Genomic DNA, 261,872 nt, shown 5'->3' on the forward strand with positions numbered 1-261,872 from the left:
CTGTCCTGGAGACTGGAGAGGGTGCCCACCTCTGTCCTGTGAGGGGAGGGCAAGTGAGTGATGATGATTTGCCAGGGATGTGGGGAGAGAGGTTGCTGTCCTGGAGACTGGGGAGGGCGTCTTCCCTGGTCCTGTGAGGAGGGTAAAGCAAGTGAGTGATGATGATTTGCCAGGGATGTGGGAAGAGAGGCTGCTGTCCTGGAGACTGAAGAGGGTATCCCCCCTGGTCCTGTGAGGAGAGGGCAAGTGAGTGATGATTTGCCTGGGATGTGGGGAGAGAGGTTGCTGTCTTGTAGACTTGAGGGGGCGTCTTCCCTGGTCCTGTGAGGGGAGGGCAAGTGAGTGATGATGATTTGCCTGGGATGTGGGGAGAGAGGTGGCTATCTTGGAGACTGGAGTGGGCGTTTTCCCTGGTCCTGTGAGGGGAGACCAAGTGAGTGATGATGATTTGCCGGGATGTGGGAAGAGAGGTTGCTGTCCTGGAGACTGGAGAGGGTGTCCTCCCCCCTGTTCCTGTTAGGGGGGTAAAGCAAGTGAGTGATGATGGTTTGTCAAGGATGTGGGATGAGAGGCTGCTGTCCTGGAGACTGGAGAGGGTGCCCCCCCGTCCTGTGAGGGTAAGGAAAGTGAGTGATGATGATTTGCCAGGGATGTGGGAAGAGAGGTTGCTGTCCTGGACACTGTAGAGGGTGTCTTCCCTGGTCCTGTGAGGAGGGTAAAGCAAGTGAGTGAGGATGATTTGCCAGGGATGTGGGAAGAGAGGCTGCTGTCCTGGAGACTGAAGAGGGTATCCCCCCTGGTCCTGTGAGGAGAGGGCAAGTGAGTGATGATTTGCCTGGGATGTGGGGAGAGAGGTCGCTGTCTTGTAGACTTGAGGGGGCGTCTTCCCTGGTCCTGTGAGGGGAGGGCAAGTGAGTGATGATGATTTGCCTGGGATGTGGGGAGAGAGGTGGCTATCTTGGAGACTGGAGTGGGCGTTTTCCCTGGTCCTGTGAGGGGAGACCAAGTGAGTGATGATGATTTGCCGGGATGTGGGAAGAGAGGTTGCTGTCCTGGAGACTGGAGAGGGTGTCCTCCCCCCTGTTCCTGTTAGGGGGGTAAAGCAAGTGAGTGATGATGGTTTGTCAAGGATGTGGGATGAGAGGCTGCTGTCCTGGAAACTGGAGAGGGTGCCCCCCCGTCCTGTGAGGGTAAGGAAAGTGAGTGATGATGATTTGCCAGGGATGTGGGAAGAGAGGTTGCTGTCCTGGACACTGTAGAGGGTGTCTTCCCTGGTCCTGTGAGGAGGGTAAAGCAAGTGAGTGAGGATGATTTGCCAGGGATGTGGGAAGAGAGGTTGCAGGCCCGGAGACTGGAGAGGGTGCCCCCTCCCGTCCTGCGAGGAGAGGGCAAGTGAGTGATGATGATTTGCCAGGGAGGTGGGAAGAGAGGCTGCTCTCCTGAATACTGGAGAGGGTCCCCCCCGTCCTTTGAGGGGAGAGAAAGTGAGTGATGATGATTTGTCAGGGATGTGGGAAGAGAGGCTGCTGTCCAGGAGACGGGAGAGGGTGTCTTCCCTGGACCTGTGAGGAGGGTAAAGCAAGTGAGTGATGATGACTTGCCAGGGATGTGGGAAGAGAGGCTGCCATCCTGGAGACTGGAGAGGGTGTCTTCCCTGGTCCTGTGAGGAGGGTAAAGCAAGTGAGTGATGATGATTTGCCAGGGATGTGGGAAGAGAGACTGCCGTCCTGGAGACTGGAGAGGGCGTCTTCCCTGGTGCTGTGAGGGGAGGGCAAGTGAGTGATGATGATTTGCCAGGGATGTGGGAATAGAGGTAGCTTTCCTGGATACGGGAGAGGGTGTCCCCCCTGGTCCTATGAGGAGGGTAAAGCAAGTGAGTGACGATGATTTGCAAGGGATGTGGGAAGAGAGGTTGCTGTCCTGGATACTGGAGAGGGCGTCTTCCCTGGTCCTATGAGGGGAGGGAAAGTGAGTGATGATGATTTGCCAGGGATGTGGGAAGAGAGGTTGCTGTCCTGGAGACTGGAGAGGGCGTCTTCCCTGGTCCTGTGAGGAGGGTAAAGCAAGTGAGTGATGATGATTTGCAAGGGATGTGGGAAGAGAGGTTGCTGTCCTGGAGACTGGAGAGGGCGTCTTCCCTGGTCCTGTGAGGAGGGTAAAGCAAGTAAGTGATGATGATTTGCCAGGGATGTGGGAAGAGAGGTTGCTGTCCTGGACACTGGAGAGGGCGTCTTCCCTGGTCCTATGAGGGGAGGGAAAGTGAGCGATGATGATTTGCCAGGGATGTGGGAAGAGAGGTTGCTGTCCTGGACACTGGAGAGGGTGTCTTCCCTGGTCCTGTGAGGGGAGGGAAAGCAAGTGATGATGATTTGCCAGGGATGTGGGAAGAGAGGTTGCTGTCCTGGAGACTGGAGAGGGTGGCCCCCCTGGTCCTGTGAGGGGAGGGCAAGCAAGTGATGATGATTTGCCAGTGATGTGGGAAGAGAGGCTGCTGTCCTGGAGACTGGAGAGGGTGGCCCCCCTGGTCCTGTGAGGGGAGGGCAAGCGAGTGATGATGATTTGCCAGGGATGTGGGAAGAGAGGCTGCTGTCCTGGAGACTGGAGTGTGTGTCTTCCCTGGTCCTGTGAGGAGGGTAAAGCAAGCGAGTGGAAGAGAGGCTGCTATCCTGGAGACTGGAGAGGGTGGCCCCCCTGGTCCTGTGAGGAGAGGGCAAGCGAGTGATGATGATTTGCCAGGGATCTGGGAAGAGAGGCTGCTGTCCTGGAGACTGGAGAGGGTGGCCCCCCTGGTCCTGTGAGGGGAGGGCAAGCGAGTGATGATGATTTGCCAGGGATGTGGGAAGAGAGGCTGCTGTCCTGGAGACTGGAGAGGGTGGCCCCCCTGGTCCTGTGAGGGGAGGGCAAGCGAGTGATGATGATTTGCCAGGGATGTGGGAAGAGAGGCTGCTGTCCTGGAGACTGGAGAGGGTGGCTGTCAGAATTAGTGAACCTTAACAGGATAAAGCGCCTGGTGATCGAAGAGGAGCTGTTGAATCCGTAGTGCAGTACTATATTCTTCCCACCAATGTAACTCTCAGTTGTGTATAAAAACAGTCTGAGCGTTCAATTGGTTGAAAGATGTTTGAAGAAGGAACAGGACACTCTGGAACTCCGGGTGACTGCAAGTTTCTTCCAGATATGTGGCAATTGTACAGGACACACTGGGAGCTCACTGATCGTTAGTAGGATAAGATGCAGTACATATCCAACAGGAAAACGACAGTAGAATGGAACTAAACAATTTCTGTAATGATACAAAAACGTACATAAGGAAAAGAAAAGCATAAGAGCCAATAACTGAAAAATGAATACTAAATGTAATTCTTACATGTATATCCGTATGAAGGACTGCAACGAGGAAGATGTGATGAATAAGATCCAAACGGCTCCAAAGGAATGTCTGAGAAGAACCCAGTCTCACAGATGCTGAAGGTATCTTGAGTCCGGTGCAACCCTATTCCCGCCGGCACGCGTACGCCTAGAAAGTTCAGCAAGTTCCCAAAAGTGCTATAGGCAGTCTCTAGTCCAGCACTTGTTTCCTATTCCCGCCGGCACGCGTACGCCTAAGGAGAGAGAGCCTTCTTCAAAGAGACGTACTTAGAACAATCCAAGTGTTCCGGTTCCAAAATCAGGTAAGCAGACAAAATGAAGCAAGAGACATGAATCGAAGTCAAAAAGAAGTCCGGGTCGTAACAGCTGTTCGTAACAGTACCGTGGGCAAGACAAGAGGAATCCAATGGACAGGCAAGGGGTCGAGAAGGAGCAAGATCAAAAGTACCGTGGGCAAGACAAGAACAATTCCAATAGACAGGCAAGAGGTCGAGAAAGGACAAGATCCAAATAACTAGAGCCACTGTAGAATTCCGAGGAAAACAATCAGAAGCACCGAAACAGCAAACGGGGCGGACTTAAATATGCGTGGCCATAACGCGAGAGTCACGTGACCGGGAGACCGGAGCAACACGTGACTGCAGACGTACTCGCGGCCAACGTCGCCATGGCAACCCCCAATGCCTTTGAAACAAACCTTTAAAGGAATGAAAGCGATTGCTGCTGTTCCTAGCTTTTTTGACTCTTGAAAGTCCGCCTGGTAAGCGGGAACTTGCAGTAGACGTTGGTGTTCTGACAGTATCCTCCCCCAAAGGTCCCCCCAGACCTCGAGAAGCTAGAAACCGGGATAACAGCATGGGGGCATGGATGTTGGACTCAGCTTCCCAGGTGCGATCCTCCGGACCGTACCCCTTCCAATCCACCAAAAACAAACGCACACCACGAGACAGCTTGGTATCCAATATAGCGCCAACCTCGTATTCTTCCACCCCTTGTACCAATAGGGGGGGGGGGGACGTGCAGGTAGCCTCATCTGATCAGAACACGGCTTGAGCAAAGACACGTGGAATACGGGGTGTATCTTCCAAGCAGGGGGCAGTTCCAATTTGACCACAAGGGGACTCATTACCTCCTTGACAACATAAGGACCCACAAAGCGAGGTAACAAGGTCTTGCGACCTGGAATACTAAGATTCTTGGTAGAGAGCCAAACACGCATCCCTGCAGTGTACTGCGGTGCTGGCTGGCGATGGCAATCGGCATACTTTTTTGCTTGTTCTTGCGCATGTGTCAAGTGTTCCATGACACTCTTACGTAATGATGTCAGGTCCCGAAGACAAGATTGGACCGCCGGACAATCCGAGGATGTAAATAAATCCAAGGGCAGAGAGCGAGGGTGTAGTTCATACAAGGCATAGAATGGAGAGGTTCCCGTAGAAGAATGCGCAGAATTATTGTAAGCGAACTCTGCCATGGGCAATACGGAGAGCCAGGTTTCTTGATGTTGCAGAATAAGGCATCTCAAGTACTGTTCCATGGTAGCATTGAGTCGCTCGGTTTGGCCATCGGTTTGTGGATGGTAGGCTGTAGAATATCTTTCGTCAATGCCCATAGACTGTGTAAGATGTTTCCAAAAACGAGAGGTGAATTGAGCACCCCTGTCAGATATTATGATCTCCGGAAGACCAAAGAACCGGAAGACATTACGTAAAAACAGGTCCGCCAGGATAGTAGCGGATGGAAGACCCCGACAAGGCACAAAAAGGGCCAACTTTGTAAAACTGTCAACTACCACCCAGATAGTGTCAAATCCACCAATCGAAGGTAGCTCCACTACGAAGTCCATAGAAAGCATAACCCAGGGTTTAGCAGGTACTGGCAGGGGTTGTAGAAGACCCATTGGTTTGGCCGGTGCGGTTTTACACTGAGCGCAAACAGCGCAGTTTGCAATGTATAACGCAATGTCCTTTGACATACAAGGCCACCAGCACCAACGTTTGAGTAACTCCAAGGTCTTACGAGGACCGGGGTGTGCAGCCAACATGGAGTCATGACACCAAGACATGGCAATTCTGCGGGTATGAGAGTCTGGTATATAAATTTTACCTTGAACGTAGGGTAAGGATTGAACGACGTCCAGGTTAAGATCTTCCAACTCAGGATGTCTTTCTGAGACCCACTGCTGAATGGCTGTTTTCAAAGATGGTTGCAATGTGCAGCCACAAACAACCTGGTTGGGCAAGAGTAGTCGACCTTCCTGTGGCCGAGGTACCGGGTCTTCATAAAGTCTTGATAAGGCATCTGCCTTGGAGTGTAACGACCCAGGACGGTAGGTCAGTACAAAGTTGTACATAGAGAAGAACTCATGCCAACGTGCATGGCGTGCTGTAGTGCATTTTAATGACTGAAGGGCCAGTAGATTTCTGTGATCCGTGAATACTTGAATTGGGGTCTCTGCTCCCAAGAGATGATGTCTCCAAACTGTAAAAGCCTCCCGGACAGACAACAATTCACGTTCAGTGATGGTGTAGTTTACCTCATATGGAGTAAGCTTACGTGAATGATAAGCAACAGGATGGAGGACCCCTGTGTCAGGACAAGACTGGGAGAGAACTGCCCCTACTGCCACATCTGACGCATCAGCCTCTACAACAAACGGTTGTTTGACATTAGGATGTTGAAGTACCGGAGCTGAAGTAAAGGCCTCTTTGAGGGTCTCAAATGATTTTTGTGCCTCGGGATTCCATTGAAACGGATGCTTGTTACTTGTTAAAGCAGTAAGCGGAGCCACAATGCTAGAGAAGTGTCTGATAAACCGCCGATAAAAGTTTGCAAACCTCAAAAAGGACTGCAAAGCTTTTAGTGTGCCTGGGACTGGCCATTCCAATACTGCCTTGACCTTGGTTTGGCTCATTTGAACACCCTGGTTAGTGATGTCATAACCCAGGAATTCAACTAAAGTAGTATGGAAAATGCACTTCTCTAGTTTTGCGTATAGTTTATTTTTACGCAAACGTTGTAGTACTTCAGTGACATGTTGAATGTGTAGTTCAAGAGAAGACGAATAGATCAAGATATCGTCTAAATAGACGATCACGAACCGATCAATCATGTCCTGAAAAACGTCATTGATAAAATGTTGAAATGTGGCAGGGGCATTACATAGCCCAAATGGCATGACCAAATATTCAAAGAGGCCGTATCTGGTTTTGAATGCCGTTTTCCATTCGTCTCCCTCTCTTATCCTTACCAGATTATACGCACCCCTAAGGTCCAATTTGGTGTATATTACCGAGGAGCCTAGCTGGTCCAAAAGTACAGAAATCAGTGGTATGGGGTACTGATTCCGTATCGTGACTGCGTTCAGGTCCCGATAATCTATACATGGTCTCAGGTCCCCCTCTTTTTTTGGAACAAAGAACAGGGGAGACGCAGCAGGAGAACGAGAGGTGCGAATGAAACCAGAAGCCAAAGCCTTGTCCAAATATTCCTTTAATACTGCATCCTCCTTCAAAGTAAGAGAGTATATCCTCCCAGAGGGAATTCTAGCTCCCTCCTTTAGATCTATAGGACAGCCATAAATGCGATGAGGCGGTAGCTTTTCTGCCTCACCCTTGTCAAAAACATCTGCGAAAGCCTTGTATTCCGAGGGTAAAATAGTGTTGACAATACCACCTACCATCGAAACAGATTCCAATAAGGCTTGACATGGGTTGTTTTTCTCTTGGGTCAATGGGCCACAATGTCCTGAACAATAAGTCGAGGTAAACGAGACAGACCCAGTAACCCAATCCACCAAGGGATTATGGACCCTAAGCCATGGTAGACCCAGACTTAGTCGAAATTGGGGTGCAGTGATGACATCAAATGAAATGACTTCGCTATGACAGCCATCTATAAGTAAGTTCAGGGGCACTGTAGACTCCGTTACCAACCCTGAGAGCAGTGTGGTACCATCAACTGCGTTGACCACTTCAGGTTGTTCCTTTGGTACCAGTGGAATGTTCCAGTCTTTAACATACTGGAGATCCACATAGTTTCCAGTAGCCCCTGAATCCAAAACCGCTTCAGAGGACCAGGTTTCGCCGTCCGGAGATGAAAGTACGACCCGAATGGTGAAAGGAACTGAAATTTTGGAGCCCGGAAGATCAATGCTCGACATAGGGGCTCCCTCTATTGTCGGGCTTTGGAGTTTCCCGATTTTGCGGGTTTCTTGGGACATAAACTCAAAAAATGACCAGAAGAACCACAATAAAAGCATAATTTGTTCTTTTTACGCTTCTCTCTTTCTTCGCTCGACAGTGGTCCTCTTATCGCCCCTATTTGCATGGGTTCCCCATTACCTGAAATCGAACTCGTCAGGCTGACAGGGACCGGGGGTAGAATCCTCTTCTCCCCCTTCCTTTCTGCTTTACGGGCATCGATCTGAAGTACTAGATCCAAAAAAATCAGGGAAGGAGACGGGGACCACAGGTACCGTAGCAATGACATCCTTGAGGGAGTCTGACAAACCCTTATAAAACAAGGCTGCCTTCTTTTCATCTGGCCAGTTGGTTTCCGCCACCAATTGGTTAAACTTAGCCAGATACGTCAATAGAGAAGAATCGCCTTGTTGTAAATTTAACAACTCCAAATCGGTGGCCTGAGATTTGTATCGGGTGTCAAATACTCTCGTAAGTGCCTCTATGAGAGCGTCACAGTCAAATAACAAATGACTACCTTGCTCTAAGAGAGGATTAGCCCAGACTGCGGCAGTACCCCCTAGATTAGACAATATAAAAGCGGTCTTAGTGGTTGAATCGGGAAACGATGTTGGTCTACAAAGAAAATGCAGTCTGCATTGATTGATAAACGTTCTAAAGGCTTTTGGATCACCCAAAAAACGTTCAGGAGGAGCCAAGGGAAACTGTGCAGCCATAACTACCGGAACCGGGTCTGCCCTGGCTTGAGCACCGGCCGTACCAGACCCGGAAGCCACTGTGATTGATGGAGGTTCAACGGTGCCAACCCTTAATCCCGCTTGAATATCATCAATACGGCGATGGGTAGCATCATGGGCAGTTTGCATGTCAGCACGTAAATCAGCCACTAATTGAACCAAAGTAGTTAAATGATCAGTGACTGTGTCCATATTTTAAGGCTTCTGATTCTGTCAGAATTAGTGAACCTTAACAGGATAAAGCGCCTGGTGATCGAAGAGGAGCTGTTGAACCCGTAGTGCAGTACTATATTCTTCCCACCAATGTAATGTGTATAAAAACAGTCTGAGCGTTCAATTGGTTGAAAGATGTTTGAAGAAGGAACAGGACACTCTGGAACTCCGTGTGACTGCAAGTTTCTTCCAGATATGTGGCAATTTTACAGGACACACTGGGAGCTCACTGATCGTTAGTAGGATAAGATGCAGTACATATCCAACAGGAAAACGAGAGTAGAATGGAACTAAACAATTTCTGTAATGATACAAAAACGTACATAAGGAAAAGAAAAGCATAAGAGCCAATAACTGAAAAATGAATACTAAATGTAATTCTTACATGTATATCCGTATGAAGGACTGCAACGAGGAAGATGTGATGAATAAGATCCAAACGGCTCCAAAGGAATGTCCGAGAAGAACCCAGTCTCACAGATGCTGAAGGTATCTTGAGTCCGGTGCAACCCTATTCCCGCCGGCACGCGTACGCCTAGAAAGTTCAGCAAGTTCCCAAAAGTGCTATAGGCAGTCTCTAGTCCAGCACTTGTTTCCTATTCCCGCCGGCACGCGTACGCCTAAGGAGAGAGAGCCTTCTTCAAAGAGACGTACTTAGAACAATCCAAGTGTTCCGGTTCCAAAATCAGGTAAGCAGACAAAATGAAGCAAGAGACATGAATCGAAGTCAAAAAGAAGTCCGGGTCGTAACAGCTGTTCGTAACAGTACCGTGGGCAAGACAAGAGGAATCCAATGGACAGGCAAGGGGTCGAGAAGGAGCAAGATCAAAAGTACCGTGGGCAAGACAAGAACAATTCCAATAGACAGGCAAGAGGTCGAGAAAGGACAAGATCCAAATAACTAGAGCCACTGTAGAATTCCGAGGAAAACAATCAGAAGCACCGAAACAGCAAACGGGGCGGACTTAAATATGCGTGGCCATAACGCGAGAGTCACGTGACCGGGAGACCGGAGCAACACGTGACTGCAGACGTACTCGCGGCCAACGTCGCCATGGCAACCCCCAATGCCTTTGAAACAAACCTTTAAAGGAATGAAAGCGATTGCTGCTGTTCCTAGCTTTTTTGACTCTTGAAAGTCCGCCTGCTAAGCGGGAACTTGCAGTAGACGTTGGTGTTCTGACAGTGGCCCCCCTGGTCCTGTGAGGGGAGGGCAAGCGAGTGATGATGATTTGCCAGGGATGTGGGAAGAGAGGCTGCTGTCCTGGAGACTGGAGAGGGTGGCCCCCCTGGTCCTGTGAGGGGAGGGCAAGCGAGTGATGATGATTTGCCGGTGATGTGGGAAGAGAGGTTGCAGGCCAGGAGACGGGAGATGGTGTCTTCTCTGGTCCTGTGAGGGGAGGGCAAGTGAGTGAGGATGATTTGCCAGGGATGTAGGAAGAGAGGCTGCTGTGCTGGAGACTGGAGAGGGTGGCCCCCCTGGTCCTGTGATGGGAGGGCAAGCGAGTGATGATGATTTGCCAGGGATGTGGGAAGAGAGGCTGCTGTCCTGGAGACTGGAGAGGGTGGCCCCCCTGGTCCTGTGAGGGGAGGGCAAGCGAGTGATGATGATTTGCCAGGGATGTGGGAAGAGAGGTTGCTGTCCTGGATACTGGAAAGGGCGTCTTCCCTGGTCCTATGAGGGGAGGGAAAGTGAGCGATGATGATTTGCCATGGATGTGGGAAGAGAGGTTGCTGTTCTGGACACTGGAGAGGGCGTCTTCCCTGGTCCTGTGAGGGGAGGGCAAGCAAGTGATGATGATTTGCCAGGGATGTGGGAAGAGAGGTTGCTGTCCTGGAGACTGGAGAGGGTGGCCCCCCTAGTCCTGTGAGGGGAGGGCAAGCGAGTGATGATGATTTTCCAGGGATGTGGGAAGAGGGGCTGCTGTCCTGGAGACTGGAGAGGGTGGCCCCCCTGGTCCTGTGAGGGGAGGGCAAGCGAGTGATGATGATTTGCCAGGGATGTGGGAAGAGAGGCTGCTGTCCTGGAGACTGGAGTGTGTGTCTTCCCTGGTCCTGTGAGGAGGGTAAAGCAAGCGAGTGGAAGAGAGGCTGCTATCCTGGAGACTGGAGAGGGTGGCCCCCCTGGTCCTGTGAGGAGAGGGCAAGCGAGTGATGATGATTTGCCAGGGATGTGGGAAGAGAGGCTGCTGTCCTGGAGACTGGAGAGGGTGGCCCCCCTGGTCCTGTGAGGGGAGGGCAAGCGAGTGATGATGATTTGCCAGGGATGTGGGAAGAGGGGCTGCTGTCCTGGAGACTGGAGAGGGTGGCCCCCCTGGTCCTGTGAGGGGAGGGCAAGCGAGTGATGATGATTTGCCAGGGATGTGGGAAGAGGGGCTGCTGTCCTGGAGACTGGAGAGGGTGGCCCCCCTGGTCCTGTGAGGGGAGGGCAAGCGAGTGATGATGATTTGACAGGGATGTGGGAAGAGGGGCTGCTGTCCTGGAGACTGGAGAGGGTGGCCCCCCTGGTCCTGTGAGGGGAGGGCAAGCGAGTGATGATGATTTGACAGGGATGTGGGAAGAGGGGCTGCTGTCCTGGAGACTGGAGAGGGTGGCCCCCCTGGCCCTGTGAGGGGAGGGCAAGTGAGTGTTGATGATTTGCCAGGGATGTGGGAAGAGAGGTTGCAGGCCAGGAGACGGGAGATGGTGTCTTCTTTGGTCCTGTGAGGGGGGGGCAAGTGAGTGAGGATGATTTGCCAGGGATGTAGGAAGAGAGGTGGCTTGTCCTGGTCCAGACTCTGCACTGACCTTGTTAACCTGGGGAAACACGTCATACAGAGGACTTGCTACTCTAGCTGGGAAGTTTGTTTCTTTTGACAGGAATAGTAGCCCTCATCTGTAGCCTTCTGAATAATAAAAAAAAACAGACAGGGGCAACCATTGTTCCCCCCAAAAATATTTTCAGGGGGAGTGGAGGGGCAGCCATTGCTCCCCATCTCGGAGAGGGAGGAGTTTCTTACCGGCGGTCTCTGCACGGCACGGTTGCGGGACCCCCCTTTTCCAGGGGAATGGGGGTGTAGCGCTGTCTCCTTTGCCAGGCTGTTATGGTGCGTTTCCGGCTGGCGGATCCTGACCGCTGGGCTAGAAGCGGAGACGCGCGTGTAGCCCAAACGGGGCCCGGAAACCCGCCCATATCTAGCCCAAGGATGTATCTGCCAGGGAAGCAGAGAGGGCGCCACGCACCTCCTGCTGGGCCTGCGTCACTACACGCGACTCTCACTACTCAGTGGAGCCACACGTGTGCTGCTGTGCGCAACACGCCTGAGCGCGGATGCGGGATTCGAACCCGCGCTGCTCTGCTCGCTCCTTTCTCCCAGGCCAGCGCGCTGCCCCTGCGCTATCCTCCACACACAGCAGCCTGCAGGTCCAGAATGCAAAACAAGCTGCGCCAGAGCGAGTGCCTCGGCTGCTGCAGGAGAATTTCATTTTTAACAACGCTTTGTATTTATTTAGTGTGATACAGTTTAAGAAAATTCTATGTCAAGTTTGGAGGCTTGAATTATGAAAAACTACCTTTTACTTCTCTGTAAAATGTAAAATAACACGTGACCGAACAAAACTACAACATCCAGGAGACAACGTAGCTGACACTTGATAGGGTGTCAAAGTCCATGTGACAATTTCGTTTTTATCAACGTTTCCTTTATTGTTTGATTTTTTGCATTGCCCCCCGCCCCTGCTAACACCGGGTGTTGCATGTCACCCATTTAGGGAGACATGGTATCTCCCAGTGTGTGTTCCTTGGTCACATGGTTCCCCATGTGACCAAGTTAATAAAATGTACAAGCTGCTTCCAGCTCGTCAGTCAGACCCACTGGACTCCCTGTGTGTTTGTGTCAGCACAATGCTGGTGCCTAACCGCATGCGCTGGGCCCAAGGACAGGGCCCAGCTCGAGGACAGTGCCCCTGCTGGGCAACGCCGTCCAGGGGTGATCCCCTGGCCATGTGACCATGGCGATTGATACAACTCCGGCCTGTGTGCCCCCAGAGCCGGAGCCGCTGTGCGCCGGGTGCCCCCGGCCACGTGTGTTAGGGAGAATTCTCTGTTTAGGCTGAATTTCCTAACCTAGTGAGTCCGCCAGCAGCTTTGCTGGATTTCTGGAGTTTGTTTTTTTTTCTCCTGCCAAGAGTGAGTCTCTTTTCCTCACACTCTTGGACATGATTTGAGGGGTTCCTTTGACTGTTAATGTGTTTTATGGGCTATGGGGTCTTTTACTCCATAGGGTCTTATGTGTTTTTACTATGTGTGTTACACAACACCCTCAGTGCAGTGACACAGGGTGTCATAGTGACACCCCACCATAGACTCCATACCCTGGGACTGACTACTGTCTCCCAGGGCATGTAAAGTCACCATTGGCTTTACTAGTGCCAAATTATGAACAGAAACCAGTACAAACCCATCATATTGTAGACGTACTGGTCGGGGCAATTCGATTGCCTCGGGGTCTGTTATTCGAGGGGGCACATCTCCGTCCCCCCTGATCGAGTTTTGGCTGGTGGCAGTGTATACTACTTTTTATATTCGACCGCAAACATATCTCTATGGGATTTTCCCATTGTTCAAGGCTACCAACTTTAATTATTTAATTCCTATAGCCTCGAACATACCGCCGGGTTATTTATTTAATATTAATTCACCGGTTGGTATTTTTTGCCAGAACTCGATTCTAAAATGGCGTTTGTGTTATTTTCTGCGACTCCAACCCAAGTCGAGCCCTTTGTTCCACTTTTTGGCAGGCTTCTCCACAGAAGCCTCCAAAAGTGGTGCCACTCTGTCTGGGTACCACAGGAGGTGTGGGAGGGGGTTTAGGCACCCTGGACTGAGTTGCCTTGGCAACTCAAGTCGCATTCTTGTGTGATTGGCCCAAGTGGTGAGCCGGCCGCTCACCACTTAGCATGTTTGATTGACAGCTAGGCTGAATGAATGGGGGTTTATCAGGAAGAAACTCGCCGTAGGATCTGCTTACTCCCCGTTGGATTCCAGCCCGTGGTGCTTGGCCCTGCTGACCCCGCCCACAAGGAAGTGAAACTTTAAAAGTGCGCCCCAGCCGCCCTTGTGGCGTTGAGCCCGCGCAAGTAGAGGGCGCCGGTTCTGCTGCTGTTTGCTGGGGGCTGGGCGCTGGGCTTAACGCGGAGAAGTGGATGAAAAGTGGTTTGTCGAGTGAAGAAAGGTAAGATTCCAGATTATGGATCCTCGCTCCTTAACTCGCCTCAAAGGGAAACAAACACTGTGTGGTGGTGGGAGCGATCTGCTTCTGAACTCGACATCTGTTGAAATAGACAATGCCCCTCTGGCGGTTGATCTAGAGGCTAATTACAAGATCTGTGACTTGGGAGGGGGGCTTGCGGGGAATGAGCACGGCTCGCCGACCCCCAATTTGGAAGGTCTAGTGGCCCCAGTTCCATCGACGCCTGCCTCTCTCGAGCTCCCTCCCATTCACCCCCTGCCGGCAACAGCGCCTCCTGTTCCAGCACCAACTATTGATGCTGATCCAAATGGAAGGCGCCTAGCGGAGGCTTGTATTTTGGCAGCGGTGCTTATCGGCGAAGCCATCCCAGCTTCAGACACTCCTGCTATGGCGGGGAAAGCCGAGGAAAAGCTTCCCGTCAATGAGGAAATTGGGCGAGAGCGTAGTGCCCGTTTAGACATTCCACGAGACCCGCGAACAGCGGGAAACTTAAAAACACTTTGAACAACTGCGATTCTAATCAACAAAATACACAACATGCGGAAAATTCAAAGGTCGATTTAGTCCAACCTACATGTAAAACGAATTCTGATGCTTCATGCAAGACATTACAACTATGCTGCCCATTAGACGGGATTAACGAGGAAGGAGAAGATTCATTCTATTCCCCATTCGAGGTGACGGACGCCGAGCTTTTGAACTCGGACTCCGTGCGCACTCAAAAAACTTCAAAACGTTAAGATTCCATTTTCGGAAACAGGAAGTAGACCAAACGGCTGCTCACAAAGATCCATGTGCAATGACTCAGATGAGTCATCCCCTTATAAACCAACTAGTGAGCGACATAACGTCAAATCTGAACACAACAAACATTGACAATTTTGCGTCCAACAATAAAGAGAACATGGGAGAAGGCACTGTACAATCCATCTCTTCAATGAGATCGAAAAACAATGAAATCGACTTACCCGGACGGGAGGCCAGACTGACACAGAGGCTGCAAGCCGATTTCGACTTCATGAAAGCGAAACTAGTAGAAAGCTATCCCAAAGAAAAACATGGAAATGGGTACAGCAACAGAATAACGTCTACCTCGGGGCAATTCTGCAATTTGGAAACAGGAACCACGAACTTTCAACAAAAAACACTCCTTCGGGAAAAGGACGAGATCGAAGCTGTCAATTCGCCAAGATGGGAGAGGGGTGTCCTCGGGCTCTCATCGACCCCATGATTTTAGAGATGGACGAGCTGGAAAATCGTGTGGGGACGTACCCCGAGTAAAGTCCTTAACAAAAAAAGGTGGAGACAATGCCCCAAACTGCTCTACCCCCCTAAATGTACATACAGTTGAACCTATAGAGACAGGCCGTGGGAAGCAATGCTTGCCCCGTCAAGCTGATCTCTGTGACTGCATCTGTCATTGCAAGGTTAAGGTGGCCAGCCCAATGGACTCAATTTCTGAAGCTAAATCTAACCTATCTGTTGCTGCAGCAATACAGATACATAACAATGTCCTAGCGGCGACATCACAGGCCTTAATACCTTTCATAAAACTATACGAAAGTGTGAATGAAACGTTATAAAATAATGGTGCGATAGTTGGACATCTAGCCGAAAAAGTATCCTTGATGGATTTCAATCTCAAATCTCAGCAAGAACAAAGAACAAAAGAACATATCGAGATGGAAGATGGTTTAAAAAAAAATATTTTGGCTAATTGAAAAAAACTCAAATGAAGCAAGGATTCAAATGGATGAGCTGTCATCCTTTATGCAAAAGTGCTTTTTGAATTTAAGCTCAGCATCTCCAAACCTGTCTAACCCAGGAAGTGGAAGTCGCCATGAACCAAATTCTGACGGTGAGTGTGGGCCTGGTGGAGGCTGCCCCTGCACTGCAGGGGGGGTGGGGTTGATAGGGGACATGAGTGGGGGCTTGGTGGAGGCTGCCCCTGACTGCTGGGGGGTGGGGGTGGTGGGAGACATGGGTGGGGGCCTGGTGGAGGCTGCCCCTGCACTGCGGGGGGGGGGGTGATAGGGGACATGAGTGGGGGCCTGGTGGAGGCTGCCCCTAGTGGCTGGGGAGTGGGGGTGGTGGGAGACATGAGTGGGGGCCTGGTGGAGGCTGCCCCTGCACTGCGGGGGGGTGGGGGTGATAGGGGACATGAGTGGGGGCTTGGTGGAGGCTGCCCCTGGGGGGTGGGGGTGGTGGGAGACATGAGTGGGGGCCTGGTGGAGGCTGCCCCTGGTGGCTGGGGGGTAGGGGTGGTGGGAGACATGAGTGGGGGCCTGGTGGAGGGTGCCCCTGGGGGGTGGGGGTGGTGGGAGACATGAGTGGGGGCCTGGTGGAGGGTGCCCCTGGTGGCTGGGGGGTGGGGGTGGTGGGAGACATGAGTGGGGGCCTGGTGGAGGCTGCCCCTGGTGGCTGGGGGGTGATGGTGGTGGTAGACATGGGTGGTGGCCTGGTGGAGGCTGCCCCTGCACAGCGGGGGGAGGGGGGGTGATAGGGGACATGAGTGGGGGCTTGGTGGAGGCTGCCCCTGACTGCTGGGGGGTGGGGGTGGTGGGAGACATGAGTGGGGGCTTGGTGGAGGCTGCCCCTGACTGCGGGGGGGTGGGGGTGGTGGGAGACATGAGTGGGGGCCTGGTGGAGGCTGCCCCTGGGGGGTGGGGGTGGTGGGAGACATGGGTGGGGGCCTGGTGGAGGCTGCCCCTGCACTGCGGGGGGGTGGGGGTGATAGGGGACATGAGTGGGGGCTTGGTGGAGGCTGCCCCTGACTGCTGGGGGGTGGGGGTGGTGGGAGACATGAGTGGGGGCCTGGTGGAGGCTGCCCCTGCACTGCGGGGGGGTGGGGGTGATAGGGACATGAGTGGGGGCTTGGTGGAGGCTGCCCCTGGGGGATGGGGGTGCAGGGGTACATGGGTGGGGGCCTGGTGGAGGCTGCCCCTGGTGGCTGGGGGGTGGGGGTGGTGGGAGACATGGGTGGGGGCCTGGTGGAGGCTGCCCCTGCACTGCGGGGGGTGGGGGTGATAGGGGACATGAGTGGGGGCCTGGTGGAGGCTGCCCCTGGTGGCTGGGGGGTGGGGGTGGTGGGAGACATGCATTGTTGATCAGTGGTGCAAGGTGACATGTGGGTTGGCTGGGGGGCATGCCCATGGTGGATGGGCTGCCTGCGGGACATGGGCAGGGGTGCAGGGTAGTCCCCCGTGGTGTGGGCTGCCTGCAGGGGCCGTGGAGGTTGTGGAGCGTACACCTGGGAGGACCCACACGGCCAATTCACGTGTAGTACTCCCCAGAACCCCTGAAATACACGTACCCTGCTGTAATCGCGTGTGGAACTTCCCGCGCACCCCTGCAATACACGTACCCTGCTGAAATTGCGTGTGGAACTTCCCGCGCACCCCTGCAATACACGTACCCTGCTGAAATCGCGTGTGGAACTTCCCGCGCACCCCTGCAATACACGTACCCTGATGGAATCGCGTGTGGAACTTCCCGCGCACCCCTGGAATACACATACCCTGCTCGCACGGGGCCAAACGTGTGTGGAACTTCCCGCGCACCCCTGAAATACACGTACCCTGATGGAATCGCGTGTGGAACTTCCCGCGCACCCCTGGAATACACGTACCCTGCTCGCACGGGGCCAATCGCGTGTGGAACTCCCCGCGCACCCCTGAAATACACGTACCCAGCTGAATTTGCGTGTGATACTTCCCGCGCACCCCTGATGCACACGTACACAGGACAATCGCGTATGGGACTTCCCGCGAACCACTGAAATACACGGTCCCCGCTTGGCGTTTGCTGTTTGCCAGCCCTGTGAACTGGTCCAGGGTTGGCGCAGCCCTTTGCGATTATTTGGGGATTTTGAGGGCTTTTCCTTGCGCGAGGGCGTTCTTGGGGGCGTAACTGGCGCTGCTGCAGGGTCGCTGCGCCACGCTGCGCCACGGCTGGTTTTGGATGCGAAAATCCATGAATACGCTGTGCGCGGAAATCAGTTTTAGCGCACGCGGCTGGCGCAGACATTCGCACGGGCATGCTGTGCGCCAGTGCGTGCGCCACTTTTGTGCGATTTTCTATGAATTACCCTGTAAGTGTGAGGCCCGAGTCTAGGTAAAAGCCTAAGGTTTTTACTACTTTTGCCATGTTAATGGAGTTGCCATCAATGTTGAAGGTAGTGTAGTTCTGGCCTAGTTTGTTGAGGTTGGACGTGGAGCCAAGTACTAGCAACTCGGTCTTGTCATCATTCAGGCATAGTCCGTGTGTGGCCATCCATGGCTGAATGATGAGGTATATTTTATTCACCAAAGCCAGGTCCCTTTCATACTCGCCCGATAGGGGTGTGAGCATCTGGGTGTCATCTGCATAGTTAGTGTAGGTGACACGCAGATGATCTAGGTCATTGAACAGTGGCTTTGTCAATATATTATACAGTGTGGGGGAAACACACAAGCCTTGTGGAACCCCACAAGTTATAGGTATTGGGTCAGCTGCTGATAGTGGTGAGAAGACTTGCATAGTCCTTTTATTGAAGAAGGAGTTAATGGCACTTTGAGAGAAGTGCGTTGCTGAGGACAAATGGTTGCATAGAACTTGGTGGTCCACCAAGTCAAACGCAGCTGAGAGGTCAAGGAGTAGCAGCAGGGCTGTTTTTCCCTTGTCTTTCAGCTCGTCATTGAGTGTTTTTAGGTCTATTAATGCCGTCTCGGTGCCATGCTGGGGTCTGAAGCCCGATTGTCAGACTCCGAGGAGATTTGACTCTAATTAATCCCGAATTTGATTATAGGCCACTTTATCGAGGATCTTAAGTAGAAAAGGCCTGTAATTTGTCAGGATAGAGTGGTCGAAGGTCTTTTTTTCAGGAGGGGTAGGACCCAAGATTCTGAGGCATTGATAAGTTTAGTTATGAAATGGAGACATATCTGGCCGCGTCTTTGATGGTCTGTGCCGGACAACTGTCTCCTTGGCAATTAGATGGTTTGGGCGAAAGAATGACTTTTTCAACCTCGTAGATTGAGACTTGGGAAAATGTAAACTGGTTAGGAGGTTTATTGGTGGCTACTGTAGCAATGCTGGGTTTGTCTATACTAGGTAGGGTAGCTTTTTTTAGCAGCAATTTTGCTCTGGAGTAAGGAGATTTTATTTTGTAGGGCATTCTGTACACTTGTGCACCAAGGCTTGCCCTTGAGACAGTCATCTCTCTTGTTTGGCGCGTATCATTTCTTTTTTTCAAAAGGGATGTTAGGTTAATCAGGTTGGTTTTATTTTCATCAGTGGGGCTGACTTTCCATAGGGCTTCAAGCTTCCTTTTTTCGTTTCCCAAAGTTTTTAGATGGGGCGTAAACCAAGAGTTCAAATGGGCTTTTGGTTTGCTTTTCCGTAACTTAAGTGGCCCAATTGTATCCAGGGCTTTTGTCATGGCATCATTGTAGGCATGCATAAGGTTGTCCGGACTAGTTTAGTTAGGAAGTAGATCAAGAGTCAGCAAGAGAAGTGGAATGTTTGTATCTGCAGTGATGTTCTTTTTGTTCCTTCTGGGGAGGGATGGTGCGATAGGCGTATCCTTCGGTTTAGTGGTAGTGGCTGGCATAGTGAATGATATCAGATAATGATCTGTCCATGTTAGGGGAGTGATTGATATGATAGAAGTGATGCAATTATAGTCATCAACCCAGTCAAGGGTTCTCCCTTTGTCGTGGGTAGCTTGGGTCACTCTTTGTGTGAGTCCCTTGTCGGTTAATATGTTGGCAATGGCCAAGGCTTGGTGATCATTGGGGTCATTGAATCCTAAGTTAAGATCTCCAAGCAGGAGTGTTTGGGAGATCAATTTTGTGTTGTCAGAGAGGAGGGCAGAGAGGTCCACTTCATATGATCCGGTGGGACCTGGTGGCCTGTAAATGAGATAAATAGTAAGGGTGTCATTGTCGGAGATGGGGAGTTTAGCTGTAAGTAGTTCACATGAGCTCATAGTCGGAGAGGGTGTAATTCTCATGGCCAGCTTGGTTTTGGCGATGAGAGCGATACCACCGCCTTTGGTGTTGGTTCTGTCCGCTCTAATGATTTCATATTTGTCCGGTATAGCTAAGAGGAGGGTGGGACCAGCGGCAGCATGGAGCCATGATTCAGTAATGGCAAGGAAGTTGTAATCCCTGTTACTGATCAGGTCTACTAGTTCTGTGGGGTTTGCTACTAGGGATCTGGCATTAATTGGGGCACGTTTAATGTCAGGGCACTTGGTGACAACCTTAGGATTCTTCAATTATGTTTTGGTGTGGTGGAGGGTGGTAGCAGAAGGTCAAGTAGGCGAGGTAGCGTAGCACGTTTTGGTGATGGGATAGGATGGGTGGAAGGTTGTTTTTTTTTGTTGTGAATGAGAGTTTTCATAGTGATGTTATTGTTGATGCGGGTATGGTTGGTTTGGGTGGCCTTAGTTGGTATTTCGTAGAGTTTTGATAATCTGGCTTGGAGTCTCGAGTTTCTAGTGGGGGTGTGCACATAAGGGACATTGGTTGGATGGGTGGAGCGGTGGGTCAAGGTGATGGGGTGAGGACTAGAGATCATACTGATAGTGATATCTAACTGTGTGTTATTGGACGGCCCGTGTAGGGTGTATGGGTATTAGAGGGTAAGGGGAGGGCGGCCAGCTATGAGCCGAGTGTTAGGAATTATTGTAAGGGGAAATGTGGCTATCTATATCTGTTCTAGTTGCTCTAGAGTAGTCACTAATGTCTAGGATAGGTATATATGATTCTGAGCTCTGCGTTAGTAGAGTATATAATAGTATGGGCAGTATGACTGACTCTAAATGCATACATAGTGCTGGTAGTGTACTGTAGGGTTAAGATCAATACTATAGGACCACGGTAGCTTGGGAGGGGCTACGTGCTATAGTTAACACAAGGTTGAGATAGTATAATGGGTACAAAGCAATAACTTGGTGTAGAGTCTAGTTCTATATAGGCCTATTCTCAAAGTGACATTGCCTAACATAGTTGACACAGCATAGGTATTACTTGCACTGGTAGTAGACAGATAATCATTGAGCAATAATACAATGTAGTGGAGGGTCACATTGGCTAATTAATTAGTGAGAGGGTGATACTATAACAGTCGATTCACAGTGTGAAGCAGTCATATGTAACAAGGCATATATGAGGTCATGAACAGTGGGGAGGGCTAGTACTGAACTTTTAGCTAACACAGAGCTAACACAGAGCTAACACAGAGCTAGCACAGAGCTAACACAGAGCTAACACAGAGCTAACACAGAGCTAACACAGAGCTAGCTAACAGAATGGCAAAGTCAGAATTGTGAAACTCCAGCAGCAAGTAGAGGTATCAGCCCAGGTGGGTACACGTAAGGATCAGTGCATGTATTATCAGTGGACATTGAGAAGTGAGCGCTGGACAAGGTTTTGTCGTGTTGGATAACGTGGCAGATTAAGTAGGGTTACAAACAGGGTAGCAGTTTGAAAGTGCTGAGCCAAATGTGCTTCTGTTTGTAACATGAGATTGACCTAAAGGATGTATTTAAAATGTAACAAGATCATGTGATCAGCACAATGACTTGTGATAATTCTTCAGTGGCCTCTCTGTAAAGCCATTAATCAGTGATTGCTTGGGGTGTTTATGACAAGTCTCTCACATTAGCTTACAGGTGGCCAGTTTTATTTCCTGCCTGAGTTCAAATGTGTCAAATTTAGTGAATGAATTGTCTGTGTTATAAATCCAGCATCTGGTTATTCCTAATGTTAATCTCCCTGGAGACCACACCTATTGATATTTGAGAGCATTTTTCTAACTTTCTTCCCTTCCAAGGAGTTTCCCAAAGCTGGGGGCCAGTTTAAGGTGAAATCTGGGGCAACTTGATGTCCCAGTAGCAGGCTGAATTGAACGTCAATGTTATTAATCCTAATTAAATAAAACACTGCTTTTCAACATCTTTTCACTACAATACAATATATAACATCTATCATATTTTTATGTACGTTGTACAATAATCTGACAGTTGCGGGAGAACAAATGCACTGTTTACCACAATACGTTTTTGACACATGGAGGCTTTGATTCCTTTTGGGCTCATTTTTCAGGTACAGCAGGGTAACTACATTTTGAAATGAACAGATCTTAAATAAAGGCTATGTGTCACGATTTGCAGGGAATAAAACAATATCTGTTGACCTGTAATGCTCTGTATGCCACCAATACTTTAGTTTATATATTGCTGTCTGTCATCCCTCCTGTTGTGGGAGGCACAGTGTTCCTGTTTTCACTCTCCATGGCTAAAACCTCACTCTTTGGGAGGTGTGGCATGGGGGGAGGGAAAGAAAATGACAAACAATGGGAACATAGCAGAGCAGGGAACCAAGCGTTGTACTGACGCAGCCCTAGCTCTGGCAGCACTCCATATTGTCATGTTCTGGTGTATAATGTGACCTAACTGGTGCTCCAATGTAGGTAAGAAATGTAAAGGTTTAAGAGTGGTCCAAAATTTAAAATTTGCATTTTATTCCAGAACCTTATTAAAGTAGCCATGTCCACATCCGGTCAACCTGCAAACATGTAGGCTATTGAGGATCTTTACAGTGTTTCTTGCTCCATAGAAGTGATTACTCTCACTTCAATGTGGCCCAAACTTAATTTTAGCTTGCTCGTTCTGAAGTCCTGACAGAGCAGGATATAGCATTGTAAGGCTCTTTTTGTTTTTTTATTGTGGTGCAGTTCAAATAGTGAACTTTTCACAAAAGTATACAACAATTAACAGTGACTAAAAATGACATCTCACATGAAAAAATACAAGTTAATAGTTAAAAACAGTCACAAATAGTAATCAAACCCCCTTAAAAATGTATTTACGGAATGTCCATGTGCACACTTTAATTACCAGGTTCCCTACAACAAACAATTTAAAAAAAACTAATTAAATGGATCTTCAGTGAGACTTGTGAACCTTCTAATAACATACAACAGAGTCTCAACTGAGCTTTATTTAAAATCATTTAAAAACAAAACCACCTAAATAATCCCATCGTCTCAAGGTTAATACACTAAAGTGCCAAATGGCTTAAGGTTTCAACTTCATCCAAGTTACAAAAACTGCATTTCCTCTCTTGTATAGATACTTATTCATAGCCCCCAAGGTCTCGTTTTAGTTTAATAGTTCAACCTTATTCTCAGAAAATAATTCCTCCATCTGGGAATTTTATTAGATAATTGGGAAGCACACCCAAATGTTTCTCATCAAGAATAATGTAATGACAGATGTAGGACTTGCAAGAATTTACTATCAACAAGTCAATGGAAGCTTCTAGGCTAGCTAAAATTGAAAAGGGACTCTTTTTTTTGTTGTTTCCCAATCATGAAATGAAACCACTTTTTTAATTTTAGTATCTGTAGTTATTGTTGGAACAATGATGATTTGGTTACTGTAATTATTTTCGTACAAAAAAGATTTCCATCCCACCATTGCCCTAATGGATAAAGGTCCTAACTCAAAACAAATTAGGGGGATGGGAGTGCCTGAAGGCAAGGATAAGAGACACTTCCAAAAGGAGACCTCAAGTCGCTCCCATGTTATCTTATCACAAGTTAACGAAACCTCTGCACCATGTTGGAATTTGAGTTACTGTGGTAATCAGGATAGTAGTCGAGGTTGATGCTGAATGTACTTTATTGAAACAAGGGTTAATGTTCTGTGTTTAACCAGTAAGGTTGGCTCCAGGTAGTCCCACAGTTACTTCACGGTGGGAAAAAGAACCAGGGTATGCTCTCGTTGGGTAATGCTTCCTATTCGCTCTGACCCGGATAGGCCCACCAGTTGCCTTCACTCTCCTCTCCTTCTCCCTGCAAAAGGCAACAACACTGTCATTAGGCCAGTCCCCTTTATACCCGTGCCTAGGAGGGAAAAAGGACCAAACAGGGCCACTTTCCATCCCCCCCTCCTGATTGGTAGAGCCTCAAGGAACCCTCCCTCCATAAATGGAGCTGCTGCCTCCCCTCCTTCTCCCTTCCCCATAATGATTGGATTCAGCCTTCCCTCCATGTTTCCAGCCCTCCCCCTGCTGTCCCTGCATGGGAGTGGAGCTTGCCGTGCTGTTTCGCCATAAGTCCCGCCCCCACCATGGTGCTTCACAATCTGCTGGTCCGGTGAGTGGTCCCGCGTCCACCGCCTCTACAGGTAAGGAGGGGGCTCTATTGGAGGTAACCTCGCTCTCCGCCGTGTTGTGTTTATGATTTCCTTCGGCGTTGAGCCGTCGGGTTGAGCCTGGTTCCTTGTACCCTGAACTCCGCCGCCGCTCAACGCCGAAGGCGTCAGTCCGTGTCCCGCTGAAGGGGCGCACCTCCGGGCTGCTATGCCGCAGCGCCAGAGTTCCGGGCTCCTGTGAGAGGGGCCGGCGCTGCGGCAGTGCAGCATGCTGCCCTATCACGGAACGCCGGTGCGGACTCCCCATCGTCGGAGGTTTCTCTCTGGCGCACCCCTCCCACACCGCCCGCGCGGCACCTCCTCAGAGTTCCGTGGCTGTGCTGGCCACGGCGGAGTAGGTGTTGCCTGCCCCGCCTTTCTCCAAGTGCCCAGCGTTAGGCCCGGTCTGTCTCCCTTGGGGCTGGGGTTCCCCTTCCCACCCTCACATACCCCCACCACAGTTCCAGGCCGGTCAGGCTGGATCGAGCACCTGGACAAGTAGTCCGCCACCAACTGAAAACTGGCAGGCTTATGTAGGGTGACAAAGTCGAAGGGCTGGAGGGACAAGAACCAACGCAGCACCCGCTGGTTAGTGTCCTTGTGCCTCGCCAACCACTGCAAAGGAGCGTGGTCAGTATACAGAGTGAACCTCCTTCCCAGTAAATAATAACGTATCGTGTCCACCGCCCACTTGATAGCGAGGCATTCCTTTTCTATTGTGGAATATGCCATCTCAAGTGGCAGAAGTTTCCGGCTCACAAAACAAACAGGTCGCAGGAAACCATCAATCTCCTGCGTCAAGACCGCGCCCACCCCTAGGCCCGAGGCGTCTGTTTGCAGGAAGAAATGTTCCTTGAAGTCAGGGCACACCAACACTGGATGTGTGGATATGCTGCGCTTCAACTCCTCTATCGCCAGGACGGCCGCCGAATTGTTAGATATGTCTGGGGAACCTCCACTCTTCAGAGCCTCGGTCAGTGGTGCGGTCATGGAGGAGAAATTGGGAATAAAGCGTCTATAGTAACCAACAAACCCCCTAAACTCCCTGATCTGCTTTCTGTTGGTTGGAACCGGGATCAACTGGATTGCTTCGATCTTGGACACTTGGGGTCTGATCACCCCACCCCCTACGACATGTCCCAGGTACTTGGTTTCACAGGCCCCGAGGACCGTTTTCTTCGGATTTATATGAAGTCCGGCCCAAGTTAGGGCACAAACCAATTCCCGTAGATGGCCCAGGTGTTCACTCCATGACGCACTGTAGACTACGATGCCATCAAGGTAAGCCGCGGCGTACTGATCGTGTGGTTGCAGAAGGACATCCATTAGTCTCTGGAAGGTGGCCGGAGCTCCATGTAACCCAAAGGGAAGAACCTTATATTGGAAAAGCCCCTGAGGTGTCGTGAAGGCCGTCTTTTCTTTGTCTGATTCTCGGAGCGGGATCTGCCAGTACCCCTTGGTGAGGTCCAAGGTACTGAGGTAACGGGCAGCACCTAACCTTTCCAGTAATTCATCCATTCTGGCCATGGGATAGGCTTCGTACCATGAGATCGTATTTAGCTGTCTAAAATCCATACAAAACCGGACGGCTCCGTCTGGTTTGGGTACAAGTACGATGGGGGAACACCAAGTACTGGTAGATGGTTCGATGATTTCTACTCTGATCATTTCATCTATTTCCCTCTTTATGACAAGTCTCCGGGCTTCTGGGATCCTGTAAGGTCGCAGCCGGACTATTTGTCCGGGTTGGGTTTCGATTCGGTGCTCTATGAGGTTGGTCCTTCCAGGCCATGGGGAGAAGGCTTCGTGGTGGGGTTTTAGGGTCTCCTGGATCTCATTCTTCATGTGCTCCGTCAAGGATTCGCCCCATTGTACCGTTTCCAACTGGCTGGTTATGGGCTTCACCCCAGTCCCATCCGTGGTCATAGTACTGATTGGGGCGGCTTCTGTCCATTTCTTCAGGAGATTGATATGGTAGATTTTATGCGAGGGGGTCCGGTCCGGCTGGTGTGTCCGATAGTTCACCAGCCCCACTACATCCTTTACCATGTATGGGCCCCTCCACCGGGCTAACAGCTTGTTGGTGCTGGTGGGTAGCAACACTAGTACCCTCTCCCCTGGTTCTAACTTCCTTAGTCTACTTCCCTTGTTGTATGCCCTCTCTTGCTGGTCTTGGGCTAGACCTAGATGGGTTTCTGCTTAATTTCTCAATGTAGATAGATGTTCTCGAAGATCTGCGGCATATTCTGTTAGGGACATTTCCTTGGTGTTCTCCCAGTCTTCCTTGACCAGGTCTAGAATGGTCCTGGGTTGTCTCCCAAATAGCAGCTCGAACGGGGAACACCCAGTCGTAGATTGGGGCGTGTCCCTCAGTACCATAAGGATCAGAGGTATGACTCTATCCCAGTCCTTTCCCTCTGGTCCTATCACTCTCTTCATCATTTTCTTGATGGTCTGGTTGTACCTCTCCACCAAACCATCCGTCTGGGGGTGGTATACGGAGGTGCACAACTGTTTGATTTGTAGCCTTTCACAGACTTGTCGCATGATAGCCGACATGAAGTTTGTACCTTGATAGGTAAGAATTTCAGAGGGTAGGCCAGCCCGTGAGAAGAAGGGGATAAGCTTATTGCATAACTGGTTAGCCGATGTCCCTTTTAGGGGGAAGGCCTCCGGGTACCTGGTGGCATAATCCACAATAACTAACAGGTATCGGTACCCTCGACTGGCTGGTTCTAGGGGGCCTACCAGATCCATGCCTATCCTTTGGAATGGTATGGTGATTAGTGGCATCCGTTGTAAGGGTGCTTTGGCTGATTTCTCCCCACTCGTTAGTTGGCAAGTCTCGCACTCTTTACAGAATTTCGCCACCGCCCCGTAGACCCCTGGCCAGTAGAAACGTTTTAGTATATTCTGCTGTGTTTTTAGGGAGGCCATATGGCCCCTGCATGGGTGGTTGTGTGCCAGTTGGAGAATGATTCCTCAGTGGGACTTGGGTAGGAGAAGCTGCTCCTTTCGTATTCCTTCTTCATTCTGGTAGACCCGATAGAGTAGACCTTGCCTAGAGGTAAAACCGGCTCCCTTGGTGAGGTCTGGATCCTCATCTAAGGTGGCTCTCTCACGAGCCATTTTTAAGGTAGGGTCTATTAGGGTTTCCCCCCGGATGGACTCCTCATGATCCTCGTGGTCCCATGCTATCCGCTGGGTAGCATACATGGCTGCGCATTTAGCAAGCCGGTTTGCCCTTCTTCCCGCACTGATTTTCTTACGACCCGGGGTGCCGGGGGTATCGGCTCTCTGGAAAAGGGTGCCTCGTCCCACCCTCCCTGGCCCATGGTCTTGATGGCTTGGTGGGAGTGGGGTAGATCGGTCCCAATCACCATAGGGGCGGGTAAGGAGGGGAGGACGGCAGCTCTCATCTTTGCAATGTTAGGGCCCACTTCTAGTGTTATGGTTTTTATGGGGTATGTCCTCACATCCCCATGGATGCATCGTATTTGAATGCTAACATTAGTGAGGTAAGGGGAGTCACTTACGGTTGGTAGCACCGCTGTCTGCCGGCTTCCACTGTCGATTAAGGCTCTGGTGGGAATCCCGTCCACGCTGATGTCCATGTGGTAGGGTCCCTGGCATCGTGGCCCCTGTTCCGCCTTCATAAATCCGATTTCCATCGGGTCTGCACCTCTTTTCCTGGGGCAAAACCGAGCTATATGGCCCCATTCGCCACAGTCATAATATTGGGGTTGCCGGAATCGTGTGGGCAACGGGGTGGGCCGGCTCTCGGGACTGCCCCTTTTTTCATCAGCTCTAGTAGGATGTTCCTCCATCGATCGCCATCTGGGTGGAGCCATCCTGGGACCCGTGAACCCGACGGGTTCCGTCAGGGTTATCGTGCTGCGGTTGGCAGGGCTGGCTCCAAAGGGTTTGGTCCCCCCCCCCAGCCTTTTGGTAGGCGGATGCTATATCCACAGCCTCAGATAAGGTGGGTCGGTGATGTTGTTGGACCCACCTTTGCATCGGCGGGGGTAGGGCCTCGATGAATTGTTCTAGAGTGACTTGGTCCAACGCATCCTGTAGGCCTGCCCCCGGTGCTTGCAGCCATTTTTCTGCAAGATCCTTAACCCGGTAGAAGAGCTGTCGCCAGTTCTCCCCGGGTTTGAGTCTAGTGTCTCGTAGCCTCATCCTGTAGACCTCCTCATCTAGCCCCAGCCGGTCTAACACCGCCTTCTTGATCTCAGCATAGGGGGTGGTTCCATTTGGGTTGACAGCCTGGTAGGCTCCTTGCATTATGCCTGATAGTAGGGGGGCGACGTACTGCCCCCAGCGGTCCACCGACCACTGTGCATTTCGGGCTAGCCTCTCAATTGTGGTAAAAAGAATGCTGGGTCTTCCCCCTCCTTAAATTTCTACAACACCGCGGAGGGGACCATAGGCTTGTTTCGGGAGCTGGTCACCGTATCCGTCAAGTGCCTAATGCATGAAGAGGACTAAGGTACAGTATGCAGCATGAGGAATCACCTAGCAGGTAAATAGGTTTAGTAATGATTCTTATTAGATATGAATGCTGTATTACAATTCAGTGGCAGAGCAAATCACTGTAGCAACGAGAACGTATTGAGAGAGCCTGCAGAATGCCTCTCGCACGTCGAGGAGGGCAGCCACAGCGGGTGGGGGGAAGCAGATAGGTAGTGATAGAAGTCGAGATAACGCAGGGAACACAGCATGCGGTGACCGAGCAGGGTTGGGTGAATCTCAGTGAGAGCTTCTTACCGCTTGTCAGGTATGTAATAGAGGAGAGTTCAGAGTCGATCAAATAGATATGTGGAAAGTCTTAAAGGCTTGCAATATAGTTAGAAGGCTTACCCAGATGCAGTGAACCAAGTGTGAATGCGGCCCGTAAGGTAGTCCACGGGGTAACAGGCAGAATTCCTGGCCCAGGCTCAGTCAGCTCATGACAGGCTCAGGACAGGCGCCTTATGCGGGGTGCCTTAGCGTTGGGTGCCAGCTTTCGCCTACCGGTCAGCTGGTAGGCAGGAAAAGGCAGCAGGCACCATTCAGTGATGCTGACGAGCCGATGAGCTTTCCAAGATGGTGGGTGGGTTTCAGTGGGACGCGCATGGTGCCATTACAGAGGGATCAAAGCTATATGTGCACAGAGCACAAAGGCAGCATGTGGGAGGTGGCGCTGGATACCAATTAAAAATGTGATCTTTAAAATCACTTCGTAGGTCGTGGCAGGCAATTATGGGAAGTTGCAGTTGATTCTTTGCCTTATGACCAAGGGCTTACCTGGCAGCGTCGAGGGACTCCATACTGCTCCTGTAGCGCGGGTAAAGGATGGGAGAGCTCCTACTCAACAATGTATACAAATGTTGTGAAGGGACAATCTAAAAATGGTCAAAACGTTTATCATTTTAGCTTGAGTTTTTGCACGCAAAGTTTTTTTTTTTTAATTTGTTTTTTTATTGACAATATACATATAAGGATGGGCGGGACAGCCGACCAACCAGCAAAACAATCAAAATGAACCAGATCGTCAATGTTATTTTCTCTTTTTTTTACAATAACTCCCTTCCCCATTTCCCTCCTCCCACCCCACCCCCCCCAATAGATCAACATGCCAAGTTTTGAGGTATTGCAAACGTATTGAAACTTAGGGGAGAACACTTCCATACCACATGATTGTTAGAGGTAACACTTGAGACAGTGGGGTCCGACCAAAAGACAATTGAACAGGAAACATCTCTGGTCCTTAGGGGGTGTAAGAAAATGTACCATATCAAAGCAGCTCAGTATTCATTCTACAACCGCATAGAAATACAATCATCATGGAGAAGAACTGCAGTCCATTCCTGTCATAGTATCGTTTGTTATTGCAGTAAGTTTTTCTTATACAAAAATCGACCTAAGTTTACAGAGCCATTCCTCCTTGGAGGGGGCAAGGGCGCTCTTCCATTTTTGGGCTAGCGCAAGCCTCCCCGCTTGTAGCATGGCCCCAATGACATTGGGATAAACATTCGATTCTGTCTCCGGCATAGGAGTGCCCAGTAGAATTTCCAACGGGTGTAGGGAGGGGCCAAACCCCTCGATATCTTTAATCTAGCTGAGTAGTTCCGACCAGTAAACCTGTATGACCGGACAACCCCACCACATGTGAAACCAGGTTCCTCGTTGGTGACAGCCCCTAGGGCAAAAGGGGGACACATCTCTAAACATCTTGGACAACAGGGCCGGGGGACGGTGCCACGAATGGAGGATTTTAAAGCTATGTTCCATGGCAGCGGTATACAGAGAGCCCGTAAAGATACTTTTAAAGACAGCCCTCCAAGTGTGATCGTCCAATGGCATGCCCAGCCTTTCATCCCATATTTTTTTGAAGGGTTGTCTACCCACTAGGTCCGCTGTTATCAAAACACTATAAAACTTAGATAAAGAACCCTTTCGAGTTGTACTTTTAGCCAGGATAGTTTCAAAAGGAGTGAAGGAGCGTCTAAGCTGGTCAGCCCAGCGAGGGTGGGTCAAAATCCCCTTCAAACGTAAATATTCAAAGACCCTGGGGGGTCTATCTGGCAGTGCCTCGATCAGGTTGTCATACTCTATGAAACCCTCTTCTCGTGTGAGCTGAGAGACCCTCTCCAGACCCATGTCTGACCAGGCCTGAGTGTCTCGGAAACCCCTAGAGCCCAGGTCAATGGGGGGGCCCCAGAGCGAGGACAAAGGGGAAGGCCATGAAGACAGTTGTTTATTAGCTTTATTAGGCTTCCATACTGCCCACAAGGCTGCCAGGGTGGGGTGTGTTCTGAGCTGAGAAGGGAGAGCCTTAGGAGGGGCTCACAAAAGGTCTCTAACTTTTTTCGGGTGGGTGTGAATGTCTTCGACATATGTCCAATATGTTCCCATATCGTCCCGCATATGCTCCAACATCACTCGGAGTTGGGCTGCTTTAAAATAGAGCCGGAAGTCGAGGAGACCAAAACCACCATAAAGCTTTGGGAGGGTCAGGGTGGAGGTTTTAACTCTCGGCCGCTTACCGTTCCAAATGAATTGGAGGACACGGGACTGAAGCACTTCAAAAAGGTCTCGGGTATCACGACTGGAAGCGCTGCGAAGAGGTAGAGGAGGCGGGGCAAAATATTCATCTTCACCGTGACCATGCGCCCAAGCCAGGAAAGCGTGAGGGGTGCCCACCGTCTGAGGTCGCTGCTAACCTGAGCAAGGATCCCCGGGAAGTTGCACTGGTATAGTTGGGATAGATCTCTGGGGATGGTGGTGCCCAGGTACCTAGTGGATTTCTGTTCAATTCTAACCCCCAGAATGTCGTCGTCACTTCCGATGTCTCGATCCCCTGGACCCATGGGCATGATGCTTAATTTGGATGTGTTTATTTTCAGTCCAGAAAAGGAACCGAAGTAGTGTACAAGATCAAATAACCGGGGCAGGGAGTCTTGAATATTTGTTAGGTAGCCCAGAATGTCGTCCACAAATAAGGATAGCTTAAAGTCACAATCACCACACCGTATTCCCGTGATTTCTGGGTCGTTCCTAACCGCAATGGCCAGGGGCTCCATTGCCAAAGCGTACAATAGGGGCGATAGGGGGCATCCCTGCTGGGTACCTCTAGAAAGGGAAAAAGGCTCTGAAGTGCCTCTGTTGACCAGCACTCTCACAGAGGGACCATTGTATAGAGCTGTAACCCACCCACAAAAATTGTCTCCCAGACCCATCTTTCGGAGAACCCTGCCCATGTAAGGCCACTCGACGCGGTCGAAGGCTTTTTCTGAGTCTAGCGAGAGAAGGTACCCCTCCACTCCCTGTCTAGATGCCTCGTGCATAAGGTCGAGAGTTTTTCTTATATTATCAGATCCCTGGCAACCGGGGATGAAGCCCACTTGGTCTCCATGTACTAGGATAGGGAGGAGCTTTGCTAGCTATTCGCTAGGAGCTTAGCCAATATTTTAACATCGGTGTTAAGGAGGGATATGGGGCAATATGATTGGCAGTAGGAGGGATCCTTGCCCTCTTTAGGCAGGACTACTATTAAAGCAGACATCATCGTGGGTGGGAGGGTGCCTTGATCCAGTGCAGCATTGTACATCTTAGCCATGAATTAGGCAAGCATGGATCTGTAGGTCTTATAAAACTTAACTGTAAAGCCATCGTCCCCCGGGGCAGTGCCGCTCTTTAATGAGGATATGGTGTCTATTACTTCTTCCGGGGAAATGGGGTGTTCGAGAGAATCAGCCTTGTCAGGAAGAAGGCCCGGGATGAGAAGGGAGTCCAGGAAACTGTCAACATCATTCCCATCCCCCATATATTCCGAGCAATACAATTTTTCATAATATAGCCTGAATTGCTCTGCTATCTTGCTATCCCTCACGGTCGAGTCCCCTTCCAGGGTGCGTAATGAATTCACCCTCCTACTGTTCCTAAGTTCTCAAAGTCTCCAAGCCAATATCTTATCCACCTTTTTCCCCTTTTCCATATACTTCTGTTTCAGGAATGAGAGCTTCCTTTCCGTTCGTCCCACCTGGAGGTCCGCCAACTTAGATCGCAACCACTGCAGTTCCTCCCATTGCCCGGGAAACATCTGTGTTTTCATCTTCCCCCCTGGTTGGATAGCCTCTATCTTTTCCTTTAACAATTTCTCCTCACGGTCCCTCTCCCTTTTTCTCCCAGACCCTATACCAATAAGGGTGCCTCTAATCGTTGCCTTAAATGCCTCCCATACTCCCATAGTACCAACCTCCCCGTTGTCATTAAGGGTGAAATAATCTTCTATGGCTGCTAGGAGGGATTGGCTTATCTCCTTGTCTTGCAGGAGGAGGTCGTTACACCTCCACGGGTTGTGGTCGCCGGGGCAGGGGGGAGGCCAATCCTAATCTTTACCATACCGTGATCCGTCCAGGGGACGATCTCCACACCCGATCCCGAGACCTCTCCCTGCAGCGAGGAATCAACCAGGATGTAATCTATACGAGAGAAAGCAGCATGTGGCTATGAATAGTATGTGTACTCGGGGTTCCGACCCCGCTCGGGTATACACATGTCACATAGACGCAGTTCCCCATTTACTTCCTGGAAGGCCAACGCCAATTTCTTGTGGAGACGGATGTTGGGGCAGGGTTTATCAGACTTTCTATCCCTCTCGGGGCAAAGCACCATGTTAAAATCCCCACCCACCAGTAGGGTGCCCTCAGAAAATGACATGATTATCCCTTTCATTCCCTCCCAGAAGGTGTCCTGCGCTTCATTCGGAGCATATATGCAGACCAATGTGAACAAACGGCCCCGCACTTCCCCCTTTACCATGAGATACCGACCATCCGGATCCGCTTTTGAGGCTTTAAACACAAAATGGGCCCCAGGGGAGACCAACAAAGCTACCCCACGCTTCTTTGCCTGGGAAGAAGCCGTGAACATCTGCTCAATGGTCTTGGCCTTGAGCTTAGGCTCCTTTCCCCGAACCCAATGAGTCTCCTGCACAAAGAGAAAGTGAAGCTGCAGCCTCGCAAATTCCCTCACAATTAGCGACCTTTTTGTAGGCGAGTTGAGCCCGCGGACATTTAATGACCCCACTGTCATGAATTGGAGTGAATCATCCATTAAAACACAGGTAAAGTCTCATAGCTCCATGCTTAGAACAGCAAGCGTTGTTGCTCCCACAGTGCTTCCGCAGCCCCCTAGTGGCTCGAGACAGCCCCAGGGGAGCGAGAAAAACCAGAAAACTTGGCGCGCCATAACTGTAACCCCAGCAACCCAACTCTCCCTCTTCCCCCCATCCCCCCTCCCTCCTCATCGCCTGGTTGTTCCATGGCTTCATCCAATCGCCAGACCAGGCCACCATTGTCTCCCCCCTCCGGGCTCATAAACTCTTTACAAACAACAACTCGAGCCCCCACCCCACCCCAGGATCAACGCAGTTCGCAAACCGTTACATCACCCTCCATTCACAAAGTCAAATGCCCGTTTTTTCGTCTGGTGCCAAGAGCTCGCTTCAGGTACTCGGAAGGTCCGGGGAGGCTGGGGCCACTCTCCTAAATTTCCTTTGGCCACGAACTCTGCGCCTTTCCCTTGGAGCTTTGTTCCCTTTTGGGCCTGTCGGGGTTCGCTCACGGTCCTGCTCCCCCATCTCCATGTTTGAGTTGTCCAAAAGTTTGCCCGACACTCTCTGGATATCGTCCTCAGTGATCAAGGCATACTTGTAGCCCTCAAACTCGAAAAAGAGCGAGAATGGGTATCCCCACCTGTATCGGACCCCCCTGGACTGAAGCATCTTCGTCAATGGGGAACAGAGGCGATGTCTTGCAAGGGTGAAGGCCGACAGGTCTTGATACACCGAGATCTGGGCCCCTTCCCACTCCACCGGGCCCTTCTTGCGAGCCAGTTCGAGGATCCTGCTTTTCTCGGAGAAGTAATGAAAGCGAATTAGAACGGATCTGGGGCCTCTAGAGGTAGCGCCCGCTCTATGGGCCCTGTCAATGGTGGGTTTGTTGGTGTTGGCCCCCTCGAATAGCACTCCTATTACGGCATTGATAGCCTTGATGATGTCTGCTTGCGTTTCGCCTTCATGTTCCGGAAAGCCTAGGAAACGTAGGTTACAGCGGCGTTCCCTATTCTCCAAATCATCCATTTTTGAGGAGCATTTCTCTTCTCTCCTCTCGAGCTCCGACAGGCGCATGTCAAACTGTGTCTCAAAGATGACGCTCGAAGCTGTATTGTTCTCCAGTGCCTGAACCCTGTCGTCAATATTGTCTACTTTTTTATCCAAGGTGTCCAGTCGTAGAGCAATATCTGCCCTAAAGCCTCTAATTTCCTCCAGTAGTGCCGCCATGCCCCTGGTGACTGTGCTTGTATCAGCAGATTCCTGTTGCGTCTGGGCTGCCATTTCAGGGGTTATCAGGGGGTCAGGGGGCGTGCGGCGAAACTTCTGCAGGGATTCCTTCCAGTTCATAGACTCTCCCCAAGCATCCCTGCTCCGTGGGGGCCTCCCCCGAAAGCTTGTGCCCAAGGTGACCCGCTATCACACATGCTTACAACCCCACAGGGGGGCGAGGGCCAATGTCAGCCGAGGGGCGAGGAGTGGAGACCCAGCAACGGGGGTCCGAGTCCCCGACTAATGCACTCCTGCGGGGATAGGCTTCACCTCCGCCGGGTTCCCACCTCCCCTCTCACCCATCGAACTGTATAACTTCACTCCCGTCGGAGCAGAGGCAGTACTTAATGTTCCAGAGGCTGGGCGCGGGAAGGACCAATCTCCAAGCCCTTGTGTCTGTACCCCGGTGTGGCCTGCTGAGGCCGAGCTCGCCCAACTGGGCCCTGAGTGCCCGTTCTGTCTGCCTGGGAGCCGCTGTACTCGGGGGACAACCCGCTGCCCGAGATGGTGTATGCCAGGGGCTCTCCCCAGTCTCACTCTTCCTGTGACACCTTCCATCTCCCGGAGGTCCTCCTGCCCGGGCCTGCACCTCCTTACCTCATCGGCGCAGATTCGCCACTCAGCCTGTGGGAGTCCATGTGCTGCGTGTGTAGGCCAGTACGGGGCTTCGCCTGCCTCCCGCGCACTGCCGACACCGATTCCTGGAGCTCCAGTTCGCCCCCCGCGGGTTCACCAAGCACCGCTCACTCCTGTGGGGGCCGTCTGCTTGTACTATAGGCCTCGCCCAGGCCTGGAACTCCACGGCGCTTTCATAGTACCGCCTTCCGCTCCCGGATCCGCTGCGGGTGCCCCCAGATGCGTCCTGCTCCAACCGATGTGCACTAGGTTGGGGGGTGTTGGGGGGAGCCGGGCCCCACCACAGGCCTCGCTCAGGCCCGGGTTCGCCGTAGATTCTCGCGAAGCCGCGGCGCCGCAGGGGGGAGGGGCTTCTGTCCCTCTAAACTCGGAAGCTCTTATCTCCGGGACGGTTACCCCCCGGGGGCTCAAATTTGGGCCAGGGGTGCCTGGCTCACTCAGATGGGTGGGGGTGGTGCCAGCTTCTCACTCCGGGGGTGTCGGGGGGGGCTCAGGTCCCACGATCAGTGCCCTGCGGAGGAGACGAGCCGAGATGCTTTAGAACATCTCAGCGCCCCCTGGTGGATCCATCTGTCGCACGCAAAGTTTTGTTTGCAAAAAACGCATGGTTGAAAACAAGTAATTTTTGTCAGTAATTAAAAATCCCAAATAAACACATTCTGGCACTAATTCTAAAATATAACTTGTTAGAGACCATTTAAAAGGAGGGCTCTGTTTATGCTTATATAGTTTAATTACCATAACCTTATTTACGGTCATTGTGCCACATGCACATTTTTTGGAAGGCCTGAATCTGTCGATTCAACCCAATCGTGGTACGATCTAGAAGGACAAGGTTGTCTGTATAAAGCAGCCAATTGGCCAAAAGGGTAACCTGTTTATGCGAAGTGATCGTATCACCCCTGAGGTCTTGTTAATATCAGCTAGAAATACATTAAAGAAAATTGGGGCAATGATGCAACCTTGTTTTAGTCCAATAGTCGTCTTAATGAGTGAAGAGAGAAGACCGTCCACATTAAGCCTCACTCTTGTAGATGTTCTCTCATAAAGTGCCCAAATCATTTCGATCAAGTATGCAGGACAGCCCCGAGTTGCGAGTTTTGACCATGAAAGAGAGTGGTCAACACTGTCAAATGCCATTGAACAATCAATGAAACCTACGTAAAGGCAAACATTTCCCTTAAAGGAATAGTGCGCTCAGAAATATTATTGTCCCGAGGGTTTAGGCATTTGTTTTTAAGCATAGGTCGATCGATCGTACAAACATTTCCTATGTACCTTACCGTAGTTTTACTCACTTTTACACATACGAAATCAGGCAGCAGGGCGTGGCCATTTTGTGATATTCTTATCCGTTGCTGCATCGCCCAAGCAGGACTGCCCTTGCGGCACTAAATCATATCCCACGCCCATGCGCCTGACATCACTAGACGGTTACCGCCGATTTCACAACACCAAAGCACATCTCGTGTCAACGTTCTCTGCGCTTCAGCTAATGACATGTCACCATGGAAATGGCAGGACGCCTCTTTCCTCAATAAGTATAAACAGACCGCTTCACAACAGACAACATCAGATTTTCTTTTCCATTCCTCTCACTGTCTTTCTTTGAGTATTCTGTGCCTCGTTTCTGTGCTCTGGTCAGCTACCTTTGTTGCTTGTAGCCCGTGCCAACAGATACCAGTACCATTACTATAAATTATTTTCATTTCCCCCACTATGGCAACAATACAGCCCTACCAGTACGAGTCAAAGTATTTCAAGGCAGAATTACTCAAAAGAGAAAGATGCGGAAACAATGGGGCTTCGGACAACAGTTGGGAGGACGATTCAACAGATCAAGAGCCTGAACATAGTCGCATGGATGGCGTTTCCACCTGGTGCACCTGCAATCGGTGCGCGCTAATATCGAGAAAACTCTGGATGCTTGTCCTACATATCGGAAGGCGAGACACGGCCGGAATCATTTACGCCACTACTATTTCATGGTTGTCTCCTATATTGTCGTAACTTCAATATACGCACATCCTTATCCTTAAATCAAAAAACCAAGGAAAAGAAAGAGGCCTGCACACCCTTATCCCCACATCAAAACAATAAGGAAAAGAAAGAGGCCAGTACGTCCTTATCCTTACATCAAAACAACAAGGAAAATAAAGAGACCCGCACACCCTTATCCTTAAATCAAAACAACAAGGAAATGAAAGAGACCCGCACACCCTTATCCTTACATCAAAACAAGGAAATGAAAGAGACCTGCACACCCTTATCCTTAGATCAAAACAAGGAAAAGAAAGAGACCTGCACACCCTTATCCTTACATTAGAACAACAAGGAAATGAAAGAGACCTGCACATCCTGTGGTGGATAACATACACACACGAGGGAAAGACGAAATGGGCAACATGGGGAGACGAGACAGAGGGACTGGGTAATGAAACGCATATTCACAGAAAGAAAAAGAGGGTTCACTGCGAACGCTGAATCGTCCCTTCTCCACTGTACACAGGCCGAGGCCCAGGGAGGACAAACTGGACCTTCGAATGCCCCAACTACAAGTGCTGCAAAGGAAGCCCTCTAGATGATGCCATGGGTAGAGTCTTGACGCCGAGGCCAAGGATTTCCTGCTTAAGCAGCCTTCCATTCTATGAGTGTATGCCACCTTATTCCACCATAGTGTTACAGATCATTTAGATGGGGCTTTCCAGTTTCACGTTAGGACCTGAAATGCAATGGCTATTAGGGCATCAAATAACCTTCCTTGAGTGCTCTTCCCACTAAGTAAGGGAAGCATATGTGGCCAGACTTCCGCCCAGAATGAGCTAGAGAATTAGCATTAGAATAACATGAGTAAGAGCAGGAGTGAACAACTGTAACATTTCTAATTGTAACACATGTAACCTAACAACTGTATCGAAGTAAATGTACCTAAGCATACTTTCTTGGGCCGCTTATTGTAACCCTCAAGCAAGCCTCCTTAAATGTCCTTAAAGCGCCTCGTTGCCTGTGGGCTGTAGTGCGGTCTACAAATACAAAATAATAATAATGTGCTAGTGTACCTGGCATGATCAGGCTAGTGTGCTATTCCTACCCTTGTCCACTTTTGTGAGATTGGATGAGGGGAAGAGATCCCAGTCTGTGTTGTTGATGCTGCCGACAATGTTCAACTGATTCTATTCCATATACATGACCATACATCCTCCAATACTGTGGTCCCACAATCATTCCAAGTAGCTTCGGTTTTCCTGTTATGTTCAACTTGACACCCTGATTCAAGCCTGCATACACCCCGGTGCATTGTGGGGGAACTTCCCTCCACCTTGCCCCACTACTGACCCCTCCAGTTACCACCATCACTACTCGACTAGTCAGTTGAAAGTATCTCAAGAATTCACCGGCAGGTAGGCTGAACTTCTTCCTTAGTGTTGCAAAGGGGAGAATACTGGACGATGAGTATATTCATAACATCAAGACAGGACAAAGTCGCAACCCTGCTATCCGCTTCGGGACGCAGTGTGGACTGAATTATTCCCTATAGTTTCATACTACTTAATCTACCAACAGTCCTTATGCGATGCATGGTAGTCTCCCCTGACTTCCCAGCTGCAACACATCCAGCTTATCCCCCTGCTGGCCACATTTCAGATACCATCTTTGTGTTTGCTTCGTTTTTCCTCCTTCATGCTGTTTATTCCTCTTCCTTCCATACTATATCTATGTCGCCTGCATTCCCTGTGCATTCTTCTGGTAGCTCTCAGCTCTCTTCTTCTCGCAACTACGATAAACTGATATACCCATTTTGTACTTCGCATACTCCTTCTCTTGACCTGGCTCTCTGGAATGGCAGATCTTTGTGCAATAAATCTACTTCGATATTAGATCTTTTTCTTTGACTAAACTTGCACTTCCTCTGTATTACTGAAACTTGGATTTCCTCTTTCAATACTTGTATTCCTGCTTCCTTGTCTACATCTCTTTGCCGTACCCCGTGTCCATCTTCCCATGGTGGGGGTGTTGGCATTCTCTACCGTTCCTTTTTTGGTCTTGTCTCCTCTACTGTGACTCTCCCAGTCTTTTCTTCATTTGAATACTTGTATACTTCTTTTTCTATGCCCTATCCCATGTCTTTGTTACTCATCTATCGACCACCTGGTCCAGTTGTGCCATTTTGTGATCATCTTGATAATCTTTTTTTCTTGTATTCGTCGGTTTACATTTCCTTTGGGAGATTTTAATCTCCATCTGTCTTCTACCCATGCAAATCTTTCCTTTCTTTCCATTCTTGAGTCTCATCGTCTTTCCCCTCTTTCTACCCCTCCCTCTCATGTATCGGGTTCTCCATTGGATCTTATTTTCACCTCTTCCCTTTTCACATCTCGTGTGTCTGCACGTAATCTATCTCTCTGATCATCATCTTCTTGCCTTCTCCATTTTTCCCGCACCTCTGGCATCTGATTCTCCTTGGCTCACTACATCATATTGAAGACTGGGTCTGTGCACCTTTAATTCCCATCTGTTTGTCTCATGTACTGCTGATCATCCTTCACATATTTCATTTGCTACCTTATCTGCTGACGAGGCTGCCATTTCCTTGTCATCTTCACTGGATGCTCTTTACCCAACATCTACATTCTATCCCTCTTGTAAACCCTTGCAACCCTGGCTTTCCACTCAACTTTGCGCTACGCAACGTGTACTTTGCTACTTTGAGCGTTGTTGGTGCAAGTCCATGTCCGAAGCAGACTATTCGTCTTATTCTTATCATACACTTTGACGGACTATTGCTTTCTTCTTCATACGCAGTCAAATCATCCCAAACCTTTGTTACAAACTCTTACGCCTTCTCTCTCCTGCTACCCCTGATCATTCTTGCAACTCTACTTTATCCACCTCTGACCTTGGTTTATTTTTCTCCTCTAAGGTGGCCTCTCTCCGTGCCTCCATTGGGTCCTCCATTTTTACCTCTGGTAAGACTTGGCCCACCATTGTCTCCAAATACTACTATATCTTATTTTTCATCTATTACGAATGATGAGACCTCTCTCATGTTAACACGGGCTCATCCTACTGCATCTCCGCTTGACCCTATTCCATCAGTGCTCATTCCTAAAATCTATCCTTCTCTTGTTTCTTATCTAGCTTCTCTATTTAATGTTTGTCTTTCAACGTCTGTTTTTCCCGCCTCTTTTAAGCATGCATCTATTCTTCCTATCCTGAAATAACCTTCTTCTGATCCTTCCCTCGCTTCTAACTTTCGTCCTATTTCTCTTTTGCCTTATCTCTCTAAGTTACTTGATGGTCTTGTCTATTCTCTAATGTCTACTTTTGTTTCCGATAATTCCATGCTTCCTCATTTTCAGTCAGGGTTCTGGCCTCTTCATTCCACTGAAAATGCTTGCCTTTTCCGTTTCTAATTCTTTACTGTGGGCATCTTATTCTAAACACTCATCTTTACTTATTTTGACTTTGTGCATGACTTTTGACACAGTAGATCACTCTCTCTTACTTTCTTCTCTTTCCTCTTTTGGCTTCTCAGGGTCTGTTCTTTCTTGGTTCTGGTCCTACTCAGCACAAAGGACATTCTCAGTCTCCTGGGCTGGATCAACCGCCGACATATTTCCTCTTGTTCATGGTGTTCCCCAAGACTGGGTCCATTCCTTTTTTCTCTCTATACTTCTCCTTTGTCACAAGTTATTTCATCCTTCTGTCTTTCTCATCACTTTTATGCAGATGACACTCAACTCTTCTTATATTTCTCTTCTTTCACTCCTGATGTTCACAATAAAATTTCTACATTTATCCTAACGATCAATTCCTGGATGACAGACATTTTTTTGGTATTAAATGCTTCCAATCTTTTTTTTTCTTCTTTTTTCCCCCGCAAACACTATTCCTTCTCCTCTTCTATTTCTTTTCCTCTCTCTTTGCTTTACATTTCCTCCTCAGCTCATAACTTGGGACTTTATTATCATTCACTCATATATCTTTATCTTCCTGTGCTTGTCATTATGATTTGTATAAAATCCACTAAGCATGTCCTTTCTTAACTTGTGATGCAACAAAACTCCTGATCCCATACACATTTTCCCCGTCTTTTCTATTGTTCATTTTCTCTATGTGGTCTTCCTTTCTCCTGCCTTGCTCCTCTGAAATCAGTGTTTAATGCTTCCATTCCTCTTCTTTATCTTCTTCTCCCAAGTGACTCAATTGTCTCTTCTCTCTACTCTTGGCTGGCTCGCTCTCCATTCTCATCTCAAGTTTAACTTTTTGTGTCTAGTTTTTAAATCTCTTCACAACCTTGCCCCTATTTGTCTTTCCTCACTGGTCTCATATATCCCTACTCGCTCTCTCTGCTCAGTCACAATTTCTCCTTGCAGCATCTCGTCCTCCCTGTGCTAGTTCCTGTATTTGTTCTTTTGCTTTGTTGTTCCTTTTCATTGGAATTCTCTTCCACTTTCTCTCCATTCTATTTCTTCATACACTTTATTTTGTTCCTCGCTGAAGACTTATTTATTGCAAAATGATGTACGAGGCTGATTGTTGTTCTATTCTTGCTTGTTTTTTCATTGTATTGTACCATTTTTATGAATCTCTGTACAGCACTTTGGATTAAAGCACTTTATAAATGTCAAATTAAAACAATAAATAAATACAGATATTTGATGCAGGTGCAGTATACCCCCGCCTCCCCCATGACGACTGATTCAGGAATGTGACTGCTGTACCGAGCTTAGAATTAAGCCATAATTACATCCTCTCAGAGGAGAGCAACTTCCCTCCCATGCACACCACCCACATATGCATCACCTTACATGTAAAAGTCATCGACTCAACGGAATGGTGTGTTCTCCAGTTGAATGGAATGAGCTATTGAAGAGTCCGAATAGCTCCATCCAGGTCGTTGATCCACGGCCACCTCAGATAACCATCACACCCCCGGACTCACTCCAAACACCATCAGCTACCTTTTAATATTCAGGCATCTCACTCCTTGCGATTGGTGACACTGCAACCAGGTGTGGAATATCCTCGACTTTTTCCCTTACTCTAAAAACCTGGTTAATAGCTTATGGACTTCTTTGGGAAAAGAGCATTGTCCATTTGAGAGGTAACATTGCTAGACTGTACACAATGACAAGGGAAATACAAATTTGAATCATTGCTAAGCGTCCCCACCATGTGAGGAGTAGTGGGGACCACTTGTTCAATAATTCTTCTATCTTGGACTTAAGCAGCACACAGTTCAACTTATTGGTACCTGCATTATGAGTTGAAAAATCAAAACCCAGGTATTTAATGCTACTCTGCACCCATGTAAAGCTCTGTCCTTTGATATATGAGCTGAAACATATGTTATTTAGGGTGTGAGAAACCTGAGGGTATCCTCACTCCTGCTTCCCCTGGAATCCTCTTCTCAGGTGGCCAATGAAAGGCCATCGCTCTTGGATCCTAACCCCAGGGTTGGAGAAGTAAGGGAGCATCACCTTGGGAGTGGAGTACCAACAGGAGAGACATGGTATTCCCCTTTTGCTATGGAAGAACACCCTAACCCTTCCCCAGCCTTTATGGGCTACTGCAAGACCTCTCCCCTTATTTTCCCACATTTTTCACCTGACCGTATTGAGACGTGGAAGAGCCAACTAAGAGTAATGAACACTAAAAATACATTTTACCATTCTAGTACTGGAACGAGGAAGATGCCTGCAGAGTACTGTGAGGGTCAGGCATGTCCCTTTACTTATGGTCAGGCAACCCCAATATAGAATGAACACCTGCAACCTGTCAAGTGGTTGCAGGTGTACACATGGAGAACCAGACAACAGCACAGGGATCAGCAGGGAGACCTGTGTAGGAGAGGCCAGCAGGGGACTCTTATTGAGAGGAGACAGCCGTGGTGGGACAGAAGGAGCCAGGACACTGGCCAAGATCTCGCAGGACCTGAGGAGCCCATGGTGAGAGATGCTGTGACGCTATCACAGATGTGGGAGCCTCTGTATGCAGCAGGCCCGGCTGAAAGGATGCTGTCTTCGTCTTTGCAGGGACAACACAGTGGCTGGCGTGTGCAAAGCTACAGCCCGTGTGCGAGTGGGGCTCGAAGAGGCCAGTCCATTGACCGCAGAAGCAGGAGGAAGCAGTAGGAGCAGCCTGGGTCCACGCCGAGGACCAGTGAGTGTTAGGGAGAGCCACCCCAAGGCAGGGCATTCCGAACGGGCTTCAAATAAGCAACTAACTATTGAATGAAATGGAAACATGAAACTAATTTGAATTATATATCTCGAATACCGAACTGAATGAACATTTGCAACCAAACCGCATTATGCATACTGAATATTGAACTGAATGAAAACTTGAATTTAAGCATATTAAATACTAAATTGATTACAACTTTAAGGGTAAAACAAATAACAGATGACAGCCAAAGGGAAAGTACCCATGGGGAAAGTAGCACACGGAAAAGAGCTTTAAGTATGAAAGTGTGCCATAGAAAGGTGGGGCATGAATAAGACCACCTGAAAGTGAACTTTATGAACACATGCAGTGTGGCAAGGCCAAAGACTGGCAAGAGGTGTGTGACACGTTGTGGCAAAGCCAAGGAACTAACTGGGAGATGCCATAGGAGTGTAAGCCGGGCCGGGAGGATAGCTGAGGGGCAACGTGCTCGCCTTGGAAGCAAGATGACGAGGAGCAACACAAGTTCGATCCACGGGTCAGCGCTTAGAAACCTGTGGGTATTAAGCGTGTTATAAATAACTAATTACAATTACAAGCCTGCACATAAACACAAGAGGCCAACAAGGAAGGAGCCTAGGAATCTTGATTGTGTTACCTGTGATGGGTGGACTGTGTGGTCTGACAACTGCGCATAGACCAGTGAGACCTACATTGTGAGAACCAAAGATATTGTGAAACAAATCAAGAGCAGTGTTGAACCTTTTCAAAAGACTAAAACAAATATAAGTGGCTGAATTAAAGTCTTGGCGAAGGGAAACCTGAGACTTGAGGAATTACCAACATTGTCTTCTTGAGAACTGATCCCCAAAACCCTTTTCGTGTGTACTGTGTTATATTGAACTTGGAGATGGGAACTGCAAGAATTGTCTGGAACAATATTGCCTTGAACTTGGGAAAGGTAATCTTAAAACCTTTATGGAACTTTTTTGAACTTGGGGAAGCGGAGCTGAGAAGGAAGTTAAGAGCTGGAAGAAGCTCAGAACTGTGTGTTGATCACCATGTCCTTGATTATTGGCATCCCTACACATTGTTTAGCTCTAGTTGTGAGGGCAAGCATAGGTTTCAGACACAGACAGATGTTTACGTCTTTGATTCAGACTTTCTGTAGTTTTGTTCAGATAGGGAAATCCCACCTTAATCATAGGGCAAGGTAGGCCTTCTACCATCCTGACATTTGAGTTAATAAATAATTTCTGTTTGAACTTTGACTCTGTTGTCTGTGTCTTGCTTCATGATGCCTTCACAAATGGTGTCAGAAGTGGGATGTCGCTTAACTGATACAAGTTGGGGAACCCTAAGATTCGAGAAGCTAAGTACCAGAGCATCAGATGACTCAGTAGCTACCAAGGGCTCTATTTGGTTTGAAATCTGTAGTAGTAGGAATTAGACAATTCCTTCAGGCGAAAGAAGATTGATACCCACTGATTTGATACTAATACCACTCCCTGATACATACATTAGACTAGCATCCAAGTCAGTGCTGGCATGGAGATTTGGAATTGATGTGTTAGCGGGAGTAATAGACCAAGACTTTCGAGGTGATGTTAAGGTATTGCTACAAAATCACGGAAAGGACCCATTCCAAATTTATCAAGGGCATACAATTGTTCAAGGGTTGCTTGAGAAGGCAGTGTTCCCTAGGCTCAAGGAAGAGGCCAGGAAGGAAAGTATAGATAAGGGAACTCGAGACTTTGGGGAAGCTGATAAAACATGTGTTGGCCCTCCCAACCCTGTGCCCAGAAAAGCTAAAGAAGAAGAGCCCAAGACACTTCCTAGCTAAACCTTTGCTCAAAAAAGCAACCCCTTGTTAGCTAAAGCATTTTTTTTATTTATTTTTTTTATTATTATTATTATTGAATTGGTTGAAGCAAATCAACCTTTCAAAAAGAGTTACAAAAAGACACAAGAATGAATATTATACAAAATGTAAAAAGAGAACATAATTAGCAAAAAATAGAAATTGTGATAACAATCACATAGTATAAAACAAAATACGACATCTAGTCGTATTAATAAAACTGAATTAACAACTAATCAAACACATAAAACAAGATAAAGCATGATGACAAATTATCTCCGAAAATACAATCATTAGTTCATACCACAATTATCAAGGCACGATATCAAGAGGCTAATAGATAGACCTCGAAAAGTGTGACCAAATGAAAATGCAACTGTGTTTATGAATTACACATCTGAATTTGTCAAGGACAGGCTTTCAATAAATTTAACAACTGCAATTTGGATGGGCAAGTACGCAGAATTCAAAATTGTGAGCCATGATGCCTCATATTCTAGGAAACCTAAATGCCGGCAATGTCGTACCAGGAACTTGAGTCTATGAAGAGTGAGAGCAGGACACTCAATAATAAGATGCTCCAAAGTCTCAGGTTGGCAATTGTTCTTACAAAAGCGGCAAAAGTTATCACGATCTGTTATTATCTTGCGTCTGTGAAGAATGGCTTTGGTTGGCCAAATATTAAGACGTAGACGCATGATTGCAGAGCGGATATTGGCTGCTGGGGCTTTGACTAGATAAAGAGGGAGTGTTCTCATCTTTTTGGGAGGAAAACAGAGAGCATTGCAATCACAATAAGATAAGCACGATTCATTTGTCTTAATCCAGTCAAATTCATACAGCTGACGCTTTGCCTTGTCAGGATTATTAATTAATGTATCAAGAGAAACATCTGCACTACTTAATGCAGAATATGCAGTAGTCACCATTGAGAAAAACATTTTTTGTGTAGTATGAAACATATGAAATGCAAGTTCTGAGAGTAATGTGTGATCTCTAGACGCTAGGAGGCATTTTCTGAAAAGCCCACACAGACGCCAAATGTATAAAGTTTCAAGTGAAAGTAGGTCCAACTCATATCTAATCCACGAAATGGGGATACAAGCTGGTAATTGTAGTATCTTTTTCCAAAACTGGCTTTCCCATTTGTGAAAGACAAGTTTAGACTGGCATGTGAGAGTTTCAAGACCATACAATATTGATGGCACTGCTTTCTGATTCCAGTAGGCAAGGGCCGGTGTGATGGAAAATTTGCCATATCTGGACATAATCAGACTAGCTTGTGACGAGGCCGTTGTCACCTTTTTCAAAACCCCATCTACATGTGCATTGAAAGACCCACGCAACTCAAATAGCATACCTAAGTAGGTGTACTGCGGAACAATCAACAGATGTGCCTGGTTAATGTTCCACATAAATTATTTGTTTCTTTTGGTCGGTTGATACAACATTATCTGAGATTTATTGGAGTTAATTTTTAAATCATTGTGGATAATATAGGAGTCAAAAGCTGTCAACAATTTCTGCAAGCCAATTTGAGTTTTTGATAGCAATACCATATCGTCAGCATACATTAGACTTTGAACCTGATGATTATTAATTTTTGGAGAGTCTGAACCAAGATTTTGAAATATAAAAGCTATGTCATGAATGAAATAATTAAAAATGGATGACGCCGAAGACAGCCCTGTTTGAGCCCACGAGCCGTGGGGATAGATGAAGACAAGGCTCCATCAAGGGTTAGTCGTACATAGATACACGTGTCAGAGTGGAGAGCCAAAATGATTTCAAACAATGTTTGCGGACAATGGTCACGTTTTAGTTTGGCAAAGAGCAGAGGGCGGGAAATGGAGTCGAATGCAGAATGTAAATCGATGAACGCGAGAAATAAGGATTGTTTCGATTCTTGGCACTGTGCTTTAATAGAGTTCAGTGCGAAGAGGTTGACCTGGGTACCCATACCCGCAATGAAACCAGTCTGAAACGGGTCTCTAAATGAGTTCTGGAACGTCCACTTGTTAAATTCAATCAGTACAAGTTTGGTGAAAATTTTACTCGGAGAGTCTAATAGTGCAATTGGCCGGTAATTCTGAGGTAAACACCTTTCGCCTTTTTTAAAAATCGGGATGATAATAGAGGATTTCCAGGATAATGGGATGGTACATGAATGCAATATGTCTTGAAAAATGCAATAAAGTATGCGAGCCCATGTGTCTGGATTTAATTTCAACATGGCGTTGGAAATGCCATCTGGGCCAACAGCTCGAGAGGGACTAGCTTTTTTGATGATTGATACAATGTCCTCAATTGTAAAAGCCAGATTCCAATTGAGTGCTCCAACAGAGCGAAAAGTGTCAGGATCAAAGTTGGCGTCAGCATACAAGTTTGTGAAATAAAAGGTCCATTGTGATTCATTTACTGCGTTTAGTTGTGCATCAGCATCTCTGTTATATGCATGATTATGTAGCAGATGCCACATTTGGGCCGAGTTTTTGTTGGCAAGTGATTTTAACATTATTTCACTATCATGTTGGAACATCATTGATTTATGGCCCTTTAGCCAGTTTTTATGTTGTGTTTTCAAATTCGTGAGCGCTTGCCAACGATCACAAGAAGAGGAGATTTGTATCTGCCGCTTTAGACGCCTAAACTCAGTCTTTCGGTCTTTAACCAGCTGATCAAAGGAATGGGTATGTTTGATTTGGAATTGCCTTTGAGTAGAGATGGTATACGCAAACGGTGCAAGTATATCAGTGTATTGTACACCCAATGTATACAAATTCTTTTGGATTAATTTTTCGAAGGCATAGAGTCGGTGATCTGTCCATTTCAGTCTAGATCTGGCCGAGTTGGTGACAAATCCACAGCTGACTGAAGAAGATTTTAACGCAAATGTTTGCCATGAGATGGTCAAGAAGAGTAGCTTATGATCACTGCCAGGATATGCAGTGATTGAGAGGTCCTGACAGAATTTGAACAATGGCGAGTCCACGAAAATATAATCAATTGTACTTGCACTGTTATTGCGATACCAAGTCGATCGAGAAGGAGAGTCACCTTTGAGGGCCCCATTGATCATAATGAAGTTACGTTCATTCATGAGTTGAATCCACCGAGAGCTATCTTTTGAATATGGATTGTTAGCAATACAATTCATATTGAGATCCCCCAGTATGATGGTGAAATTGGTGGTATTCGCCATGTTTATAATATCCAACAAGGTAATAAGGCCACCATAGAAGTGATCATCAGAGCAGGCAGCAGGATTTCTATACACATTCAGCAATGCGAGCGAGGCAGTACCCAGATCAATTTTAACTAGCTGCAGGTGAGCCCCAAAGGAAGCCCATGCATTTACATGAAGTCCAGCCTTTTGGAGTACGGCAACCAGCAAGCCTGAGGTGGGTCTGCCTTTAGTTCGAATGGCCGGTAGCAGAGTGATTTCATACCCATCCCACACCGGGGGGACTAAAAGCCAGGTCTCCTGTAAGGTAAGGATGTGATAGATCACGGGCATAGATTTAATAGAGGCATGTAAATGATTGTGTCCCCTGGTATTCCAACAAGCAAGATGCAGAAGATTGCCGTTCTGGCACAATGATGGTTAATTCTGGATGAAGGTCCGAGAGTCATGCACTGTATTAATGTCACATCTATCAATTTGTTGTCTTTCATAGATGCGTGGATTTGGGATAGGGACCCTAGATTGGGGCGTATTGTCATTCGGTTCATGTGCCAATAGAAAGCCCATTTCAAACAGAGCCATTCTCGCTCGCCAAATAGTATTGGCAACGATGGTCGATGGTATCCATAGTCTGATGATAGAATTGGAGGAGGCAGAGATAAATTCAATTTGTGCTATATCAAGAGTAGTAATATCCCTTAATTCATCAATGTCACTAAAGATGTTTAAGACACTCCTTCTATTCAGGTTATAAGCAGGATAAGAACCATCTCGACATTTTAAAATGAATGTGCATGCCGAGAGGGTGGAAGGAACTTGAGAGGATTGAGAAAAAGGACGCCTTATTTCAGAATTGTGAGGATTATGCAGTCTGGGTTGGTGCGTTTGTTGGAGGTGCAGTTCTTTAAACCCAGTCACTTGGGACTCGAGATTGTACTGCTCAAGACTAGAAAAATTGGACGTATCAGAAGGTTTAGAAATGAGTTGGGAGGGAGCTGTCATAGCAGACGTGAATTGAGGTGTGGGCACAGCGGATAACCTTTCCTCCAGAAATTTGTCAACAGCTTGTTTCAAGTCATTCAATGGGCCCTGATTTAATACAGATGTTAAAGAGGCGGGCCGTCTAGCACTTGAGGCAAAAGAGACAGTTTTTTTAGGTGGCATGTCGATTACAACTCGATCGGCACGCTGCTCTAACGTCTCAAGGGACTCAACCAAAGCATCCAAAGGGGTGTGGGGAGCTATCAGAGCCGGAGTATCAACAGGCACGGCAAATGCCGACTCCTTTGTGTGAACAGACGGCAGAGAACTCGCTTACAACAGTGCAGGGTCAGGAATCGCTGAGGGTTTTGTGAGGGGGTGACTCTGGGGAGGATCTTTCGGCCCTGCTACCAAAGACCCACCAATAGCTTTAAAGAAGGCATTCAGAGTGTTTTTGTTGCCTCGACGAGGCATCTGTTTCTTCGTTTTTTTCAATACGGCATGCAAATGTTTTGGGATCGTTGTAGCCCTAGACTTGCCACTGGATGCGGCCTGTGATACTGCAACAATGGGGTTTGCTGGAGAGGAGCCCTCAGGGATGGACAGTGTGACACTAGGAGCAGTGCAGCGACCTGGGGAGGCTCCTCAAGAGCAGGCACCAAAACAATGTTGTTTATGGCCGGCTGGGGTTGAGGCACAGAGACAGGAGTCATAGTATTGGGAGGAGCGTCAACAGCACAAATAACATGGTGAAAATGAGGCAAAGCAGAGGGGACATTCGCACTTTTCACATGTGAGACACAAATCGCAGGGGGCGCAGCTGTACTTATGTGCCTGTCTAGATTAGTAAAGCTACCACAGGTAATAATTGAGGCTTCACAGCTCGCCGATGGCCTTTCTGATGGTAAGGGTGGAAAGGGGCACAGCTGATCATGGCGACGACTCCAGTGTAGTAATTCCTCCAGTTGTGTGCCTTGGGTAGCAATTTTTGTCTGCAAGGTATCAAACATTTTGTGCATTCCAAGAATAGAGGTATTGATAGCCTGCAGGGCTAATTCAACACCAATGTTGGAGCCTGTAGCAAACGTGTTGCGAGCAGGCATGACTGCACGAGGCGTAGGAAGGGCAAAGGAGGCAATTGCTGAGTCTATCGGTGTGGAATAGGTGTCTTGAGGAGAGAGGCTGGATTGGGCCACATCACAAAGGGATTTCACAGACTGCAAGGTTTCATGATGGCTAGCATATAATGAAATACTAGTGCTATCTAGGAGTATGGGGGAACTTGGAGTGATAGGCGAGAGGGTTTGGTTAGAGTGGGTACTGAATTTCCTTCTCACGTTCCGTGCTTTCAACGAGGCAAGAATCGTTTTGTCGGAAATGCCACGAGTGCGAGCAGGAGTCGTCAGGACTATGGATGAGCCGGGGTGCGCCACACAAGGGACCGTTTGCTGACCCATAGTCGGAAGGTGAAATCCCGCGGACTCTTGTGGCAGAGAAGGGATAGTCCGGAGTGGACCCGCCGACAGGCCCATGATGGAATTAGCAGAAGTGAGGTCGACTGGAGTTCTGGGAGACAGAATAAACACTGGAAAATTCGTCTGAAAGAGCCCAGTGCTTGGACAGCCAGGCTTGGGATGTAAAGCCAGATCTGGCATGTTTGATTTCAGTGAATAAGGCACAAAGGACATTAGAAATGGAACAACTCTCAAACTGACCTGGGAGAGCTAAGTAGGGACTGTATATTGGGATCACCAGCACTAGGAAGCCAGGCCGCGACCGCAGAAACGCGGTGAAGCGGTAAAGCGGAACTTAGCCATGAACTTGCTCGTGCGCGCGCGCTGTGCGCGTAGGGACGTCTTTAATAGAAGATGGAAAAATGGTAAACACGCTCTTTCCTGGGCAGGGCTAACAGTAGGTGTCAATCACCGGGGCCGGTGTAACCAGTAAAGCAGTCCGCTTGAGTATGAGGTGAAACACTGTGAAACAAGACAAACAAACAGACATGTATCAAGGGATTGCTGAAATACTGAAAACTCCCACTAGTGGGCTTGAAAGTCCAAGTCCTCCAGCCAAAGCAATCACCTGGCTAGGCGAGATTCAGTCCAATCCAAGTGCAGAACGAAGTCCTCACGAAGTCCTCAGGAGCGGTAAAGCGGAACTTAGCCGTGAACTTGCTCGTGCGCGCGCGCTGTGCGCGTAGGGACGTCTTTAATAGAAGATGGAAGAATGGTAAACACGCCCTTTCCTGGGCAGGGCTAACAGTAGGTGTCAATCACCGGGGCCGGTGTAACCACTAAAGCAGTCCGCTTGAGTATGAGGTGAAACACTGGCTAGGCGAGATTCAGTCCAATCCAAGTGCAGAACGAAGTCCTCACGAAGTCCTCACGAGCGGTAAAGCGGAACTTAGCCGTGAACTTGCTCGTGCAAAGCATTTTTGCTAGTAGTATCAGAGCAAAAAGGTTGTGAGAAAGGGGGCGTTTTTTCTTTTTGAAACATGGGCTTCTTTATAGAGGAGACACCACTACAGAGGGCATGGTAAAACACAGTCGGTGGTCCTTAAATGTCACTAACAGGTGGTCCTAGAAATTTCCCATTTATCTCTGACAGGAGGGCATCTGGGTCAATCCAAAACTCAGACACACATAACCAACAAGTTTTACTGGCATGGAATTCATGCTGACATTAAAAATGTCAGTCAAACATGCGTCATCTGCCAGGAAACTATCACACACATACCACCACCAGATCCCTTAAATCCATTGTAAATAATAGAGGTTCCATTTCATTTTTCTGGATTGGTATGGACATTGTGGGACCCCTGGAAACTTCCAAACTGGGGAACAAATACATTCTGGTGTTTGTAGATTACGCCACACGCTATCCCGAGGCCTTTCCCATGAGAGCCGACACAACAAATCCTGAAACACCTGCTCCCTTTCTTCTCTCGTGTAGGGTTTCCGAAAGGAGATAATTGACTGACCAGGGCTCTACTTTCCTGAGCAAGATTTTTCGGGGAAGTTAAAGAACTGTTGCACAACACCACCCTCAGAACATCTGTGTACCATCCCCAGACAGATGGTCTTGTCAAAGGATAAGACACTTAAAACCATACTCCGAAAGCTAGTTGAGCAAAATGGTAAGAACTGGGATGAAATGATACTGTGGGCCTTGTTTGTGGTCCAAAATATTCCTTGGGCCTCAACAGGATTTTCCCCCTTTGAACTCCTTTATGGATAGGAACCCAGGGATGGCCTGGATAAGTTGAGAGAAACATGTCAAGAAAGTGAGAAGCCCTCAATTCCACTCTCCCAAATTACAAATAGATTGAAAGAAAATATGACGGCTTTTAGATCTTTAGTCTAGACTCACATGGTTAAAGCACAGGAACAACAAAAGACCTCTTGTGACAAAAAAGGTCTCACTGAGGTCCTTTTCCATAGGCCAGAAGGTGCTGGTACTATTTCCTACTTCTGAGAATAAGCTGGTCTGCAGATGGCATGGACCATACGAGGTGCTGTAACAAATGGGTCCCTGTAATTATAAGATCTTCCAACCAGACTGCCGTCTTAAAACTCAAGTCGACCACGTAAGCTTATTTCAGGAAGGAAAATCCTTCAGAGTCCCAGGCAATAATATTATCCTCTCTATTACCAGAAGATAGAGATAGCAAAGCCTTCATTTCACCAGACCTCAGCAACAATCAAAAACAGGATATATATAAGACCTTATAAAACAATATACTAATGAGTTTTGAGAGGAACTTGGAAAAGTGAAAGACATTTACCATCACATCGGCACTCCTGCAGGTAAAGTGGTACACTAAAAACCTTATTGGTTACCCGAAGCCAGAAAAGATACCATCATTCAGAAGGATAACACCAAGCTGGAGGCTAACCTCATTAAACCTTCTAGTCTAGTAGTCCTTGTTCCTCCCCCATTGTGTTGGTGGCAAAACCTGATGGAAGCTGGAGGTTTTGCATAGACTTTAGAAAGGTGAACACCATTTCTGCCTTTGACGCTTACCCAATGCCCCGTATCGATGATCTGATAGACTGGCTTGGTAATGTTGTCTACCTTTTGACGCCAGATCTAACAAAAGGGTATTGGCAAGTTCCTTTACATGGTCCCGATAAAGACAAAACTGCTTTTGCCACTCCCATAGGGTTTTTTCAATTTAAAGTCTTTCTTTTCAGTCTGCACAGTGCTCCAGCAACGTTCTAATGGATAAAATACTACAACCTTGCTCAGAACGTTGAAGAGCCTATATAGACGACATTGGGCATCATTACGAGATTGGAGATAACTGCCTCCAATAAAGGGACCGAGTCCGGTGTGGTGCAATGGGGACTTACCGGTCTAGTCCAACCCTGGCGGGACCGGTAAGTCCCCATTGCACCAACCATTCCCCATTCCATTTGAGCCCCTATAGGGCTCAAAAGGGAATGGGGAAGGCGCTATTTACGGGCCTGCTAATGGCAGGTCCATAATTAGAGGCCTGGTCCCCTAACGGGACTGTTAGGAGACCTCGGAATCGGGTGGTAGGGGATTACCGGCACTGGTCTCCTTACTGGTGTCCAGTATCCCCTACCGCCCGACTCGGAATGACCGCCATTGTTAATCATAGTAGGACATGGGAAGACCATTTGCACCACCTTTACACAGTTGTTCTAAAAAGGGCAGTGTTGATAGCAGAAACGCAAGCGGGCCCAATCTGCTGTAATATATATATATATATATATATATATGTTTTTGGGGTAATAGCACTGTCCAACCACAGCAAGAGTTTGTGATAGCTGTTCTCGATACCCCTATCCCAAAAACTAAGAAAGATCTCTGGGCCTTTTTGGGACTAATTGGGTACTACCGCAGGTTTATTCCAGAATTCTCCAGTAAAACATCTTGGCTGACAGACAAACTGAAAAAAGCCGAGCCACAAAAGATCAGATGGGAAGAAAAAGAAGAGACATGTTCTAAGACTTTGAAGCTAGTCCGATGCCAAAGCCCGATTTTGAAAGTTGCAGATTTCTCCAAAGAATTCATCCTCCAGACTGATGCTTCCTTAATGGGATTAGAAACTGTCCTGTCGTAAAAAACCCTGATGGTCTGGAACATCCCGTTTTATATATCAGCAGGAAGCTCTTTCCCAGACACAATAACTACTCAGTGATTGAACTAGAGGCATTGGCAATTAAGTGGGTAGTGATTCACCTAAAGTATTACCTCATAGATGGTAGGTTGTGCCTAATAAAAGACCATTCCCCCCTAGTTTTTATCAGTCAGAGGAACAAATCCAACTCTCTAGTAATGTGGTGGTTCCTGGACCTTCAACCATATTGCTTTACAGTAGAACACCGGAAAGGCTGAGAGCAAGGTAACATAGATTTCCTCTCCCGGTTTCCCTGTGAAGCACTGCGGTCCAACCTGCATTGGGGAAGGGTATGTGAGAAACCTGTGGGTATCCTCACTCCTGCTTCCCCTGGATCCTCTTCTCAGGTGGCCAGGGAAAGGCCATTGCTCTTGGATCCTGACCCTGGGGGTGGAGAAGCGAGGGAGAATCACCTGGGTGGAGGGTCCTCAGGGATTGGTAGTGGGGTACCCACAGGAGAGACATGGTATCTGACTTTACCTATTGAAGAGCAACCTAACCCTTCCCCGGCATTTATGGGTTACTGCAAGACCTCTCCCCTCATTTTCCGACATTTTTCACCTGACAGTACTGAGTTGAGGAAGATGCAACTGAGAGTAAGGAACACTAACAATAAATGTTACCATTCTAGTACTGGGACAAGGAAGATGCCTGCAGAGTACTGTGAGGGTCAGGCATGTCCCTTTAAATTATGGTCAGGTAAGCCCAATTGAAAATGAACACCTGCAACCTGTCAAGTGGTTGCAGGGGTATACATGGAGAACCAGAGAGCAGCACAGGGAGCAACAGTGAGGCCTGTGTAGGAGTGACCAGCAGGGGATGCTTTTTGAGAGGAGGCAGCCATGGTGGGATGGGAAAAGGAACCAGGACGCCAGCTTGGATCCCGCTGGACCTGGGGAGCCCAAGGTTAGAGAGGCTGCGAAGCTATCACAGGTGTAGGAGCCTCCATATGCAAAAACAAGCAGCTGGTGCTGCGAATGAGCAGGCCCAGAGAAAGGACGCCATCTGCGTACCTGCGAGTGGTGCTTGCAGAGGCTGGTCCGTTGACCGGAAAAGCAGGAGAAAGCAACGGGAGCCGCCGATGACCATGCTGATGACCGTTGAGTGTCGGGAGAGCCCCACCAAGCCGTGATACTTAGTAACTAAGTATCAAATTATACAAAAACTTGAAACTAATCTGAGTTATACATCTAGAATACTGAATATTGAACTGAATGAAAACTTGCATTTTAGCATACTGAATATTAAATTGAATACAGATTTATGGGCAAAACAAATAACAGATGACAGCCAAAGGGAAAGTGCCCATGGGAAAGTAACACACGGAAAAGAGCTTAAGTGTGAAAGCGCGCCATAGAAAGGTGGGGCATGATAAGACCTCCTGAAAGTGAACTTTATGAACAAATGCAGTGTGGTAAGGCCTAAGACTGGCAAGAGGTGTGTGGCACGTTGTGGCAAAGGCACAACGTTAAATGGGAGCAGCCAGAGGAGTGTAAGCCTGCACATAAAGCCAAGAGGCCAACAAAGAGGAGCCCAGGGATCTGGGTTGCTTGACCTTTGATGGGTGGACCGTGTGCTCTGACAACTGCGCCTAGACCAGTGAGACCTAAATTGTGGGAACCAAAGACATTGTGAAACAAACCAAGAGCAGTGTTGAACCTTTTGAAAAGACTAGAAACAAGTATAAGTGTCTGAATTAAAGGCTTGAGGAAGGGAACCCAGAGATTTGAGGAATTACAAACATTGGGCCTCATTTCAAGTTAGGCTTTAAAATTCTGGATTTACCGTGATGGCAGTGGTACGCTTTACGCCACTGCATGGCGGTCGATAGAAGGCAGAATTGCGGCTTGGCGGCTGCACGCATCTGCAAAGTGTGGAAACAGTGACACAGCCATAAGGGTAACACCGGCAGACATGGATTTACCGCCACACATGTTTGCAGTGCATCCACTTCCGCTGCATGCATGCTGGGCATAGCGGCATCGCCTACGCAGAGGCGGAAACACCGGAGGTGGAAATACCATTTACGCCAAAACCAGAAAGAGAGTGGCTGCCATTATAAAAATCACAATCCACTGCAATCCTCCGGTTCCAGAAGGCATCCAGCTACTGTGGGTTTCCCAGGATTCCACTGAGCTGTCAGCGCTGAACTGGGACTTCCAGCCCCTAAAGATGAGGTAGCAATACCCTTGAGATGGATGGGGATGCAGAAATTATTCAAACATCAATAATCGAAATGACGCAGGTAGTTGGCAAAATGAACACTGTTTTAATAACAATTATTTAAAACAGGGAGTACAACAGACATCAACGGATGTCTCAGCGTAAGGACTCTCAATGCATGTTAAAAAAACATGCTTTTATAACAGAAAAATCATCATAGGTGACGTCTACCGACGATTTATTAATGCCATCCTACGTGGCAAACTACACAAGCTTAATGAAGAGATTGATAAGTTCTAAAGGATCATCTAGGTATACGATCCATACTCGTCTAAGGCAGTGGAAGAAAGTGATTTGTTTTTTAACATCAAGTGGGGCAACTAAGCCCTCCCCTTAAACAGGTCACTATGAACGTCACTAAATACACTACATCCTATTGGTTACACAAACTATAGGACCCTTAATCATGCAGTTCTCTACCATTGGTTGGCTTCTAACCTCCGTCAGTACTTTTCCACCTACGTCTAGCTGCACGCAGGTTGAGCTTCCAGGTACTGATGAGCTAGTCTTAACCATAGCTTCCCACCAATTAGCATAATCATCCATCATCACCTCAGTGGTCTGCTGTCAATTAGGACTTCTGAACCTGTCCTTGGGAGAGTTATTTGCTCTGGAGAATTCAGGGGAGTGAGGGCATGCTCTTCCCTCGTGTGTAGGTATGACTATCATGCTCATCCAACTTCTTCTCTCCACGTGACCACAAAATTGAGATTCTAGTGTATTAAAATACTATTTTTCTAATAGACCTCTGACATCTTCCTTGTTTTTGCCCAAGCCTCCTGAACAAGGGCTTCATTCTTTCACACGATTTGTATCCAATGTCTGCTCACCCCATCCTGATACGGCCTTGGCTTCTTGGCTCATCCAGCCTCGCCTTTCTGAGATTCACCTTTAATTCACTTGTTTTCTAACTGTGCCAGACTGGAAAAAGAAGCCTTCCCTTGTTGGCTGAGCTCTGCTGTAGTACGTAGTGGAAACATCCATTCTTTACTGACTCCAATATATTTGTATACATTGGCTCATGCCGCAATCTATTCACTATAAAGCTAGTCTCAAGAATACTTCATCTGCTTGCATTTCTTTGCATATGGACACGTGTAAAACAGCTTGATATCTTCATCCGTTTTGTAGCATAAGTTTCTTCATCTTGATCCCAAAATGTCACTTATCTTCAATACTTTCTTGATGCCTTATAGAACATCTGCATTCTCTAGTCTCTGCATCTCTTCTATGTACATACGCTTGACTCTGCATGACGTCACCATTTTTCTTCGTCATTCAGCCGTCCTGTTTCTTCCGGGATTTCATTCAAATGGCCATCATACTGTCTCGTATGAAGGTATGGTTTCCTCAATGGGAACCTTGCTTCCAGGATTCTCCTTGGTATTGGTATTTTCACGGGTACCGTATGTGTCTCACTCTCTGGCTCCCAACAGATAGGCAAGATGTGTCAGGTGATTGAGATGGGGGTACTTAGCTCCTTCTCTACAGCGCAAGCCATGCTTCAGTTTGTTTGTTTGTTTTGTTTGTTTATTTATTTGTATAGCGCTCTTGACCCAGGGGTATATGAGCGCTTTGAACATCAGGTTACAAGTAACAGAAAGGGACAATAATACAGTAGTAATAAGGCATAGGAAGGTTGACAGGACGGCAGTTAGTGCAAAGATAATAATAGGCAAGCAACATAGGAAGCATTTGAGCATTAGGTATACATACATACATGGTTGGTCGGTTATTTATTGAGTAACCAGGAGATGACCTTAGTTCTGAAGGGTTGGAAAGTGGGTGTGGATTTGATATCCAGTGGGATAGTGTTCCAGAGTTGTGATGCCAGAACTGGGAAGCTGGATCCACCGGCTCTTTTGAAGGAGTATTTGGGCACTGTTAGTTGTAGTGTGTTAGACGATCTGGTGGTTCTAGTATTCTGTCTTAATGTAAATTTGTTAGAGAGATAGGGCGGGGCAAGATGGTTAAGAGCTTTGTATGTGAGGCATATAGTTTTCAGGTCTATTTTTTGTTGGATGGATAGCCATTTGCAAGCAATTCTGGTGGCGGAGATGTGTTCTCTTCTGGGAAGATTTAGGGCGGCACGGAGTGCATTGTTTTGTAGGACTTGCAATTTATTGATTACTGTTTTGTTAGCACCTACATAGAGGCTATTACAGTAGTCCAGTTTGGATTGAATGAGTGCTCTGGCTAGAATGAGGCAGTTGTTAGGGGAGATCAATGGTCTGCAGGCCCTAATTAATTTACCAGTGTAGGCAGTGGCTGAGGCAGTCATATTAATTTGTTTAGCTAGATTGGTATTCGTGTCTAGGTAGAAACCGAGGGTTTTTACGCTCTTGGCGATGGGTATGGTGTTACCGTCAATAGTGAAGCTAGTGTAGCCGGGACAGAGTTTTCGGATGGTGTTAGGTGAGCCAACAAGGAGCAGTTCAGTCTTATCATCATTCAGGCACAGGCCATGTGTGGCCATCCATGCCTGAATGATGGAAAAGACTTCATTGATCCTTTTGGCGTCCGCATTGTAATTACCTGATAAAGTGAGGAGTATCTGGGTGTCATCTGCGTAGTTCGTGTAGGTGACACCCAGATTGTCCAGCTTATCGAATAGGGGCTTTGTGAATATATTGTATAGGGTGGGTGAGACACAGGATCCTTGTGGGACACCACAGGTGATGGGGATGGGGTCAGCCGCTGCAAGGGGAGAGAAGACCCGCATGGTCCTATTGTCCAGGAAAGATTGGATCCATGTGACCGCAGAGTGGGAGAAGTGTGCTGCCAAAGACAAATGGTTGCACAGGATTTTATGGTCGACCAGGTCAAAGGCAGCGGAAAGGTCGAGGAGAAGAAGGATGGCAGCCTTACCTTTGTCTTTGAGTTCATCTATCTGGCACTTGAGATCAACAAGGGCCGTTTCTGTCCCGTGTTGTGGTCGAAAGCCAGATTGGCGAGTTCCTAGTAAATGATTTGCCTCGAGGTAGTCCTGGATTTGTAAATAGGCCACTCTATCCAAAATTTTTAGTAGGAATGGGACGGTGGTAATGGGTCTATAGTTCGTGGGAATGTCAGGGTCGAGAGTAGTTTTTTTTAGTAGAGGTAGGACCCAGGATTGTTTCAGATTGCTGGGGACCAGGTTATTGGCGAAAGACAGGTTTATTAGTTTAGTGATGAATGGGGAGAGATCCCTAGCTGCATCTTTTATGATCTGTGCGGGGCAGCTGTCCCCCTTGCAGTTCGACGGTTTCAAGGATGCTATAATTTTCTGAACCTCCAATATGGATACCTTTTTGAAGGTGAAGCCTGAGCTAGTGGCAGTAAGCGGAGGAGGAATGGGACTAGAGGTGGGATCAAGAGTGAGTTGTTGTCGTTTGTTGTTAATTTTGGTTTGGAGCCCTGAGATTTTGTTAGCAAGGGCATTCTGGATCCCTGTGCACCACGGTTTATCCTTAGTGCAAGAGTCAGTGGGAGTAATGGGGTTTTCTAATTCCTTTAGTATGTTAAAAAGCTCCTTTGTACTGGAGCTTGCCTGGGAGATCCTAGTGTTGAGAGATTCTTTCTTGGCACGTGTAATCTCATTTTTGTAGAGAGTGGAAATGTTGGTGAGATTGGTTCTGTTATTTACAGAAGGCACTGATTTCCATAGTGCTTCGAGTTTATTTTTTTGTTGACGGGGAGTTTTGAGCTCCGGGGTGTACCATGTGTTCAGGTGCGCTTTAGGTTTCCCTTTGCGCAGTTTCAGTGGGGCGATAATGTCGATGGCTTTGGCCATGGAATCGTTGTAGACGTTGACCAATTGGTTCAAGTCCGTAGTAGCAGGTAGTGCGTTCAAAGTAGGGATCACCAAAGGTATTAAGGCTTCCGCTGTGATGGGCCTTTTATGCACTAAATTGCTGGTATGAATGTCAAATGGGAGGAGATAATGGTCAGTCCAGATAAGTTGTGTGGGATCTTTCACAGTGATGTTGCAGTTAAGGGCAGTTATCCAGTCAAGGATTCTGCCCTTCGAGTGGGTGGGTTTGGAGCAGAGTGAGGCGGAACTCACCCTGCTTGTCGACCACATAGTTGACAATGCTGGGGAGTTATTCACAGCAGACCAGAGGCGCAGCACGCAGCTGAGGCGCTAGGACTTATGGGCTGAGGCTGCCCAGAAGGTGTCAGCTGTGGGGGTCACAACGCGGTCGGTCAAGGACTGCCATAAGAGGTGGGATGACCTGCGCACGAGGGTGCGCAACCTACTGGTAGCCCACAGACAACTGTGTAGTGCAACAGGTGGAGGACCACATACGCCACTGAAGCTGCTTCCGTGGGAGGAAAGGTGTAGCAGCGTGCTGCACCTCGAAGGCATCGAGGGAGTCAGTGCAGCGGAGGCCAGAGCAGCGACACCTGGCGAGGCTGGTGAGGACCAAAAGAGTGAAAACATGACTGTGAATCAAGCTAAACCTGCCCTTCTCTCCCTATCAATGCACCGAAATACACATATCACAGTCCCCATCAACCCAAGCACACCCACTACTCCCATGCCCCCACAAGGCACTCCAATGGCGTGCACCCAAGTATGACCCCATACACACCCACATGACCACAGCACACATCAATACATGGATCCACAATGTGATGTTGCTTGAGGAGTGTGTTGCATATAATAGTACTATTTACATCCCGACACGCCACTAACAGCATGCCTTCCAATCTCCTACAGGATCATCATCTGAAACCGATGGGTCTCAACCGGGACCGGTGAGGGGGACGGGACATGCCCATCGTCAAAACCATCACTCAACATCAGGAGCAGGCACCTCGGCCACCTGTGGTGTAACGACGGCCCAGGTGCAACACGGCCAAGAAACCACCAACCCTGCAGCGCTGGTAACCCAGCAGGCATCCCAGCAAACCACCCCTGCAGCACCTGTAACCCAGCAGGCACCCCAGCAAAACACCCCTACAGTGATTGTACCCCAGCAGGCACCCCAGCAAACCACCCCTGCAGTGCCGGTAACCCAGCAGGTACCCCAGCAAACAACCCCTGCTGCCACAGCTATTACTCAGGGAATTGCAGCACCACCATCTGATCTGTCTGATTCAGATGTAACCGGCAGCACTCAAGAGGAACAGGCCGGTGAGGCACCTGGATCAGGCAATGAGGATAACCCCCACACCCCTGAGCAACTGGGCACATTTAGCCTAATCAGCCTTCGGAGTCCGATGCGCTCCCCAACACCATCGCTACAGGAGATCACCAGCCATCTCCAGCGCATCGAGCAATGGCAGGACAAGCTAGCAACACTGGTAGAGCAACGCATTGAGGAGTAAAGGCTCCAACGCAAGGAAACCCAGCTGTAGCGGGAGGCCAACCAGCAGATAGGCCGCAGGGTTGCATGTGCCATTGGGCATTGTGCATTTTCGAACATGTTGATGTCATGAAGAGTCCGTGCGGGCAACAGCATTCAATCCAATATTGCAGAAACAATGTTGCTTGTCCTGCAGGCCATCTTGAACAGCCTACCCCCACAGAACCCCATTATTCCCTCCACCAGCACCACTCCATCCAGCTCGCAGGCAGGCAGCCCCAGGAGTAGGTCCACACGGCTGTCTGGGTGACTCTGTCTGGGTGACTCGGAGGGGATACATGGGCCCAAGCGTGGGAAGAAATAGAGTGTTGTCTCATTAACGAAATGTACACATGTTGCCATAATGGGTCTTGGGCCTGGGCGGTGGGTGGGTACGTTTGGGAGGTGGGGTGGTCCATTGTGGGAATAGGTAGTTTGGGCCTGAACGGTGGGTGGGTATGTTTGGGAGGGGGAGGTGGTCCATAGTGGGAATAGGTAGTTTGGGCCTGGGCGGTGGGTGGGTATGTTTGGGAGGGGGGGTGGTCCATAGTGGGACTAGGTAGTTTGGGTCTGGGCGGTGGGTGGGTATGTTTGGGAGGGGGAGGTGGTCCATAGTGGGAATAGGTAGTTTGGGCCTGGGCGGTGGGTGGGTATATGTTTGGGAGGGGGAGGTGATCCATAGTGGGAATAGGTAGTTTGGGCCTGGGCGGTGGGTGGGTATGTTTGGGAGGTGGGGTGGTCCATAGTGGGACTAGGTAGTTGGGGCCTGGCTGTGGGTGGGTAAATGTGGGAGGTGGGTGGGTACGTTGGGCGTGTATTCTTGTTGCACCTGTTCACATATTATTTTCATAATACACTGGGTTGCAAATTTAAGTTATGAGTGGATAATTTTCTTCCGTTTGTCTATCAACCATTTAATGTAAGTGTTACAAACTAATGTGCTCCATGTGCCGTTGAATTTAATCAGAAAAAAATGTTAATAAGTGCTCCCCCTGCATGTAGTGGATCCATGGCACCCCGCCCTGGTTGTACACCCATCCCATCATCATCGTCCTCATCCTCTTCATCCTCATCTGCTGACTCCCTGTCCGGGGGCAGTGGAAAGTTCCTGCGTATACACATACTGTGCAGCATGGCACATGCCAGCACAATTTTGCCGACCTTTACAGGGCTGTACAGCAATGCCCCACCGGATCGGCTGAGGCAGCGGAACCTGGCCTTCAGCAGTCCAAATGTCCGCTCTATCATGCCCCGTGTCCGTATGTGTGCACGGTTGTAGGCCTCCTCATGCCTGTTGCGTGGTTGTCTGATGGGTGTCATGAGCCATGGCGTGAGTGGGTATCCGGCATCACCTGCATGGGAGTGACAGCAAGGTGAAAGGATGTTTGTGTTGGGGGTTTATTTTTGGCAATGATAGCATGTACACAGTCTCTGTATGAGGTCAGCACACAACATAGTGCAGGACACAGATTTCAATGTGCAATCAGGTAAATTGACTTGGAAGAACTGTTCAATATTACATACTTGGGTCACACATTCCTACTCAGACTATATGGCCTGCAATCTCTCCATCCGTGATGTGCTGCTAGGCAATTACTTGTCCCTTTCATTTCAATGTACACAATTGTGTGTTCATATGTACTAGGTGCCACACGTATAGTAAGGTGTTGGCAAAATCAGCACCAGGCAGACGCAGCACACACGATTGAAGAAACTACTACGCAGAGCATGATAAATAGCCATCGAGCACATGGGTGCACCTTCTACGTCATCACCAGTGAAGATACTCCCTTCCACATGTTGGCATTGCATGCTGTGCCACTCCATGGCTAGGTTTTTTTTCCATTAGCCTGTGTATGATATGATAGTTTATTTATATAGCGCTTATACACAATGTGTTTCAAAGTGCTTCAAGGCAAGGAGGGGAAAAATGAAAATACAATGACATTCTTACAGGCCATGCACAGTAAGGATGTGAAATTAACTACTGTTCTCGGCCTGACAACATTTCAGATAGTGAAAGAGCTAAGACATAGATAAGGAAGGGAGGGGGAGAGTGGGAAGGAAATGGAAACAGACAGGCGACTACTGTACTAGGCCAGACGATATTTCTGGTAGAGCTGGAGAAAACAAAAGGTGAGGCAGAGGGGTGCAGAAAGGGAGGGGAGAAACAAAACAAGCAACTATCGTACTAGGCCTGACGACATTTCAGATAGTGATGGGGGAAGGAGGGGACAAGTAAGGGGAGGGGGAGGAGACGGATGAGGTTGCTATCATACTAGGTCCAGGGACAATTCTGATAGAGTACGTGCATAGAAGAAAGTAAGGGGAGGAGGAGAGGAGGGGAGGAGATAGGAAAGGGAGAAAGGGATAGGAGGAGAGAACAGAGAGTAAGCAGTAAAAAAGAGTGGAGAAGCAAGAGGGGAGAACGAATACAATTGCAGAAGTCAGTAGTAACACATAGGGCCTCATTACGACCCTGGCACTCCCGTAATGAAGGGTGCCGGTACGGGACCGGCACCCTTCATTACTGGAGTGCCTATTACGAAGTTCCCTTTGCGGTACCCGGAACAGACGTCTGGTAAAACCAGACGTCCTTTCCGGGTCCTGCGAGGAGAAGAGGGAGCTAATTACGGGCCGCTTGTAATGTGCCCGTTATTACCTCCCTCCCCATTCCAATTGAGTCCTATGGGGGGTCAAATGGGAATGGGGAATGGTTCTTTCAAGGAGGAATTACCGGGTCCTCCAATGTTGGAATGATCCGGTTATTCCTCATTGAAGGAACCCGGTATTGGAGCCTGGTATGGAGGCAGCCATGGCACTAATAGCACCATGGCTACCTCCATACTGGTAATAAGGCCCATAATGTTGCAGGCCTGGATCCAAGATGAAGATGGCAACAGCATGAGTCAGGGCCACCCCACCATGAGAAAGGGTGATGCACCGTGAATCAGTGAAGTCCATAAAAGTCAAATCCAGCATTGGCCACAAGATGAGGATGGTGAAACCAGAATGTATCAGGACAGACTCCTGCTGAAGTAGGCTGAATGAGAGGGTGGGTGAGGGGGGAGCAGGGTAGAAGAATCAAGCAAAACAGGCAACACCTGTTTGCGAGAAGTGGGGGCACAAGGGAACATTATGGGAGGACCAGAGGGGTGGGGATGGCCTGTGGGGACAGAGGGAGTAAGCACATGCTGGTGCATGCTAAGTAGGGGTTCGGGCCATAGATCCTCCTCGTCCGAACAGGTCCAAACAGGAATTGCCCTTTTCTTTGTCTGCCCTTCGCTTCGGACGACCTGGACGAGAGACGCCCTTGATCTAAGAGTTAAGAGCAGGAAGGAAGAGGCAGGGCTAAGAAGGTGGCTGGTGCTTAGGCCAGGTGACCTAGATCCACTTGCACCTGCTCCCCATCTGCAAAGGAAAAGAGGCTGGAGGGCTCCTTAAGTAGGGAAAAAGAGTGGCAACCAGGAAGGCACCAAGTGGGCGGGGCTTGCCAAGTGGGGAAAAGAGCAGCAAACAGGAAAGCACTAGGTGGGCAGGGCTTATTCCAGGTGACCTAGATCCACTTGCACCTGCTCCCCATCTGCCACATGGATTGCTGTGACATGGCATACTGACATTTACCTATTGCAGCGGGAAGCTGGGTGAACAATGGTGGTTGTCAATTACCCCTCTCTCCCCCCAATACACAGAGGTCATGCATTGGTCGTTCTACTCACCCAACAGCCAGGGGCACTGGTGAGTGTCTATTGCCCCCCCCACTACACAGAGGTCATGCATTGATCGTTCTACTCACCAACAGCCAGGGACACTGTGGTGAGTCTCTCTTGTCCCCCCACTACACAGAGGTCATGCATTGGTCGTTCTACTCAGCCAACAGCCAGGGACACTGTGGTGAGTGTCTATTGCCCCCCCCACTATACAGTGGTAATGCATTGGTTGTTCTACTCACCCAACAGCCAGGTGCTTTATCTTGCATACCATGCCATATACCCTGGCAACGTGGAGTTACGCAATACCATTGAATCGTGTGTCGACCCCGGGAAACGTGCACAGCAATGCGTGTTGAGTTGTTGTGCATCAAAGACCATCTGCATGTTGAGGGAGTGGAATTGCTTCTGATTACGATGGACCACCTCAATTGCATGTCTGGCAGTCAACTCCACATGTGTGCAATCTAATGCACCAATGTAATTGGGCATACCGGCAAGGGCACGGAAGGCCATTTTGGTGGCATTGACCTCTGAAGGGATTCGGGGTAGGGCAATGTGGTCTGACATATGCCGCAGCAGTGCATCCAGTACCTGGAAGCATACCCTGGAGAAACAGGTTGTGACAGCCCATGCAGCTCACCGACAGTGTGCTGATCGGTTCCAGTTGCAAGGAAGTGCAGTACCGAGACGACCTTCAGCAAGGTTGGAATTACAGTCCAGATGTTGATTATGCTGCTGATGTCTTCATTGATGAGGGTGACAATTGATATTATTGTGGCCCTGTGAAGCCAGTATAATGTGTGGGGTATTGATGGCTGCCTGCGGGGTGGTACCTGCTGTACAGTGAGGTTTAGGATGGGCACCGGGTTCCTCATTTGCCTCCTGCGCCTACGCCTCCTCCTCTGCCTCAGTGCTGTTGCAACTCCATAGCTGCTTGCAGGTTCCCCAGCCCAATTGTTGCTAGGCGACTGCCAGCATGGTTGTGTTGGGAGGTGTGTTGGGTGTGGGTGTGGCCCTTTTGTAGGTTCCCAGTGAGCAATGATGTGCAGCTTGGCTAATTTTGCACAACTGGGGCTTGTTGCTGCTCACCTGCCACTGTTTAACACCTGGTCCGCGGTGCCAGTATTACAGGCGCATTGTTCACGGTGCTACTGCCATTTTTATGGCGGTGTTTCCATGTACATGGTACTCCTACCCCGTATACTGCCGTGCTGGTAATTCAGGGAGTCACGATGATTTGTGAGGTCACGGGGCTACCGGGTTCCGTAGTACCGGGGGGGGTCACTTTGCAGTGACAGTGTTTACGCCATCGCGGGTCTAAATGTACTGGTCCAGAAAACTGTGCCTGTACAGTGCTACCGGCACCATTGTTTCCGGACCGGAAAATTTGTAATGAGGGCCATTGCCTTGAGAACAAAGCCTCGAGACCCCTTCCATTTAAACTGTGTTGCATTGAACTTGGGGAAGGTAACCCCAAGAATTGTGTGGAACTATATTGCCTTGAACTTGGGAAAGGTCATCTTGAAAATGTTATGGAACTTTCTTGAACTTGGGCAGGGGGAGCTAGCAAGGAAGCTAAGAGCTGTAAGAAGCTCAGAACGTTGTGTTGATCACCATTTCCTTGATTATTGACATCCCTACATGTTGCTTAGCTTTAGTTGTGAGGACAAGCATAGGTTTTGACCCTTAGTTTTGTTCAGGTTGGGAAATCCCACCTTAGCATAGGACAAGTTAGGCCTTCTACCATCCCGGAATTTGAGTTCATAAATTATTTGTTTGAACTTTGAATCTGTTGTCTGTGTCTTGCTTCATGATGCCTTCACAAGGGACATGACTTCCGTCTTACCTAGATTTAGTTTATACCCGATGCCTCAGAATAACGGTCATTCTCTTGGAGAAAAGGCGAGAGTGACGTCTCTGGATCTTCAGGGTACGCCAGGATATCGTCAGCATATACTGACACTTTGACTGAACATACTGGAAAACGCGGCGCACACACCTTTAATAGAGGTCTTCTTGCAGATCTTTTGGAGCAAGAGCTCCAGGGAGGGAACGAACAGGAGACGTGAAAGAGGACAACCCTGCCTACTGCCTCTGTATAAAGGAAAGAGCTGGCTGAAGACCCCATTCACACACACTGCAGCCCTAGTGTACTTATATAGCATCATAATCAGGGATATCATTATAGGTCCAAGGCCTTCGTAAAGAACTTTCAAGAAACTTCCAGCACATCCTATCTTTGCGTCTAGGGTGATTGTGGCCCAAGGTTTGCCTGCTTTCTCCCCAGCTCTAAAAGTATCCCTGTTATTTTTCCTGGTCTTGGGAATTACATCTTGCATTTTCCACCTGCTGTCTGCACTTTTTACTATTGTCTTTATTTATTTGACTGTCATCCTATGTACTGCACTGCCCCCTCCTCTTTCCCCCTGCACTTTCCCTCCCCCCTCCCCTGCACTTTCCCTATCTCAATGTCACCTGGACTAGTAGGATCGCTGCCTGTCTTCCCTCTGATTCCCCCCGTGCCTCGCCGCGCCTTGAAGCACTTGTGTATAGGCGCGTTACAAATGCCATATCATATCATATCATATCATATATAGCATCATAATCATGGGTAACATTATAGGTCCATGGCCATCGTAAAGAACTTTCAAGAAACTTCCAGCTCCTCCTATCTTTGCGTCTAGGGTGATTGCATCCCAAGGTTTGCCTGCTTTCTTCCCCAGCTCTAAAAATATCACAGAAAAGGTGTGTATCATCAGAGGAGAGGCTTCCGTTAACAGACCCAGTTTGGTCCATGTGTACTAGCCTGGGAAGTATTTGGTCCAACCTGAAAGTAAGGATCTGGCTACATTGTTGCCTCAACATTAATTAGTGAGATGGGTCGGTAATTCTTGACGTCCCTGTTATTTTTCCTGGTCTTGGGAATTACATCATGGCCTCATAAAACGTACACCTAGTAACCTTCCCCGCCATGTAATGCACAAATACCTTTTGTAATCTCTGCGCTAAAGACTCCGTTATTTCAGCTAGGGAAATCTCTTGTTCCAACAACCCAAATTCTTCCTGAGTGATATGAGCCCGGCATGGATGAGGACTAGCATCCAGGTATTCGTCTATCAAAGCATCCGATGGGTTAGATTTGGGGGAGTAGAGGGATTCATACAATTTTGCAAACTCTTTAACAATATTGTTATCCTTGCAGATCAAGTTAGATACTTGGCTAGCAGAAAGTCTGCTTTATTTGACCCTTGAAGAATTTGAGCTGCACTTCAGTAGCACCCCCAAAACCCTATCCGCGGTGTCTTTATTATAATTCCATTTCGCTCTAACCACCTCTCCTAGTGTTTGTTCTGAAGGTTATTAGTGTGTGTCGATATTAATCAGATGCTTTTTCTTGGGCTTGTAAACGTAAGTTTGGTAAATGAGCTGGAATGATGCTAATGCCTGACAAATGCTAATATACTAGTGACTATATAAAAAAAAGCCAATACTTGTCTCTGCCAATGTGCTTGAAGTGCCTGGAAGCGGAACACAAGGCGCTGTGAGAGCACTTCTTTGCTGTCCTGGGCGGCCCTCGTGCAGAGCCCCCTTGGGCTAGATTTGGGCGGTTTTCCAGTCCGATTGGGCTACACGCGTGTGTCCGCTTCTAGCCCAACTGGCTGGAGAGCCGCCGGAAATGGATGAAACACAATAACCCTGCAAAGGGGACAGAGGTGTGCACCCCGAATCCCTCCCCCACCAGCAGCTCGGTAAAAGGGGGGCCCTTCAGCGCCCAGCGAGGTGGACCCAGCACCCCCCCAGTCCTGCCCCCGGGGACGGCGGGGGCTACCAGATTAGAGCGCTGCTGCAGACCTTCTCGACGCTGTTTTCTGGAGACCTTTCCTTCTTTCTGAAGCTTTAGCTTCAAATCCTCTGCAGGTGGAATAAAGCGCCCAGAGGTGGCGATTTCCATCACAGGAGCGAGGCGCTGTTTTTGCTGCACTTTCAGGTTTGCTTTTATTTTTATGGTGTATTTATTTGCCCACTTTGTCCAAACTATCAAAATGCTTTTAAAATAAAAGATACAGATGAGGGCTATATTTCCTGTCAAAAGATGCAGACCTCCCAGCACTGTCTGTGATTATTATTAATCCGTAAGGTACAGACCTCCCAGCAATGCCTGCGATTATTATTAATCCGTAAGGTACAAACTTCCCAGCAATGCCAGTGATTATTATAAACCCATAAGGTACAAACCTCCCAGCAATGCCTGTGATTATTAATAATCCATAAGGTACAGACCTCCCAGCAATGCCTGTGATTATTATACATCCATAAGGTGTAGACCTCCCAGCAATGCCTGTGATTATTATTAATCCATAAGGTACAGACCTCCCAGCAATGCCTGTGATTATTATTAATCCAAAAGGTACAGACCTCCCAGCAATGCCTGCGAATATTATAAATCCATAAGGTGCAAACCTCCCAGCAATGCCAGTGATTATTAATAATCCATAAAGTACAGACCTCCCAGCAATGCCTGTGATTATTATAAATCCATAAGGTGCAAACCTCCCACCAATGCCTGTGATTATTATAAATCCATAAAATGCAAACCTCCCAGCAATGCCAGTGATTATTAATAATCCATAAAGTACAGACCTCCCAGCAATGCCTGTGATTATTATAAATCCATAAGGTGCAAACCTCCCACCAATGCCTGTGATTATTATAAATCCATAAAATGCAAACCTCCCAGCAATGCATGTGATTATTATACATCCATAAGGTGCAAACCTCCCAGCAATGCCTGTGATTATTATAAATCCATAAGGTACAAACCTCCCAGCAATGCCTGTGATTATTATTAATGCATAAGGTCTCCATATGGTCTATAAGGTCACATGGTCCATAATGTCTGCCTGCATTGTTACAATTACTGATTCCTCCCAGCAATGCCTGTGATTATTATAAATTCATAAGGTACAAACCTCCCAGCAACGCCAGTGATTATTATAAATCCATAAGGTGCAAACCTCCCAGCAATGCCTGTGATTATTATAAATCGATAAGGTACACATCTCCCAGCAATGCCTGTGATTATTATAAATCCATAAGGTGCAAACCTCCCAGCAATGCCTGTGATTATTATAAATCCATAAGGTGCAAACCTCCCAGCAATGCCTGTGATTATTATAAATCGATAAGGTACACATCTCCCAGCAATGCCTGTGATTATTATAAATCCATAAGGTGCAAACCTCCCAGCAATGCCTGTGATTATTATAAACCCATAAGGTGGTTGGCCACCAGGGGGCGCACGGATGCAGACTCCCTCCGTGTGAGCTCCGTCTCGCGGTCCCACAAAAGTGCCTTGAGCCCCCACTTTTGCCCCCCCCACCCTGGCGACAACTACGGTGGACCTCCATGACTTCGGCCCCCACCCAGTGTGCGCAATTCCGAGGAAAAACGGAGAGGTCTGCCCGACGAAAAGTCCTGCGGCCCGGATTCTCCCGCGAGACCTACTATGCAGCGCCTTCCCAGAAGCCCACAACCGCCGGAGACATCCGACATCCCTGGAATGTGCGGCGGTTTCGCGTCCAGGCTCCCTCCCCCAGCGCTTCACCTGCTGGCCCCGTGGAGTGGGAGTGGGACTTGGAGAGCCCGGGGCAGGCGACAGGCGCCCCCGCCGCCCAAGTTGAAGCGGAGCTGGTCTCCCGAACGCGGCTCGATCCAGGGCAAAGAACGACACGGGTGAGTGCTGCCTCCTAGAAATACGCAGGACCTCCCCACGGTCCTCGCCGCGCACCCCTGCGGGTACGCTACGGCCCGCCGCTTGATCACGAGCACTGCGCCTCGGGACCCTGTTCCCCCGCCCTGCTGAACTGAAGAACGCTGGCGGCCTAGCCCTGCCTTCCACTCGCTTCACCCGGATCTTGCCGACGGACCGCAGACCTCCTCTCTTGCCCTGAAGGCCCCCGTGGTCCACCGTGCAATCGCGGCCCTGCGGCCCAAAGAATCACCCTCGCACCAAGTGACTCATAACACGGCACACCTCGGCACCCCTCCATATTGGGCACCCTTGCTCCGCATCCAGGCATTACTGAACCACACGGCCCGGGAGACTGTACAGCCGAAAATGGAGGGTAGGGCCCCTGACCCCAGGGCGTGTGCCTCCTCCCACCACAGCATTCTGGACCCCTGGAGCATCAGAGGTATTGCCCACTGACTCCCATCAAGTCCAGGGCACAAAACTTCGCCCCACCCAAACCATCATACGCAGCCGCGACCTTCTTGGACACCTGGAGGACAAGACCACGAAGGTACCGGACGTATCGGCCCCGCATAATACCACGGGGGGGAAAAATTGAAACCTATTGGAAGTCAATTAGCTACCCTGTGTTTACCACACCCACTGGAAAGGAATCCTGACCGGATCAAAAACACGGAATCACTGGCACCACAGAGGGAAGGGCTCCCCCACATACTCTACCCTGGACGAGACGTAGAGGAAGAGGGCAAGGAGGATAGGCTTGGGTGCCTCCCCTGTGATACCGAGCATTCCCGAAACCGAATGAACGTGAACGCATGAACGCCCGACAGAAGCTTGCCGCCTACGCATATAAATCGTTACCTCGATCTGGCGCCGGACTCGAGATGACCACACCATCAACCATGGACAAAGAAACTGCTGCCACAAAAGGGGATATTGCGGACTTATTAGCCGAAATAAGGAGCATGGGGGCCAATATTGGAGGGAAGATCGACAAACTCACACAGCGCCTTGACAGCATAGAGGACAGGGTCGAAGGGGTCGAGAGTAACCAGGCCTCCATTGACGTCCTCGAAACACAATTAGACCACAGAATAACTGAACTGGAGCGAAGGGAACAGGAATTTAAACTTAAGATGGATGACTTGGAAAACCGCGAAAGGAGAAACAACCTGCGCTTCTTCGGGATTCCAGAGAAAGAAGGCGAAACGGAAGAAGACTTAAAATCGACTCTCCACGATATCATTAAGCTTCTCGTCGCAGATGATAACATCGACGAACCCAAAACAGATCGCATTCACAGAGCTGGGGGCCCACCGGGAGGCCCACGATCGGTTCTCGCAAGATTCCATCGCTACCAAGATAGGATGAGAGTGCTGGAAAGGGCGAGGAGTGGGGGTACTATCACCCTTTGCGGAGCGCAAATAACTATTTTTCAAGATCTTTCGTCCCTGACCTTATCCCTGCGGAAAATGTGCAGACCACTTACTACCTGGCTTAAAGGTCGTGACACACGCTATAGGTGGGGATACCCCTTCTCTCTCTCCTTTGAACATGAGGGCACGCGAGTCAGACTAAACTCTGAGCAAGACATTAAAGCATGCATTTCTGACCTACTGGGCCCACAGGAGCAAGACTGACCTCACGACCAACCATCCAGGAGCCAGGGGGAATGGCATGTGCAGGGCCCGAAGAGGAGGAAAGTGAAAGGCTCAAGGAAGTATCGCAGAGGGAACGGCTCCCCAGAGGGAGCCAATTGATAGCGGACGAGTATGGTACACTTAAGTCGAATTGGCATTTCACAGGGAGAAGTCAAGGTTACACGTTGCAAGAATGTTTTTGAAAGTACCGTCTATATGTTGCTTATCTGATTATCCTCGGGGGAGGCATGTAGGGGGCTCATTGGACATTTTTTGATGTTTACTATGTATGGGGACCGTGAGGTAACGGTCTCCTCTGGTGGTTCGATTTTGGACCAGTGTTCTCAAACTGGGCTCAATCGGACGCCACCGATCTCAGGGAGGGAAGGGGGGAGGCGGGTGGGGTACGGGGAAGAGAATAAGTGTCAAGTTTAAGGGGCAACTCAGAGTCTTAGTAACCAAGGTGTCCATGAGGTTGTCAAGATATCAAGGGGGAAAGTTGAAATGGTCATATAGCTTACACGAGCATCCAAAACATTGCTATACTGACCGCTGAATCATGCACTAAGGGCGTCATGAGGGTGGGAACGCTCAATGTTAAGGGTCTCAATTCACCTACGAAGAGATCGCTTGTCTTTAGGGAATTCCGAAGGTCAAAAATGGATATACTTTTTTTACAAGAAACCAAGTATATGAAAGGAGAGGAAAGATCAATCTTGGGTAAGAAAACTAGACTAGAATTCTGGGGCTCTGGACCATTGAAAAAAGGGGGAGTGGGAATACTCATCAGAAAGGGGCTAGACTTTAGACTCACGAAAGTTTGGTCCGATGCAGAGGGTCGGGCCCTCCTTGTGGTCGGGACCATTGGAAAGTTGTCCATCACAATCGCCACGATTTACTCCCCCAATGTGGGCCAGCTCCGATTTCTCTCCAAGACAATTCCCAAAATAATGCTTGAGGCGACAGGGCACGTCATCCTTGGCGGTGACTTTAACACCTGGGCAGACCCCGACCTGGACTGGCACCCCGGTAACCCAGACACACGGGACACACTCGGTGGGGATCCCACCCGATTCAAAACAATGATGGATTTATATGGTTTAATTGATGTATGGCGTCGCATGCACCCCATGGAGAGAGAGTACACCTTTTTTTCGGCCCCACACAATACACTCACCCGTATTGATTACCTTTACTCCTCAACCGATCTATTTCACACAGCCACACACTCCCAAATCACGACCATCTCATGGTCCGATCACGACATGGTGTCTGCAGATTTAGTCTGGGATTCTTTACCCGTCAGAGGTGGACGGTGGAGGTGTAATGAGACACTATGGAAAGATCCCGTTTTCAAGCTAGAAATGGAAACCGAGATTAAAGAATATTTTCAATTAAACGATAATGGGGAGGTCTCCAAACAGGGGGTCTGGGAGGCTGGTAAGGCAACATGGAGGGGTATCCTCATACGGGAGGGAGCCAAGAAGAAAAGAGAGAGGGCCCTGATTGAAAATCGAATCCGCAAGGAAATCACCCAATTAGAGAGAAATGCGAATAAAGGAGACACTACTGACTCCGTCACAGTCTTAGAAGCCAGGAAAAAACGGGAAGAGTTACGCCTCTTAGAACACGAGCAAATAACCCGCATGCTCCTCCTCTTGAAACAGAAATTTTATGAGAAAGGGGATAAGGCCGACGCGTTATTGGCGGCCAGACTCCGTGCCCAACAGGCAGAACGCAGGGTTCAGGAGATATTGAATGAGGGACCTGACCCGGGCACGCCCTCCCCTGATATCTCAGAATCCTTTGCAGATTTCTATTTCTATTTCTACTCTCCGGAGCAAGACCCAGACACCCCTATCATTAGATCCTATTCAGAAGACATCACTATCCCCAAATTGACACGAGCTGAATCAGAAACGCTTGATACCCCTATTACAGGAGAAGAGATTCAAGAGGCCATTAAGAGACTAACGTTGGGCAAATCCCCGGGAGAGGATGGGTACACAGCCGGTTTTTACAAAACGTTCGCCCCGCAACTCACACCTTTCCTTGTTGGTTTGTTCAACCGAATTCTAGAAACAGGGAATCCCCCAGACTCATTCGTCAAGGCACTCATAGCGGTTATTCCAAAGGAGGGGAGGGATCCCAAAAAGTGCGGGTCGTACCGTCCCATCTCCCTACTCAACATAGACGCCAAAATATACTCCAGGGTTCTGGCGGCTAGGATTGAATCCTTCATGCCCCGCCTCATCCACCCCGACCAGGTGGGTTTCATACTTGGACGTCAGGGGGCGGACACCATGCGCAAGACACTCCACTTGGTGCACGCTTCCCACAACCTAAACACCGATCCTGCACTGCTTTCCATCGACGCGGAAAAAGCGTTTGACAGGGTAGACTGGGATTTCTTAATGGAGGTCCTTAAGAAATTTGGACTAGGCCCAAATCTTATAAGGGGAATTCGAGCAATATACTCATCACCCACTGCTTCGGTATTTGTCAATGGAGAGTATTCCAGGTGGTTTTAACTGAAGCGGGGCACTAGACAGGGGTGTCCCCTTTCTGCCATTTTGTTCGCCCTGTCCCTCGAACCGCTCGCACACAAGATTAGGGTGGACGATGCTATAGAGGGGATCCATCTGGGACAAACGGAATACAAGTTGGCCCTGTATGCCGACGACATCCTCTTACATGTAGTAAACCCTGAGAGGTCCGTCCCCCGAGCCATTTTACTCCTGGAGGAATATGGTCGCCTTTCAGGCTTCAAGATTAATCGTGCTAAATCTACGCTTTTTCCCCTTCAAGGAGATGCTGACGCAAACGCAGCGAAATACTCCTCCCTGGGACTGTCGATCGAACACGATAAGATGCAATACTTAGGGGTCCAGATAACTAAACAATTGGGTTCCCTATTTGACGCAAATTTCCCACAGCTTTTTGCCAAGCTCCGTATGGACTTGACCAGGTGGGACAAATTGACGATTTCGTGGCGTGGCCGGGTTAATGCCGTCAAAATGACCACTCTTCCAAGGTTTCTCTACCCCTTTCAGATGCTCCCAATTAAAATACCGGACCAATACTTTACAGAAATCAAGAGAGAAATCCTGAAATTCCTGTGGAAGGGGAAAAGGCCCAGGATAGCCTACTCTTTATTGACACTCCCCAAGGATAAAGGCGGGGTAGGCCTTCCCGATCTCCGGAAGTATTATACCGCTGCTCAATTACGTGTGTTCGTCCCCCATCTGCGCAACCATAAAGAGCCGCAGTGGATAGAGATGGATAATCATTATCTGGCCCCGGCAACACTCGGGGAATGGTTATGGGCTCCACGAAACCGGGTATTGAGAAGGACAAGAGATCATCCGCTCTTTGCCGCCATATGGGATATATGGCGAGAAGGCCCGGCAATGATGGGAATCACGACGTGGCCATCCCCATTGAGTCACCTATGGTCCCCGGGCATCAACAACCATATCCCCAATGTCGAAAGGTTCCAAGCGTGGTATGACGCAGGTTTAGAAAGGGTAGGCCAACTCCTCCGAAGTGATTCATTCATTACTCTCCCAGAGCTAACAGAGGCCCTAAATATTGGAGTCCTCTCCACCTTCCATTTTTTGCAAATCAAAGGAGTCCTGACTAAACCTGAGTGGAAAGAAAAACTAGCTAGAGATCTCACCCCCTTCGAAAAAATGCTCGACTCCAAGACTGATAGGAAGGGATTGATCTCCCTTATATACAAACTACTTCTGGAAGGGACTAGTGGACCCATACTTAAACTCAGACGACGGTGGGAAACTGATATGGAAACAGAAATAGATGATGATGTGTGGGACAAAATGTGTATCATGGCCTCACGTACCTCAATATCATGCCAATATAAGCTCCACTCCATTAAACTTCTACATCGCTGGCAATACGACCCGTATAGACTATCCAAGATGTACCAATCCTCCTCCCCCTCCTGCTGGCGTGAGTGTGGACAAGTTGCAGACTATTGGCATATGTGGTGGGGGTGTCCGAAGATAAAGATTTTTTGGGATGAGGTCCTGGGATGGATTAAACACACTGACGGTATCCATAGAACGGCTGACCCATACCTAGTGGTTAAAGGTGCGTGGCCTAGCCCCCCACCTGTCACTCGCGGCGCGAGCCTTACTTGCTGCAAAATGGAAATCGCCCACGACCCCGTCCAAACAAGAGTGGATCAATGTGGTGTTGAACATTTGTACCATGGAGAAAATCACTGCTTCCCTCCATGGTAGAGCGACACAATCTGAACTACTATGGTCAGAATTTTTAGGAGCTTATACATCTACTGAACACTCAACATCAGACACTGACGACCCCCCATCATGAATGTTACGAATCTTGTTTCTTGATCGGAATGTGCTGTTCTCCACTTCCCTGACACGCACTTGCCCCCCTCTCACTATCACCACATAAACACCACCCAAAAACCTGGAGCGATTCCCCCACATGTGGAACCCTTGTATGCAAAAGCGCCTGACAAAGACCAAACCCTTGCTGTCAACCATAACACCTCACTCCTAACACGACACGTCTCTCTTTCCCGGGGCAGGGGAGGGGGATGGGAAGAATTGTTAACATTAGTAAGGAATGACTAGGGTTTTGCCCTTATTTTTGCTCTATTGTTTGCTTGCCCTGTTTCTACATTCCTAGTTCTACATATTGTAAACTAATCATATCGCACTGCGTGAAACAAACGATGGTGATATTTTTTTATTCTTTTTTCCTTTATTCTTGTATGTAAATGTTTCTTCGTTTTGCCTTGATGACAAATGTTAACTTTGAAAATCAAATAAAATCGAATTTAAAAAAAATAAATAAATAAACCCATAAGGTGCACATCTCCCAGCAATGCCTGTGATTATTATTAATCCATAAGGTCTGCCACATGGTCCACATGGTATATAAGGTTACATGGTCCATAAGGTCTGCCTGCATTGTTACAATTACTGATTCCTCCCAGCAATGCCTGTGATTATTATACATCCATAAGGTGCAAACCTCCCAGCAATGCCTGTGATTATTATAAATCCATAAGGTACAAACCTCCCAGCAATGCATGTGATTATTATAAATCCATAAGGTCTCCATATGGTCTATAAGGTCACATGGTCCATAAGGTCTGCCTGCATTGTTACAATTACTGATTCCTTTACCATTAAGGAACGCTATGTTTTCCCAAACAATGCTTTATAGGATGCACAGGGAAAAAGGAGTGTATCCGCCTCGGGGCTAAGGTTAGAGGATTTTTTATTTTTTTTAGGATACCGCAAGACCCATAACCCCTTAAACGGCCATGATGGATGATATTCATACCTTGCACCCTTACCTGACCCATTCTGACGCCCCAGGAGGTCACGTAGGCCATTGGTGGCACTCCTTGCATCACTGCTAATGGTCAGCAAGCTCCCCAGTGATATGATCCACGGTTATGCACTTGCATATTGAGGACTGTGAGCCCCTAAACATTTGGACGTTCTTCACTGGTGGTTTGATGCGAAGATACTGCGCATCGTTCTCATTCGCGTCGAGTTTTGCACCTTTCATGTTGGCCTTTACAGACAATACTCCTCAGCAACTGTCTGTAGTTCACGTCCAGGAATGCCAGCCCTGAAAGGGCTGATTCCAATACCTATATCCCCTCTGTTATGGAGGTTTTCAGAACCACTCCACGTGTCTGGTTCTGGCAAGCCAACCTTGGTGGCTCTGCAAAGGATCGCCTAAAAACTCTCTCTTGGTAAAGCCTGCAAGCAGTTAGGCTACGATTTAGGACATTAGGTGTTTGGCGCAAAACTCAATTAACAAACACAATAGTTTAACAAGCATTATAATGTTCACACAGGTAAGTATTAAAAGATAACCAATTATTTAGCAAGACATATTCATTAGTCAAAAGGTACTATAGCATAGTTGAAGCAATATTGACACATACAAAACACACTTTGCTGTCCCAATGGTACCACACACTACAATACACTGTAACAGTAGCCTTGGGTGGAGGGAAATATTTTAGAAATCTTACATAGAGCGCATGTGTTCTATAAGTCAAACCAACACATACAACCTCAACTTCATCAGTCCCAATTCTTATTCTACAGTCGAAGTCTTGAGAGTTCAAGTAGGAAGCCAGTTCTTGGATGCTTGAAAGATACTTTGTGATAGTACTTCCAGTTCTGCCATAGAGAGGAAAGGGGCTCAATGCAAGTGGTACTCCTGAAGTCAGCCTAAGAATTTGCATTAATGTTATGTTATGTTATTGGGCATTTGTATAGCGCCTTTTGTTACCATTGGTGTGTTTGTTTGTTTAATCATTTATAACGCGCTCCAGACCCAAGGGTATCAGGATCTGCGAAGCTTAAGTACAGAAGTTACAGGGTGATACAGATAACAAGCATGGGTTCATCAAAATCATACAGTAACATATGACAGGGGTATTATATGCATTCTATATACAAAATCTAGTTCAAGTAGATAGGACGCGGGAAGGTAAGTGTGCAGGTGTAGCGGGAAGGTAAGTATACATGTGTAAGTCTTACTGATCTGTAGACTTAAGCCAGTTAATGTAGTTAAGTCTGAAATGGTATGATCTCAAAGCGCTGTGGGTTGAACGCCTTTTGGGACCATAGTCCAGGTCATTGTAGAGAGTAGGGTAATAAGTAGCCTGCCGACTATTTTTCCCTATTTTAGAGGATTGTTGCTTTAGTTATCCAGGGACTTTATCGGTCTAGTGTGAGGTTCGTTCTGTTTACCAAGCTTGGCTGTATCTTTTATTCTCCAGTTAAGTTCTATTGCAATTAATAATAATAATAATTTGGCACTTATATAGCGCTACAAACCCTCAGGTATCTGAGCGGTGCTTATTATTACCCATGGTGTGTGGTGCTCATTTATCGACCTCGGAAGGATGAAAGGCTGAGTTTGGCCCCGCCGGGATTCTAACCTGCGTTAGCAGGCTCTGCACGATGTCAAAGCGAGCGCTCTACTCGCTGTGCCACTTGACCGGCTAAGAGTACTAAGAGTACATCCTATGTAAGAGAACTGGTACTCAGTGAAACCTGAAAGTCCAGCATGACCAGGCCATGTTGATAGTGCTGTGTCTGTCTAACCTTACTATGTGCGGTGGGAGTTCGAGTGTTCCAGGTCTAGTGTAAGGTTTGAGTATTGATACAGGCGGCAGCACACCGTTATCACTTGCAGGAATTTGTCTTGCCATATTCCTCACATGATTTAAGAGCCGAGTACCTTGACTGTGAAACAAAGCCACTCCATATCAAATGCTAGAGCAGAAGTGCCAGTGGGCCCATGTCCGGGTAATTGTTTACATAGACTGCTTGTGTCTTCCTGTACTCGTTTACGATTTGGATTAGGAGTTACACTACATCATTGTCCCTTGCGAGAGCTGAACGAGCTAGAGACTGTCATGAACGGTCGAACACGTCCCTTTTGGACCTCCTGGTCCCTGACACATCGTGGCTTACACTCTGCAGTACTACCAACATGGCCGTCAAGCACAAAACACTGCTTACCAGCTTCCGCGTCGGACGTAGCACACTCTATAAAGAAGCCACACCCCGCGGGCCCGCTTCTCAATGCTACCGCTACAGTGGCTAGACGTGCGTTGCCGTAGATCGCTCTCGCTGACTACTTGCCTTTCCTCGATTCCTGGCCCCCTTTGTTCCTTCCTTTCTTTCATACCTCCTATTCCTGGACACCCGTGTACCCATCCCCGAGTACACTGCATCTCTTCCTGGATTTCCCGGATATACTGAACGTTCCCGGACTCACAGCGCTGACCGCACGCTGGAAACCAAAGACGTCCACACCGGAATATACAAGGCCCGGACCGTGCACAAGAAAACTCCTCCAAGAAGCTCCAGCAAACAACAGCAACAGGTGAGAAGTGGGGAAACCTGTGACAGATTGAGACGTCAACGAACCGACATAGATACAGACATGGAGGCGGGCCTCCAAGATCTTATGCGCGGCATGCAGGAGCATGCAGGAGCTAACAACGAAAGTACAGAATCATAAGGCTGAGAATGCCACGTTGAAACAATTGGTCTTGTCTCGGGATTCCGCGACCAAGGAAAGCGTATTGAAGAAGACCACAACAAGTCAGAAAAGGCAGAGTCTACTGTTGAGCAAGAAAGTTCAAGGCCAGGCCCACTCTTGGAGAGAGCAAGGCGGAATGTGCCCAAGATCACACAGTTGAATGCACTTAAAAAGTCTTTGCAGATAGTTCAGAAAGGGTTGGATCAGTTCAGAAAAAGTTAGTTAACAGGCCCCAGGCCACCCCAGGATAGAGAGTCAAGGATTTACCGGTCACCTCGAACTGTCTGTTGCAAGGGAGGCCAGGCAGGGCACAGTACCTGAAATGGTGAGAACGCTCCAGCGGGGGCAGTTGTTCCTGGCAGCGGGTGCAAGTTGGTGCTTCGTCCAGAGGAAGAGGATGTCTCGTCGTAGAGGAAAGCTGGAGGTCGTTGCACTGCCAGGGAAGAAACCAGCCGCGGAGTTTCGGTTTAAAAGGTACTACCCTTTTATTTGCGGTAGTGGTAAAACGTGGTTATCCCGGCGCCGGGGTGCTTGGCACAGGCGAGTCGACCACGAGATGATCCGGGAAGGTGAAAAAGAGGGCAAACTGGTTATCCCCACCAGCTCAGAGGAAGAAGACTCTCTGGGATGAAGATCTTCTCTGTCGTCGGGAAATGTTGTGAGATGGTTCAGCAGGGCTCCACCGGTGGTTTCGGCGTTACAGGTCAGCTCAGCTTCTCCCTCTTCGGATTCTTTAGGCCCTGTGGCGACTTCTGAAGTTCCAGTCCCCAAAGCCCTGCTTTTATGCAGAAAACCCCCATTCATTCAGCCTAGCTGTCAATCAAACATGCTAAGCGGCTCACCACTGGGCCAATCACACAGGAGTGCGACTTGAGTTGCCCAGGCAACTCAGTCCAGGGTGCCTAAACCCCCCTCCCACACATCCTGTAGACCCAGACAGAGTGGCACCACTTTGGAGGGCTTCTGTGGAGAAGCCTGCCAAAAAGTGGAACAAAGGGCTCAACTTGGGTTGGAGTTACAAAAGTGAACACGGACGCCATTTTGGCACCGAGTTTTGGCAAAAAATCCCAACCAGTGAATATTTTTTTTTTTTTTTTAAACTTTCTTTATTGATTTTCAACAGATTAACAGACCACAAACTTTATCATGTACTGCATATGTACTACACGTCCACAACTTCCCCAATACCACCCTCCACCTCCCCCCACTCTCAAGACCCCGGTCAACTCCACCGTCCAATATCAAGCCAGTTTAGAGGCCAGGGCTGGCCGATCCTTCTGAGGGGTCGTCCACCGCTTTGGGGTGGAGTAATGGCACGGTCAGCGACACCCAGCGGTGTAATTCCTCACTGGAGTCTAGTCTCTGTTCGTGGATTGCGGTTTCCCATGCTCCGGTCTCGGCAGCTATCCACTTTGTGAGGTCGTCCCACCATTGCGCTTCGATCGGGCCTCTGGGGCTCTTCCAACCCATGGCTATGCGTCTTTTCGCCGTGATATAAATTAAGTCTCTGAGTCTGTTTAGGGGCTTGTTTTTGTAGTCCCGGCTGTATCGGCCCAAGATGCAGGCCGCAGAGTCGTGCACCTCTAGTTCAATATCTGCTTTTGCCACCCTTTCCCGTACCTGTGTCCAAAAGGTGCGTATCACTGGGCAACCCCAGAACATGTGAGTCATTCCCGCCCTCGGCTCATTGCATTTAGGGCATAGCTGGATTGCGGCGCCCTTGAAACTCGATATAGTTTCCGGAGTTAGGTAAGCCCTGTTGGTGATGTATAGTTGGATAAGTTGTAAGCGGGCGTTTTTGGAGATTTTCTTGTGGTAGAGGGTTACTCTTTCCCATTCATTGTCGTCGAATTCCAGGCCTAGTTCGTATTCCCACTTTCCTCTGCTTCTGAGCTCGTTCCTGGTCGTGCCTAACATTAAGGCTTCATAGAGCCGCGAGGTTTCGTGGCCACCCTCGGTAGTGTTTAACATTGTTTCTATAATCTCGTTGTCCGTTGCAAGGATGGCCGCCACAGGCCATCTGTCCTTCATAGACTGGATCACTGCTCTGTGGAGCAGGAATTGTCCTGCTGGTAGCTCTGTGGTCTCGCTGAGGTCGGAGAATGTTAGGATTTCTTGGTCCTGAACCAGGTCTCCAAGGGTGGCCACCCCGCAGGGTTCCCATTGTGCACGCGTTTCCAGTTGGCCCCATGGACGATGGGCCATGAGTGCTGCTATGGGGATCTGTGGGGAATATGGATCTGGGGACCCCACTGTTCGGCAAGCCCTTCTCCAGAGCCGGGTTCCAAGCTTCGCTAGGTATGGGTACTGCCTTAGGGTTCCCTCCTTGACCCAGAGTAGGTCTCTGAGTAAGAGGCCGGTCAGAGCTGGCTGGAGAAGTCTGGTATCTGTAGTGATCTCATCGGCCATCCATCGCATCACGTGTCTTAGCTGGCTTGCAAGGTAGTACAGTTCGAAGTTGGGGACTTTCAATCCCCCCCTTTTGTAGGGTCTTTGAAGTGTCTCCAGCGCTACCCTGTGCCTGCCTCCCTGCCAGAGGAACTGCCTGCATAACTTATTAATGTCTCTAAAGAAGGAGGGGGGGATGTTGAAGGGAACGTTGGTGAAATTGTGTAATAGGCGGGGAAGTGCTACCATCTTGAGGAGACCCGCTCTCCCGGCCATAGAAAGCGGAAGCTTCCCCCAGAAGTCCATGGATTTTGCTATGGTATCTTTAGCTCTAATCGTGTTGAGGATGTGTTCCGTGTGAGGGTTACGGTGTATAGTGATTCCCAGGTATCTAAAGGAGGTCACCTGCCATTGAAGATCTAAGGGGGGCAGGGATCTGAAGTCTTCCCTGTATAGTGCAACTAGCGGGTAGAGGCAGGACTTGTCTTTGTTAATCCGGATTCCCGTGTGATTGTGGAAGCATTCTAGGGTTTCGAGAATGTAGGGCAAGAGGTGTTCGGGATTGTGTAAGTATAACAAGGTATCGTCAGCGTACATGGAGACAAGGTGGGTTATCCCGTCAATCTCAATGCCCCCATCTCCGTATTCCTGTCTAAGGTATGCGGCCACAGGTTCGTTGGCGATGATATATAGCATCGGGGATAGTGGGCATCCCTGGCGGGTGCCCCTGTGGAGGGAACACGAGTCAGAGTATGTCTTGTTGGTCCGCACCCTGGCAGATGGATTGGTGTAAACCAATTTGGTCCATTTCAAGACAACTGGTCCAATTCCCATTTTTACCATGGTGGCATATAGCCACTTCCATCGCACTGAATCCAAGGCTTTGGTGGCGTCTAATGACGCAACCGCGTATTTCTGGGGCCTCAGTTCCGTACTGTATATAACGTGGTGCAACCTCCGCAAGTTCTCAGTTATGGAGCGCCCGGGCACATAACCCGTTTGATCTTGATGAATTAAGTGTGGTATTACCCTACGCAATCTGTTCGCTAGGAGGGAGGTTAGGATCTTGCTGTCAACGTTTAACATGGAAAGGGGCCTGTAGGAGCCGCAGTCCGTACCATCCTTGCCAGGCTTGAGGAGGGGGATGATAACGGCTTCCCTCATGGTGTCAGGGAGGGTGCCGCGCTCATAAGCTTCATCAAACACCTGGGCCAGCAGAGGGGCTAGAGTCTCCTCATAAGTCTTGTAAAACTCTCCAGGGAGGCCATCGGTACCTGGGGCTTTTCCAGATGGAAGGGATCTAATGATTACCTTTACTTCGTCGGGAGTGATGGGCTCGTCTAGTGTTTCAGCCATCTGTGAGTCCAATTTAGGCATCTCGATGATGTCCAAGACATCCTCAATACTGGCGTCAACTACAGGCGGGGTCTCGGAGTACAGGTTGTGATAGAAATCTGAAAAGACTGAGTTGATTTCTTTTTGGGTATGTGCCGTGGTGCCATCCGGCTTAAGAATTTGGCAAATGGGTGCGCGGGGGGTTTCTCTTTTATACAGCCAGGCTAGGAGTTTCCCGGGTTTGTCTCCCAGGGCGTGGGTTCTTTCAATGTGTTTAGCGTAAATCAATTTACCCAGGGACTTCCCAGTGTGTTAAACAGGTTTGCTTTAGGTCGATTATTTCTTGTAGGAGTTCTGGGGTTGAGTCAGCCCTGTTTTCCAATTCGCCCAGCTCCCCCTCCGAGCGTTCCAGAGAGGATATGATGGATCTACGGGCTCCACCTATGGACGCAATAATTTCTCCTCTCATGACCACCTTGTATGCCTCCCATGCAGTGCCTATGTATCTGACGCTATTCAAATTTCGTTCCCAGTAATCCTCGGTACAGTCACTTATGTGTTCCCGGAAAGTCGCATCGTGAAGGGCTTCGGCTCTAAGCCTCCAAGTAGGGACCGGGGGTCTAGGCGGGAATACTTCCCAGGTGGCCAGCAGCGGGGAATGGTCAGACAGCACCCTGGGCAGGTAAAGGGCGTCGCCAAACATAGCTTGTTGTTCTTGGCTTACAAACAAATAATCCAGCCTAGTATGGACAGCATGGGGTGGGGAGTAAAAGGAAAATACTCGTTGATCAGGGTGCAGTTCTCTCCACAAGTCTCGGAGTAACAGCTGGCAAGTCAGTTTGGACAGAATATTGGCCGGGGGGGACGGGCGGGTATGTTTATTATCCGATCTATCTTTTAGAGGGTCTAGAGTGCAATTGTGATCACCTCCCCAGATCATGACGCTGTCCCTATAAGGGCTGAGCCTTGGGTACAGGGAGTGGAAGAAAGCTGTAGCGTCATGGTTGGGTGCGTAGGTGCTAATTAGGCATACCTCTCTGCCTTTGATGGTGCCGCACGCCAGTGCCATCCTACCCTCATCATCCGTTTTTGTGCTTATTAGTCTGAAGGGGATGGTTGGGTCAACCCATATCAAGACTCCCCTTGCATAAGAGGAGTAGGAGGATCCTATCAAGGTCCCACGCCAAGTTTTGGCCAATGCCTTCAGTTTATCAGCAGATAGGTGTGTTTCTTGGAGCATGACAATGCCGGCCTTGCATCTTTTCAAATATGCGTGGATGCGACGTTGTTTCACATAGCTATTCATGCCTCTGACGTTCCACGTAATGATTTTTATCGTGTCAGCCATGGGTAATTGGAGATATAGCGTCTGTTTGGGGGTCTAGCTAGGGGCCATGTTAGTGGCAAGAGGCGTGTAGAGAATTTCAGTGGTCTTGGTGCTTTTAGATAGAGGTACTTGACTTTAAAGCCACCACCCCCTATCCCCCTACTCGGTAGCTTGGGAGTCGCCAAGTCTAGGGGCCGTGTTGTCTTCGTGCTGTGTATGGTGGACGTCAGTGGTCTAGGTGATTCCCTTTTCCGGCACCTAACATTCGTGCCAACTCCCGTTTTCCCTCCCCCCCGTAACCTTAAACACCCCAAACTGAAAACAGGTCGAGCGAGGTCTCCCTCGTTGTGACTGTCCCGTTTCCGCTCCGTTAGACCGTGCATTGGTCGCCTGGTGCCCTACGGGCGGGTATGTGTATACCCAAAAAGAAGGAAACTTCCGGGGGTGGAAGAGTGTTCGACTCTGGTGCCTCGCTGTGAAGAATCTGTTCAGCTGTGTCAAGCTGGCATTTGCGTGGAGTGGCCCTTAAGGGTCCACGGACCCGAACGCCGCCATCGTGGTGTAGCTCAGCGCGGTTGTCGTCCCTTTACCTCCATGTCAGGGATCTGTTCCCTGTCCATCCAGTCCCGGGCCTCAGATGGAGTGTCAAATAGGTGGGGTTTGTTGTTGCGTATTACTTTCAATCTGGAGGGATAAAGGAGCATGTAGCGCAGTCCGGCGGCCTTCAGTCTGGCTTTAGTATGTATGAATTGAGCCCTCTTCAATTGGACCTGGAAGGTGTAGTCGGGGTAGATGGATATTTTGGCCGAGTCTTTGAGGATCTTTGAGGATCTGGCTGCCTGACCATGAGTAGGCCAGGATGGTCTCCCGGTCTCTGTAATTAAAGGGATAGTCTAGTAAAAAATTTGATTTAAAAAATAGATAGGCCACATTAAAAAAAAAATACTAGCATCCTCCGTTTTAAAACTTCCTATGTAAAATTTTGAGCTATTCAAGCTCAAAATTCGAAAAAGCAAGCACAGGGGGGCCGCCATTTTGTGAAATGGAGGCCCTCCTTTGCTGGCTTTTGCTTTTGCGGCACTAATGAAGGAAAAGCCAGCCAGCTGTAGTAAACAAAGTCTACCGCTGGGTGGCTTTCCCTTCATTAGTGCCGGGACTCGGAGGACGCGGACCGGAGACCAGAGCAGGAAAGCTGCAGCTGAATCTCGGTAAGTTCTATTTATTTTTTTTACAAAAAATAAGCACTAGCTGCGTTTTTTTTTTCTACGTTTTCCGGGCTGGAGGAGCCCGGAAAACTTAGAAATAAAACCGCAGCTTTAAAAATGTTGTATTTATGTTTGCGGTCGCTTTTGAAGCGACCGCAAACATGAATACAACGTTATTGTGTTGGAAAACACTGCGGTTTTTCGTTCCAAGTTTCTCAGGCTCCTCCGGCTCCCCTGGGAGCACCGGAGACCCAAAGTGATAGCCACAGGAGGCAGAAACAAACGCGGTTGTGTTTACATGCCGCGTAGTGTTTCTACCTGCAGCTGATTTCCCATTTGGGGCTCTCGGGCTCCAAAGTGGGGAGCCCGAGAGCCCCAAATGGGAAATGCTACGTTGTCTGCCTGAATCTGCTTTTCCATTTGGGGCTCTCGGGCTCCCCGTGGGGAGCTTGAATAGCTCAAAATTTTACATAGGAAGTTTTAAAACGGTGGATGCTAGTATTTTTTTTTTTTTTAATGTGGCCTATCTATTTTTGAAATAAATTTTTTTACTAGACTATCCCTTTAAGAACGCTATTATTGGTCTGGGTGGGGTGCCAGGGGGAGGTCTTTTAGTGAGGGATCGATGGGCCCTTTCAATCGTGAAGCCTTGGGACAGTTTCTCAGCGCCAATCTCCTGTAGTATTAGGTTCTCCACGTAGTTCGTGGGGTCGGATCCCTCAATGCCCTCCGGGAGGCCCAGGAGGCGGATGTTGTTCCGGCGTGCCCGCCCTTCTGCCTCCTCGGCCCTTTCCTCCAAGTTCTTCACTCTTTGCTGCAGCTCATCGACATCTTTGAGGAGCACCACTTTGGTTTCAGTGTTTTCACGCACCTGAGCCTCAAGTGTATCAGTCCTGTTGGCTAAGGAGCGGACGTCCTGGCGTAGGAGGCCCAGGTCTATGGCCACCGCGTCAATTTTGTGCTCCATAGTGGTTTGGAAGCGGACGTCCTGGCGTAGGAGGCCCAGGTCTATGGCCACCGCGTCAATTTTGTGCTCCATAGTGGTTTGGAACAATTTAATGGCTTCAAGGATATGGGTGTTGCTAGGTTCAGTAACCGTTCCCGGGGGGTCAGGCTGTGCGTCTATGATTTTGCCGTTAGAGGTTTCGGAAGCTATGGGTCCCCCAGCCGTGAAGGTATCAATGGTGGTTTGGCGCTGTTTGGACCTGGCCCCTTTGGTGGACATGGCGGATGGCCTGTTGGATCTTTGTCTTCTCTAGCGTGGGCCCGGGGTGGTCAGAGCGCGGCAGGGCTGAGCGGCCGTGTGACCCCCACCGAAGGCGTTAACGGTAGGGTTCCCTAGGGCAGCTCATCCAGTGGTCGTGTAGGGAGCTCGGGGGAGATCCGTGGTGATGGCACCCGGGCCCTCAGTGCCTCCGGTATAGTCCTGAGGCGCGCTCAGCAGGCCCACCGCGCCTCGAGGTAGGTCGCCCCACCTGGCCGACACCGGGCCCGCAGGCAGGGGCGCTTATGCGCAGGGGCCCGGCCGAGACGTCTAGGCCCGCCCCACAGGGTTCCGGGTATGCAGTTCGGGGTGTTGCGCCCCACCTGGGGGTCCCAGTGAGTATGGTGGGCAAGGGGGGGGGGGAAATGCAGGCACGGCACTCCCCAGTGATCCTGCTAATAATGGGCTTTCCCCCCGCTCACCTCGTGGGTTCAGCGACGCTCGGGCTCTCCGCTCTTCTTTCAGGCCGCCACTCCAGGGGCTCCGCTCTCGGCAGGCTGCGCACAGTGCCCAGGCCGCACCGCCCTCTGCCTGCGCGCCGAGTCGCGTGTGTCCTCCGTCGGCCTCCCCCACCGATCGGACAGGTATTGCAGGGTCCCCTGCTCGGCGGAGGGACCCAGGAGCGGTCCCAGAGCTCCGGTCTCCGCGCAGGTTGGTGAGGAGGAGCAGGGTGGGGGGGGGGCCGCCTGAGACACTGGAGCTGTTGTTGGGCCCGTCTCCCCCGTTCACCGCCTGCGCGGCTCCACCCGTCAGCAGCTCCGAGGGCAATGTTCGTGGCCGAAGGGCCTCTCACCCAGTCGCGTGTGTCTTCCGTTGGCTCCCTGCGCAGGTCGGGCAGGACCGCAGGCACCGTTGGGACCAAGGGCGTCCGATCGGCTCAGCCGGCACGGCGCCGCGGTCCGGGTGCAGCACTGGTGTAAGGGCTGCCGCGTATCTCAGCGCGAGGGAGCCGCCATTTTGGCTCGGGTCTGCAGCGACTTACCGTGCGGCCGTTCCGTCTCCGTAGGGCACCTACGAGCTCGGAAAACAGCCTGCGGGTGCAGGAAGGTAGCAGCGTTCGATGAGGAGGACCGCGGGCTTCAGGGGTTCACAATTTAAGTAAGAAAAACTGCTTATGTTGGTCACATCGTACGGAGCGCACCCAGAGCACGTCCTCTTCACATGGCAGTTAGCCACGCCCCCCCAACCAGTGAATTTATATTAATTTAATAAACCGGCGGTATGTTTGAGGCTATGTTAAAAAGTGGTAGCCTTGAACAATGGGAAAATCCCATAGGAATATATTCGCGGTCGAATATAAAAAGTAGTATCCACTGCCACCAGCCAAAACTCGCTGAGGGGGGACGGGACAGTGCCCCCTCGAACAACAGACCCAGGGGCAATCGAATTTCCCCTACCAGTATGTCCATAATATGATGGTTTGTACTGGTTCTGTTCACAATTTAAGACTAGTAAAGCCAATGGTGACTTTACATGCCCTGGGAGACAGTAGTCAGTCCCAGGGTATGGAGTCTATGCTTGTGGGTCACTACGACACCCCTGTGTTACTGCACGGAGGGTGCTGTGTAACACACATATCAAAAACACATGAAACCCTATGGAGTAAAAGACCCCATAGCCCATAAACACAGACAAAGTCAAAGGAACACCTCAATTCATGTCTAAGAGTGGGAGTAAAAGAGTCTCACTCTTAGCAGGAGAAAAAAATAAACCCGAAAAATCCAGAAAAGCTGCTGGGGGACTCACTAGGTTTGGGAAATTAGCCTTAACATAGAATTCTCCCTAACACTCGCCCCCCCAGACTAAGGGACAGGAGGATTTAATCCACTCCTGGATGAATCTCATACCTCTAGTTGATGACATACATCCTAGAGAGACCATCAGCATTTTGGTGGTGACACCCTGACCTGTGCTCAATGGTGAAATCAAAACCTTGAAGGCAGATTGACCATCTCAATAGTTTTGGATGATCCCCTTTCATTTGCATCAACTATCTCAAGGGTTGGTGGTCAGTCTGAATGACAAAAGTAGAACCATACAAGTATGGCCTAAACTTCTTCAGTGCCCACACAATGGCAAAACATTCTCTTTCAATTGTTGCCCACCTTGTCTCAGGATCCTCCAGAGAAGCAAATGGGGTGCTCCCCACCCTTCTCATCCAGTTGGCTAAGAACTGCCCCTATACCTACATTGGAAGCATCAGTTTGTACAATGAAAGTTTGGTGGTAGTCAGGTGCTCTCAGTATTGGAGCTTGGCAAAGAGCTTTCTTCAGGTTTTCAAAGGCCTGATTGCACTCCTCATTCCATTTGACCTTCTTAGGGAATTTTGGAGAGGAGATCACATTCAGTGGAGAAGCTATGGTCCCATAGTTCTCAATGAAATTCCTGTAATACCCAGTGAGGCCTAGGAAGGCTCTCACCTGGGTTTGAGTAGTAGGTGTTGTCCAATTTTGCACAGCTTCAATCTTACTGAACAAAGGCCTTATTTCTCCACCTCCTACCTCATGCCCAAGGTAGACCACTTTACTCTGTCTATTCTGGCATTTACTTGCCTTTATGGTCAGATTGGCCTGTCCAAGAGCCTGCAAAACATGTCCTAGGTGGTTCACATGTTCTTCCCAGGATTGGCTGAATACTGCAATGTCATCCAAGTATGCCATGCAGAAATCCACCATCCCAGCCAGAACCTGGTTCACCATCCTTTGGAATGTAGCAGGTGCATTTTTCAGTCCAAAAGGCATAACCTTAAATTGATATAAGCCAACTGGGGTAGCAAATGCAGTTTTCTCCTTGGCATGGTCTGTCAGGGCTATTTGCCAATAGCCTGATGTAAGGTCAAATGTGCTGAGGAACTTGGCTGAACCAAGTTTATCCACCAACTCATCTGTCCTTGGCAAAGGGTGGGCATCAGTCTTCGTGACTGTATTAAGAGCTCTATAGTCCACACAGAATCTCAAGTCTTTGGATCCTGCCTTTGGTACTAACACAACCGGGCTAGACCATGGACTAGTAGAGGGCTCTATTACCCCAAGATCAAGCATCTTCTTGACCTCTCCTTTGATGCGGGTCCTTACATTTTCTGACATTCTGTATCCTCTGCTTTTGACTGGCAGACAGTCACCAGTGAGAATATCATGCTGTCCCCAAGGGGTCAAGCCTGGTAAAAGTGAGAACAGAGAGGCAAAATGATTTAACATAGATTTGCACTCTGCTTGTTGCTCAGGTGTCAGATCTGAAGAGAGATTAAATCCTTCAATCTTTTCGTCTCAGGGTAAGCCTCTGAGGAGATCAGGGAGAGCTTCACTCTCTTCTTCCTCTGCTGATGAAGCTAGAAGCAAGGCTCCTACTTCAGGCCTAGAGACATACGCCTTTAGTCTGTTGGTGTGGAAGACTCTGGGAGCTTCCCTGGGCTTGCCCACGTCCACCAGATAGTTCACCTCTCCAAGTTTACCCACAACCTTGAAGGGTCCCATCCATATGTCTTGCAAGGCCCTCTGCCTTGTTGGAACCATAACTAGAACTAGCTGGTCTTGAGTAAACTCAACCATGTTAGCTTTTTGATCATGCCAGTGCTTGACCAATGCTTGTCCAGCTTTCAGGTTATCACTAGCTTCTGCCATCATGTGTGATATTCTCCTTCGGAGACATATCGCATAGTCAGTCACTCTGACTGGCTTGGGGGAAGGAGCACTCTCCAACCCCTCCTTAATCAGGGCCAATGGACCTCTGACTGGATGGCCATAAAGAAGTTCAAAGGGAGAATAACCTACTCCCTCCTGAGGGACTTCTCTACAAGCAAAGAGAAGGCATGACAATAGAAGATCCCACTTTTTCTTAAGGGGTTCTTCTAGAGCACCTATCATGCTCTTCATCGTTCTGTTGAACCTTTCTACAAACCCATTTGTCTGTGGGTGGTATGTGGTCGAGAACTTGTAAGTAACTCCACAGGTTTTCCACATGGCTTTCATGTAGTGGGATATATAGTTTGACCCCCTGTCAGAGATTACTTCCTTAGGAAACCCAACCCTGGTAAAAATACTAAGGAGGGCCTTAGCCACAGCATGAGCTGTAACAGTCCTCATAGGAATTGCCTCAGGGTATCTAGTAGCATGGTCTACTACAACAAGGATAAACCTGTTGCCTGAGGAAGTTGGAGGATCAAGGGGACCAACAATGTCAATCCCTACTCTCTCAAATGGGACCTCCCACAACTCGGAGAGGCACTAAAGGTGCCACATTCTTGGAACCAACCTTACCAGAGGTTTGGCAGGTGTGGCAGCTCTTGCAAACTTATCTACTTCAGCCCCCATCTTTGGCCAATAAAAGTAGAGTGAGAGCCTTTCCTTAGTCTTCTTGTTTTGTTTTGTTTGTTTGTTTATTTATTTGTATGGCACACCTTACCCAGGGGCAACAGGGCGCAGGCAGAAGATAATTCGAAGCTTACAATGTTGCAGAAATATACACTTTGAGGGAATGATAGAGATAAACAGAGTTACAGGAATAAGAAATGTACAAATCATCATACATACAAAGTCAATATCTATGCAGGGGTAAATATACAAATATACAAATATGTACAGGGCTGTTGGAGGCGGGTACTCCTGAGAAAGATATTCAGGATTACAGGAGTAAGGGGTATACAAATCTTCATACAAAAAAGGTCAATATCTATACAGGAGGAAGGTGTACAGATGTGTGCTGTAAGGGCTGTTAGAGGCGAGGGCGAGGTTGCGAGCAAAGGTATCACTATCTATGCCTAGGTATAGAAAGTGCAGCTACATACAAGGGTTATTGGAGTTAAGGTGACTGATGAGGTGTTTTCTAAAGTGTAAATATGGTTGGTCAGCTCTTAGGTTGTGTGGCAGAGAATTCCAGAGCATGGCAGCTTTCACGTGAAACTCAAGTGACCAGCCAAAGGAATCTCATGGGCTAGTTGCAAGAACTGTAGTCTGTTTTCTTGGGGTACTACAAGCCGCTTGCAGTCTCCAGGTACAGACTCAGTTGGTTCACTGTAGAAGAGGCCATCTTCCCAGTGTAACCTATGCTTTCCAGGCTCTTGCCCATCAGCCTGAGAAGCTGCCTGTTGGCGAAGACCTTCCAGAGTTGAACATTCTCTCTGTCCCTTACTGAAGTCTGCCCGGTTGGGTCCACCTTCTGGCAGTAAAGACTGCAGCTCAGGATGGTCAACAGGATCCAGATCTCCAATGTGTTCTTGGCCTTCCACTAGCTCTTCTTCAGAGTCTAGTTCAACCATACAGGGTTGCACCTCCCTCTCAGCCTCATCTGGAGGTGGAGTTACAGGTGTAACTTTGGACAACCTAAGGGATGTCCTTGTTGGAAGCACTGGAGTGCTGGCTGCTGGTTTCCTTCTTAAAGTCTTGGGTTTCCCCTTTGCTGCTTCTTGTTCAGATATAGCAGGTATTAACTCCAGTGGAGTTGGAGTGATATCTTTCTTCATCATCTCCAGAGCAGAACCTCTCAAGGTTTTCTCTCTTGAAGGCCTAGTGAGCTCCTGTAACCGTTTACTAGGAGGTCTGGGGGGGTGTGACACAACTCCAAGAGTTTTCAGGTCATTTCCCAACAGAACCCTTCCTGGTACTTCACATTGTACACTGACAGGTATCTTCACAGTCATATCATTGCACTGGATGAGAACTGGTAACTGGGGAAGCATCTGCACAGGCCCTCCAGCTAATTTGGTGAGGCATTTGGGTGCCTTAACAACATCCTCTGCCTTGAAAAATGATTCATCCACCACAGTTATGCTGGCCCCAGTGTCCCTGATGGCAGGAGTCTCCTGACCATTCACCTGGACACTGTCCTTATAATACTCTTTAGTATTATCCGGGATAGAATTATACACATCTAAATTCTGTTGTTCCCACAACCCCAGAGACACTAAAGAAACACTAGCTGAGACTCCAATAGGTTCATCAGCTAGCAACAGAAAGTTTCCACTGGCCATCTAGCGAAGGCTAAGGAGACAGTGTGGACCCCTGAAGGTTTACCCTTACATCTGGGATCCCCTTTCACATGGTCAGTAGCCTTACAAACATAGCATGATCCAAATGCTTTCTGGAATGGAGGCTTGCTCTGACCTCCCTCTGGTCTGTTACTAGAAGGTACACTAGCCTGATTAGGTTTCCCTTGTGGCTTACCCTTATGGTTTTGTTTGTGGCCCTCTTTGGAATTGGAATTATTAGAATTCTCTTTAGAGTCCTTTTTAGGCTGTTTCCCCTCATCCTTTTTCTGAGTAGCCCCAGAATCCTTGTGAGTAGCCCTGTTGGCAACCCACAAGTCAGCAGCCTTAGCTAGCTTCCTGGAATCTAATTCCTTTGAATCAGCCAAGTGCTGTCTGAGCTCAGGAGAGCAGGCATCATAAAGTGACTCCAACATCACAAGATTCTTCATTCCTTCATAGGTGTTCACTTTGTAACCCTTAATCCATCCCTCTAAGTTTTTCAAACTTTCACTCACCCGGGTAGCCCAAGGGGTACCATCATGCTTTTTGAGGGTCCTAAACCTCTTAAGATACTTGGAAGGGGTGTTCCCGAATCTAGCTATTAAAGCTAGCCTCACACATTCATAATCCTTCTTATCCTCGCCCCCCAACTCCTTTACCACATCAGTTGCAACAGGGGGAAGCCTAGAGAACAAGCAGGAAAGTAACTCATTTCCTGAGATGTTCTGGAGCCCATGATTATACTCAAACAGACTCAACCAATCCAACACATCCAACTTAGGCTCATACATACCCACAAGCTCTTTAGGCATCCGGGGTCTTTTGGGACTGGAACTCCTAGAGGATCCGGAGAGAGAATCATTTTCAACAGACAATTTCTTCATCTCTAGCTCATGCTTGAGCTCCATTTCTCTGAGCCTTAGTCCTTGGTGCCTTTGTTCATTTTGAGCAGTAATTCTCTTAAACTCCAACTCAAGTTTTACTTTCTCTAGTTCAAGACATGGAGGACTAAGTGTGGGACCTGGCAAAGGTCCAGTAGGCACAGGTGGTAGAGCAGGTAGAGGCCTGGGGGGACAACTTCATCATCCTCACCCTCCTCTTCTGGCTCTGACTCAAGGTTATCAACACTTTGATCAATATCAATATCATTACTGTTTTCTACATTTGCTGGAGTGGTAGGTTCCTCTGAACCACCATCCAGACTTTGGTTTGCTAACAACCTTTCTATTAGCTCCATTTTATGCCCTTAGTCAGGAGATTCTTATGCTTACAGAGAACTCTTAAACAATCAGCAGTTTTTGTAGCAAGGGACTCTTGACTATAACTTTCCATAGTCGACAGGTTTTAGAAAATAAACTTGTTAGTGCTAAGCTTTGTGGTTAGTTGCACTAAGGTACGTATAAGCACACTAAAATGTATACTCTATACAAATCCCACCGCTGCCACCAGTGTTAGGCAGAATCCTGTGCAGTTCCCATTAGGGAACACTGCAAAAAGATTAAGACTACAGGTGTTGGCAGTACACCCACTTGGTAGCAGTCTGTACCACACAAATTTACCTGGTAGCTGTGGCTGAGCAGTCAGACTTCTCTCAAGAAGAGTTAGGCAGTATATAGAGCATACACATCAGGTACCCAAAATACAGTACTACAAGCAAACACTGACCAGAGCTTTGGTATAAAAGTATATAATTATTTATTTAAAGACACACTTGTAAAATACACTAGCACTAATATGGCAAGCAAGTTCAAAACACAGTCACAATTACTATATGTACATCCCTGATCACTTATTGAACAAGTCTTAGTTAAAACACCACTTATTTTCAGACAGAGGTGAGCGCTTAACTCAAGATGGCACTCCAATAAATTAGATAGAAAGGGAGGGAAAAGGCAGAATTAGAAAGCACACAGTACCAACACTCTTAGAAGAACCACAACAAGTCAGAAAAGGCAGAGTCTACTGTTGAGCAAGAAAGTTCAAGGCCAGGCCCACTCTTGGAGAGAGCAAGGCGGAATGTACCCAAGATCACACAGTTGAATGCACTTAAAAAGTCTTTGCAGATAGTTCAGAAAGTGTTGGATCAGTTCAGAAAAAGTTAGTTAGCAGGCCCCAGGCCACCCCAGGATAGAAAGTCAAGGATTTACCGGTCACCTCGAACAGTCTGTTGCAAGGGAGGCCAGGCAGGGCACAGTACCTGAAATGGTGAGAATGCTCCAGCGGGGGCAGTTGTTCCTGGCAGCGGGTGCAAGTTGGTGCTTCGTCCAAAGGAAGAGGATGTCTCGTCGTAGAGGAAAGCTGGAGGACGTTGCACTGCCAGGGAACAAACCAGCAGCAGAGATCCTCGGTTAAAAAGGTACTACCCTTTTATTCGCGGTAGTGGTAAAACGTGGTTATCCAGCCGCCGGGGTGCTTGGCACAGTTGAGTCGACCACGAGATGATCCGGGAAGGTGAAAAAGAGGGCGAACTGGTTATCCCCACCAGCTCAGAGGAAGAAGACTCTCCGGGATGAAGATCTTCTCTGTCGTCGGGAAAAGTGGTGAGATGGTTCAGCAGGGCTCCACCGGTGGTGTCGTCATTGCAGGTTGGCTCAGCATCTCCCTCTTCGGATTCTTTAGGTCCTGTGGCGACTTCTGAAGTTCCAGTCCCCAAAGCCCTGCTTTTATGCAGAAAACCCCCATTCATTCAGCCTAGCTGTCAATCAAACATGCTAAGTGGTGAGTCAGGCGGCTCACCACTGGGCCAATCACACAAGAGTGCAACTTGAGTTGCCAAGGCAACTCAGTCCAGGGTGCCTAAACCTCCCTCCCACACATCCTGTAGACCCAGACAGAGTGGCACCACTTTGGAGGGCTACTGTGGAGAAGCCCGCCTAAAAGTGGAACAAAGGGCTCGTCTTGGGTTGGAGTTACAAAAGTGAACACGGACACCATTTTGGCACTGAGTTTTGGCAAAAATCCCAACCGGTGAATTTATATTAATTTAATAAACCGGCGGTATGTTTGAGGCTATGTTAAAAAGTGGTAGCCTCGAACAATGGGAAAATCCCATAGGAATATATACGCGGTCGAATATAAAAAGTAGTATCCACTGCCACCAGCCAAAACTCGCTCAGGGGGGACGGGACAGTGCCCCCTCGAACAACAGACCCAGGGGCAATCGAATTGCCCCTACCAGTACGTCCACAATATGATGGTTTGTACTGGTTCTGTTCACAATTTAAGACTAGTAAAGCCAATGGTGACTTTACATGCCCTGGGAGACAGTAGTCCGTCCCAGGGTATGGAGTCTATGCTTGTGGGTCACTACGACACCCCTGTGTTACTGCACGGAGGGTGCTGTGTAACACACATATCAAAAACACATGAAACCCTATGGAGTAAAAGACCCCATAGCCTATAAACACAGACAAAGTCAAAGGAACACCCTAAATCATGTCTAAGAGTGGGAGTAAAAGAGTCTCACTCTTAGCAGGAGAAACAAATAAACCCCAAAAATCCAGCAAAGCTGCTCGGGGACTAACTAGGTTTGGGAAATTAGCTTTAACAGAGAATTCTCCCTAACAAAGTCATTGCTACGGACTTCATAGTAGAATTACCCCCTTCCAGGGGATATACGACCATCATGGTCACTGTTTATCTATTCACTCACATGGCTCATTTCACTCCACTGAATAAACTACCATCTTCATCAGAACTTGCTGGAATCTTCCTGGAGCATGTATTCCGACTCTTTGGACTCCCTTCCAAGATTATATCAGACAGAGGACCCGGGTATATTTCTCAATTCTGGAAACACTTATGCCGGATACTAGGAATCCAATGTGCCCTCTCCTCAGGTTATCATCCACAGACCAATGGAGCTACGGAACGCGTGAACCAAACCCTAGAGCAGTATCTCCATTGCTTCACTACCAAGGTACAGGACGATTGCTCACTTCTAATACCCCTGGTTGAATTCGCCTATAACAACTCAGACCACTCTGCTGTCAAGACCAGCCCTTTTTACTGCAGTCAAGGATTCCACCTTTTGGTCCTACCTTCCATTCTCCCACATCCTACACCAGTACCCACACTAGATGCCTGGATCGAAACTCTCGCGAATGTACACAAAGAAGCCAAGGAACACCTAGAAAGGGCCCGAACTCATACCAAGCATTATGCGGATTCCAAAAGAAGACCAGCACCATCCTACCCAGTGGGTGATAAGGTCTGGCTATCCACAAAACTACTGCCTCGACATCTACGACTGAATAAACTGGCTTCGATACTACGGGCCTTTTACCATAAAGGAAATCATTAATCCAGCGGCCTTCCGGCTTAAACTACCAGACTCTTGGAAGAAGATCCACTCAGTGTTTCATACGTCTTTAATGAAACCATACATCCAATCCTCCCGGACTACCCCCAGGCCTAACCCTGTAATCATCAATGACCAGCTGGAATACGAAGTATCCAGAATTTGTGATTCCAGATACAAACGTGGTCAGCTACAGTACCTGGTTGAATGGAAAGGATACCCTCCTAGTGAACGCACCTGGGAACCAATATCAAACCTGAATGCCCCCAGATTACTCAGAAGGTATCATCTCATACACTCGGGCAAACCCGGAGGGACAGGTCTGCGGAGGAGGCATGCTGTCATGAACCATCGGACACGTCCCTTTTGGACCTCCTGGTCCCTGACACATCAGGGCTTACACTCTGCAGTACTACCAACATGGCCATCAAGCACGAAACACTGCTTACCAGCTGCCGCGTCGGATGTAGCACACTCTATAAAGAAGCCACACACCCGTGGGCCCGCGCGTCTCAACGCTACCGCTACAGTGGCTAGATATGCGTTGCCGTAGTTCGCTCTCGCTGACTACTTGCTTTTCCTCGATTCCTGGCCCCCTTTGTTCCTTCCTTCCTTTCTTTCATATCTCCTATTCCTGGACCCCCGTGTACCTGTCCCCGAGTACACTGCATCTCTTCCTGTATTTCCTGGATATACTGAACGTTCCCGGACTCACAGCGCCGACCGCACGCTGGAAACTGAAGACGTCCACACGGGACTATACAAGGCCTGGACCGTGCACAAGAAAACTCCTCCAAGAAGCCCCAGCAAACAACAGCAACAGGTGAGAAGGGGGGAAACCTGTGACAGAGACCTCACCTGATCGGAGAGCGTGGTGCATACCAGGTAGAGACAAAGAGCAGGCACAATCATAGTTTGACAACATAAGTGCTACTATGCCCCGGGTAGTGGAGTTCTGGTAATTAATTTATAGCCAGATAAGACAAGTATCATCCGATCAGAGAGCTCAGTGCAGACCTGGTTGAAGACAAGGTCAAGCCCAATCATAGCATTGGAACTTAAGTGCTGCTAAGCCCTAGCTTCCAAGTTCTGCACTTTGAATTTCAGACAAGTAAAGATAAACATCACCTTGTTTGAGAGCGTAGTACATACCTAGTGGAAGACAAAGATCAGGCCCAGTCAAGTGTAAGAACATATGTGCTACTAATCCCCAGGTTTGGACACCTGGGCATTAATTTCCAGCAAAGTTTAGTTTAAACAACGTGTTGGCACACGAGTGCAAATAGGTACTCGTTATTGCCGAACATGTAAGTGGCCAGTTGGTTCGTAGCCTTCAACTTATGTGTCCCAGTCATTCTTACCAGCACATAACAATGGATTCCAGCCATTTCTTTGGGGTGAGTGGTTGGTCGGGAGGGCTGATTTCGTGGGAGACTGAAGGCCAAGACTGTCCGATGCATAATTTTAGGGGAAGAGACCGGGTTTTCAGTGCTTTCTGGAATGCCATGTAGTCTTGAATGTGTTGAAACAAGGGAGGCACTGAGTTCCACAATGATGGCGCCAGGGTTGAGGAGGCGGACCCTCCGATCCTGGATGAATTGGTGGGGAACCACTAGGAGGAGAGTAGTTCTTGACCTTGGAGTGTGGGTTTGGTGGTAAGGTGTACTCTTTTCTTGTAGTTATTTCGGGCCGGCTTTGTGCACTGCTGGGTGAGTAATGCACATGATTTTGAAGGTGGCCCTTTGCCCAATCGGGAGCCAGTGTAGGGTGCATAGCACAGGTGAGATGTGATCCCTTCATCCGAGCGCAAGGAGCAATCTGGTGGCCGAACTTTGGAATCTTCGGAGTTTGTTTAGTTGGTAGGCCGGTTCACCCAGGTTAAGGGAGTTGGCTTAGTCAAGTCTGGACATGACAATGGACGGATTTGTGGGTGTTGGCGGGTGCCACACTTGGATAGAATTTGTGAACATCGGCCTGCGCTGCAGCCAGACAGAGTAGTGAATGTTCGCAGGTGCCACGCTTGGATAGAGTTGTGACATCGGCCTGTACCGCATCCAGAGAGATTTGTGGATGTTAGCAAGTGCCACACTTAGACAGATTTTTGAATGTTGGCAAGTGCCGCTCTTGGATAGAGTTGTGAACATCGGTCTGCACCGCTTCTAGACGGATTTGTGAATGTTGGCAAGTGCCGGTATTGTCATCAACACCGTCCACAAATCTGCCGGATAGTGGCGCTTTGCTGTTGTTGTCGACGTGGACGGAGTCTGAAGGTTTGTTGTCGGTGGTGGGGGCATGGCAGTCCCCCGGTTTTGAGCCCATGCTTCCTGTGAACATTTTACAACTGGATCGGCAACGTATTCAGTTTCCTTGGAGGGGGAACGGGAACGGGAACCGACAGGATGCCCGGCTGTCGACGGCGAGTGGCATGGGGGCTGGTCCACTCCCTGACCCTTTGGTTCAACAGCAGTTCCTGCTGTCATTGCAAGTGTTAACTACCCTCCAGTCTTTGTTGGGTCAGTTGAATGCGAGGTTGCCTCCGCCTCCAAGTTCGGCGGCGCCGGTGGTTGAGGCTGGTGTTGGTCCTAAGAAGTCTCCTCCAGCTCGATTGCCTCTGCTGTTGCTGATGGGTTTGGACTGTCCACCGAGCCATCCCGAGGAAGGGGAGTTGCCGGACTCCGACCCAGAGAGTGTTCCCTGTGACACCCTGTCTACTGGTTCGTCGTCGCCGACGAGGGACGATGCCTGAGACACTGATCCTGAGGTGGAGCAGTGCTGTAGTCCGGTTCAGCCTTCTCCGCTCGATGATATAGGGGCGTTTCACACCAGGATGGCTAAGGCATGCCAGGAGTTTGGAAGTGCGCCGGAGGAGGAACGTAAGGACTGTTTCCTATTCGACCATATGGGGAAACGTAGGAAGGCAGAGTTCTCCGTTCCGATTCTCGACCACAATGCGCCACCCTTTTTCTGAGCCAGCAGTGAGGAGCCATCTCGAGAAGAAATGTAAGGCGTCTGAGTCCACGCAGAGATGCCTTGTATCGCAGCCCGCGCCTGAATCTGTAGTGTCTGCGGCTGCTAGCCGTAAAGCTAGAAGCCAACATAAATGTGTGAAACCCCCGGTGAGTGAAGCCTGCAAACAGGACACTTTCGGGAAAAAGGTCTTGACGGTGGGGGCCACTAGTGTGAAGGCTGCAAATTGCTTGGCCATCATTGCCAGATATGATCGTGAGATGTGGCATCGACTGGCCCCAATTCTCGAACCTCTTCCGGAGCCACAACATAAGGAGGCCATGCTGTTGGTTCGGGAGGGGGAGGAAGCTCACAACCACAGCTTCAATATCACAGTGGATCTGGCCGAGTCGGGATTTAAACAGATCAATAATGGGATGGTGCTCCGATGGCAGGCCTGGCTGAAATGTATGGATTTTCATCCAGAACTGCAATATAAAGTCATCGATATGCCCTGTTAAGGTGAACAGTTGTTCAGTAACAAGATTGATGAGGCCTCCAAGAGGATACTGAGATGGCAAAATCCTTGGGTTCCTTGCATAGTGGTCGGTCTTTTCGCTCCTTCCGAGCGTTTCGTGGGCCTCAGGTAATGCCCGGTTTGCCTCTTCCCGGGATCGCAGTTACGGGTGCTCCAGCTACTCCTCGCAAGGCTATCGCTGATCAGTCAAGTCTGCTCAGAGGGGCAGGGACTTTCAATCTCAGCGTAAGAAAGGGGCGCTGCCTAAAGCTCAGCAATGACTGACATATGGACGATCTACTGGGAGGCAGGGTGGCGCTCCATGTTGCGAATTGGCAACTGTTAGGCAGAATCTCATGCAGTACCCTTAGGGAACACTACATGCAATTAAGACCACAAGTGTAAGCACAATTTCACCTTTGGTACAGGCCGGTACTACACAGTAAATTGGTAGAGATGGCTGAGCAGCCAGACTTATCTCAAGAGTTTAAGTGAGCAGTAGAACAAGTTACACAAAGGACCAACTAATGCAGTGATTCAGACAAACACTTACTAAAGGTTTCTTGGTAAAAGAATATACATTTATTTACTCAGTCAGTTAGAAAACATTACAATAGCAAGAGCAGCTCAATATCACACACTAAAAAACCACAAATACTCAAACGGTAAGTAAATGAACAAGTTTATCTCCCCTGAAGTGGGAGCAAAATGGCACTTTAGATAATTAATAAAGGGGTAAAAAGACAAGGCTATAAGAACAGACAGCCAAAATACATTCGTAGGCAGGGCAAAGGGTTTCAATTAGCTACAACCAGCAATTCTTCTCAATAGGCCTTGGCCAAAGTCAATGGATCAGAGTCTTTGTATAGGATAGCACAGTTCTGGTAGATAACGGTTAAGTCTTTGCCACAGAGTTTAGAAGAGTTTGGCTAGGCGAAAAGTTTGACAAATGTTTAGGGAAGGACAAGCCTTCGAAGTTGAGAAAGTTTCCACGAACTCTTGCAATGGCCGAAAATATTTCCGGACCGCGTTTGCACAGTACTTTTGTATTGAAGAAGTGCTGTAGCTGAGGCAGTTGTTCCTGGCAGTTTGAGCAGATCTCTCTGTTCCTGAGCTTCAGTCGTGGGGGCAAGAAGGAAGATGTCGGGAGTTTCCTGCACTGCCCAGGGATGAGGCCGAAAGCTTAGCAAGACATCAGTTTATGGTGCGAGTGCCTTACAGTCCACAAGCTGGTTTCCTTCCCTCTAGCTATACGGTTTTCAACAGCACTCTGATGAAAATTCGACCAGATGGAGACGGTGTCCAAGTGGCTTACGAGTTGGTTGCTCCCACCAAACTCAAGGGAAGAAGTTAAACTTGAAGATCTTCTCTCTCGATTGGAGTTTCAGGCAATTTGGACCTGTAGCCGGACTTCACAGTTGTCCAGGAGTTGCAACAGTCCTCTTCCTTCAGCTCGTCTTTGGTTCTTTCGTTCCAGTGCTCTACTCTGCTTTCCAAGTCCCAGAGACCTGCTTTTAAACAATTTTCTCCCATTCATTCCATCCTGGCTGTCACTCACACAGCCGGGTGGCTGTCCTTGCCGGCCAATCACGCCAGAGTGCATACCGGTCTCCTATGAGACTAAGCACAGGGAGTTTTGGGCACCTCCCTCACATCCTGTCCACCACAGACACTCAGGCAGCAGAGGATGGCTCCAGCATTGAAGCCCACCAAAGGCCAACAAACAAAGGGACCAAACCTGGTTTGGCGCATAGAGACAAACACAAGAAGGACTTTTCCTAAAGGAAATGGCATAAAATGATGACCGGAGTCTGTTTTTACAGATAGGTCTGGGGCGCCATATTGAAAAACATGGCTGACCTGATTTTTAGCTACCGTTGTTAGCGGTCGGGAAAAATCACAGATGTTGATCTAAACCACTGCCACCAGCCATTTAAAGTAGGAAAAGGTAACATTTGACTGTTACATGAGTGTTTTGACTCGGGGTAAGCTAGGCAACCCCTCGAGCACTATATAGGAAGATAGTGTGTGCTGGGTCAGTAAATTTAAAAAGACTAGTAAAGCCAATTTAACTTTACATGCTCTGGGAGACGGTAGTCCATCCCAGAGAAGGTATTTAAACCTTGTTAAGTCCGAAAGACAACCCTGTGTCACTGCACTGAAGGTGCTGTGTGACGCACAGAAAAAGATGATGCCTGTGGAGTTGTTTCAAAACTCCAAAACCAAAGGACACAAAAGTAAAACACACACAAAATACATGGAAGAGTGGGGAAAAAAAGGCTCACACTCTTCCCAGGTAAAAAACATCAAATTATAGAAATCCAGCAAAGTTGCTGGGAGTCTCAAAAGGTACAGGAAATTAGCACTGTTTGAGAATCCTCCCTAACGGCAACGGATCACATCCGATCGCTGGGTGCTGGACACCGTCAGTCTTGGCCTCTCGGAATTTCGGTGTCCTCCAGTGCCCATTCCACCGGTGCAGGGGGTGCAGCTGCATCTTCAAATTTTGCAGCAGGAGGCGATTCTCATGCTACAAAAAGGGGCGCTAGAATTGGTGCCTGACCCGCTGCAGATCGACGCTCGACGAAATCGCATTATTCTCCAGAGCAGATTTGAAATCTGCATTGCACCCCAAATTACACCACAAGTTGATTTAATTTGTGCTCCTCTCACGAATTCCGCTATTTTACTGTGGATTGGCATTATTTGTCTTGCCTCTATGCTGAACCATGAGGTTGACTCCACTTAAAAATGGCCGACGCTACCATGATGTCGTGTGTATAGCCTCCATTTGGCCCGATCAGCGTGGATTGGCTGCTGTAGAATTCTTCTGGCCTATCCCATCGCCGGCAGACGAAGGCCGGCCCAACCCACTAACGCCACCCAACAAGGCTGCCTGTCTGGGGCCTGTCCGGAGGCTTACGAGGCACGTGACATTGAACTCCGCAACCGTACGGGTAAGCCACTCAAGTACAAGCGTTCGCCTATCCGAACTGCCTCATCTTAAAACTTTTCACGCGGCGCACCTCTCGGGTGCATCTGCGCTTCATAGCAAATGGACATCTCATATTCACCTGGCCTTAAGTGATGCAATGCTATGTATCATAGTCTTTGTGGCCAAGTATGCTAAGGGAAATGCTCACCACAACGCACTCACTCGTGCAGCCTCCCACAGTGAGTCTACGCAGGTCGGCACCTGTCCCAATATGCCCCCGTTTACCTTGCATTAAACCACGCATTACATCGTGTTATGTTTATGACTCACAGTCGGCCACTAAAAGAGCCGCAGAGACCGCAGCCTTAGTTCTAGCATTGCTCACACTCTTAATCTGCCGCGCCTGCTCTCTCCCCAGACACAGAACACTGATCAATACAAGCACACCATCACCCACCCCGCAATCACAGCCTATCGACATTACTATCGGCATCCCAGCTGCCGGCTCCTGCACCACCCATCCTACCACTACATCAGCACCTCGCTCGTGCATCAGTCTTCAACCCAGCTTACATCAGTCATGCACTAGTACCTCCACATGAGCTCGCTATAGCATTGAGCCTTTACATCTTTTGACTGTGTTCTTAACATTGTATGGTTTGTCTATGCTGTACTACCTTGCTACCCGAGTGCTGCACCCTAGGACCTGTGCGACCTCAGTTAGTATCTCAATCGACTAAACAATAGTCCCTCATTCGACATAGCCCCAGCATCCTAGCTGAATATTGCCCAAACATCACATTTGCTTATATATTACCATTCGTTCTGACCGTGCCCTAGCATTCTAGCTATATATACCATACTACTTTACCTCGCAATTCACATATTCATGTTCCTGCATTCCCATAATCTGTTAGTACCTAAGCAGTCTATTTGACAATGGACTCGCATTTTAGCCGATTATGTTTGCACATTCTATTTGACTATGCCTAACATCCTAGTTGACTCTGACTAGCATTCTAGTTGTGTATGCCATTTTACTTTAACACGTAATTCATATAATTGTGCGCCGGCATTCCCGTGATTTCAGCTAGCATCTCAAACAGCCTATTTGACACTGTACTAGCATTTTTGCCGATTTATGTATGTCCTTTCTGTTGAATTGTGCCTAACTTTCTAGTTGACTGTGACTAGTAATCTAGTTGTGTATGTCAGTTTACTTTAACACACAATTCTTACAACTGCGTTTTAGCAGTCCCGTGACGTCAGCTAGCATCTCAAGTAGCCTACTTGATACTGTACTAGCATTGTAGTCGATTATGTATGAATGCGCCCGAGCATCTTAGTGCATTTGTGCCCTTGTGTCCCAGCAGACCGCAGCCCTCGCACTTTACTTGACCGTGCCCCAAATTCTTAGTTGACTAAGCAACAAGTTATTGTCATACTTAGCAGCACATGGCCATAAAGCAAGCTTAAAGAAATTCCAATATTGTCGAAAGGAGGTGGCTTATTTGGGCTACCTACTTTCGAGAGAGGGGAGAAGACTGACGCCAGAAAGGATAGAGAGTATCTCTGGTATGCCTATTCCAAAAACGCAGAAAGGAGTCAGAGCTATAATAGGCATGGCTTCCTATTGCCGGCAGTGGATTGTGAATTTTGCGTTGATTGTGAAACCGATGGTGGCATTGACAAAAAAGGATGCCGTGATGCCTTTGCAATGGAATGAAGAATGCCAGAGAGCATTTGATCTGCTCAAAACTGCATTATGTTCCGCTCCAGTTTTGGGCACACCAAACTATGACTTTTTTTCAGATTGTATATGAGAGTGAAGATTGCGCATTGGCTGTTTTGACACAGGAACAAGGTGGAAGAAATGGGCCATGTAGCTATTTTTCTTCCGCGCTGGACCCTGTAGCGCGCACTACCACGTTTGCGAGCTGTTGCAGCGAGTGCTGCGTCAGTGAAACAAACCGAAGGAATGGTGTTGGGACACACCTTAATTTTGATGGTGCCACATGCCATAGACATTCAATTAAATAGAACGCAGACTCAACACCTCACATCTGCTAGACTGACTAGATATGAAATTGTCCTATTTGCGCCACACATCCAAATTATGAGGTGTAGCGCTTTGAATCCTGCAGAATTAATGCCACGGAAGAACTAGGTGAGAATGAACCTCCCCATGATTGTTTAATGGTCACTGAGGAAGATACGAAAGGAAGGATTGACTTAACAGATACCCCCACAAAAAGAGCCAGATGGAGAACTGTTTTATGACGGCTCCTGTTCCAAATTACCTGATGGCACATCAACTGCTGCCTATGCTATCACTACACTGAAAAGTATTGTGGAGAGCAAAAGAATCCCTTACAACTCTGCTCAAGCAGCGGAGATAATAGCGTTAACCAGAGCTTGCGAAATATCTGAAAATCTGAGTGTAAACATATATACTGACAGCCAATACGCCTTTGGCGTGGTACATAACTTTGGCTGACTCTGAGCTGAGAGGGGGTTTCTTGACATCACATGGAGCCAGAATTCAACATGGCCCTTTGATTGTACGATTGCTGTCTGCACTTATGTGTCCAAAGTGCCTAGCAATAGTGAAATGCGAGGCACATAAAAAAGTAACATGTAAAGTGGGTAAGGGAAACGCATTTGCAGACAGGATTGCGAAGCAAACTGCCACTGATTTGAATACCAAGATGTTAATAGTACAGTCAGAGGAAGTGCCGTGCATGGTAGAAAATGGAATTGCTACTGTTAAAGAGATGCAGGCAGAAGCCACTGCTGACAAAATACAAGAATGGGCTGAGGGCTCCGCAGAATTAGATCTAGAAGGATGCTGGGTAGACAAACGAAGTAAAAATTGGATGCTGCCCAACTCCTATGTAACCGCGATGGTCACAATGGCCCACAGTTCAACACACATTTGTGCTAAAAAGATAGTCCAGCATTGAGCCACAGTATGGCAGAACACACACATAAAGAAAAACGCAGAAAGGCTGGTACAAAATTGTATTAAGTGCCTGCAACACAATGTGGGGAAGAGAACGGTGACTCCAACAGGTAGTTTCGGCCCTCCCTCAATGCCATTTGAGGTAATCCGTTTTTGATTTCATAGAGATGGAGAGTTTCCAAAACTTGAAGTACGTGTTAGTGGGTGTGTGTGCGTTCAGTAAGTGAGTGGAAGCATATCCATTAAAAGACTGCACCGCTATGAGTACTGCAAAAGTAATGTTGAAGGAATATTTCTCACGGTTCGGTCTGCCCCGGGTCATATGGTCAGATAATGGGCCGCATTTTGTGGGCACAGTGGTATTACAGATTTGCGCAGGTCTCCAGATTAACAAGCGATTCCATTGCGCCAGACATCCCATGAGTGCTGGTCTTGTTGAGCGCCAAAACGGCATTTTAAAGGCAAAAATTAGCAGAATTTGTGCAGGAAACAAGTTGCGTTGGGTAGACGTATTGCCGCTGGCGTTACTGTGCATGCGCAGATCTGTGCAGGCAAGAACTGGGCTCTCCCCGTACGAGATCGTGATGGGGAGGCCGGCGAATGTTTGGTGTGCACCACAGCCAAAGCGGCTAAAAGAGGTAGAATATCCTGTGCTCAGTACTTATTGTAACCTTTTAATGCAGAAATTGTGTTTGATTCATCAGCAGGTGCAGGAGGCTCTACCCGTCAAATACACTGGTCCGGGGCATTCACTGGAACCCGGAGAGTGGGTTCTAGTGAAGAATTTCGAAAGAAAGTCAGCGCTTGCACCCAGATGGCGTGGACTCTACCAGATACTTTTGGCAACACAGATTAAAGCCTGAAACGAAACTGGGAAAATTGCTATAAAGGAGAAAGGTCAAAGAGTGCCCCAACGTTGTCGAGCAGAACCTGCATCACTGCTGGCTGACACAAAGAGTGTATCATCATTTTGGCGCCCACCATCTGCCATTGCGCCGCAAGCTGACTTAGAGCCCGAGTCTGGAAGTGCACCCGCACTATTCGTTGATCACACGATACCAGGAGCGAGGCGGTATAATTTACGGCCTCGGAAGAAGGAGTGATCAAATCTTCATTTTATTTGATCTTTGTTGCCTCTGTTTCCCAAAGTGCAGATGAAGTGGGAACCGGAGGCCTAGGGGAGAGCGGCGTGAGGGTTGTGCAAATCGGACAGCTCAAGAACGTGGCTCCCCGGTGCTAAAAAAATTAAGAATCCACGGACAAGAGGTGCTCATATGGTACGAAGGCAATTGATAACTGCTCTGGAGTTCTTTGAGCAATGAGCAGATGCACAGAAATCTTGCCCAACGCATAGCAATCCAGGCTGCTGAGAACTGGCAGAATAAACTTTTTACATTTCCGAACTTGTTCGAACAAGTGCAACGATAAGAGATATTCACAACGAACATTGTTGGAGAAGGACTGCGAGAGAAAGATGCCCGCACTTGCTTTTGCCCCCTCCGGCACCACTGCTGATAATGAGTTAAAAATAGAGACTGGAAGGTTACAAAAAAAAGATTGCCGAAAAAATGGTATGCTGATCTTAACAATAGTCATATGTGTGATGAGTATATTAGCCCCAATAATGACAGTACTGGTATTATGGTACTTAGAAGAAATACACCCATTAGAAATGATCTTGCCTGTTAGAAACATCTCGACTACTGAAAGCCCAGTCCATGTGATTTCCTATACCTTGTCCCCAATGGAAGAAAGACACAGGGAAGGAAATGGTAGCAACACATTATTGTTAATAATGAAGCATGGTGGTAGACAGAACAAACATGAATGAATTTGAGGAGATTATTATGAAACCTGTAGGTTGTTCTATATTTCATAAAACATGACTGATCACACCAGTAGTGATGCCCCAAGTTAGATTATTTGTGCCATATGAATCATCTGTTATTACGTTTCATATGAACCAAGAAGGAAATAAAGATATAGTGCCCCCCTCCTATACTGTAAATTACAGCCCACGCTCTGTTCCTTTTTGCTTGAAGAAGAAGGGATCCTATTCAGTAGGGACATTCACTAAATATATGAATATAGCGTTCCTTGACAAGGTGGAAGAACCCGTGTATGTAGGTGACCCCGTTCATTTATATGTGGAGAAAAAGCGTATCCTTGGCTACCTAGAAACTGGGGAGGTACTTGTTATTTGGGACTTCTGTTCCCGGGAGTATTTCTTTCAAGAACAACAGATATAGCAAAATTGTCCAGGTCAAGCCCACGGCGAGATAAGGGAGGTGGTTTTATCGCCGAAGACATAGCAAAATCATTCATACCATTTTGGGGCCAAGCAATACACTCCTATAATATAAGTGTCATGATGCCTACCTCCAAGGAGCCAGGTCCGACCCAGCAACCCCAGAGGCAGGCATCATTTCCCCCAGGAGAGTGCCAGTGGGCCCAAGCTGGGGCCCTTTGGACGCAGTCCTGGCGCCTTAGGCGCCAGGCTCATGTAGGACCCCTGTCCTGGCGCCTTAGGCGCCAGGCTCATAAAGCTAGGCATGTGTTCAAGTGTTTTAATGTGCACTTACCTGATGCAGACCATGCTGCTACATCCAGGCCCTCTTGAGGCCTGAATGGAACTACTTTACCTGTGGGACTACTTTCCACCTGGGTGTGGTCGGGGAAGGATACATACCTGATCGGTGGAAGGATACACACTGGGAACTTCTTCCAAAGCTATTTAAACCACACCCGATCAGCAACTCATGCTTCGCGTTGTTCTGCTCTTCGCAGCTGGACGCTCACCGTGTCAGCTCCTGCATCTGGACTTCAGCCACGCCTGTCAGCATCCTGGGTCACCTGCAAAGGGAGACAAGAGACCTTACCAGCTAAATCTGCACCACAGAGACATCACAGACGATCCTGAAAGGAAAGACATTATTTTTTAAAAGCATTTCGTTACAATTGCTGCAGCGCTGCATTTCACTCACCTTTCCTGGGTTCCTCCATCTTCAGCAGCGATCATCCGGATACACAGCCACTTCCCAGAGCCTAGAGAAAAAGACAAGAATAAGAGGTGAGAGAAGGAAGGGAATAAGACTTACCTGTTGGGTCATTCCCTTTTCATTTCGGGTCTTGCTGCTTCCAGGCATTTTCCGGACCCCGGCCCCTATGGGGAAAAAAGACAAAGACATTGTATGAGCGTATGCAAAGACAGTTCCCGAGCGCTCATCCAGATCTAATCTGCCATTTACTGGAACTGGAACTGCACGTTTCACTTCGGGTCGGTGCCATATCTCCGGCATTCCGAACTCCAGGGGAAAAAAGACATAAGCATTAGCGCTTGCTGCAAAAGACAATGAACATTATTATTAAGCTTGGACTTTTGAACTTGCAACAGAACTTTTACAGAGTCTTACCTGAATAGTCAAGCTTACCTGAACTCCCACCAATCCTCAATCCAGTGAAGTAACTGGTTTTCAACGCGCCCCTGCATCAGAAGCAGGATGGAGAGCTCATCCTTCCTGGCCCTAAGGTGAGACTTCACGGGGAATCGTGGAAGGGTATCGTGGAGGGTTGGAAGAGAGTGGGAGGCTTGAGCATAACTCGGTCAATAGGTAATACTCCCTTTTCACGCACAGGGGAATATTCCTGCGAGCCGGAGAAGCCAGAGTAGAGGGCCCTTCCTGTCCATCTTCAGAGTCCTGCGCTTCACCATTGAAGAAGCATCAGCACTCGAAGCCAGACCTGCGCCTCCGTGGGAATCAGGTGAGCGTTACAATAAGACAGCTGTCCAGAATATTAGAGAAAACAATAAATGGAACAACGGACCTATTATACAATATGACATTAGAAGAAAAAGGAATTTGATTAATGACATTCCAAAACAGGAGGGCTCTTGATGTAATTCTGGTTGATCGTGGGGGAGTTTGTAAAATCGTGGGATCAGCGTGTTGCGTATTTGTAAGCGACTCCTCCCGTATAATTTTCGAAGCAATAAGAAAATTGTGCGTTCTGAGCTCTGACCTCCACCCCCCAGAAGGAAGTTGGGAATTGAACATAAACTCCTGGTTCTGGGGATGGAAATTAGTTGGGATCCTAGTAGCAGTGATAGGAATATTTATGACATATTGTTGTATACACTGCTTACCTATAATTTGCACTGAAATAAGTGAGGAGTGTGCACAAATAATAACAAAAAAGAACCTCACTAAATTAGATGCCCAAATGAATCATGAAATGAAGACAGTGAAGGAATTCATGTCAATTAATATTGATGATAACGAGGAGGAAACTAGTAGTCTGCAAGATTCAGAATCAGGCACTTGGTCGGAAGAGGATGCAATTTATGGGTGAGGCGTTTGGCATATAGCCAAAAGGAGGGTTTGTCAGTCCAGAAAAAGTAGAAACCCCTCCACAACAAAGGCAATGTATTTTGTTGGCCGAAGACCAACCGCCTCATATGTTTGGTACTAGTAATACCGACTCATAAGCTTGACTAAAGTGCGTCCATTTTGAAGTAATAGAAATCACCATCTTGTTTTAACTTTCGCTTCTTGCTTTCTGTTTAAACTGCTTGCTGTAAGCTATTCTATTCCACTATTACATCGTTGCTCATGCATATAGCAAGGCCACGAGATACTTGTTGAAACATAAGGCTGACGGCCCAGACAGCAATGCCCAGTCTCCTCCCTCACAAAACCTTGGAAGTAAGCAACAAGGTATTTAATCATTGCACAGGTGCCAGCTAGTCTCGCTCATGCGGCAGAAATGGTAGAAATGAACAAATAATGGCTTGAATTATGTTCTCCTTTGCGGCCCCTCTTCCCTGAGCCCTGTAGAGCCCTGGAGAGCGAGTTGACCCCTAGCACCCAAATAGAAACTAGGTGATAGCGAGGCCTGGAATGTGTCTCGCCCCTGCACGCAGCCTGCTCGCAAGAACAGGAGCAATGTGTTGTCTAAAACAAAGAATTGTGTCTACAGGCTCACGAAATTGCAAACTGTTGCTAAATAAATGTCCGAAGGTGTCATACTCATCACAATTGTCAATCATCGAAACCAATTCAAAGGAAATACATTATGGGCGGTATTGAATATTTCACCGCTGATTGTGAGATGCCCATTTTGTATATATGCAACTGTTGTACAATGTTCGCTCTCTTGTGTCCCTCGGGGTCTGGAGACACACGTCGCGGGGCGTGAAACCCAGTTGGCCAACTGAGACTATTTGCTTTGCAATAAACCCTAGTTTTTGGGAATACAACCTTGTGTCTGGCGTATCAGTTCGTGTGTGGTGATTTTGCCTTGTTTCCATACGCGAGGGGCCCCTAGGGGCCACTTCAAAACACCTGAACCTGATGAGCAAGAGGTGTTACCTGACATCCTCAATCCCCATGACCATCCTGAACTACAGAGTTTGTTATTAGAAGGTGGTCCTGACAGGGTTGAGTTCAGTAAGGGTCAACATGAGTGCCCATCTTTGGAAGGCCTAGGCCTGCTCCCAGCTTGTGGGTGAACCTCCTGGGAAGCACAAGGTATATTGGGAAGGTGGGCTCCTCTACAGTGAGCCTACATAGTCTACAGAAGGAGACCATAGGAGGTTGGTAGGTCCCCTTGCTGTAAGACCCTCCTGCAGCTGGCGCATGAAGTGCCCCTTGCTGGTCACCTTGGCGTCAGAGAACCAAGGAAACATTATCCATGCACTGCTACTGGCCCAAGATGGGGGTGCAAGTAGAAAGTCACTGCAGGAGTTGTGCCACATGCTAGTTATCTGGGAAAAGTTGCACATCAATCCAGGTTCCATTGGTACCACTCCCCTTTTGTGGGGGTACCATTTGGGAGGGTAGGAATCGACATTGTCGGTCCCCTTGACCCCCAAAAATCCTCAGGCAATAGGTTTACCTGGTGCTGGTTGACCATGCCACCAGGTATTCTGAGGCCATCCCATTGAAGACAGTGACTGCCAAGTCAGTTGCAAAAGCTTTACTTGGCATATTTACTAGGGTTGGCTTCCCTAAAGAAGTTGTGTCTGATAGGGCCAGCAACTTTTTGTCAACGTATATCCAGGCCATGTGGAAGGAATGTGGGGTTACCTATATGTTTTCCTCTGCACACCAACAACAAACCAATGGTCTAGTGGAGCGGCTTAACAGGACCCTTTAGAGCACAATTGGGGCTCTGGAAGAACCCCAAAGAAGAAAATGGGATCTTCTATTACCATGCTTACTGTTTGCCTACAGAGAGGTACCTCAGGAGGGCGTTGGCTTCAGCCCCTTCAAGCTTCTTTTTGGTCACCCTGTAAGGGGACCCTTAGCAATAGTCAAGGAGGGGTGGGAGATGCCCACTCCCTCCATCACTACCAATGTAGTAGACTGTGTGCTAGGACTCAGAAAAAGAATGGTACTCCTGATGGGTCTGTCTAGTGAGAAGCTGAAGGCTGGGAAAGCTCTGGTGAAACATTAGTATGACCAGAAAGTTACCCTCATCAACTTCACAGCAGGTCAGCCAGTCCTGATCATGAATCCTACAAGGTCTAGAGCTTTGCAGGACAAGTGGTTAGGCCCTTACACAGTGGTGGAGTCACTGGGTGACGTCAACTATTTAGTGGACATTGGAAGGGCTTGACAGGGTCCAAAAGTGTTCCATGTAAATAGGCTGAAGTTTTTCATCCCAAGAGTTGAAATCACTGCACTGCTGCTGGCTTCAGATGTTGAGGAGGAGGAGTAAGAACCTCTCCTTGACCTGTTCCAGGGCAGTCCTTCAAATAGCTCCATTGAGGGTGTCAACGTGGCCCTTTATCTGACTTCTGATCAACAAGATGAGGTGAGAAGTTTGCTGAGGCAGTTCTCCCCCTTCTTTTCAAAAATCCTGGTTTGACACCTTGTTTGACACCTTGTTGTAAACATGATATTGACACAGGAGTTAGTATACCTACTAAAAGTAGGGGATACAGAATGTCAGACAAAGTAAGGATTAATGGCCTTGGGGCCGCTCGCTTTCTCTTCCCCCTCCAACTGTCATTTCTCAACTTCCCCTGTTTTAATTCCTCAATGGATTCTTTTCTCCACTGCCCATCCCATTCTTGGGCAAGGGAGTACTGTTCTGTTGGTCCTTTCTTCTTTTCACATTGCATGCTGAGAAAGGTTGTCCATGGGATTAGGTCTTGAAGGGGGCGGTTCGATAATTAGAGAGGATATGTAGGAATTTGCCCGTTTTACATCAGTTGATGACTCTAGCAAATATACCATTAGAGTTAGATTCTTTGACAGTCATTTGGCAGAAGGGCTCTTTTCCCTGGACTTTAGAATGCTTCCTCCACATGAAGGGAATGTCGTCAGAAGAGGTTTTTCCCCCTGCATATAGTAGATGTGAATATGATATGAGGTCCTCAGTCGTCTGTTGCTGGGGGCCAGAATGACTTTTTGCGTGCTCCATGTCCCGCAGAGGTCCCCAGTCGTCTGTTGCTGGGGGCCTACCTGTGGCCCATGAGGTGCACGTACCTTCGTGTAATGTAGCGGGTCTGTTCAAAAACATTGTGGGAAATGATTGGTGTGACTTCATCAGGTTGCATCAAATCATCTGTTTGCAGGAGACTTGATCAATATGCAATTATCCGCTACAAGGGTATACTTCCTTTAATATCTTTGCTAGTAAAGGAAAGGGTGGGAGACCAAGTGGTGGCCTTCTGATTTGGATTGACCAGTCTATATTGGAACACAGTGCTAGATAGTGGGAGTGTGGATTTCTCCCGCCCACCCACAAATACTCTATATTGAACTCCAGGGCGCCACTCTGCTTCTTCTATGTAATATATATAATAGGCAGGCACAAGGTGAGGAGATGAACCCTGTACTGCTCCTTGAAAGGCATATTGCGTGGAGTCTGCAGGGCGTGCGCAATGCTGTGCTGCGCTGTATGCGTGGTTTAAGGCGAGTAGGCTTCCTCTTCGCTGCCCTGGATTTGGCATCAGAAAGGGCTAGGGCTGTCGGAAGCGGCTGACGGATTTAGGGCTCCTCCTGTGCTTCCAGTAGGCCCTATCCTCTAATCACGCCTGTGTGCGCCGCCCTGTGCTGTCTCAATACCCTTGGAGGGGACGGCTGCTGCCATGCTTTCTGTCCCTCTGGACAGCTTGGTTTCTGTGCCCCTGCAGCCGCTTTGTTCTGCAACCCCCTGCTCCTGCTGTGGGTGTGCAGCCTTCAGCTTTCATACAGCGCTGGCACAGAAGACACAGGGCCTCATTACACGGTAGGCGGAGAACCATGGCGCTATTAGTGCCATGGTTCATGCCGGTAAAATACCGGCACCGCCTTGGTGGAAAGGGGAATTACCACTCCATTCCAAGACTGGCGGGGCGGTAATTCCCCCTTCCACCATTGCCCTTCCCCATTCCCATTTTTGCCCCATAGGGCATAATGGGAATGGGGAAGGTGCTAATTGCGGTACTGTAATTAGCTCCCTGGGTCCCTTTGCGGGTTGGTTTTTAACGCCTGCAAAAAGCAGGAGTTAAATTCCCCAACCCGCAAAGGGACCTCGTAGTAAGGCGGTACCGGTAAACCCTTACCGCCTACCGTGTAATGAGGCCCACAGAGTTTCAGGTACATTTCTGCCGCTCTCTCCGGCGTTCCCCTCTTCTCTGCCTGCAAGTGAAGAGCTGTAAGTACCCAGGTGAGAGTTGTCGGCTGTCAATAAATAAGTGCAGGCCTGTGGTGGCAAGGCCAGGGGGGGCCAAGAGAAATGCTGGGAGTGGGTGGAGGCTAAAGGCCATTGGGTGTCGAAGACCAGGGCCCAAGAGGACACGTAGGGGCCCTGGTCACCAATCTCAGAAACTGTAGGGTTTAGCAGAGAAGGGAGGGAGGGAGGGAGGGAGGGAGGGAGTGAGGGAGGGAGGAGATGCAAAGAAAAGTCTTGAGGAGCTTTTGGAATTTAAGGAGGTCTGGCGAAAGACGAAGAGGTAGGGGAGGCTGTTCCATAGTAGGGAGCCTGCTGAGGAAAGATATTGGCCACCAGCTCTCTGTTTGGCAAAGCGCTTGACACACAGAGAGTTGGTGCCAGAGTAGGGAAAAGTTCTGGGGGGAGAGTATTTGGTGAGAGCAAGTTGTAGATCGCTTGGTCCCCGGCCCCAGACAACGTTATGGATGATGCAGCGGGATTTGAATGTGATCCTTGCAGCAACCGGGAGCCAGTGGAGGGTTTTTAGGGCTGGTGAGATGCGGACCCTGGGCCTGAGGCCAAGGATAAGCATTGCAGCCCTATTCTGGATTAGCTGGAGGGGCCGTAGAGAAGAAGAGGGTAGATTAAGGAAAGGGCTATTGTAGTGGTCTAGCCTAGAGAGAACCAGAGCTCTAGAGACATTGAGTTTCTGGGGCAAAGTGAGGAAAGGGAAAATACCTTTGAGGAGGTGTGGATTGGGAGGAGAAAACACGGCACCATGAACATTTTACAAGTAGTTGAGGTGGGGATTGGGAGGAGAAAACACGGCACCATGAACATTTTACAAGTAGTGCGCTGGCTCCATCCTTGTTTTTACTTTATATCAATGGACTGTTAGATAAAGTAATGGCCATTCCAGCGGATCCCCCCTCTCTTGAAGGCGAAAGATATCATGTAATATAGAGAGGCAATTAGGAACATCAAAGGCCTTCATTACCATGGTGCTTGCACATCAAGAACATTTATGATATTGGTCACAGTGACCCATGGCAAAAACCTAACCCCATCTCTGGCAAGGATAAAGCAACTGTTAAGGCGGATTACTGACTAAAATGTTTACAGGAGCTACATGTTGTAATATCGGGATCAAATGCACTGATGTTAATATGGGAGAATAAACTGACCCGCAGATGTGAATCCTATCTAGATATTATGAAGCCTAGATTCCTTCGCTTTCTCTGTATATCAAGTAGAGATTTGCAGCCCTGCCAGTGGCATAGAGAGCAGATAGGTGGGATGCCGGTGGGTCAAATAAGTGTCCTTATTGTCGGGTGAGAACTGAAACTGAGGAGCACTTCTTAGCTTGCCTTTTATGTTTGTATTTTAGAAGGATATATGTGAGAGCAAGGTTTTTACTAGTACATTTACTACTAATAGTGATACTATGACCCTGCGTGAGATCCAGTGATAGGGGAAATGTATTTGCACAGGTCAAGCCTTAAAAGAGCTGCACTATTGAAGTCTTTGGACGTAACAATGCCATCTGTTATCTAAATATGTACGGTGTGACCTTGAATTGTGCATTTCTGAACCATGAAATACTAATGTGCCCTGGTAACAGTATGCCAGTTTCCTTTTAGCTTATTTGAGGTTTTAAGATTGTATGCATTTGCACTTTAATAATGACATGGTCAACAGGTCATGATTTAACCGGTGCAGTTTACCGGGATGTGACAGAGCGGTGGCAAATCTTGCAATGGTGAAAGCCTTTAGGTGGGTAGTACTGGGGAGAAACAGGGACACAACGCTCATTTGTCTGCGCCAGGCTTTGCCCGGTGTTCCAGACTGCAGCAAGGGCTTTGTGAGGTGATAGATCGCGCTCCCCAGATTGGGCATACAGCAAGACCTCCTTTTAACCAGGGGTAGGTGCTCGGCTGCTCCTTTTTGTCCCCCTCCTACCATGCAAGCAATGAACGGGTCATCCAAAATTATTAGTATTCCAGCATTTCCAATATGTTTGCTGTATTTCTGTATTATGGGAATCTTCAAACTGTCTACCGGTTAGGAGTGGGTACTGTGTCAGTGTTTTGTTCATCATTTGGGTGCCGGATAAGCGATCGTGGTTTCTTTTGACAGGGATATTTGTTTCTTTAAATTCCCACGAGATTTAGGATTTTGATCTGTGGCCAATGAAGGAAAACATGCCAACATTCGGGGGCCCCTGGGAGGGAGACAAAGTTTCCCATAGGACTTAATTGGGGCTAGAATTGTTTTAGACGGGAGAATGTGAAAAATAGCAACATTTTTCACAGACAAATCATGAGGGTTGGCATGAGATTTCGGGGCCTGTTTCTTTCCAGTGGGTATTCATATTGAAGTTAGCAATTCTTGGCTAGGTCGGTCAGGTCTCACATGGCGACATTTTAGTTTCACTTTAATTTTATGATGTGCTAAATTGTCAAAGGAGACAAATATTTACTTCAAAAATTTCTTTGCAAGGTCGCGTCTCAAACGGTTAGTGGTTAAGCCAAGAAAAAAACACTCAAAAAGTAGTCAAGAAAAATGAAGAAACCGAGAATGAGACTGCGTCCAGTTTGGAAGAAAAAGTATATATTTTTAATGTGTAGCGGTGCCCTTTGTGATGACACGTGTTTCGGTCCCTTGATAGACCTTTCTCAAATCAGGGCTCTTATTCTTTAAACTGCCCCTATTATTTTAGCTTGTGCAGAGATTATCCGCTCTTCCAATAACGGGTTAGATCCCTGAAACTGTGTGTTTCGCGTGCCGAATGTCCGAAGGGACATGATTTGAGAAAGGTCTATCAAGGGACCGAAACACGTGTCATCACAAAGGGCACCTCTACACATTAAAAATATATACTTTTTTTCAAAACTGGGCGCAGTCTCATTCTCGGTTTCTTCATTTTTCTTGAATTGATATTGAAGTTGTTGACTAGCTGGCCCTGCGCAAATGTTAGGGTGGTTGCGATGATGACTTGCTTATACCATATTAGGCTGTGCTGCTTACTCTAGCAACACGATGACATGTGCTTTACTGACATGTCATTTTTTAGAGCGCTCACCATCATAGTGGCTTCTCTTTCCAAGGGACTGGAATTTGGCTTTGTATAATACCTTTGCATTGGGTAGATGCTGTTGCTTTGTGATGTACCTTTTGGGTTGTGCTGTGGCCATACCGGCCTACATTTCAAAATCACAAACCCTGAGATGTATGCTCCGCCACAGCCACACAAGACTGCGCCCAATTGCACACAGCTCCGCCCACATGTCAAAAAGGTAAAACTCAGTTGTTGTAGCTGCCATTATAAACACGTTTGCAGATTACAGTGGAATGCAATAAATCCAAATGTCAAAGAACATGCAGTATTAAAACAAATTGAATTTTAGACTAAGTTTGGAATTCTTGGGAATATTTCCAGTAAAGCGCAATATCAACCAGTAAACCATGAAAAACGCCCACCCAACTAAAGAACCACCGTCAGGTAAGGAGCTGTGCCACAGCCACACCCATAACCCAAACAGGACAGCTGCCAGCTGTGGAAAAAAGACAGGCATGCCATGATTACAAACAGCAAACAGACAAAACATGGCACGTTTTGAGCTGAACACAAACATACCCTCGTGTATGTAATGCTGTCGTTTTAACATAGCCGCAGAACATCATAGCTCAGTGGGTTAATGCGCCCACCACAGCCCCATAGCACGTCAACAAGCGAGTTCAGAAAAAGGATTCCCAAATGAGTTATCGAGTGGGTCCCACGCACAGCAGTAGCAAGGGGGACATGAAGCAAAAGCACACTGAGAAATGTCTTTTTGTTGATGAAATGGCACTGATTTAGCTGTCCCCATTCAACAAACTGCCTTTGCATGGAAGGGCGACTAAAATATGAGGCGACCTGCCAAAAAAGATTGAAAGCTGAAGCAAAACAAACTATTGAACATTATTTGGAGCATGAATACTGTATTCAGTATGGAGTAGGAATTATTTTTGGAGTTGGAAGAATATTCAACACATTTGCAGTGCAGGACGGCGCACGAAAGTCAGGCAGACTGGGCTTGGCTGGATCCAGGTGGCGGGCCGCAGCTCTCTCTGCTGCATCGGTCTGTGGCTCTGTGCAGAATCTTCTGCATTCATTGGTGCAGAGACGTCGGGGTACTCGGGTCATTCGGGTCGGCCAAAACAAACCGCTATGAGCCCACCCCCGACGGTGCTCATATTGCACTGGGACAAGAGAAATGTGCGCTGTTTCCGGGTCCCCGACGGTGCTCATATTGCACTGGGACAAGAGAAATGTGCGCTGTTTCCGGGTCCCGGGCCCGGCCACACCTCCACCCCATTGGCTACAAAAGGCTGCTGCTGGTAGCGAATCGGATGGAGGCTTGGACGAGATCCGGAAACTGCAGGGAAAACCCAGAGGTTGGGCATGTATTGCTGTGGCTTGTGTTTTAGAGATGCCTGGGCAGTTGAAAGATATGACCTGGCCAAGCTACTACAATTTCCTGGCCTTGATGTCACACCAGAGAATAGTGTAACCTGTCCCAGTTTTGCATGGTATGAGCTACTGCAGCGCAGGGAATGGACTGGAACAAGACTGAGTGGCGCTCCGGCAAACAACATCTTGCCGGAGCCATGCTCAGTCCCACAAACCCAGGCGCTTGCACATGACTGTCCCAGATCCTGCCCCTCTACGAGTTGGCCACTTTCGGAAGACTCGGCACGGAGCGCTGCCTAGTCTTCTGACAGTCTGCTGGTCTAGGCGCAATCGAAACAGAAGTCCATTATTCGCGTAAAAGGTTTTCTTACTGAATCACTTTAAGACATGTTTAACATTGTCGACGTTCTGATGTTTCCATAATGCGCTTTGCTTTTATGCAAATTGCCAGGATTGTGTTCTTTGAAGAGATACTGTGTTGTGCAACCTGGCCCTGCCCCCTCTTACCCACAGCCCTGCCCCTCCAAAGAACTGACTGTTCCCCCAGTACATTTTATCCATTTCAGCACTGATCTACTGTAACCTAGCAACAACATCATCTGGCAAACGTACTCCTAAAGGGTGACCCAGACAACTGGGCACGGGTGCTGTTGATACTATATGTATGTTAGGAAAGATTTCTCTAAATGCAATTTGCCCTCTATATTATGGACCCCACCAAACCTTTTACTTTTGTTTGGCTATCCTGACCTGTTCCAGTTGCACAGCCTTCTGCTGTGCTCCCCTGGGCTTTTGCTCATTTGTTACGGGGAAACTGACACGTCCTTCAGGCTGGTCAACGTCCCGACCTTGAAGCATGTCTCCGTGATATTGACCGATGGATGACAAGTGACCACCTCCTTTTGAACCCTGATGAAACTGAAATCATGGTGTGCGGCAATACTGCCTTTCTCCCACATCCGCTCCCATGGCCCCCCTCCCTCCGATATAGTCAAACGCTAGGCTGCACTATGGACTCTGGTCTAACCCTCTCCCATCAGATCAATAACATTTCAAAATGCTATCACTACCACCTCAAACTTCTTAGATGCATTTTCCCTACCTCTCCTACCCCCACCAGACTCGCAATTTTTATGTTGAGACTGGACTATGGCAACTCCCTATACCTGGGAGCACCGGCATACCAACTCGACAAACTCCACAAAACTCTGCCGCCAAACTCATCCTCGCACTGGGACACAGAGACCGCATCTCACCTGCTCTCCAAGCCCTCCACTGGCTCCCAGTTGGACAAAGGGACACCTTCAACACCCTATGCATTACCCACAGAGCATTGCACAAGACTGGCCCAGCGTACCTACAAGAGAAGATAAAACCCTACCTCCCATCTCGCACTGCCCTCTTTCTACTGATTCCAACTTCTAATTCTGTCAGGATTGGAGGATCCACCTTCTCAACCATGGCCTCAACTCTGTGGAACTCACTCCCCCCACATATTCGACACACCCAAGACTACATTAACTTGAGCAAAGCTCTAAAACCCCGGCTCTTTCCATAATTCCGACTGAGGTGGCTGAGACCTTTCAACCCAATGACAAATGTTCAAAGAGCACCCGAGCAATGACGCCACTGAATGTGCATATTAAATCACTAAGAGTTTACTCTAAACGCAGCAATCGCGCACTTGAAATCCAGAATAGTGAGCTTGTTAGATCAAAAACTCCACCCAGACACTCACCTCCCCCATCACTATGCTCACTCTCTACTCTACACCAACACACAATTAGAGCACAGCTACACCCCTCAACCAATTCCTGCCTAGCTGCTCACATACGAACAATACTCCGTGAACACCTCAACATTCTGATAAAATGCAGCTATACCCCACAAAAGCCGCCCTAGCTGCCCACATAAGCGTCCTACACAGTCCTAACGCAGCCAGAACCCAGTCTTGGTGACCATCCTCCAGACTGCACACATTCAACTGATATCAAATACCACCACACATAATGCTAGCATGCAGCTACTATCAGGCAATCGCATCAACAGCGCACATAATTGGTGCACCAAAGCACTCTGACACCCTACTCTCTCGACTGACCTGGACTACGGTCCCCGAGGGCGTTCAACCTACTAGCGCTTTGAGGTCATACAATTGATATATAGAGCTCTATATAAATGCCAAATAACATAACATAACAGAAGTATGTATTATGGCATGTTAAATAAGACAAATATTCCATGAGTTTGTCTTTCAAGGTTGCACATGTTAAAGGTGTACAGGGGGAATCCCTGGTTAGCTATAGTTTTTAGTTTTCTCTTTGACTGCTGCTATAATCGTAACATTATTATTTTTTCTTTAGGATTTGATTGTTTCTGTTCCACTTGTTATTATGATGATATCGATGAACATATAATGAATTATTGATGTGTATGGATATTGATGGGATTTTTAAGAAAAACATATGAAATTTTTCTAATATATATTGTATTTCGCTACATTTTCGTTTTACCTTCTGCACTGTTATGGCGTTCAGCCAAAATAAAGTATTTTCGTTGACTGACTTAAAATTGTATTGCTCAAGGAAAAATATCCAGAGAGAATTTCAAATCCTATATAAGGGCGTTTTTGCGTTGGATTTCATTTTGACTCCATGCCCTTGGCTGAGAAGGTGGGGGAGACCTAAAGAATCCAACCCGAGTGACTTATGTTGTGCATGTGAAACCCCGGGGCAGACAATTGCACACTTTTTGTTATTATGCCCTTTGTCAGGCTCCTGTTGACTGGCGCAGAGGCAGCACAAACACCTGCCCCCCCGTTGGATGGGTTGAGGGTGTTCAGGTAAACCGGAAAGAGGGTTAGGTGGCTGTTATGGATAGGTAGGGGGTTTTAGGGAAACATGCTCCTCGGCTCCTGTGCGCTGCTCCAATGGGCGTACTATTCCCATGCATTCAATGCACCTCACTCACACTGTGTGCCCTTCAAAGGGGAGCCTTTGTACTGGAGCTCCAGAACCAGGACACTATGAAATGGAAGTCCTGACTATCTCAGCTGCTCTGCTACAAACCATAGTATTGCCACAGTAACAACTCCTGCATTAACTCATGCAGCACATAATCCCAAATTGCGTGCGTGATCACCAAACCCCTTGCATTATATTCATATAGGGTACAAAAAAGTAACAGCACTTAGTTCTGATTGCTGGCTGGTGCCTCCGATTCTCCTGGCTTGTTCGTGTTGCTCAGCGAAAGGACACTGCAAAATACCAAAACACATTGTCAGTGCGGGCGAAAACAAACCCAGGTGCCTAGCACATGGATAGAGACAAACTCGTAGTTGACTTCACTCCGAGCAGCTTAATTCGTTTTTTCCCCGCATTAAGTGCGTGGGCAGTTAGTCACAGTATTGCCGCTAGATCATGCAGGGTCTATGCACTGGTTCCCAGACTGGCAGGGTTCGTGCGCGATGCTTCTCGTGCCTCCGCCCATGTCTGCAGTATGGTGCCTAAAACCGTAATCCAGCCGGCAGTACAGCCGGAATAGTCGTGACCTCACAACTGCGTTCGCATTCCCAACAAGTAGTTTTAAATAGTAAACTTATCTCTTGATTGTGCGCGGGGCCTGGGGTGTTCAAGCGGGAGCTTGTGCCCCGCATAGGCCTGCCTGCCGGAGCTCGGGTGGAACACGTCTTCTCTCCTCTGCATCCGGAATTGCGAGCGTCGCTCCGATGGCGTGGCTCGCGCATGCGCAATAGCGCGGGCGTGGCATTTCCTGACAGCAGGCTTGTGCAAGGAACGGCCTGCTGGGAAATGTAGTTCCAAGGCTGTTCTCCATCCCAGAGTCTTCTTTCTGCAAAAGGGATGGAGAACCCGCCTTGAATACTGGGTAGGGCGTTTCAGGAAGGTTCTCACCCCTTTTGCAGCCCCCACAGTGGCTGCTACCTGCCTTCTAGCCCCAACACTTGGCTCATCGCTGACAGTACTCCCCCTCCCTCTCGCAGGTCCTGGTTTAGTGGGATACCTAAAATGGAATTGGCGAAGGAGTCGAGGAGCATGAATGTTTTGTGCCGGTTCCCAGGATTGATCCTCAGGGCCGTACCCTTCCCAGTCTGAGGCACCATAGCTTTCCCTGTCTATAGCGTGAATCCAAGATAGCCTTTACCTCGTATTCCGGATAACCCTCTACCAACATGGGTGGAGGCCTTTTTGTTTTTACAGAAGCCAGGGCTGGTTTTAATAAGGCCACATGAAATACCGGATGTACCTTCATATGTTGTGGTAGCGATAGTCGGACTGCCACTGGATTGATGATTGACGTGATCGGGAATGGGCCAATGAAACGAGGTTGAAACTTGCGAGGTCCCTGTAGATGGAGGTTCCGAGTTGAAAGCCACACCCTGTCCCCAATCTTGTAGAGTGGGCTTACTCTCCTTTTCTTGTCTGCGTAGTGTTTATATGATGATTTTGTCAAGTTCGAGGTATGTTGTATGGACTGTCAAAGTGTTTCAATCTGTCTTTTTCGTTCCTGTGCAGCTGGAACTTCCGGTATATCAGTCTGTGGTAATGGCTGGAAACGTGGGTGGTATCCATATGAACCATAAAATGGTGTTACCTTAGTTGACGAATGGACGGCGTTATTATACGCTAGCTGTGCCAGCCAGATGACCTCCGCCCAGGTATTATCTTTGCCTTGAATGAGACAACGCAGGTATTGCTCCAACGTCTGGTTTAAGCGTTCCGTTTGCCCATCTGTTTCTGGATGGTAGGCGGTGGACAAACGTATACTCATTCCTACAGTACTGCAAAACGCTTGCCAAAAACGTGAAATTAATTGTGGACCTCGGTCTGAGACTACACTATATGTGTTCCCATGTAGTTGGACTATGTTCTGCAGGAACAGATCGGCTAGTTCACTAGCTGTTGGCGTGCCCTTACAGGGTACGAAGTGGGCCATCTTGGTGAGGAAATCCATGACTACAAGAATGGATGTGAATCCATGGCTAGAGGGCAACTCCACTATCAGATCTAAAGAAATGGTGTGCCAAGGGGTTGGGGGTGTTGGGAGTGGTCGCAAATGACCCGCCGGCTTCTTATGCTCGGTTTTATTTCTCATACAAGTATCACAGTTGGAAATGAAATGTTGCACATCCTTTTTCATACCGGGCCACCAGAAATGCCTTTTTAGCAGTTCCATGGTTTTAGCCGTGCCAGGATGACCTACAAACGGCGAGTCATGACACCACTGAATTGCTTGTTGTTGAAGTGGAGTAGTGGGTAAGTATAGGGCCATTTTGAAAAAGGGCAATCCATCCTTGATTGTCCGATCTGAATCCTGTGCCAGTGTTAGGGAGAATTCTCTCTTTAGGCTGAATTTCCTAACCTAGTGAGTCCCCCAGCAGCTTTGCTGGATTTCTGGAGTTTTTTTTTTTTCCTCCTGCCAAGAGTGAGACTCTTTGTCTCCCACTCTTGGACATGATTTATGGTATTCCTTTGACTGGTAATGTGTTTGATGGGCTATGGGGTCCTTTACTCCATAGGGTCTCATGTTTTTTTCCTATGTGTGTTACACAGCACCCTCCGTGCAGTAACACAGGGGTGTCATAGTGACACCCCACCAAACACTCCATACCCTGGGACTGACTACTGTCTCCCAAGGCATGTAAAGACACCATTGGCTTTACTAGTCCCAAATTATTAACAGAAACCAGTACAAACCATCATATTGTGGACGTACTGATCGGGGCAATTCGATTGCCCCGGGGTCTGTTAGTCGAGGGGGCATGTCTCCGTCCCCCCTGATCGAGTTTTGGCTGGTGGCAGTGGAAACTACTTTTTATATTCAACCGCAAATATTTTCCTACAGTATTCTCCCATTGTTCGAGGCTACCAACTTTAATTATTTAATTCTCATAGCCTCGAACATATCGCCGGTTTATTTAATTAATATTAATTCTCCGGTTGGTATTTTTTGCCAAGACTCGATTCTAAAATGGCGTTTGTGTTCTCTTCTGTGACTCCAACCCAAGTCGAGCCCTTTGTTCCACTTTTTGGCGGGCTTCTCCACAGAAGCCTCCAAAAGTGGTGCCACTCTGTCTGGGTACCACAAGGGGTGTGGGAGGGGGTTTAGGCACCCTGGACTGAGTTACCTTGGTAACTCAAGTCACACTCTTGTGTGATTGGCCCAGCCGGCTCACCACTTAGCATGTTTGAATGACAGCTAGGCTGAGTGAATGGAGGTTTTCTGCATAAAAGCAGGGCTTTGGGGACTGGAACTTCAGAAGTCGCCACAGGACCTGAGAATCCGACGAGGGAGAAGCTGAGCCGACCTACCACGATGACACCACCGGTGGAGCCCTGCAGAACCGACTCACCACTTCCCGACGACAGAGAAGATCTCCCGGCTGGAGAGGCTTCTTCCCCTGACTGGTGGGCACAACCAGTTTACCTTTCTTTCTTCGCACCCCAGCCCGGTTTGTGGTCGAACTGCCTGTGCCAAGCACCCCGGCAGCCGGATAGCCGCTCGCCACTGAACCGCGAATCACCGGACCGCTCCTTGTACCTGAGAAACTCCGCGTCTGGTTTCTTCCCTGGCAGTGCAACGGACTCCTGTCTTCCTCCACGACGAGATCCTCTCTTCCCCCGGACGAAGCACCAACTTGCATCCGCTGCCAGGAACAACTGCCCCCGCTGGAGCGTTCTCACCACTTTAAGGTACCGTGTCCGCCAGGCCTCCCATTCTAAAGATTGCTACAAGGTAATAATAACCCCTTAACCTTCTGGACTGGGCTGGCCGCCTTGACCCTCTAACTGGTCCCTTTCTTTGGTCCAATTCCTTTTTGAACCTTTACAAGACTTTTGTGCACTGCAACCGTGTGACCTTGGACACATTTCGTTTGGATCCTCTGAAAGTGGGCCCGGCCTCTTGAACTCTAACTTCACGGTTTTACTTTGCCTTCCTCTCTTGTTATGTTCTGGTAAAAGTGTTGGGATCTGTTTCAACTTGTTCTCTGCTCTTCTCCCCCTTTTTAAAACAAACTATTAGAGTGCCATCTACGTTAAGCGCTCACCGCTGTCTGAACATAAGTGGAGCTTTACTTAAGACTTGTCTAATATTCTTTTAAGGGAGTGTATATCTTTCAGTGACCGTGTCTTTGAATTGCTTACTATTAGTGCCTGTGTGTTTTCTTGACCTATTGTGAATACTCTGTATACTGCCTAACTCTTCTTGAGGGAAGTCTGACTGCTCAGCCACATCTACCAAGTGAATCTGTGTGGTACAGACTTCTACCGAGTGGGTTTACTGCCAAACACCTGTAGTCCTAAATCTTTTGCAGTGGTCCCAGAGGGAACTGCACAGGTTTCTGCCGTCCATTGCGCTAAATCTTGTGCTGACCTAGCTTTTCGGATATTTTCAAACATATTGTCTACTACAATGCTTCCCACTATACAACTTGGTTTTATTATTGGTTTGACTTCTTCCTTTGGTTCTGAATGTTTGGTGTTGGGTTCGGGATATCGTGACAAAATGTCCGCTTTCCTATTGTCTACCCCCGGACGATATGTTACAACAAAGTCAAACTCCGAAAAGTACATGGCCCATCGTAGCTGTCTGGGGCTAAGGGCCTTGGCCGATTTTAAGAATTGTAGGTTACGATGGTCGGTAAATATGGTGATGGTGTGCTGGGCCCCCATTAGGTTGTGGTGCCATTCCCCGAAGGCTGCCTTGATGGCTTACAGCTCCTTGTCAGCTATTACATAATTCTGCTCTGTGGGTAACAATGTTCTGGAGTAATAGGCAACGGGATGTAACTGTCCGTTGTCGTCACGTTGTGACAAGATGGAGCCAATGGCATAACTCGACGCATCGGTCTCTACCACATAGGGTTTGGTTGGATCTAGCTGCATGAGAACCGGAGCTGTGATGAACGTGTCCTTCAGGGCCTGGAACCCTGCTTCTGCCTCTGCATCACACTGAAATGGTACTCCTTTTCGTAAGAGACGAGTAATAGGTTGAACCTTTTTGGCAAATCCCCCTATGAAGCGGCGGTAGAAGTTCGCGAAGCCTAGCACCATCTGGACGTCCTTTACAGAGGTCGGGGATGGCCAGTTGATGATAGCTTGTACCTTCTCCTTGTCCATTCACTCCTTGCGGTGACAAGACGAATCCCAGAAACTCTACTGTGGATTGATGGAACTCACATTTTTCCAATTTGGCGTAGAGCTGGTGTTCCCTCACTCTCTGCAACACTGCCCTCACATGGCCCTGGTGTTCTTCCATACTTTGTGAATAGATTAGTATATCGTCAATATATACCACCGTGAATACACCCAGATATCCCCGTAGGACATCATCTAAGAAGTGTTGAAACGTGGCAGGGGCGTTGCAAAGTCCAAAGGGCATAACCTGGTACTCGTATAGGCCGAATTTTGTGCGGAAATCTGTCTTCCACTCATTGCCTTGTCTTACTCGCACCAGGTGATATGCCCCTCGCAAATCAACTTTCGTATACACCGTCGAACCACTCACCTGGTCCAATAACACTGGAATCAAAGGAAGAGGGTAGCAGTTTTTGATGGTAATGCGGTTAACCGCTCTGTAGTCAATGCATGTCCTGAGTTCTCCGGATTTCTTAGGCACAAAAAACAAGGGCGATGAGACCGGGGACGTGGAATGCCTAATGAATCCATTTGCCAAGTTGGTGTCAATGTATTCTTTTAGATGTTCATTTTCTGCCTCCGTGAGGGCGTAAATTCTACTGCAGGGGAGAACCACACCATCCTCGAGATCAATCCTGCAGTCAAATGATCGGTGTGGGGGCAGAGTCTCAGCCGCTACTTTACTAAAAACATCCCGGTAATCTTCATATTCCTCCGGCAACACTGTTTCCACGCCTCCTATGAAGTGTGACGAATCGGCCGGTATTCCGCAGATCCTACGGCAATGTCTTGGCTGGAACTGCAACTTTCCCGTGCTCCAGTTGACGGTGGGGTTGTGGAGCCTTAACCATGTTAGTCCCAAAATGAAACCAAACTGTGGGGCGGCGATAACATCAAATTGTATCGTCTCTTGATGAAGCTTTCCGCAATCCAGGCGTAAGGGTTGGGTTTGCCGTGTAATGGGTCCCGAGATTAGGGGTAAACCATCCATCGATTTGACTTCTTCTTTTTGTGCCTTGTTGCTTAATGGAAGACCCAATCTTAGCGCTACCTGCTCATCTACAAAGTTGCCCGTAGCTCCAGAGTCTACCATTAACGACACAGGAATACGTTTACCTTGCCAGCTTAAATAGCCTGCAAGCATGACGTGAGCTGCCTGATTGTGATGAGTGTTGGCCAAGAGTCTCGGGGTGTTTTTAGTTCCGCTCGCCCTAGCCACCCTCATGGACGAGCTGCGGCATTTCCCGAACCCCCTTCTTTTCATGGTTTAAAGAACATTCACGCACAAAGCGGCCGGCTTTACCGCAGTATAAGCATAGTTTTTCTCGCCTTCTTTTATCCCTTTCCTCCTTGGACAACAGGCCTCGAACCGTCCCGATCTGCATGAGTTCGTCTGTAGGCCTTTCCACCGCTTTGTAGGTTTTCTGCTGATCAAGTCGTGCCAAGGGTTTAGTATCCCACTTACGTTTATCCTGCCGACGTTCGTTCTGCCGTCGGTCCAGGCGGAGTGCCAAATCTATCATCGTAGAACAAGTGTCAGGCTGTGGGTCCACCTGAGCAATGAGGTCTTTTAGATCTTCCCTGAGGCCTTGATAAAACAGAGCCATCCTTTTGTCCTGCGGCCAATCAGTCTCCATAGCCAATCGGTTGAAGGCTGTCACATAAGACACCAGGCCTCTGCTTCCTTGCTTTAGGGTTAGTAGTCCCTGTCCATAATCAAGGACGGAGAGCGTTGATTAAATATTTTGCCAAACTCCTCCAGGAACATGTTCCAACTGTATAGCAGGGCGTCATCTTTACGAACCAAGGGTGTGGCCCAAGAAGCAGCATCTCCAGTGAGGTAGGAGATTACAAACGCTGTGCGCACTTGGGCTGTCCTGAACACAGCAGGTTTAGTCAAAAAGTGCAATTGGCACTGCATGATGAATTGGTTAAAATGTTGGGGGTCTCCACGGTACCTCTCTGGGGCAGCTAAGGGTAATGGTGGCTCTGTGGCCACCTGCACCTGCACTGGGATTGGTGGGGGTGCCCTGGGTAAGGGGGTTGCTTGGGCCTGATTTTGGATCGTCAAGTTGTGTACTTGCCCCGCCAGGTTTTCATAATCCTGTCTAGTTGCGGGCAACTCCGCCTTTAGTCCTTGAAGTAGGGTCACTACGTCAGCCATGGTTGTACTGCCCGGGCACCTAGTATACGTGGGCTTGCAATTCTGTCAGGCTCCTGTTGACTGGCTCAGAGGCAGCACAAACACCTGCCTCCCCGTTGGGTCTTAGCACCTGGGAATGTAAACCGCAGGCCACCTTGACCCCCCCGGGGAAAGAGGGTTAGGGTCCGTTGGTTTGGATGGGCTGAGGGTGTTCAAGTAAACCGGAAAGAGGGTTAGGTGGCTGTTATGGATAGGTAGGGGGTTTTAGGGAAACATGCTCCTCGGCTCCTGTGCGCTGCTCCGATGGACGTACTCTGCCCATGCATTCAATGCACCTCACTCACACTGTATGCCCTTCAAAGGGGAGCCTTTGTACTGGAGCTCGAGAACCAGGACACTATGAAATGGAAGTGCTGACTATCTCAGCTGCTCCGCTACAAACCATAGTATTGCCACAGTAACAACTCCTGCATTAACTCATGCAGCACATAATCCCAAATTGCGTGCGTGATCACCAACCCCCTTGTATTATATTCATACAGGGTACAAACAAGTAACAGCACTTAGCTCTGATTGCTGGCTGGTGCCTCAGATTCTCCTGGCTTGTTCGTGTTGCTCAGCCAAAGGACACTCAAGATTTCACTGCAAAATACCAAAACACATTGTCAGTGCGGGCGAAAACAAACCCAGGTGCCTAGCACATGGTTAGAGGCAAACTCGTAGTTGACTTCACTCCGAGCAGCTTAATTAGTTTTTTCCCCGCATTAAGTGCGTGGGCAGTTAGTCACAGTATTGCCCCTAGATCATGCAGGGTCTATGCGCTGGCTCCCAGACTGGCAGGGTTCGTGCGCGATGATTCTCGTTCCTCCGCCCATGTCTGCAGTATGGTGCCTAAAACCGTAATCCAGCCGGCAGTACAGCCGGAATCGTTGTGACCTCACAACTGCGTTTGCGTTCCCAACAAGTAGTTTTAAATGGTAAACTTATCTCTTGATTGTGCGCGGGGCCTGGGGTGTTCAAGCGGAAGCTTGTGCCCCGCGTAGGCTTGCCTGCCGGACCTCGGGTGGAACACATCTTCTCTCCTCTGCATCCAGAATTGCGAGCGTCGCTCCGATGGCGTGGCTCGAGCATGCGCAATAGCGCGGGCGTGGCATTTCCTGACAGCAGGCTCGTGCGAGGCACGGCCTGCTGGGAAATGTAGTTCCAAGGCGGTTCTCCATCCCAGAGTCTTCTTTCTGCAAAAGGGATGGAGAACCCGCCTTGAATACTGGGTAGGGCGTTTCAGGAAGGTTTTCACCCCTTCTGCAGCCCCGAAAGTGGCTGCTACCTTCCTTCTAGCCCCAACACGTGGCTCAGCCCTGACACCCTTTTTATGAGGCCCTAGGAATAAATGGTTGAAACCTATGTTAAAAGGGCAGGGATCAGGTCTGTGCAGGAGGCTATAGAGTGGGACTGTAGCTCAGCTAATGTGGAGGTTGTTTGCAGTAGCTCAGTACATTGGTGCAAATCATTGGCCTTAACATCAATGTATGCACATGTGGAGATTTTATGTGCTAGGTGAGGCCTTGCAGAATAAATGCAGGTAAAACACAAATGCACTGTCCTGATATGTAAAATATCATTATCAGTTTTTTCCAGCTTCTTTTTGACATTACTATGATTTTTACTGTGTAGCACAACCGTGGATAATAAACGTAAGGTCTGGCTATAAATAAAGCACAATATTACATGTCAGATCAGCACTCAGTGGTGCATTATTTTTTAATCATTGGAGCAGTTCTTCTCCACCACCTATTGAGATACTTGTCCCTAATAGTTAAGACGTCAAAGTCCTACAATTTACCACAAAAAAGCAATTAATTGGCCCACATCACTTGCACTGAGAGCCAGCCAGCCTTTTAAATGGTATACCTGTGACCTTGAATCTGTATTAATTATGTGCATTTCCTTTTAATTCTGTAGGTGATTTATGCCCTGGAGAAGTGCACCAAAGCTATTATTCATTCATCTGATGGATTAATACAGTGCAACGCTTCATTGAGAGAATGTGCACTATCTACACCTCTACAAGGATGCAAGTCTAGGAGCTACTTGGCTTTTCAAAGTAACGAAGAACTGGGATTGGAGAAACCTACTGAATACCTGAAGATTTTCAGTCACATGGTAGAATGATCATACGGACACAGTGCATTATTACCTGCAAGAATAGCCTTTTGTTTATCCTATTATTCATGATAGAACATGTGTGGCATTTTATCTGTACCCTGCATACAAAGGTAGTTTATTTAACAGTTTTAGTAAATCACCTCTGAATACACATGGAATATTCCATGCACTGATACTAAAATCTTCAGTTGGAACAAGTTGGTTTGTCACTAGAGTAGACCTTCAGATTAGAAGCTTGTTTTGAGCCTTAAATTCAAGAACAGGTACAGCATGAAAGGGCTTTTTACTCACCACCAGAAAATGCACACAGGGGAGAAACCTCATCTGTGCACTGAATGTGGGAAAGGATTCAGTCAGAAGGCGAGTCTTATTCACCACCAGAGATCACATACAGGTGAGAAACCTCATCTGTGCATCGAATGTGGGAAAGGATTCAGTCAGAAGGGGAAGCTTATTCTGCGCCAGAGAAAACATACAGGTGGAAAACCTAATCTGTGCACTCAATGTGGGAAAGGATTCAGTCAGAAGGGGAAGCTTATTCTGCGCCAGAGAAAACATACAGGTGGAAAACCTAATCTGTGCACTCAATGTGGGAAAGGATTCAGTCAGAAGAGTAATCTTACTATACACCAGAGAACACATACAGGTGAGAAACCTCATCTATGCACTGAATGTGGGAAAGGATTCAGTCAGAAGGAGCACCTTATTCGGCACCAGAGAACACATACAGGTGAGAAACCTCATGTGTGCACTGAATGTGGGAAAGGATTCAGTGTGAAGAGTAATCTTACTATACACCAGAGAACACATACATGTGAGAAACCACATCAGTGCATTGAATGTGGGAAACGATTCAGTCATATGATATCTCTTGTTTACCACCAGAGAACACATACAGGTGTGAAACCTCACCTGTGCACTGAATGTGGGGAAAGCTTCACTCATAAGAAATGTCTTTATTACCACCATAGAACGCATACAGGTGAGAAACCTCATCTGTGCACTGAATGTGGGAAAGGATTCATTCAGAAGGGGAACCTTATTCTGCACCAGAGAACACATACAGGTGAGAAACCTCATCTGTGCACTGAATGTGGGAAAGGATTCATTCAGAAGGGGAACCTTATTCTGCACCAGAGAACACATACAGGTGAGAAACCTCATCTGTGCACTGAATGTGGCAAAGGATTCAGTATGAAGAGTACTCTTACTATACACCAGAGAACGCATACAGGTGAGAAACCTCATCTGTGCACTGAATGTGGGAAAGGATTCAGTAGGAAGAGTACTCTTACTATACACCAGAAAACGCATACAGGTGAGAAACCTCATCTGTGCACTGAATGTGGGAAAGGATTCAGTAGGAAGAGTAATCTTACTCGGCACCAGAGAACACATACAGGTGAGAAACCTCATCTGTGCACTGAATGTGGGAAAGGATTCAGTGTGAAGAGTAATCTTACTATACACCAGAGAACACATACAGGTGAGATTTGGTAAGGTTAGTAGGGGGTGTGGGGGCCATGGAGGGGTTGGGTAGAAGAATAAGGGTTAACAAAGAGGGGCAGGTACAGGAGGTCTCACTGTAATGATGACGTGAACGTGTGGCAAAGTGAAAGAAGTAGTAAAGGTATGAAGAGGTAAATGTGAAGAAGTGAATGTATGAAGAATTGAATGCAGAAGAAGTAAGGCCAGTGGACCCCTTTTTGCATGCAAGCCTCCATTCCTGTTGCCCTCCCTGTGCCATTTACATCGACCCCAGAAGGCTTATTTATATCTAGTGGTGCAGCTCTTATCTGAAATGCCCTCACTGAGACTGCACATTACCACAGACAATCTGGATCCCAAATGCTTTCTGGAAACCCACCGGTACTTATTTGCCTTGCTTTTGTTTTGTAAGTTCTGCATCTAGATAGGATTGTGAAGGCTACCAAGTGCCACACTTTGATGGATGTGCCACACTTAGAATGGTGAATGTTGACATGTTAAATGTTATATAACCCACTAACCAAAAAGCTCAAACTTTCTGCATACTTAACTCACTCAGAACAAATTCCTTTAACATTTAACATATGTTTTTATATCCATATGCTGATGAAACCAAGAACCCTTTACTAAAAGACAGCCACTTGTAATCCCATGTCTGCATGTATGCAGCACACTTGCCCCATTACACACTTAAAACAGACATGTTACTGAAAAAAGTAACACAAGTCGTAGTAATTAAAAGGGCATAGCCGCACATAGCCTGCCCCCTGCTTTCAGCCATAGTTATATGGATATGTTCTTATTAGAGGTACCAGTAGTGCTGTGCTAGGGAAAGGAGCTGTACAGTTGTGACTGATCTGAAGAGGAACAGTAAGGTAAAAATGCATCTTTTAGTTTTCATGTATTACTAGTTGCAAATTTATTTTATACTCCCAACTTCAGAATTTGGAGTAAAATATTGCAACTTCAACATGTTGTCTGGAGTCCTGGTTAATAGGATTGCATTTGTTCCCCACCGGGATAAACATTGCACTGGGCATTTCATAAACCTGGAATGTCCAGCTATGCTGTGGATGTAAATGCTGCTCTCAATTTCCCTGAGACGTATTCCTTGTCGAGATTCCCTTCTAACTGAACTATTCAGCATTTGCCCTTTTGGAGAAAATTCTTCAACTCTTGCCTCCTCCCATCAGAATCCTGAAAGCTGTCTAACTGTTATTGGAGTACTCGAGATTATCAAATTATCTGACAGCAAATTAACTCATAATAATCACTGCACTCTGATCCTCCTACAAATTTAGAAATGAATGTCTTTTCTGGCTAAAATGATAAATAGTTGTTGGCTTAATGTTACAGGGTTTCTTTACTCAAACACAGTGGGTGAAAAAAATGCTTTTTCCAAAGGAAATCTGATAGTGGTTAAGATGACCAATTTGTAATTTAAACCATATCTATCAGAGGTCATGTACTTAATTAAATGCTAATGAAAATAAGAACATTCCGCCTTAATCTATCACTATATAATAACATTAAGAAAAGATTGCTTACTGGCGCCTCCACTGGTAGGTTTTTATCTGTTTCTATTGTTGGACTTTGCTCAAGGACAAACTGCATCCTGGTACAGGAGCACACCATTGGTTTTTATTTGTTATGTCTGATCTGAGTAATAATTATAATTGTTCTTTTATAACGTGCAGTCACATCAATGATGGTAGGTGGGAGACAGGGGCTTTATTTATATAAGGAGGCCTCCATTTGGCAGAAGACGCCATCTTGTATTCCCTTGTAGGTAACGTGGATGATGTTTCTTCCACTGAATCCATAAGGTTCTAGAGGGAACTCTAACAGACAATGCAATTCAATTTTTTATATAACTTTGGAATTCAGTGTGCAAGCTTAATAAAAATAAAGATCATTGTAATATAGAGGTCTGTTTGCACGATTGAAGACACAGAACATCGCTGTGCGTAAAATCTTTCTGGAGGTGTTTTTTACCAATGTTTCTCCAAATGTTTACATGACACCCTATGTGAATTTGATACGGGGTGATAAGACATATATTCAATCAACAATCTGCAACTGGTCAAACACCAAGCGGTCCTTGCTTTCAAAAGACATGAATTATTTTAATAATTACTTTTCTGATTAAAAATACCAATGATTAGCTTTCTATTCAGATCCAAGAGGGAAGTAATGCAGACTTCAGCTCGCAGATAACATTTTTGATGTACACGAACGGGCTGTTTTCCATTTTGCTGATATAGAAAGCTGTGGCGAACCAGAATAAGGAGTCGGATTAGAGATTAACATTTCAAGGGTGTGTATTTTAAAATAAGGTGAAAATGCCTACCTGTCCTTATTGCTATGAGGGAATGTCCCTGCCTAAAAACTAAAGTAAGAGTACTTGTCGATTGTCTAAATCAAACTAGTCCTCAGTCCGAAACCTAACCTTTATCTGGCCTTACCAGTTTTAGAAAATCGCAGCATAAAAACTTGCCAGAACAGTAACTTCCCACTCAGGCTTCTTTGGCCCAAAGCTACTTGGGTTGCTCCCAAGGACTGTTCATCAGTTTAACGTGGATTTTCCATAGTTTATCAAAGTAAGGTTTTCAGTCCTCTCTTCATGTTCCTTATCACACATTTTACGTCTATACACAACTCCACTCGTTCCATTTCCTTTAAAGGAGAAATTATTTTCTTAGTGCGATTCCACCAACTTGAACATTTCCAAGTGATGACAAAAGTTACTTATCTTTCGAAGGCCCCCCACAGCCTTCGCCTTTGCGGGGGATTCTTCTTGCTCCATTCCAGCTTCCTTGTCTCTTTATTCTTGCTGTAGTCTCACAGGGTGTTGACTGTATGAGGACTCCAGTATTGCCTTCAGCCAAAATATTTGGGAGTAATATTACTATGACTTTCTTGCTATCATGTACCCCTCCTTCATCTATTTTATGGTGTCTGTCCAGTTTGTCCCCCCGTTTGTCCAACTTACATGACTTCTTAATCTTTCTTCTGCTGGGAAGGATACATTGAAGGAAAGGTGCATATTTCACTTTAGACAGCGCTTTACATAGCTCTCAACTCACACGTTTTTGGTGGGTGTCACACGCCTTGTAAACAGCGGACTCACCCGCCAAGCCTCTTCAACGCCCATTCGTTTCAATGGGCCTCTCACCCGCCAAAATGAAAATCGGGTATTTTCACCCGCTATTGCGACACAAATGGTTGAGAGCTATGGCTTTAAGTGGGCCGTACCAAGACAAAGCAGTCGGCAAAAGGGCTCCTGAGCCGGGGCCCACCCCCGACTAGCCCCAGCCACACCTCCTCATGGCAACCTGTGCAGCCGAAGCGCATCAGTTACACGGGCTGCCTGTAGTTGCCAGCACTTTGCAAGTACTGATACCTGCAAGCAGCCTGTGTAACCATGCAGCGCTTCGGCTACACGGGCTGGTTGATGTCTCTGTACTTGGAAACAGGAGGAGGGCTGGACTGCCCAGCTCTCTTTTTGTTTCCGAGTAAATAGCCATCAAGCAGCACGATGCCAAGGGGCTTCATTCTGCTTGATGACAACTTGAAAACAAAAGAGAGCTGGCAGTCCAGCCCTCCTCTGAATCCGGAGACATCAGCAGCAGGGTGACCTTTCATCCAAGGAGCGGTGGTTAAAGCATTGCCTACCACAGGCTCCTTGGAATAAAGGACTGCCTACTGTGTGTGAGCTGTGGCACACTGTTATCACACCTTTGGTGCGCCCAGCCTCTACTTTTGTATAAAAGGATGGGCTGGGCGCATCAAAGGTAATAATGCCAGTGCGCGCCAGCTTTACTTCTATTACCAGCACTCCCCAAACTTAGGCGAGGGGGGCTCTTTTTGGGGGGTGTGGTATGCCACACACCCTAAGGAGAGCCACCCTCGATTTCTAATCCCACTTAATGCACAGACTTTAGAATATGCTAAATTCCTGTGACATCACTTGCCATTACCTCCACGTCCACTCTTCCTCGTCCCAGTACTTACTCCATGAGGCCCCTGCCTCCGACACAGGACCTTCTTCTATTTCTTTAAATTCCTATAACTCCTCCCCACATCCACGTCACTCAGTTTAATTTTTCCTGCCTCCGGCAGGTTGGACTTTTTCTTCCCGGTGCGGGGCACCGGGGAACACTGATTGCTGGCCCCCTGGGGGGGCTGTGTGGCGGGCCCTCGGCTCCCTCAGGTGCGGTGCTGCTCCTGGGCCACCTGCGGTGCTTGGGGTCACAGTTGAGCAGGATTGCTCGCTCTGTTCTTTGCTGGGCTCCGGACCGCAGCGTGAGCATTGTGTCCTGGGTCCTGCATGGCCCGGGGAAGGTAAGGAGAGGGGAGGACTGGGCTTCATGTTTTTTCGCCTCTCCTCCTGTTTTGGCCATCTTGATTCAACAGGCCTTTTTCTCGTGCTCTGTGTACACATCTTTATTGGAAATGATGGCATGCACTTGGCAGTATGGGCTAACCTTCCCTTTTGTTGTGTGGCCTCTCTGCTTCTTGTCGTGGGGTGACAGTGGCAGAGAGTCTGTTCTGTCGCAGGCATGTCACATACCACCCGCTCCTCACACACACACAGCCCAGGATGCACCGGATGTTAGCTGCATTCTCTGGTGGAAGGTAAGGAGAGGGGAGGACTGTGCTTGATATTTTTCCCCTCTCCTGCTGGTATGGCCATCTTGACTCCTTCAACATGCCGTTTCCTCGTGCTCTGTGTACACATCTTTATTGGAAATAATGGCAAGCACTTGGCAGTATGGCCTAGCCTTCCCTTTTTGTTGTGAGGCCTCTCTGCTTCTTGTCGTGGGGTGACAGTGGCAGAGAGTCTTTGAAAGTGCGGGGGCTCTGTTCTGTCACAGGCATTTCACATACCACCCGCTCCTCAGACACACGCAGCCCAGGATGCACCGGATGTTGGCTGCATTCTTTGCGTGCAGCCTGTGAAAACGGTGCAGATTGGAACGGGTCTGCAAGCGGCCGGAAGGGTACCGGCCTAGCATAGTCTACACTTCGGGTTTGAGTCTCTACAGTGCTAACTCCTCCCTTCATCCTTCCTAGACCAACGCATTGGAACGATTTAGAGCTTGGGGCTACCAGCTACTGGATACAGGGCTCAAGCCACCTCTCAGCAATGTGTCGAGTTAGTGGTGTGTTTGGGTCTGTGCTAGCTATGGACGCAGACTCCTTGTCCTGTCCTCTTCCTCTGAACTGCATGAGGGAAGGTCAAAGGCGATGATTTTCTTTTCCCTTGTCCGGCATGGAATTATAGAAAATGCATCATGGAAGTAATGGCCATTCAGAGGGTTCCCAGTGTCTCTTCTTTTAGGGCCTAGGTCCTCCGGTGCCGACGTGTTGCTTTCACGCCTCCTCTCAGACTTGAGGGAAGTGATATGGCACATGGTGGCGCATGTCTGTGCTTAGAGGGGTTCTCAGAGCCCCTGGTGTCGGTGGAGGGGGATGTCACTTCAGTGGGTTTTTCCAGTGTAGGAATACCCCAGGTGAGGGGGTTGCCTTTCATGTCTGCTATCCAGGATGGATTGCTTTGCCCCGCTTTGTGACAGTACTCTGCCCTTTTGACGCCAGCCTGGTGGCACCTCTGTCGGCTGGGGGGGACCATAGTCTGCTGGATTTCTGGGCTGTCCTGTATCTTCCTTTTGATAAGTGGGATCTTTTGTGGGCTGACAAGCATGCTGTTATATTGTGGCGCAGGCATGCTTCAATGTCCTGTGATTTTCCTCTGGTGCAAGTGCCGTGACTGGCGGTTTTCCCTGGCTCATCGTCTCTATCTTCTTGGAGGTGTATGGGACCGGTGGGGTTCGGCTTCCTGGGTAATGGGCTCCTTCCGGAGGGGGGTATCAGTTGCAGTTCCTGTCTCCTCCTGTCCAGGTTTGCATGGTTAGGACTTTGGTACCCAGCTCACGGTCCAAGTAGTTGGCCATGGGATCAGTTCTCTCCGAACGATTGTTGTGGGTTACCGTCTTGCCCATTCCTTTCCCTGTTCAGGGTCAAGTTTTCTACTTGCGGGTGTTCCTGGTCCCTATGCCTTCTAGGATGTGTCAACTGCTTATGGGTCTCAAGACCCTGCACTGCTTGTCCGGACGTCTGGGGAGAGCGTACTCTGGATGTTGTGCAGGGGGGGGCGCTTGCTGGCTGGTTTGGGCTGGGTTCTCAGAAGGCAGTGTGTCTCGGCTCGCCTGTTGCTGAAGTTACGGGGCACGTGGCATCTTGCGTGTTTTCCGGTTCCTTGAGCCTGTCTTCAGTTACGTCCCCTGGTGTCTTATACTCTCTTCCACTGGCTTCCAACGTCTCGGCTTTCGTAGTTGTGTTTTCAGTGTCCCAAGCGCTGCGAGTCTCCCTTCTATGGTGGCGGGGGGCTTCAGGTCTACATGCTGAGGTGTGCATGGTCCATCCTCCTGTGGCCTCTCTTACTACTGACACCGGCAGAAAGGGTCTACATTGGGGGTCCTCTCAGCTCAAGGGTTGTGGGATCTGGGGAGAGCCGGCGATCATCCAATTGGCAAGAGTTGTGCCATTGTCCAAGCTCTGGTGTACTGGACGGTCGGCTTTTGTGATCCAATCGGACAATACGACGGCCTTGGCATATGTCAACTGCAAAAGGGGTTCCGGCCGCTCCTTGAATGCTCTGGCAGCACTGATAGGCACCTGGGAGAAATCTCATCTGGTGTCTCTGGTGGCCTCACGTATCAGAAGGGTGGACAATGTTCAAGCGGATCTTCTCAGACGCCGGTTTTCACTCCTTGGCGGAACTGGTCCTGTTGGCCCAGGTCTTTGCGGTGACCTGTGTCGGATTAGGGTCCCCGGTTATAGACCTGTTTGCATCCCCGGCCTCAGCAGAAGTTCCCCTCTTCTGCTCTCGGTTTCAGGCCGGGGGGATTGGGGGATGGACGCCCTCTCTGTACAGTGGCCTTGGGGTTTTCCTTTATGCCTTCCCGCCTATTCCCCTTCTGCCCCGGGTGGTTTGGCGCATCAGAGTGTCCAGGGTGACTGTGTTGTTGTTAGCTCAGTTCTGGTCCCGCCGGAGTTGACTCCCCTCTCTGTTGGAGCTTCGGTCCTAGGAACCTTGGCTGGTTCCGAGGTGGCTGTGTCCCCTTCAAGGGGATCTGCGGTTGGAATTCCACTGGATGCAATGGGCAGTGTGGCTATTGCTCTGTCTAGGTTGATATCTCAGGGGTTCTCAGATCCTGTAGTTGAGTACATAATGGATGCTCTTAGACCCTCCACTCTGAAGGTGTTCGGCAGGCATTGGGGCCATTTCCGAGACTGGTATGGGCAGTCTGGGATTCCTCCCCTGCGTTCTGGCCTCTGCTATCCTTCAATTTCTCCAGAAGGGCTTTTGACAGGGGCCTGGCAGTTTTTATTCCCAGGCTTCACTCTCAGTGGGCCTCCATGAAATTGATTTTGGGGGACTCTGATGGTCACTTGGATGGGGAGGTGTTGGTGGGGAAGTTGCTCCAGGCTTTTTCTTCTTCCCATCCTTGTGCTGATAAAGGGCTTCCCCCTTGGGATCCCCCTCTTGTATTACGGTTCCTTCAAGGGCCTCCTTTTGAGCCCTTTTCCGAGATTGATATCAAACATCTTACACTGAAATCTGCTTTTCTTATTGCCCTCGCTTCTGCCCATAGGCTTGGGGAGATTGGGGCTCTCTTATGTGACCCTCCTTTCCTGAGGGTGCTGCCAGACTCGGTGCTGCTGAGGTGTGGTCTGAAGTTCCTCCCTTGAGTTGTATCTCGGTTTTCACACCTCTCAGGATCTGGTTCTCCCTGACTTCTTTCATGATCCAAGAATGCATGAGGAGGTGGCTTGGCTTAACTTTATGTCCGGTGGGACGTGTTGGAGTATTTGGCTAGGTTTGCTTTTTTTCACCAATCTGATAGTCTTCTGATTGCTTGTGGTCCGGCTGGGGTTGGGCATAACACATCTGTGGTTTCCATTTTCCAATGGTTCCGGGTTGTGATCTCCAGGGCCTATGTGGCTTTTGGCTTGCCTGTGCCTGCGCACGATCAGGGGCGGTCCGCCAGGGGTTTGGCGGCTTCCTGGGTCGATGAAAGGAGGGTTTTCTCTGCAAGAGATTTGTATGGCTGCCGCCTTGGCTGGTCTAGGGATTTTCATCAACCGCTATGGGTTGAGTTTCTCCCACTCGGGGGGGTTGGTTCCTTCGTGGTTAGAGTTTTATCTGTGGGGATATGAATTAAGAGTTATTGTGGGTGTGTTTGCTGCACTGTCTTTAGCTCTGTGTCTCATTGGGTCCTTTTCCCCTTTGCTGCTTTGGTATACCTCATGAAGTAAGTACTGGGACGAGGAAGAGTGGACGTGGAGGTAATGTTCTGATTACTTACCGGTAATCTTCATTACTCCTAGTCCTACTCTTCTTTGTCACAGTACTGACGACCCTCCTCACCCTCCCTGCGGGGAAGGTCCCATGCTCTGGCTTGGTAATATGAAACTGAGTGACGTGGATGTGGGGGAGGAGTTATAGGAATTTAACGAAATAGAAGAAGGTCCTGTGTCGGAGGCAGGGGCCTCATGAAGTAAGTACTGCGACGAGGAAGAGTAGGACTAGGAGTAATGAAGATTACCGGTAAGTAATCAGATCATAAACTACATCCGTCCCCCAGTTTAAAGAACGCCAAACAAGGGACATTAGAGACATTATAACTTCTTTAATCAATAAAATAGGTCTCGAAAAATGCACATGAAATAAATGAAAACATACTGCGTATAAATGCTTTTTCATCCATTAAAAAAGACGCTTTCGTATGGAAATAAGAGCATCCTCTTAGTTGTCTTCCATGAAATACGCATGTGCAATAACGTGGGACTTAGAGATGAGAAATACATCACGAACGAAGCGAAGCTACTTCTGTCCGCAGACTCCGCACTCACTCGTGGTGCTGAAGGGAAGCAATGGAGGCTTCCATGCCGGATCCCGCTGCGAGAGCCAATAGGAATGCTCGCTCGTTGCACCAATGGGAGCAGGCGGTGCGTCCTGACGCATCACGCCCAGAGACTGCTGCGTTAAGCAGGGACGCTGTGGAGGATACTACTATACCGGCTCCCGGAGCGAGAGCCAATCGGAAGGCTCGCTCGCTGCACCAATGGGAGCAGGCGGAGCGTCCTGCCGCCCTGACGCATCACGCCCAGTGACTGCTGTGTGAAGCAGGGACGCTGTGGAGGATACTACTATACCGGCACCCGGAGCGAGAGCCAATAGGAAGGCTCGCTCGCTGCACCAATGGGAGCAGGCGGTGCGTCCTGACGCATCGCGCTCAGAGACTGCTGCGTGAAGCAGGGACGCTGTGGAGGCTACTACTATACCGGCTCCCGGAGCGAGAGCCAATAGGAAGGCGCGCTCGCTGCACCAATGGGAGCAGGTGGTGCGTCCTGACGCATCACGCCCAGAGACTGCTGCGCGAAGCAGCGTTACTCGTCCCGGTGACTGTGGCGCGTGCGCAGACGTGGTGTGACGCGGTGCGTCGAGTCACGCGGGGTTTGAGGTCGAGGATAAAAGCCCCGCAAAGCTGGCGACCCACTGACAGGTAACCGGGGCGTCCTACTGTCATGTAGGGCCGGTCCCTCCCAGTGTCTTCAGTGCGTGCCGTCACTGCTCCACACAGCTGACAAAATATCTAAAACGTTCACGGTACAGAGCCATATCATTTAAGTTCTCAAACATCAATGTTGTAACAAAGCAATCATGGCCTGATTCCTCTGCTACTGCATTAGTCCCCTACCCTATTTCTTGCAGATAGATCCTGAAGCTCCTAGAAAGTGTGAAAATGGCAGATGGTCTGCAATGAAAGACTCAATATCATAGCATAACAGGACATAGCAGAGTATAGGGCAGTACACTGGACAGCTGGGAACAACAGGGGAGGAAATGTAATGTTGGTTCATGTTAGGGAGAATTCTCCAGAATGGCTAATTTCCCTTACCTACTGAGTCCCTCAGCTTTGCCGGATTTCTAGGATTTATTTTTTCCACCTGGTAAGAGTGTGAGCCTTTTTTCCTACTCTTACATGTGTTTTGCTGTGTGCGTATAACATGTATTGTGTTAATAGACTGTGGAGCCTCACCTACTCCACAGGCATCATCTTTTTACTGTGTGCACCTTCAGTGCAGTGACACAGGGTTGTCTTTTAGACTTCCCAACTCAGACTCCATTTTGTGGGACTCACTACTGTCTCCCAGAACATGTAAAGTTGCCATTGACTTTATTAGTCTCTTTTAATCCACAGACCCAGTACAAACCATCTTACATGGAGTACTGGAAAGGGTTAGTACTTATCCCTTTTTGTCTGTTTCTGTTAGAGCACTGTTTCGCTCCCTTTTCATCAAGACTTGACTGGTGGTAGTGGTAATTACCCTAATTTTTCTACCGTGGTTATCTTAAATAGCCTTGGTATTGTTTTAGGCGATCTTGGTAGCCTCAGACTTAAACCCACTAGACCATATACGTTTTTATGTGGTTCCGGCTGGGTTTAGTCACCATTTCTTTTTGAAAATGTCTTTCTCGTGTTTTTCTCTGCGCGCCAAACCAGGTTTGGTCCCTTTGTTCGCCGTCCTTTCGTGGGCTTCTACACAGAAGCCCTCCTTAAGGCTCCTGAAAGTCTGGGTAGGCAGGAGGGGTGAGGGAGGGGTTTTAGGACCCCTGCCATGGGTTCCCTTGGTAACCCAAGTTGCACTCCTGTTTGATTGGCTAGGTGACTGTCCTGCCAGGACAGCCACCCTGCTGTGTGATTGACAGCCAGGCTGTGTGAATGGGGGAAAACTGCATAAAAAGCAGGTCTCTGGGACTGGAAAGGTAGAATCGCCACTGGAACGAAAGAACCAACGAGGATCTGACAGAAGAGGACCCCTACAACGACTGAACCGCCCGGTGAAGCCCTGCTGCAGGTCCGAATCGTCAGACTTAAAGACAGAGAAGATCCTCAAGGAATCTTCTTCCCCTGAGCTGGTGGGACCAACCAGTTTGCCCAAACTGCAAGCCAGGACTCCCTCATTAGTAACATGATTTTTCAACTGCTTTACTTTAGTGAAATGTTTTATAACTGATGTGTAAATAAATGTATATTCTTTTACTCAGAAACCTTGAGTCAGTCTTTGTTTGAATCATAGTAATTGCTGTCCTTTGTGTAACTATTGATACTGCTCACTTGCTCTTGAGATAAGTCTGGCTGCTCAGCCATCGCTACCACTTAACTGTGTAGTACAGGCTTGTACCAAAGGTGAATTTGTACTGTCACTTGTAGTCTTAATTGTGTGTGGTATTCCCAAAGGGTACTGCATATAATTCTGCCTAACAGTTCAACGACAGCCTACTATACTAGAAACTGTGGTGCACCGACTGGCTGGTGATACTATAGGCCTCATTCCAAGTCCGGCGGTAACCGAGCTGGAAAAACCGGCAGGTTGCCGCCAGACTTGGAATGAATTACCGGCTCCGGAATAGCTGGAATTGCCGGGGCATTAAACACCGGCATTCCGTTACTCCCCATTCCTGTGGAGTCCCAGAGGACTCCACTGGAATGGGGTCCGTGGAAACACTGGCACAATGCAGTAATGGTTCCGGTGTTTCCACGTCCGTCTGCGGCCAGTGGCGTTATGCCCGCCAGGTCAGACCTGGTGGGTGTAACACCACCGGCCGCAGAACGCGTAGTTAGCCGGTCCAGAAACGGTGCCTATACGGTTTTACTGGCACTGTTTATTCCGTACCGGCTAACTTGTAATGATGCCCTATGTCTACCTGTCAAATCAAGTATGCGAGACTGGGGGAGGGCCAGTGCAGCAATAATGCAATTCTATGTGACAGTATTGGAGCCACTAGCAGAGGAGCACCAGGGTACACCAATTTGTCCCGTGTCTTATTAAAGCTGTCCTATTGTAAGGTTGTAAACGTAATCACTTATAAGCACTCCAATATTTGCAGTTGAAGTCAAGGTGAGATTACATTATTTGCCCAGGAGCACACAGTTACGCTAAACAGTAAAGCAGGGATTTTAACCCACTATGCAATTAAGGCACGGCCACATGCTTTACTTGGAACAAATATTTATGTTTTGGGTGTCAAGGCCTTCAATAATACTGTCCTATAGAGTTTATACGCAAATTGCATAGTAAAGCATCATGACAACATGCACATCTTTATAGCATGTTGAGGCAAAATAATATCAGGGTACTTTATTTCCCACATCCTCAATGAAAAACTATAAGAAGCAAAAGGCAAAATATCTAATTACTCACTTTATTTTCTGCGCTTTAAGACACACAGTAAAAGTGGCTGTATAATAAACTCACGTAGGTGTCATGGTGCAAGCTCCCCTGGAGCTGTTGGGCCCATCCCAGTCCCCACCACCCAGAAGAGCTCATCAGGCCCCAAGGAAACACCCCAGAGCCTCATGGACTCAGTCCCGGCGCCGTTGGCGCCAGGCTCATAAAATGGGCTGAACTCAGGGAACTATTTATCCTGCCTAGTGAGACTGAGCCTTGGTAAAATCCAGGGAGGGGCAGAGGGACTATTTTCTTGGGAAGACAGGGTGTGGCAAAGGGACTACTTTACCTGGAACTACTTACAAGGCTATGTAAACCACACCCTGCATGCAGAACACACTTCGCGTTATTCTGCACTCCTACAGCGTAACGCTCACTGTGTCTGCTCTGTCCTCAAGCTTCTACAGCCACGTCCGTCAGTGCTTCCATCCATCGGAGCCTGGAAATATAAAAAGAGAAAAACAGATGTTACTTCAGCGACCAAACACTTACCTGCAATCCGGTCCATTGGTCGCATCTCCAGCTGGTTTCCTGATTGCCGCCCCTGTTGAAAGGACGTCCACGCAGGTGCTGATACTCACACGGGCTTCCACGTTCCTCCTGATTTCATTGGAGCGGTTCTTCCATTCTTCATCTTGGGACCGCGCCGCACCTGCAAAAGGGAACAGAAAAAGAAACAGCAAGTTAGCCGCGCACAATACTGAATGAACATTTATTCAGCCACTCAGCGCCTTTCCAGCCGCTTTCACCTGCTTCTCGCCTGTATGCAACCAGTCCATTCTTCATCTTGGGACCGCGCCACGCCTGCAAAAGGGAACAGGAAAAGAACAGCAGGTTAGCCGCGCTCAGTACTGAACGAACATTTATTCCAGTCACTCAGAGCCTTTCATCCGCGTTATACTCACCTGGAGGCAACTTTGTATCAGCCTGGGAGAGTCGAATCTTCTACTTGATTTCTACACCAAAACTGCATCTGCAAGAGAAAACAAATACATTTAAACATTGGGACAATAAGACTTTGAGCATCTATACCAAGCTGCTATTGAGGTAGATACTCACCCGATAATCCCAGCATTCCGAAACGAACAGTAACAGCACTCTGGAACAGTGAGGTAACTGCGCCCAGAAAAAGACTGTGCCTACCGCGCCCCTGCTGAAGGTTAAGCAGGATGGAGAGCCAGCCTCATTAAACTCAAATGTGAGGAGGAGAGGAGTCGGGCATCAGGTGGTGGCAAGTAGTGGGACCAATCCAACCCACTTATAGCTAACATCTTATTTCGCCATTGCAGGCTAATGCTTCCTGGGAGATTAAAAGGGAGAGGATGCCAACATACCATCAAAACTTGTGCCAGTACAGATATTGGTCATACGATTACGTGCTACGCCCCTGTGGAGACCAGGTGAGCGTGACAGTAGGTTTGGAGATTTGTCACAAACCTCCATCGTGATGTTATGTATGGTTTAACATTCACCTAAGGACATTAAAACAAACTTTACCTTTTAGCATGTCAAGCTATTAGATATGTTGGGTATGAACAAATATTTCCAAGGGTGTTTTATTGTGTTGCTCGCTTTAACTGTCACAAATTTGCAAGGTGTTTGGTGGTCTTTCAGTTGGAAATTCATCACCATGCATAAGAAAGTCTCTGCTGCTGAAAAAAGAAACATGTGGTCGAGTTCATTACGGCACAGGCTGCAGGCAGGTCTGCCTCAGGGGGAACAGGCAGTGCTTGATCATCCGAGCAGATTGTAGATTTGCCTTGGAAGAAACAAAATGCGCCCAGGACTATGTTCCTGATTCTTTGAACCCGTAAAGGCGCAGAGCGGAAGCACCACTCCTCAGATCACATTTCGGGGGGGTGCTGGAGCCCAATTAGCTCAATGACTTTGCCCTCCTGCTGACAGCATATGAAAGTCCAATAGTTGCCCCAATAGAGCCTCCGCCACAGGCGTCCCTGCCTGGGGACCGTGGGGTGCAGGTGGGGAGGATGTCCATGGAAATAATATATACCCCCATCTTTCTCTTCTGCGCACCTTCATCAACACAGATCTTCCCCAAGCTGTAAAAGAGTAAGAGATGGGGCCCCCTATTTGCATATGCAGTGACATCATATAACAAACCATTAATACTCCTAGGGGAACATGGGACGTCACATATGAAAGGCCTCTGTTATTACACAAGAGGTGATATCAGGAGTGAGGCTTTCAGAGTAGTCGCTAGTGTGGCCCAGAATCACTTCTAGGCACTAGGCCCATTTCTAGGCTCGGCCAAACGGGCACACAATTGGGGGTGAAGGGTGGTGGAGTCCGTGGGCACACAAACTTGCCCAATGGTTGCTGTGGGCACATGGCGGGGGATGATGTTGCCGCGGTGATGCCTAATTTGTTCAAATAAAACTGTCCGTATCGACGTTTTGTTCGAACTTGGGTAGAACCGTTTGTTTGCAGTCTAATATACTGAACATGAGGAACAGAGGCTGCAGTGGTGTCCCCCGCTCCCTAATGTTCGGTATATTAGGCTTTGGGGGTTGGAAGGGTGTCCTCTGCTTCCTTAACATGGGAAGCAGGGGGCTCAGAAAAAAAGGGACCTGCAGCATCAGCTATGGCCCACGTTTGAGGAACAGAACTGACGCTGTAGGGCAATGTAAGGAGTACCGGTGGCCAGGTAATGGGTAAGTAGGGGAGGGAGGATTAACATAGGGCTGCTTCGGGGGCTGGGGATTAGGGTTGTTTGACTGAAGGTCAAACAGAGTTGCAGCAAAATCAATTACGATCCATTCCGCTGTGAAATGTTTGACTTCGGTCAAACAACCCATATCCGTTTCCGTGAGGACACGGCTGGATGGTTGCTGGAATGATCACCTGGGCAGCAGGGGTGCCATGCTCACAGAGACTTAAGACAGTAGTAAATCAGTGATCACACGATTCATGGAGTCCACTGCCAGACTGAATTTATGTGCCGGCGTGAGACTTCTTTTATTGTGAGCATGTCATGACGTGGGGGGGGCTTATCTGTACTCCTGCCCTCTATATGGCAGAGTAGACGCACAGAGCACCTCAGCCAAGGTTCTCTATTGTTGACCCTCCCAAAGGAATGTCCACACACTGTTATGTGCTAACACAGTTCTTTATATAAAAATAAGGTTCAAGATATATACATCAATTAATAACACACTTTGTACTTTGGCAAATCTAATATGGCAAATCTATACAATATCTATGTGGTACCACACTTAGCTATTGACTCCATAAAATGCATGAACTGCAGACAGTTCTAATGGCATAACAATCAAACAGTAATGGGTAACCGCATAAATCATAGTAAGGAAGGCAAGTTAGTTTAAACAAAGGCAGAATGGTTCTCTTGCTAATAAGACACAGTTCTGAGTGAAGATCCCCCCCACCTGTGCAACCTGTAATAAAGTACATTAACAAGCCCAGTCCATTAATGTTAAAATAGTCTTGTTTCCTGGTCAAAAATGTTCCACTACCCCAATGTACCAGAATTTCTTTGATGGTTCGTCAACGGATCCCTCAAGAGTGAACTCCCTTTAAAGCAGGAGCCAAAGGGTGTAGAGATCCCTTGAAGAAATGTGAACACTGGCGTCAAGACTGCAGCTTCGATTTTCGCGGTGCTCGTCGGCGATCGTTCAAGGACGTCCTGGGAAGATGAGGCGTGCGGTGCACCTCGATGCAAAGTGTTTGGTGCCACAAACAAGAGTCGGTAAAGAACATAGGCCTGGCAGCGGGTGTCAGCGTCGACGATCGGGACTCGACCACGGCTGGATTTTGGATCTTCACTTGTTGGCGTCTTTGTGGACTTCGGGTGGTGGGAAACCCACCAGCGGATTCTACTCTGTCGTCGATGACCCCACCTTTCCGGCGGGACAAATTGGTCGACGATGATGGCAAAGGAGCCCTTTGTTCAAAATGTTATTAGGCAAAAGGTGGAGCGTTGCTGCTCCGGTCATCGAGCAGCATGGTGTCAAGCTGTCCTCACTTCTGGGCAACATGTTGCGACAGGCTTCCAGCGGTCACAGAAATCCTCCGAACCCCTGCTGACTGCAATGGACTTCGATGGCCTCAATGTCCGGGTGCTTTACTTCGAGATTCTCAGTAAACCCTTTCTCCGGTCGACAGCCTTCGTGACTGGCTTCCAAGGTACCTCGATGAAGATGAGCTTCTGCATGATATTCCTCGTAGCTCGGGGATAGGTCTCCTAGCCAGGTCCTCTCTCGGATCAGTACTTGACAGACTCGACAGCTTTTAGATTGGGTCGAAGGATAGCAGCAGCAATTCTTCTTCTTCCAACTGGGCTTCAAAGATATGCAGCTTCAAGTTTCTAATTCAGCTTCTGAACAAATTGGGAAGTGAGACGTCCCCAGATATACACATCTGACCCTCATTCACTCTGCTGAGCCAAGCTCAGTCATCCAATCAGACAGAAGGGCATTCATGCAGGCAGGCAGCCAATCAGGCTTACAGGCATTCAGGCTATTTACTTCCACCACCCAGACACCCATAACAAGGAATGTGCATTGGGGCAAGCATCCGGCCTTTCAGCACACCACACTACATTCATGTCAGTTTCAGGCAGGGCAGTCTCATTCATTGTGTCACACACACAGAAACCAGACAGCCACAACATGGAATGCATATTGGTCGCACACTCCATTCACCCAAGTGCCACACCAAGGGTGTGCCCACAACATACAGTCACTGGGAAGGCTCCAGCCAGTCTGGCCTGGACTTCCCCACAATACCATATGTGGTTCTTCCACCCGACAGCCAGTCAGGGGAAGGGACAGAGTCAGGGCTTCCCAGGACTTTGGGAAAACATGGTAACGGGTAGTAGAAACCAAGAGGCCACAGGGGCCATCTTGCCTTCTATCAGGAATCCACTGATTCCTATGGCAGGGCCTCAGTATCCCAAAATGGAGGATACTCAGTTTGGGAGGCTATGTCAGGGGCAGCGTGCTCGCCTTGGAAACAAGACGACACGGAGCAACACAGGTTCGATTTCCGGGTCCGCGCTAAGAAACCTCTGGCTATTAAGCGCGTTATAAATACCACACCATATATCATATCATTCCTGTCAAATTCAGCATGGAGCTGCCACCAGCCCATACCCTGTTCTGTGGGCCATATACAGGTGCCCAAAAACATACACTAGGGGTACAGGGTTATTACCCTCCACCCATGGGTGCCATAAGGGTATCCCAAGGGTCTCTGTTCACCACAACCAAAAAGAGGAAGGTTTGCACTGCCAGGAGTCCCACATGGACTCCTGTGCAGAAAACAACACAGAACACACATGAAAAGGAAGTACAGGACAAGGACATGGAGGCCCTGTCCCTCCAATACATTTCCAGCATCAGTCTCCCCCTGCCCCCAGACTGAGGTTATGGTGGTCTAATCTCCCACGAGATTGAGACTCTCATCCAGACGGTCAACATACCTTCTGGAAAGGCCATCTGCATTATCATGACTCTTCCCGTGTCTATGCTCAATAGTGAAGTCTTGCCCTTACAGGCTAATGCCTACCTGAGCAATTTAGGGTTTTCACCCTTCATCTGCATAAGCCATTTTAAGGGCTTATGGTTTGTTTGGACCTTGAAGATAGACCACACTAAGGAAGGGCCTAAGACACCTAAGGCTCCAATCTATACGGAAACATTCCTTTTCAACAATAACGCACCTTTCTCTATCTTTGAGTTGTCTACTGATGAATATGATAGGATGTTCCCTCCCTTTGTCATCTAACTGGGACAAGACCGCTCCAATTCCGGTGTCACAGGCATCAGTTTGAACAATAAAGGGTTTGCTGTAATCAGTCGCACACAACACAGGTGCCCTACACAGACTTTCCTTCAAGCCAACAAATGCCCTCTGACAGTCTTCTGTCCAATTAACCTTCCTCTGTTGTTTGGGTGAAGTCAGAGCTGTCAGAGGGGCAGCTATGGTGCCATAGTCACCCATGAAGTTCCGGTAATACCCAGTGAGGCCCAAAAAAGCTCTCACCTGGGTTTGCGCAGTGGGAGTCTCCCAGTCATGTACATACTGTACCTTACTGGGGATAGGTTGGATTCGACCTCCTACCTCATGACAAAGGTAAGTGACTTTCCCTTCAGCTATCTGGCACTTAGTGGCCTTGATAGTGAGGTTAGCCGTTTTCAAGGCCTGCAACACCTATGCAATTAAATGCTCTTCCCAGGTGGAACTGTAGACGGCAATGTCGTCTAAATAGGCCACACAAAAGGCCTACAGACCACTGAGCGCATGATTGACCAACCTTTGGAAGGTGCATTCTTCAACCCAAAAGTCATAACTCTAAACTGGTAGAGCCCCTCAGGTGTTGAGAACGCAGTTCTTTCCTTGGCCTGGTCCGTCAGAGCTATTTGCCAATAGCCTACGGTAAGGTCAAAGGCGCTTACAAATTTGGCAGCATCTATGGCGTCCACGAGCTCATGAGCCCTGGGCAATTGGTGCGTGTCGGTTTTGGTGACGACATTGACTCCTCGGTAGTCCACACAGAACCTCCAATCCTTGGTACCTGCCTGGAACTTGCCTTGGGGACAAGGACCACTGAACTGGACCAGGGACTGGTTGAGGGTTCAATTACACCCAGATCCAACATCTTGGCGACCCAAGCCTTAATGTGGTTCTTCACGCTATCCGACATCTAATAGTATCTGCTTTTGACAAGTACACTGTCACCAGTGTCAATTTTATGCCTGCACCACATGGTGAAGTCAGTGAGAACAGATGGGCATACTGCCGGAACAAAGCCCTGCAGGCCCTCTGCTGCTCTGGTGTCAGATCTTGAGAGAGATGCACTCCCTCCACTGAGCCATCCTGAGGGTTGCTATGCAGCACTCTCATCCTCTTCTTGCCCTGAAGCTAGCAAGAGACATGAGACTTCTGCTCGCCGGTGGAAAGGCTTGAGCCTGTTGACATGGAATGCCTGAGGGGCTACCCCAGAGGCTCCCATGTCAACCAGATAATTGACTTCGCCCATCTTGGAGATGATCCTGAAGGGTCCAGTCCACTTGTCTGCCAAAGCTCTAGGCTTGGTAGGCTCCATCACAAGGATTTCCTGTCCCGGAGTCCAATCCACTTGCGAGGCTTTAAGGTCATGCCAGTACTTATTCAATTCCTGGCTGGCCTTGAGATTCGCTGTTGCCTGACCCATCATCTGTGTCATCCTCCGTCTGAGGCCTAACACATAGTCCCCCACTTGCTTGGCAGGACCCGGAGGGCTGGCTTCTAAACCTTCTCTGATTAAGGCAAAGGGGGCCCCTCACAGGATGTACAAAGAGAAGCTCAAAGCGGCTGAAACCAACACCCTCTTGAGGCACTGCTCTATAGGCGAACAACAGGCATGGTAGGAGGATATCCCATTACCTCCTTAGGGGCTCTAAGCACCCAGCGTGCCCTTTCAGAGTTTTATTAATCCTCACCACCAGACCATTGGTCTGGGGATGGTAGGTTGTGGAGAACTTATGTTACCCCACGCTTCCATGTAACTAGACATGAAGTTGGATCCTCTGTCGGAGACGACCTCTTTGGGGAATCCAAGTCGGGTAAAAATGGCCAGGAGAGGCCTGGAAACCACCCTGGCAGTAATGGTCCAAAGGGGTATTGCCTCAGGGTACCTGGTAGCATGATCGACCAGGATGAACCGGTGTCCACCTGATGTGGGAGGGTATAAGGGGAGGATAATGTCAATGCCAACCCTCTCAAATGGTGTGCCAACCACTGGCAAAGGCTGAAGTGGGGCAATGGCACCGCCTTTAGTCTTGCCTTACAACTGACAAGTTGGACAGGTCCTGCAGTGAGATCCACTTCTACTCCCATCCGGGGCCAGTAGAAATGTACCGAGAGCCTTTGCTTAGTCTTCTTGGTCCCAAGATGACCAGCTAAGGGCACCTCATGCGCTAACTGCAACAGGAAGCTTAGTGGGCTCACTACAAAGGAGCTCACCCTCCCAATAAAGCTTGAACAACCTAGGCACTTCACTGTGGGCCTGGGCCTGTTCCCTTAGACCCTCGAGAGAGTGGCACTGTCTCTGACCCTTACAGAAGTTTCCCCAAGAGGGCCTCCCTTCAGCCAGCAAGAATTGAAGGTCAGGGTGATCCTCTGGGTTGAGTACCTCTCTGGCAGGAGGGTCTTCTGGCTCTTCTCCTTCAAGAGTTGAGTCTTAGGTTACCACTGGACCCAGCCTGTCCGGAGCCTGAATCCCAGTGGGTGCTGCTGAAACAGCAGGAAGAGAAGGAGCCCCTTTCACAGAGGCAGTCCTCTTGCTCTTCCTTCTCGCCTTGGATACCCGACTACCAGTCAGACCCGGTGTGATCTGCGATCTAGTGACTGCAGCAGCAGTCAGGGGTAGTCCATAAGGGATCAACCCCAACCCAACTAAATCATTACCCAACAAAATGCGGGCAGGCACATTGTCCTGAACCAGGACGGGAAGCTTTGCTGTCTTGTCCGCAATTGTGATGGTGACTAGGGCTACAAGAGATTATAAGGAAGGCCCACCAGCTAACCTGGTAGTTCTCAGAGGAGCACCTACATAGTCTTCTGGCATGAGCAGGGTCCTGTCCACCACTGTCATACTTGCCCCAGTGTCTCTCAAACCAGTAGAAGGCTGGCCATTCATGAGGACACGTCTCAAAAATCTGCGGGTATTCTGTGGGATAGTAGCCAGTACTTCTGCGTACTGGCCCTAGGCAGCAAGGGACGCTAGGGAAATCTCTGCCGGAGCACCAAATGTGATTCCTGTAGAGGAAGGTAGGACAGTGGCCTCCACCTCAGGCTTGAAGCAAGGGTAGGTCAGGCTGAAAGCCTGGACTCCAAGTGCCTTACCTTTACACTTGTGGTAACCCTTCTTATGGCTCAGAGGCAAACATCCCAACAAGTGCCAGGATTGTCAGGTACGGTACTGGGTCCACTGGGAGCCTACTTTACAGCAGGAGAACCACTACTCTTGCTCCCACCCCAAGACCTATCACCACTAGATCTTTGGTTCTTAGGAGAGGAAGGTTTAGGTTTACTCGACTGTGGATGCTTGGGGGACTGGGCTCCTTCCTCTTTTTCCTTGTCCTTCCCACTGGGTTCCTTAGGGGACACCCGGTGAGAGACCCACTTGCCAGCCTGGCCAGCTTAAAGGGATCCAAAATGTTATGGTCAGCAACATACTGAGGCAGCTCTGGTGAACAGGCTTTCTGAAAAATGCTCAAAAAACAAAAGGTGTGACAATTCAAAAAAGGTTTTCACCTTGTATCTATCAATCCACCCCATCATGTTCATATGCGCAGCACTCACCCAGTCAACCCAAGACACAGTTTCTCTCTTTTTATATTCCCTGAACCTTTTACGGTATTGGGTAGGTGTCTTCCCAAACCTGGCAATCAAAGCAGATTTCATGCACTCATACTGACCACTTTCTTCCACACTCAGTTTCAGAAAACAGTCATAACGAGTCTGAGGAACTCTATGTAACAAACACTTAGCCCAATCTCTTTTATCAACATCATGGATTCCAGAAGCCATTTCAAACACTTCAATCCATTGGAGGATACCAGAACCCTCCACACATACACCAACCAAATCTTTCATACACTTGGTGGCAGGGGACCTGACACTCTCAACTGGTTTGGCTGAAGTCTCCACTCTTGCGTTTTCTAGCTGGATTCTCTGACATTCAGTGTCCTTGTTTCTAAGTTCAAGATCCCTATCTTTGAGTATCACTTGCTGTGCCAACTCTTCCTTCTTTAGTTCAGCTTCAGTTTCCAACCTTTTATATTCAAAATAATTCAAGTTCCAAGGGATTACCTGAAGAAAAATTGCTGGGTTTTGGAATACAGGCAGCAGGAGAGGTGACACTCCCAGAAACAGATTCAATAATAACCCCAGGGACAGGGTCCTCAGTGGTTCTATCCCCTCTTCATCAAGAGCATCACAACCAGTCTAGTAGTCCACCAGGGTAGCTATCAGCTCAGCCCTAGACTTATCCTCAAAGTCTAACTCCCTGGCTTCACAAGCACTCTGGAGAGCCTCTAACCTCATACGGGTCAAATTGCCATTTGATATGATATGGCATTGATATGATATGGCCATACACAAGTGGTTCAATGCGTGAAGCGGCATGGTAGGGGGAACAGAGGGAAGACAGACAATGATCCTACTAGGCCAGGTGTCATTCAGATCGCGCAAGTGCATGGGAAGGGGGAAAGGGAAAAGTGCGTGGGGGAAGGGAGAGGGGAAAGTGCAGTACAAGGGATAGTATAATAAATAAGATAAATAAAAGCGGCCAGCTAGTGGCAAGTGTATGTTAAGTGTATGTTAAGTGCAGAACATAAGTGCTGGTAGGGGGACTGTAAGGATACAGAAAACAGTCCACAGGTGCAGGGGTTGCCAGGGAGGCAGTGCTGGTGGGCAACTGGCGGGCCTGGGCCCGAGATCAGAAGGGTGGCCAGGTAACCAGTGCAGTTTCTGTCAGGAAATTCAACAGGGGAGAGGGGGAGAGAAAGCAGAAGCAAAGAGGAAGGTTTTGAGGTGCTTCCGGAACCGGAGATGGTTCTCCTCAAGTTTCATGGAGGCAGGAAGGCTTTTCCAGAGGGAGGCCCCTGCCGAAGAGATGGATCTACCACCAACTTGTTGCTTGGAGCAGCGACTGACCCTGAGGGAGTTGGAGACGGATGAGCGAAGAGCTCGAGAAGGAAGATTTTTAGGAAGAGAGAGTTGAAGGTATTTCGGCCCCTGGCCCCACAAGGCCTTGTGGACAATGCAGAGGGTTTTGAACTTAATCCTCGCAGCCACTGGGAGCCAGTGCAGAGATGTCAGTCCTGGTGAGATACGATCCCTGGGATAGAGGCCAAGGACAAGTCTCGCAGTCCTGTTCTGGATAAGTTGCAGAGGGTGGAGAGTAGAGGCAGGCAGCTTTAGATAGAGGCTGTTACAATAGTCCATCCTAGAGAGAACCAGGGCTCTCGAGACAGTGAGCTTCTGGGTGAAGGAGAGGAAAGGAAGAATACCTCTGAGGAGGTGCAGCTGGTAGTGTGACTCCTTAGAGACGTCAGAGATGTGAGGAGAGAAGGAGAGTGTGGAGTCGAAGATGACCCCAAGGTTTTTAGCCTTGCAGGTGGGAGCGGGAAGAGGGCCAAGAGAGGCTGGTCAGAGAGCTGCAGGGAAGGAGGGAGCGGGTGTGCCGATAAGTAGAATCTCAGTCTTACTGGCATTAAGGCAGAGGTCATTGGTGGCACACCACTCCTGGATGGCAGGCAGACAGTCAGAGATGAGGGAAGGAGTGGAGGAGGCCGAGGGTGGCCTGAACATGAGCTGAGTATTGTCTGCATAGCACTGAAAGTTGGGGCAGAGAGCGGCGATGCAGTGGGCAAGAAGTGTCAGGTATTGGTTGAACAGCCAGGGAGAGAGGTTAGATCCCTGGGGGACACCACAGGTAGAGACAAAGATATCGCAGAGGAAGGACCCAAGTTGGACCTGGGAGGGTCGGTTGGAGAGGAAAGAAGTCAGCCACGCCAGAGCCTGACCAGTGATACCCAGGTTATCACGGAGACGGTTGAGCAGGATGGCATGGTTGACAGTGTCAAAGGCAGAAGAGAGATCAAGTAAGATGAGAACACACAGGGTTTTAGAGTCAAGGTTGGAGAGCAGGTCTTCACGGATGTTCAGGAGAGCAGTTTCCGTGCTTCTGGCAGCTCTGAAGCCAGACTGATGGTCATGAAGACAACCAACAGATTCAGTGTGGAGATTGATCTGGGAGATGGCCAGTTAAACTTTGGTTGTACACACTACTGAATGAGCCAATAATTTGTAACCTGGAGAATACTGCGGACTACATGAACTAGGTGTAAGTGTTAGAAGACACAGGGGGCAGGGTGGAGTGCTCTGAAGGACTGAAATTAAGTAACGGTCCACAAACACAAGCAAACGCTGCATTTATTGAATGGCGAACTGAAAGAAAGTCGCTATTTGAGTGAGCGCAACTAAATGCTGCATTTATTGAATACTGAACTGCCAAAAAGTTGCTATTTGAGTGAGCACAAGTCGATGCTGCATCTGTTGAATACCAAACTGAAAGAAAGCTGCTATTTGACAAAATTACAATGTGCCGAATGGTAAATGAACACTTTAAGTCAAATCGACATATTAATTAGCACACAGCCAGTAAAACGCAATATGAACAGAACTAAAGATCTGTGATGAAATGTAAGAATTATTTAGAGCATCACAAAGCAACATCTTTGGGAGATTTATGGTTGCACGACCTGTGATGGTTGGACTGTGCGGTCCGATAACTGCGCCCAGACCACCAGAAAGTCTCCCAATGTATAAGTTACCAACATCATGCGAAAGACAATGTATCGGGTTACTGGTTGAGTGACCTGTGATGGGTGATTGGTGGGGTCTGATAACTGTGCCTAGTCCAGGAAACCCTCAATGGTGAACAAGCTGCAAAAAGTGTGAAACAGTTGGTGAAGAAAACCTAAAGGTGGGTCAAGCGGACTCTGTCTTTTCTTTTGAACTTTGAACAGATGAACCCAACGTGAGTGCTAAATTAAAGACTTGGGGAAGGGAATCCCAAGAACTCCTCTTTTTGTGAACTGTGATACATTTGAACTTGGGGAAGGAAGTCCCGGGATCTCCGTTGTATGTGAACTGGGATACATTTTGAACTTGGAGAAGGTAATTTCAGAACTTGACCAAACAATACTGAAGTGAATCAGTATTGGAACTGTATTGAACTTGAAATGGGGAATTCAAGAAGAAATGAAGCTGAAAGTAGCTTAACCTTAACTTTTGAACATTTATATTTTGCTGAGAAGATTCCCCCACTATGTTTAGTAGGTTTTGACGCAGACAGACTCTTGTTTTGGACTTGTAGATACAGACTTTCCTTAGTTTTCTTAGAAAGGGATAATTCCACCTTAACATAGGGCAAGTTAAGCGTTGCACCATCCTGATCATTAATAAAATTTTGTTTTGAAACTATACTTCTGTTGTCTGTCTCATCTCTTTTGATACCATGCCTGTCTCACAATGTCAACCATCCAGGTTTATTGTAGGCAAATTATTGAGACTACATCTCCAAAAAGATCTTGCATTCGGGGATGAAAGCAAATGAGAAAACCCCCTTGTTGGTCCAGGAGACAAACATATTTGATGGTCAACATCATCTCAATTTGATAGCACCGTTGAAGGCTTGCTCAAATATAAAGTAAGCTTAGTTATGGGCATGCCTTATATTAAACGGGACCACTCCCCCCTCTACCCTCCTCCTCAGAAAGGCACTTCCAATCCAATGAATTCCAATGTACACAGCCTCCTGTATTCCTCAAACACGCTTAGTTTGTCACTGTTGCACAGCCCTGCCTGTATCTGCCGCCAGCTCCTCTCCTCAAGTGCCACACCTTGTGCCTCGATATCGTTCGCATGGCTCATGACGGCAACCTCGCTGGGCCTGCCGTCATAAGCCACATACCCATACTATGCCCATCTCTTACCTGGCCATCGTGAACACTTACATTTCCAGGACCTGTGACGTCCTTGCCACATACATGCACACAATACTCCTCCTTCTCTTCGCATACAAGCACCCATGCAAAGAAGAAAGGTACTTTCAAATACGGTAAGTTCTGATGCATGGATCCTCCTTCTTTCTCGAACACTTAAGTTTAATTTGGTGACCGCTGTGCAGCCATGTTCGGCTCTGCCGCTAAACTATTCTCAACTGCTGCACCTCGCGCCTGGAAAACCCTCTGCAAGAACATCAAGTTTTGTTAAAAACCATACGGGACACAGGGGCATCAGTTAGGAGAAGGGATCCATTATCCTAGCCTCAAAGAACGGTATTTGATCTTGTGGAAACCTTGGAACTTCCATGAACTTTTGTTTGGAACACTTTTTGTCTCCAGAAGAAGGGAGTCATTCACTTGGGTTAGATAAAACCTTGAACATTAGTTACTGTTTAGTGTAGCATGTGAAAGCATCATGAAGTAGACACAGACAACTGAATTAAAGTTTGGGCTATAAACCTTTATGCAACAGAAACAATGTTGGAAAAATGCCTAGCTTGCCCTATGCTAAGGTGTGATTTCCCTACCTAAATAGACTAAGTATAGTCTGCGGCAGGAAGTCCAAAGTGAAGGTCTGTCCGTGTCCAAAACCTAAACTTGCCCTGACAGCTATTGTATACAGTGTGTAGGGTTGTTAGCGTCAAAAGTGTTTATATTAAAGTTAGAGATTCTTCCAGCTCTTGGTTTGTAAAGGGTTTCCCTTCCCCAAGGTTCAAAATAATTCACAGTGCAAAGGGGTTCCCTTCTCAAGCTTTGAAGTCTTTCATCTTTTCCAAAACAGTACTTTTTGTTACTTTCCGGCTCTTATGCTTTGGTTACCTTTCACCAATTTCACAAAGTACAGTTCCTTTATTTTAGTTCACACGAAACCTCCTTTATATTCAATTGCAAGCTTCTTTGCAGTTATTTCAAGTGGCTTTCCCATATATAGGTGTCCTTGGTCTAGGCGCAGATGTCAGACCACATGGTCCGCCCATCACAGGTCACGCACCTGACACACCTGTCTTGCCTCTTCCTCCTTGTATGCACTTTGACACTGTTTCAGCTCTACAGCGGTACTTGTTTTTCTCCCATTTCAAATCCTCATGATACTTTACCATTGCTTGTTCTGCCACTATTTACTTGTTGCCCTTCCATATCTTTCTATGGCTCTTGCCAATGCTTGTTCTCTCAATTTACACTTTTGCTTTATAGCGTGGGATTCCACAAAACTGCTTTCATTCAGATCAGCTTTCGACAGTACTTGCTTTCATTAGAATCGGTATTCAAAAAGTGTTTGCTTTCTTTCATTTAATTCACCCTGGGTTTTTGCTCGGCTCCAGGTTATCCTTTCATCTCTTTTACAGTTCGGTATTCACGAAACCTTTCACTCGGTTTTCTTAGCAGTTTCATGTCATCATGATTATCAATGGAAAAGGAAGGGCTCCTGGTTGAGACCCTAATCTGCCCAGGAGGGCTCTCTAGTAAATAACACAAATGAAAAGGGTCGGTCTTGCCTAAATGAATATCCCCATAGACTCATTAACATAACAGAGTAGTCGTATCTGTTTCTTCAACAACTATTTTATATTCAAAGAAAGACGTATTGGTCTATTGGTACACATGAACAATGAACAAGTTAATATTGGCTGGACATGAACATAATACATGTTAATTGTGAGGAATACATGTCTGAAAAAAGCCGTTTTGAAATTGTTGGTACAAACTAACATTCAGTGTATAACCACCTACTGTTGTGAAGAACAGGGGTTAACACAAATTAGAAAAAACAACAAATAGAACAGTGTGTATACATGGCACACAGGGGATACAAAAGTCTACACAGATGTGTTTCGGCCCTAGTGGGCTACTGAATTAGCCTGTCTTGTCCGGGCCTTCATCAGGACGACATAGATGTTGTGCAGGGAGCCTGTTCGGTGAGTGTGCTACCTACAGGATTAGGAGATAAGGGATAGTTTTAGATCTTTCTAATTTTTCAAATAGGCAAGACAATATTTCTTATTGCTTAATTAAAGTCAATTATTGTCTGGTTCGCACAATATCTTACCCTGCTGTGGCCTGAAGTTTTGCATGGTTCGAAATGTTTTAATTGTAGATGGAGGTCTAAGCCTTGTTAGAGATGCTCCTAGAAGGACTTCATATTATTATTGCTTGAAGTACAATCTATGGATAAAAGACTGGTGTCATTATACGTCTAATATGGACATGATCATATGGCCAGGATGAGTCAAGGGGCGCCCACTCCATGGGAGAGCTTACCTGTGCTCGACTAGGTCTGTTGTACACGCTGTGTTAGTGGCGCGAGAAAATGCTGTGGTGTAAACAGCTTCTAAAGTCTGTGCAGGTCGAAATGCCTGTCAATTTGAACAAACAACATGTGGGGTTTTACTGACTAGCTTGATATTGCAAGTCATTATCTGCATATATTGTGGTTAACAAACAATAATCTGCAATAATCTTGGAGGCGGCAGATTCCGCAGACGATTAAGTGTCTGACCATTGTGCTCTCTAGGATTCTAAAGTAAACTAGGAAAGGCGATGCAGTTACCTATCGCGTTTCCTGGATGTTGAACAGCGGCATTGTTGTGAGTGGTCGGCCCGTTATCAGGAGACTTTTATAGTCGGCACATATTCCGTCTCAAAGAAGTCTGCAAAAAAGACAGACCCTCATCAGAATAAGGAGTGGCATACTCGTGGGCTAATCCTGTCTGTGGTTACCTTGTCAATAGCTTACCTGGTTCCTAGCGAAGTGATGCAGCAGTGGCACGACGGTCTGTGTACTGCAAAAGGAAGAATTGTTGTCATGGCGACCAATTGTTTATATACTCTTTGGCCATTTTGAAGCACGTATTGCTTGTTGGTCATCATCTCTGCGATGTTCACTGTAGTGAGGGACTCAGCAGATAGCGATCTAATTTAGATCAATGTTTATGACAAATGGCATCAAATTCATCAAAATTTATGAGAACACATTTTTACAAAAAAACGGTCATTGTTGTGGAAGCGGTTTCCATGGTAACCGTTCGTGGGTCCGGCAAAATATAGGGAGTACTTTTCTTAGTTTATATTGAAAGTGAAGCCTCCATCTGGATGGTAAGTGTCATCATGTGGTCACCTATGACCGTGCTTTGGTTAAGGTGCAATCATGTCAATGTAACCATAATGCAAATGAATGGCTGAAAAAGGGGGTGCATAGCAAGGGCTAAACAGTGTCAAGGCGCCTATGTAATATCTAGTGCCAATCGATGCCAATACATGATGTTCACACATGGTGGCGAGCCAGGATATATTTATGTACGGTATGTCAAAAGGGAACCCATAATTACATTTGATGCGACAAAATCCTCTATATCTCAATCAATTACTTGGTACAAAATCCTCTATATCTCAATCAATTACTTGGTACATGTTATCAATTACTTGGTACATGTTATCAGGGTTTTCTGCTATTGTATGTATGCAGACAAATCACTCCGTTTCAAACATATAATTTTGAGGCATCGTGCATGCAATGACCCTAATTTTCTATGTGTGAACACAACATGGACGGATACTGTTGGCCAAAGGGTTTCAGTTAATTAGAAAAGGGACTTCCATTCAACACTCAGGTTTAGGCCCTCATTGACAGTATTGAGCTTGTGGACCCATCTCTGTTCGAGTTGTATTTGCGCTTTGTTGACATCTCCCCCTCTGAGGGTTGGTTTCACTTTTTGCAGGATGAACCATTGTAGATCTGTCTGTATGTTTTTTCTCAGTGTAATGGTCCACCAATGGTTTGTTAGGGACCTTATTACATATGCAGGACCTATGTTCTGAAATCCTGGTTTTAGCTGCTCTAATGGTTTTGCCTACGTAAAGTAGCCCGCATGGGCATTTAATAACATAAATTATCATTTTGGTATTGCAATTCAGTGGAAGCTACTTGACCACACGAATGTTGTTGTGGTCAAAGACCTGTATCTGCATTGTGAAATCACAAGCTACACAATAGCCACATTTGAAGTGGCCATGTACTGGAGGTAGATCCCAAAGAGTGTTTCTTGGGAACTCAGGTTCGATGAATGTATGAACCAGCGACTCCTTCAAATTTGTGTTCTTTTTGAAAGCGAAGCAGGGTGTTTATTCCATGGTCTCCGGGTGTTTGACTAAATACCAGTGTTGTTTCACTGTTTTCTGAATTAGGGTACTTAGAGGACTGAACATGGTTACACATACCACACGACTCATATTGGACTTGACTTTGGTTTCTAAACAGATGTCGCGGGAGGTGTTAGCCGCTCTCTTTTTAGCTTCCTTGATTGCTCTTCTTGGGTAACATCTCTGAGTCAGTCTGTCTTTTAGATCTTGCGCATGTGTCTGGAATTTGGCGGGTTCTGTGCAGTTAAGCTTTACACGCAAGAATTGCCCATATGGCAGATTGTATTTTAATCTCTCAGGGTGGTAGCTTCCAAAATGCAGTAGTGTTCCTGTCTGTGCTTTTTCTGTACAGTTCTGTTGCAAGTCTGTCACCTGATTTATAGATGTGTAAATCTAGAAAGTTGACGTTATGGTGATTCCATTCCAGGGTTAACTTGATGTGTCTATTTCCTTCATTCAACCACAGGTGGAATTGCAGAAGTCTGATTGATGTGCCTTTCCAAATGAGCAGGATGTTGTCAATCTATCTCTTCCAGGAAACGAGATTGTTCAGAAAAGGGTTGTTGGTGCTGTAGATGTTGTCAATCTCATATTTCGCCTTACATAGATTGGCAACATCAGGGGTGAATGTTGCCCCCATACTAACCCCATTTGACCCGTTTGTATATCTGGGTTTTATACAGGAAAACGTTCTCGGACATAGCCAGTCGAACACATTCCAGAATGAAATTAGTTGGTGTGGTTCGAATGTCATCTCTTTGGTCTAGGAACATTCACAGTGCTTCTAGTCCTTCTTGTTGAGGGATGGAGGTATATAGTGCCTCTACATCCATGGTCGCTCAGATCAAATCGTCGTGCATCCTGATGTTGTCAAGGAGTAGGATGGTGCTGGTTGTGTCCTTGAGGTACGACGGCATCTTGTTTACAAAGGGTTTTAAAAACGTGTTCGCGTACAACGAGAGGGGTTCAAGCAGGGATTCACAAGCCGATACTATTGGCCTTCCCGGTGGTTTGGTGGAATGTTTGTGTATTTTGGGCAATATGTAGAAGGCTGGGGTCCGAGTGTGTGTCTTGTTCAAGAATTGGTTTTCATCACTACATATCCAGCCGTGTTTTAGTGCATGTTCTGTAAGACTCTGGATCTCTTCTTGGAGACTCTTAGTTGGATCATGGGTCAGTTCTTTGTATGCCTCCTGGTCTCCCAATAAACATAGATATTCTGTATCATAGTCAATGGTGCTCATTGAGACAATACTGCCGCCCTTATCTGCCGGCTTTATGATAGAGTGGTCCATCTGAAGTGTCTTGAGTGCTTCTCTTTTGTCTTTGTCAAGATTATCAGAGAAGTAGTTGCAAATCTTGAAGCCTGCCATCACCTTTTTGGTGACGAGTCGTTCAAAAGCCTCTATTTCGCACGGTATGGTATGTGGAGGTGGGCAGAAAGTGGATTTTAATTTTAGGCCAATGGTATTGTCCTCCTTTAGTATGTCCTCTGGTGTTCCCATCGGGTTGATCTTTTGTTGTCCCGGTAGATATATTTCAAAAAAATATTTTAGTCGAATATTTCTGAAGAATCTCTGTAGTTCTAATTCAGTCTCCAATAGTCTTGCCTTGGTGGCTGGAACAAAGGACAAACCCTTCTCTAATAGTCTTTGTTCGGGTCCAGTGATTATGTGTGGGGATAAGTTGAAGATTGGTATCCGCTTGTCTGACCCAAGTTCTGATGTTGGTGCCACTGCCGGGTTCTCATCTGTTGGCCTTGGGGTGCTGGTCTCCTTCTCTGTCGTCCCTGTTGTCCTCCGCGCTGAAAAAAAGGATGTTGTTGGAGAGGTCCTGATGTACTGGGTAGGGTAGAGGGTCACTTCCACTTCCACTGCTTGTAGAGGAGCCTGAGAAAGTTACTCCCCTATTTTTCCTGTTGGTGCCTTGTCCTAGTTGTTGATCTGTGTAGAAAGTGAGACGGAGGTAAGGGTAAGTTCTTTCTTCAGTGTAGTTCTGGAGGTCCTGCCTGAACTTTTGTACTTTTCGATCTATTGTGATATTTTTACATTTTTCTATCTCTATCTCTAGTTTCTCAAGTTTATCCTTGGATTCCTGGATTGTTTTGTCTTCTAAGAAAGTCTTGTAATTCAGTACCTTGATTCAGGCATTCCTCCTCCACGGTGTCAATCACCAAATTGAGCCAATCTCGGCTACATTTGTTACCGACTCCACTGAACTTGTTGATGAATTTTGGGTTGTCGGTGTATACCCTTGGGATATTCCTTACTTGTAAACACTCTGGGATGATCCCTGCTTTTAAATATTCCAGCATAAATTTGCTGTGCATTTCGGTTCGTATTAACTTCTTTTTCTTTTGGGTTAATGTTTCCAAATCGTCTTTGGAGATTCCTCTGGCAAGTAGTCCTCCATCGCTGCTCACAGTGGAGGTCGTGCCTAGAAGTTTTTTTAAATAGTCATCTGTATAGGATACAATGTCGACTTTATCCATATCGAGTCCAAGATCTCATAGGGCTGAATTCTGGTTTGAGAACAATAGCTCAACCCATGGGATGGGCTTTTTTGCCCGCAGCCACGGGCTGTACTAAACAGTGGAAAAGGAAGGACTCCTGGTTGAGACACGAATCTGCCCAGGAGGGCTCTATAGTAAATAACACAAATGAAAAGGGTCGGTCTTGCCTAAATGAATTTCCCCATAGACTCATTAACGTAACAGAGTAGTCATATCTATTTCTTCAACCATTATTTTATATTCAAAGAAAGACCTATTGGTCTATTGGAACACATGAACAAGTTAATATTGGCTGGACATGGACATAATACATGTTAATTGTCAGGAATACATGTTTGAAAAAAGCTGTTTCGAAATTGTTGGTACAAACTAACATTCAATGTATAACCACCTACTGTTGTGAAGAACAGGGGTTAACACAATTTGCACAGTTATTCAACCGAGGAAAAAACAACAGATAAAACAGTGTGTATACATGGCACACAGGGGATACAAAAGTCTACAGAGGTATGTTTCGGCCCTAGTAGGCTACTGGATTAGCCTGTCTTGTACAGGCCTTCATCAGGACGACAAAGAGGTTGTGCAGGGAGCCTGTTTGGTGAGTGTGCTACCTACAGAAGTAGGAGATAAGGGATAGTTTTAGATCTTTCAAATTTTTCAAATAGGCAATACAATATTTCTTAATTAAAGTCAATTAATGCCTTGTTCGCACAATATCTTACTGTGCTGTGGCCTGAAGCTCTGCACGGTTCGAAATGTTTTAATTGTAGATGGAGTTCTAAGCCTTGTTAGAGGTGCTCCTAGAAGGACTTCATATTATTATTGCTTGAAGTACAATCTATGGATAAAAGACTGGTGTCATTATACGTCTAATATGGACATGAATCATATGGACAGGATGAGTCGAGGGGCGCCCCCTCCATGGGAGAGCTTACCTGTGCTCATCTAGGTCTGTTGTACACGCCGTGTTAGTGGCGCGAGAAAACGCTGTGGTGTAAACGGCTTCTAAAGTCTGTGCAGGTCGAAATGCCTGTCAATATGAACAAACACAATGTGGGGTTTTACTGACTAGCTCGATATTGCGAGTCATTATCTGCATATATTGTGTATTGTGGTTAACAAACAATAATCTGCAATCATCTTGCTATTATCAAAGCATATAGTAATTTGACTGAGTTCAAACTCGATCATCATTCATAACACCCAGACGGTCTCTTGCTCCATTGCGAGCGACCCGCACTGCAGCAACCCTGTGGTGTCCACCTCAGCATCCCAGGGTCACTCAGGTTTCTCTGACTCGCCAGGTAGGCTGTCTCCTGGTGCTCTTCTCTGCGACGGCAGGCTCGATGTGTCTGCCGCCTCTCCCGGTTCGGCGTGCCTCTCCCTCAGGGTCTCTGCCACTTCTTTCTCTATGGAGAGAGTGTCTCTGACTCCAGGAGGAATGCAGACCAGCTCTGCAACCGGAAACCTCTCGAATACTCCTGCCACGATCAGCTTCCACTGCAACAACTCTGCAGCTTGTAGGCACATCGAGCACACGTCTCTCTGGCTTCACCTCCAGCTTCTCCAGCAAGCGTTCCGCTGATGATTCTCTTGGTCTCACCTGAGCGAGACATTTATACCGTCCCCTTGTCTTCAGGTGTAGGCAATGTTCATTCATTAAATAGCGATCTTGGTACTCGGCATCCCTCTTCCTCGTTTCAAGAACCAGAGTATCGATTGGGGAAAGATTTTCGGGAAAAATAGGGCAGGGATTGACAACAGCATATAAAGGCCTGGGTAATGGTGTACTCATTGTTAAAGGGGAATGGGGGATACCGTGTCTAACACAAGGGTGCCTTGTCTCCACTCCCCAAGTCTCCCCCACCCATGTAGTCCTCCCTCGTATATCCACTCCCAGGGTTCGGATCCGATGGCGACAGCTTTTCCCTGGCCACCACGGAGGAGGATATATTGGGGAAAGAAGTGAGGACGCCCTCAGAATCCCTTACAAGCGATAGAGATAGTGTAGGAGATTTTTGATCCAGACAGAACTTTTGATTTGGACTTTAACAGACTTCCCGAGGCGCTCCCGAGGTTTCTTAATTTAGGTAGGGACAACCCTCTTAGAGCTAGGGATAGACAGGTTAGTTTTGTGTTGCTAAGTCTATGACGACCACCATAACGCCACTGGGTCAGTCTCTTCATTCCTGGTCGCCATAATATACATGCCGTGAATCAAATATGGGAGCCTTTTTTGTCAATACTTGGAGCTTCTAGAAGAGGGAGGCAAAGAGTTGTAGCGTGTGACTCCGGAACGCTAAAGAGTCTCACGTATTCTGTGGCAGAAAGCTGTTCCCACCAAACACATATCCATTTACAATAGCATTTTGCTGATTGACAGATGAAGGCTTGTTCATACTGGGCTCACTGACTACAGATACCATTCACACATGTATCATCTCACATTCGTATTACGGACCTATACAAGTTTGGATTCCATTGAGAACATTGTACTGCTGAGTAGGGGATAAGAAATCTGTTATGGTGTAGCTTTAATGACTTGTATATATATTTGTTAGGGTGTAGCTTTAAGGGTATGGAAATATACATGAATGTTTATTAGGTTGTTCAATTGCACTGGAATGTAAACATGGCATGAATAGAATGCAGCCCTGACATCTAAGAGCATGGCTGGAGTGTAAGCATGTCATTTTATGAGGTAGCATTCCGATTATCTGTGATGTAGTTGTTATGTTCCAATGTAATCAGTTATTGTGTTTGAGTGTGCCTTGATGTAACATTATGTGGCTGGAGGTCTTTTTCCTGGAATATAACTTAAATAAACAGTAATTGAACAATACGTGTATCCGGACGTTTCAATTGACATTGGCGACGAGGATTCATTAAGGAGAAGGTAAGACCTCTGCTGCATGCCTGCCTCCATGCTGTGAAGGCCTGAGCTGCTCCGAACGGCTGCTCCGTTTCGCGGAATGTTGCAGCAGCACACAAGTAAGTGCTTCGTCCGCCCTCTCCCACCTCTTCCTCGTCCTCATCGTGTATGGCCAAAAGCCCCCTCCTCACCTCACGCTCCAACACAACCTGCTGGATGCGGAGCTGCCTTCCGGCTGCTCCTCCCCTCACCGTCTCTGATACCGTATCACACGGTATAGCGGCGCAACGCAAAAAAGTAATATTGTATTGCGCTAAGAAAGGAAGTTAGGGTAAAGGTTATGAGATGAGTTGAGGGGTGAGGAGGGGTGAAAATTGAAGATTGATGATAAGGAGGCATATGCGAAGAAAGAGCATAGGTGACAAGAACTAATGAAATAAAGCACCAGTAACGAAAGGCCAATGGCAGTACTCACCTAAGTGGGACAGGAAGTGTTCAGAAGCAGCAACCCAGAGGAAAACTGAAAAGTGTAGCATAACTTTGGTTGCATCTCACCGCAAGCTAAAGCCACTGAAGTAGTGTCATGGCCATGTCAAATGTCAGTGGCCCACCTATGTTTATGGCAACTCCAGGACCAGTAAAGATCAAGTGGGCACAATGGAAGAAAGGATTTATGCATTATTTGAAAGCAGCTGGTGGTGGGAACTCCTTTTCCTAATGACAGGAAACTTGCCCTATTGATGCATCATTTGGGTTACGAAGGACAGAGAATCTTTGCAAGCGATGGTGAGGGAGATACAAGGTCTGAACTTGAAGGTGCGTTTGCGAAAATGGACTTACATTTTAACCCAAAAACCAGCACCATACCGGAAAGGTATAATTTTCGCAAGAGAGTGCAGGATCCAGGAGAATCAGTAGAAGAGTATATTACTGCACTCCGCCAATTGGCATCTTCGTGCAAGTTTCAAGGATCCTATGATGAACATTTACATGACCAGTTCATGACTCATTGCAGCTCTGATCGGATACGTGAGGAATTATGGCTCAAGGATGCCATTGCCAGAAGGGTTGAACGTTCATTAGCCTGCATTGCTAAATTGGCAAAGAGAGACACTAATGAGATGAAGGCAGAGGTTTTGAATGTGAATGAACAAAAGAGCACGAAAAAGACTATAGCTAAGGAAAGACAGCCATACCGAGGTGGAAATGAGACAAATAACTAGAAGCAAAAGGGAGAGAGAGGAGAAAAAGAAGAACGCTTGTGTTATCGTTGTGCCAGTAACACACATTTCGCTGCCTCAGTAGTATGTCCAGGAAGAAGAGCAGTGTGCTCAAAATGCAAAAGAAGGGGACACTTTGCAAATTGTTGCAAAAATTACCAAAATACTCAGAAAAAGGTCTTGTATGTCACTGAGGAGGAAGGACGGATATCATCAGATGATGAAAATGAATTTCTTGTGGAAAATGTGATTGTTAACACAATAAATGCAGTGCGCAATGTGAATGATGAGGATGATGAATGTGAGCGTTAGAGTGGATGGGAAGGAAGTATGGATGATGGCAGATTCAGGATCAAAAATAACCCTCATGTTGAGAGAGGTATTTGAAAGGGTCGTAAAGGGTGATGTACAAAAACATTTCAAGCCCGACATTAGACCTGGTGGTTATCATCGGGACCCAATTGATCTTTTGGGATACAGCATGAATCGATTTTAATTCAAGGATCGGGAATGTGAAGAAAACATATATATAAGCAAGAGAGGTCTAACTTTGGTGGGGTGGAGGGAGCAGAAAAAGCTGAAAATCAAATGGGACCCCAATGGTGCCTTGCAAGTAGACGAATCAGTCACGAGTAAACATCCCATGGTATTTAAGAAAGGTATTGGCAAGATAAAAGGTGTACAACATCAAATTATCTTAAGAAAGGGAAGTGTGCCTGTGGCAGCAAAATTAAGGCCGGTGCCTTTGACAGTGAGAGAAGGGGCCAAGGAGGCGCTTACGAAACTGTTGAAGTTGGATGTTATTGAAAGAGCGGGAGGAGTAGGCTGGACTTCTCCTTTGGTAGTTGTTAAGAAAAGCTCAGGTGAACTCAGTTTGTGTGTGGATTTACGTCAACTAAATAAGTGTGTGATGGTGGATCGCCACCCTCTCCAAAATTTGTCAGAGATGCATTCAAGGATTGGGCAAGGGAGGGTATTTTCCAAATTGGACATGGGGCCGTTTATCATCAGGTGGAATTGGAGGAGCGGTGTTGCAAATTGACAGCATTTGTCACTCATGAAGGAGTATTCTAGTTTAAACGCATGCCGTTTGGGCTTGTGTCTGCTTCGGCAGTCTTTCAAAAAGTCATGGACAGAGTGGTTGTTCGAATCAGAGGTGTATATTGTTTTCAGGATGATGTGCTAGTTTGTGGGAAGAATGAGGAGGAGCATAACAACATTCTTGATAGAGTTCTAGAAGTATTTGAGAAGAATGGCATTGTATTAAGGGAAGAGAAATGTAAGTTTGGCGGTTCTAAAGTTGAATATTTAGTCCATGAAATATCGATCAATGGATTAAGACCAAAAGAGAGCTTGGTAAGTGCTATAAAGGATATCAAAAGCCCAAAAGACAAAGCTCAGTTGAGATCATTTCTATGGATGACCAAGTTTTATCAAAGGTTTGTGTACAACTATGCTAGCAAGGTAATTGAACTAAGAAAATTGCTGACGAAAGGGAGTGAGTTTGTGTGGTCAGCTAAGTGTGAAGATGAGTTTGTTAGATTAAAACGGAGATTGATTTGGCAGAACCTTTAGGTCATTGGAGCAGTATTATCTCAAGTGGATGAATATGGCATGGAAGAAATCATAGCACATGCGTCTCGAGCATTAAGGGGTGCTGAATTTCGCTATTCTGTGCTGGAAAAAGAGGCGTTGGCTTGCTATTGGGCCATGGAGAAATTTGGAAATTTTATTTGGGGGGACATGTTTTGTGTTATGTACAGATCATAAATCCTTGAAAGAAAGTTTTGAAAATAAAGGCTTAGATAAAGTGTCCAGAAGGGTTGCCGGATGGATTACCCGCATGCAGTGTCATAGTTTTTAGGTTAAAGTAATTCCAGGCGAGGAGAATGTACTAGCGGATAGTTTGTCAAGATTGAGGAGAAATGAAAATGATGATTTATGTGTTGACAATATGGAAATGGTTTTTATTAATACTGATGGCATAGTATGAAAGGAAGAATGGTTGGAAGAGATGGGCAAAGATGAATGTTTAAAATTGGTTAATGCGTATGTGGAATCGGGAGTATGGCCCAGGAAAACCAAATTGGAACAGGTTACGGTACCATTTTCGGAGGTCAGAAATGAATTAAGTGTGGCTGATGGTTTTTATTTAGATGGGAGCGTGCTGTGGTAGCCAAAATGTTACGAAATAGAGTAGTTGATTTAGCTCATACAGGACACATTTGCATTAGCAGGACAAAGAGTGTTTTGCAAAACGACTATTGGTCGCCTGGTTTTGATAGGGATATAGAGAGAAGGCTACTTGAGTGCTCTATTGCTCTATGTGTAAGACAATTGGAAAAGGAGAAGTTGCAAGACAACAACCCCTGGTAGAGGTGGATGTACCGGGCGGGGCTTGGAGAGACTTGGCGGTGGATATTTTAGGTCCAGTTGATGTAGGGTATGGAAGGGGAATATATGTGCTTGTGCTGGTTGATCTATTTTCGTGCTGGTGTGAGTTCAGTATTGCAAGAGAGATTACTGGAGAGGTTGTAGTAAAGTAACTGCAACACGTGTTTTCTAGGGAAGATATTCCAGACAGCATTCTTACTGACAATGGTCATCAATATGTTGGTGGTTGTTTTGTCAGATATGTAAAAGAATGTGGGATCAAACACAAGAGGACTGCGTTTATATCATCCGGAAACAAATGGATGTGTAGAAAGGATGTATAGATGCATCATGGAGAGTATTCGTATGGTGACTGAAACAGGATTTGACAGGATGGTCGCTATTCAGGACACATTTTTGGTTTGCGCATGTCACCTTATTCGATCACAGGTATAACACCGAGTTGATGAGAGGCCGTAAACCCAATACTGCAGTTAGCCCACCGTGGTTGGGTAGAAGTAGGAAGACGACTATGTGGTGGATGGTGTGAAGAGAGACTTAAAAAGGAAGAAAGAGGAATGGGTGGCACGTGAGAATGCAAGGAGTGGCAAGAAGACATTGAGGATTGAGTGTGGAGACATGGTGAGGATAAAGAAGGGAGTGTTAAAGAGAAAAGGGGAAGCACTATACTCTGATCCCTTGAGGGTGATTGCTGTGTTGCGTGGAGCGATTCGTGTTGTGGGAGGACAAGTGTGGAACATCAATCGTGTTGCCTTGGTGAGGAGAGGTGGATAATGTGTGTTGACTGAATAAAGGAGGGAGATGTGTTATAGTGTAGCTTTAATGACTTGTATATATATTTGTTAGGGTGTAGTTTTAAGGGTATAGAAATATACATAAATATTTATTAGGTTGTTCAATAGCACTCGAATGTAAACATGTCATGGATAGAATGCAGTCTTGACATCTAAGGGCATGGCTGGAGTGTAAGAATGTCATCTTATGAGGTAGCATTCCGATTATCTGTGATGTAGTTGTTAACTTTCAGTTATGTTCCAATTTAATCAGTTGCTGTGCCTTGATGTAACGTTATGCGGCTGGAGGTCTTTTTCCTGAAATATAACTTAAATAAACAGTAATTGAAGAATACGTGTATCCGGACGTTTCAATTTAACAGAATCTGCACCAGGGTTTATGTATGCACATGGGAAAGAGACCATTATCAGAGTTCTGTGCAGTGTTTATCTTGAGAATACGTCTTTTGGCTTAAGTAGTTTGTGCTACCTTTAAACTGAAGTGGTTAATATGAGAGTTTGATTTTGGGTTAGGACTTCATGGCGATTAATAGGGGCCCCTAATTTGTAATGGTTGTTTTAGATTTTAACTGTAGGTTTTTTAACCTTAAATATGTTTTATATTGATGGGATTCTGATTCACTTCAAATTGACTGGATGGTAATATACATTGCCCTTTGCAATGCAGCCAATAAACACAAAACAACCATCACAGGTTGAGTGCCCTAGTAGCGGTCTCCATACAATTCCAACACAAAGTCCGACTCTCATATTCATCATTCCGATTTGAGAATAGTGCAGACTACCCATCCAACAATGCTTTGTTCCATGTTGAAAACACATGGACACAGAGTGGAGTTCCTTTCTTTACGGAGGACTAACCTCACAACACTCTTAAACTATTGGCTGGCCAAGAGTAGGGTATGCAGTTGCTGATGCGTGATGACTATGATATTCCTACTTAGTGGGTAGAACCCCACCGGTTACTTCATATGTGATGAGAGCAGTTAACAGGGAAAACGTAGCGAGCGCCATTATGCTAAGTCAAGGAGCTTGCTGAGACTGAATATAGTGTGAGGAGCCAGGAATGGGACGTAGACACAGAGGACTCATGCTTTGGGCTAAACTCAAAAGGGGTTGAGAAAATACCTCACTCTCTGTAGTTTTAAGAGGTATTTCCCTACCTCAACGAAAAGAAATGGCTCTGTTCTTTGTCAGGATGTCCAAAATTATATGTCCTATGTCTGTACTCCTATTCTGGCCCTCACACTCTAAAACTAAATCTAAAGTGCAAAGGGGTATTGTCTCTGGATCTTGAATGTACACACACATTCAAATCCCAGGCAAAATGTAAGTTCAGCCAAAGAGTTCCAAATGGAAAACTGTTAAAGGTTCCAGGGGCTGACTTCCTTGCCCAGAATCAACATCGCCAATATGATAGTTCACAAACAAAAGAATGCCCAAGTTCCTGGTAAACCAAGAGGACAGTTCATTCCTCTTGGATGGTTCACAATTTTGGGGAAAGCTCCTCTTCACACACAAGACCATTCAGAATTCCAAGGGCATGGGCCTTCCTTGGATTTCTCTTTTTAAATCACAACTTAGGTGCATGCCTCAGACTCGCAGGTCACTTACTATATTCGCCTGCCAGGTTCTTTTCTTTTTCAAGCAACTCGCAACCACCAGGGAATGGGTCTTCCTTGGGGCTGTCTTCTTTTAATGATATAAAGTTCACACTTGACTGTCCCTGGTGTATTTCCTTGCCAGGTCTTTTGTACAGACGTTCAGTATTTAACTTGCAGTCATTTTCAAATACTTAGCTCGGACTGGTATACTTTTTTTTTTATTATTATTTTATTATTATTTATTTATAGTGTGCACCTAACCCGGAGGTAGCAGGGCGCAGAGGCATCAAGAGTTTTGCGAAACTTGTTACACACAGAGGATGAAGTCCAGCTGAGGTTACATTACTGGAGCATCAAAGACAATGAGAGCCGGTGAGGCATGAGTTACAAGAATATACAGATACAAAATGAAGGTTATAACATGAATTGTAACTACACAGATCAGTTAACCACCTGTGTGTTCAGATTTACAGTCATAGTAGTGTGGTCTTTGATCTGAATTGGCGGTAAGGGAGGTAGGGAGTTCCAAAATTGCGCTGCTTTTACAGGAAAGCTATTCCCTCCAGACATAGTACGTTTAAATCTGGGCACAAGGAGGAGATTGGAGTTAACCATTCTAGTGGGGCGGGAGAAGGGTGGTCTGGTGAATTTAGTTATAAGGTATTGAGGGGCTGCTTGGTGGAGGCATTTGTGGGTCAAAGAGATGGATTTGAGGAAGATTTTGTCTTTGGTAGATAGCCAATTGACAGACCTTCTAGTCTCGGAAATGTGGGCTTTCTTTGGGATGCTAAGGGCTGCTCTTAATGAGTTATTCTGTAAGATTTGAATTTTGTTCGTGATATATTTGTTGCAACCTACATATAGCGCATTGCAATAGTCCAGTTTGGATAGGATCAGCGCCCTGGCTAGGGTGATGCAATTAGACGGTGAGAGGAATGGTTTGGCTGCTCTGATAAGTTTGCAGGTGTAAGATGTGGTGGATGCCATAGCATTAACTTGCTTTTTGAAGGTGAGAGTGGAGTCTAGGTAGAAGCCAAAGGTTTTGACCTCCTTGGCTACAGTGATCTTATTATTGTCGATTACAATGGAGGAGTAGTTTAGGTCTAGTTTGTTGAGATTTTGGGAGGACCCTAGAATGAGGAGTTCTGTTTTGTCATCATTCAGGCATAGACCATGTAGGGCCATCCATGCCTGGATGATGAGGTACACTTTGTTGACGAAGGCCAAATTCTTGTCATAATCCCCCGTCAGCGTGATGAGGATCTGGGTATCATTGGCATAGTTAGTGTAGGTGATACCCAAACCATATAGATCATCAAATGGTGCTTCGTGAAAATGTTATACAAGGTCGGGGGGACGCAAGATCCCTGGGGCACGCCACAGGTAATAGGCGATGGGTCGGCTGCTGCTAAAGGGGAGAAGACTCTCATCGTGTGGTTGTTAGGAAGGATTGGATCCAACCGGTTGCCTCTTGAGATAAATGGGCTGCTTTTTGTAGGTGGTTATATAGGATCTCATGGTCGACCAGGTCGAAAGCGGCTGAGAGATCAAGGAGTAGCAATAGTGCAGTCTTACCCTCGTCTCTCAGCTCCTCTATCTGTGCCTTGAGATCTATGAGTGCGGTTTCAGTACTGTGTTTAGGCCTGAAGCCCGATTGTCGGACTCCAAGGACATGGAAGTGTTCAAGGTAATGTTGGATTTGTTGATATGCTATTTTATCGAGGATTTTAAGTAGGAATGGTACTGTAGTGATCCTTCTTCCTCACTCACCGGTCTTCAGGGTCTCCTCCGGGCAGCTGTCACCTCCTGCTCCACACCGCATACACGTCCTCAGTGGACAGCGAGCACCGCTCGAAGTTTGCTCCTCTCTCGCTGTGTGGGTTTGCCGGCAGCTCGGCTCGCGTCCTGTAGACGCAGCCGTTGACTTACAATTGGATTTCTCCTTGTTAGGGAAAATTCTCTGTTTAGGCTGAATTTCCTAACCTAGTGAGTCCCCCAGCAGCTTTGCTGGATTTTTGGGGTTTATTTTTTTTCTCCTGCCAAGAGTGAGACTCTTTTACCCTCACTCTTGGGCATGATTTGAGTGTGTTTCTTTGAATCTAGATGTGTTTAATGGGCTATGGGGTCTTTTACTCCATAGGGCTTCATGTGTTTTTGTGATGTGTTACACAGCACCCTCAGTGCAGTGGCACAGGGGTGTCATAGTGACCCCCCAGTATAGACTCCATACCCTGGGACTGACTCCTGTCTCCCAGGGCATGTAAAGTCACCATTGACTTTACTAGTCTTACATTCTGAACAGAACCAGTACAAACCATCATATTGTGGACGTACTGGCTGGGGCAATTGAATTGCCCCGGGGTCTGTTAGTCGAGGGGGCACGTCTCCGTCCCCCCTGATCGAGTTTTGGCTGGTGGCAGTGGATACTACTTTTTATATTCAACCGCAAATATTTTCCTATGGGATTTCCAATTGTTTTAGGCTAGTACCTTTATTTAATTATTTACGGTAGCCTCGAACATACCGCCGGTTTATTTAATTAATATTAATTCTCCCGTTGGTATTTTTTGCCAAAACTTGATTCTAAAATGGCGTTTGTGTTCTCTTCTGTGACTCCAACCCAAGTCGAGCCCTTTGTTCCACTTTTTGGCGGGCTTCTCCACAGAAGCCCTCCAAAGTGGTGCCACTCTGTCTGGGGTACTTGGGAGGGGTGGAGGGAAATTTAGGCACCCTGGACTGAGTTGCCTAGACAACTCAAGTCGCACTCCATCCTGATTGGCCCAAGTGGTGAGCCGGCCGGCTCACCACTTAGCATGTTTGAGTGACAGCTAGGCTGAGTGAATGGGGGTTTGCTGCATAAAAGCAGGGCTTTGGGGACTGGAACTTCAGAAGTCGCCACAGGACCTAAGAATCCGACGAGGGAGAAGCCAAGCCGACCTGCCAAGACAACACAACTGGTGGAGCCCTGCTGGACTGCCTCACCACCACCTTTCCCAACGACAGAGGAGATCTCCCGCCGGAGAGTCTTCTTCCTTTGACTGGTGGGGATAACCAGTTTCACCGTCTTTTCGCTTTCCCGACGTACCTCGTGGCCTCCTTGCCCGTGCCAAGCACCCCAGCAACCGGGATACCATGTTTTACCACGACTGCGAAACTAAGGTACCACCTTTAACCGGAAAACTCTGCGGCTGGTTTCTGCCCTGGTAGTGCAACGACCTTCATCTTCCCTCCAAGTCGAGATCTTCTCTTCCCCTGGACGACAACGCAACTTGCACCCACTGCCAGGAACAACTTCCACCGCTGGAGGATCCTTCCCACTTAAGGTACCGTGTCCCGCCCGGCTTCCCTTGCTACCGACTGTACGGGGTAGATTTAGCCCCCGGCTTTCGAACCTGGGTTAGTCTGGGACACCCTGGCTAAACTTTGTTAAGCCTCTCTAAACTCTTTTTGAACACTCTGCAAGACTTTCTAAGCCTAGTGTAACTGTGTGATCTTGGGCGCATTTGTTTTCTGCTCTCTCTAAGAGGGGGTCCAGCCTTTGGACTTTGGCTCACCAGTGACTTTTTGCTCTTCTGCCTTGCTAATAGTGTTCCTGAATCTTAGAGTGGTGTACCTTTCCATATTCTGTCTTTTACCCTCCCTTTCTCACAAACTTATTGGAGTGCAATCTAGTTAAGCGCTCACCTCTGTATGAAAATAAGTGGTGTTTTACTGTGACTTATCTGATAAGGAAAAAGGGGTGTATATATTACAATAGTAACTGTGTTTAGAATATTTTACAATAAGAGTGCTGGAGTGTTTCAAACTGTGTGTTTTTAAATAAATAATCATATACTTTGATACCAAAGCTCTGGTCAGTGTTTGCTTGTATTATTGTATCTGAGTGCCTATTGTGTATACTTTGCATACTGCCTAACTCTTCTTGAGGGAAGTCTGACTGCTCAGCCACAGCTACCAGGTAAATCTGGGTGGTGCAGACTGCTACCAAGTGGGTTTACTGCCAACACCTGTAGTCTTAAATCTTGCAGTGTTCCCTAAGGGAACTGCACAGGTTTTTGCCTAACACTCCTCCGGCGCGCAGCTCCCGCTGCAGGCACTAAACAATGATGCTCCCAATACTCTGGCCTTCGCATGGCCCTTCCTGGCCCCGGTGCCACAGTTTCTTCCAGTTTTTACCAGCATCCTGGTTTCCCGATAGGACCACTCTCGGCTGCCTCAGACTCTGCAGGATTTCTCCCTCTGCAGGCCTCCCTGCTGGTCTCTCCCTGTTCTCTACGACTCCACCTTTTATACACCTGTAACAGTTTAACAGGTTGCACGTGTGAGTCTTCAGGCCCAATTACCTGACTACAATTAGTGAAGCATTCTGGACATGCCTGAACCTTACACCAGTCTCTAGGCCTCTTACTTGTCTCTGTACTAGAATGGTGAACGGATCTGTCACTGTCCTAGTCTCCTAGTCACCTCTTCTGCGTCCCAGTGTTACGCTCACCTGGTCTCTGCGGGGACGTTGGGGCACGGTTAGAACCCTCCCTGGATTTGGCTTCCCTGGATGTTGCTTTACCCCCCAGCTGCAGTGATTTGGTCTGGTCAGGTTGCTGGCAATGCCCTTGGGGAAAGGTAAGAGGCAGTGAGAATGCTGTGACTGAATTGCAATCCCCCTCGAACCCCTCGTGCCACAATGAGATGCGCAAGCGTTTTCCCATAGGCTCTCACCTGTTATTTTGCAATGATGAGCTCTCCGTCCTGCTTCTCTTCAGCAGGGGTGCTATAGACAGACCCAGTTGCTTCACTGGTCCGTATGCGTGACGGCCCAGACCGGCTGCGACCAATCCTCGTGGGGGGGTAAGTGTTGATAACAATGATTATTGTCTGTATGCTTCTGTAAAGTCTTTCCCAATGATTATTGTCCGTATTCTTAATAATGTCTTTCTTTCCCCCAATTGGTGTTGAAGATGCTCCGCTGAGTCGCGTTGCTGACAGTGTACCCACGCGGTGTCAGAGCGGGATGGAGCAGAAGCCACTAGAAGGTAAGTAGGGTTCCTAAATGAAACGCTAGGTTTAGGTGTTGTGCGGCAAAGCTTTAAATGTTTGTGCGGTTTCTAACCTTGTGCTGTCTTATTTCTTACAGGGACGGCCTGGCGTCAGAAGATGGAGAACGGCTATCCGGGAAGCTGTTCGCAGCTACGAGATGGAAGAACCGCATGGATGCCTGACGAGAAGAAGACTTCTGCGTGAATGAAGACTCCGACAGGTGAGGAAGAGGCGCCCAACAGAAGATGGATTAGAGGAGACAGGTAAGGTGCACACCGAAGATACTGAGGTGAAGCTTGTAGTACTTCAAGCAGTGGGATGGCTGGTTTCAGGTAAGGTGCGTGCTGCGGATGCCGGATCGAGATGGGATGCGCTCTGGGCGATGGTATAGCTGGATCCAGATAAGGTGCGCGTTGAAGATGTACAGCTGGAATCAGGTAGGTGCGCGCCAAAGATGTGAAGCTGGAATCAGAAGATGCAGAGCTGGAGACAGGTAAGAGCTGCAGACGGCGGTAAGTGTTACGCTGCATTCAGCAGATTAACGCGAAGCCTCCACATGCGGGTGGGGCCGGCTTAAATAGTCTGGCCCTAGCCACTCCCCTTTAGCTCCACCTTGTGGCCTCACCTTGCCACTCCCATAGATGATTGCACGTGCCTTCCAATGCTTTCTAATGGCTACGCCCGGCCTGGATACACGTGCCTTGGACCCAGAGCATACTTTCTTATGAGCCTGGCCCCAAAGGCGCCAGGACAGGGTCCATTTGGAGCCTTTGGAAGGAGGAAATAAGGGCCCTTGGTTAGTGGCCATGACACCCAGTACTATAGTGAAATGAATAAGAGGAGTGGAGCAGAGAGGGTTTACAAAAGCCTATAATGGCAGGGGGAGGGTGATGTTTGTTCTCATTTGGAAAAGGGGTTACCATGTCTCGCCTGTGGATATCCTCTCCCTAATCCCCAATGACCCTCTACCCAGGTGGTCTTCCCTCGCATCTCCTCCCCCGGGGTCAGGATCCAAAGGTGATGGCCTTTACCTGAGAAGAGGATCCAAGGAAAGTAGGTGTGAAGATACCCTCAGGTTTCTCACACCGGGTGCTGTAAATGCTCTTCGCCTGGCTTTGTTTCCGTTTCCTTCACTCCGCTGGATAGGCGTACTGTCCGTTAGTCGCTGTGCTTTCTCCATGCCTGTTTCTCCTGTGCGCACTTCTGCTGCTTCACGCTTGGCGGTGGCTGCTTCTCTGCATTCCAGCTTCCTTCTGTGGTGTTGGGTCTCGCCTGCTCGCAGCTTCCTGTAGCGTGCTCCTGCTTGGCATTCTGATCGGCGATCCTGCAGCTCACACACCTCCTCATCAGCTGTGTCGAATTTAAAGTTCCTGGCCTGTCGGAGCAATCTCCAAAGACTAGATTGCGGCATTGGTTTGCCGGTCCTAGTCATCTTTATTGTTCCGGCCCTCTTCCTCGTCTCAGTTGTTGTCAGACTGGTTTTAGCACAATACTGAGGAAGTGGATTACTCTATTTGGAGTATTCATCATTGCTCCCTCTCTCTTCCCTGTCCCAGTTGTGGATATGTTATTATCTGTCATTTGGGGAATATTGGAAGTGAAGTTGGCAAGGGGTTGAGGCTAGATATTACAACAGACGAGAGAAGTTTGGGTGAGTGGGCACCGATTATTACTAAATACTTCTTCAAGAAAATAATATACACAAACTTTGTATTGGGTTTTGTGGTCCTGTAGCCAAAATGCCCTCACTTGCACTGTGAAGGTTAGAAGTAGAATGGGGATGGTTCCTAGGCTGGGGTGACCCAGGAGTTTGCATGTTTTATATGAGTGAGATACGTTCGGACTACTTAAGAGAATACAGAGTTTACACATGGTGAGCCTAACTATGAGAATGACACTCAATACAACACACACAACTATGGAAATCCTGTCAATACCAAGAGTGCACAGACGTAAGTGCCGGGGCAAAAAAGGCATAAGTATGGGTCACTAATTCATAGTGACAAAGAAATGGAATTGTACTAAAATTGCAGTGAACACTGAAACTGGTACTGACATGTGTAGGGATGTTGTTTTAATGTATGGGCTCGCGCTTGCCTCTCTGCCCTGCCTCGCGCCTGTGTTTCCTTTCCTCTTGGAGCGGGCGCGAGGCAGGGCAGAGAGACGGTTGGCGGAGTCGCAGTTTGACAGGTTCTCCATGCGGGCCTGCTGGAAATAGAGCTTATGCTTTAACTTCACCCACCTGTGGCAGCCTCATCTCTTCAACATGCTGTTGATGTATGACGATAAAGGATTGAACTATGACTAATGTTGAACTCTTGTTTTCATTCCATTGTAAAACATTAGCCTATATCAGTAACACAATGTACAAGATAACATGTTCAAACCATGAATTGCAAATGATGAATGAATTATTTGTAGAATTACCAAGATTTTGTGACCATAGCCACAATCATTATGGAATTACCGTGAATCCCTTGTATTGCATCAGCCTTTGTGTATCAGTGCTATTAGTAAATCATTGTTTGAGACCACAAGTTTGAATCAACATATTAGGGGTAATATGAACAATATGCACTTAAACTCATTCTCGCGTAACGTGGAAATATCTAGCAGATATTATAATATGCATGAATTAGTGAGATGTCATTATTATAGAATATGCAAACCATGTGCCCACAAAAGTTAAAAGCATACGTGTAGTGGTATCACTCATACACAATTGAACATGGTCGCAGGAAACATCATTTAAGCCATAGAGCCCAGCGCAGGCTCTTAAACTGTGTGAAAATGGCAGCTGGCACGCAACGACGTCACCGGGGTGGTGACGTCATCACGCCAGCGGCATTTCATGAAATAAAGCTGAGCCACAGGGATCTGTTTTTCAGCAGACACAAAATCAATAGGTAAGTGGCGAACTAGAAAGGGAAATAGAGCTAAATGATTAGCATTACATACAAATATGCTAAAACCAATGGTGTCCTTTACAGGACACGAGTGATGAAGATCACAACTGCTGAAAGACCACAAGCGTGACCTGAAAAGCTATGCTTTTAAAGTCATGAATGCCATAAATGTACAGAAGTCATTTTATAATTATAGCAAGAACCTTATTGACCATATGTTACTTATATTGTAGGTGTACAAGGCAGATCCTAGGGCCTATAGGCAAACCCAAGGACAACAAGCTATTTCAGCTTCAAAAAATGTAAGCTAACAGTTGAACACACACAAAGCAGGACAAAACAGGCAGGTAAATCGAATTGATTTTGTCAAAACACAGCAGTGATATGGAAAAATATCCCAATACATTTATTTACAAGTTGTATTTATTTGTAATTATCCTGTAGAATTTGGTCCCTGAAGATGGTCTGAAATGAATTGGACTTTTTAAAGAGCCTGTGTCTGTGAAATAATACCTTCCTTTTATGGATATCACGTCGATGACTTAGCCAAGTTTACAGAACTGAATTGTGAATTTTGTATATGAAATCCTGAAAATGCATATGTATATTGGATTTATGAAATATATGTGTGCTACTCGCACCCGGTCCTTCCACATTCCTGGGTCACCCCAATCTAGGAACCATGCACAAGATATGACAATCGGCCATCATGGCCTGGGGAAATTAAGGGTTATAGCCAGAGGGAAGTGGGGTGTATGTGATTTTACCCAACAATGCCATATTGTTCCCCTGGGAATGACCCCTCTCCATGTGATCCTCCCACATAAAGCCATCTCCTGGGTCAGGTAGCGGCTGCCGCCCTCTTCCCATGGGAGGAGGCTCTCCCAGGGAAAGGAGTGATGGCCGAGTCCGATTCATCACAATAGGTTCCAAGTATCAAAATCCAAACTCATGAAGAAGCGACCGATTGGATAATGGGAAACTGGCCTGAACTAGATCCAATTTCACCTGCTACTTGCCAGTGAAACTGAAGGCATCCTTCTGAAAAATGTGCCGCAATATTTTCAACAGGGCAATTAAAGCATGCTCTTGCCGCCAAACAACTATGGGTATCTGCAATAGTGCAGTGGTAAACATATGATATGGCATTTATAACGTGCCTATACACAGGTGTTTCAAGGCGCGACGAGGCAAGGGAGGGGAACAGAGGGAAGACAGACAACGATCCTACTAGGCCAGGTGTCATTCAGATCGTGCAAGTGCATGGGAAGGGGAGGGAGGAGAAGTGCAGGGGGTAAGGTGGAGAGGACAGTGCAATACATGGGATAAGAAAAGACATAAACAATAAGTCAAGTACGGCCAGCAGATGGCAAGTGCAAGGGTAAATGCAGACATCAGGTGTCAAGTGCTGGTAGTGGGAATGTAGGGATACAGAAAACAGTCCCCAAGTGCGGGGTTGCTAGGAGGGCAGTGCAGGAGTGCGATTGGCGGGGGAGGGGACCTGGGCCCGAGATCAGAGGGCGGCCAGGCAACCAGTGCAGTGTCAGCCTGGAAGTCAGCAAGGGAGAGGAGGAGAAAAACCAGAAGCAAAGAGAAAGGTTTTGAGGTGCTTCCGGAACCGAAGATGATTCTCCCCAAGTTTCAGGGAGGCAGGGAGGCCGTTCCAGAGGGTGGCCCCAGCCGAAGAAAGAGATCTACCACCAACTCGTTGCTTGGAGAAGCGACTGACTCTGAGGGAGTTTGAGGCAAATGAGTGAAGAGCTCGAGAAGGAAGGTATTTAGGAAGAGAGAGTTGAAGGTATTGAGGCCGCAGGCCCCAGAAGGCCTTGTGGACGATGCAGAGGGTTTTGAACTTAATCCTCGCAGCCACAGGGAGCCAGTGCAGAGATTTCAGTCCTAGAGAGATACGAAGGCTGATTGGATGATAGTGAAAGAAGATTACCAATGACTTTGCCTCATAAACAAAAGTATGATTATTGTGTCTCTGATCAGAACTTGTATTTTCTGGCACTCCTTAGGGAGATTGGGTTTGCAGAAACATCGGGTTAAACTCAATGTTTGCCTGTGCCATCATTTCCTGCATCAGTCTTAAAGTTGCAAGACCTCAGTTCAGTACCTGCCTCTTCAATAGTTATGTCTGTGTCGTATTTGTGTTGCAGGTCCCCTGTATATTTGTAATATACTAACTTTGAACACTCAAGGACATTGTCATTTTGTTAGTACGGTAGGCTCTCTTGATTTAATGTTACAGAACAATGTATTTCAAATTCAAGAAAGCTGCCTCATCTCTAACTTCCATGTGGACGGTTACCGGATCTTCCAAATCCCTGCTAAAATCTAAAAAAGGGACGGTAGGATGTCCCTTTGGAGGCCAGCTAATTGGTATTATTAGTATTATGAAAGCTATCAGAGTTAAGATTTCCCCGAATTAAGCAAACTTACACGCAGTGGAAATTAATTTTAATTCCACAATAATGTCTGGGAGGCTGCTTGTCTTAAATGTTTATGCTCCCCCATGGGGCGTTTTTACCGACATAATTTTTTTAAGTATAATGGTGGTACTAGTGGGGTGGTTTAAAAGTGAGGAGGATGATCTGGTGTGACTTGGGGGTGATTTAAAGGTATAGGACGAAATTCCCGAGTTAAAATTACCGATCCCACCAAAAGACTTAAACAGCACACCGCCAAAAGCTCTAACTACTAAAAGTTCGAACCTTTAGCGGTGTGTATGTTTTGGTGGAGTCGGTAAAAAATAAAAAGGCTGCAGGGTTTCCCCCGCAACAACCTGCACAACATGCTTTATGGTATAGTGAGTGGGGGCTGCGGGGGACACCCCTGCAGCTGACCCGTAAAAAAAAAAAACAGACCTTTTAAAGATGGGAAATTTAGCCCCGTATAAATCACTCCGATCCGATTTAAATGCCTACTGTATAGACAATGAAGACATTCAGGAATCTGATAAGGTAAAAGGAAAAAGTGCCATGCTGCTGAAGGATGTAAATGGGCTGGGATGGCTTTGGGCGGGTTTTCTGAATGAATGGGAGCGAACCATGCTCAATGGTTGTACTGCTGGAAATTGTCCTGAACATTTTACGTGGACCTCCAGGGACAGACCACTCTGTACAATTTGTTGGAAGCAGGAGACTTGTCAATTGTGTTGAAAACCTCACTGCAGTACAAAATCAGTTTAGTGACCATGCAGCAATTGTGCTTCAGACTTCATTACATGTTAAAATTGGAGACAAACTAGCTGTGGGAGACGTTGATGTAAATACGGGTCGGAATTGGATTAGTTGGACAACTAACCAACCTAACAAAGCAAGTAGGTAGTTACTGCACCTTAATGATACCTGGATGCCCCTGTTGGGAAGTATGATGGCGAATGGAATTGAGCTTTGGATAAGGAATGTTTCTGTGGGATTAGCTTCACATTTAGCCGATGCCCATATTTGCATTTGCTAAACTACTCCTAGCCTTGCCTGCATTGAAAACCCACAGCCCTGCCACTGACGGCGCCCCACCGTGTCACAGTATTATACATAGCTAGTTCACTTGCCCTGGCGACTGCCCAGAGAGACCTAACTCTATCTTAACAAACCTAGTAAGCCTTTGCTCACAATGCCCACTCATACAACGAACCTCACCAACCTACACCTACTCTCTCTCCTACTAGCCACACTACAAATCTTAGCAACCATGCCCCACCCAATAAGTACCAAGCCCTCACTAACTACTAATCCAGGGAATTTAAGAACCAACGTTTATGCTAGCACTCCCTGCACCCTAGCAACTAGAAATGCTAGACTCCGCTCACGCCTCAGCAGATTACACGACCCACTTGCTAGATCACTACCTCCTGTCAACATCATAACTAGCCCCACTTTACTTACAAACTGGCCAATAAGACAAATACTAAGATTACTCATCTAGACCTTATCATCGCCACTAAACCAGACATCGCTAATAATTCCAAAAGACCCCACCAACAGCCATCACCTTCCACCACTACCAAATCTCAACCTGCTCCTCAAATCAAAGCTGCACTAATAAAACGCAAGGTCCTTAACAGCACACGCTACAGACATTGCCGACCTAATAATAACTAATAATATTGACTTCCTAGCCATCACGGAATCTTGGTTGCATGAGGCTGCAGGACCCCTACTTGCTGTAGCCGTCCCGGATGGTTACACTATAATTAGACAAGATAGAGAAAACGCACGAGGTGGAGGAATTGCCATTATCGCTAAATCCACTCTCGCTATGAGACTTGCCCAAACCCATAACTTACACTCTTGTGAAACCCTCACAGCCAAACTCCCTCTAACCGACTCCCAAACACTAACTATCCATCTCATTTACAGACCCCCAGGGCCCATTGGAACCTTTGAGGAGACCATCCTTACCCTCCTCTCAGACAATCTTAAAACTACATCCCAACGACTAGTCCTAGGCGACTTCAACCTAGGTTTTAATGACCCCCTTGATAAACAGGCCACAATTATAGCCTATCTGAATTAGGACTATCCCAAAAAGTTATTTTATTTGGATTTATAAAGCGCCCTGCTAATGAGCCCGCTCACACTAAAGGAAGAACCTTGGACTGGGTGGCAGAATACAATTGCACAGCCAATATTACTGCTATTACGCCCTATCCATGGACTGACCATTTTCTCCTGTCCTTCTCACTCCTCACTACTAGACCACTCTTGCCCACAATACTCACCACACCCCCTTGTCCAACCAGATATAAAAAAAACATAACCAGAGACACTATAATACCAGCTATCCTACCCACCTTAAATCGATTAGATGACAACCTTGACCCAAGCTTACTTGTGAAGGAATACAACAAAATAATGCTAACCACTCTGGACAGCATTGCACCCCTGAAACTCAGACCTAGCAAACCTAAAGCACACCTCAATATATGGTTCACTCCCCAACTCAAGGACCTTAGACTTCTAAAAAGGAGCTGTGAAACTACATGGAGACACCTTCCAACCACCGCCAATCAAATAAAACTCACAAAGATCTCATCGCAATACAAAAAAGAGATCTTCCTCGCAAAACACAACTCCTACAATAAACGCATCTCCAGGGCCAACTCCAGCACCAAAGAACTATTTTCCATCCTCAAAGAACTTGAATCCCCCATCACCACACCGGAAATTTGCACCAAGGACAAAATGTGGTGCTCTGAGATACAACAGGCCCTAACAAACAAAATAACTACCCTCCAAAACAAAATATCTAAAAAGAAAAACAATCAATCAACCACCTACCTAACCACACTGCCGCCAATGCCCTCTTAAAGACATTCTAACTAACCTAACCCCCCGTTTCTACATCTCCAAAATTACTACCCTTGAGGCTGAGAAAGTAATTCTATCGCTCAAGCCCTCAAACTGCCAGGGTGACCTCTGTCCGGCTCAGCTTATCAAAGACGCGACAAGAGATCTTGCGCCGTTCATCACCAAGCGGATTAATGCTTCATTCTCGTCAGGAACCGTCCCAGCTAATCTTAAACAATCGTGGGTGCTCGCACTATTAAAAAAACTAACTCTAGACCCGCTAATTCCAACCAACTATCGCCCCATCACCACCGTACCCTTCCTGCTCAAGATCCTCGACAAAGTGGGTGATCTCCAGATCCAAAAATTTCTTGAAGAGCATAAACTTCTGGGAGCTCGTCAATCAGGCTTCCGACCCCAACATGGAACTGACATAGCCCTTATTGACCTGAAAGCACAGGTAGATGAGCTGAGAGACGAAGAGAAAACAGCCCTCCTTTTACTATTAGAACTCTCAGCTGCATTCGACCTGGTAGACCACAAGGTCTTCTGCAGACACTTAGATACGGCTGCCAACTTTTCTAAAGAGGCAATCATTTGGATTGAGTCCTTCTTGAGTGACAGAACTATGAGGGTCTTCTCGCCCTCAGCGGCAGCAGACCCCATCCCCATCACATGCGGTGTTCCCCAAGGATCTTGCGTCTCCCCCACCTTGTACAATATTTTCACCAAGCCCCTCTTTGATGATCTGGACCTTCTTGGCATCACCTACACTAACTATGCAGATGATACTCAGATTCTCCTCCCTCTTTCCGGGGATTACGAAAAGGATTTGACCTTGGTGAACAAGGTGCATCTCATCATCCAGGCATGGATGGCTATCCATGGCCTTTGCCTGAACGATGAAAAAACGTAACTCATCATACTGGGTGCACACGCTAATATAAAAAAACTAGGACCAATTACACATCATTCATCATCGATGGCAATGTTATCAGGGTGGCCAAAGAGGCCTTGATTCCACCTTATCCTTTACTAAACAAGTTAACACCCTGGCCTCAGCCACAGCATACACATGCAAGCTGATCAGAACGGGCAAGCCCTTTCTATCAGATGATAATTGCATTACCTTAGCCAGAGCCTTGATTTTATCTAGGCTCGACTACTGTAATGTATTATATATTGGCGCCAATAAAGCTATCACCCAAAATATCCAAATTCTCCAAAACAACGCCGTTAGAGCGGCTATAGGTGTGTCCAAAAGGTCTCACATCTCCGCCATAAGGCGTCAAAACAATTGACTCTCCACTCTCAACAAAATCAACCTAAAAACAGCCTCCTTGACACATAAGGCATTGAACAACGCTGCCCCCAGTTACCTTGTAAACAGAGTCCAAAGAAGAATCTCCACGAGGCCCACAAGACTTACCAATGCCAACTGTATTAACATTCCTAGATTTAGACTAACCAAGATCGGGGGGGAACAGCTTCCAGGTCAAAGCGGCCCAACTTTGGAACTGCCTACCACACCATCTCAGGGAGGATAAACCCTACCACAGGTTTAGACTTAGTTATATCAACTGGCTCAAGGCAAATGATCACTAATCAAGAACATACCTGTGTATATTTCTCTGTATATTTGCCTTGTCTACCTACTTTTGTAGAACATACTTATGCACCAGCAATGCCCTTTCTATGTACTACCTTGTAATCATTTGTCCTATGTATAACTATGTATGTAACTTGTTAATTAAGCCTCGCATTGTCTGTACTGCTTGCACCCTGATACCCCCGGGTCCGGTGCGCATCATATAAATGAATAAACTAAACTAAACATGGAGGCATATATGCTGTGAAAGAGGGGCAAAAAGAAAGTAATACTTTTGATAAGGAAATATGAGAGGCCAAACCTGCTGTTAGAACGTAGATAAGGAGGGTTAAAACCTGGGGTGTGGCCTCTGCTGAGAAGGTCACTGTTATAAGGAAATGTAAAACCAAGTACACAAATTGGGTTAAGGGCTGGAAACGAATGTAAAAATGCCCGGTGGCAAAAGATGGTAATGGCGTTAGGAAAACGAGATACCAAATGCATGTGGCAGTTGTTGTTGAGCACAATTAAGGAAGATGAAGCCAAAGTGGTGAACAATCCCATTAGCGAGATACAGTGGCAAAAAACCTATTTTGAATAATTATTGACAAGAGGGTCAGTTGACTCAGTGGGTTAGCAATAAGCTTGTAAGTAATATTAAACTTAAACCCTGGAGGTGGACCAGTGCAGGAGGATCATCTGAGTGAGGGGTCTTGTGGGAGTGGGACACCGGATGGCGAGACGTGGTTTCCCTCCCCCTGTAACAGCTTACGTGGGAACTTTACCCCTCCTTCCCGTCACAAACTTTTTCACACGCAGAGTCTGCTCTGGGAAAATACAGACTCACACCCGAGCTGTGTACCTGACATGTCCCGCTACTATGATCAGGCGAAGTCATGCAGTTACTGACAATCACTCACACCTGACTTGCATTATACTCCCCACACACAGATAAAAGGCGGAGCACGAGAGCACACTCTGAGCGAGGCAAAGCACACGAAGGAACAGCAGTTTCGAGTCGGCAGCTGAACGAGGGGAGAAAGACTGTAAACCAAGAAGGGTTTGCAAGGAGGGAAATAACCCTTGACCGTTTCGGCAAGAAAATGTTACTTTCCAGAAACCTTCAAAGCAGAAAGTGTAAGGCCAGGAAACCAGACTGAAGACTCCTACATTGTGTGTCGGAGAAACCCGAAGGCCTTCCTGCGTAGCCATCCAAGGTGGGAAGGAGCAGCAGCCGCTTCGGTATCATCCTTGGCTCCAAGAACAAAGAAGCATTAGAGAGATCAACACAGTCGGTGAGTTGGGGAGACCGATGCAAGACTGCTCTATGTTGAAGTCAAAGTTGCAAGCGGCAACATTGTATAACTAGCGCTGGAACGAACATTGTTAAACGCGTGTGATGAAAGATGCGAGTAAAGCTAAACTGCTGATGAATGTTTGAACTTGGGAAAGAAAGATACCGTTAACAGAGTGGTCCGGCACTGTGAGTGTGCTCAGTCAAAGGTCTCTGTAAGGTATCTCTTCAAGAGAAACGAAAGCCAAAATATTGATGAGAGTATTGTATGAAGTGAATCAAAGTGGTCCTGTGACGATTTACGCAAAACCCATTGCACCTTCGAAAGTCTTCGATTTTGATATCAAGAGGATCTGAGCCCGAACAAGGGAGAGTCATGGTCCGAGCCCGAATGAGGGAGACCAAGAGTAAAAACATTGTGGTACAAAGACGTCCAGGCCTGAAGGAGGGAGATCCATGATGAACACTGGAAGAGAGAACTTGTGAATGTGAAAATCCTGATAAGAAAGGAACTTTGGTGCTTGTTTGTTACGACAGGCCCTCTGTAGTAAGAGACTGTTATTGGAAAATAAGCTTTGGCAGAAGGCCCTGATGCCTAAGCTTTGAACCGTATCCTTGTGGTAGAGAAGCCAGAGTGTGTGCGGAGCTCGAGCGTGCTGCCTTGTCTCATGCTGAAAACGTGGGAGGGAAGCAAACTGCTCAACTATCCCGACATATTATTTCTTGAACACTTATCTTTTTGCATACACTATTGTCCCACCCCATTTTGTATTTAGAAGCAAGGACTGGCAATAGGTTTATTAGTATAGGCCCTTTTCTTTTGACAGAGACTCGACTAGGACTGCACTATTATTATTTGATGGTCGTAGCTTCCTCCGCTCCTTAGATTTAAGTTAGATAGGCATTCAACCAACCCATTGAAGTTCAATAAACACCCTTGAACTGAGATCACGTGTGTCCCTCTTCACTGTTTGACACCATGCCTTCCTTACACCGCCCTTGTAAATGTGTTGTATGTGGACTTCCGTTTAGAATTCGACTCGGTTGACAGATGTAAATTATGGTAGAAATTGGAAATGTATCATATGCCAGGATGGCTTTTGCATCTGCTGGTACAACTGCATGAGAGAACATTTGTACAGGTGAGGGTGAATTGCGGATGAACCGGTACTGCCGGGTGCTGGGCCCTCTGTTTTTCAAACTCTTCCTAGCTGACCTGCAGAGGATTAAAAAATGTTCTCCTAAGATTGGACAGGAGCATGTGACAGATGATGTTATCCTGATCGACCACACCAGTGTGGGAATGATGAGATCTGTGAGGGAATTAAGTTCATATGCTGAGGATAATAGTATTATTGAACATGGAAAAAACAATATATACATTATTTGGTAGTACACGTAAACTCAAAAGAAGGGCCAACTTGTTGGGAAGACCAGATTGGATACTTTAATATATATAAATATCTTTGAGTTCCCATCGGTACTAGCAAAAACTATTGTCATAAGTAGAAAGTCCATCTCGGTCACGTTGTTGATAAAGAAATTTGCGGAGGGGGCAGCCGGCTATAGCCTAAAGGGTGTATTATTACTTTACAAACAATATTTCTGCCCAGCAATTTTATGTGGCATTGATGCTTTTTGTTTTAAAGAATTACCAGTGGCTGCAAGTATTGGAAGGGACATTTTGGAGGCGAATGCTGGGTTTTCCTCAAGCCGTCCCTATGGAGGTTATTGAGCTAGAATTGGGGCCAATCTCGTTGATGGGTCAGGCGGGGCCCTTCATATTAATGCACTTAAGGAGCCAGACTGCCACTTGTTAAACGTGATGAGGACGGTCATGAAGCAGGAAATAGCATATGGGCTTAGTGACTTCCATCGAATGAATGAAAAGTTTTTCGATATGATAGAATGGTTCCCTGACTGGAATTTGGAATATCACCGTTTAAAATGAATGTTTGAGAAGAAGATTGATATATGGAACTGGAATAAAAATGATGAACATCTTGCACTATTGAAAATGTACCACACTATCGTAACTCATAAAGTAAGGACACTTATCTGCTGCTTAGCCCGTCTCCCGCCATGAGATTTGTGCTCCTTATGAGGATCAATCAATTGCCCACTTTAACAGTATGTGGGCTGCAGTTGAAGCTTCCTTGGGCAAAACGATCTTGCCGAAAGTGCAGATTGGCGCATATTACGTAAACAAATAATCATGTCATGACAGAATGCAGGGCTATGGGAAATATCTATTTCTGATGCTTGTTAATCTGCTTAGATTCACATGCTGTGCATATCGTCTGACATCCAGTGGTCACCGCAAAGTATTGCATCTTGTCTTTCGAGATTTGAAAGGGGACGTCGACATGAGCGTGCCTGTAACACTGTCCCTATCGTGACATGTAGTGTTCCCAAACTCCCTCATGTGACAAGGCCCTCAGATTGTTTTTTTCCGGGTCGCCTTAAGCGGAGCTCATCCAGAGACATTGGAAATTGTTCCATCGACCTTTGGTCGAATATATTATAAATAATATTTAAGATCACCCTAACTGTCCTTCCTTTCGATGGCTGTTCCGGATCTCCGCCAAAACCTCCAACGGACCTTCGACAGACGGTGATCCATTCGGCGCTGCCGACCACGTGGCCGGGCCTTCCAGCCGGCCTACACAGTAGGGAGAGCGGTGTCGGGTTGGACATTTGTGTAAAATCTGAAAATACCTTTCCCTTTCCTCCCTCTTTCCTCTTTGGTCTTCGTCACTTTCCCTATCCTCGGCTATGGAGAGGACTCCATTTAGGTTTTGCCCCATTTGCAAAGGCAGATTTCCTTGGAGAGATAAGCCTCAACGGTGTAACCGTTGCTTGCCCCTCGATCACAACAAAGAGGGCTGTGTGGCTTGCAAGCTCCTCCGTCCTAAAACATTGAAGGAGCGCCATGTCAAGCAGTGGGTGGCCTATGGGATGTCGAAGGGCGAGTCATATCCCCAATTACACAACCGTAGGCCGAGGCAATGCATCTCCCTTCTGCGGAGGACGTTGCCGAAAGCATCGCAAGAATTGTTTCGGCCAACGCTCATATGCGGCAGCCAAAGGATTCGCTGAGGCCTACGGAAAAGGCCAGGGATCTGTCGAAATCCAAAGATAGTAAAGGGGAATACCGGAACCCTCCGCCAAGCCTAAGAAGAAGCATAGGGACACGCCACCTCTGTCGGTCCCCCGGGAGGGGTTTTCTTCGCCATTGAGACAAAAATCTCAACGTTTGGCGGCAGAGGATCGGTTACAGGAGCCCTTTCCACCTATACACCCCTCTGGGTCTTCTGTCGGGACTAGGGAAACATTTGAGGATAGTATGGAGAGGCTTGACAAGTTTGTTACCCTCTCGGGCCTTTTGGACCCTGTGGCTAAATTTCCAAGACTCTTTGACCCCTCTCAGGAGGAGGATGTTTACACTTACGACTTCACTGAGGAGGAAGTTCCTGCAGACACTCAGGATGAAGATCATTTCATCGATCCTGAGGATATGCACGACCCCATAGAGGGGTGCGGGGAAAACCTGGATATGGGTGACCCTCAGCCTTGTCAGTCTCCAAACCCTTCACCAGATCCTGAGGCCCTGTGTTAGGATTCCCCCCCCCGACTACTCCCACTAGACAACCCTCTCCAGTGGACGATCAAATGACGTTTAATGCCATGTTGCGCAAAGCAGCAGAACGTTTCAAAATCGCCACCGATGAAGCTGTTCCTGAAGCTGACTTTGTGGAGGATATTCTTAAAGAGAAGCCGCCGGCCAGCCAGGCTACTCCTCTCCTCAACTCGATTAAAAAGCATCAGGCTCCCTCGTTAGCAACACCTGCACTCACAGGAGCTGTCAATCCGAGGATAGAAAAGCTTTTTCGGCCTTCCCCCTCTGATCACCTTTATATCAGAGGTTACTCCACTCCAGACTGGTGGTGACCACTACAATGAAAAGGGCAGGGTTTCCCCTAACAACCAGGGAGGCACCCACTGACAAAGAGTGTAAAAGACGCCCTAGGAAAGAGGATCACGGCCGCAGAAGCTTTTTCTACCAGCATTGCTAACAATACAACCTTGTTAGCCAGCTACGTGGACGCTCAATGGGCCTTGTTACAGGAAGGCCTGCAGGAGGTACCTGAACCGCTACGGACTCGTCTTCTGGCCAAAGTAACCAAGGGCAGACAAACCAAAGTATACTTAAGAACACTTTGGATTCCGCTGAGACAGCGGGTCGATCTTTGGCTCAGGGCACCCTCCTAAAAAGACACGCATGGCTAAGAAACTCTGGGTTCAAGCCAGAAACGCAATAAACCTTTGGAAGAGTCCAACCTATTTGGAAGAGTGGTCAACAAGGCCCCCCGAGACCGCAAAGAAGGAGCACGATACCCTAAAGACGCTAGATCCAATCACATAAAAGACCCTCCACAAGGCGAAGATCTGGGTCCAGGCACCTTTTTTGTGGCCAATGCTTCCCTCAACACCACTACACCTCGGGAAACAATTGGTCCTCTCCACAGGGAACCAGTGGATACACCACCCTGTATCCCCAAAGGGGTCAGCGTCGTGGGAATGAAAGAGGCCGGAACTCTTCTCCTAGAGGCTCCCCGGCCTCAGGTTCAAAATGACCCAAAGATTTGTGTTGCCTCCCCGGTCGGGGGCCGGTTAACATCATTCCTTCAGGCATGGGAGGGGATAACTACAGACCAGTGGGTGCTGAAGACCGTGGCCCACGGGTACTGTATAGAGTTCAACAGGTCCCCACCGTTCAGACCTCCACTCGCAAGACTAGCAAGACAACTGATGCCAGACCATCTGCATATCCTTCAAGAAGTCAAGACACTACAAGAAAAGGAAGCCATTGAGGTTATACCTCTTTCACAGGTAAACAAAGGTATTTATTCAGTATACTTCCTTGTATCCAAAAAGGATCTCACCATGCGCCCTGTATTAGATCTGTGCCCAGCGAACAAATTTGTAAAGCCACAAAAGTTCTGCATGGTCACTCTGCAGGAAGTAATTCCCCTGCTCTCACAGGGGGATTACATGGCAACACTGGACATGAAAGATGCATTCTTTCATATTTCAATGTTGCCGACGCACAGAAAATACCTCAGGTTCATGATACAAGACACACATTATCAATTCAAAGTACTACCCCGCACCAAGGGTATGTACAAAGTTACTAGCAGTGGCAGCAGCACACCTGCGCAGGCAATCCATCGCGGTCTGTCCTTACCTCGACGACTGGCTCATAACAGGGGACTCTTACGAAACCTGTCTGTCAAATACCCAAAGAACAATAGATCTTTTATTCAGTCTGGGATTCTCCATCAATGAGAAAAAATCCAGCCTCAACCCCAGTCAGGTCAAGCAGTTCCTAGAGGCTCGAATTCGAACAAAGGACGGCCTTGTCTTCCCCTCCAAAGAGAGGGTCCAAAACATGATGTTTCAAATCCCTCAATATGTAGCCAGTCGAGAGGTGACGGTATGCAAGGCTATGCGACTGTTAGGAATGATGGCGTCATGTATTTACTTGGTTCCTCACATGCGCTTGCGCATGCGTCCAATGCAGGAGTGGCTCAGCCAGTCGTGTCAGGCCAGCGGACAATGGGACGATCTAGTGGTTGTCTCACCAGCCCTCGTTCTCTCGCTACGGTGGTGGTCGAGGGACAACCTCTTGAATAGAAAATCCTTCACCACTACCGCAGTGGAGGCCACTCTAACTACAGACGCATCTCTCACAGGGTGGGGAGCTCACCTGCTTCAACAAACAGCGCACGGTTGTCAGACATAGCATCCAACCACATAAACCTGTTGGAACTATTAACAGTATTGAAAGCACCGAAAGCTTTCCAGACACAACTGCAGGGAAAGACGATCCTGATCCTCACAGACAGCACCACAGCCATGTACTATCTGAACAAACAAGGGGGCACTCACTCTCCAGGACTGTCTAAACTGTTCCAGAACATTTGGAAGAGGGCTCTCAAACACAACATGTTCCTGTTGTCACAACATGTTCCAGGGGAACTCAATCTTCTCGCAGACGTACTCAGCAGAGATTTCCCATGGAGTATAAATGGCGATTACACGAAGACATCGTCTCCAACGTTTTTGCAGAATGGGGCTTCCCAATGATCGACTTGTTCGCAACTTTGGAGAATGCTCAATGCCAAGATTATGCCTCCAGGTACCCCCAGAACCGTTCCAAGGGCAACGGACTCTGGATAAACTCATCAGGGAAATTTGTTTACGTCCCCCCCCCACCCGACTCCCCTACTCAACAGGATAGTGCACAAGATGCACCAGGAACCAGTCACGATGATATTGGTGGCCCCCATGTTGGCCCGCCAACCCTGGTTCGCTCATCTGATGGAGGTGTCTCTATCTCCTCCAGTGAAACTGCCTTGCACGTACAACATGTCGCAAGACAAAGGGGAGACTCTTCACCCATGCCCGCAGACATTGAACTTAGCGGCCTGGCTCCTAAAGTCATAGAGTTTGGGCACCTGCAACTCCCTCAGAGATGTATGGACATACTATGGGAGGCAAGAAAACCTAACACTCGATATTGCTATTCCAGTAAGTAGAAGCAATTTGTCATCTGGTGCAACTCTAAGAGCATCAACCCTATTGACTGCTCTCCCACACATACTGTTTTGTACCTGACTCATTTACTTGACTCAGGCCTGGTCTTTAACTCTCTAAAGGTTCACTTAGCTGCTCTTTTAGCCTACACTAGATCACAACAGAAGATGTTGTGGTGGAACACACCAGTTATTAAGGCTTTCATGGAGGGAGTAAAGAGAATTCACCCTCCCATTTCTAACCCGGCTCCCGAATGGGACCTAAATGTGGTGTTGACTAGACTTATGGGGTCTCCCTTCGAGCCCATGCACAGAGCGAGTCTTAAAGATCTCATCTACAAAACTACCTTTATAAAAGCTATTACTTCCATTAGGAGAGTAAGTGAACTACAAGTGCTCTGTTTTAGACCCCTTTGTAACAGTTCACAGAGAAGAGTTGGTTCGGCGCACTCACCCTAGGTTTGTGCCTAAATTCATTTCAAAGTTCCATGTGAACCATTCCATAGAACTACCGACATTCTTTCAAAACCCTTCAAACATGGGAGAAAGAAGCCTGCACACACTTGATGTACGCAGAGCAGTCATATTTTACATGGAAAGAACTCGAACACTAAGAAAGACAAATCAGTTTTTTGTTTCAATGGCAGCAGGTAGAGAAGGAGACCTGGTCTCAAATCTACTATCTCTAGGTGGATTGTCAAATGCATCACACTCTGTTACACTCTTGCTAAGAGATAACTGCCCTTCAAGCCTAGAGCACATTCTACTCGAGGCACTGGGGCTTCCATAGCATTAATTGCAAATGTTCCCCTCAAGTCCATTTGCAAAGCGGCAACCTGGAGTTCTGTACACACCTTTACAAAACACTATTGCCTAGACACTCATTCTAGGTCTGATTCTCAGGTGGGACAAGCAGTACTAAGACATCTTTTCACTACTGTTCCTTCTCACAACCCACCTCCAACTCCGGGTACTGCTTGCTAGTCTATGCACAGCATGTTATTCTAAGAAGATTAACAAGCATCAGAAGACATGCATTACTTACCGTAAAAGCCTTTCTGATGATTGTATTTGCTTAGATTCACATGCGCCCACCTTTCCTCCCTGCTCGGATGGAAGGAACATAGACGTCTTACTACTTCTCTCTTTCGGTACTCACAATGGTCATAGGCTCCCTCACGGCAGAAAAAATACAATCGGAGGGACCTCGACGCTTGAGGGATTTTGTGTACACTACACGTCACGATAGGGATAGTGTTACAGGCATGCCCATGTCGACGTCCCCTTTCGATTCTCGAAAGACAAGATGCAATAATGGATGTCAGAATATATGCACAGCATGTGAATCTAAGCAGATACAATCATCAGAAATGATTTTACGGTAAGTAATGCATGTCATGTGCATTCTGGGCAAATTCGTATATCGTTATGACACGATCAAAAGTAGTGCTTTTTGACAATATTGCGTAAACTCTGGGAATTCCTCTTTGCGCATTGCCCTCTATAGGGTATGGAAGCAAGTAGCAGTAGGGTTAAAGTCATGAAAATTGTATTGTGAGTTATGTTTAGCCCTTTAGTTAACAAGCAGGCTGATTTTATGTTTACAAAAGAGGTGGCGTGACAGAATCACTGTGATTTTGTATGAATTGTTGGAAATGTATTTATACGCAATATCATTTATAATGAATGAATTTGTGATGCAGAATGGGGTCTTTTAAATGTGACATTTTTGAGGTTTGATGTATATAATATGGAATTCAGTAGTGAATTTTAATGTATGTGTCATGTAAATCTGGATTGGAATGACAATATTTTTTTGAATCATTTTTATTTATAGAACCTATGCTTCCGATATATATGAATATCAATAACATCACATAACTTCAAAGGATAAAAATATTCAAATATACATTGATGATATGTTAAGTAATAGAAACTACCATAAAATCATCATAACAACATTCAGCAAACAGTCAATTTAGCAAACACAGTCCTATAATATTAATGGTAGTTACATGTTATATCGATTGGACATGTAATCTATTGGCACACACAGTACAAACAAAGACAAATACATCACAATACACACACAAAAAATTCACTCATACATTATTGAAAGGGCTCCATGCGTTACAGTATTTTAAAATGTGAAAAGTTCTAAGGAACTAGAACACATTAGCTATAAAAAACCTTAAACATATATGTCCAACGGTAATCAATGATGACCTACCAGGATAGCCAGAAGATGTATATCGATTGAGAAAAACTGCTGGACTAGTGTGGTGCATATGGCCTGCCATTGATTTATGGAATTGTGGAGCTTTCATGGGTGTCCGGTCAAAGGATCGAATCAAAAGGATCGAATGACCTTTTGTTAGAATCCAAAAGGACCGAAAAAGGGTTGATTTTTAAAAAACAATTATTATTATTTATTTATTTATTTATATCTTTAAATTTAGTGTACATAAAAACGTTATTTATAAAAAGAAAACGCAGGGTTGGGGGAGAACGCCCCATTAAAAAAAAAAAAATTAAACCCTGTTTTTTCGGTCATTTTGAGCCTTTTGTTTTCAAACCTTTGACCTACAACCGCTAGTTGATGCCTGCCGCATAAACATGATACATAAACACACAGTCTTAGTATGTTAAGTATCTTCTTATAATGTTTTGACTTCCAGCTTTTTGACATGAAAATTATTTTACTGTGTAGTTCAATTATTTTTATTGTAAAACACCACACACCCATGGGCCTCAGAACACTAAAACGGGGGAGAATATGGAACGGGAGGGGAGTCATCACAGAACATAAGAGAGATCATCAACAAAGGTCAGACCAAGAAGCAAAGAAGAATCTAGCCAGGAGCAAATAAGTAGGATTTAAGGGTTTTTTTGAAACATGAAGCAAAAGGAATGTAGCAGAGGCAGAAGGGCAAACTGTTCCAGAGAGTTGGGGCAGCAAAATCAAACGCTGAATTGCTGTTATGCTGCAGCTTGAAGCTAGGGACATCCAGCTGAAAAGAGCCCTTGGAGTGAAGACATCTCCTAGGAATAAAAAGTTTGATGCGACTGGTGAGATAGGCAGGGCTAGAACCTTGAAGGTATTTAGAGACTGGCAGAAGTGACGTGATCCTGGCGGGCAAGATTACAAACAATAAGGATCTGCGCCCTTCTGGATAACTTGCAATTTATGAAAGCTGGTTTGTGAAGTACCTACAAGAACGCAGTTGCAGTAATCCAACTTCGAACCCACAGTTGTCCTACCTAAAAGACAGCAGTTGGAGTCAGAAAGGTATGATTGGAGTAATCTAAGATAATATGCATAAGAGCATCTATGCTGGTTGATGTGAGGAGTCATGGAGAGTTCAGAGTCCAAGATGAATCCTATTGTCTTTACTTTGTCAGCTACTTTAATGGTGCAGCCATAGATTGAGAAGGAGCAGGAGTGGGAATCTGACTTCTTGATACGTTGACTAGTACTAAGGATGAGCAGCTCGGTCTTCGCGTTGTTCAGTACAAGAGAGTTGGTAGCCATCCAGGACTGAATACCGAAAGAGACTTGATAAATAGCAATTAATATTAGGTACTATACGGTCTAACCATAATAACATACTCCACCTGCCTGTCACAGCTGCTCTGTCAGTGTTGCATTGCTTTTAATCATTAGAACATTACTTCTCTAGACCCATTGAGATACATGTACTATATGAAAGCAGCAATTAACTAGCACAAATCACTAGAACTGCAATCCAGTGTGCATGTTAAATGTTATGCCAGTAATCTTGAACTTGTATTAATGATGTGAATCTCCTTTTCATTCCATAGGTGATTGAAGCCCGGGAAAATGCAACTGTCCTCCTGTTAATTTCTCTGATGGACTAATAACGAAAAATGCTTCATTGATGGAATAGACACTAACTGCACATCTCGGGTTAAACGTCGAGGTACTAGTTGGCTTTTCAAATTAATGGAGAACTGGGACTGCAGAAGCCTACTTAATAACTGAGGGGTTTCATCCAAAATGGTAGTTGGATCATAAGAATGCTGTATTTTCCGCAAGAAAAGCCTATTGTTTAGCCAGTTCATGACAGAGCACATCTGGCATTTTATACAGTCTAAATGTAAAAAAAGTTCATTTAAATGATTTTCGTGTTCTTCTTTGACTTCAAATGGGCAAATAGTATCCATACACTGAATGTGCTAAAACCTTCAGTAGCAACATATCTTCTTTGTTACCAGAGAAGAGCCACAGATGAGCAAATTAATTTATGCCCTGAATTCTGGAAAGGGTAGAGTATGAAGGGAGTTCTGAACTACCAGAGAGCACATTCAGATACAGATAAGAAGCCTTATCATTGTACTGAATGTGGGAACAGTTTCCGTAAAAAGCAAACCCTTATTTGGCACCTGAGAACACATACAGATGAGAAACCTTATCATTGCACTGAATGTGGGAAAAGCTTTATTACAAAGCAATCCCTTAATTCTCACCAGAGAACACATACAGGTGAGAAACCTTATCATTGCACTGAATGTGAGAAAAGCTTCAGTGCAAAGCTATCACTTAATGGTCACCTGAGAACACATACAGGTGAGAAACCTTATCATTGCACTGAATATGGGAAAAGATTCCGTACAAAGGATACCCTTATCGGTCACCTGAGAACACATACAGGTGAGAAACCTTATCATTGCACTGAGTGTGGAAAAAGCTTCAGTGCAAAGCTATCTCTTATTTGTCACCTGAGAACACACACGGGAGAGAAACCTTATCATTGCACAGAATGTGGGAAAAGCTGCAGTACAAAGCCATCCCTTAGCAGTCACCTTAGAAGACATACAGGTGAAAAACCTCATCTGTGCTTAGAATGTGGAAAAAAGTTCCGTGATAAGCAAGGACTTATTGTCCACCAGAGAATACATACAGGTGAGAAACCTCATCTGTGCACAGAATGTGGGAAAAGCTTCCGTGATGAGAGAGGTCTTATTGACCACTGGAAAAAACACACAGGTGAAAGACCTCATCAGTGCACTGGCTGTGGGAAAAGGTTCAGTCATAAAGGAAGTCTTGTTTCCCACCAGAAAACACATACAGGTGAGAAACCTTATCAGTGTACGTACTGTGGGAAAAGGTTCATTCAGAAGGGAAGTCTTGTTTCCCACCAGAAAACGCATACAGGTGAAAAACATCATCAGTGCACCGACTGTGGGAAAAGATTCATTCTGAAGGCCGGTCTTGTTTACCACCAGAAAACACATACAGGTGAGAAACCACATCAGTGCACTGACTGTGGGAAAAAGTTCATTCTGAAGGGGCATCTTGTTTCCCACCAGAAAACACATACAAGTGAGAAACATCATCAGTGCACTGACTGTGGGAAAAGATTCATTCTGAAGGCCGGGCTTGTTTACCACCAGAAAACACATACAGGTGAGAAACATCAGCCGCACTAACACTTTTAAATAGAAATGTCAGTGAGGAAGGCTTTTTATAAAACAAATGAGACTGTGATTCATGGCTATTGTCCAAAATTGTGGTCATCAGTTTTAATTGGCAACTGAATCCCTGTGTTTTGTACAGAGAGCCTGTAAGTCAAATTGCAGTTTACGATTGCGGGTTGCACTGGTCTTGAAATGCATCCCTCTAGCAATATTAGAATGGGAGAGCCTGCTTTCTCTGGTAAAGTACCCAGACTATGAAACAGTGCCAGAAGGATGGCCACTGGAAATTTAGAAAATGCCTAAAGACATGGCTGTTAAATCAGTAACCATAAACTCTTGTCACTTACTGCAGGGAAACATCATACTAATTTCTTAACATTAAGGCCCTGATTCATGGAATTATTTGCATGTAAATCGGGGATTTGCGTGCCATTCTGCCCTCAAATCCCCATTCGTCAACAGGGATTTGCAGGCAGAATGGCACGCAAATTCCCCTTTTAAACACAAATAATTCCATGAAACAGGACCGGAGTTATTAAATTAAATAAGTGCTCACTTAGTGCCAGGAAACATACAGATGGGTGAAGCCTCATCAGTTAAGGGAATATAGGAAAACGTGTTGTCCTCTATGCTGTATTAAACCATCAGCCCATTGTCCAAAAACTAAGATACATGCATCAGGGACATTGCCAACTCAAGATTACAATCCTTCCTGGCTAATCCAGCATGCCATTATAATGCATCCTTTAGCTCCAACTCCTCAGCATACAGGATGTGACATGCCCCAGGGTCACTGATACTTTTAAACTATTCTACCATTGGCGAGGCAAATCCACTACTATGGCTCCATGTTCGACTCCTATGCCAATGGCTTGCAGATTCTGCTTCACTTATTTGGCAGCACAGCATTGGCGTGACTGAATGTTCAGAGCTGTTGGCCGCTAACAAGAGGAGAAGAGTCAAACTGGCTCAAGTAGAACTCTGCAAAGCAGTCTATGATGTACACTGTTCTCCTCTGATCACTTAGCTCTCCCTAAATGCTGTGGTTGGCAGCTGTTTTTCTGCCTTAGGGTGTTGTAAAATCGACTTCTTTTCTTATGCCCCCTATTTTGCCATCAGTGATTACAAACGTAATATGTCCCATGCTGTACTACTACAGTGCCATTTACCATGACTGCCTCTAGTGTCCCTGCACATCTTCAGGCAGCGCGTAACATTGCAGCCCTTCTCTCGGACATTGGACAATTTTAACATATCACTTTTTCATCACCATCAACACTGGCTAGCTATAATTTCTTCTTATTTTTTTATGGCAAAATAATCTGTTGCCCTCGCTTTACCCTTATATGTAGCTCCTCCATATTGGAGTTCCCATTTACAGAAGGCTTATGTATATCTAATGGTGCAACTTGTTGGATCTTATAAATTCCCTCTCTTTACACTGCATGTTAACAGAGTCAATCTGGCCTCCAGGTGCTTGCTGGAGACCCATCTCTTCTTAAGCACCTGGCTTCTGTACTGCAGTTACATGTCCATCTGTTGCTGGAACCAAGAAACCTGTGGTTGTTAAAGAAAATATATAAATTAAAGAAGTGTCCCTGCTCTACAGGTACATGGTGTATTGCCCACTTTACTTGTTACTTGCTAAAAGAGGTACATATTCCCAAAAAAGCTGCAATAATCCTACCAATAAAATAGCAAACAAACACATAGCCTGCCCCCTGCTTTCACCCAGAGTTCCATGGATGTGTTGCTATCAGGGGTTCCATCAGTGCTGTGCCTGGTAAAAGAGTTGTACAGTTGTGACTGCCCAATCTGTGGAGGAACTTTAGGGTACAAATGTATCCTTTAGATTTTGTGTATTGCTAGGTGTAGATTCTTTTTGCTCTACCAACTTCAGAAATTGGAGTCAAATACTGCAACTTCAACATGTCTGGGCACTGCTTAATACAGTTTCTTTTGTACACCGTGCAGTTAAGCCCTACACTGGGTATTTCATAAACCTTGAATGTCCTGTTAGGCTGCAGATTTAAAACACTGCTCTCAATTTCCCAGAGAAGTACATGATCAACAGATTTCACAGACTGACATCCTTGAGACCGACAAGGACTGCATACAGAGACTGCCTCTCCATCCCTAACTACAAACGCTCTACCATAGGAGGTAATAGCTTCCCAGTGAAAGCGGCTAAACTGTGGAACTCCCTACCACCCACTCTTAGAATGGACTTACCCTACCAAAACTTCCGTTCCAAGATGATGTCTTGGCTGAAGACAGCCACTGTCTAAACATACTGAGCTAGGTTTCCGCATCTCCCTCTTGTCACTTGGACATATTGGATACACAACTGTTATCTGTATATATGTATATACTCCTGCTTACCTTCATTATTATTGTGTTTATGCCTTGTACATATTTTATTGTCTGTAGCTATGTTTCGCAAATTCCTGTATCTGCTGCGCCCTGTTACCCTAAGGTATTTTGGCGCATTACAAATAACAAAAAAACAAATAAACAAGTGTGCCTCGTCTAGAATCCCTTGTAACCGAACACTGTAGCATTTGCCCTTTTGTGCGAAACTCTTCATCTCTACTTTCTTCCCTCCCATCGGGATCCTAGAAAAATGTCTCACACTTTTGCATTCTAACACTGGAGCATTTGAGATGATACGATAGTTCCCTGGCCTAGGATTGGCTTAATGGGGTACGCCTTACAGAAGAGAGTGTGCAATGTACACTGTTTAAGCACTATTGTGCAAGACCTTTGATCATGTTGTGAGCAAGCTGAAGATGTTACAGGTTTTCCATTTTATAATATATAAATGTTTTTAAAAAGTACCTTTTTGTGAATATAGCAGGCACAGCAAATTAAATAGAAATATTCACTGTGCTATGAAATGCTGATGAAAATGATTTTGATATTCAGCCACTATCTATCCCATTATTTCTTCGTAGTGCCTCCATTTTGTATGCTTTTATTGGTTTCTTTTGTTCTTTAGTCAAGGGTACACCTTTTCCTGGAACAGGGGTGCATCATTTGTTTTAATTGTTAGATCTGATCTCTGAGTTAGGCCCCTGATCCTAATTTTATGTTGGAATGGCTGTGATTGTGAATTTTGTTTGTTCACATGTTTATTTTCTTCCATTGATTTCTGATTCAGGCACCCTAGTTGAATCTTTTTTAAAAGAAATATCTAATCTGACACCTCACACAAATAACCTTGATGTTACTTACCTTTTTTGTGCCTTGCCTTAGGTGTGCCATTTCTAATCAGGCGTCTCCATGATGGATCCCAATTCTTGTGTGCTAGCCTCTTAATAATTAACTGTTTTGTTTTCCTTTTTTAATTTGATTTGTTTGCTGGATAAATCTCTGTTGCTTGATGAGTTTCTAATGTTTTATCCTAGAATTTTTGGAGTTAAACATTTGTCAGATTGCATTTTCCTCTGAATAAATTGGTCCCTCTGGATTGTATTTCCCTGAATGTTCTTTGATGTCTCACAATCACATATGCACATCATCTTGTTTTGTGTTGAAAATGTGGACAACATGTGTTGGTGCCCAGAATTATTTCCATTACTATGTGGTGAAGAAAATGTCAAACATGCCCAGGAGAAAAATAAATGGATGGCTTCGACTGAGACGGGAGCTGATTTGGATGGATCAGGCACGCAAGTGCTTAAGAAACCCATGGGTGGAGGATGACGCAACCACCTCCAGCTGCTGACACACCTTGGCCTCCCTACAAAAACACACACCTTCTTGAAGGAGTGACAGAAAAAAATATTAGTGGGGATAAGAAGATGACAAATATGAGGGACCACAGCAGAGCAGGGGGCGCATGTTTATACTGACAAATTCACCCATTGTTCCCTGCCTTCTGATTGGATGCTAGCTGGTAGCCTGTTGCTAATGCCTATATTAAACTTAATAAACCAAACTTGACTCAGTCTTAGCTGCAGCAGCACTACCCTTGATTCCATTCAGATGTAAAGCGTGAGCTAACTGTTGCTCCAAGAAAGGTAAGAAAAAAATCAAAACTGTTATTACATGCAAGCGTTTAAGAGAATAAGACCAAACTTGATGTAAAAACAGTGCTTTATTCAAAAACCTTCTGGAAATGTATCATTAAAGTATACAATATACATGCACATTGACAATTAGCAGATTTCATTTTCACCTAAATGAATTTAAATATATTACGAGATGTAGGTAATGAAGACTGATTCACCAGCACATTTTTAGGCTGTTTTGGATCTTTACAATGTTATACTGTTCTATAGATGTTATGCCTCTAACTTTAATCTGATCCAACTTTCATTTTAGCTTGTCTGTTATGAAGTCCTGTTGGGGCACCTATAGTATTGCATGCACCTGAAACCAGTGACATAAACATTTGGGGCCCGATTCATAAATCAGCGTGGAAAAAGGGGCGTTTTCATGCAAAACGCGCGCAAGCAACCGTTTACCGAATCATGGAACACATTACGCATGGCTTAACTGAGACTTGGGCGGAATCTGTGCAAGCCCAACACGTCACAGTGACACCGCGAACGCCTTGCGCGAGATGTCCAGCGAATGCACATACCGTCTGGTGCAGTCACCTAAAAAGGGGGTGGAACACGTGGAATGGGGAACAACAAGCGTAAATGTGGGCATTACGTGGGAAGTACCACAGTAAAATACTTGCTACGCCCACACGTGCGCTAACAACACATATTCATGGAATGGAACAGGGCTCTCTGGCGCACGAAAAAAGACGCTCTAATCCAGAAACACGTCTGCCATGCAAAAGCTGGCGTAACTGTTGCAGCACACAAAAAAATGCATAAAAACTGCATGCAAACGCGTATACCGATACGATGAATATACCATTTCTTGCAGCCGTGATCGTGGGACACTGCAGGAGGAGGAGGATAGCCAGGGCACGTATTCTTTTTACCCAGGACCAGCCTTTTTGGGATGCCTGATGACCAGGTCTATGGCAGGTATAGGTTTCCACCTCATCATCCTAGACCTGGTCAGGGAGTGGGAAGATGACCACACATCACCCACCCTGTGCTCCCAAGCACTGAGCCCCTTGGAAAAGGTGCTCAATGTACTGCATTTTTTGGCCACTGGGTCATTTCAGTGGACAACTGCCATTGTTGGGGGCGTTTCACAGGCCACGCAGTCACGCTGCCTACACCAGGTGTTGGCAATCATGACTGCACGCCCTTCAGTCTGCAGGCACATATAGATGCCCAGAACACCCGCCGAAAGGCAGGCCATGTTCCAGCACTTTTATGGGGTGGCACACTTCCCCAAAGTGCTTGGTGCCATCGATTGCATCCATGTGGCCCTACGTCCACCTAGGGCCACAGAGCATATATACGCAATCGCAAGCACTGGCATTCCATCAACGTGCAAGTTGTATATGATGCCAAGGGAATCGTCACCTCTGTATATGCCAACTATCCAGGGTCCACCTATGATAGTTTCATATTCAGAGTGTCACCCCTACACCGGGCCCTGGAAGCTGGGAGGCATGGCAGCACATGGCTCATTGGTGAGTACTAATGGCCCTGCAAATGCATACATGTCTACCACAGACAAAACCACACCACTGACGACCCATCTCACTTCCATAGGGGACAGTGCCTACCCTCTGAGCACCTACATGATGACGCCATTACCGAACCCCACCACACCACCCCAGGTAAGATACAACACAGCCCATATTGCTACTAGGGCCATAGTGGAGCGGACATTATGGGTGCTCAAGTCACGCTTCCGCTCCCTTGACCACTCTGGTGGTGAGCTACTATTCGCACCACCAGGATCACTGTGTCAGCATGTGTCCTGCACAACGTTGCAATACGGCGTGGCATACCAGTGGACATGGTGGTGCCCCCACATCCCCAACCACATGCATGCCGGCTGCGCATGGGAGGGGAAAGGGCACGTGGCGAGGCTGCCCATACCCAGCTTGTGGCATAATTTTTCTCCTAAAATCCAACCTCTGCGGAGTGCACTCAGCCCTGGCACATTCCAGGTCACAATCGATGATGACAAAGGGACAATCATCTGTCCCAACCTTACCATCCTGAGAATGTTGCCTTGGAAGTGCTACATTGTGTGCATCCCTAAAAGTAAAAACATCTGGTGTGAACAAAAGGAACTCATGGAAGATGGAGTATTCCACTAACACCATGCCAAAGTACACATCTAAATGCTGGTATGTCACCTAAACCCTCCCACACCTCATGTCACCTGTCTCACACACCATGTCATGGCATGCAATTTCCAAACTGAGAAACAAATGGCCCACACATAACACCAGTGTCACAAAGCACTCAACAATCAATGGACCAAGTTCAGAAATAACTCACTGTCGCCCATAAATGTAACAATATACACCAGAAAAACATCAATTGGCCAGTACAACATACCACATACACAGCACCCAAGAGTGAATCCGTCTGACTGTGACCATACATAATCGCACCTGTGTCTCAATGTGTTGTGACTTACACATGGCACCCTTGTATATATGTGTGGCACTGTCAACCAAAGGGGGCAGGGAATCGCATACAGGTGGAAGACCAACACAAATGGAGATTGCCAAGTCAATACATGAAGAAGAAACATGAACAAAGTATGGTTCTCAATGTGCAAACAAAAAGGGACACAATCATGAATCCCACTAGGGGTGTAAACATTTGTTAGACTGGAGACTGCCCACAGACATAATGGATGGCCCATGCCAATGTGTAAGTCACTTTCGCATGCTGTCCTCCATGGAAAGGGGAAGCAGGAGTGGCATATGTGTCTGGACCCTAAGGCACTAACAAGGAGGGTACCAACACGAGACAAGCCTGCTTGGGTCCAGCTGGAATCTACAGTGGATGCCCTCGGCTGCCACACAAAGCAACACACTGTCACATCAATGCGCAATACACACAAAAAGACTTTGAGGGGGGGGAATCCCCACCCAGGAGGGAGGAGGTGCAGGGTGTGGATGTTGAGAGAAATAAAAAACCCTCCATGGGTTAATGGGCTGCATGGCTATCATGGATCCAGCGACCTGTCGCTGCTGTCGCCATCCTCTGGTGTTGCACCAGAATGTGGTAGTGGCAAGGGAGGTTCACCATGTATGAACCTGGTCTGGTCCTCGATGGCAGTGGCCATGCAGGAATGAGATGCTTGCATCTGCAACCCGAAAGCTCGGAGGTCTCCATGCAACACCTCACAGGATGCACGCAGTTCCTCCCTGATGGCACGAGTCATGCATCTGCTGTTCAAACCGTCTACTGCTGGCTGCCTCGAGTGAATACATTACAAAGACTAGGTCCTGAAATGTCTCCATTTTAAAAAGAAACGTTGCTATCTAAGCAAGAGTTAGAAACTCCCTTTAGAACACGTTCATAAACCGTATGAAAAGAAATGGAAACTTAACAAATATCAGAACATTCAGGACAGATGCAATGGACTACAAATTGGACATTGTATATACGTGGCAGGAATATTACAACACTAATTGTAGGGATGAACGTTAGTTAAATAGAAGGAGCTTACTAGTGACAAAAGATTCAGAGAGTACTTCCTCTGACATTTTGACTGTGGAACAAGAAGAGGCATGAACGACGAAGTCAAGACAGTGGGCCTCATTGCGAGTCCGGTGGTAACTCTACCGGCGGGTTGCTGCCAGACTCAGAATAATTTACCAGCGCCTGACCTCCTGGTGCCACTGGCTTATTCCGAGCCAGGCGGCTGGGAAGTCAGGCGCTGGTAATTTTGTTAATCCACATTCCCATAGAGTCCTGTGGGACTCTATTGGACTGGGGACACAGGAGCACCGGCACCGTTAACATTGTTGCAGGTGCTCCCGTGACAAGTCTGCCTACAGTGGCCGCTGCGCTCTGGCAGGGTCAGACCTATCGGGCACAACGGCTCCAGCAGGCAGACATGTAGTTTGCCGGTCCGGAAATAAGGGTGCTACACGCCCGCTCTTGAGAGATGTTCGGACCATCGTAAGCTGGTGCATGATGCCAGCAGTGCCAAAACACACACGGAGGAGAGAGGGAGAGCAGAATACACACTACGTTATCCCTTGATGAGCATAAACATTTCAACGTCCCCAAACCCAGGGGGCAAAATTGAGGAACGCTGGTCCACCACGATGCACACCAGACTCCCCCCTCTACTGCAAGGCACTGAGGAAAAGAGTTGAAGGCCAATTCCCCCACTCTCTAATCGAAAGATTCCGAGCGCACGCACATCGGTGCCAACAAACAGTCCCTCCATAGTGAGGCGGCCAAATCTTACGCAGTAAGCGCAGACTAATCATTGGGAGGCCCCCCCTTGAATACACCTCCCAGAACAGCGCTCAACACTTCAGTACGCCTCAAGTAGGGAAGAGGGAAGCACAACAGTGGGAACCGAGGACTACAGCGATTGCTGACACCACTAGCAAATAGAAAGCAGCATGCAAAGACGCAAAACGTGCTTGGAAGTAGGGCTAAGCCACGGGCAGGTGCCCCCCTGAAGGATACAGCGGCATGCACTCCCTCTCGGCCAACATCCTCGGCCTAACCTGCCCCCCCCACCGCCCCGGAACCCAAATACTCACTCAAGCAGCCGTTGGCAGTGTACATAAGAGATAGGGGACGCAATCCTCACAGAGACACTCTGCTCACTGCAGCCCCCCCCCCCCCGGGGGAGAGAAGTACAGCCAAGTGCATATGCAGAGCTGGATCGACCCAACCACAGTCCAGAAGTTACAAGAATTCTGCCAGGAGAGTGCAAACATGGTGGTTCTCCACCACAGGAAGCCCCTCTAATTTCCAGGGGAGACCAGGAGACCTCCACGAAAGCAGATGTGTGTCTTCTGCTAGATGAGATTTGCTCCCTCAGGAACAGCATGACAACGACAGTTAACGCCCTTCAGGAGAGGGTACATAAAATCGAGGAAAAAGTGGAGGTCCTGGAAAACTATCAGTATTCTACAGACCTCATAGAAATGAGGGCAGAAAGTCGTTTTCAAGATGTGGAACAAAGAAACAGACCTGGCGGCAAAAGTTGCTGACTTCGAAAACAGAGAGAGGAGAGCAAACATATGGATTCAAGGCCTCAAGGAAGCTGGTCAGGTCACTCTTCCTGACCCCCCCATCCCCTTAGCTAGAATTCGAGAGAGTGCATCAGGCTGGCGGCCCCCCAGGTGGCCCAAGATCAGTTTTAGCCAAGTGTCACCACTATAGGCACAAGGTGGAAATAGTGCAGCAAGCCGGGGTACGAGAGCACATACTTCGAGGACTCAAGAGTTAAAATATATCAAGATCTGTCTGCCACCACACTCGCTCAGAGAAGAGACTGTTGCCCCTTAAACTCCTGGCTGCGAGAGCACAGCATAAGATATAGATGGTTTGAGCAAGTCACTAAGGAATACATGGTGGTCTCGGGGGAGGAAGCGACCAGCGTGCTGCGAGGCTTGAGAGAAAGGGAAGGAATGGTAGACACTGAGGAACATCCTCAGAGCTAGCCAGGAAACCAATCATACCCTGGCCAAAGAGAGGCTGATCAAAAGGAACAAGAAAATACAAGAGGCTTAACACCCCCTGATCGTGGAGGGTGCACCACAAAAACGATTCTACCAGGGTGGGCCATGGAAGGGCAGAAGGCGCACTCTGTCTGAGGCAGGGAGACAGTGATCGGATCAGCTAACCAAAGAGAGTGACTTACCACAATAGCGACACTGCGGGCCATGGCTCACCACACACTGTTCGCCGGGCTGGGTGATGTATCGAGTGGTTATTACGCTCTCATGCTAGTTATCTGTTGATAAGTTAAAGATTCATGTTCATTGGGTCCTCGGAGAGACACCCGTTGTGTAAACCTATGTTTTTTCCTAGGGGGTCTCCAATGTTAGGAGGAGCCCTTTTTTCTCCTCTTTTTTTTCAATGGGAAATGGGGAAGCAGGGGAGTTTCGGGGGCATTTTTATGGGAATGAGAGAGAGAGAGGTGTCGAAATACAGAAAAGTCCATCAGAACACACCAAGCAACAGAAGGGTTGGCAAATCGTGCTCCTGGCCATCAAACCAACGCGGCACTGAGATATGGCCACATCAAAGATTTAGAAGTGTACTTGCGCTGGGGATGGGGCAACACACTCAGCCAAACACAGTGCACAAACTTCATAAAAATCATGGTGGCTGATTCAGTACAGATGGGATAATTAAATGTCAAGGGTCTTAATTCACCACAGAAAAGTTCAATGCTGGTGAAAGCTTTCAAACAGGCTAAATTGGACCTTTTATTTGTGCAGGAAACTAAATATAAACAAAATGAGGAATTTACCACGAGGGGCAGGCAATTGGCGGGAGCCATTTGGGCATCTGGGCCAGAAAAGAAGGGATGGGTGGGGATCTTGTACTGTGCTTACCTGGGGCTGCAGATTTCACAAATGCATAGAGACCTGGGCGGAAGATATGTTATTGTACATGGGACCATCAGATCAAGGGAGGTCACCTTGCGCTCGGCATACGCCCCAAACAATCAGCAATTAGCATTCTGCAGGGATCTCTTTGTGCTACTGGATATTGGGAGGACGGGACCCCTGATTTGTGGGGAGATTCCAATTTGGTTATGAACCCAGCATTGGACTGGAAATCTTATAGAGATGGTGCTATCCCCCCGGGACGGGATCCTTTCAGAGTTTGATAAGGGAATATTTTTTTGGTTGATTCCTGGAGAGTCCAGCACCCGCTACAAAAGGCATACACCTTCTATTCCTCCCACATCAAACATTTTCCCGGATAGATTATATATTCCTAGAAGGGGAACTTGAACACCACAAAGAATAATGACCATCGAGTTAGTCGGGGGCGGTCGGACCATGATATAGTAGTGGTTGGGTTGGACCTGGGTCCTAGCAGGATTTTAGACAGACGGTGGATATGCAACAACATGCTTTTTAAGGAGAGGCTTTTTAGGGAATCACTAGAGGCAGAGATATGGGTATTTTTGACACAGGCTATCTCCCACGCATGACAGTATGGGAAGCGGTGAAAGCCACATTAAGGGGCCTATTAATCGCGCAGTGGGCATCAGTGAAAAGAACTAAACTGCTTACAGAAACCCAGTTGAAGAGGGAAATAAGTGGGAAAGAAACTGCCTTAGAGAAGGGTGAAGGGGAGACAGCCAAAACCCTAACTGAGATCAGAGAGCTTAGGCAAGAGCTGAAGGAAGTCGGGCAGGGAAAGGCCCTAGCCCATCGCAGATATGTTAAACAAAGATACTATTAAAAGGGGGACAAGGCCCACACCCTACTCGCAGCCAAACTGCGAAAGCAAAGAGCGGAAAGAGCGGTTATTTATTTATTTATTTTAATTTTTGTAACAAGCCACATGCCCCTAAGCATGGGGGCCTGAGAGTCAAAACTAGAGCCTCCAAACTTGATTAGTTTGGGTCTCGGCTGAACAAGAATCGTGGCTTCAGAGCAGCGAAGATTCATGGAAGAGTGGGAAAAAAAGGCGCACACTCCTCCCAGGTAAATCAATCAAATCCTAGAAATCCAGAAAAGTTGCTCAGGGTCTCCAAAAGGTAAGGGAAATTAGCACATTTTGAGAATACTACTTAACACTCGTCCCCCCAGACTAAGATACAGGTGGATTTAATCCACTCCTGGATGAATCTCCTTACTCCAGTCGGTCAAACATCCTGGAGAGACCATCAGCATTTTGGTGGTGACACGCAGACCTGTGTTCAATGATAAAATCAAACCCTTGGAGGCAGATTGACCATCTTAATAGTTTTGAGTTTTCCCCTTTCATTTGCATCAACCATCTCAAGTGTTGGTGGTCAGTCTAAATCACAAAAGTAGATCCATACAAGTATGGTCTAAACTTCTTCAGAGACCACACAATGGCAAAACATTCACGCTCTATGGTTGCCCACCTTGTTTCTGGTTCCTTCAGTTTCCTACTGATGCACCAAATGGGGTCTCTCTACCTTTCTCATCAAGTTGACTAAGGACTGCACCTATACCTGTATTGTATGCATCTGTCTGCACAATGAAGGATTGGTGATAATGAGGAGCTCTTAGGGCTTGAGCTTGACAAAGGGCCTTCTTCAGGTTTTCAAAGGCTTGAGTGCACTCCCCATTCCATCTAACCTTTTTAGGGAATTTTGGAGAGGAGACTACATTCAAAGGAGAAGCTCTGGTCCCATAGTTCTCAATGAAATTCCTGTAGTACCCAGTGAGACCTAGGAAGGCTCTCACTTGGGTTTGAGTGGTAGGGGTGACCCAGTTTTGTACAGCTTGTACTTTGCTAGGCAATGGCCTTATTTCACCTCCTCCTACCTCATGACCAAGGTAGACCACTTTGCTCTGAGCAATTTGACATTTGCTTGCCTTTATGGTCTGATGGGCCTGCTCAACAGCCTGCAAAACATGTCCTAAGTGGGTCACATGTTCCTCCCAGGAGTGGCTGAACACTGAAATGTCAACCAAGTATCACATGCAGAAGTCCTCCATCCCATTCAGAACTTGATTGACCATCCTTTGGAATGTAGCAGGTGCATTCTTTCATCCATCTTAAACTGGTAGAGGCCTGCTGGGGTTTAAAATGCAGTTTTCTCCTTGGCATGGTCTGTCAGGGTCTGTCAGTGCTATTTGCCAATAGCCTGACGTCGGATCAAATGTCAGATCAAATGTACTGAGGTACTTGGCTGCACCAGCTTTATCCACCAGTTTATCCACCAAGTTTATCCACCAGTTCATCTGTCCTTGGTAAAGGGTGGGCATCAGTCTTAGTGACTGCATTTAGAGCTCTATAGTCCACACAGAATGTCAACTCAACTTGGATCCTGCGTTTGGTACTAGAACAACTGGACTAGACCATGGACTTTTAGATGGATCTATAACTCCGAGATCAAGCATCTTTTTGACCTCTTCCTTTATGTGGGATCTCACATGTTCTGACATTCTGTAACCTCTGCGTTTCACAGGTTAACAGTCGCCAGTGAGAATATCATGCTGGCCCCAATGGGTCAATCAATATATAAGAAGACAAAGCTATAGTGCCGATGCTAGAGATACAGAACATAAATACTCAAAGTAATTTAAATGGGGGACCAGTCAGGATTAAAAGGTGCATATCAAATTTTAATAATGAAGCATAATGATTAAAACATAAAAGGGGTCCACAGTACAATACTTAACATCCAATATGTAAAACAACAACAAGGAATACGTAGCAAGCTTGAATAGCAAGTTAAAACGGTGTCACAGAAAAAACAAACACATAGGGTACTTGTAAAACAAATAGTATGGTACCCAATTCTGTTAGAATAAATGTGTCATAGATTTATATCTCTGTTTATAGTCCAGAGAGATGTCTCGACATGTTTCTGTTCATCAAGGCATTAGTATAGAACATTCATCAGGAGGGAGAATTTTAACAATGTTGCCTAGTTACAATTGGAGCAATAATAGCAACAACAAAAGTTTCATAGCATCTGGAAAGTAAAAACACAAAAAACAAAGGGTCAGTTTATGGATAGCTAAATACTTTGAAGAGTTCTCACGCAAGAACAGAAGCACCATATGAAGGGGAATATTTACCTAGAATGGTGCTGGTGGGGGTTCTCTACTATAAATAGTAGGTTATAGTAGACGACTATGTCGGTCCTACGGAAGACAGAAATGTCAATTAAGCATCAAGGATTGCTTAAAAAGAAGCATAAATGAGCTCACAGCAATAAAGTAGAATTAATAGACCAATCCGAAAGAACTCGGCTATGTTAAAGAGGAGCCATTGGCGGAACACGCCATAAAATGGAGCCCGAAAAATGGGAGTTCAGAGAGGAGAGAGCAGCGATGACCCATAACATGCATGTGCACCGATATAAACAAGGAGGTTCGTAAGGTCTTAATCAGAACCAGTTGGAAAGAAGCACCGTGCAGCAGATCAGTGGAAAGGATGGAGCCCTGGGGAATGAACAATGAAATATGAAAAGAAGTATGAAAAAGAAGTAAGGATCGCAAAGGCCAGTGGTGTGCATGTGCCGGTGGCGAACCCTCAATTCTAATCAGAAAAGTGGTGAGTGTTGTCGTGACAGCACGGGACGGGGAGGATGAATACCTTGTAAATGTGACAGCTGAAGTACAGTCTACGGACAAGCCTCGAGTCGGGCTTGGCTGAAGGAAGAGAATCCCTTCATTCAACGCTGTGAAAAAGCAATTACGTAAATAACAAGAAAGATCCCATCAGACGTCTAAAGCTACATTGTTCTGGACCAGCATGGCTTTAAAGGTTGGCAATTGGGCGCGTGGCTTACCTAGTGAGGAACGTACGTGGCAAAAAATGCCTGGTACCAGTCAGGACGGCTCCGTGGATCGACTGAAAGCGCGAGTTAGCCGATGCCTCAGAGTAGTCATGGAAACGCGGCAGTCCTTCTATCATGTTTGTAGAGTCAGAAAATGCCCAAAGAGGGGCGAAAAGGTGGCGGCCATCTTAGACTTGAGTGTAGAGAGGCTAGGATAGATGAGGCACCAAGGTAAAGCGAAGATGAAAAAAGTAGAAAAAGTAGAAAAATTGAACGGTAGAACCAAATATAAATAAAGGTCAGGAGTAAACAACTTTAGAAGAATAATAAGATGAAATGGATGAATCAAACACCCAAAAAAATAGGGGGGAGACAGGGGAGGTCAGGAAAATGACAAAAATGGGGACAGAGGTCATCGAGATGACATGTGCAGCAATTGGCTCAGGAAAGAAAAGTAATAGCCTTAAAAGAGAGAGCTAAATATTGTGCCATTCAATGGATTCATTAAGGCCAATGACATCACTACGTAAGGTGTAGATCATTTTCTGTTCCATCTTCAACAGTTTCTTTTCGCGTGTTACACAATTAGTTCCTTTAAGGGCTAGAAGTACAGTCCATGTAAAATCCTCATGCTTGTGCTTCTGAAGGTTGAAATGTTTCACCAGAGGAGCAGTTTTGTTCTTCAGGCAGCTTAGGTGTTCCATGATGCAGGTTTTTACTTTGCGAATGGTCTTCCCCACATAGTGCAGTCCACATATACAGGTGATCAGATATACCACAAACTCGGTATTACAATTGGTAAGGTTCTTTTGGGTCCAGCGTTTTGAAAGGCTTGACCAATGGGTCAAGCCTGCTGAAAGTGAAAACAGGGAAGCAAACTGATTTAAGAGAAACTTGCACTAATCCTGTTGTTCAGATGTCAGATTAGAAGAGCGATTAACTCCTTCCATGTTCTCATCTAAACGTTCGTCTCTGAGAAGGTCAGGTAGAGGTTCACTCCCCTCCTCCTCTTGAGCTGAAGCTAGAAGCAAAGTTCCCACTTCTGGTCTCGAGACATATGCCTTCAAACGGTTGGTGTGAAAGACTCTGGGAGCCTCCTTAGGTCTGCCTAAATCCACCAGATAGTTCACCTCTCCAAGTTTCCCCACAACCTTGAAGGGTCCTATCCATTTGTCCTGCAAGGCCCTCTCCCTTGTTTGCACCATAACAGTACAAACTGGTCTTGGGTAAACTCAACCATGCCGGCCTTCTGGTCATGCCAATGTTTGACCAGAGCCTGACCTGCTTTTAAGTTATTACTAGCTTCTGCCATCATGTGTGACATTCTCCTCCGGAGACCTATCACATAGTCACTCTGACTGGCTTGGGGGAAGGAGCACTCTCCTTAATCAGGGCCAATGGACCTCTGACTGGATGGCCATAGAAAAGTTCAAAGGGACTGTATCCAACTCCCTCCTGAGGGACCTCTCTATAAGCAAAGAGAAGGCATGGCAGTAGAAGGTCCCACTTTCTTTTAAGGGGTTCCTCTAAAGCACCTATCATGCTCTTCATAGTATGATTAAACCTCTCTACCAATCCATTTGTCTGTGGATGGTAGGCTGTAGAGAACTTGTAAGTGACACCACAGTTTGTCCACGTGGCTTGCAGGTAGTGGGACATAAAATTGGATCCCCTGTCGGATATCACTTCCTTAGGAAACCCTTCTCTGGTAAAAATACCAAGTAGAGCCTTAGCCACAGCCTGAGCAGTAACAGTCCTCATAGGTATTGCTTCAGGATACCTGGTAGCATGGTCTACTACAACCAGGATAAACCTGTTTCCTGAAGATGTGGGAGGGTCAAGGAGACCAACAATGTCGATGCCCACCCTCTCAAAAGGAACTCCCACCACTGGGAGAGGCACCAAGGGTGCCACATTCTTAGCTCCCCTCTTGCCAGAGGTTTGGCAAGTGTGACAGCTCCTACAGAATGTGTCAACTTCTGAACCCATCTTAGGCCAGTAGAAGTATAAGGAGAGCCTTTCCTTGGTCTTTTTGAACCTCAAATGACCAGCCAAATGTATCTCAAAGGTATCTCATGGGCCAACTGTAGGAACTGGAGTCTGCTTTCTAGGGGCACTACAAGTCTTTTGCAGTCCCCAGGGATAGACTCAGTTGGTTCACTGTAGAAGAGGCCATCTTCCCAGTGCAATCCATGCTTCCCAGCTTCTTGCCCATCATGCTGAGCACTGCCTGTTGTCGAAGACTTTCAAGAGTAGGACACTCTCTTTGTCCTCTGCTGAAGACTGCCCTGTTGAGTCCACCTACTGCCAGTAAAGACTGCAGTTTAGGAGGGTCAACAGGGTCCAGATCTCCAACTAAAGGTATGTCTTCTGCCAGATCTGACTCTTCAGAGACTATCAACCACACAGGGTTGTACCTCAGCCTCAGCAGGTGGAGGAGTCACAGGTGTGACTTTGGTTAATCTTGGGCATGTCTTTTTTGGAAGCACAGGGGTGCTATCTGCTTTCTTCTTGGAGGTCTTGGGTTTCCACTTTGCCTCTTTCTTTCCTGAAATAGCAGTTAGTAAGTCCTGTGGACTGGGGGTGATAGTTCCCTCTACCAACTCCTCTGGAGAGCCTCTTAAGGTCATCTCCCTTGCAGGCCTAGTGAGCTCCTGTCTCCTTTTACTGGAAGGCCTGGGGGTGCTAGACAGTAGTAGGTGACCTCTTTACCTCCCAATTCCCCTATTCTTCCTAAAGCCTTGATGGCTTACTGTAAACAAACTGATATTACTGTTATAAAAACTACTATGGACTTCAGATCCCATAATGCCTGTGGTACTCGGACGAGGAAGAGGAACTCAGTTGATGAAGATGAAAGGTACCGTTCAACATATTGAGCAGTCTAGTTGTTCTAATATGAAGCACCTGAGCAAGACATTTAAACTCAGGAATGATTTACCAGTGGGGGAAGGAGATGCTGATGGAGTAGTAGAGGCAGCAGCATGTCTGAGTGCGGGACTCGCTGTGGATGCAGAACCACCAGATGAGGCTGACGCAGGAAAAGGCATGTGGAAGTGCGGAGAGAGTGCAGCTGGAAGCAGCATTGGGGAAGGCTAAGCCATGTGGGAGAGTAGCTCCCAACATGCCATGTAAGGATGCAGGAGCGGAGACCCCATGGAGCTGTCAAAGCTACACCGAAGGACTGTGCTTACCATGACAGTCAAACCGGAGCTGGCAGCAGAGCGGACAGGCCTTGGAAGATCCGCTGCAGTGCCAGTGAGTGAAAAGGAGATGCAAGACAAGACCGGTGAGTTGCCCTAAAATGCCAGGTGACCCCAGGGGGTTCTGAATGAGACAATTATCTAAAACCAATCATTTTGAATACCAAACAAGTGAAGCAAGACAAAGGTAGCCAGGGTGCAGAATAGTAATACAAAGGCAGCCAGGGTGAAACCCTCCTTATATGGGACACCAATTAGGGGAAACCTGTAACCTGCATTGCCAACAACCAAAAGGGTAGACAAGAGTAATACAAAGGCAACAATGGCACAACTCCCCTTTTATGGGATACTGACTTGGGGAGATCTTTAACCCACATTGTCAAGAGTCAAAAGACTATTAAGGAAAGCTATCATTGCTCAAACCTCCTCACATAGGCTACTGGTGTGGAGAATCTGGAACTGGCATTACTACTGAACACAATTGTAGTTGTAGGAGTTTTCATCCTGGTAGGCGAGTGTTACAGTTCCACAATCCTGTACCAGATATTTGCCGCCATACATGATACGATGGCATTTGGCTGCCCCGTTCCTGCAATGCTGGATATTGCCATGGAGATGAGCTGCGGCAACCTGCAATGTCCGGAAACCCGTTGCCATGACTGCCGGGCGGACAGGGTCACGTGACTAGGTCAGCTGACTGCTGCCACAGGTTCCGCCTCCACGGCTGTATAAAGTTGTTGCAGTTTCAGCATTCACTGCTTCTGATAGCAGCTACTTCCTATACCTTTTGTTCCCAGTGTTTCACTTTACTGTTTCATTGATTCCGACCTTTGCCTGCTACACGGACTGTCTTTTGCATCAGGTCCCGGCAGCAAACTTACTTCCTGGTTACCAAACTCTGCCCACTACACGGACTGTCTTTGCCTCTGGTCCCTGCAGCAAACTTACTTCCTGGTTACCGAACTCTGACCGCTACACGGACGGTCTTTGACTCTGGTCACTGCAGCAAACTTACTTCCTGTTTACTGAACTCGGCCCACTACACAGACTATGTCTGGTCACTGCAGCAAACTTACTACCTGGTTACCGCACTCTGCCCGCTACATGGACTGTCTTTGCCTCTGGTCCCTGCAACTAACTTACTTCCTGGTTACGAACCTCCACCTGTTACAATGACTGCCTGCTGTTACTCCAGCACCCATTTTCAGCATGATAATCCTACCTTCACGTTAATTTCAGACTCCGGTGGCGCCTTCTTTTATTAGTGCACTTTCAAGTAGCTTTGCTGTTCTTCTGTGTACCAGCCTGAATCTAGAGTGTCCCTCGTGCCACCCTGGTTCAGAACTCCCTACTGACCACCCTTGTTTTTGTGTTATCCTTTTTGTTGATCAGTTGGACTTCCTACTGCCACAGTATCCTCCGCAATTGCCTTCTATATGTCAGACCCCTGGAGAATACATAACTCCTTTGTAGCCATAGAAGCCAAATGTAGTGACCCCTCCCACCTTGGTTGGCACAGACCCCTGGTTGTAGAAAAACAGGTAACCCCGAGGCAGCCGAAGGGGGTAAGAGGGTTAGGGAGGGGTTGTGGATAGGCAGGAGGTGTTTAGGGTAACCAGAAATGGGAAAATGGAGAACATACAAACAAGAACAAAACCATACCCGGCTTGCCTCCCTACTCCTACTGTCAGTATCCTTCTTAATTAGAAACTAACTCACCTGAAGATAGCCACAAACATAAGCACATAAAGCATGACTGGAACATAACATTGAACACTTGTATACTCTGGAATCATGGAGGCAGGTACTTCTTAGTTAGTAATACCCCTCAAATGTGGGCTTCAGCGCTCCTCTCATGATACCTGAACTCACTGATCACATAGAACACAGCTATGAACGTGAGCAATGATACAACATGAAATGAGACAAAATGCAGCCACAAACAAACATAGCTTTACTTCACGATATGCCTTGCCCCTTGCTTTTGTCAGGTGTATTGACCCACGTTCAAGTTATTATGCTGCAACATTTGGTGCTGTGGGCTTAGAAAATCCAAGATGGCTGAAAAGCCCACATTTGCGCCAGAATCCAGGAAAACCGCGCAGTTTTTGCGCACACCAAAATGGTCGCCTAACATGCAAACCAACAGGGCGAGCGTGATGGGCCAGAAGCGCCATGAGTGAAACGTGGTGCCAAAGGAAAAAGAGCAGTGCCTGTTAGCTCAAAAAGCGCTTTGAAATCACCTTTGTTTCTCTGAATGCAAGCTCAAAATGCCTATTTCAAACATTGCAAGATATTCAAAAATCTTACTGAACACCAGCAGACGTCTGGTAGAATGAAGTCTTGTGTGCATACAAAATCTGGAAAGATGAAGAACCTAAAATAATGTTCATAACAAAACTGGCTGAGCTGTGGATGTCAGCAGCTTAAGTGAAATGGGATTTAAAGCCACTAAAATCGAAATGTTTAAAATAAATGAGTGAACTACTTTTGAGTTTCACATAGGTTGCAACTGTTTAAATGTCATAGTTTTGAATTTATAATCAGCGTTCTAGCTGCATGTGTCAAAATTGTAAGTTTGATTTGAATGAAGAAAAATGGAAACAAAAGTGACCTTTGGCTAAAGCCTGGCTTAAAGGGACTGAATTCTACCCGACAACTACCCCCGACAGGAGTTGAAACTTGCCCAGCAACTGCATTCCCAGGCCTGGCCTGCCTTCTGCTGCCTCCACCACAAGGAGATCACACCTTTCTGATTGAATCAGGGGAGGGGCACCTAGGACTGCAAGGGAAACAGAACAATGAACTTCCCTTTGCTCCAAACAATTGCTAAATCAGGGGGTCGTAAATGGCTTCTTCTTGGAAGAAACTGGGAAGAGCGCTGCCTGTGTGAGCCAGCTGAGCTTGGAGGAAGTGGACAAACCAGAAATTCCCCCATGTGCTTTGGGAAACCACACCCCTCTGGGCCAGAGCATAATTTTAAAAAGATGGATAATTCGTAGTACAAAATTGTCAAAAGTATATCAATAATATAATTATTCCTGTGATTTTTCTGTGCACATTTTAAGAGGTGTTAGGACTCTGTGGTATGTTCTGGGGGGTAGTAGCGGAAAATAAAGTATTACTCCAAATGTCTGTATATTAAAAATCTGACACTTCATCATCTGATGCCCATATTCCTTGCGCACATTTGTGTAAATTCTGGAAAAGTTTAGAGGTTGTGTTCTGGATGAAAAGAGCAGAATCCTGTCAGAAGTGGACACGACATCTTACAAAGACAGGGATCGGATGGTTTGGTGCTACAGAAAATATGTTAACTGGACATATAATATTAGAAAAATTGTACATAGATAAATATGCATTTTGATCAAAAATAGATTTGTGTGCAGAGTGACAAGGGGAGGTTTCTCTGACCTATAAACAAACTTCATCACAATGACACTCCATGTCCTTCCCCCAATCAAGGGAGAGAGGAGAACTTGGCCAATGATAAGTTGTGAGGGGCAGGCTTAATTATGCCCACGCACACACCCATTTTCAAAAGACATAAAAAGAGCCACTGAGACCCAGGTAGGGACTTGACTTTCCACTTTCTTGCAAAGCACTTTGCTGGACGACTTCAAATCCAGACAATATTCAGAGACCAGAACTTAGAAAACCAGACTCCAGATTCCAGAACTTTGTAGCAGAGAGGCCTAGTCCACAAGCTGAATCCTTTCCAGAGGCCTCAGAATCCAGCAACCTAACCAAACTATCCAACAGCCAGGCGAGCTGTTTGATTCTGGCCTAGAACCCTATGCCAGACCGCCATGCAGTGCCGCTAGCAGAACCAAGACCAGACCAGACGGCTGTGCAGTGCCAAGAACTTTTGCCAGAACCAGAGATCCAGACCAGAACCGCAGACCAGACCCAGACCAGATCACTGTGAGCAGAACCAGTACCAGAGACCGTCCGTGGCGAGGGAAGTCCAGTCCCAACCTGACCAGATCTTGACGGCCTATTTCAAATTTATAGTGTGAGTATCCAGCCAGAACTGTGCAAAACCAATCTCTTAGTTTAAAATAATCTAATTCAAACCATTTCCACCTATCTAGAACTGCATCATAGAAATCGTGTGTCCATTCTGTGATTTCAAAGCTGTGAAAGTGTCATTTGCCATTCTGAATCATTATTTAATTTCTGAAAATCTACCTCCACAAAATCGTCCGTATCTTTTTAGCGAATTGCAAACTAGGTCAATCTCACCACACGTTAAAAATAGCTGTCTCTTGCTTGCATTGCTGAAATTCGTTTTCAACCTGGTAATCCCTCATGAATCATTGCTATTGTTGACCTGAACTAATTCAAAGCAACTGTCACCTACCCTGAATCTCCTATAGGGAATTAAAATCATTTTAACATATTTTTCACTTCATTGCAAATCACATTTAAAAGTATTTCTGCCTGTTTAAAAGCATACCGGTTTCTCTAGGCTTGCTAGGGGGGAACCGGAAATTGTATTGCATTTGATTGTATTCCTGAAAACTGTGTGCTCCCCTTCCATCTCCTCATATTGCATAAGGGGGGAGTGAATTGTAAAAAGAAAAAGTGATCATATTATCTCTTGTTGAAACCATATCAGTTTATTTCTGTGCTGCATTCTTTTCCACCATTGCTTTTCCTTGAAACCATAAAAGTATTCTCTGCTACCTTATCCCTTCTATACCAACTCCTAAGTAATTAAGAATTGTGCTACTGTGAGATTGTTCCTTGTTGTTCACTGTCATATTCATAAGTGTGCTATCAAATATGAATTTAATTATAAAAGTGTGATATATATCTTGTTTAATTTTTCAATAAATCTTTTAATTTGCAAAACAAACCTACTTCTTGGCTCAGTGAGGTCAGGGGGATTCAAAGAGAGGGGCGTTATATAAGGGTTTATCATCCAGATTTATGAACTAGTCATAAAAATATATAAATAAGGGCTTTCATTGGGCATCCCAGAGTAGGCACTGACTTAGTTGGAGTACTGAATTGAAGTCACTTTACACTTTCACCCTGCCAAGTGTCTTTCTTAGTCCTGAAAACCCCTGTGTTGCATTAACACGTATCTACTATCATGTGCGTTTCTCAACTGCACTGTACTGTTGTGCATAGTTCATGATAAACATTCACAAACGTTCTAAAACTGACTCTGTCTGAAATGCGGAATCACCAGCACAATGACAATTGAGCACTTATCTGAGGCATGGGGGGTGGGGCTCACCGGCACCACCCCAGGCAGGGAATATCCCATGTTGTATGGCGTCCTGCCATGCACAGCTCCGCTCTTTAGAATGATCTGCAAGTTTCACCGCCGGGCCCAGGACTGAAAGAAATCACTGCCGCCTGCCCCGCTCCAGAATTTCCACATGCTCTGATTGAACACTCTGCTTCCTCTGGCCTGTGTCACACCATCAATCACCAGCAGGCAGCACGGGCCGGGGACGTCCTTAAATAGCAGTTGGCTGCACCTGCCTTCCCATCCAACTGCCACGCTAAGGACCATGGGAATTGTAGTTTTCCAATCCCCCTTAAACACAAATCATTTTAAACAACGTTTCTTTACAGGCAACAGCCCCTTTTTCCTCACATTACCCCCTCCTCTAGGGCCCTTCCCAGGACAGGCCTTTTCCAGATGGCTGCGATGAAATTGTCTTACGAACCGATCTGCATATACTGCCTCAGCTGGTTCCCACGAATCATCCTCAGGACCGTACTAGTACCGTAGTACTCTCCTTCTCCTGGAGTCCAAAATCTTCTGCACTTCGAATTCCTCTTGACCATCCTTCATTACACTTGGGGCCTTCCATGTGACCACACCAGGAGCTGCAGGTTTAATCAAAGAGACGTGGAACACTAGATGAATCTTCATATGCGCAGGCAACCGTAACTGCACTGCCATATCAGACACCCATTTCACCACAGTGTAAGGCACAATAAAGCAAGGCAACAACTTCCTTGACCTAAAAAGTTTGATATTCTGAGTGGACAACCAAACCCGCTCTCTGATCACATACTTAGGACTACAACGTCTTTTGCGGTCAGCCTGTTTCTTATAACTCATCTTAGCTCTGTTCAGATTTTGGCGTGCCTGCTCTTGAATCGCAATCTCTTGTGTACGTTCAGTTACCACCAGGATCTTATCAAATTTGGGCACTTATTCTGGTAACATTTGGCAGTCTTGACCATGCAAGCAGAAATGCTGAGACATCCCTAAAGAATCATGGTTGGCATTGTTGTAACTAAAATCAGCTAACCAAAGGGACCGAGCCCATGAAGACCTGCCTTCCGCCAAAAAATATTGCAAATATTTCTCTCAGTTTGGCCATCTGTCGGGAACTGTGAACTGTGACCCCCGATCTGACACAATCATACTGGGTAACGCATGCAATCGCACTACGTGCTGCAAGAACATTTCAGCCAATACCCCTGCACTACATATTCCTTCACATGGTATGAAATGAGCCTGCTTGGTCAAATAGTCCACAACCACTAAGATAGTATCACATTTCCCATCCTTGTTTAATTCAGTTACAAAATCCATGGACACACATGCCCACGGTTCTTTAGGGGTGGCTAATAGTTGCAACAGTCCTGCTTTGTTCGCATGATCTGCCTTAGACCGTACACAAATCTCACATTTATTCACATATTCCTTAACTTGGGAGGCCTATCCCTCCCACCAAAAATATTGTTGCACCATCTCTTGTGTCTTTCTCTCTCACCCGTGATCTACCATAGATGAGGCGTGTCAACAAAACAATGCCTTCTTCCTCAATGCTTCATTAGGAAGAAACAACTTCCCCTCATGATAAGGTAGGCCTTTCTGTACCACTCTGGCTTTCCCCTTCTGTACCCACTCTGTCCATCCTGTCTGGGGAAAACCCTGGCGTACCTCCTACAACCATAAAGCACAAAATTGGACTAAAAGGGATAAACACCTGTTACTACCCCACTCAGGGATCAGACAAGCTACAGACAACTCGGAAGCGATCCCACTGAGAATATTCGACAGCTCATTTTACCAATTCTAGAAGAAGCGAATGCAGAAGGACATATAAGCAACAAAGAAACCCAAGAACACAGAGAAAACCTGCATTTTACGCGCTGCCGAAGCTACACAAAGACAAAAAGATTACCACCAGGCAGGTCCATCGTGTCAGGTATAGAGTCCATGTTGGAACCACTGTCCCAATTTGTCGACTATTTCCTCAAACCAGAAGTGTGCAAGATGAAATTGTATCTGAAGGACACAACCGCAGTACTTCATCTCATCAAGGATTGAGCCTTCAATCAAGACTCACAACTACTAGTGACCCTAGATATAGAGTCGCTATATATGAAAATACTACAGATGGAAACCTTGCAAGTAATCGAAAGGGTTCTTATTAACAAAACCCCACGGATGGAGACACCAGTGACCCTAGTCATGCAATTGGCAGGGATCGCCCTAACAAAAAACATCTTCCTATACAAAGACTCTTTTTTCAAGCAGACGTCAGGGACTGCGATGGTGACAATGTTTGCACCCAGTCTCGCAAACCTGTACGTAGCAGATCCCAAGTAAGGAATACTGGGACGAGGAAGAGGCCAAGAGTAGTGCAGATCACTGACAAGACCAAACACACAAGCTCTAATCTTTTGAATGATCCTATTGGTCAGCTGTCAATCAAAAGCAGAGAGGGAAGAAAATGATGGTGTCTTTGTTCTCGGCTCAGGCGGAGAGCTTGGCAGGCTACACACTGACCAGCAGGGAGCAGAAGACGGTGTCCAGAAGAGAGGCGCATTCACGGGAGGCCCAAAAAGAAGAAAGCAGATAGGAGAAGAGGAGAGATATCCACCAGTGATTGGGTGTTAGGAAACACTGTGACAATGCTACTCAGTTACTACTCTGCATTCCCATTGACAACAGAACACCACGAAAATGTTCTGCCAAACCGTGTTTCCAACCTAGATCAGTGCTGCTAGCTCAACGGGTCTTCCTTACTGCAAGGACTCTTTTCACTGAATGTTTCAGTTTGCCATGGAAACTGGGATGGCATCCACGACGTTCCGGTCACGTGGAGCGTTATGGAGTGCCACGTGATTATAGGCTCTTAAGCAATCACAGAACAGTGCTGCAGCACTCCTGATTTCGAGCTGACTTTCGTTCTTCGATTCCTTGCTGTGCATCTCGGTTTTCCTGACACTCGTTTCGTGAAAAGGATTTGTGCTGCTTTCTCCTTGTCTGCCCTGAAGTTGTTTGCATGGTTATGACCCTCAGCTACTGTATCCTGGACTGATTCTGCTATTTCCTCTGTGTTCCCAAATTCTGCCCGCAGTTGCAGAACTTTGCATTCTGTCCTCACTGTTAAGCTTTTTTCTGTTCCTCTCCTTCTCTGCCGCGTCGTATTGCAAGATGTTGATCTTGCACCCCACAAACTGCTGCATTCTTGTGTACTGCCTCCCTGATCACTCGGACAATACCTTGAACGTTCCCTACCCTAACAGATTCCAGTGTACTCCACTCGGCTGCCCTGTTTCCCATCCATTCCTCACACCCTTTCAAGGAGTCTAGGAGTCATCTGTGCCACGCTTTGGACTCCCGCTTGTTTTCATCAACATACCTGCTTAACACCTCAGAGGATTCTGCCTTCTTCCCTCGATGGATCCCAAGACTTCCTCCACTCCATCCTCTGGTCCACCAGCACTGCCTACCTTACCAAGGCATCCTCGTGTCGTCGTGTCCGGTGGCCTTTTGGACTAGAGACTTGCCACCTCAGGGTTAGGCGTCCCGTGCCGTTGGTCCCAGTGGCTTTATGGACTAGAGACTAGCCATGTTAGATTTAGGCGTACTCTTTCATCACGATCAATTCCTCCACTGTGGACCAGAGGTATTTGCCTTCTGTAACCAGTACAATGGTAAATCCTTCCCCACTCCTATGACTAAGTTGTTTTCTTATTGAGGTTTCCTTGTTCTTTCGTGATCTCTAATGCTATGGTTCTTGTATTGTAGGGGAGGGTGTGGTCCGGAATCCAAGGCTTGTGTCTCTGTAGTTTTGCCTACTCCTCTAAGTTCAGGTTAGTCCACGTCTCCACCTGCACTATTCTAGGGAGACTGTCCCATTGTTGTTTGGTGATAATTGTACCTCTTATCCTACAGGTATCCCAATTAAGAGGGAGATCAGGACGTGTTCTTCTTGGTTGCAATAACTGGAAGCCGGGTCTGCTCAGAAAGCGTCTGGGATCTTCAGCACAGCTTGGGAGAGGCTAGGTTGTTCTTTTCATTTCAGTACCTGGGAGCCGGTTCTGTCAACCAGGATCAGGGACCCATTTTCAACAGTCATGAAAAAGATACATTTTTGCTAAAAATCTGAAGACACTCTGGAGAAGGGAACCAACCACTGGAGCCGTGTGGAACTTTTTTCTCTTTTCTACACCTTTCTGGATCTTTTATTTGGAACTGCCGAGCTTGGCGACACGTCGGCAGCCAAGAGACATTTCCCTTTTCACATTATGCTGAGCTGAGCTTGCGAGGGACAGGTTAGGATTTGGACACAGGACGGTGAACGTTACTCTGGACATTCTGACACAGACAGTTTCATTAGCTAGTTTTGTTGAGGCAAGGACACCCCTTTTAGACACAGTGTTAGTTGGGATTTTCTCCAGTCTGCCCAGCTTTTTGTTCTTAATAAAAGTCTTTGCCAATCAACATGCCACCCTTGTGTCTGCGTCTTACTCCTACACCGTCATATAGGGCTTTGTGTCTTGTGCTGCTGCACCTGTAGCACTTATATGGCTCTCTCTTCCTTTCCCCGCTATCTCCGCTATCCTTCCCTGTTGCTTCTCGACTTCTTCAAGGAAGGACAACATATTATGATCAGCTGTCCCATGTCAGGTGCCTAGCCCACCAGATCCTGAGAGGCAGGAGTGGATCTACCATGGATCACTGTATAAAAATATATTATAATCAGCTGTCCCATATCAAGTGCATAGCCAATCAGGTCCCTAAGGCAGGTGTGATGGGTCTTCGATCACTGTATGATAATACTGTGATCAGCTGTCCCATGTTAGGTGCATAGCGCATAGGATCCTTAGAGGCAGGAGGGATCTGCCATGGATCACTACATGAGATCACATGATCAGCTGTTTCATGTCAGGTGCAACCAAGCAGATCCTTAAAGGCAGGAGGGATGCTCCATGGTTCACTGTATAGGAACACATTATGATAACCTGGCCCAGGTCACGTGTATAGCTCACCAGATCCCTAAGACAGGAGGGACCTGCCATGGGTCACCTTATAAGAACATATAATGATGAGGGTATGGTGTGAATGAGAGGCCGCTGCTTTTAATGCTGCTTTTCCATATGTTTACAGCTTTACTCTTTCAAGATGTTCAGCCATGACATGTGAGGTGATATTCTGCAGGTATGTTTACACAAGTATTTCAAAAAATTATCAAATATGTTAAGACAATCAGCAGATAATACATACATAAAATGTCTTTTGTTGCAGTGCATTTCAGCTTATGATGTGTCTTCATCTTTTCTGTTTAGTTTTTGTTGTGTATCGTTTACTTGCTGTAAATTGTCTGGTATACAATATATATACTCTATTACAAAGTTATTTTTTATTTTCAAATGGGAAAAGAGTTATTGTGTATTTCATATTACATATGACAAACTCTAACAAATGTTGGGATACGTGTGGGGAAGTCCTAAGTGAGCTATGCTCAGAGAGGTTCTTTTAAACAGATGCAGGCTTGTTTATGCGAGGATGCTATGAATTGATTTTAGATTTTGACTTGAAGGAAAACACAGTTAAAGAAATATGCAAAGGTCTGCATCCACTCTCTATGTTACAAGTTCCACAAAATGTATACAATATTGGGCCTCCTTATGAGTCAGCCGGTCCAGAAACAACGGTGGCGGAAAATCCACTGCCACTGTTGTTTCCGGACCGGCTGATTCCGAGTCCTGCAGGCGGGAGGTGTCACTCCCGCCAAGTCTGGAGCTGGCGGGGGTAACACCATCCGCCTGCAGGCGGACATGGAAACACTGACTCCATGGGAATGGGGATATACAGAATTCCACCTCCGCAATTACCAGGTCACCGGGGTTGCAATGCACCAGTGATTCTGGCAATCACAGAGGCGGAATGGTATAACCGGTCCGGCAGGAGCCTGCCGGTTTTTCGGCACGGTTACCGCCGGACTCGTAATGAGGCCCAATGTCTTTTCTATTTCTACAGAATCAGCAACTACTCTCTGGTTATAAAGACAATGTTGTCCTTTTTGCTGCATCATTGTTTGGGTTGTGTCTATAATGGTGAAATACTGTTACATGCATGTGTTGTTAGAGATGGTAGGGCATGCCTGACGCTTTTAACATCAGTCTTTAGTTCCTTTCGTTTTCTCTTTTGTTTATTTCCTGTGTTATCTTGTTTTCTTCTACTTTTTGTCCTGCAGGTGGTGGAGGTGGTGGCCCTTGGATTGGGGTACAGGGGTGTTGGCATTAAATAATAAAGCACTCTCTATGGCTGTATCCTTACTTGTTTTCTCTTTGAAATGATAGACTGTGAATTCTTATACAACATTGTAAGCTTGAAATAAATTGATTTAGGACACAGATCAATGCTAGTGCATTTAGAACAATCCCTGCAAATACTTGTTGCAACATTACTACTGACCTGTAATGAGAAAAGCTCATCACTACTGTTGTGTAATGATTGATTGATTGATTGATTTGTTTATTTATAGAGCGCCTTACACCAAGCACTTATGTCCCAGTTGTGATATAGCAGTGGTTGTTGCTTGAGCGGGTACAGAACAGAACAGAATTTGAGCTGCGAGTCCTGTACTTCATAAAAGCTGTAACAAGGTTTTTACATTTCTTCCATGTTAAATTGGTTTCTGTGAGAGACAAATGAAAGCATGGAGGCATTTGTATTTTGTATTTATTGAGTGTGTGTTAGGCACCTATACAACAGAATGGTGTTTCAAGGCATCACAAGGCAAAGTGGCGAGGGAACAAGGGGAGAAGCATTGGCATAAACTGTAAAAAATACAACTGTGGTCGTACTAGGCCTTGTGACATTTGGACGTGCAAGTGCAGAGAAGAGAAGTGTTGGAGCTAGAGAAGGGAGGGGGAGCAAGGAATGGACGCGTGCTGGAGGGGGCCTGGGATGGAAGTGCCAAGGGGAGCCACAGAGGAGGCCTCAGGCTGTTAGAATGGACTTCTCAACTCTGCTCTGGTCCACAGAGGTTTTGGAGGCCACCCTAGTTTAATGAAACAGGGAACACTTCTGCGAAGGTAGCCAGGAGCATTCATGGTAGCTTGGAGAGCAGCCAAGGCTAGGTCTCAGGAGTAGTGGGGGTGATCTGAAGTCTTGGATGAGCCCACACAGTGGAACAAGAATGACCCTCAGTCAGTAGTATAGGAAAAATATACACTTTATTAAGCCCAGAACAAACACCCATGAATAATGAAGAACACAGTAATAGCACTACTTAAACACACACTATGTAAAATATATATACAATCACTTTTCGGTCAATGCAGTAATGTGCGGGTTCCCGCCAATACCTGTAAGGAGGGAAAGCATGCAAACTTTATCACAATAGCCAACTCCAGAGATGAATATCCCTAACTTAAGAAGTCCAGCCCTATAAAGATTGGAGCCTTGTCAATGTTAAGTTTGTGCGTAAAAGCGCTCGGTGATGCGTAAAGCTCACAAGGGACAAACTTCAATGGGAAGGAAAAGTTGGAAGAGGACACTGGAGTGTGAGGAATTTGGTTCCTATAGTGAGAGGCAGGTCTGCTACGGAGAACAAAGCTGTCCCCAACTTTCGGACAACTATAGGAAGCAAGAGCCACACAAGTCAAGGCAAGGACCACAAGGGATTCTTTGTGCATAAAAATGGTATGGATGAACCAGGGGCCACCGGTAAGTGGTATGATTCGTCACCGCCCTAAGCTCACTCTTGGTTCAAACTTGGCAGGACTACGAAATCCCCTCATTGGTTATGCTTTAAAGTGCACAGGTGCTCAGGGTGCGGATCCGATTTACATCAGGACCTGGATCTCTTGTCACAAATGCAGGACAAAGAAAGCACTTATACAGCTGGTCTCAGGACACTTGAAGAAAGGCAGGAAAGACGCTTGCAGCGACCGCCACATTCGCACAGTGACTCAGGAGCACCCAAGTCTCACGGACTGATGCATGCTTCTCTCTCGCGGTCCAAAGCAGTAGGGATGATGAGATTTGGCAGGAGGAAGCTTTGCAGTACGAACTAGGTTTCTCCCAAAGCTGGAGCCAAAATTTGATGTAGCAACACTCCAGCACGGGTGTCAAGATACAAGCTGGTCAGTCCACTGAAGGGCCCAGGGACACTTCTGAGAAGGCTCGTTTGCAGGGCACCAAGGAGGCATTGACAGTGATTGGTCCCACCACTCAAAAGGGTTGAGGCACCTTTGCAGGTCTTCAGAGATTAAGAGCAAAGCAGGGCTCTATTGGGACAACAGCGGGCTCAGGGTGCCAAACCATTTTCTGCACGGTTCCGGACCAGCCATGGATCTGCTTTGCTTGTCAGGATTATTGGCTCTGTGTGTAGGTCAATTCAGAAACCAGGGTGATCTGGGGGTCTGCACTCAGAGCCTCTCCTCATATCCTAAAGTCCAGTGAGTGCTTGCACCCAGGTGGCCAATGAGGAGATCTGCCCCACTCATACACGCCAGCAGTGGTCCAATCAAGGACCACAGCGGCTCTCAGGCTCTCGTGCAGACCAGACATCCTGCCACCAGTAGTGTAGATTTGGAACAGACAGTCCCAGCCCACTTCCTGGGTATCCACACATGTGACATGCATTAGCCTACAAAAAGTGGCGGCTTTCGCGGGAGAATGCATGCCCAAATAAGGACGCCCCGGGTCACAAAGAGCAAGGGGAAGTCCAACGGAAAGAATGGCCAAAGGAGAAGACAGAAGACCTCATGGCACGGCCATGACAGACACTAGCCTCAGTCATGAGCCATACGCGGTAAGCGCGGTACGGCTCAGTAAAAGTAAAATAAAATACATGAAAAAGCTTCTGAAGCCACCGGCCTACTCCTAAGCACATTTTCCAGTTACCAAAAGATCCTTAAGGGATGTCTAGGGCCTGAAAACGCAAGGACCCCAGTGTGCGGTACAGTAATGTACTTTGCACACTGAAATACAGTTGCAAAAAGTGGCAATAAAATCATAAGACTAAGGGAGATAATGATTTGCAGTACTGACTGTCAGAAGGACATGCCAGTTTCCCCAGACCGAGGAGCGAAAGCCCAGTGAAGTTGGAGTTGGAGGAGCAGAGGGCTCTAGCAGGGGAGTAATTAGGAAGGGAAATTTGGAGATAGTGTGGCCCCAGGGCCCAGAAAGCCTTGTGGATGATGCAGATAATCTTGAATTTGATCCTTGCAGCCAACGGGAGACAGTGGAGACATTTTAGGGCTGGAGAGAACAAGCCCCTGGGATTGAGGGCAAGAATAAGTCTTGCAGTCCTATTCTGGATTAGCTGGATTACCTGAAGGGGGCCAGGGAGGAATGGGGGAGCTTGAGGAAGAGGCTGTTGCAGTAGTCCAGCCTAGAGAGGATCTGAGCACTGCTTATTATTTCCAACGGTGTGTGGTGCTCATTTATTGACCTTGGAAGGATGAAAGGCTGAGTTTGGCCCTGCTGGGATTCGAACCTACATCAGCAGGCTCTGCACAGATAACAAAGCGAGCACTCTACTCGCTGTGCCATATGACCAGCAAGACCCAGGATGTGAGGGGTGAAGGAGACAGCGAAATTGAAGATGACCCTGAGGTTTTTGGCCTCAAAGGATGGTGATGGAAGAGGGCCCAATGAGGGCGACCAGAGGGTAGGAGGAAAACGGGACCCAGGTGTCGAATTGAGAAGGATCTCTGTCTTACTGGCATTAAGACAGAATTTGTTAGCCGCACACCATGCATGGATGGCGGTCAGACAATCGGGGATGAGAGAGGGGGAAGAGGAGGTAGTAGAGGGAAGCTTGAAGGAAACCTGCGTGTCGTCAGCATAACACTCAAAATGAGGAGAGAAAGTGGAGATCAGATGAGCAAGATGGGCGTGATAGATGTTGAAGAGCCACGGCGCTAGGATAGAGCCCTGGGGACGCCACAGGTGGAGAGTGTGGTGGTGGAGGAAAAAGTGCCCAGTTGCAAATGAGAAATGTGGTTAGTGAGGAAAGAGGTCAGCCATTCCAGTGCCCGATCCGTGGTGCCGAGGGTATCACGGAGTCATTTTATGAGATAGAATGGTTTACAACAATGAGAATAGAAGGAGAATTTGAGTCAAGGTTTGCGAGCATTTCTTCAAAGGTGTTCAGGAGAGCAGTTTCCGTGCCTCTGGATGCCTGGAATCCAGATTGATGGTCATGGAGGCAACCAACAAGTTCAGTGTGGTCTCCTTCATTTTTTTACATTTTTCTTTTGCCTTACATATGTGCCATGGCCTCTGATGGAGGAGGGCACTTACAGCACAAATTATCGGTGGAGGTCAGGTTCTCTTACTGCGCCATGCTCATTGCCCAGGGGAAACCCACTGCAGAGCCTGTGTCCCCTCCGGTTCACAGTGCTACATTCACTGCTCATCCGCCCAGTCCTTTTTCTGTGTCCATAAACACAGTGCTTCATTCACCGCTCCTCTGCCCAGTCCTCTTTCTTTGTCCATGAACACAGGCAGGCTCCAGCCTGCTGCTGCTCGCATGTTCCTGCTGAGCCCCCCATCCAACGCTCACCTGCCAGCGGTCCACTCACTACCATTGCTGCCACTCACCATGTATCTCACAAGGATGTACATTGAAAGATCATATCCCGAAAAGCTCGAGTTACAAAATAGCAGTGCATTTTGTCACTCAAGCCTTTTGGAATGTCTCTATTTGTCCCCTGCTGTACATTTAATGTATGAGAAGACACCCCTGCACCTCCTGTAACCCATAACGCTGAACTTGGGGACCGGTGGAAACCCCCAGAACACCAGCTCCCCCTGTTGGGCATTATGGGCTATGATTATTTCTACCAAGCCGAATGCGGGATAAAAGCACATACAGCTTTTTATTTACGATTGTTTTGCCCGAAACGGTCCCGCAAACCCCATCCAGGCGACACAGTCCTGCTGCACCATGCCTCTTACCAGCACATGTCACCACCCTGACTCCTGCTCTACGCAGACTCCTGCATATGTTCCTCCAGCCACTCCAGCCTCCGCTGCCCAGCACAACAACACCTATGCTGCCTTCTCGCCACAACGCTTTTGGACTATGGATGAGCAACGTCACTGTCCCCAGTGTGATCACCAGCAATTCCTGTCAATTTACTCTTCTGTTGAGCACCCGCTCACCAGTGTTGGAAGCACCCCTGTGTTCCTGGAGCTTTCTGCTGCAAGCTCCCGTACAGTGGTCCCCTGCTAATGCACTTCACCCGCACACATTCTCATAAAAGGGGCTGGTGGAGACGGGAGGGTCAAGCCATAGCAGCCATTGTTGTGGGCAGTTGGCCACTCCCCCCTTGTCCAACTTAAATGATGAGCTATACTTGAATTGAAAATATGGTAGCCAGCATCTCTCATAGTTATCCAATCCACAGCAAGTTAATATCAGATATGTATCAGCCCTCTGATCTCAGTTCAGCAGTGGAAGGTGTTTGTCTATTCTCCCCCAGATGGGCTATCTTTGCTGCTGCTAGCAAGTATGTACCCTTTGGAGTTACCTTTGTTCCATTGTGAGGACAGGTAACACCCGCCCCATACAGACAGCCACACCACAGGAGGTTGTTCTGGAAACAGGAATAAAAAGGGCTCACTAGTTGTGCACCAGGGTGCTGCACACGTCACTTTATACGTAACGTCTTCTTATTATGTTTGTACCAACCTGCTTTTACTGTTTGATCGCCATAGATTTGACTGTTTAGCTACGCCTTATCTGCACTTGCACTTGCCCTACCCTGCAGACTCGAAATGTCCACTATGCCTGTAACCTGTAACGTTAACTAATCTGTAACCTGTAAACGTTAACTAAGCTGTAAACCTCCTTGTTCTCTTGCGCCCTGTTACCCTAGGGTCTGGTGCGCACAATAAATAAATAAACAAACAAACAAACAAACAAAAGGGGGTGGGGTTAGTGTAGACAGAGGGAGCTTTTAACAGCTGGAAGAAGGTTCCAGCATCTTGTTTCTCTCCGCCTCTATCTTTCTTTCCTGTATGCTCCACTTCCTTTAGTGCAAAACACTTTCGGTGTGATGTCAGGAGGAAATGTCCACTTACTCTAAGAACACGGATTGAAACATTTAACGCATGCTAGCTTTAGTCCAATCACCTGTGGACTTTTACCTTTAAAAGAAGGAGTCTCCCACTCCCTCTGAGATTCACTCTTAAACAAAAACCTGAGGAACAATGCATTGAACCTCTGTTGGGAGAGTTGATCTCTCAAAAGTCCTCCGTCAGTAAGGTGAAGACTGAGGGCCTCATCACGAGTTAGGCGGCATCCCGACTGGGATACTGTCCAACTTTATTTGTGTTATTGCCCAGCCGTCTGGCGGTATTAATGCCAGATCACAGGTTGGCCAGTAAACTTTATTCCCCATTCCCCATTATTGGAATTTTCGGTGCAATTACCGCCGGCGGTATTACTGTGCAATAATTGTGACAAAAATCTGCATTTTTCCGCCGTGTTTTTCCCCCCAGCTCTGAGCTTTGGATAAACATGCCATACACATAATTGGACGGAAACTTAAATGTGGCAGTAACCCTGTTACTGCCGCATTTAAGTGCTACTGTCCAACTCATGATGAGGCCCCAAGGCAGAGACAAGCTCTCTCCCCTAATCACTCCCATGGACCACTGGGGGTTAACTGCTGCTGGGACATGGATTTTGCTACCAAAAAATAGCATAGACAGCATTTTAGACAAAATAAATACATTGAAAACGGATGTTCAGGCAGCCCTGGCGGAACTTCATGGACGAGTGGACAGGGTGGAGGAAAGACTGGAGGATTTATAAAGTAATCCGTTTTTCCGTGGGTGACCTTGAATAGAAATTGGCAGCCAACATAAAGGCCATGGAGAAATACGAGAAGGAACTCAGTCTAAAAGTGGACTATGTGGAGGATTCAGACTGAAGAAATAACATATGAATTTGTAGGAAGGATCGGGGCGGGGGTTTCCACAGCAAGATAGCGAGTCAGTGGAGGGACTAGAGAGGAAAATGAAAGGCATTGTGTGCATGCTGTTCAAGGAGGGTGGGATCAGGGAGAACCTTTCTGACTGGCTACACAGACTCAGGGGTCCCCCAAATGGCCTGAAAACTGTGCCACTCCTTTAGGGATAAGTTGGATATCCTTTCATGGGCAGAGCAACAGGTCACTGTGGAATGTGATGTGTGGGGGGGGGATAAAGATTGCAGGATCTCTCTATGGCCATTTTGGATATGTGTCGATAATGCAAATCCCTGACTTAATAGAATATTGAGGAAGGGATTTGATGTTGCTTGGGATATTGGTTGTCATTGATGTTCTAAATCTTGGGCCATCACGTTTGTTCATGATCATTTACTCCCGTTCCTCATCTGCAGCCATCAGAAAATGGCTGGCGCTCCTGTTGTCCTTGGTTGCCTAGCAACCGTATGAAAGCCCGAATGGGTGTTGCATGGTATTTCCTGCCTCGAATAGAACTGGAAGGCGCTAGCCGGCACGTCCGTCGAAGGCACCCATTTAAGGCTGTTTGCAAAGCCTATCTGTGCCACTCTGCGACGCTGCCCTGGAGAGGGAAGGCAGGCTGGAGCCCTTCCCATAGCCCTTCGCCCGATGATCGCCGACGACTCCTAAGAACAGCAGAGTAACCTAACTACGATCACCTGGCAGGGTAAGCCATCCGGGCCCCCCTGCACCCTCACAGTCTCTCAGCGGCCCATCTTGGGCCATCATGTTTGTTCGTGATCATTTACTCCTGTTCCTCATCTGCGGCCGCCAGAAAATGGCTGGCGCTCCTGTTGTCCTTGGTTGCCTAGCAACCGTACGAGAGCCCGATTGGGTGTTGCATGGTATTTCCTGCCTCGAATAGAACCGGAAGGTGCTAACCGGCACTTCCGTGACTATACGGGACCCTCGGCACAACACTGTACTCCTACTTAAGAGACATTTTGGGCAATACCTTGAGGACGTGTGAACAGTACTACCTTGTCTTATGCTAAGATAGCTATTCAAACTCCCGTGAGAATCCTCCTCACACTACCTAGCCTACCTGTATGAAATCCTATTGTGCATACAATGCTGATCATATCGTTATTAACTAGTATCGCCGGACGTACCTCATAGATACATTGTTCTGACTCTGAAGCACGCTACTCATTTGCCTACCAATAGCCTTATTTGATGCATGTCCAAGTGTAGTTTTTGCACCTACTAGTTATCGATGACCCCTGTGCACTGTCAATAGACATATTACTTTGCTGCACAGTAACTGCCCATGACTTCCTGTCTAACAGTACCTGATGCCATAGCTTAGTTTGTTAACAGTTACTACATCTGATTAGTCATTTAGCCATTCAAAGTAACCTTGTACTGCTGCAATACCTTAGATACTGCTCGCAGGTTTTCGACATGTGATAAACTAGATTGTTAAACATATTTCACTATGTACTGGCTTACTCGTAGTCTTGGGATACTCTTCCTGTCCACGGCAACCTTGGTGTTTAATATTAACATCTGTGCTCACTCTTTTCACACCAACGTTGTTCCCACACATTATTAGTTGCTCAAAATTGATTCCAGATGACCCATTGCTTGCGCATATAGTAATTAACCTCACTCTCAGATCCTGCATGTCACTGCATTCCTATTATTGAATCTCATTCTGCTTTTTGTGCTGTACATTGTGCCTCCCACCGTCACCAGTGTCGTAGGCCTTTCTTGTGCCCTCCAGTAACTAGTGTTTTAGGTCTCTGTGCTAAAGTTGAACCTAGATGTCAGTTTGATTGAATACCCTCATTTCATCTCTTCAACTTAAATGCACTAAAATGTACTAAATGTTAGCTCACTGCACTTCCCTGTCATCAGTGTCTTACGCGTCTCTTGTGCTTTCCAATCACTAGTGTTTTAAGACTCTGTACTAAAATCAAATCTAGATGTCAGTATGCTTGAACACCCCCACTGCATCTCTACAATGTAAAGGTACTAAATGCTAGTTCACGGTACCTCCCAGTCATTAACGACCCAGGCATATCACTGAAGCATCGACGACTAAACAGTATGCTCTGGGCATAGTCAGAAAATGACCCCCACTTGTCTCACCAAAGTCACCTTGACCCTAATACTCTTCACTGCTATATCCAGTATAATGGCCGTTACTCTCAAAACCAGCCCTCCCAAGGACAGAAACCTGAGACTCAAGTGCAAACTGCCTAGTATCTATGAACTTGTAGGAGACCACCAGAACAACGCTAACAGACGCACTACCACCCAACCTAAAAACCTGAACTGCTCAGTCATAGATATAGATATAGATACCCCACCACCTAAAACCTGTCAAACTAGCAAACTCAACAGTTCTCTAACACTACTAGGATCTCTCATTAATGCAAGATCAGTGGTGGCCCATGCCGCAGAAATTGCGGACATCCTAAATAATGACAATTTGGACCTATTGGCCATAACTGAGACTTGGCTTCACAAGGCTGCAGGACCAACACTAATGCTAGCAGTGCCCGATAATTACAAAATTCTCAGAGCAGACAGGCTAAATGCCAGAAGCGGCGGACTAGCCATCATCTGCAAATCTACCCATCCCATCAGACTTGCCACATCAGTCTCCTACTCATCCTGTGAAGTACTCACAGCCAAAATTCCCCTCTCTAACAACCGCACGCTCTCAATCCACTTCATATATAGACCCCCAGGGCATCTAGGCTCCTTTGAAGATGATTTAACCAGCCTTATAGCCAACAACACTAAAGACCACTCCCAAACCCTACTATTGGGAGACTTTAACCTCGGCTTTAATGAAACTGACAATAAACACGCAGAGTCAGTTGCAGCCCTGCTCAAGGACTATACCTTGATCAAATAGTCCTCTCCCCCACCCACATCAAAGGAAGGACCCTCGATTGGGTATCGGAACTGAACTGCAACATCAGTATCACCGATATTGCTCCACAAACATTGACGGACCATTATCTAATAATCTTCTCTGCCACTCTAGATCTCCTTAGCCCCTAAACCAACAACATGGCTCCCCCTCTCCCGACGAGAAGCAAGAAGGACATGACTGCTGAAAACATTATCCCTCTCCTCCTTCCAGCCATATCGGGATTGGAAAGTAACAACCCGGACACCTTGGTAAATATTTTCAATGATGCTATGACCAAAGCATTAGATGCAGTTGCTCCAGCTAAATTACATAAAGCTAAACAGAAAGCCCACTTAAATGCCTGGTTTACGCCCCACCTCAAATCCCTGAGACTACAAAAAAGAAAGCTCCAAGCCATCTGGCGTCACTCACCCATTGAATACAACAAAAACAACCACACCGAATTTGCCAAATCTTACAAAAAATAAATTATCAAAACCAAGAAGAACACCTTTAATGACAGGATCGCACAAGCCAACTCTAATATTAAAGAGCTCTTCGCCATCCTCCGCGAAATGCAATCCCCTATTCAACCAATAGACAATGCCCCTAAAAATAAAGTTTGGTGCCAAACATACAAAATGCCCTTGCCAACAAAATCTCCTCGCTTCAATGTAAAATTACAAAAAAAAGGCCAGACTGCCACCACTGGACCATCAAACACCCCAATCTCAGGAGAACAAGACTACTGCACCGTTTAGATTCAAGTCCATCTCCATAATTGACACAGAAAAAATAATACTCTCCCTCAAACCCTCAAATTGTAAGGGTGACTCCTGCCCAGCACAATTAATAAAGGACGCAGCTAGGGATCTAGCTCCCTTCATCTCCAAGCTCATAAACTCTTCCTTTAAATCCAACATGGTACATACCAACCTCAAAGAATCATGGGTCCTCCCATTATTGAAAAAACAAACTCTGGACCCTACCATCCCCACCAACTACAGACCAATCACTACAGTACCCTTTCTACTAAAAATCCTAGACACTTCTGCCTACATACAAATCCAGGACTACCTGGAAGCTAACCACCTACTTGGCTCACGACAATCTGGCTTCTGCCCACTCCATGGCACGGAAACAGCTCTGTTAGACCTCAAGACACAAATTGAGGAACTTAAGGATAACGGGAAAACAGCCCTGCTTTTGACTTGGTGGACCATGCAGTCTTATGCAACCACCTCGAATTTGCCGCCAACTTCACCGGAGATGCCACAGCCTGGGTCCAATCCTTCTTAGCAAATCGCACCATGCAAGTCTTTTCCACGTCTGACTCAGCTGACCCCATCAAAATAACCTGTGGTGTCCCACAAGGATCCTGTGTCTCCCCCACATGTACAATATCTTCACCAAGCCTTTGTTTGACAAGTTGGACAGACTGGGTGTCATCTACACGAACTACGCAGATGACACCCAGATCCTCATACCGCTTTTGGGCAACTACGAGACAGACTCAGCCTTGGTCAACAAGATATACACCCTCATTCTTGCATGGGTGGCCTCACATGGCCTCTGCCTGAACGACGATAAAACGGAGTTACTAATCCTAGGCTCTGTAGCCAACATCCAAAAATGATGCCCAAACTACACATCCTTCAGCATTGATAACAACCCTATCAAGGTGATGTCTGTAGTTAAAACCCTTGGATTCTATCTGGACTCCTCCCTCACCCTCAAGAAGCAGGTCAACTCCCTCGACTCCTCTACTACCTACACCTGCAAACTCATCCGCGCATCTAGACCATACCTCTCCAGCGCCAGCTGCATCACCTTAGCTAACGCCCTTATCATGTCTAGGTTAGACCACTGCAACGCCCTGTACTCTGGAACCAATAAATACATCACAGACAAACTTCAAAGACTACAGAATAATGCCCTGAGAGCAGCACTAAATATCCCCCACAGAGAACACATCACTAATTGCAGGACAAATAACGGACAGAATCCTACTTAAAACAGCATCCCTCACATCTAAATGCCTAAACAACCTAGCCCCCCTGTAGCTAATGGAAAAAATCAATAGGAAAATGTCCACGTGACCCACGAGATCTGCCAACACCTTCAAACTAGAGATTCCAAGGTTTAAACGTTCCACCGTGGGAGGAACTAGCTTCCCTGTCAAAGCTGCTCACGGCTGGAACAAACTACCACTTGACCTCAGAAGTGAACAACCGTATCCGAAATTCAGGCACAAGATAAGCAAGTGGCTGCGCGCCAATGACACATAACTCGACTTACACCTAGCTTACTGCCACCTTAGCCACTACCTACCTTTTGCCTAGACACCCTTAGACATGCCCTGTTCCTGGGCACATCTTTGTATATATCGTGTATATATTTGCTTTTCTGCCGTTCGTGTTTTATAGGCATATGCCTCTATATAGTCTTACATTTTCTTGCCCTTTTTGCTGTTGTGTTGTATATTCTCATGCCAAATACTGTAATAAGCTTAAGTTTTCATGTAAACTGTTGCGCCCGGCTACCCCTGGGTTTGGCACGCATTACCAAATAAATAAACAAACAAACAAACAAGGTTGCGCAGTATAGGATGGTGGATACAGACTTAATACCACAGGGGATGACAGAACTACAGGAGAAACGAGACCCAAACAGGCAACAATCGCAGGGAAATTCAGCTTTAGAAGGCAGCAGTACTATGAGAAGGCATATGAGGCTGGCACTCTACCAGTGAATACACTGAAGGAACAGAGGTTATAACCAAGGATATCTACTTTCCAGGGCTTGGATGATGCAATAGCACCAGGTTCATAGAGCAACCGGCTTTTCCTACATTTACAAAGTTCTGTATGATGAAGAAGACTTGGCAGATGAAGCAGAGATTGGGGGAGTCTTGCAGAATCCAGAGCTTCAAACTCCCCCCATATGAAGAGGTGTTGTTAGGCAGAGCCAATCTCAGTGATAGAAGAACAGGTGACCACTCAGTGTATGAAAGTGTCTATTTCTTCCACCTTTTGTATCCAATGTATACGATGGGGTCTAGTTGGAGGGGATCCTGGCCATTGATCGCCATGCTGCTATAAAAAGAAAAACATTCCATACTTTGTTCCTCCTAGACACCCGTTTCTCTATTGACTATTGATGCAAACATCTTGATGAGAATATCGGCACCTAGGTTGGAAAGGGTCCTTCCCAAGGTGAGCCACAGGGGTCAGGTTGGTTTTGCGGGGGCATCTACTGTGAGTAAAACATTAAACATCTTGGCGTTTCCTACAATCTCAGTTCTGCTGTCTCTGGATTTGGGAAAAGGTGTTTAGCTGGGTCAGCTGGGCAGTTTTGCTGTTGGTTCTTGCCAGGCTGAGATTTAAGCAACACTAGTTGAAGTGGATTGGAGCACTTGCATCTGCAGGGTAGTTCTAAATGGGATTTGGACTGATCACTTCATATTGAGTAAGGGTACAAGACAGGGATGCCCGCTGGAGCATTGGCGTGATAGTGGGAGCACGAGACAGGGATGCCTGCTGGAGCATTGGTGTGATAGTGCGAGCACGAGACCGGGATGCCCGCTGGAGCATTGGCGGGCGTGATAGTGCGAGCACGAGACAGGGATGCCCGCTGGAGCATTGGCGTGATAGTGCGAGCACGAGACAGGGATGCCCGCTGGAGCATTGGCGGGCGTGATAGTGCGAGCACGAGACAGGGATGCCCGCTGGAGCATTGGCGTGATAGTGCGAGCACGAGACAGGGATGCCCGCTGGAGCATTGGCGTGATAGTGGGAGCACGAGACAGGGATGCCCGCTGGAGCATTGGCGGGCGTGATAGTGCGAGCACGAGACAGGGATGCCCGCTGGAGCATTGGCGTGATAGTGCGAGCACGAGACAGGGATGCCCGCTGGAGCATTGGCGGGCGTGATAGTGGGAGCACGAGACAGGGATGCCCGCTGGAGCATTGGCGGGCGTGATAGTGCAAGCACGAGACAGGGATGCCCGCTGGAGCATTGGCGTGATAGTGCGAGCACGAGACAGGGATGCCCGCTGGAGCATTGGCGTGATAGTGCGAGCACGAGACAGGGATGCCCGCTGGAGCATTGGCGGGCGTGATAGTGCGAGCACGAGACAGGGATGCCCGCTGGAGCATTGGCGTGATAGTGGGAGCACGAGACAGGGATGCCCGCTGGAGCATTGGCGGGCATGATAGTGCGAGCACGAGACAGGGATGCCCGCTGGAGCATTGGTGGGCGTGATAGTGCGAGCACGAGACAGGGATGCCCGCTGGAGCATTGGCGTGATAGTGCGAGCAAGAGACCGGGATGCCCGCTGGAGCATTGGCATGATAGTGCGAGCACGAGACAGGGATGCCCGCTGGAGCATTGGCGTGATAGTGGGAGCACGAGACAGGGATGCCTGCTGGAGCATTGGTGTGATAGTGCGAGCACGAGACCGGGATGCCCGCTGGAGCATTGGCGGGCGTGATAGTGCGAGCACGAGACAGGGATGCCCGCTGGAGCATTGGCGTGATAGTGCGAGCACGAGACAGGGATGCCCGCTGGAGCATTGGCGGGCGTGATAGTGCGAGCACGAGACAGGGATGCCCGCTGGAGCATTGGCGTGATAGTGCGAGCACGAGACAGGGATGCCCGCTGGAGCATTGGCGTGATAGTGGGAGCACGAGACAGGGATGCCCGCTGGAGCATTGGCGGGCGTGATAGTGCGAGCACGAGACAGGGATGCCCGCTGGAGCATTGGCGTGATAGTGCGAGCACGAGACAGGGATGCCCGCTGGAGCATTGGCGGGCGTGATAGTGGGAGCACGAGACAGGGATGCCCGCTGGAGCATTGGCGGGCGTGATAGTGCAAGCACGAGACAGGGATGCCCGCTGGAGCATTGGCGTGATAGTGCGAGCACGAGACAGGGATGCCCGCTGGAGCATTGGCGGGCGTGATAGTGCGAGCACGAGACAGGGATGCCCGCTGGAGCATTGGCGTGATAGTGCGAGCACGAGACAGGGATGCCCGCTGGAGCATTGGCGGGCGTGATAGTGCGAGCACGAGACAGGGATGCCCGCTGGAGCATTGGCGTGATAGTGGGAGCACGAGACAGGGATGCCCGCTGGAGCATTGGCGGGCATGATAGTGCGAGCACGAGACAGGGATGCCCGCTGGAGCATTGGTGGGCGTGATAGTGCGAGCACGAGACAGGGATGCCCGCTGGAGCATTGGCGTGATAGTGCGAGCAAGAGACCGGGATGCCCGCTGGAGCATTGGCATGATAGTGCGAGCACGAGACAGGGATGCCCGCTGGAGCATTGGCGTGATAGTGCGAGCACGAGACAGGGATGCCCGCTGGAGCATTGGCGGGCGTGATAGTGCGAGCACGAGACAGGGATGCCCGCTGGAGCATTGGCGTGATAGTGCGAGCACGAGACAGGGATGCCCGCTGGAGCATTGGTGTGATAGTGCGAGCACGAGACAGGGATGCCCGCTGGAGCATTGGCATGATAGTGCGAGCACGAGACAGGGATGCCCGCTGGAGCATTGGCGTGATAGTGCGAGCACGAGACAGGGATGCCCGCTGGAGCATTGGCGGGCATGATAGTGCGAGCATGAGACAGGGATGCCCGCTGGAGCATTGGCGTGATAGTGCGAGCACGAGACAGGGATGCCCACTGGAGCATTGGCATGATAGTGCGAGCACGAGACAGGAATGCCCACTGGAGCATTGGCGGGCGTGATAGTGCGAGCACGAGACAGGGATGCCTGCTGGAGCATTGGCGGGCGTGATAGTGCGAGCACGAGACAGGGATGCCCGCTGGAGCATTGGCGTGATAGTGCGAGCACGAGACAGGGATGCCCGCTGGAGCATTGGCGTGATAGTGCGAGCACGAGACAGGGATGCCCGCTGGAGCATTGGCATGATAGTGCGAGCACGAGACAGGAATGCCCGCTGGAGCATTGGCATGATAGTGCGAGCACGAGACAGGAATGCCCGCTGGAGCATTGGCGTGATAGTGCGAGCACGAGACAGGGATGCCCGCTGGAGCATTGGTGGGTGTGATAGTGCGAGCACGAGACAGGGATGCCCGCTGGAGCATTGGCGGGCATGATAGTGCAAGCACGAGACAGGGATGCCCGCTGGAGCATTGGCGTGATAGTGCGAGCACGAGACAGGGATGCCCGCTGGAGCATTGGCGGGCGTGATAGTGCGAGCACGAGACAGGGATGCCCGCTGGAGCATTGGCGTGATAGTGCGAGCACGAGACAGGGATGCCCGCTGGAGCATTGGCGGGCGTGATAGTGCGAGCACGAGACAGGGATGCCCGCTGGAGCATTGGCGTGATAGTGCGAGCACGAGACAGGGATGCCCGCTGGAGCATTGGCGTGATAGTGCGAGCACGAGACAGGAATGCCCGCTGGAGCATTGGCGTGATAGTGCAAGCACGAGACAGGAATGCCCGCTGGAGCACTGATTTATCTTGTGGATCATGACACGCTGCAGGGGAATTGGGAATATTTGATAAGCTTCTTGAATTGAGGAATCCAGTATTACATATCTGAGGAGATGCAGAACGAGAGTATTAGATTATTGGATGCAATGTACTTTTCCCAATGGCATAATTGTCCTCTCTCACGTGGATGGCAAGACTGAAGGCTACCAAGAGGAATATGTTGCCTAAATTCTTGGTCCTTTCCATAACATTGCCTGTTCGGTGCCAATGGATTTCTACCAATCCATTGAGGGGGAGTTGGCGTTTCTGTCGGCTGGTGGTGGAGAAAGGATCACATATGATACATGGATTCATCCAAAGATAAGAGGGTGTGGGTTTCCTGGACTAACTAAAGAGCATCCCAATTGCAAGTAATGGTGGCCCATTTGGATCCAACTAGCACTGAACGGTGGCGCCATATGGATGCTGTAGTGTCTCCAGAGTCGCTAGGTGAATGGCTAGGAGTATGTGTGATGAGCTAGCCATAGAGGAGTCATCTAGTGCAGACGGTGTTGTTCGGTGGTGTGCGAGATAGGGTGGGAGGATAAGGGAACAAGATGATTAACATCATGGCCCTCTTCTCCGCACTGCATCTGGGCCCCTCAGACCCATTGGAGAACCGATACTAGTGCCATTCAGGTTTCAGCAATGGTATGAGGATACGGCAGGACAGAGGTGGGGCCATACAGGACTCTTATCCACCTATAGGAATTATAGAACATCTGCCCCTTGTCCGTGTTTCCGTATTTACTGCTCATGGGTGCTCTGGTGGAGACCAGACGTGGGATCTATTTTCGTAGGGCCTTACACACTTTGAATAGCTTCCTATAATGCATAGGACAGGGAGGGGTCTGAGTTCCTGTATGTATCATGAGGTCCTATTGGCTGAACTGCTTAGAGTTAGGTTTCAGTGGTCCGCCGATACGGAAGGGAAATGCTGCGTGGTCTTTGGCATCAGAGAACCTATCAGACTTCAGTATCTTTGAGGTATAGAGCGGAGCGAGAGCTGTGAAGCTCTCCATTGATGGCACTCAAGTTGTCTAGGATTTGCTTAGATTTTAGCACTCATTGCTAGAGAGGGTGTCTTGGAGTGTGGACCACTCTTGGATTTGAGATTCCATTCTGATACTCTTCCGGTTGCAGGAAGGAGGAGGAGAAAAGCAAACACTCAGGCATACCGTACACATTATGATCATGGCAGCAAGGGTGTGTGTGTGTGTGTGTCAGGCTCCATTGAAAGAGAACAGAGTTACCTTCTAAGAATGGCTGGTGGTCAAAGTGTGGGACATTTACATGGAAAGCGTTGATACAGGCAAAGGAAGCATTGACCAGGAGGGATGAGAACATAGCATCATTTGGAAAGTACTGCACCTATGCACCAATGCCCATGATTCCTTAATTCTCAGAGCAAATGCATGGATGTAATCACACATGCCACTGCCACAGGCAGCCCCTCTCTAAACATCTGTCCTCGGATCTGAAGCAGCAACGTTTTTGGGTAGACCATCGCTTTGTTTTGCTGATGTTAGATTGACTTTTGAGGGGACTACTCCATTGTTAACGGAGGTTAATATTGCATGGCGCAACAGGGGCAAAGGGGCCAAGTCCCCCCTGAAAAGGAGTGGGTGCAGAAGGGGAGGGCCACGTCCGATACGGAATACCCAAAGCACTTGCGGATGAGATGCGCACGGACGTAGAGGGAGGCCGGCTTCCATTTTTCACTAAGAATGGAGGTTAACCAGTCATGAGAGAGCAACATTGTGGAAGTGTGATATGACAGAGGTTTTAGATGTTTTCAAAAAAAATAATGATATAGTGTTGTGTTGGGGTGGGGCCACACAGGGGGAAAATTGACAAGAGTCATGGGTCATTGGAAATGTAAGGTGTTTTATTGTGTGACTGTATTTTGAGAAAATGACAATAAAATTGAATTTGAAAAAAAATGTGAAATCCGACAAGAGTAGTAAGACCTGCGATGATCAACAGTGATAAGGATGTCCCAAGGGATAAGAAGGACTTTCTCTCCGTACCTATGGTATTCAATGCTGCTAGTCTGCACCACGGGTGCTTTTTAAAATGGTGCCCACTCTAGGTTAAAAAAAAATACAAAACAATGGCTTCAGTCCATCTGATAGCCATGAACGCCTCTAAGCCAGATGTGACAAGTAAGTACCAAGTCAATTGTACAACCTTAGGAGGGGGCAGTAGTTCTTGCTGGAATCCGAGATCCTAAAGACTATTACGGAACTCAAGGACATGTGTTTTCTAAAGGTCTCTGAATCCCAAGTTAACATCCCCCTGAAATATCATTTCACTTGTTTTCATAATTGAAAGAAACACTTTTACAAAATCTCCAGTAAAGTTGCAAGGCCCGTTCACCACTATTATATGAAGAGAGGACTTTAACTCGGTCGACAGTTTCATACTTAAAAAGCCCCATCTGGCGATGGGCGCAGATGGTCACTATTGAAGCTGCATGGGAGGTTTAAGTAAGAGCTACTCACCTGCCTCAGCCGCCATAAGGGTCCATCTGGTGTATAGAATAACTATCAGGAGGGCGAGGTCCAGAGATGGGCCGCATAGGGTGTATACAGCTTTCAGTCAGAGCTAAGAGATAAATCATGGTTTGTACTGGGATTTCTAAGGGCTCGCAGGTAAGGATCGGGCATTTGTGAGCCTGCAGTGCGTGATGCCTGGTTTGGATATGAAAAGGCACCCAGCACCATCTAATGTAGAGGGGGGAACCACCAATAACGCCAGATGGAGATTTGCAAGGGGTAATATTCCAAGACCCCAAATAGTCAGAAAAGATATCAGATTGATGGTTGAGACCTGAATAGGACAAATGAGGCAACCGGACGATAAGGCCGGAGTCGGGGTTGCTTACAGAAGACCAGGGCTACTGGACATGGTTGTGACAGTGAAAGATGCCGACATATACCCAAGGACAACAAGAGCCTTTACTAAGGTGATTGAAATGTCAACACTAGCATGGGCAGGAGAGTGAGAGAGGCCACTGCGCACCCAAGGGCCTGAAGACCCTTTAATAAGGTGAGTAAAACACCACCCCTGGGAAGGGCATGACGTTGAGAGATGCCAATGTGCACCTACAGGCAACATGATCCTTACTAAAGTGAGAGACACAGATGTCTCAACGAACACTCCAACACCTAGCAAAGGTTTTATAGTTGTTAGTGATTTCTGTGGCAGAGCGCTCGGGCTGTCCCTCACTCTCTTGTCTAGTGAGAGAATATCCCACCTTAACCCAGGATTCCTTTGTCCCCGGTTAGTATATAGAGAATATTGACCCCCTACTGTTTAGTGTCTAGAATGCAGACCGTGTGTTAGGGCCCAAGGGCTAAATTCAGAAGTGGTGGCTTGACACGTTGTGAAGCAATTTAGTCTTCCTGACAATATACCCTTCAAGAGTACAAAAGGACAGATTGAGGTGAGTATTGCCTGAAAATATTTGGTAACCCTGGTACCCACACAGCTGGCTGCAAAGAGAAAAAAACAAGGATTAACATATTGTTCCAGAACAACAATGAAACTGAACAGTGATAGGAATTGTTACTCACAATCAAGGAATGAGTGGTTTGACTAATGTATTCCAAACTAGTTTGATGAGTAACCCTGGGAAATCGAAGTAACAATTACTGAGGGAACAAACAGTATGGAAGAACAAACACTTCTGCAGTACAGTCTGCTTACCTATAGAAGAATGTCATGCGCCTTGGGGTGTTCCTGAAGGAAGATTGCAGCAATAGGAGTGTTATTTCCGGGAGTAACAATGTTCATCTATTCCCGCCGGCATGAGGACGCCTAAACAAAAGTAATTGATCCTTGCACCATTGCGCCAATGACCCCAGTGTTCTTTGAAGGTCCCAAGCGGAAGGGTTCAGACCCTAGATGTGATGAACTGATGAATGTTCCAAATCCGTAACTTGTAAATGAGAAATATACCAAGGTGAACCGTGACAATCCAGTAAACATTCCGAGTCGGCAACAGGTAGGGGAAGCGTAGCAGGGATAAGCGTCGTGACAGTCCAGTATACGTTCCGAGTCGTCAACAGGCAGGAGAAGCATAGCAGGTATAAGCACGACAGTGCAGTAAACTTTCCGAGTCGTCAACAGGCAGGAGAAGTGCAGCAGGAAGAACCGTGCCAATCCAGTAAGTGTTCCGAGTCGGCAACAGGCAGGGGAAGTGCAGCAGGAAGAACCGTGAGAATCCTGTAAGCGTTCCGAGTCAGCCAGGTAAACAACGTTGAGCAGAATCAGGAGACGAAGCAAGAGTAGCCAAAATACAGACCAGGAATTCAAGACCAGGAATCAAGATAACAATATACGTAACAAAGCTTTCAGAACAAATTCAGAAGCAGCGTCGTGCAGATTGGGCGGAGTTTATATTAGGAAGAGCTGACTGCACGCACAACGCGCCACCCTAATCCAGGAGGCATACGTCTATGCAGTGGGACCCAGCATTTCCATAGCAACCAATAGCGTCCTCTGAAGGAATGCACGCTTCTGGATGAAAGTGTTTTCGGAGGGCTTTGTAATCGGCCTTTGAGTCCCAAATTCTCAGGGATAATGGTAGATTTGCTGGGGGCATGGGGATGTTTTCTTTTGTGTGTACATGGCCCAAAACGTGATGAGGAAGAGCTGAACGGAACCTTGAAACAGTGAGAATCTAAAGGCAATTGCCTTCTCTATCTGAGCCTCCTCCGGAACGTTCTAAACTAACCCTACACTATCTATGACATTAGTAACTACTAGTTGTTTTAAGATTGTGCTTTCCAGACACTCTTCTCAGCTTAGTCTCCCAAGTATGGTCTTCTTCTCACTGTCTCTGAATGCTATTCTCCCCTTTGCACTATCCTGTATCCAACTCCACCCACCTTCCCACTTTTTTCCCCCTACATCTTCTTTGTCTGTTCATTCAAGATCTCTCACTCCTTCAACTACTCGCCTTCACCCTTCAATGTTATAACTCCATCTTCTACACTATTACTCCCTCCTCCACATTAATACTCCACCACACCTTTTACTTACTTTTCACTCTCACAATATCCGCTCTATACACTTCCCTCATCCACCTCGCACACACACTGACAACACAGTACCACTTGCTCTCACCAACCATTACCTCATCTTTCTCATCTTTTGTATAATTCACCTCTGCAGTCCACTCTACCGTCCTTCCTGCTCCTGGTCTCTTGGTCTGCCACCTCATCCTCCTTTGATCATTCTCGAACAGCCCACACCTTCCGGTTTCCTGTTGCTGCACTTACTCTTCCACCTCCTCTGTCATGATCCCCACTACGCGCTCATCGTCATGCTCACAATTGTCCTCGGCTGCATGCGCAGGTCTAAGGTCACCTGGATTGGGGCATAATAATCGCCCACTTTTCGGGTCCTGGAAAGCTGCTTGGCGGTTGCCTTGGTCAGGCTGGTCTTCCCGCAGACTCAGGTAGAAAGCCTCACGCTCCACGGTCATACGCGATCATGTAACCTCAAAGCCGGCATTGTGGCGTCAATGCTGTATCCAGGGAACGCTGTAGTCAAGAACTACATAAAACCAGAAATGGCGACTGATGCAGCGTGTTAGGCAAAATCCTGTGCAGTGCCCTTAGGGACCACTAAACACAATTAAGACTACAGGTGGCAATACAAGTTTTACCTTTGGTACAAGCCTGTACTGGTATGTCAGAGTGGTAGCAGTGGCGGAGCAGCCAGGCTTATCTCAAGAGTATATGAGCAGTAGCAGAGATTACACAAAGGGACCACAATTACTGTGACTCAAGCAAACAGTGACTCAAGGTTTCAGGTAGAAAAATATAAGTACATTTATTTTTAAACCATTCGTTATAAACACAACACTTCTATTAATCTCAAATAAAACCACACGTTAAATATACTACAACTAACCAATTCACTTTGTACAGTATGTCTCAAGGTAAGTACCCTGTGTTTGAATGAACCGGTGTTACGAACAAAACACGTTACCACAAATACTTTTGCGATCACTTTTTGACAGTTCGGTCTACTAAATAAAAGCGTATCCGTGACATGAAATGCTACCGGGGCAAAAACACACTTAGCTCCTGAGATACCCAGAGGGAGTTGGAGGCAAAAATCACAGGCAATATTTTGGTTAGGCAGACAGAATCGAGAAACACTCAGAGACAGGAGTTCAAAAGTCAAAGGGCCAGGGTCAAGTGACACCGGGGGCCTGTTGCCAAAGATCACACAGTCAGACAGTTCACGATTCAACGTAGCCAAAAGTACTTCGATATTGTCAATGTTCGGAAGCAAAAGTTATAAGTAGGAGTTAAGACAAGGGCAAGCCTTGGAGACGAAGAAAAGGGGGTTCACCCAGTTTCCTCGAGCAGAACACAGTACCTTATTCCAATGGTGCAGCTGGTGCCCTGGCAGTTGTTCCTGTGGTTTCCCGCAGACCCACGGTTCCTGGAGCTTCATGTGAAGGAGGAGGTCTGAAGGGGGTGTGCACCACGCAGGGATGAGGCTGGCAGCAGCGACGATGAATAAAGGGTGCGCTCCTTAATAACAGGAGAGGCTCTTCAGGTGGCTATCCGGACCACTACAGCAGTGTGCAGCGATTTCGACCAAGGAAGAGGATCCTCTGGCTGTAGAAGATGAGCTGGTTATCCCCACCAGGCTCAAGGGAAGAAGACTCCGGACTGTATCTCCTCTTAGTCATTGAAGGGTAGATAGCTCAGGACTGCAGCAGGGCTTCACTGGGACGGGGTAGTTGCAGCAGCTGTCGTTCTCTCCGCTCCTCTTCGGTTTCTTGTAGTTCCAGTGGCGACTCTCTGACTTCTAGCCCAAGAGACCTGCCTTTTATGCGCAAAACCCCCATTCACACAGCCTGGCTATCAATCACCCAGCAGGGGGGGTTGTCTAGCCCGGACAACCACCTCAGCCAATCATGCCAAAGTGCGACTTGGGTTTCATAGGATACCCTGTGCAGGGGGTGACTATACCCCTCCCTCACATTCAGCCCACATAGACACCCAGATGCCTAGTGGAGGGCATCTGAGCAGAAAGCCCGCCAAAAGACGGTGAACAAAGAAGGCGAACCTAGTTTGCCGCGCAAAGTAAAACACAAGAAGGACTTTAACAAAAAGAAATGGTGAATAAACCCAACCGGAGCCAAAAGAAAGAAGATTTGGTCAAGCGGGTTTATGTTTGAGGCTAATATAATAGCCAAGAACAATACCATGTTTATCTAATATAAACGCGATAGAAAAGTTAGGGTAGATACCACTGCCACCAGCCAAGTCTAAATGGTAAAAGAGCAAAACAGTGTTCTAGGAGGTACAGATAAAAAGGGATACAAATTAACCCTTTCCAGTACTTCATGGAAGATGGGGTGTACTGAATCTGTGGTAGATCGACTAAGTAAAGTTAATGGCAACTTTACCCTTTCCTGGGGGACTGTAGTCAGCCTCAGAAATGGAGTTGGGGGAAGTCTCAAAGACAACCCTGTGCCACGGCACTGAAGGTGTTGTGTGACACACAAAAAGAATGGGGCTACTGAAGTGGGGTCCTTCAGAGTCCACAATCACCAAAACAGAGAAATACACATGGCAAAACACAGGTAAGAGTGGGGGAAAAGCTCACACTCTTACCAAGTGGAAAACAATTAACTCTAGAAGTCCAGCAAAACTGCTGGGGGACTCACTAGGTGAGGGAAATTAGCCATAAATGAGAATTCTCCCTAACACAGCGCTTCTGTTCTTCGTTTGTGTGTTTCCGGAAGCTTTGATCAAAGTTTCTTGTTATGCCATAAGGCTGCCTTGCTATTTGGATTTTCTGTTACCGACCCTGTTTCTTGAATTCTGGACACCACTCTTGGTTCTGTATTGGACATTTGCCTACCCTTCTTGGTTTTTACCCGGGCTCGCCTATTGACCTGCTTTTCTGCTACTCGATTCTGCAATGGACGTCAACTGCCCCATGACGACCCCAGCCCGCATTTTCCCATTCTTGTGCTTAACGATTTTGGCTCTGACACAGATCCCTTTCTGTTGAATACTTATCGTCCTGCGGTATTGCATTGATTCTTCATTACCTGCCAGCCCGTATATTAGTTGGTCTGTTCTTGAATACCTCACCTCTGCTGGATTCCGCTCTCTGTCCTACTCCTTAGGACTGTGGTCACTCAACTCCTTCCCTTCTCCTGCTCCTTACCTTCTCCCTCCTGGCACTCCTTCCCGGATTCCTCCTGGCATGCTTTCTCCAGTACTAGGACTGTGGATGCTCCGCTGCTAATATAGTGCTGCAACCCGACCCTCTAGTGCGACCCTCGTGCCACCCGGGTTTATCTCCTGTACTAAGACTAATTCTTAGCCTTACTGTTTCTCTAGGTAGGATTTATTGTAGGCTCTTTTTGTCCAGCGTTTAATCAGGAGCGGGTATCTCTATTCCCTTCAAGTGTCAAGTCCCAAGACAGGGATCTCCTGTGTGCTTCTCTAAGGATTACAGGCTCCTTGATCAGGTTAGTGATCAGTTATGCATTAGTGCTCCTTGCTTGTGGTTCTTGTGTATTTTTGGAAAGCATTCCTAATTTGGGTTTCTTATTGTTCCAGCCTGGAGTCCCTGTCAGGCATTCTCGCCCTTTCAAGTGATTTGCTCATCTGTCCCTTGATATTCATAGGGCAGTAGGGTGAATCACTGGGACGGACTTCCTCTTGGTGAGGAGGTTGGGACTTAATTCCATCTAAGATGAAACTCCTGTCGCTGAGTCCCTGAGGGTCCTGCTGGGTGAGTATCCAGACTTGTTCCACTCACTTGTGTTTAAGCTAATCGTAAAAGAATCAGAAGCCTTTAAAAATGGATACCTCAGAGGCATTGGCAGCATTGATGCAACTGGTCACAGAACTCAGAAATGATATGACCACCGCTCAGGATGCCATGCGTCATCGGATTGACATTCTCCAAGACCTGGCATGCAATTTTCCCCCCGGAGGAATGCCTCATGGGGGCATCCGCGTCTGGTTCTGGGTATCCCCTGCCGAGGCAGGATCCGGTGCCCGTGTTGATGTCAGCCCAGTTCCCACTGGCCCACCTGAAAGGTTCAACTAGGACCCCAAGTCCTATATGACTTTCATTAACCAATTCAAACTACATTTCCTTTGTAGACCAGCCTTGTTATCAGATTCCACCACCAAGGCAGCTTTCGTGGTATCCTATCTTGGGGGTATTGCTGCAGCTTGTGCCAATCCATTGCTAGAATCAAATAGTGTGGTGTTATACGACTGTGATGCATTGATTATGGCAATCAACCGGGTGTTCGATGCACAATATAAAACTCAGGCCACAGATCTTGAATTCCTCAACCTACGGCATGGAGCGCTGCCTTTGTTGTCCTATCTGGCTCGCATTCATCAACTGGCGGCCGAAACAGACTGGTCTAAGGACAAAAAGGCTGCTGTTTTTTTATAAAGGTCTTTCTGATGACCTGAAATAAACCTTAGTCACGGTTACCCTGGTCCCCACTGGTTCCCCAGAACTCTTGGATCGGGTCCTCCAGATTGATGCCCGAAGGACGGAACGCAGGGGAGAGAAAAAACTTCTCCCTAACACGTCTTTGCGTACAGAACCGTCGGTTCTATCACACACTGACGTTGAACCAATGTAAGTCAGAGCTGTCTGGGGTCCCTTAATGGGTTCCCTCTAGCAAAAGAGAGCATAGGAGAAAGAACAATTTATGCATGTACTGTGGTTCGTCAGAGCATTTCCTTAAGAGCTGTCCAAAAGAACCACTGCAAAAGGCAGGAAATGCCCAAGCCCGCCAATAGATGGGGTCCCTTTGCCGGTACCAGGCCCATCAGACTCTTGTGCTCTCGTCGCCTCTTCACCTATGTTGTTACTAGTTTCTCTCAAGGGTCCATCCGGTATGAACATTCCGACCAGAGTAGTTATTGACTCCGGAGCCACCAATAACTGTATGGACTTGCAGTACGCTCATGAAAATGAAATTCCTGTTGTGACCAAATCAATGTCTGAGGCAGTTAAAACCGTGGACGGAACCGCTTTGATTTCTGGTATGGTTACCAAGCAGACCATACCCTTATACATGTTGACTGCAGAGGGGTACGCAGAAGACATTGTCTTCGATTTGATTGCTGCACCCCAATTCAAAGTTATACTGGGTTTGACTTGGTTGCGTATGCACAACCCCTCCATTGACTGGGAAGACTGTCAAATACAGTTCCCTTCACCCTACTGCAACTAGCATTGTTTTCAATCTCATGAGGTCATGCAGAACACCCCCTGTTTGGCCCTTCTTGACTTGATCCCTTCAGTCAACCTGGTCTCAACAGATAATCTTTTCTGCCGTGCCCACATAGTACCACTCATTTCTCGATGTCTTTGGCAAAGGGAAGGCAGAACAGCTACCCGCTCACAGACCCTACGACTGCCCTATTGACCTTATCCCTGGGTCTAAGATCCCTACGGGTAGGGTCTATTCCCGTACCACTCATGAGGACCAGGTTCTTAAAGACTACATTGATAAAGACCTGCAATTAGGTGTTATCCGTCCCTCATGGTCCCCGGCGGCATCACCATTGTTTTTTGTCTCCAAGAAGGAGGGGGACTTAAGGCCCTGTATTGATTATAGGGCCCTCAATTGCATAACCGTAAAGAATCAGTATCCTCTACCTCTGATTTCTGTTCTCCTTGATCAGCTAGGTACATTTGTGGTGTTCACCAAACTCGACTTACGTGGGGCCTACAATTTGGTTCATATCAGGGAGGGGGATGAGCGGAAGACTGCTTTTAAGAAGCGGTACAGGCTTTACGAGTACTTGGTCATGCCCGTTGGCTTATGTAATGCCCTCGCTACATTTCAGAGTTTCATGAACAATATTTCCAGGGACATCCTTGACCGGTATGTTATAGTCTACTTGGATGACATCCTGATTTATTCGCCCTCATTCCAAGAACACGTGTCACACGTCAATGTGGTACTTCAGAGGTTCCGGGAGAACCATCTCTACGTAAAGGTGGAAAAATGTGCATTCAACGTCAACAAGGTCGAATTTCTGGGGTATGATCTCACGGATCACAGTGTACGTATGATTCTCTCGAAGGTCAAGGCAGTCCTGAACTGGCCAGGCCCTACTATGACCAAAGCCCTGCAGTCCTTCCTGGGTGTTAGGGAGAATTCTCATTTTATGGCTAATTTCCCTTACCCATAGTGTCCCCCGGCAGCTTTGCTGGATTTGAAGGGTTTGTTTCTTTTTACCTGCTAAGAGTGAGACTCTTTTTCCAACTCTTAGGCATTTATGCTATGTGTGTTCTAGGCTATTTTTGTGTTTAATGCCTATAGGATCTTTCACAACCCCATAGGAACCATCTTTAGTCACATGTGTTATACAGCAACCTCAGTGCAGTGACACAGGGGTGG

General features: G+C 47.3%; 1 protein-coding gene across 2 annotated transcripts; it reads left to right on the forward strand.

The window, feature by feature from the left end:
* Nucleotides 1–69,725: 69,725 nt before the first annotated feature.
* On the forward strand, nucleotides 69,726–208,780 carry LOC138468394 (zinc finger protein 432-like). 2 transcript variants are annotated; one of them, XM_069608938.1, is made up of 3 exons: nucleotides 69,726–70,039; nucleotides 134,024–134,224; nucleotides 203,690–208,780. In XM_069608938.1, the coding sequence occupies exon 3, from the start codon at nucleotides 204,161–204,163 to the stop codon at nucleotides 205,316–205,318; it is 1,158 nt and encodes a 385-aa protein (XP_069465039.1). In that variant the 5' UTR covers nucleotides 69,726–70,039; nucleotides 134,024–134,224; nucleotides 203,690–204,160; the 3' UTR covers nucleotides 205,319–208,780. The 2 variants fall into 2 exon arrangements, with proteins under 2 accessions (XP_069465039.1, XP_069465038.1); XM_069608937.1 differs by lacking the exon at nucleotides 203,690–208,780 and having other exon boundaries at nucleotides 134,024–137,636.
* The last annotated feature ends 53,092 nt before the right edge of the window (nucleotides 208,781–261,872 follow it).

The sequence above is a fragment of the Ambystoma mexicanum genome, chromosome 4q (genome assembly GCF_040938575.1).
Source record: "Ambystoma mexicanum isolate Mex_15411 chromosome 4q, UKY_AmexF1_1, whole genome shotgun sequence".
Lineage (NCBI taxonomy): Eukaryota > Metazoa > Chordata > Amphibia > Caudata > Ambystomatidae > Ambystoma > Ambystoma mexicanum.

What these genes read in the sequence shown, in the direction of transcription:
- LOC138468394 (XM_069608937.1), top strand. Translation starts at nt 134,498, where the DNA reads ATGAAAGGGCTTTTTACTCACCACCAGAAAATGCACACAGGGGAGAAA.